The following is a 288358-nucleotide window of genomic DNA, read 5'->3' on the forward strand; positions in this document are numbered from 1 at the left end:
TCTAACCCAGATCCCAACGGCACCATATACTCAGTATCTAACGATGGCTACAACTCTTCATATCATTCGTTCTGTCATCAAATGCATAGACATTCCTTTCCCACATATATCCAATAAGGAATACATAAGGAAGTGTTTTTTCAGGCGATCATAAAAACATCTTACGATATCACGCATGTTTTGCCTGTTTGGGACGAATTACCTTCTAGAATCCCCTACAAGGTTATGGGATGTCTTTTACCCATCCTGAGTAAATGAAAGAGTAGAGGTAGAGACCATTAATCTGTTGCGACCCGCTAGGGCCTAAAGGTGCTACCTCTACAGCTTCAAACAAAATGTGACGATTGATAAGCCTAGATATGGAGAATCTTTACGATGGCAATACATTTGTTATTACACAGGTAAAATTGCAACATATGTTTGGATATTCATATGTTAAACATATGTTTAACATCATATGGCGAACATATGTTTTGAACATATGTTTAACTTATGTTTGAAACATATGTTGAACATACTGCAAGCTTCAAACACATGATTAACACAAGATGAAAAATTAATATGGTTAACATATGGTAAACATATGAAATATTGAACATATGATTAACGTATGATCAAAAAGGAGTTGGGGTATATGTTTTATACAGATTTTTGTTTGTTGGAATACCCCCCCCCCCCCCCCGGTTCAAAATCGCTGCATTGGGCCTAGACCCTGTTTTACAAAAGAACTTACAATTAAAACTAAAATGTTACAGAACGGAGTTTAAAAATCTCGCCACATTTATAAATAAATCACAAGGTTTTTACCCAATCTGAGCAAACCGGTTTTATGCATGTAGTATGGAGACTCTGGAATTTATAGTCGTGGGTTCTTTTGTATGATGTGGCCCTAATTTGTAACACATATACCAAATATGACGTAAAATTATTTTGAATTACGTTTCTCGCTCGCGGAGACAATCTTGTAAAACAGCTTTGTCATTATATCCGTCGACGTAATTTACACGCTTGACACTCGCTGTTCATAAAATCCGTGCAATTAAAGCATCGATGTAACTAAGAAGATTCAGAGCACGTTCACGTATTGGCAAACAATCGATAATGTCAGGGAGAGCAGAGAAAGATTTTCCAATAGTAAATAGAAAAAATCAATTAATGCCAAATATAGGCTTACATTCAAAAGTATGCTTATATCAGAACTAAACAAGGAGAGAAGAGTAACCACAAACGACGATGTAATTTTTGTAAACGTTTTGTTAATATCAGGAAAGTTTCTATATTCAGCCCAAACATTTGCATATTGGGCATAGCTGATTTAGTATTTACAAGTATATTCTTTATATTAATATTAGAGCAATCAATAATCACAACAACTAACGGGAAAGCTGCTCGTGGCCGTGAAGATAGTTAGATACAGCTGTTTACCCGAAACATCACTAGAACCTCAGGACAGAGTCGTGGAAGATTCTCAACAATGTGTAAGTTCAGCTTATATAAAATTCTCATTTATTGTTGAAAAAAGTCCACAGGAACAATTACTAGATCAATATATTAGGCATATTTTAGACCCACCCCCCTCCCCGAACAACACACTGGTTTAAATTTACGTTTACTACCTTAGATAAACAATGTTAGGTATGTCAATGAATTGGATTTGAATGAATTGATCTTACATGTATTTGTAAATTGTCTGGTATTTTGTGCAGGCATACACGGACGAATGTATTCATCTGATATTTTTGCATGCTTAATATTAATATAATATTATTACAAATAAATGTACTGCTGTTTGTGTTTAAATTAAGTATTGATTGTTCCTCCTTTCATTTCAGGTGCAGTGCAAACCGAATAATAACTATGTACTCAGAGACATAAATAAATGCTGATTCCTTCTTAAATGAATTGTTTCCTTTTTTCTGGAGAGGTACTTCGAAATTGCATGTATGACCAAAATATGGTAAACGTTGATGGCAAGTATATCAACATCAGGGAAATTATGTAAACAAAATACATATTTATTTATCACGGAGTAATACTAACATTTATCTACTGTGGCTGCAATTTCAGATACTCCATAGAATACTCCCTACTAACAAATATTTATTCCAATTGAAAATTAAAGACTCTCCAATGTGCAGCTTTTGTGGTGTTCATATCGAAACATTAGAACATCTTTTTTTGATTGCATACAAATAAAGGAGCTATGGTGTGATGTTGAACAATGGATTTTAGAACAGTTTCATATCCCTGTAAATTTTGACAAGCTCACTGTACTATTTGGTAAATACTGTAATAGACATATGTATAAAGTTCAAAACTTGATTTTGCTTATAGTAAAACAATATATTTTTTCTTGTAAATATCAAAAGAGTCCGCAAGTACATATATCTGCGACTAGAAAAATAGTTACGGACAGAATTGTGGTTGAGAAGTACTTGCTGCTACGAAACTGTAAATATGATGAATATGAAACTCACTGGCAGAGAATATGTGAAAATCTATGTTAGTAATTAGGTCTATTTGTACTTTTTCATCAAATAGGTTTGTGCTTCTTTTTTGTGTTTGATCAATAGATATATTATATCTAGATCTATTATACTTATCAAAATTTGTTACCAAGAAAATAGTACCTTATGTATCTCTCTCTCTCTCTCTCTCTCTCTCTCTCTCTCTCTCTCTCTCTCCTGAAAAAGATTTTTACATCATGCATATACTTACGTAAAAGAATAAGGTAAATATGAAATGTAGACAGTATTAGAGTTAATATTATTGAGTTGGTATTTTAAAATGAATTTAATATGTTGTGAAAATATCTATGTAACCTATCTCCCACATGTATGCAACAGTGTATGTATGAAGTGAAAATTTTGTAAATAAAAAAATTAAAAAAAAAAACAAAAAACAAAAAAACAAAAAAACCCATTTATCTACTGTATATTATCAACAAATATGCTAAACAAATGTTCGAAAACATATATGCTGTGTGTCCCTTCAAGATTATCGTGTTTCAAAACATGTTGAATATATGTTTAACATATCCTAAATATATGTTTCATGCATGTTAAATATATGTTTAATACATGTTAATCATATGTTTGATAGATGTTAAACATATGTTTGATATATATTAAACGTATGTTTGATATATCTTAAACATATGTTTAATATAAACATGATGTTACAATTTTGCATGTAGATCATAAGAAAAACATGTGAATATCATATGAACAAATTATGTTTATCATAAGATTATACAAACATATGTTATTCATATTTTAAACATATGTTAATCATGTTTTAAAACATACGTTGACCGTTAAGTGCTCCTTTTATATGATTAACATATGTTTCAAAACATATGTTAATCATATGTTAAACATATGTTGCAATTTTACCAGTGTAGCTCTTGTGAAAGTTGTACTAGTTTTATGAGATACGAAAAAATGTCAAACATCAGGCGAGATATACAATACTTGCGGGTATCACATAATTCTTGTCTGCATGGCATCGTGTACTAATTATAATTCCCAAATCCAACCAATAGATGCTTTGTATCTTCCTCCTTTCACGGGATAGAAATAGGGACTTCAAATATGTCCCGACTCGCAGGAGCCACCTGGTGGTACCACTGCAGCCCTAAACTGAAAGTGACAAATAATAGCCCTAGGGATCCTCTGCTTTGCCCTGGCGTTCTGTTGACCTTGTTGTCAAAGATTACAGTTAGAGAGACAGTAATTACCTGCGAGATACAGAAAATGTTAAAGTTTAACATTACTGTTCTGAAAACAGTCATGAGACCCCTTTATTTTCTATGAGAAACAAAAAATATCAAAGTTCAGGCGAGCTATACAACACGTTCGGGTATAACAGACCCGCATGGCATGGATTACACTTTAAGATCCCCCACTCTAGCCAGCCTTTAAGAATTTGATACAATATTTAACATGTTCAAACTCTAGATACTAAGTCAAATATCATTTACTGTTCATCCTACATTAAGTTATGATGACTCAAGTGTCCATTACTAAGTAAGTATCCATTATCAGTAGATGTCAACCATATATATTACATATTTATGTACATTACATATGTTACCTGATGGTTGAAAGCGTTTCGAAAGAAATCAATGTGAAAAAAATAAACTTACTTTGTATTAATCAAATTTTAAATGATCTTTGACAATTGATGAATTATTATCAATCAAAAAGCTATCTTAAAAGGTTAATGCAAGTACAGCTGTGTAAGCATAATTTTAAATCACAAATGAATGTATCTAAAAACTGAAAATATTTTAATTTCCTTTCAGATGAGTGATGGTTTTGTATAGTTCACCCATTCATCTGGAGAGGGGGGTGTACAAAAGGTGTTCTCGAAACACGAGACTTGAAGAAACATAAAATTTGACAATCCCTCTGTACACGATTCACCATAGGTACTATCTATTTGTCATGTTTAGAAGAAACCAATAAAACAGATAGAGTTTTTTACGATATGCGAACCACCTGGATAAACGATTTCAAAGTGATCACAGCAAAGGTAAAACAATTGTTACAGTGCATCATTATGGTCTCCAGAAAACGTTTCTAGAAATGTGCACCATTTCTAAAGTCAGCGCAATGTATATTCAAAATCACAATTTCAGGGACAGCAAAGTTGTTTTTGTACTTCTGACCTATTTAAAAGTACGTGGAATTAGTCAAAAACGGAATATGATATCCCAAAACATTTTGTTTCAACGAACCGATATTTATTTTCAATGTAATGATGGGTTCTCAATCCTATTAGTTTTAAAAGTTGCTCCACATCCTACCCTGCTGAAATCGGAAATGAAATCTATTTCAAAGTGTCTTTTTAAACAAATTCCCATATTATTTGTCTTCTTTATGACATAAAAAATGGCGTGTGTCTGCTACAGTAACTTGAGAGGCTTATATTTCCTGTCTACTATGACACATGCATGCAAAAATCAGGATTAACCTAACATACTACATTGAATAAGGATTAATACAACTTTTCACCATGTACAAAATCTAAATACATTATTTTATTTCAGGTTAATGATGAAAGTTGTTTTTCAAATTAATAAAATTAGGAACATATCTAATTTGCAGTGTGAATCATTAAAAACTTCATTTGTAATAAAACAGTCTTTTAACGTCCACTTCAAAATATTGAATCAAATGCCTACCTTTTAATATGGTACTGGTCTGACTCCAGATTTGATGAGCCAATTGTATACTTCATCTATTGAAGATTTTGCGTCAGTTGACATATTTCCTAGAAAAGTTAAATGTAAACACAGGACACAAGGTACAAGTATATACCACAAGTGTACAGAAATTAAGTACTGCAGTACGTTTGTGTGAATATATAACGAATTAATCAAGGTAGCTGTATGTAATCTACCTCCTGATTATCATCTAAACGATGACACTTTTGTATTTATACATTGTACCATATCAACTGTAAGATCTTATAATAAATGAAAATAATATCATATATCATTAGGATATAACCTAGTACATGTATATCATATCGGGAAATCTTACCAAGTTCTTCCAACATGGCTGGTTACTCTATCACTGACCAATTTCTTTGTTCTCGGGAAGTGGCGACAATTGCATGGTGTTTTTACACCCTTAACATGTTATACTAGGAAGTGCTCTTATCATGGTATCTTTATCACTGCTCTATCTGAACATGGTTAGGAGTAACATTTAGATGCGTTTTGTACCCTTGGTGTTACGCATGTGTACGTTATATTGAACGTGTTAAATGTAAACATGTACAAAATGTGTTCTAAATATACAAATCGTTTTTACTGTGTAACCTCTCATGTGTAATAACTTGCTCATGAGTGTTGCAATTGACATATATTAATTCAAAACATGAATTTATTTAGAATTTTCTTTTTAAAAAACTAAATATATGAATACGTTCAGTTCTTTAATGATTTCACGCAAGTTCCTGTTCTTTGTCCATCCCTTGTTTTCTAGTATGTTTTCAAATAAAAACATGAAACTTCAGGGATTATAGTCTATAAAAAGACTCTATGAATTAAGGGGTAACTGGAGTGATTAAAAATTGGTAAATTGTCTATCTTTTTCATTTTTCGTAGTCTTGAAATAATGCATCGAAAATTCATTGCCCTGGCATATGTACAAAAATTCACTTCCTGTCTGCAGGTCCGAATAACTTTCTGATTTTCTTTATCCACCGCTTTTTGTTAAGAATGTTTTCATATGGAGATTTCAAGCTTTCAAGAATTATAATCATTAAGGAATCGCCCTGAATTAGGGGGAAAACATTTTGAAGTTACTTCTGTGAAATTTTCTCATTTTTTATTAGGAGTTTGTAGGATATACTTCATGTAGTGTAAAAATTGCCTTTCGTATGTTTGTATGCGCGCGCATACGTCGAATTAATTGTTCAGACAATGAGTCTTTTCACAATACGTGTAAATCTCGCACATGCGAATAAACGCTTCCAGTCGGCAACCTCCGCATTGTTTTCTTTGAATTCACGTCCACCTATGCTGCATTTAGTGCCTCCACCTAATAAGTTAGTCAAGGAACACAAGGTATAACATGCATAGCCACAGTGAGGACAAATATTATCTCTATGACATTTCGTATCTGCTGTATGCTGATTGAGGTAATACCATGGGAAATGCTTTTGGGCACTAATCTCCTTCAAATGATTGGTTATTATTGTGGCATTCTAAATGACGTGTTTAAACCATTTCGAGCAATTTTGACATTCAAGAATTTCTTCCTCCCTGTTAACTTCCTTTTTATAGTTAACCTCTACATTCACCTATAAATCAACAGCGGATACTAAAGTAACATATTACATATTATATTAACAGCATTCAGTACATAACAATATACATATCTAGCTAGATATACTATGCGCAAATGGATTGTATATGTAACGTAAATCTTGTCTTCAAAATTTCATTCAAAAACCATTTTACATTCTTATCAAACAACAAACAGAAGTACCACTACAATCAGTATAGTTAGATATTGAATGACATTCCACATTTATGTGTAAAAGAAATCTGATATCATGCACCCGTGCAGAATATGTAACACATGCCCCGTGTACAATATTCATTTCTCGTCAATATCTGAGTACGATTGGTTTTAGTTACTGACAGTATATGCATAAATTTATATAGATAACACGTATTTATTGGTCTTATAAAAGTAACCATAAAACAAAACGTTGTCCTGATATTTGTTCATAAATATCGGTACGTGGTAGTGTCAAACTTTCCCAGATCGTCGGAATTGTGTTGAGATGTTTGTTAAAACTAATACCGTATCCTTTCCTGCAAAATATATCCATCAATTGAGATATGTGCAAAACTCGCACAACCACCATCTTCTATTGACGGTTGGGTATCCTATATTCCGGTCACAACTTACCCTGCAGGTTGAGGTGTACTCGGTGTGCAGTACAAATAAGAACTTTCAGATGAACTCAATTGCCCTCATCGAACATTACCTTTGATTGATAGGTCGACAGGGAATGCTTTCTCCCCCTATGCCCCTGATCTTACAGCTGGTATATCCGGGGTCCGCGTTTGTCCAACTCTCTATTTTGTATTGCTTATAGGCGTTATGAGCTTGAGCACTGTTCGCTTCCTTCACCTTTCATCCAATAGTTATACATATCTCAAAAGTAACCGAACCATACGGATGCCACAGGTAGTAAATGTACCCCTACAACCCCAAACTGATGGCGGAAATGATAGCCCTAGAGGTCCCTTACCTTGCGTCTGTGCTCCTTTCTTGGATTGAGTTTTTATTTACCTTCAATATGCTCCTATTTGATGTAAACATTTGAAATTATCATGTGAGCTCATTTGCCCCTAATAGTCATTGTGACCCCTCTTTAGGGTTCTATATGTTCTAATTTTTTCTCTTTCTCATCGAATCCCGTGGGGATCCGGGTTAGAATAGATCCTCAGTACCCCTTGATTGTCATAAGAGTCGACTAAATGGGTCGGTTCTTCGGATGAGACCGCAAAAACCGAGGTCCTGTGTCGCAGCAGGTGTGGCACGATAAAGATTTCTCCCTGCTCAATGGCCATAAGCGCCGATTATGGGCCTAAATTTTGGAGCCCTTCACCGGCAGTGGTGACGTCTCCATATGAGTGAAATATTCTTGAGAGGGACGTAAAACAAGATTCAATCAATAAATCTTTTTATCGGTTTTGTTTCATTCGATCACTCCATATTTAATCATTAGTATGAACAGTGATTCTACCCTCGTGCGATCCAAGGTGGTGCCCCTACAACCCTAAACTCTGGAGAAGAAATGATTGTCCAAAGGTTCTCCTTACATCCATATTCCTTGCGTGGACTCTTCGAAGATTAAGTTGTTATTAACTTTGAGTATGACTCTATCTGATGTAAACTTAGGAATTTTCAGGTGAACTCAATTGTCTTTAAGTATCAAACTTGATAATGAATGGTTTGTTGATTGATTGTTTGAAAATTTCTCAATTTTGATAGATTCGTTTCGTATTCCGTCTAAATACCCTCAGTACTTAGATATATTTCGTTATTGGGTGGTAACTTCTCCGGGATTATTGACTGCTGGTTTGTGGCTGTTAGCTTCAACATAAGGGGCTCTACGTACGGTAATATCATTTACTGGGAACCACATCTTGCCAGACATGAAAAGTAGATATATCGGCAATTCTACTCCAATTTGTTTTGTCCATCGCACCATGATAAACCTTCGATATTTGTTTTTCCATTTGAAATCTAACACTCATTTGAACATAACTCTTTCAGAATCGTTCAAAACGTTGATACTTTTGTCGTTTTACATAATTTATGTCAAACTGACTACTGAAATATCTACAAAAAATTCGTGTGTCTATATTCAAAGAGTAGAAACCGTCATTTATTGATTTAACAGACAGTATACCTAAGTTTGGAACTGTCATTTACGTATTGATTATCACCTGGGCGTTGATTTTGACAATTGCAACAAGTTAAATCTCTTAAAAATTAGCCAATAGAAAACACACTATTGGTGTGGGAGGAGACTACACATTGACATCCTTGTGAGTATTCATTTAAAACTCTACCAGTATATAGAATACATTCATACGGATATTTTCACTCTTGGAAAAGACGAGACATGTCGACATCCGATGCCAACAAACAACTTCATGCAATACGTAATCAACTGAGGCAAATGGAACACCAGTACGGAGATGGAACCAAACCAGACAACACTTTCAAGAGTATTCATTCAAAAGAAGTGGGAGAAATAGATGAGGTAAGTTTTCAGAACATATTTTTCCCTTAAGAAAAACTGTTGTAATTATATGCAGCATTTATGTAAATTTTTACGTTTGATATATAAGAAAACTTTAGTGGAGACAAGCAAACGCATTAAACATACCCCGAGAGAAAAATTGGAAAATAGTAAATATACTGCAATCGAGACTCAATAGAAGAGGTGGTCTCACAAACAAACACACCGACAAAAAATGTTCTAATGAACGTTTAGTTTAACGCCTTTAATTACTATACTTTTCAGTTCAATACAGTTTATTTCACTCAATCATGGAATGGTACATGAGGTATATGAAAAGTACTTACATATGTGTCAAACAGAGAGAAAATCAAAAGAGACTGTAATTATGATTTTTTAATGAAAATATAACATTCTTAGATATACAGAATCTCTTTAATGAAAAGTAAAGATAACGAACAGTGATCAATCACATAAATCCCATTGGCAATACAAAATAGACAGTTGAGCAAACACGGACCCCTGGACACACCAGAGGTGGGATCAGGTGCCTAGAATGCATCATTTTTAAATGTTTTGGCAGAAAAGTATTCTATCTTTTAAAAATCTCTGCATAACTTCCATTCTAGAATATAATGACATTCATCTCCAATCTGGTCACAACTGTACCTTTATCGAATTACTTTAACTGACAATCAAACAGTAAATCAATTAATCATATTTTGTATAAAACGCCACAACTGCCTACTTTAACATTACATGTTGATACTTTAACATTACATGTTGATAATTTAACATTACACGATGATACTTTAACATTACATGTTGATAATTTAACATTATATGATGATATTTTAACATTACATGATGATACTTTAACATTACACGATGATACTTTAATATTACACGATGATACTTTAACATAACATGATGATACTTTAATATTCCGTGATGATTCTTTAACATTACTTGATGATATTTTAACATTACACGATGATAATATGCTGATACTTTCAACATAACATGCTAATACTTCAAAATTACATGCAGATACTTGACCATTACATACAGATACTTTAACATTACATGATGATATATGCAACATTGCATGCTGATACTTTAACTTTACATGATGATACTTTAACATTACATTCTGGTACTTTAACATTACATACAGATACTTTAACATTACATGCTGATATATTCAACATTACATGCTAATACCTTTCCATTACATGCTGATACTTTAACATTATATGATGATACTTTAACATTATATGGTGGTAGTTTAACATTACATGTTCAGTCGTGTATTCCAACTTATTTCAAGTTCAGGCCTACACCCAGTCTTCCTACAAGTATACTACTTCTACTATTGCATCCAAACTCTTTAATCACAAACAATCTTTGCAGTGCATATATATAAACCAATCTTATACTTAATCCACCAACGTGTTCTTCTTCATCATCTTTTTTCAACTATAGTCCAGCTTAACATGTCATTACGGTCAATGTTGATATACATGTAGTTGAAAATGAGGACCTCAAATCGCTTATTCTAAAAGGTCCTAAATACAGAGAACCTAGGTCCTTCAATTGGTGACAGAACTTTATTTCTATTATGAATTATGTCGAGGATTATGCTAGGTGATGGGCTAAATATGAAAGCGATGAAGTTGATATATTGTTAGAATGTAAAACTTATACGGTACCAATTTTGATGCACCAGATGCGCATTTCGACAAGTAATGTCTCTTCAGTGATGCTCAACCGAAATGTTTGAAATCCGAAATAACAATGAAGTTTTAGAGCTATTATAGCCAAAAACAGTTAAACGTATAAGAGGAATGTTAAAATCCCGCATTAGACATAATAAATCAAAAGTACGTACCATGAAAGGTGAAAATAACGAACAGTGTTCAATCTCATAACTCCTATAAGCAATACAAAATAGATAGCTGGGCAAATATGGACCCCTGGGCACACCAGAGGTGGGATCAGGTACCTAGGAGGAGTAAGAATCCCCTGTCGACCAGTTACACCCGCCGTGAGCCCTATAACCTGATCAGATAAACGAAGTTATCCGTAGTCAAAATCAGTGTGCCAAGAACGGTCTAACAATCGGTATGAAACACGCTAGACAGCATTTGACCCAATGATAGATTGTATTGACGAACTAGATCGTTATAACGACCATCTATCCTTCTGTGTCTAGTAAACCAGAAGTGATAAAAGAATTAGATAGGTTACATGAGAAATAAGTTTTGTTCCAGCTGACAAAGCTAGTAACAACATTGTCTTTGTTTGTAATGCTCATTATTACAACTGTAATTCAGACGAACTTATTAATTCCACTTTTGGTGATCATACTTATACTCCAACTGCCCTTTCAGAAGATGAAGGTCTTCAAAACCATGCTTTAATTTTAAGCATATTTGGTATCTCAGTCGGTGGGTCAAAGAAATATGACATTAACGTACCTATACTGGATTCCTAAACTACATAAAAAACCTTACAAACAAAAATACATCGCTGGATCCAGTAAGTGCTCTAACAAGCCTCTATATTTCCCCCTCACGACAATATTAACAACTGTAAAGGAGAAACTTTAAACTTACTGTGCGACTACATATGCCAGCAGTGGTGTAAATTAAATGTGGATTCTAAAACAATTCTAAAGAACTTTTATTAAACTTGAAATCGCAAAGGTTTTCTCAGATCACCAACATTAAAACGTATGACTTTTCAACACTATAACACACCACCCCACCCCCGAAGTTTCAACTGACCTGACCATTAACATTGCCATAGCATTTATGCACAAAAATAATTGTTACAATACATAAGATTTAAGGAGATTTCTGCTTGAAATAGACAGAAACAAATATGTCTTAAAGTTTTGATACATTTTCAATATATAGTCATATAGGTCCCGCCCTCTAATTCCCTGACCCGGTCTTGGGTATTGTATTTCAAAATGTACGTACATGATGATTAATTTTTCATGGACAACATAACCATGCATTCACTCTATCTTCCACAAAGAACTGGTGTATCTAGGGGTCCGCGTTTGTCCAACTCTCTGTTATGTATTGCTTATGGGAGTTATGAGATTGATCACTGTTCGTTATTTTCACCTTTCTAAGACCCAAGATTGTCTACAGTCTGTCCCCAAGGATACTTGTCGCTCGATATATGTTCTTTCATGAATATACACAAGAACGATACAATACTGGCTGACATGTCGCCCAGTACAAAAAGGAGTTATGAGATTGATAACTGTTCGTTATCTTCGCCGTTCATTTAACTTATTTTAACTGTATGTAGCCATATCGACCCCACGCTTGGGCCTAAATCTTTAACTCAATGTATCATGATGTTTACCATTTAGGTAGAGGGCTCCATCGGCATCATAGCTACACATTTAGTTTTTCTCATACATATCTAGGAGGAGAGAATATTTTTTAAGATTTAGATCGTCTCATTATATGGTCTTATTGGCTCCACCCGAGGCGTGAATCTCTGACCCAGAGGTAATGAATTTCACAATTTAGACAGAGAGTTTCATGGACATCCTAACCATGTAATTCATTTTTTCTCACATATGTCTAAAAGTAGAGAAGATTTGATACTTCTTTTCTATATGGCCATATGTCCCACCATTCAGACTGAACCTCTGACCAAGGGGCCGTGGATTCCACAATTTTGATGAAGGGCTTCATGGACATCATAACCATGTGTTTTGTTTTCCTCCCACGTTTTTGGGAGCAGAGAAGATTTTTGAAAATCTATAACATTTACTTGCAGTTTTGTCCACACCATGATACCCTGGGGGAGCTATAATAATCATAAATTCCACGATTTACATTTCTCTTATCCTTAAGAAGTTTCACATCCAAAATGGTCTTGTAGTTTTCAAGGAATAGTTAAAAATGTGAAATTGTTAACCGACGACGGACAAAGACCAACGACAACAGTTCACCTGAGTTGACTCGTTTTTACACTTTAGTAAGTCGTATAACGATTTCAAAAATCGTTTTTACGATTTAGTAAAGCGTATATAAACGATTTTAACAAAAGGCCCACAGGCCTTATCGGTAACCTGAGTATTAGTCAAAAGTATCACTATGGAATCTATATTTCCTGTTTTTATACACCCGTCATTAGACGCCCCCCGTCTTGTTATGGCGCTGGCTGGCTGGCTGACTTACTGACTGGCCGTCCATCGGAGGTCGTGTTTTCCAGACTTTTTTCCGTAACAGATGCATGTACTACTTTGAAATTTGGTCACAAATTCTCCTTCAAAAAGTGTAAGAGCGAATTTGCATTTCAGATTGCTCGGTCCTCACTTGACTTACTTTAGGGCTATAAGTAGGTCAAACAGTTTTCCAGACTTTTTTGTTACAGATACAGATATTGCCCTGAAATTTGAAATTTTCACTTAAACTTCCTCTCAGAGAAATACAAGCTCAGTTTGTATTTCAGCTGGATTGGCTCGTCCGTCCGTGACCCACATTAGGACTTAAAGTAGGCCAAACAGTTTTATGGACCTTTTTTAATTATTGGTACAGATATTGCCCTGAAATTTAGTCACATACTTTCTCTTAAAGGAATACAAGTTCAGGTTGCATTTCAGCTGAATTAGCCCATACTTGATCTACTTTGGGGCTTTTTCATTACGAATACAGATATTACCCAGATATTTAGTCAAAGGCTTCGACGCAGAGGAATACAAGTGCAGTTAGTATTTCAGATGGATTGGTGCACTATAACTTACTTTAGGAGTAGAAGTAGGTCAAACAGTTTTCCAGTTTGTTTTGGTATGGTCAGAGGTATTGCTTTGAAATTTTGGCACAACCTCTCTCTCAGAGAAAAACATGATCAGTTCACATTTCAAACATTTCAACTTAATTGTTGCACCATAACCTACTTTAGAGCTAAAAGTAGATCAAATGGTTTCCTGGACTTTTTATCATCATAGATATTGCACAAACATTTTGTCACAGCCTTCCTCTCAGAGAAATACATAATAAGTCCACATGCCACATTAAGGCTTTTCTATTCAGAATGTGTTTTGTATCAATTCAGAGTGCATGCTATGCTTCCAGGTTGAATTTCACTGTCAGACGGACGTATATTGTACCGTTTGCGGTACTCATCTTGCATATTCATGTATAAGCTAAATTGTGGTATTCAGCAGCAGTATAAAACAAGAAATGTTCTTAAAACATAAATGCGCCTGAACGCGTCCAATTTGATGAAAGATTTTACATAATATATGTTATATGAAAATAATATGACAATTTTAGACGTGTCCTGGAGTCAGAATCCTGGGTTTGCGAAGTTCGCATTTCTGGTGCATTTCTTTCTGCTTTTCCAAAACATTAATTTACTTTTTTATGTACAGTATCAGCAAAATTAAAGAAATGTTTCAAATGATAAAAACATATATAGTCACTATGATAATTTTGACCATTTCATAGCAGTCTGTTGTTTTAATGACTCGAGAAAATAAATCTCATGAAGTAAGTATCCACATATGTATATATGTGCATACGGTAGAGGAAATAAACTTTTTACTTTCATCTCCGCTACTAAACATCAAAAATTCAATACAATAACATGTTTTTGGTACTACATTCACTTACAACATTGTGAAAAATAACCTTCAAACCAGGCAGATAATTTTGTATCTGGAATGAGTCGTCTTTCGCAATCACTAATTTGTATGCAAGAGTTACCCAAGAGACGCATGCTTTTCCTATCTTCTCCTTCTGAAGAGTTCCAACATTTTCTACTTCCAATGTCAAACTAGATTGTTATAAGAAACTAACCCAATATCTTATCCCTCAAGGTATAACAGATCTGGTAATGAGGAATGTTTTTCAAAAGTAAATCAACAAGGTCAAAGTCAGAAATAAAGCTCTTTTCATTAGTAATCTATATGGGAAATATCAAAGCCCTATCCGAAGTGTTAGATAAGCCATATGAGTCATTATCAAAATCCGTCAAAATTTATGTCCCTAGCTAGCTGCCAAAGAAATCAATCTTGAAAAGCAGAATTTCATAAACTTTCGCATGAAATTAGTAATGTACCATGCGTTTTAAGTCTGTAAGTAAAACAATATATCCAAGACAACAACATAGGTTAACAACCGTCAAATGAAAGGCGAAGATAACCGGTCAACAGGGGATGCTTACTTCTCCTAGGCACCTGATTCCACCTCTGGTGTGTCCAGGGGCCCGTTTTTGCCCAACTATCTATTGTGCATTACTTATAGGAATTATGAGTATGATTACTGTCCGTTATATTCACCTTTCATGACTTATAAGATTAATCACTGTTCGTTATCTTCACTTTAAATTTTTTTCAAATCAATGACCTGTGGATAGCTTTGGGCCAAATTACTGATTCAAACTTATTTATGGGAAAGTATGAGGAAACTTTTGAAAATTATTATGTTGTGTGGATATAAGTTGGAATAAGTTGTGACACCTGTCTGGCTGAAGTGGAGTCATTATATGGTAGGGCTGTGCGGTGCACCGAAACCGCGATTCATACCATTCGATTCGATGCACCGATTACAAATTCCGGATTTCAGTTCGGTTTAAATTTTACATACACCAAAACAACAAATATGGCGTCCAAGTGATGTGCAGAACATGTGGTTTTTATGCAACAGAGATTTAAATCATCACTGTGTTGAAAATTAGCATTTTCACCACTCAGGTACCAACAGAATATGGTCCGTAAGATCATCGCAGTTTATCTTTACGTGTCATTTGGCATTTCTGTCAGTGGTGGAGTGAAATCAACACCGTAGGTAATGACACAGATTTGACAGTTAATATGAGAGAAGTAAATCAATAAAGGCAAGATTTTAAAAGACTCTCAATTGATAGAATTGGTTAATTTTTACATATCAATGAAAACAATATTATATACATTTTAGATTCACTATAGATTTGTTTAATAATCCAAAACTTATGCAGCACAATAATGTAACAAATTTTAATAGACTGTTAATGTTTACTTTTTTCTATCAAAGTTATAAAATGTCATTATTAATAGATATATATGATGTTTATAAATCACGACATAAAGTTATATAACTTGAATAAAATAAAATCAAATATGCTACTCATTAAAATTGTTAATTTTTGTGCTGTCAGTAGATAAATTAGACCTTAAAAATCCAAAAAAAAAAACAAAAACAAAAAAAAAAAACTTTTAGTAAACTTGAAATCACAGAATTTTTCCCAAATCAACACCATCAAAACCTATGACTTTTCAACACTATACACGACCATTCATCACAATAAATTAAAGACTAGACTTTTTCACATCATAGACAGTTGCTTCTTCAACAAAAATGGAAAACGGAAATATTCATATCTAGTGATCAGTCATTCAAAAACTTACTGTGTTAAAAACCACTCTGATTCCACGCACAAATACTATGAAGTTGAAATAAAAAATATTCTAGAGTCCTCATTGACAATATCTTCGTGGTCTTTGGTGATCAGGTCTTCCAACAGTCTGTTGGAATTCCCATGGGCACCAATTGTGTTCCTTTGTTAGCTGACCTGTTTTTATATTCATATGAAGCAGAATCTATTCAAAAACTTCTATGTGAGAAGAATAAATCTTTCGCTGTGGCTTTCAATTCGACTTTTAAATATATCGATGACGTTTTGTCTATTAACAATGATAGCTTTCATTCATATATCGATTTAATATATCCCTGTGAGCTCGAAATAAAGGACACCACAGAGTCGTCCACTTCTGCTTCATACTTAGAGATATTTTATTGAAAATAGACATTAACGGCAAACTGACAACTCAACTTTATGACAAACGGGATGATTTCAGCTTCTCCATCGTCAACTTTCCATATTTGTGTAGCAATATTCCATTATCACCTGCATATGGTGTTTATATATCTCAACTGATTCGATATGAAAGAGCTTGTTCTGCGTATAGTAAGTTTTTAAATTGAGGTAAGCCACTGACAAACAAGTTGATGGTAATGGGATTTCAACAGCCAAATTCTATGGTCGTTATAACGATCTAGTTCGTCAATGAAACCTCGCATTGGGTCAAATGCTGTTTGACGTGTTTCATACCGATTGTTAAGCCGTTCTTGGCACACTGATTTTGACTGCGGATAACTCCGTTTACCTGATCAGGATATAGGGCTCACGGCGGGTGTGACTGGTCAACAGGGGATGCTTACTCCTGCTAGTCACCTGATCCCACCTCTGGTGTGTTCAGGGGTCCGTGTTTGTCCGACTTTCTGTGTTGTATTGGTTATAGGAGTTATGAGATTGATCACTGTTCGTTATCTTCACCTAACATGAACCGAATCGAAAATAACCGAACCGTGCTGTTCTGAATCGAAACCGAACCGAATCGAACTAACCCTGAATCGTCCTAGCCCTATAATATGGATTAAATTGTTTGAAGTGGGACTAAGTGAATTAATTTTTTTTCCAAAAAGCAATGTCGTGTTTACTTAGATAAGCTATGTGGCCCATGAACCTGATATTAGTTGTTTAGAGTTTCATTATATTCGCCTAATTGACACATGGAATCGTCCGCCTTCTTTTAAATTACTATTTCGTTATTGTCGGGTTTTTTATTTCATGTAATGCATTTGATCAACATGTTTGTCAGCGAAATTGTAAGAACTATCACGTATTTTCTTCACTAATTTCAATCAAGATTAATTCGGATCTGATGAATATGACTTTTTTTATGATTTATATATTTCATCGACATGTAGCTACACTATTTCTACGACTGTTGTGTTACAATTAAAGAGGTATCTCATAACATGTGTTTATTTTTACAAGGCAAGGATGTTTGAAGATCAGGAAAACATTATTACCTTTGATCACAACTCACATAACACAGGAGGCATTCAGGCATTAATCAAGGAATCAAAAAATACTTTTTCAAATGAATTTGAACGAAAAGAACCCGGATTCACAACACTGACAGAATTCGAAAACCCCGAACAAGAATCGCATGACCCACCCTTATCTGGAGAATGTCATCATGCTATCATAAACATGGAGGACCTCAATGATGTAAGAAGATAAGAAGAAATACTTAAATTTCTGATCATAATTTGTTATCTTTCCCTTCATATAGGTACAATGAAAAGGTTTTTACGGTATTGAAATGTTTTGATTGAATATTTCTATAATTCAGAATGATTGTTATTATTTAGGTAGATATCTTATTAAAAGACGTCATCAGTTCTGTACAAATAGATTCAATGAGTGATGAAGATCTTCATATTCTCGAGCAGTTTGTTTCCTGCCCAATGGTAAACTCCATGTTGTTACTGAATTTGGCATCAATTGTCTGTATTGGAATAAGACGATTCGTTTTTATCACAAGGATAAGTGTTGTTATCATGTTTGTTCCAGAGTGAAGAATCTGAGCAAGACAATTTGTATCAATCTTCGGGAAAGACCTCATCTGCTTCGAAAGCATTAGAGTCTGAAGATGAGATGGATCTAAGATGCAAAGATAGAATAAGAAAAGACAATCATAATATCAGTAAGAAAATAATGCTGTATTACTTAAAACATTTCTGATTGCTCCCTACCAGTATATCCAAGGTAAATTTGCCTGAATGTTCATATACATTTTAATTTTCAACTAAACATAGTGCAATATGCTTCACTTTCATGTAATTATTGGAACAAGTATGGAATTTATATAGTACAAATCGCGTTTGTGTGTTTGAAATAGGAGTTCATATTCGAAAAAGACCTCGGTTACTAATCCTTTGATGCACATATCTTGAAGCGAATAAACAGAAAATCTTGTTGAACAAATATACAAGAAGGCATGTGATGATTGATCTAATAAATTTTAAAGTCATTAAGCGTATATTTGTTTAACATATTTTTTTACAGTTGAACGACGACGGAGATACAACATCAATGACAGGATAAAAGAAATATCTTCTCTACTACCACCATCCACTCATCCGTAAATATATATTTTCTCATCAAGAACAAATTTTAACACTAATGGCAAACTGACAACTGTATTACAAACGGGATGATTTCAGCTTCTCCATCGTCAACTTCCCATATTTATGTAGCAATATCCCATTATCACCTGCATATTGTGTTTATATCTCTCAACTGATTCGATACGCAAGAGCTCGTTCTGCATATGGATAGTTTTTAAATCGAGGCAAGCTACTGCCAAACGAATTGATAGTATAGGGCTTTCAACAGTCTCGATTGAAGTCAGCATTTTTGCAAAATATATGGTCGTTATAACGATCTACTTCGTCAATACAACCTATCATTGGGTTAAATGCTGTCTGACATGTTTCATACCGATTGTTAGACCGTTCTTGGCACACTGATTTTGACTACGGATAACTCCGTTTACCTTATCCGGATATAGGGCTCACGGCGGGTGTGACCGGTCGAAAGGGGATGCTAACTCATCCTAGGCACCTGATCCCACTTCTGCTGTGTCTAGGGGTCCGTTTCTGCCTAACTATATATTTTGTATTGCTTATAGGAGTTAAGAGATTGATCACTGTTCGTTATTTTCACCTTTAATGTACATGTATATTTGTATTACCTTAAACACGAGTAGATATGAGAAAAATATGAAGTCTCTACGATTAGTGTTTTGAAAACCTATTAATAAATCAATTTGGTTCCGTGATTTTAGACTTAGGCTTAACTATTCATGATTGCATTTTGCCAATTTCAACGTCTAGTAATATATTGTTTTATTTTTCAGGTCAATGAAACTCAGCAAAGGTTCCATCTTAAAAGCAGCAGTACAATGTTTTAAGGACTTGAAAAGGGATCAGGAAAACTTGAAAACACTTGAAGCTAAACAGAAAGCAATGAACTCCAAATACCAAAAAATGCAGCTTAGAACGTTTGTAAGATTTTTTTTATTTACAATGTTACATTATGAAAATATAAATCACATGTAGGGTGATATGACTGTGTGGGGGTGACTTGAACCTAATTAAAGTAAGCAAAATATATTAAAGATATGAGTTTTAGATTGGGCTGGAAAAAAAACGTTTGAATGTATTTCCTGTAGCAAGGTGAAGATAACGAACAGTGATCAATCTCATAACTCCTACAAGCAATACAAAATAGATAGTTGGGCAAACACGGACCCCTGGACACACCAGAGGTGGGATCAGGTGCCTAGGAGGAGTAAGCATCCCCTGTTGACCGGTCACACCCGCCGTGAACCCTATATCCTGATCAGGTAAACGGAGTTATCCGCAGTCAAAATCAGTGTGCCAAGAACGGCTTAACAATCGGTATGAAACACGCCAGACAGCATTTGACTCAATGTGTAGCAAGTGTAGTGAGACAATATGTTTGGTATTTTTAAATCGAAATTTTGAGGCACCGAGGCAAAAATAAAGCGATATAAAACGTCAACTGTGTGCTGAAAAAAATACGCTGTAAGATAGCTACGGATGCGAATGAAAGGGGAGATGACCCTACATTTGAACCATGACTGGCGACGATGCCACTGGGTACGCAGACAGAATTACGAACATTAGCAAACAATCATTCAAAATTAGTGATTTTGAAAACATTACTAATTGTATAAAAAAAACTTACTGAACAATTTAGCTTGCCTTGAGAGTTCAACTGGAACACCATAACCATGCATCTTAAATCGTAATCATACAGGTTGATAACTTCTTGACCTTTGCAGAGTCCACAAAACGAGTATAGAAGCAAGGCGGGGACGCCTTAGACTATCAAGTCCCTGAGAGGTCACTTTTCAGATCCCTATAATTATTAAATATGAAGTGATCAAATGAATGTAAAACCATCAAAATATAAATAGCATTGTAGACGAACCCATAAAACGGAGGTTAATATATCCATAACGTTTGAAGAGTTAACAAAAGGAGTATAGAGGCAAGATGTGGGACACCTGGGATTATCATTTCATGCCTTTAGTTTAGGGCTGTATGGGTACCACCTAGGGTTCTTACGTGTGTGCTAACTTTTCAGATTATTATCTATCTCTTGATTAGTTTAATTTTGTTCCTTCACATTATAATTACCTTTCAGAGAAAATAAGCTCACATGAAAGTTCCTAATTATATTTCTCAAATAGTTTTGAATGTCAATAGCAACTTGAACTTTAGAGAGTCCACAATGTAGTACCGAGACAAGGTAGAAACTCTGTGGACAATTATTTCCCGCCCTCAATTTGGGCTGTAGGAGTACCACTTGGGGCCACCATATGGATATGAAGTGACTGAATGAAACTAAACTGTTCAAAAGTTAGAAAACGATATAGATAAACATGTAGCACCCTATAAAGTGGTCACATCAACCTTCTAGGGCAATTAAGCTCACCTAAAAGATTCATCACATAGGATCAGAATGAAAATTTATAACAGCTTAATCTTTCCAAAATCCACGAAAGGAGTATGAAGGCAAGGAGAACACCTCTAGGACTATCATTTCCCGTTTGGGTTTGCAGAGGTACTACCAATGGTATCTCGAGAATGAAGTAGCATTTGAGATATAACAGAGCGACATATTGGAAGTTAAAATCTCCTTAATCTTTAAAAGAGCCCACGAAACGAGTATGGGGTAAGGTAGGGACCCCTTTCACTATCATATACTTTTCACAGTTTGGGATTGTAGGGCCACCTGGGGATGTGATCACTTTCCAGATGTCTACAATTGACATATATTGGGTGATGGAATGAAACAAAACTGATAAAAAGACAGAAAACAATACAATATTTAAAACCCTTTATAGGGGTCAGGGAATCTATGGAGCAATTCAGCTCTCCAAAAATTCCTAATTTTACATTTATTAGTGTCAAATCGAAGGTTAATATCGCTTTGATCTTTGAAGAGTCTACAAACACAAGTAATAAGGCAAGGTAGAGGATATATTGTACTATAATTTCCGCCCTCAGTTGGGATTGTAAGGTAAGGGGTATCACCTAAGTGTGCCCAAGGGGTGTTACCTTCAGACCTCTATCATTGTTGAATATTCAGTGATCGAATGAAAAAAAGTTTATCAAGAGGTAGATCAAAATGTAACCAATCCCAGAGAATTTTAAAAGGGGTCACATTGGCCCCTACAGATAGAAAAATTGATAACTATCATGTAGGACCCCCAGGATAGTAAGGGAGCATATAGGACAATTAGTCTCACCTAAAAGCTCTTACCTACCTACGAATTAGTGATTCTTGATTTAAAAAGTATTTTTGAAACGTCAAAATGAATCTGATTTTCAAAGACGTATTGAAAACGTCATCTAATATGTTTCACGGTACATCACAGTGGAAGATTTCAAAGAAAAATGGCCAGCTCAAGCGTTATGCGTCCGTCATCGTGCGTCTTCCTACATGTAGCATTCACTGTCCGACGTGAATTGTACGTTTAAACTTCTTAATAAATAAGCTTCCAATTGTTTTCAAATTGGTATGAAGCAACATTAAGACAAGTAGGACATGGATAATGATTTTCAGGTATTCTGCACCTTTGGTGCCTTAGAGGACACAAAAGTGACCATTTCCAAAATACTTCTCTACAGTTGCATAGGTGTAAGAAAACTCAATGCATATTCATTTAGAGAATGTAGGTTTCTACCAAAATGGTAAATTTCATGATCCCTGTGGTAGATATTCTGACTCCATTGACAAATTTGGCATATGTATCTACATGTATGTTTAAAACATTTAAATAACAATGCTTTAATGATATTGATATTAAGTTGAAACTAGATAAGTATTTAGAATAAGCTGGTAGACCTTTACCAAAATCGTTATTTCATGATCCCAGGAATTCGGGTACAAGGGTGGGGCAAAAATGGTCATAGTGAATAAATGTCTTTATCATTTGAAATATTCTTTTTATTTTGCTGAAAATATGTTTAAAAAATTAAAACTAAAAAAGGGAAATTCATATTAAAGAAAGACAGAAAAGAATGTACCAAAGCTGTGAAAATCGTAAAGTTTCCGACTCTGGGGCGGGAATTAAATAGTCATACAGTGTTAGTATAAGATATGCTACACTATGTAAAGTCTTTCATCACTGGAGACATTTGTAATTTAAGAATCTCATTTTCATACTGAATATATTTTAATCTAGCTTAGAACAGTCAAATTATTATGAAGTTCATAGTCGTTGGGCTAGAGATACTTTTAAGTCATATTCAGGTAACAGATGAGCCTGTGAGCTTTTTGTTTCTTAGCATTTTAGATTTACAAAGGGTATGTATTTCTAAGTTAGGTACATAGAAAATCATGGTAGGTTGTCCCCTATACATATTTGTCTGATAGTGTACAAGTGATGTCACGAAGTACCAGTTTTCTTTTTCTACTTAGAAATTCCATACTCCCTCTTCAAACCTGGGCCCAGTTGCAAGACAATAAGTTACGTTTAACTGACAGTTAATGTCTAGTTAACGCCATATGTAAAGGTGAATGGGAAGTTAACTGTTAATTTAAATTAACCGTCGTGCAACTGGGTCCTGGTTGTTCAATACAGGTAAACTCCCTTTGGGAGTACTAATTATCAAACTCAGCCTGTCCAAAATTGCACCAATCAAGATTAAATGTGAAGACAACGAACAGTAATCAATCCAATAACTCATAGAAGCAATGCAAAATAGAGCGTTGGGCAAACACGGACCACTGGGCACACCAGAGGTGGGATCGGGTGCCATAGAGAAGTAAGCATCCCTTGTCGACAGGTCACACCCGCCGTGAGCCCTATATCTTGATCAGGTAAATAGAGTTATCTGTAGTCAAAATCAGTCTGCTAGGAACGACCTTACAATCGGTATGAAACACGCCAGATAGCATTTGACCCAATGATAAATCGTATTGGCAAGCTAGATCGTTGTAACAACCATGGAAGGTAAAGATAACGATCAATAATCAATCTCAAGAATTTGTGAAATGCTTACTTTAAACGAGACTGTTGAAACGCCTCCATCATCAACTTGTTTGTCAGTAGCCTGTCTCGAATACGCGGAACAAGCACTTGTGTATCGAATCAGTTTAGAGATATATGAACACCATATGCAGGTGATAATGGAGTATTGCTACATAAATATGGAAAGATGACGATGGAGAAGCTGAAATCATACCGTTTATCATAAAGTTGTTAGTTTCCCATTAATATGTTCTTCAATAAAATATCTACGTATGAAGCAAAAGTGGACGACTCCGTGGTGTCTTAGATTTCGAGTTCACAGGGATATATCGAATCGACATGTAAAACTTATACGATACCAATTTTGATGCACCAGATCCGCATTTCGTCAAATAATGTCTCTTCAGTGATGCTCGACCGAAATGTTTGAAATTCGAAATAACTATGAAGTTTTAGAGCTAAATATAGCCAAAAACAGCGTGTCAAAAACAGTGGAGCCAAATTCGTCCAAGGATAAGAGCTGTGCATGAGGGAGATAATCCTTAATTTTGAAATGAATTTCTAAATTTTATAACAGCAATTAAATATACATCCGTATTTTCAAGCTAGTAACGAAGTACTTAGCTACTGGGCTGTAGAGACCACATATGATTTAGCATTATTGTTGTTAATAGATAAAACATCGTCGATATATTTATATATCGTATTGAATTCCACATCAAGAATTTTTTCTTCTCATGTAGAAGTTTTTGAATACATTCTGCTTCATCAGAATATAAAAACAGGTCAGCTAAGAAAGGATCACAATTTGTGTCTATGGTTCAATACACTGTTGGAAGACCTGATCATCAAAGACAACAAAGATATTGTCAATGAGGAACTCTAGCATATCTTTAATTTCAATTTCAGAGTACTTGTGCTTGGAATAAGAGTGATGTTTAACAAAGTTATGTTTTGGATGACTGATCACTGGATATGAATGTTTCCGTTCTCCATGATGTTTTTTGAAGAAGCAACTGTCTATGATGTCAAACAGTTTAGTCTTTAATTTATCTTGAGGAATGATTGTGTAAAGTGTTGAAAAGTCATATGTGTTGATGTTGAGAAAAGTTTTCCGAATTCAAATTTACTAAACGATCTATAGAGGTTTTTTTTTAGAATCTACATAGATAAGATAAATCCTGATGATCATGATTAAGATAAATCCTGATGATCATGATTAAAAGATAAAAAGAATTTATGGATTATGGTGCATTTTTAAAACAAACTACAAAGAGTTGAATTAATCATGTAAAACATGTACTAAGTGAAAGATGATATAGTCAGTTTTTAAATCGAGGTAAGCTACTGAAAAACAAGTTGATGGTACAGGGGTTTCAACAGTCTCGATTGAAGTCAGCATTTCGAAAGTTCTATGGTCGTTATAACGATCTAGTTCGTCAGTACAACCTCGCATTGGGTCAAATGCTGTCTGACGTGTTTCATACTGATTGTTAAGCCGTTCTTGGCACACTGATTTTGACTGTGGATAACTCCGTTTACCTGATCAGGATATAGGGCTCACGGCGGGTGTGACCGGTCAACAGGGGATGATTACTCCTCCTAGGCACCTGATCCCACCTCTGGTGTGTCCAGGGGTCCGTGTTTGCCCAACTATCTATTTTGTATTGCTTATAGGAGTTATGAGATTGATCACTGTTCGTTATCTTCACCTTGCATGAAGATAACGAATAGTGATCAATCTCAAAACTCCCATAAGCAATACAAAATAGACAGTTGGCCAAACACCGACCCCTGGACATACCAGAGGTGGGATCAAGTAGTTAGGAAAAGTGAAATAGTATTAACTTGTTCTCAGAACGTTCGGTATGGATCCTATTATTTTTATGAAAAGTTCGGTAATTGTCCAGGTATTGCACGCTACAATTCTCTAGAATTTCTGTAATATCAGTTTGATGATAAAGTCCGTTTTGCATTGATATTGGATTTTTAAATGAATGTTATAATTTCTTTTTAGCGACTTGAATTGACGGTAAAATTGTATGAACTGTCGGAGGAATTGGATTTCATTTATGTGAAGAACAAAACAAACCCGAGGATGAGACATTGCGAAATCAATGACCTTGTGGATGAACTGATGAAGCTCCGTACACCCTTTAAGTTAAAAACGGATAAATGTTCTACAGATTCACCTTTTAATGAAGATGCAATTCATCACGTATCCTGCACAGAAAAAACCACAAAGCTTCAAGCAACAAAATCAATTTTAAGGGATCTTATAATGAAAATACTCTCAAAGAAAAAACAGTCAAGTTTTATGAAAAAACAAGAGAAAGCTGGTCAACGAAAGAAAATTTGCCGTCTTAAGGTTCCGTCTAGGAAGCATGAGAATGAGGCAGCTCCTCAGACCCGCCTCCAACAACATTGTATGTCAGAGACCATTTCAAATGAATTACTTACAACAGATACCTTTCTTCTCCATTCGCCCTCTACTAATATAAACTACGGGGAGTGCGATATTCTTTTGGATTTGTTCGGAAGTCAATCACCACACGAGACAGCTGCACAAATGGAAACTGACCCTGCACTGCCTTCCCATTCGTCTAAACAATTCTTCAGTACAATCACATCTCCACTGCCGACAACTAATATGCTTGAGGTCTTATTAAAAAGATCTGACAAAACACCTTTACAAGTTAATTCTACGGAAAGCTCTCTGGACAGTACTTTATAGAAATATAAAGTAATTGTAGTATAACAATAATAATAACACGGATTCTCAAAAGCCTTAGTTTTTGTAACTTACTTGGTAGTAGTTGGTTGTTTGTTGTTTTGTTTTTATTTATTTTCCCGCATTTTATATACTGACACAACCTGTCGGTCCATTCACTCAGCTGACGTGTTAATTCAAATATCTCTGCTAAATCCGTGCAGTCAGAGTGAGTGAACACATTAGGTCGATATTCCCAAGGTTGAACACTTTGAATTCTCCCCAATTTCAAGATACCAAGGGGGAGGAAACGTCATTTCATACATGTTCTACTGTGTGTCAAGTTTGTAAAGTCAACACGGTGTTGTGTTTGTCGTGTCACTGTGTTGTTCCATATCGTCTTAAGTTCATATCAGCAGGATCCAGCACAGAAATCGCAGAGATCTTAACACTTTGTATTGGCAAATTGAGTTATTGTCTTTAAAAGAATTTCTGTGTGAGGAAATCTTAAGATTTCTGCCAGGACTTTGAAAATCGGCCGATATTCAGGGAGAACCAGTTTTCTCAGGGGCCGGTTTGGAGACCTTTCACTGTATACTGAATATATCCGTTAACATTTATTCCAAACTTATTCTGAATTTTGAACTTATTAAAAAGATTTAAACATATTTTATTGAGAAACTCAATAGAATCGGGCAACAGGCATAGCCTATGTAGGCCCTCTCCCTAAAACATTCGAAATCTAGAAAGTATTAGCGCAAATTGTTCATATATATTCTCAAAAGATTGCTATAATTTCGAGTTGACTTTGTCATTTTCCATCAGTATTTCATTTTTCCCTTTATTTCTGTTGTCAATATCTTTCCTGTAATTAAATGTTTTGTTTATTGAAACTAAATAATGTTATGTTCCTTTATGAGATATGTTTGATAATTCCTTTTCAGATTCCATGTGCTCAATCTCAAAATCTTCTGCAAAAAATTGCAAAATTTGTGATATACTGATCACTAGAAATTAATTTAGCACTAATCTCATTGGACTTAGTTTCCGTACCAAAACTTTTGATAATTTGACTTCTTACGTTGTCTCCGTCATTGAGTGTAACCTGTGTGGCTCAATTTATGTGGGAGAAACCAAGGGTTCACTTAATAAAAGAATATCGGGGCACAAATTTCAAATAAATAATGGTGTTAATGCATCAGACCACTCCTTCATGTCAATAAGGATAAGGAATTTGGGGGGGAAAATTACCATCACACAAACAATCCAACATTAAGCACCCCTTTTCGTAGACAACGAGAAGATCTCTGGATCAGGATTCTAGACGTTGAATTTCCATATGAATGCAATGATAATGTATATGATGTGGGAAATTTGACTAGTCCACAAGGAAATAACGTGATTGTGGTGGGACTCTTTCCCAATACGCAAAGACGGAAACGCAGTCATGGACATCGTTCATATAAAATACCAAGTATAAATGATGTCACCTTTGATTCACTTTTGCCTTACGTCAACAGACAATTAGGTCCACATCATATTCGTACAAAACTTTACTCTGTTCCATTGAGAGTTTTATATACGTTATTTGAATAAGCTACAGATAGCCTATACATGGATTTTTCAACTCCTGCATATAGACTGAACTCTATGATTATGGATGTTGCCTATCACAGGCTCTTTAATCCAGCACGGGTCATGGATGATATTCCTTCCAAATCATGCCGCCAGTTTCTTAAACCCAAATTTACAAACAAAGGAATAGATGCCATAAACATAAGCAACATTCTTTGTCATAAAATGTTTCAGTCGTGTATTCCAACTTATTTTAAGTTCAAGTCTACACATCTATACTTCTACTATTGCATCCTAACTTTTTGATTATAAGCACACTTTTCAGTGCCTAGATATAGACCATCTTATACATAATCCACCAACGTGTTCTTGTTCTTCGTCTTTTTTCAACTATAGTCCAGCTTGACATTTCATTACCAGTGATATTGATATAGTTGAAAATGAGGACCCCAAACCACTTATTCTAAAAGGTCCTAAATACAGAGAACCTCGGTCTTTTAATTGGCGACAAAACTTCATCTTTATTATGATTTCTGTCGAAGATTATGCCAGACGATGGGCCAAATATGAAAAAGAAGAACTTAATACATACTCAGAATGGGTTAAAAGCATAAGCTGAAGATTAAAATCCAGCATTAGACATGTTAAAACAAAGGTACGTACCATCTATCCTTCTGTGTTTAGTAAACCGGACATGATAAAAAAAATTAGATAGGTTACATGAGGAATATGTTTTGGTTTCAGCTGACAAAGCTAGTAACAACATTGTCTTTGTTTGTAAGGCACATTATTACAACTGTATTTCAAATTAACTTGGCATTAACTCCACTTTTGGTAATCGTACTTATACTACAACTGCCCTTTAAAAAATGAAATTCTTCAAACCATGCTTCCGTTTTAGGCACATTTAGTATCCTATTCAATGAGTCGAAAGAATGTGAGTTAGCGTACCTATACTGGGTTTCTAGACTACATGAAAAGTGAAGATAACGAACAGTGATCAATCTCATAAATCCTATAAACAATACAATGTAGTTAGTAGGGCAAACACGGACCCTGGACACACCAGAGGTAGGATCAGGTGCCTAGGAGGAGTAAGCATCCCCTGTCGACAGGACACACCCGCTGTGAGCCCTATATCTTGATCAGGTAAACGGAGTTATCGATAGTCAAAATCAGTGTGCCAAGAACGGCCTAAAAATCGGTATGAAACATGTCAGACAGCATTTGACCCTATGATAGCTTGTATTGACGAACTAGATCGTTATAACGACCATAGAATTTGTGAAATGCTGGCTTCAGTCGATATTGTTGAAACTCCTGTACCATCAACTAGTTTATCAGTAGCCTCGATATAAAAACTGACTATACGCAGAACAAGCTCTTGCGTATCGAATTAGTTGAGAGATATAAACACCATATGCAGGTGATAACAACCTTTCCAAAGATCCATTGCTGGATCCAGTAAGTGCCCTACCAAGCCACTATCTTTGCTCTTCATGAAAATATCAACAGCTGTGAAGGAGAAACTTCAAACGTACTGTGCGACTACGTTTGCCAGAACTGGTGTTAATCAAATGTGGATTGTAAAAAACATTCTAAAGAACTTTTAGTAAACTTGAAATCGCAAAACTGTTCCCAAATCAATAAAACCTACGACTTTTCAACACTGATGAGTAAACGGCAGGTGAAATGCAGCATTCGAAGCATGCATCTGACAAAGCATTCTTAGATGCTCTATACATATAATTTGGTTTCAATACTTATTGATATATGTAAAGAACTGACCTAAATGCTGTCCTTAACCAGAGTCACTGCCGTGTAATATGTAGGAAAGATGCAGCAATCAATGTATGCATTGGTCAAGGCATATATTACTGAACTATGATTTATGGAAGATTGATTTTGATTTGGATACTGGTTGTGAAAAGCTTGGATTAGACCTAAACACTGTCCTTAACCAGACGTTAATTCCAGTATGCTTGTGTGTGGGGGTATAGTAGATACAATAATATGTAACATACATGTATCAAATAAACAGCAGTTGCATAGTGGGTAGGAACCCACAAACCACATCAAGTCGATATATACATGTTATCATTTTTTTTCCTGAAAATTTTCTTCAAAGTAACCATCAGTACATGTAAATTGACCAATCAAGCTACATGGAACAGTAGAATATTAACTAAAGTAGTCAAACAAATTAATTGAACTTTATGATTTTTTTCCTTTCAAATAAAAAAAAATCTTTAAAAAAAATTATAGAGTTCAGAATATTATGGTAAACAAGAAAACTCAATTTTAAAAATGTGATAACCATGATACAATCAATACAATTCCCCAAACTGACATTCTGCATGACCAATTGACACGTGTCAGGTGCAGGACAAACCCTCAAATCATGAGCAACTACAGTGTCAATAGCATTCTTAAATTTCTGTTACACAGTCTTAAATTTCTGTTACACAGCAATGGTCCAGACACAGTTTCTCACATCCCCACCGACCTTCATTAAATGAAATGATCTAAGTAATGACATAGCATTAGGTTTTAAGTAACCTCTGTGTCTAGTTATATAGATTCTTTCCTCTGATACAGCTATGACCCAGACCAAAATTTCATGCATTTTTTTCCTTGTGACCTTGTCTAAATAACATCTGATAAAGGTCACAACACAAAATATTATTTCCTGGTGACACCAGGTCAAGGTGATGACAAACACATGGTCATATCCATCTCTGTGTCAAATATAAATGGCCAATGTCTTTTTTCCCCAAAGTTATGGCCATGGCATGGCAATCCCTCCTCAACACTTGTCACCTAGACAGGCAGATAAACAGACAGACAAGGCAAATTCTATATACCAGACTAACTTTATTTGCAGGGGTAAAATATCACTAATAAGATAACACTTTTATTAGTTAAAGATTATATTTTATTTCAAAAAGTTAATGGGGAAAATTTTTATGCATTATTTCATATACAATAGATGTGAACATTCTTGATATCGATAAAACACTTTATCTTAGGTATTAATTTTTTTTAATAATGAAAGATCACATAAGAATAGATAGCTGAAAATAAATGTCATCAAAAAAAAAACAACAACAACAAAAAACAAAAAAACAACTTAGGAATTAGATTTGCATTCTTTCTTCCTCATTTAATTATATTGTTTAATTTGATTCACTGTATATAAATAACCAAGTCTCTGATAAGACTGTAGCTCTATTGGTTTGGATTTGAAATATTTAATTTGATCAGGTCAAAACTGTAGAAAGAGTAGCATTTTGAAAGAATTTTACAAATTATTCTACTTCTAGTAACCATGGCAACACCATTTATTGAAATCAAATACTGATAAATAGAATTATGAATTTTGGTGTAATCTACTTGTGTACAAAATTTTATTCAATCAGACCAAAACTGTAGGAGGAGAAGTATTTGGAAAGAATTTCACAGATTATTCTAATGTTTGTAACCATGGCAACATCATTCATCGAAATCAAGAACCGATAAAGAAAATTGTGTGTCTTGATATTGTCTACCTATGTAATGAGTTTTATTGAAATCAGACAAAAGCTGTAGGGGTAGTTACAGACCCTGAAACGTGCTACTACACCAGTTGCACGGTACGGTTCGGTACGCTTTATGAACGGTACGGTTCGTTTTCTGAACGGTACGGTTCGTTTCTTGAACGGTACGGTTCGTTTCTTGCACGGTACGGTACCTTCTTGAACGGTACGGTTCGCTTCTTGCACGGTACGGTTTGCTAAAAATAGCTGCACGCTTTGTGAACGGTTTGCACGTTTTATTAATGAGGTGGGCGTGGCCTGAACGCTTTGACTTCGTATAAATTGTACGTTTCGATAGTTTGTTTTCACTCGATCGGTCTTATTCGGCTCTTTGATTATCGGCTGCAGGATTTGTGGTTGTGTTAGAATGTGCACATGGGGAAATGAGACGTTATTTTTTATTGCTTCGATGGAATAATTCCATATTGATAACGTACATAAAAGTTATGAATAAAAGTTTTTAGAATTTGCTTAAGTCTAAGTCTTAATGGTTGTTATTACGTTTCAATTTGTTTTTCATTTCTCATCAGACATTTATTAATTTACGATTTTATAAAAAGTTGTTACATGAACTGCTCCCCGACATGGGCGTGCGTAAGTGTAAAAACAAAGCGTATTAAGTTTCCGGATATAAATTACAGTGCCTAAATTGGAAAAGTTTTTAAGAAGAAGTGAATTTTGTTTTGAATACACTAAAGTCGCAAATGACACAATGATTATTTTCTGCACTTCACATTTATTGTGATTTATCATCAGCATTATGAAAGATCCAGGAGCACGTGAAGTTTGTACGTCCTTTTTTGTCAGCATTCAGTCATTCATAATTAATAATGTTAGATATCTGTTGCATTTGTCTTTGAATCAAATAAAATGATGATAATACATATATTCGTGATGTTTGAGGATAATGCTTCGAATAGCCAGCGATAGTCTACGACCTCCTTTCCCATCGGGCGCCATTGTGAAAATAATATACTGTGGCTGAAAAAGTGGGTCACGTGACATAAATTGCACGCTTTCTGCACGGTACGGTACGCTTTCGGGCTTTTGGGGGCGGGGTTTGCATAACATTATCCTGCAAGCTTTCTGCACGGTACGGTACGCTTTTTGAACGATACGGTTCGTTTCTTGAACGGGACGGTACGTTTCTTGAACGGTACGGTTCGGTTTTTTTGCACGGTACGGTACGTTTCTTGAACGGTACGGTTCGTTTCTTGCACGGAACGGTTCGGTTCGTTTTTAAGGTGTAGTAGCACGTTTCAGGGTCTGTAACAGACAGAGAGACAGACAAAAAGAGACGAACAGACAGACGGACAAAGGACACTTTACCATCGCATAAATTCTTCTGGTCTATGACCAGTAGATCTAAAAACCAGAGGTGCCACAGTCACCTTGTGGTTGCCTGCAACAAGTGTTGGATTGAAACCCCCGAGGGTTGGATATAATAACGTTTTTCATAACCTACCCATTAGATACAATATAACAATTATATACAATATGTAACATGACTGTCTTTTTAAACTATAAGTATTTCTAAAATGCATTTGTATTATACTTTTAAAATATATGAAGTATGTGCCATACTCATAACAGTGATTTTTTAAAACAACTTCACATCTTTACACTAATGCATTCCAAACCATACGCCAGGGACAAATGATGCAGATAGTTATAGCGAGTATACTCACATAATATTTCGATCATGTTCACTTAACCTTAAAACTTTAAAATGACTAAAAACTTCAACCATGAGGTCACACCCCGGAACAAATGATGCAGACAGGAAGACGAGATTATATACAGGTATAATATATAAACATTCAATCTTCAATCTAAAACATTTAGCATTCAGTAGGACCCTTGTTTACCTACCTCCAAGTTAATTCAGACGATCAAAAAATAAGTCTGGGGTATTTTTTCAGGAGTTACTGTTCCAGTTTAAAGTTTCACAGAATCATGATTGACTGCATGACAAAAGTCCTAACTCTGTTAACTCATTTACGTCTCAGCATATGTTTCACTTTACTCTTTATCTAATGAATATTTTTATCAGCAAGAAATTTGTATTTGTTTTGTTTTTGTTTTTTTACTTTCAGTGCTTCAGCATTTCTTGGATGTTTTTATCTTTAAAGTTCTTATTAAATTCAAATCTCAGGACATTCTCCTCATCCACTGTCCATCTTTTTCTCTTTGATGGAAATGTGGTGCTTGATGGTTCTTCCGACAACTCCTCATCAATTGGGACATAATCCTCGTCTTCTTCATAAGAATCTGTGAATCAAATATAACCAGAGCTCAGTGAATAAAATTCTACATTTGTAAGTTAAAACAGGGTTTTACTACAGGTTCAAAAATATGTGCACAAGCACTATGTGGTGTGTGAGGAGAATTGTTTATATCCTCTTAGAACAGTTTTCTTTAAAAGCATGTGAAATGGAATAAATTGAAAGTATACTAATTGCTTTGAAACTTCCCTCACATAAAATTTATCCCCTTGGATAATTTTTTTTCTCCATTTAATCAGAAACACCTTCATTCATACCTTGATCTATTTCTGCATTGAAAATAACTTTTGTTTCCTGTTTACATGTTGGTTTCTTAAAAAAAAAAGGAAAAATTTTTAAAGAAGATATTCCTTTCATATACATATTTGCACTATACAAACCTTTTTTCACTGATGAGGATTTCAATATTGATATATCAATTAACAAAAAGTATCGCTTTTTCAATATATTGAAAATCTTGGAGCACATGTGCTCATTTAATTCAAAGAAAATATAATTAAAGAGACCTTCTTTGAGAAAATCTAGTATTTTATGCGAATTTCTTCAAAAAGAAAAAATTAATAGTCTTTTTTTTTTTTATAAATAATGCGCAACCCTGTTGTAGAAATTACATCAATACAGAATTTGTTGTGAAAAGCATATGGTAGCCTTAACAGACTTACATTTACATTTAACAATGCGATCCAGGATAGTGCAACTGTGATAGTAACTTAATACTGCTGAAAATGTGGCCATATTTTTTTAACCTGATGCTGATTTTACACAGTCTTAGTTAAATTATATAATATATATGTAATGTATTGATACTCAGAAAATATATCGATATTGTAGCAAAACATTTTAAATCGATGATACATCAATATCTAATACATCAATGATAACTCTACTCATGCTACTGAAAGGCAATTGACAAAAGGTTACTGTTCACTAATATGAGGGGTGTCCCAATAAATCATGTACTTTTGAGATCTTTTTCTGATGTTACACTGAAATATTTTTAGATAAATATGTATATCTCAATTTTACACTACATCAGAACATCAAATTTTAAGTTGCCCTTAAAGGATCATTTCAGTATAAATATATCGTTTTACCTATAGGCATGATAGGGCCGGTATTGGTTTCAGCCTTTACAAAAAGCTTATCGATTTCCGTTCCAGTCGATGACTTTAGGCCTCATGCAAAAAGTTATTTGTTTCTCATGCATTGCTTAAGTTCAATATACATAATGTGTAGAGGGAGGAGAAACCTTTCACAGACGTTTTCTGTGCAGCATTAATTGTGGACTCAATTTAAGTTTGTTGTCTTGAAATTTCATATGGTATTTTTCTTAGTTTAGTTTCATCAATGCCACCGGTTGTGGAAGCCAAGGGATAGGGCACTCTTTTCATGATCGGGAGGTACCAGGTTCGATTCTTATTCCTGGCTCCACCTAAGATGTAAACTTAGAAAGTGTCTGTTCCTTCGCCAAGAGCCCGGTACTAGAACTGAAAGTCAAAGGTCTTTCAGACATAAACCTTAACTGACCCCATCCAGTTCTTATCTGCAAATCTTCCTCCAACATTTTTTGGCAAAGAATATCACCGATGCACACATTTTTCCCAAGGAATGAACGGCATCCACTCTGTAGTTTTTCTTCCACAAGAATACTATTTTCCAGAGAGTTTCTTCAAAAGCATATACAATAATTTTTGCTCGGTATGATTTTTTTTTCATGGCACCTGTATTGAGTAACACAGAGTGAACTATTCTTGTCCTTGAACAATGTGTGCTTACAGTGAGGTATAGTTCCGGTTGATTGCTTTTTATTTACAGAGAATTTATGATCTACATTCTCACAAATGTCTTTTTTATCAAGGACAAACATGCATTAAAGAAAGATAATTGAAGGAAAACACACAATCCTGTTTAAAAAATAAAATTAGGCGAAGAAAAAATAATAAAGGTGTGTGAACAGTGGATTCGAACCAAGATCCTCAGAATATATGTTTCTTTTCAGTACCAGGCCACTATTAAAAAATTGTTGGTTGGGCGTTAAGGTTCCGTCTAGGAAGCATGAGAATGAGGCAGCTCCTCAGACCAGCCTAAAGCAACCTAGTATGCCAGATTCCATTTCAGATGAATTGCTTTTAACAGATGACTCTCATCTCCACTCTCCCTCCACTGATATAAACGTGGAGGAATGTGATATTCTTTTGGATTTGTTCAAAAGTCAGTCACCACACATGACAGTTGGACAAATGGAAACTGATCCTGCACTGCCTTCCCATTCGTCTAAACAATTGCTCAGTACAGTCACATCTCCACCGCCGACAACTAATATGCTTGAGGTCTTATTGAAAAGATCTGACAAAACACCTTTACAAGCTAATTTCACAGAAAGCTTTCTGGACAGTACTTTATAGAAATACAAAGTAATTGTAGTATAACAATAATAATAACATGGATTATCAAAAGCCTAAGTTTTTGTAACGTACTTGGTAGAAGTTGGTTGTTTTGGGGTTTTTTAAAAATTATTTTCCCGCATTTTATATACTGACACATCCTGTCTGTCCACTCACTCAGCTGACGTGTCCATGTCTTAATTCAAATATCTCTGCTAAATCCGTGCAGTCAGAGTGAGTGAACACATTAGGTCGATATTCCCAAGGTTGAACACTTTGAATTCTCCCCAATTTCAAGGTACCAAGGAGGAGGAAACGTCATTTCATACATGTTCTACTGTGTATCATGTTTGTAAAGTCAACACGGTGTAGTGTTTGTCGTGTCGCTGTGTTGTTCCATATCGTCTTAAGTTCATATCAGCAGGATCCAGCACAGAAATCGCAGAGATCTTAACACTTTGTATTGGTAAATTGAGTTATTGTCTTTAAAATAATTTCTGTGTGAGGAAATCTTAAGATTTCTGCCAGGACTTTGAAAATCGGCCGATATTCAGGGAGAACCGGTTTTCTAAGGGGTCGGTTTGGAGAAGTTTCACTGTATACTGAATATATCTGTTAACATTTATTCCAAACTTATTCTGAATTTTGAACTTATTAAAAAAACATTCAAACATATTTTATTGAGAAACTCAATAGGATCGGGCAACAGGCATAGCCTATGTAGGCCCTCTCCAAAACAAATCGAAATTTAGAAAGTATTAGCGTAAATCTTTAATATATTCTCAAAAGATTGCAATAATTTCGAGTTGACTTTGTTATTTTCCATCAGTATTTCATTTTTCCCTTTATTTCTGTTGTTAATATCTTTCCTGTAATTAAATGTTTTTGTTTATTGAAACTAAAGAATGTTATGTTCCTTTAAGAGATATGTTTGGTAATTCCTTTTCAGATTCAATGTGCTCAATCTCAAAATGTTCTGCAAAAAATTGCAAAACTTGTGATATACTGATCACTAGAAATTCATTTAGTAGTAATCTTACTGTACGTAGTTTCCGTACCAAAATTTTGATAATTTGACTTCTTACGTTGTCTCCGTCATTGAGTATAACCTGTGTGGCTCAGTTTATGTCGGAGAAACCAAGAGTTCACTTAATAAAAGAATATCGGGGCACAAACAAATAAATAAAGGTGGTAATGCACCAGACCACTCCTTCATGTCACTGAGGGTAAGGATGTTTGGGAAAAAATTACCATCACACAAACAATCCAACATTAAGCACACCTTTTCGTAGACAACGAGAAGATCTCTGGATCAGAATTCTAGGCACTGTATTTCCATATGGATGCAATGATAATGTATATTATGTGGGAAATTTGACTAGTCCACAAGGAAATAACGTGATTGTGATGGGACCCTTTCCCAATACTCAAAGACGGAAACGCAGACATGGACATCGTTCATATAAAATACCAAGTATAAATGACGTCACGTTTGATTCACTTTTGCCTTACGTCAACAGACAATTAGGTCCACATCATATTCGTAAAAAACTTTATTCTGTTCCATCGAGAGTTTTACATACGTTATTTGAAGAAGCGGTAGCTAGTCTATACTTGGATTTTTCAACTCCTGAATATAGACTGAACTCTATGATTATGGATGTTGCTTATCACAGGCTCTTTAAACCAGTACGGGTCATAGATGATATTCCTTCCAAATCATGCCGCCAATTTCTTAAACCCAAATTTACAAACAAAGGAATAGATGCCGTAAACATAAGCAACATTCTTTGTAATAAAAGGGTTCAGTCGTGTATTCCAACTTATGTCAAGTTCAAGTCTACACCCTGCAGTTCCCACAGCTTTACTTCTACTATTGCATCCTAACTTTTTGATTATAAGCAAACTTTGCAGTGCCTAGATATAGACCATCTTATACGTAATCCACCAACGTATTCTTGTTCTTCATCTTCTTTCAACTATAGTCCAGCTGGACATGTCATTACCAGTGATGTTGATATAATTGAGAATGAGGATCTCAAATCACTTATTCTAAAAGGTCCTAAATACAGAAAACCTCGGTCTTTTAATTGGCGACAGAACTTCATCTCTATTATGATTTCTGTCGAAGATTATGCCAGACGATGGGCTAAATATGAAAAAGAAGAACTTGATACATTGTCAGAATGGGTTAAAAGCATAAGAGGAATACCCACATTAGACATATTAAAACAAAAGTACATAACATCTTCTGTGTTTAGTAAATCGGACGTGATAAAAAGAATTTGATAGGTTACATGAAGAATATGTTTTGGTTTCAGCTGACAAAGCTAGTAACAACATTGTCTTTGTTTGTAAGGCTCATTATTACAACTGTATTTCAAACGAACTTGGCATTAATTCCACCTTTGGTAAACGTACTTATACTCCAACTGCCCTTTCAACAGATGAAAGTCTTCAAAACCATGCTTCCATTTTAGACACATTTAATATCCCATTCAATGGGTCGAATGAATATGAGTTACCGTACCTATACTGGATTCCTAAACGACATGAAAAGTGAAGACAACAAACAGTGATCAATTTCATAACTCCTATAAGCAATACAATGTAGATAGTTGGGCAAACACGGAACCCTGGACACACCAGAAGTGGAATCAGGTGCAAATGAGGAGTAAGTATCCCCTGTCGACCGGTCACACCCGCCGTGAGCCCTATATCCTGATCAGGTAAACGGAGTTATCTGTAGTCAAAATCAGTGTGCCAAGAACGACCTAACAATCGGTATGAAACATGTCAGACAGCATTTGACCCAATGATAGGTTGTATTGACGAACTAGATCGTTATAACAACCATAGAATTTGCGAAATGCTTACTTCAGTCGAGACTGTTGAAACTCCTGTACCATCAACTTGTTTATCAGTAGCTTGCCTCGATTTAAAAACTGACAATACGCAGAACAAACTCTTGCGTATCGAATCAGTTGAGAGATATAAACACCATGTGCAGGTAATAAAAACCTTTCCAAAGATACATTCCTGGATTCAGTAAGTGCCCTACCAAGCCCCTATCTTTGCTCCTCAGGAAAATATCAACAGCTGTGAAGGAGAAACTTCAAACTTACTATGCGACTACATATGCCAGAACGGGTGTTAATCAAATGTGAAATCTAAAAAATTCTAAAGAACTTTTAGTAAACTTGAAATCGCAAAACTTTTGCCAAATCAATAACATTAAACCCTACGACTTTTCAACACTATACACAACCATTCCTCATGATAGATTAAAGACTAGACTTTTTGACTTCATAGACAGTTGCTTCTTCAACAAAAACGGAAAACGGAAATATTTATATCTAGTGATTAGTCATACAAAAACGTACTTTGTTAAATACCACTCTGATTCCACGCACAAGTACTCTGAAGTTGAAATAAAAAATATGCTATAGTTCCTCATTGACAATATCTTCGTGATCTTTGGTGATCAGGTCTTCCAACAGTCTGTTGGAATTGCCATGAGCACCAATTGTGCTCCTTTGTTAGCTGACCTGTTTCTATATTCATATGAAGCAGAGTTTATTCAACAACTTCTGCGTGCGAAGAAATAATATCTTGCTATGGCCTTCAATACGACATTTAGATATATCGACGACGGTTTTGTCGATTAACAATGATAACTTTCATTGATATGTCGATTCGATGTATCCCTGTGATCTCGAAATAAAACACACCACAGAGCCGTCCATTTCTGCTTCATACTTAGATATTTTATTGAAAGTAGACATTAACGGCAAACTGACAACTCAACTGTCTGACAAACGGGATGATTTCATCTTCTTCATTGTCAACTTCCCATATCTATGTAGCAATATTCCATTATCACCTTCATATGGTGTTTATATTTCTCAGCTGATTCGATACGCAAGAGCTTGTTCTGCGTATAGTCAGTTTTTAAATCGAGCAAGCTACTGACAAACAAGTTGATGATACAGGGGTTTCAACAGTCTCGATTGAAGGCAGCATTTTGCAAATTCTATGGTTGTTATAACGATCTACTTAGTCAATACAACCTATCATTAGGTCAAATGCTGTCTGACGTGTTTCATACCGATTGTTAGGCCGTTCTTGGCACACTGATTTTGACTACGGAGAACTCCGTTTACCTGATCAGGATATAGGGCTCACGGCGGGTGTGACCGGTCGACAAGGGATTTTTACTCCTCCTAGGCACCAGATCCCACCTCTGGTGTGTCCAGGGGTCCGTATTTGCCCAACTATCTATTTTGCATTGCTTATAGGAGTTATGAGATTGATCAATGTTCGTTATCTTCACTTTGCACTTGGTTGTGTTTATTCGAGTAATCCTAGCAATTCAGAATTCTTAATGCAGATTGGTATTTCATTATCATACTTCATAACTGTTTTTAAAAATCGGAGAAAAAAATAAATTAGGCTTGCACAGTAAAATGTCGTAACTCCTACCAATGACCGTACGGTGTGCATTTCAACTCTAAATCCATGTTGTTGTTTAGTGAAACATTCTGAAAGTAAAAATAATTTAGACGAGAATGCGAAAAACAACTTTTTTTGTAGAGATGCATGTATTTGTCGTTATCAAGTCTGTAACATGTTAAAAACCGCTGAGAAATCATTTACCTATTACATACTCACGCATAGCTCTTATCCTTAGACGAATTTGACTCCACCTTTTTGGCACACTGTTTTTCCCTATAATTGCTCTAAAACTTCTTCTTTTTTTCGGATTTCAAACATTTCGGTTGAGCATCACTGAAGAGACATTATTTGTCGAATTGCGCATCTGGTGCATCAAAATTGGTACCGTATAAGTTTTACATTATGACCCCTGGGTCGAGGCTTCTGCTGGTGGACTGTTAGTCCACGAGGGTATCTACAGCCCAGTAGCTAAGTACTTCATTACTAGCTTGAAAATACGGATGTATATTTAATTGCTGTTATAAAATTTAGAAATTCATTTCAAAATTAAGGATTATCTCCCTCACGCATAGCTCTTATCCTTAGACGTATTTGACTCCACCATTTTGGCACACTGTTTTTCCCTATAATTGCTCTAAAACTTAAAAGTTTTTTTCGGATTTCAAACATTTCGGTTGAGCATCACTGAAGAGACATTATTTGTCGAAATGCGCATCTGGTGCATCAAAATTGGTACCGTATAAGTTTTACATACTAATAGAATGGAATAAGCAAAGAGCATAAAATATATATTATTCCCTTTAAATTTTGATCGATGATGGATAATTATATGTGTCAGTTACTTTTTACACTACTTTAACTATTGTAGTCAGCACTGGCTACCTAGTGCCATAGGTAAATTCTTATCGATGATGGATAATTAGATGTGTCAGTTACTTTTTACACTACTTTAATTACTGTAGTCAGCACTGGCTACCTAGTGCCATAGGTAAATTCTTCCAGATAACATTAAAAGCCTTTGTTATGGAAACATCAGAGAAAATGTACTTAAAACGATTAATATGACGGCAAAACATCGTACTGAATAGATATGTAAGGCGGTCACTTATCTCTCCCATGCAAACAACCTCTAACGACCGAACAATGATCATCGGCCATTGTCTTAAGACAGGGTTACAGTTTCAGACTCACGAAATACGAAACTGAAAAATCCAGTTAAAGGCTGCAAGCGCATCTAACCATTCCCAGTTTATTTTCGTCCATATTTCTGGGCCGATATGGCGGAAACCAAACGATTTGGAACTGTAGACTATGTAATTTTCATTTTGACTCTAGTGGTATCGGCAGCCATTGGAATATTTTATGCTTGGCGAGACAAAAAACGACAGAGCACTGACAATTTTCTACTGGGAGGCAGAAAAATGTCTATCGTCCCCGTGACGCTGTCTCTAATGGCCAGTTTTCTGTCCGCCGTGTTGGTGCTGGGAGTACCAACAGAAATATATTACCATGGAACCATGTATTGGCTGATATCGTTCTCAAACATCGTTACATTTCCGGTGGCTGTCCACGCGTTTTTACCAGTTTTTCATAGGCTGGAAATCACAAGTGCTTATGAGGTAAGATACCAAATACTGAAACAAAAAGAACCCATACAATGCATTTCATGTTCATATTTACTTCAGAAAAAAAGTATTTTATGCGCATTACATGCACTTCAATACATGCTTACCACTGTTTGGTATAACTAATGTACCCAATTTACAGTCCTTTATTCCTTAAAAATAAGATGTAAATATTTACTCTTATTATAATCAAATGTTACAGGCAAGGGTCACAAAATAGACAACTATGTTTTGATATAGTTAGGTGCAAGTACATTAGTTCTAGAAGAGCAGACAGCACTAAAAAATTTCATAACAAGTTTTTGCCAATGATTTTAAAACTACCATGTTGTTTATATTCATTAGCTCATTAACCTTAATAATGCTGGAGGTTATAAAAAAAATTGTTAGGAAACGTTTTTCTGTCGTTTAAAAATACATATATTTACACTCATCGACATAATGAAATTCATCACCAATACTATTACAATCACACATTGTACACGTCCTTAAACTTTTTTCAATAGTTTCCACGGAAAGACGGCGACTACAAAGTTCGCAATTTAGTAAACGTGATCCTTACGTGGACACGATTTGAACTGAAAATGTTGAAATTTCATTTTTCCACTTTGATGTTTAAAATGCTTAACTAAGGTATTTCTAATGGTCAGTAAAATTTGAATGTCAGTTGTTAAGTTACAAGAGAGATACAACGCTCATAAATATAGTATTTAGCAGACTGGGGATCGGTCATTTCTTTACATGATTATGTATCAATTGAATTTGATGGTTATGTGATTCTATTTCAGTATCTAGAACTAAGATTCAGCAAAACTATACGGACAATGGGATGCATCGTCTTTCAATTACAAATGGTGAGTCAATGATTAAACACTATCTATTCTTAAAATTCAAGAATGAAATAGATAGGGATTCGAGGGCTGTCCAAGCTAAGCGAGGGGTGAGGCTTCCTGCCAGAAGATTTTTTAAAATAAAGTTTGGTTATTTTGATATTACTTCCTCAATAGTCAATGGTGCTATATTTTCTTTTCAATGTAGCTCAAGCGCATCACTTGTGTTCTCCTTCCCAGTAACAGGAGTACCATTGGTGTACTATAGTGTTATAGGGCAGAGTAAACCCACAACCAGCAACATTCAATCACGCGACTCAAGGATTTAAAAAATTCTACGTAACTACGGTAATCAATGTTCAGAAAACAGTGCCCTGGGGGGGGGGGGTTTCACTGCTGAGCTGAATTCACACACGAGAATAAGGCTGTTTATAGCGCTGTCGAAATCTACTATGAAGCCCAGTCGTCATTAATGTAATATTTAATACCACAAACGTTTTTTGAGTTAGACATAAGAATTAGTGAAAATTTTGTGACATCTTTTCAAATCTTCTAGAATCACCAATATCAATCAAACTTGACACAAAGCATTCTCGGGTGAAGGGGTTATGCTATCTTCAATGGGGACATAATGGAATTAAAAGGCAAAAATACGGTGAGGTAATTCTAAAATCGTCGCAAGAACCACATGGCCAGAAAAGTTGAAATTTACAAAAAAAGCTTTCTAGCTTAAAATAGATTCACGTTTATTCAAATAATTGCTCCATGCGTTAGAGCAGGGGCATAATAAAGAATCAAAATTTTACATTGGGAAGCATAGGAATTTTTTTCAAGTCTTGTTTTCAAGAACACCAGGGCCATGATTACTGTAGATTCTTTATTTTACGCGAGTACTTAATATGGCAAAATGACTCGTATACTTTCAATCACGTGAACATGAATTCGCGTGTCGTCTGTTAATCAAGAGTTCTTGCATGTATTTTAAAAACATAAAAATAAAAACAAATGCTTTTCTTTTGCGAGATACGTTTCTCGCGAAATTACGCAATAATAAATTCCTCGCGTATATTTAGGAATCTACAGTATTCATATTGATAGGCAAGCATTCCCAGATAGTGCAGATTTTAGTTATATTGATGTGCAAGCATCCCCAGATAGTGCAGATTTTAGTTATATTGATTTGCAAGCATCTCCAGATAGTGCAGATTTGAGTTCCTTTAAATTGTAGACCCCGAAAGTAGTGTGGGACCATAATATAGAATTGATGTTTTACTTATAGGGAAACAGTTTCAACAGTCTCTAATTTAAAGTCAGCGTTTCACAACATTTACGGTCGTTATGACGATCTAATTTGCCGATACACCTTGGGTAAAATGTTGTCTGACATGTTTCATACCAAATGAAACCTTTCTTTACACACTTATTTTGACTGCGGAATAACTCCGTTTAACTGATCGAGATATGGTGTGACCGAATGGTTACTCCTAGACACCTGATCCCACCTCTGATGTGTCCACGAATCCGTGTTTGTCCTACTCTTAATTTTGTGTTCTTTATATGAGTTAAGAGATTAAATACTGTTCGTTATCTTTAACTTTCGATAAGCGCTCAGAAGATTTATGTCAATTACAATTTAAGTAAATGTGTTCAGTCTAATTACAAAGCGAAAGGGTACCAAAAACTACGGACCGGTGTCATTATTATCCTATTGGTTAAAACTATTAGAAAAAATACTACATGATAGAATAACAGATATTATAACTAGTAAAATAGCATTTCCTAATCACCAACTGCAAGGTTTTCAGAAGGATCTGCGTTGTATTGCTGCAACAACAATCAATTTCAATTCCTTGTATCACGACAGCCCTGTTTATGTAGCATTTGTAGATTGTAAAAACAAAACATACGATACAGTTTGAAGAAATATTTCATAAATAAGGACTAAGGAAGAAATTTGGAAATTATTGACGACTGTCATATTGATAATGAAAGTACCGTATTTGTAAATGCCATGTGTCTGCATGGTTGGAATTCTAAGGGGTATTTTTTTTGTAGGGGTGGGGGTCCATTTCTATGTCACATGTATTCATTGTAAGTCAGTTGTTCTGCTCTTTGTCAGTTACATGCAGAGGAAGCATATCTACATAGAGAACAATTTCCTTTGTTTGGAGGTTTATCAATTCCCGTTTTCTTTAGGTTTGTCTGATTTTGTTATTCAACTGCAAAATGACAAAAGAAAACAATGCAAAATTATAACCATCTGTACTTAATTTTGGATCAATTTACGACATATTTCAAATAAGGAAAACTATTGAAATAGGTGTCATTTGGATATTTTCGTGTATTAACTCCATATTTGTGAAAAGTTGATTCAGAAAATAAGGATTAAGATGATAAAGAGGGACATACCAAAAGTCAGTAGCTACGTACTAGAATTCTATCTAGGTACAGGTCTTGCCTACCTCTAACACCATACTGAAGGTCACGGGAAATGATTCCATTCCATGGTTGTAATTGTTTGAAAAAGTAGAAGTACAATTAATCCTTTATGTAAACGATTACCTCAAAACATTACTCGGTCGCTTGTAAAAGCTCAATCTTCATGTGTTCTGACCTTGAGTTTCATACAGATAAAAATGGTGAATCCTTTTACCCCAAAATACCCTCTGGAATTAGGAATGGCAAGATGCAAGATAACAAAATGATGAAGACAATTTACATGTGTAGCTATGTGTTACTTCTCACACGACCATAACTTCTTTATACTTCAGATCTCGGGGACTTCCGTGGCCGAGTGGTTAGAGCATCGCGCTCAAAATCACATGGCCTCTCACCTCTATCGGCGCGGGTTCGAATCCCGCTCGCGCCGGTAAGTGAGAAAGTTTCCCAGTTTACTTTCGGAAGGTCGGGGGTTCTTTCTTCCACCAATAAACTTCCACCAATAAACCAATAAGTGGGCGCCACCATATAACTGAAAAATTGTTGAGTGTGGCGGAAAACATCAATCAATACTTCAGACATCGATCACGTGTCGTCCTTTGTGCTTGTTATTTCGTTCATTGTTAGAAATATAACTGCCTGAATTGTCGTATTTGGTTTATTGTCAGGTGTTAGTATTTGTGGTTGCTCTGTGCTCTATTAGTTTTAAGAATTAAGTTGTCTTCATGTACGTGTGTTTGTTTTACGTCCCTTCGAGAACTTTGCAATCAATTTGCGACGTCACCACTGTCTGATTCGATTCGATATTATATTGTATAAATATACAAAGAGATAAGTTACGAGTTCTAGCAACCTCTCCCACTGTCGGTGTAGTATTTACAAACTTACACCAATGCATGGCGCTCAGGGCCGGATAAGTGAGGGTTATTGATCGTGTCATTCCTCCGAAACTTTAAGGTCTTATCCGAAATACGAGCGTTGGCGAAGGAGCAATCACTACCTATCTTTACGTTTTAGGTTTGACACAGCCAAGACACATGCTGGACTCGAATCCACTGGTCACAAAGCAGGTGTTCGATAACCACTGAGCTACTGCGATTGGTATTCAAGTACGTACTGTACCTGTACAGTGTAAATGCTCAAGATTGTAAGACAACCGTTTGGAATTTTAATATTCTTCCAAAAACTGTTATTTTCTACCTCCTAGGCACCTGGTCCCATCTCTGGTATGTCCAGGGGTCCGTGTTTCCCTTCTACGAATTTTGTATTATTTATAGAATTTATCAGATTGATCACTGATCGTTATCTTCACTTGTTCATTACGCGCATGAATGCTCTGTTCTATGAATAAGTACATTGTGTATATAGTGTGTACGTGTTCGTGTGTTGCTGCACATTGTGTGTATAGTGTGTATGTGTTCATGTGTTGCTGTACATTGTGTATATAGGGTGTACGTGTTCGTGTGCTGCTGTACATTGTGTGTATAGTGTGTATGTGTTCATGTGTTGCTGTACATTGTGTATATAGAGTGTACGTGTTCGTGTGTTGCTGTACATTGTGTGTATAGGGTGTACGTGTTCGTGTGTTGCTGTACATTGTGTATATAGTGTGTATGTGTTCATGTGTTGCTGTACATTGTGTATATAGGGTGTACGTGTTCGTGTGTTGTTGTACATTGTGTGTATAGTGTGTACGTGTTTGTGTGTTGCTGTATATTGTGTGTATAGTGTGTATGTGTTCATGTGTTGCTGTACATTGTGTATATAGTGTGTACGTGTTCGTGTGCTGCTGACATCCCGTCTTACCCCTGATGTTTCGGCTTTGTAGTGAATGTTCACAGAGTAAGCAGGCCTCATGGTGTAAGGAAAACAACCCAGGGTAAATCCCTGTACACCTTTAAGTATACCTGTGTAACTAATGATATCCTTAGCATTTCTCATGTTTAGAGTTACCTGTGTAACTAATGATATCCTTAGCATTTCTCATGTTTAGAGTTACCTATGCTACAAGAATTCAAAGCCAATAACAAATGTGTTAATATACATTGGTGTTCCTCTAAAGTGTTTTAAGCTATTGGTATTTGAAAATGCAGTTAACTCCTTCGGTAATTTTTATTTTTTATTTTTATTATTTATTAATAAAAGGAGCAGATAAATCTACGTTTATTCAGACGTACAAGGTACACTTATCCAGCTTCCGCTTCTGTTATTCAATTTCCATATGTTTGTTTGTGAAAAATACATACATGTATTCCACTTGCATCAATGTATTTATTTGTCGTAAAAGTGTTGGTCAGATGTCTTTTTTTATTTTTACTGCTGCTTTCGAAATATATAATCAACTTTAGCAACACAGCTGTATAAGATCTATAGGATGTATATTTTTTTTTCAATTCTTCTGCAGTTGCTTTACATGGCTGTGGTACTGTATGCTCCAGCTCTTGCACTCAATCAAGGTAATGTAAGATTTTTTTTCTAAACTCACTTCACCATAAAGTTTTGAAGAATATGAATACTCACCAGTGTGTTTTCGTGTACATACTAGAAAGTGACTGAAATAGAAAGTTAACTTCAAACAAGGATATCAGTAATTGATTTTGTGATCAAAAGATGAATGTCATAAATATCAATTAAATGATTCATAATGTTGTATCACCATGAAAGGAGAATTATTTGACTGTATAATCATCCAGTATTTGAGGCACACGGCAAATTCGAACGAAGAGGTCAGCTGATTTTTAGGGTCAAAGATCAGAAGGTCAGGGTAATTATTTAGATAACATGATTAATATTTTCTTTTTGCACATGACAACATGCACTAAGCACCAGATTTTTGTTTGTCGTTTTTTCCATCCCATTTGCCCGTCAAGATGAAAAAGAAAACTACGAAATCTCTTGCTGTGGCCTTCAACTCGACATTTAGATATATCTCACCTCTGGTATATTCAGGGGTCCGTTTTTGTCCAGCTCTCAATTTTGTATTGCTTATAGGAGTTATGAGATTGGTGTCTGTTCGTTATTTCCGCCTTTCATTTATATGTATGAGTACGTTCTGAAAAATACAACGTTTGAGAAAAAATTAAGATAACGAACAGTGATCAATCTCATAACTACTATAAGGAATACAAAATTAAGAGTTGGGCAGACACGGACCCTTGGCTATACTAGATGTAGGACTGTCTGCCTAGGTGATGTTGTGACTGCGGGTCATTAAAAGTCTCACTTTTTCACTATGTATGTGGGGTTGGTTTTTTTTATATAAAAGTGAGAATTTGATCAATAGTGAATTCGTTGAAGTGTTGTGCCCCCAGGGCTAGCTCTCTGTGATGTTCTTGTTTTAATATTATTGCGTTCAAAAGATGTTACAAACTTAAATAGAATCCCAAAGAGAAAATTCAAATCTTCACCTTTCTTTTTCATAGAATAATTTCTGTATTTCCCCTCTTTTCAGTTATGGGATTCAGTATGCTGGTTTCAATTTTAATTATTGGACTGGTGTGCACATTTTACACAGCTATTGTAAGTACGAAATACTTATCTAATCGATGGTGTACACACAAATATTCTGTAGCCAGTGCAATCGGTAACATGTTAACTGACTACAGGGAGGATTAAAGGCCGTGATGTGGACAGACGTCTTCCAGATGACCATTGTATTTATCGGACTTTTGGCATTAGTAATAAAAGTTACCATAGAGGTTGGGGGATTTGACTATGTGTGGGAGACAGCCAAACGGGCGGGGAAACTCCAAGCAGATAAGTAAGGAATCCTTATGGCGTTCTTATCGTCTCAAGCGTTTAGAAATACTCATTTTTGTGGCTACCATCTGTAAATCAATACCAAGTGATGACTTATTTTCAAAGCTCAATGGAGAAAATGTATAAATCTGCCTTTAGGTCTATATATTTCATGTATTCTCTTAGTTTCAACACCAGTCCCTTTGAGCGGCACACTTTCTGGACATTGGTCATCGGTGGTTTTGTGACGTCAATGACAATCTACGGTAGTAACCAAGCCATGATTCAACGATACCTTAGTATGGAAAGTTGCAGAAGCGCACAAGTGTAAGCTAGTAGTATTTCTAAGGTCAATAAATCTGCTGACTATCATCATCTAGTTTACTGATAATGCATTTCGTACCTTTTCTGGACCATAATCAGTATTTACCTTCTAGAAAAGAAATAAAGTCAACGAAGTTAATAGATTGTGAATTATTGTTCAGGGCGCTTTACTGGAACCTCCCAGCCAGTTTGATCTTCACCACTTTGTTGGTATACGTCGGTCTGATCTTATTTGCCCGATATGGAGACAATGACCCAGTGGGGTGTGTCATAGAAAGAAGGGATCAGGTATGGAACTTCTCTTGAGATTTCAACATTACAAATTGCTTTCTCCAAACGAAATCAGTCCACTAGTTTAGGTAGTATGGATGGTACTGTTATATGTGGAGGAAAACGTAGTGGAGGAAAACGTACATCTAATGTACAGTATTCCTCACTTCCGCCGAGTTGCATTTTTATCCATCCATCTGCCTAACAACACTGGATATACGTCTAACCACCTGACCTCCACGTGTTTTTGTCACCATGGTTATGCTGTGCTATTATTTTTAAGCTAAAGCGAATATATTACAGATGATACCATGGCTTGTAATGGATGTCCTGGGTGACTATGCTGGATTTCCTGGACTAATGGTGGCCTGTATATTCAGTGCATCTTTAAGGCAAGTGCAGCTGTAATTTACATTAAAATCTCTTCAGAATATATCCAAAATACGACTAGACTTGAACCAATCAAATCTTTGGAAACTTTTGATTCCATGCCACATGCTTTAAGACTTAGGTGCAAAAAATGTTTACGTCATTTCTAATCCAATTTAACTCCTTATAATTAACAGTACTGTGTCGTCTGGAGTGAATGCCCTTGCCTTAACTTTTATGACTGATGTTCTCCGTCCGCTGTACAAATTTTTCACTAAGACCGATATCAACGAAAAGCGGGCAACACTTTACTCTAAAATAATCGCTCTAATATACGGGTTCCTAACGATCGGATTGGCCTTTCTGTCAGAAAAGATGGGACCTCTGATCCTGCAAATCGCCCTCAGTATATTTGGAATGGTTGGAGGACCACTTCTGAGTGTTTTCGTAATGGCGATGTTTATTCCTTGTATCAATTCATGGGTAGGTATGATGATGGATTGATTAATCAGATATTCAGTTCATAGTTGATGATTTATAACATTTTAAAAGATGCATTTTGTATAAAAGATTATCCAACATACGCTTTGCAAACTGTTGAAATTGATCTATATTAGTCGCTTTTATAACTTTGGGATATAATGCAAAGAGATATTTTTTTTATTATAAACTTCAATGTTTTAGGGCGCTGGTAGTGGTCTCCTGTGTAGCCTCGTCTTCACTTTCTGGCTCGCCATTAGTGCAATAGTTAATAGACCTGCTGCACCGCCTCTCACGTGCCATAACAAAAACGTCACTTCCTTTCTTAATTCATCGACTACTGCCATCATCAGCAGCTCAACAACTTCATTTTTACAGACAGGAACCTCAACAACTTCACAACTGTCCGAGGTCTCCGGGTAACAAAAAATTCACTTAATGTCGTCCTACGAATGAATTGACTAGTATTACATGAATTAGTAGTAATTACATTAGTAACTGAACAGTAATTCGTTACTGCTACCAATTCTATACCAATTTCCCGATTTATATAATATCCTGTTGTTAATGCTTTCCCATTACTCTTTCAAATGCAGGGATTCGCATAATGAGTTGTACAACATATCCTACTTGTGGTACAGTTCATTGGCTGTGATCGTGGGTGTGACAGTGGCAATTATCGTTAGTTTAATAACAGGTAAATCGAGTTTCCTTTCTCAACGTTATCTCAGCCCCGAGAGCGAGGTGAATATTGTACCTCGAGAGTAGCTAAATCATCGTATTGACGGAACAAATATCAACAATTGCCTTATTATTATATTATTGAATAATCTGCATCATTGAAACTTGCTACTAGAGCTTACGAAACGACAGTAGGCGACCATCTTTGTTTTCAGCTAGAGTTCAAGACCTAGTAGAAAATTATTAGAGACGAGTTTCCATTGGACGACTAAAGAATAACCAAACATATCAATCTGGGAATTCCCAATTCATTTTAGTCCGTTGTTGGATAATGTTATATTCACCTCGAAGGCATGTGGCTCTACTTTTTTCTATTTATGGGATCTCAGCCAATCAGATACCCTCGAATGATTCAATAATATAATAAACAGTATTGTTGTGTTTATTTGTCACTCCTGTTACCCTAATTAATGTTTTCGAGAAATACAATATATATAAGTTAAATGTTACAACATATTTTCAGGTGGAACAAGACGGAATCCTGTTGACAAAAGATTGTTGTCACCGCTTTATCTCTATTTATCGTCATTTGCAATATTAAAAGATACCGAAAAGGTTTGAATATACATGTATATTAACATCATTATTAATGGTATATAATAATGATACACGAATCTACTTAGAATTTTATGGATCTCTTTTAATTTTAGGAAGAAGAAAAAATTGAGAAGAAGTCAGATATTGTCAGGAATGGTGTTCATTCGTTGAATCAAACTATTGAAGTGAACATAAAGGAGGATTCTTTATAAGAAGTCCAGTGTTCATTTGTCTGTTATATTAAAGCTTTACTTATGTACTAAGATCGAATAATTGTGAGATGTAATGTTTCATATGGCAAATAATGAATAATACATGTACAATGTACTTGTATGTATCCTTATTTATGTGGCACAACACTTATTACAAAGACGAAATTCCCATTATAGATTCTACAAAATAATATGTTTCAACACTCGTCGTCTGGGTTTGTGGATGAGACAAACCAATTTCTCCCGTGTTCTAAACCTTTCTTGAAATATAGCAGAGTCGCTGAGAAATACAAGCATATGTTGCTGAAAATCATCAATTTACTCATCTGAATTTCATCCTCTAATACCCACACTGATTGTTTGCCCTTGACTCTGATCACTGTCGCTAGGATCGATGGAGCATATCGCTCAAGGCTGCATTCCAAACAATCTAAAAATTTCTCTAAGTAGTTTAATGACATGCAGTTTACATGGGTCTTAGTCTGAGATTTTCTATTCTACAGTCAATGACAAGACATTTAGCAGCTCGTTATTGCTTTAATATTGTACTTCTTCATTAACAGGAAAGGGGACAATTTTACTTTGAAAACAAGTCATGATTACAAAGGATTATGAGTTTCCAATAGACAAAGTGTTGTCGACAAGTGAGAAATTTAAATGGACAAAGAAATAAAAAGTTTTTATCATTTTAGTTCAGCTTCCAACCCGCAAATGAAGATCTGCTATATTGATCGCTACGGATATTTCCCGCGTTATAGGCGTAGGAAACGTGTGTTCTGAGGAATACGTCGTCATTTTGGTTAACATGAACGACAACCGTTCCGCTTACATTTTGGTCTTCCGGTGTGTGCGTGCGCATGAATGTTGCTCCATACGCTACATTGTTGACAACGAGTTCAAATGAGTGTTGCGAATCAAATGTCATTCGAATGGTCCAGGTAAACACATATACCCCACTTTCTGGAGCAACGAATATCCCTGTATTGTAGTGATATCCATTGCCATCGTTCGTCTTCACCACATCAAAAGGAATGGTATGGTGAATTCCGGATTGAAGGTCAGAGGACATGTAAGCATAAAAAGCCACAATTTCCTCGAGCTGTCTTGTCTTGGGAGCTGAAATCATAGAGTTAATGACAATATGGATATAGATTCCTTATCAGTGAAAACTAATCAATATTTTTTTGTAATTTATATTAAGCACATATACCTTACAAAAGAAATTCCCGGCATTAGACTACAGAGAGAGAGAGAGAGAGGAGATCAAATTTGAGAAAGCGCGAGAATTTTTCCCTCATGCAGAGACATCGCTAACTTTAGGAGAAGTTCTATAGGAGCAATCACACCTTACCGGATAGCAAAAAACAGACGTCGCACGGATACAAAGAATTGTGACATAATGCTATTCGTTGATGAAAGTCGTTCCCGCCGCTGCTCGGGGTTCCTGCGATCGGTGTATGAAGCGTACACAATGCATAATAACCACACGACTACTGGACACGTACCGGGCAATTAAAGGTCGATTAATGGACATAACCGTCTGAGTGGCTGACAAGTACCGGTTAAACGAACGTGGGACGCATGAGAAACTGGTATAACTTTCTTTCAACGTTAGACAAACGGACTTGTAACGGTCAAGTGAATAACAAAACGAGTATAATCGAAAGTGGATATATCTTTTCCAGACTTATCACCCTCGCTGATATATTTCCATGATGCCTCCAAAAAGAAAGTTTACAAATGTTGGGAAAGGGTAAACGCAGGGCATGGGAAAGGTACAAGATCCCCATCTCGCCTCTTTGACAATGCTGGGGAAGCGCAACCCGCCCAAGATCAAAGATAGAAATCCTGTCTGAATCTGGAGAGATTCCTGAAGACATTACAATTACTTGGTTAAACGAGCGAGGGACGCATGGGAAACTGATATAAAGTTCTTTCAACGTTAGACGAACGGACTTGTACCGGTCTCGTGGACCTCCGTCTGACAACAAGTAATCACCAGTTTCATGCGTTTCTTGTTTCTTGTCCGTAAAATGCGGTTGGTGTCAATTACATCTTTGGTTGACCCGCTACATGTCCGGTTATAGTCCGGTCGTGACTCATGTCCACCGGACATTAACGGATGTGAACTGGACAACTACAGGAAAAGAAACGCATGAGTTCCGATTAAAACGCATAGGCAAAGGAACGGAGACGAACGGATGGACAATTTTGTTATCCGTTGGACGTCTGCTAGCGTTATCTGGTGAGGTGTGACTTCTGCTCATGCATGACACTCAGGGCGGTAGCAGTGAGGGTTGTTTATCCTGTCAACACCTATCGTAACACGGAACCTCCAGTTTTGAAGTGATATCTGAAAGTCTCGTGACTCTCACTTCTTATGTCGGTGCAGCAGGGAAAACTGGGTTATACTGGATGCTTAGCGAAGGAACTGTCACTGCATATGGTAAACGTCTTAATCTTAGGTTTAACGCGGCGGTGGGATCGAGACTGCGGCTGGGAGAGAGAGAGAGAGAGAGTAAAAAAAGAGAGAAAGTGAGAGAGAGAGAGAGAGAGTAAAGGGAGAGAGAAAGTGAGAGAGTAAAGAGAGAAAGTGAGAGAGAGTAAAGAGAGAAAGAAAGTGAAAGGGAGAGATTTACATGTTGATAATTCATCATTGTTTCCATTCTTTGAAGTTTCACTGACAGTCGATACCATGGGCGGTATATGTTTAGACAAATTGGCAAGCTTCATTTCATTGGTCTGGGGTTCATCAACAGATTGCATCGACTGCTTGTCACAGGAAATGGAATTCATTCGTAAAGTTCTATAGTCACGTTCAAGTCTCCTTATTTTATCATGGTCTTGAATTTGTGACGTCATGAGACCAGTAATGCGTTTATCCTGTTGGATAACTACGTTCCTAAGGTCCATCACAACCAATCGCAATACGTCAACTTCTTTCAAAGCTATTCGCAATATCTCCTCTGTGGACTTCCCTGTAGTCTCCATGAAAAGTAAACACCAAATTGTCAGAGCGATGTAACTCGTGCATTTCATGATTTGTCAATGTGTCCTATTGATCTTATCAGTAGTACGTGTTGGGTCGCAACGGTAAAATCAAAATTTAGATGTGATATAGTACGTATACTCCGTAATCTACAATGTTTTGACTACTTACAAAGAGTATACCTATACTAAAGGAAGCAAAGACCTTCTACAGATACATGTATTGCAATGCTTAAGGTGGCTCACTACATACGAAAATCGCGATTTTTTCATTTAGCAATAAATCGCGGTCGGTTTAATTCGCGGAAAAACAAATCTTAATATCCTGAACCCGATTTCGTATCAACATGAAAGATTAATTCACTGAATGTTAATCTTTCATATTGATGCGAAATCGGGTTCAGGATATTAAGATTTGTTTTTCCGCGAATTAAACCGACCACGATTTATTGCTAAATGAAAAAATCGGGATTTTTTCCGACCGCGATATTAACCTACTATACAGTAGGGCTTTCGACGGGTATGACCAGTCGACAGGGGATGCTTACTTCACCTAGGCACCTGATCCCACCTCTGGTGTATCCAGGGGTCCGTGTTTGCCCAACTCTCTGTTCTGTATTGCTTATAGGAGTTATGAGATTGATCACTGTTCGTTATATTCACCTTTCATAGGCATATCAAAACAAAAGTGTGTACTATCTATCCATCTATATTTAGTAAACCAGAAGTGATAGAAGAATTAGATAGGTTACATAAGGAATATGTTTTGGTTCCTCTTGACATTTAGTTTCTAACAACATTAAAGATATCCAATTCATCAAAATCATGCTTCAGTTTTAAACACATTTAATATTCCAGTCAATTGGACAGATCCATTTAAGTTACCGTACCTATACTGGATTCTTAAACTTTCACTAAAACCCTTACAAACATAAATACATTGCTGGACCCAGCAAATGTTCTACCAAGCCTTTATTTTTGCTCCTTAGGAAAATATTGTTGTGAAGGAGAACCTTCCAGCATATTGTGCCACAACATATGCCAGAAATGGTGTAAAACAAATGTGGGTTCTAAAAATATCGAAAGAAATTTTGTAGATTTGAAATCGGAAAACTTTTCTCAAATCAACAACATCAAAACCTTTCAACACTTTGCACGACCATTCCTCGTGATAGATTAAAGACTAAACTTCTTGACATCATGGACAGTTGCTTCTTCAATATGAATGGAAAAGGGAAATATTTATATCAAGTGGTTAGTCATTCAAAAAATTACTTTCTTAAACACCATTCTGATTCTACACAGAAATACTCTAAATATGCTGGAGTTCTTCACTGACAATATCTTCGAAGTCTTTGGTGATCAGGTCTTCCAACAGTCTGTTGGGAATCTCATGGGCACGAATTGTGCTCCTTTATTAGCTGACCAGATTTTATATTCTTAAGAGGCAATTTATTCAAAAACTTCTACATGAGAAAAAAAAATATCTTACTATCGTCTTCAACTCGACATTTACATACATCGACCATCTTTTTTCTATTAACTACATCTATGATCATTTTCATTCATATGTCGATTCGATATACCTCTGTGAACTCGAAATAAAAGACACCACAGAGTATTCCACATCTGCTTTATACTTAGATATTTTATTGAACATATGTGTTAACAGCAAACTAACAACTCAATTTTATGACGAACGGGATACAATCGTCAACTTCCCAAATCTATGTAACAATATTCCATTCTCACCTGCATATAGTCTCACTATGAGGGGAAGTATAGCTCTATAATACCGGCACCTATACAGCTCATTGCTGGTGCCATCAGGGCCGACATTAACAAACTGGATGTACGGTTAACAAAACGATGTTAGGACGAGAAATTTTGAAACCCGTTGATGCTATGATGGGTGTAGGTGATAATTAGGAGACCAAATTCCCGGCTGACTATAAAGAGAAATGAGAAGTTTTCTCGCAAGTTCACCCTATTGCGAGGGGGAAATCTACATAGTGCGCATATACGACAAAAACGGACGTACGACATTCGTCTTCTTAACATTACATACGATGTTGGTGATCTTGTCTACATGATAGACGTCCACTTGGATTGGCCAGTCAAAGAAACTGCGGAAGTCCTGGATTGAGCCGTACGTTGTGGAGGACAGATTTTTTGTTTTTTTATCGGATTAGAGATCGCAAGAAAAACAAAGTGGTACGCAATGAGTGATTGTAACTATGTTCTGACAGAAAAATCCCTCTGTGTTTAAGTCGATTGAGACACACTATCTTACCATAATTTTCTCCACCAGAGACGCCGTCAGACCCTTGTCGGAAAGAATACCAGAACTGAGGAGGATTTCATAGAGCCGCTGGCTGACATACGAAAGATGGAAGCGCCAGATGATGAAACATCTTCTTGCCAAGAGCTTGCAAAGGAAACTACTAAAAGACAGCGGAATTTTAAGTTTCCTAATTCACTTTTGATTTTGACCCCATTTGTTAAAATCACCATGCAGTCCCTGTTGTATATATTTGTATGTAAGCTTATTTTTGTTTCTTTTTTGTTTTTCTTTCGAAAGGTTTGTAGTGTCAAATGTTAACCGTAGAAAATAGGGTTTTTAAATGTGGCTTGTTTTTGTTGGCTCATTTATCGTTATCCTTTCATCGCTGGGGCATTATCCGAAAATATCAGTGGGGAGTGTGGTGGTGTAGTGCAACCGAATACATAGGGGCACGAATTAACAAGATGCATGTCTAGTGTTGACCCCACCTCGCTTCATAGACCAACATGTCCTGGACCTTAGACCGAATTTCTGCAGTCTGAGGTATTTGATCAGCACAACAGTTTACTCATCAGCCAATCATATTCGGTCATTCTAATTGAAGGTACACATGTATAATATTTTTTATTAAAGGATCAGGAATTTTGATGTTCTCTAATTGGTCCAGTTCATATCAAGGGTTAGGAACAAACCATTATAATATTATGTCACATGCGTCAAACTGATGCGCGTATAATTTGTCGCAGAACGTAGAATTTTGAAAATTATTAAATTATCAGGACTTTTAATGCTCTCTGATTGGTCCAGTCTTTTCTGGTGTGTACCTCAGTGTTAACTTCGTGAATTTTATCTGGAGTTTCCCTCTTTTGAACAACCATAGATTTGTTGACATTTTTCTTGTCCAATAAAAGCACAGTTTTGAATTTCAAAATCACTAATAGTCAGCAACAGACACGGAAACAGATCAGCCCGTTATGTCAGCAACAGATCAATCCGTTATGTCAGCAACAGACGGGAACAGATCAGCCCGTTATGTCAGCAACAGAGGAACAGATCAGTCCGTTATGTCAGCAACAGATCAGCCCGTTATGTCAGCAACAGACGGGAACAGATCAGCCCGTTATGTCAGCAACAGACAGAGGAACAGATCAGCCCGTTATGTCAGCAACAGACACGGGAACAGATCAATCCGTTATGTCAGCAACAGACACGGGAACAGATCTAGTATGGTAGAACATCTCAACTGGACACTATTACTGCATCAGAACATCATTGTAGAGATGCCAGACTTACCACGCTATATAAAATCGTACACAACGAAGTGACCGTTGACAAGAGCGATGGACTTATACCATCTCAGCGAAAGACCAGGCATTGTCGTTACCATTTTGCTCTCCGGCTACCTTCGTGCAATACATAAGCTTCCTATCGCAATTTTTCATTCGTCCCGCGTACTATCAGGTGATGGAATGCGTTACCACTAGGAATTGTCACTCAAAACACCTTAAGCCTACAGAAAGCAGATGACAAATGGGGGGGGGGGGGGGGGTCTTATAGATTTTAAGCTTTTATTCTCAACTTTTTACATGCGTTTCTATGGCAGAATAATTAACCAGTTAATAACCAAACTTTTGACAAGGTGTGAGGTGTAATCGTGACTATACGGACCATGTCAGATGTTAATATACTTCGGGCCTACAGCTTCCGTCAATGAATACCGCACCTGGTCCATATACATTTAGTTAGGAGTAGACCTCACTTTCGAAATTTTTGGTATATTGTTGTTATCCTGGTCTGTCCGTCCGTTGTCACATAATTTAAGTTCCGACTATTTCTCGTTCCGGCCGGAACCTTAAAATCATAATTTGGGTTCCTATGTAATTTTCGTTCCGGTCAAGGTCTAAATCTGTGAACCGTTAACTTGTATTTTTTCATTCAACCTCGAACGATAGGTGTTACCACCTATCTGACGTCGGTGTAATATCCAAAAAATTAATCAGAAAATGAAAAGAACAGAATAAGGAAACAGTCTAAATCACTAGAGAATAGGCTGTGCTATCACTAGGCAATAGGTTTCTATCATTAGAGAATAGGCTGTGCTATCACTAGAGAATAGACTCTGCTATCACCAGAGAATAGACTCTGCTATCACTAGAGAATAGACTCTGCTATCACCAGGCAACAGGTTTCTATCATTAGAGAATACTATCACTAGAGAATAGGCTGTGCTATCACTAGAAATTAGGCTGTGCTATCACTAGAGAATAAGCTGTGCTATCACTAGAAAATAGACTCTGTTATCACTAGAGAATAGGCTGTGCTATCACTAGAGAATAGACTGTGCTATCACTAGACATTAGGCTGTGCTATCACTAGAGAATTGGCTGTGCTATCACTGGAGATTAGGCTGTGCTGTCGCTAAAGAATAGGCTGTGCTGTCACTAGGCAATAGGCTGTGCTATCACCAGGGGTAGGTAGAGTAAAAGAATTCAAAATTCACAAACGCATTTGCTATTTCAAACTGGTACTCTACCCAGCCCCCTTCCCGTCTTTATTTTTCTAAACCATCCATCAACCAGGGTCCTGGAGTTCTCACTCATTAAAAATAAAAATAAATTCCTTTGTAAGTTTTACATGTTTCTATTTCCACATCTCACAAATTCAACAAAGCACTTTTTCAACACTCAAGAGCGCTTTCACACATTTAACAGCTGCAATAAATAACAAACAAATTAACTATGTTGACAATGATATACAGTAAACTATCTATTATTCACAACAAGGCCGATACAAATTTTGCAAATATTGATATGAGAAATATTTCTAAATCTTTAGGTATAAACAAGCAATACTAAACCATTTAGATTTCTGTATTCCATCTTAGTGAAATGACTCAAATCATTTTACAATTACATAGGATTTCAGGAATTTTGACAACAATTCCACCAAACAGCTTTTTAAGTATGATACTGTATCAATGATGACATTTTTATCTGTTTTCCTAACAAAAGTGTTATAATAAGAATAAAAACATAAAGAGAACAAATTAAAACAAAAAATAAGCAAAAGACAATAAAGCCGTATGATTGTTCTATGTGCTTTATCTGTTTATGCTTGCATCTTAACACAACCCTTCTCATAGTGAAGTTCTGATTCATTTAACCATTTTGCATTTCAGTTAAAATATGTTTATTGTCATTACATATTTGTTCCAATGTACCTAAAATGAGATATGGACAACTGAATGTATATCACATGGGTGTATATTTACAATGATTGTCACTATAAATAACCCAACCCCCTCAAATAAAGTCGGTCTATCTGTGAAAAGAAAGATAACTCTACTCTCATAAAAAAAATTACCAATCACTGGACATCACAGAAATTGGTAAATGAGCTGGGAAGTTGATCAATAGTCATGGAAGCTAAAAGAAGGGAAAAAAACTTCACAGCTTTTAAAAATTTAAAGCATATATTTCAAATCAAAATATATTTATATAAAGGAAAGAAAAGAAAAAGGAATGAATATTTCTGCACACATCTCTCCACAACAGTCGGACAGGGACAGGTAAAACTTGCATTAAAATTCAATGAACGAATTATCTGTTTGTGTATATGACTACTTTCCTACATGTCTCTACTCAAGATAAACTTGTCCTATTGTACATCAAGAAGACCAGCTCCTTGATAACACTCATACCTCTCTGAAACAGCTATATTTTCTACAATATATACAGTAAATTAACAATCAACATTATTATCTTGTAAAGCAATAAGTTCACTTCACCTACACATGGAAAACAATTTCTACCTTAATATACAATGAGTATCTTTTCTGTTTTTCAAGCTTTGAATGACTTTTGAATTTCCTTCTTCTGATAAATGTTTTCATACTTCCTCATTGATTTAACTTTTAAAAAACTAAAGTTAAATACACGCTATATGACTCTACACATAAACACCAAACATGCATGTAGATATTTTTTTTTTTATCCTTTGTCATTGAAAATGTGCACAATGATAGCATCTAAGATCATTCCCTTTAAACAACCATTGACATGTATTGCCATTTGAATGATACAAAGATATAATCCACAAAACAAACCAACACAAGATATATAGGCCAATTGAAAAAAAAAAGGTAAACTTCATAAAATCTGTCAAACAACAAAAATCTTTGTTGAAGAGTAAGATACAACTTCTCAAAACTACACAAGTGAATTGGACATCAGAATTATCACTAAGTTGTTTTTTTCTTCCTCTCTCATGATTAAGGTAACATTCCAGGATCTATAGAATTTGGAAAGATTAATATGAAAGAAAACTGGAGAAAATACAACATTTTAATACACGTATACTGCTTTAAAAGGCATAATGTTATATGTGTTTTCAGAACTAGGGGAGTTAGACTTGCATTTGCAAATCCATACTTCAAAAACCCTTGTTTGGGAAATATTTTTTCTTTTTAATTCAATGTGCATGTCTGCATGGGATCGTGTCCCCTACATTACAATTATGTTAGGTTTAGAAATAAAAATAATGAAAATAATGGGCAGATAATAATGATAAAAAAATTTAAAAAGATACCCGCATCTCACATACATCAGATATTTTAATCATAGTTTTTACAAATGAGATGGTTAAATCTTCAGAATACAATCAGATTTAGTCATATCAACTTGTACATATACGAGACTTAGAAAGTTTTGACACATTTTTGTGCCAAATAAAATGTATAAAAAAAAAAAAAAAAAAAAAAAAAGATATCAATAGACTAAACCAATTCCTCATCATACAAGAGAGCAACATTTGGTCTGTATTTTGATTGGATGAAGATTTGAGTCTTGAACTTTACAGAAGCTGTTCCTGTTAATGTCCACCTTTATTTTTAGTCTATTTCCATAGACTTTCCTTTCATGATTTCCACCATAATCCGAAGAGCATAGCGAGATAACCTCTTCATAGATCTTGTTTTCTTTGTCACACACCTTATCACTGTAACCTCTATCTCTCACTTCTTCCTTATCATCAGTCTTCATGTCATTGTCTTCAACATCACTGTCATTACTCTCATCACCTTCTACAATATACTTGAGACTATTTTTACTGTTAATGCTCGACATGCTTAGATTAGATATGGCAGAAGATATGCTAGCTTCACCACTTCTTGACCTACATGAATGAGTATGTTGTTTTCCACCCCCACCCCCTGACTTTCCCTCCTTGTGACCCTTACTGCCCCCACCACCACCACCCTTTCTATCCTTATTTCCCCTCTCTTTGCCCCCTCCCCCTGCATTTGCCCTGCCCCCACCCAAGCCCCCTGTGGGAGGCCCCGATGGACCCCCATCTGTATCGCTAGAATGATCACTACTGTCTCTCCTGTGCATGAATTTTGGCTTCAGTTTGTCCTTCCGTGAGCGTTTCTCTGTGTCATCGGTATCACTCGCATCGGAGCTACTACAGCTTGTGACCTTTGATCCTGATCTCTTTTTTCTTTGTTCATACTTTCTCAATACTTCTGGAGAAGCACAGCTTGCTCTACTGAGTCTCAACTTTGGAGAGTGCAATTTATTTGGCACAAAATCATCCTCCTCTTCCACATCTGTTTCATTTTCCTCACAAATCTGATTCAGTAGTTGCGGCGAACTTGCCACAGACATCAAAGGCCTCTTCATATGCAGTGGATCAAACGATGGCAGGCTTTGCCCCGAGCCTTTCCACGTCATTCCATCGTCCAAACTCTCTACAGACTTTGCTGGTCTTAGCTCACCATGGTCCACATCCATGAACTCCTCCTCATCGTCATCATCAAACGACTCCTCCTGGATAAGACTGCACTTCCGCATACCTCTGGAGTGAGAGTCGGGGGTCGTGGAGGGTGTAGGATGTGTCCCTGGTGGGGAGACCAGAGACTGGACAATGCTTGTTTTTGGACGGCGAAGCTGCTCCTCCTTTGTATCTTTAGACTGAACACTGAAAAATACAACAAATACAGAAAATAAATGACCAGTAAGGCTTTAATATTGTGCTTGAAAAGAAAAGATGCTAATGAGTAACAACAGCAAATTATCAATTATATGCAAATAAATGTCTCTGACATATACATGTAGCTTTAACAAAGTAAATTTTATTAATTTCAACTATTGTCGTTTTTCATTAAATTTATCTATTACCTGATCAATTAATGTATACAGAAAGTGTTTTTTAAACAACTGATGCAAAACATTAATTTCCTGAAGCATGCAATTCCCCCCCAAAAATATTCATTAACTGTTTTAGTTATAATTCAAGCATTCTGTTAGTACATTGTACTTTACATTTTGAGCCAAGTAGAATCAAAGAACAAGTAAATGCAAGTACTGCAAAACAACTTTCAATCCTATCAACAGCTGGTGTGAAGCCCAATTGCAACAATTTTGTAAACAATCCACCATTTTTTTTTTTTTGTAGTAATTGACTGGTTTATGAGGACAGGAGTTTGGAAGGTAAATGATGGCTGCAGACATATCTACTGAATTTGTTGGACATGAATAAAAGTTGTTTTACAATGTTGCATCTGCTGTGATTGCAATGCAATAGCTTTCAAAGGAAAATTTGAACTGAAAAAAACATGGTTTAACATCAACATACTGAGTTTTATTGGACATAAATAATCTTCTATATCTGCAAAAGGTAATGTAGAAAAGAATCATATTTTTGTTGGAAACAAAAGGGGGAGGATAATAACCACATCATAGTGTAAAAGTTCCCGAACAAGGCCTCACTCACTCAAAACTTAGAGAGATATGGATGTACACGTATTAATATTGAACATCTGATACACACAGATCATACTCTTTCAGTAAAGTCAGTATTATTACATACTATATTAAAAGTTACATGTATATATGTTCTACAAATTAATCTCTACATCAAAAGTACATAAATACACTGGATTAAACAGACATATTTTTTGTTTTAAATGATGCTGGTTACTCAGTACGGCAAGACATGATACAGGGTAATGGTCTTCAAATCTAGAGACGAAACATCACAGACTGAATATAGGTAAATGCTTCGTCAACATGCGACAAAAGATTGCGTTTACCAATCAGCTTTCGTCTTAGAATTTTTTGTCTTTCTTTGCTTTGTTTTGCCTTGTCTGACATTTGGGTCGGGTGCGTCAGTATCGAAGATATTTATGGTTGGTACCACTCTTGGTTTGGCACTTGAGGAAAAAAAATCAATGTAGAAATGAAACTCATCATCAGTTCCAAACTTTTCCATTCAACATGCCTGACACAAGATGACAATTTGTCAAAACACAAACAGCATCCCAGACATTCATTAACTGAGCATTCAACAATTTCCAAAAACCTCTTTAAACCATTGCTTTTAAATGTGTTTTTACAGATGCAATATTGTAATTGTTTATTGCGGTAACAAATCTTCAGAATGTATTTTCATGTCTAGTCCATGCCAATTTCAAGTAATGCAATGACACGGTAACATTGTTATTCCTTTAAAATCAACATTCCATGGTACCACACAAGCATTTTCTGTTACGGCAAATCACCTTCATATATCATGCTTAAGTTTCATAAAGCAGGCATTTCTTGCTAAAATTTCATTGATAAGGATTTTACATGCAATACGCCAGTTTCGAGATACGAACTCTTCTGTGTAGGAGGTGCATTTAGTGGAACTTTGAATGACTAAGTGGGACAGAGTGGACCTACAGTCAGCGAGGAAGATGATGAAATGTATTAAAAGCGGCTTCTCTTTTAATATGTAAATGTGGGAAATACAAAATACTATCGAAAGAAATGTTTTACTAACGTGGAAACATAAAAACAATGTCATATTTGCAAGTAATGTCTTAGATATGGTACTTATGACCAACGAAATAACGTGATATGATAAGAATTCTATGTATTTAATTACTCCCGAAATACTTATAACTTACTTAGTTTGTGTATCAGTCAAATTCGGGTAATCTAACAGTGCATGAGAAACTTACTGTGTACATTCACTTACGCAGTGATGAATATTAGTCCCACTCCCACGTGTAAACAAATTGTTTCGCGCCTCACTATATACGAGAGTTCTCCAAAGGAAAATAACTCGGGTGTATCTCGAAACCGGCGTATTCAATACAGCTTTTCCCCTTTAAAATGATGCATATGCCCAATTGTCTATGGATAATCATTCAATATTTATCAGTAAAGCCTCCTTACCAGGCACTACTCAGTAAAACTGGAAACTTTAAAAGACTGCATGCATGTTATATAATACATTATAATATTGCCATTTTGTTAAAAATATATGTGATCTTTAATATGATTTCAAGAGAAAAACTTACAAAATATTAGATGATAGAAGATGAATTCTATTAATTTGCATGTTTAAATTAATGCAGATTTTCAATAATTTGAAGTATTAATCAACTTCCCATCATGCTGCAGTCCTATTTAGTTAATAAAGCTATTCATCACATGCCATGTGTGAAAAGTCCATTGAAAGGAGTGACTAATAAAATAAGAGAACTCAGTTGAAGTATGAAAAAGGGAACATTCTAGATGATGAAACTAAGCAAACAGCAGGCAAAGAATGGTAATAAAAGATAATTACAGTTTCTCCTTGGAAGATTTGAGGGGTCTGAATAATCCTGTAAACCTATCTGGAGTGGTTGGTTTGCCAGACAGTTGAGCAACCTTTCTCTCAAAGAAGGACTTGAGGACTTGAATTTTTGAAATGGGGGCAAATCCCTTTTTCTTGCCATTACTCTGGCTAATTTTATCTAGGTCAGTTGAACTCCGAGAACCTGTCAGTACTGTGTCTGGGATAGTTCCTAAGGATGGCAAGAACCGGCGAATTCCAGTTTGTGGACTCATACTACCGGATCTCTGGGCATCAAGCTGGAGACCTGCATTTGATTCTGTGCCAGTTAGACTTCCAGATCTGTCTGTCTTAATATTTGATCTCAAGGCCCTACGATCTAGAGTCATACTGGTGGTCAAACTTTTCATAAAGTCATGCCTGGATTCAATTGGAGGAGGGCTAACCGGAATATCAAGTGCAGTTTGATTAAACAAGGGGGCGGTTCTGGTCTTCTTCACCTCAGTATTGCTTGAAAAGAAACAAACTTAAAATTCAAAACAAACAAAATAGTGAAGTACAAACCCATGAAAACTGATATATCATTGATCCTCTTGAAATATCATTCTACATGTAATACTTAAAATGTAGTGAAACACAAGGATCTATGTTTACTGAATAAACTCAAATTGTTTCATTAACAAAATCAAAATACAGAGAAATTAACTCAAAAAATATAAACCAAAGGTTAATGACAAAGTACAGTTTATCAAGCGACAAGCCTCCAAAGAATTGATTATCAATACAGAACTGCAGGGAGGCTCTTTTCTGTACAAAATTCAAATCTGAGAGTCAACCAAGCCAAAAGCCACAGTAACTGTGATTCAAATGTCAATTGAAAATGTTGGTGATGGCACTAGCAATCTGTGCGCTGAAGCCTTGTTTGTGTGATTATAAGGAGAATAAATATCACCTGTACCACTGAATTTCTACTTGAAGAGGCCATTTACAGTAAAAACCCTTAGAACTTGGAAAAGTAGATCACCCATCTGCTTCATTTGAAATGGAACTGATAATTCTGCTAATAAATCAATGTGCAGTCCTTTTTAGTAAGAAAGTCTTTTAACAGTTTTAAGTGAGTGAGTTGTATTAGCCATATTGTTACCACTATTTAGAGTGGACCATGCTCTTTGCCAAGACATGATGATGGTATGTTACTGAATGATGCACTGAAAAAAAGAGACATTACATCTATATACTTTCAATTCTTATCTCACTCATCTCAAAAGAATATCTAAAATCAGCTTCTTTTAAAATTTTACTATCACTGCTTTGAAACCACACACAAGTATTTCATGCTAAATAAGACAACAGATTAAAACAGACCTATCTCTCTCTCTCTCTCTCTCTCTCTCTCTATAAGACAACAGATTAAAACAGACCTCTCTTTCTCTCTCTCTCCTCTCTCTCTCATTCTGAATTTAAGTGTCCCAAAGTATAATAAACAAATTAGCACATCTTCAGATTTCTACTAGTTTTCATTAGCACTAAAATGCTGATCTGATCCGCATCGGAAGATGTGCTCTTAAATACATATATGTAGTGTGATAAATCTTTCAACATGTTCAATACATAAAGTCTCGACTACTTCAACCAATCTCAGGGACATGCAGTTTACATCATATTTTTCATGCACAAAATGATACATTGTACTTCTTTGAATGCCATACAATTCATTCAATTGACAGTCTCTGCTGACAATGCTCTGATGAAATTTAACAACAATTGTGGGACTTGGGAAACAGATGTTTGTGCTTAGAAATTCTCTGAGCAACACATTTTTACTGAGTGTTCCCGAGAACCAGTTTCCATACATTTAGAGTTGTTAACAAACACAATAATTTACACGTCCAAGAGGAAGTATCCCTCAGCATGTTATTATATTAATGTACATGTATTTTTTCCAAAAATCTGAGTAAGCCTCCTCCAACAAAATTTATTTAACTTTTCCTCATCTTTCAAGGATACCAACATATTAAAACACAATTCTAGTTTTCAATCCCACAAGCTTTTTCAGAAAACTAATTATCTAAAAGTCAATACACATTTTCTCCACTTGAAATGCTCAAGTTAAATCTACTATCAGTCTATTAAAAGGTTTGTAAATTAATAATTGACAAAACTAAAAGCATCAACAAACTGTATACATATATATAGCATACTATTATTTTCATTATCCAATTTTGTTCCACTATAGTGATCACAAAAGATCCAATCAATCTACCCAAAGAGCTTGACTGTGATACAACTAGAAAATTTCCATAGAAATTGGCCAACTCCAATCAATAGCTTTAGGTATGGGCAGGAAATGAAGAAAACCCTTGGTAAATACAACTGAACTCCACCAGTCAGACAATTCATGCCATCTATTATTATTACACTGAGTCAGCATCTTTGAAAATCAATTTCTTTGAAAAGGAGTCGCCAAATGAAAGAGATAAAAATCATTATGGATATTTAGAGAATTGTAAAACTAGGATTTTAAAGGAACGGGCAGCTTACTCCTGAACTCTTAATTAATTCAGTAAGACAATGAGTGTGACATTTTTGCATAAAAAAAAGAAAAGAAAACAAGAACAAAATTTGGCTGTCCAATATATTAAGGAATGCAGTAGTAATTCAAGAAAGGACAATCATTCAAATAAACCAGTCTTGGTTTAAAAAAAGAGTGTGTGTGTGTGTGTGTGTGTGTGGGGGGGGGGGGGGGGGGTGGGGGTGGGGGTGGGGGGGGGGGGCTCTGACATTCTTCTTTCACCATTTTTTCATTTATGAAAGAGCATTGATAAAATTATTACTTTTCAAAATACACTTGGCCTGATCACAATGGGGAATATGTTCAACAAGTTTGACTATCTTTGCCTTTTTAGTACTGTTTTTTCTTCATGATTAGCAAAGAGAGTATGACCTTGACCTTTGACCTTGAAAAATTACAAGCATCTTCCTCTCACCATGGGGAACAATGTATACATTGTTATCTAGCCTTATTTGTACTCTTTTTGTCTTTCCCACAAGGGCTGATAGATGAACAGGCAGACATACAGAAACACTGTACCATACCATAATATGTGCATCAAGTTTAAGTTTCCTTGACTCATTACAACTATTTCTATCTTGTTTTGAGCCTACAAATTTACCTATGCGAATTCGACCTTCACCTTGAAAAACAATAGGCTTCTTTTTCTAATCATTGGGAACATGTGTATCAAAGTGAAGATTCTAGCTTTATAAGGTAGTTTTTTATCTGACCCACAAGATGCTGACAAACAGACAGATGCACTGTGCAATACTATAATACAACCTGTCAATGACAAGGATATAAAAAGAAAAAAAATGCAGCCTTTATTATTATGAAATGATTTAACACGGATAAATGTGAGTATAATATGCAGGAAATTGCAGCATGTTCAAATGAATACATTCAAACACACCATTCCATACATACGAGGGGTGGGGGAGAATTTTCTCAAAATTAGACATCATGAACCCCCATCTCGTCTTTCATTTCAAAAATGGTATTGAAGCTTCTTCTATGTACATGAACTTTCTCCTCCTCGACCGTAAGTAAAGTGTTGGCTTTCTTGTGTTTTCTGTAAGTAATTCTGCATTCTTATTTCAACTTTCAATACTTCATATCTGCAGGTAAGATAACCATGGACCACATCAATAACAAGAATTTGCATTTCACTTATGTAAAACTTCAAAGTAAGCCCATTAAGCCCCTGCTCCCTGGTATCATGGTCTTAACTGTACTATCACCTTGTACCTTTAAGATTTTAGAGAACAAATTTGTAAATTCCTTGGTCAAAACTTAAAAATTGTATTGTAGCCCCACCCTGGCCATAAGAATCATGGTATTTACAAACCTGAATCTAAACTAAGTGAGAGTGCATGCAGATTAATATGATAAATCATATCCTTGTAATTCTGGAGAAGATTTTCAAAAAATTTCCAAGAGATTTCATTTTGGTGTAAATTTTCAACCCCCAGTTATATTCCTGCTTTGGTCCTAGGCGTCATGTTGTGAACAATTTGAATCTACACCTCATGAGGATACATCATACATGTATAGCCATTTGACAGTTTACTTTTGTGGTAACTTCAAAAGAAATCAGACACATTTTAATTTTCATTGAGGTTCCCTGCCTATTATTCCCTCTATTCCAATGCTGACCTTCGAATTTCTATAGTTTCCTTACTGATCCGGCCCTAGGGACCATGGTTTATAAAACTTGAATATTCATTATAGATGGAAGTACTCTTCTCAATATTGTTACTCTGGTTCAGCGATTCTTCAGACAGAACACATCACCCTATTTTCACATTTTTCTGGGATACTTTGTGACAAGTTTGGTTGAAATAGCCCCTACAGTTCATGAGAAGAAGTAGAAATTTTACAATAATGATGACAATTTTTATCCAAAAAGCTAACACAAGTTAAAGAAGCCAAAGACATGTTTGTGAAACACTATACCCCTTCACCATGACATAGTCCTATGGTGGCAAATCTGACCCTTGACCCTGACACATTATTTTCAAATTAACCTGGAATAACATTACGACCTTGAAAGTTCTATTCATCAAATAAAGTTGTTAACTTATATAGTTCAAAAGTTATGGTCATCATTAAACTTGTTTTAAAATAGACAAACCAAAAGCAACCCAATAACCCTCTCCTATAATCTTGGTGTCATAAAAATTCAATGAAATTTTTTTTACAGCAGAGACGGCATTTATAAAAAGCATGGTCCGTAGCCCAGGCCAACTGTTCTAAATAAAAAGTAGCTGAAAACAAAATTCTTAGTTAAATAGCATCGGCAAGCCAATCCACAGATTACAAGTATATATGCTGGAGTACAGAGTGTATATACACAGAATTGAAATAGAAAGCACTGAATAGAAATAGCAAGAAGAATTTTTTTTATCTTTGATAGCATGGCATTAGTCGAAATATTAATTCACGGAATTGTATACTTCCTTACCTAAATGGGGCTGTGACACTGATAAAACAAGGAAATACTTAAAATTCAGTTATTCTAAAAATCATACTGGAATTGTACAAAATGTTTTCATGAACTTTATAGTGTAAATATGACTTTTCAATCAGATCACTGAACTGTTTTATAACCTATAAATACAGATTGGAAGATTTCCATATGCAATTACGATATTAATGCAATGAGCTTCGCTAATGTGGTTCTTCCATTGAAGCTTAAATCATGACTCCATTCTTATGCTAAATACATGTAGATCTCGTCTTTTAGTCTTAATTCCAAACTAGTTTTATATGACTATGACAGACAGTTGTAGGATTCTGAATCTGACGAGCAGAATTATTAATGTTATAAATAGATTAAATCTGAACACTGATTCCTAGTTGTAGGATCCCGAATCTGCAGAATTATTAATGTTGTAAAATCTGAACACTGATTCCTGGAGAATTAGGCTATCTGTAACCATTTGCATTTAAATGCAAAACAGAATTTTTTCCCTCTCATTTTTTGAATGTACAGCTTTAAAAATAATTCTCCTGAAGAACACATTCAGTGACCTCCAGTCACTATAAATCAATTATTGTGAAAGGAAACACTCATTCAAGCTTTGCTTCTTTTTTTAAATTCTTTTTTCTTTTTTTTTAATCGCACAAATTTTTCTCATCATCATGAATTGTGAAGTGTTTAAAATTGTTGGTACTTGTATCTACATTTAGCAATAATTTTTTCCTAGTTTGGATAGTACAAAATCCAAATATCATAGATAGTACAAAATCCAAATATCATACCGAGGAGAAAGGGAAAGCTCCAGGGTGGGCTTCATGCTATGTGCGGGACTGTGGTCAGGTGGCGCTGAATGCTTGCGGATCTGAGCCAGGGCCATCTCCTGGTGGTACCGCTTTAGTTTACGCTCAGCCAACAGGTAGTAGGTGGCTGTGATGTGATCATATAAGTCTTTGTCCAAAGATCTACAATATTAAGCATTTCAGCATGTATTTGTTTTAGCTTTCTTTAAATAATGCCTTTACACACCTAATTTTTTTTTATCATGCTGTGTATTTGTGTATAAGATGCCGTCAAACTACCTCAGCTTCACAAGTTTATGGCGAGTCCAGTTTATTTCTATTCACAGATAATCACGACTAGACATGTGTCTATATCTTTTCACACTCCTACATGATGTGAAATTGACACTCTGCGTCAATATCACATATAAATTTACATTCAGAGTGTAATCTGCTCAAATTCTAATGAAATCCATTGCTTGTCATTTGCAACAATGAAGTGTGTCTTCAATCTATTTATATCTAGTTTTTAATCTGGTCTGTCTTCACGTAAATATACATATTCCAGAAACACCGCGACCTATTTCGCAGCATTGTTGAAATAGTTGATAAATATGCTTTCTAATTTATTTTTCACATTTTATTTGAATATAGAAAAATAAATAAAGCTTACCTATATCATATAATGATTTATTTTATGAATTTAGAGTTTGTATATCTTGGACTACATGTATTTCCCTTTACCATTGTTCAAATATGGAAATCATTACCAAATATGGAGACACGTCAAGGTCAGGTGATTTCAGCTGTTACATTAAATCAACTTACAGGTCAATAATATCTGTAGTTTACGTACTCGAAAATATTTATATATATAAAAAACAAACAAAAAAACAACACATACACACACACAGAAAAATATTAACTTTCTTTGGTTTGTTAAATAGGAAAGAAGGTCACAAACATTGCAAAAAATAATTTGCATAAGACACTAACGCTGATTATGCATTTTTTTCTATGTTTGCAAGCTTTATATCTTGTTTAACAAATCAAAGAAAGCATTTTATTATTCAAGTAGCTGATGTATCATGGTGGTCATTTGTAGACATTTTTCTTGATTGATTGATTGTATATTGTTTAACGTCCCGGTCGAGAATATTTCATCCTTATGGAGACGTCACCATTGCCGGTGAAGGGCTGCAAAATTTAGGCCTATGCTCGGCGCTTACGGGCTTTGAACAGGGAGGGATCTTTATCGTGCCACACCTGCTGTGACAAGGGTCTCAGTTTTTGCGGTCTCATCCGAAGGACCGCCCCATTTAGTCACCTCTTACGACAAGCAAGGGGTACTGAGGACCTATTCTAACCCGGATCCCCACAGGAGACATTTTTCTTGAAGAAATTTCACAGTGTTTCCCTTGCGCTACGTACCGTAATCAATTTAAGATTTTTTAAACACATCACATTCACAGCTATCATTCTTTCAAACTTCTGTCTTCAATTAAAACATACAACTTGATTATCTCCTCTTACATCAGAATTTCATCCTTGGTGGCTATGTTGCCTTCCACCATTTTTTCTATGAGGTAATTGTGGTCCTCCTCTGACAGATGCTCCCTTGAGATAAGGGGGACTGTGGGGGCCATGTAATCCCCAGTACACAACCACTGATGCCTAAGAATGTCCTCCAGTTTGGCACGATGGACAGGCTCTCTCTGTAGCATATTGGTAATCAGACTGCAAAACATAATGGATCTAAAACTTTTAACATTTGCCACCTAACTGAAAATTGTGTCACATACAATGTCTGAAGCCAAACACAAGTATGCATAAGTACATCACTGCAAAGTCACACAAATGACATTTATAGTTACTTGGGGATGGACCTGTTCCAAAAGATTAACTTGGAAGCAATACCAGGGGCATAGTTTAGTTTTCCCTGACCTTGTGAGCTAAAATCTTTCTTTAAATAAGTTTTTAATCTCCTGTATTGGGAATTAATTTCATAGGTTGTGATTTTTATGTTTATTCTCTCTTCTGACAAAATCGCGGTTTGATGAATTCACAGAATTTGTGTAAAATAAAAGTTACCTCCCTTTACCTGTATTATTGCATCATAAAGAACAACAACTTGGTGTTAAAGTAGTCCATCGCACAATTGTTTTCCAGAATCGGTATATTACATGCATAGCTTTGACTTTCAAAGCTGAGAATTTTATTCCAGATGAAACCCAAGTAAGTGACGGGGCTTATTTTTAGAGGTATGGTGCCCTGCGGCATGCAAAGGCAGCAGTGCAACCCGCTCATTCCCATACACAACACACTATACATAGAAAGTACTGGTTGCAGCAAAAACAACAGAATAATAAACCAAGCCTAATTTGTAATTGAATCAGTTTTGCAGATTCCATATGGAGTGAGAGATTTAATGAAATAAAATTCAGAAATTTATATTATCCATTGATTACTGATCATTTTGAATGTATTGATATAATTTTATAGAACTGCTAATTCCTCTTGTCACACACAGGGTACTTGAGCAATCTCCACACTGGGTATCTCTCTGGTGGATTAATGAGAGGGATTTCCGATATCGAGACAGATGGCTGATGATCAATGACATTTTCTCTTTCCTCCGAATCCCAGTTATCAATGATGAACACAAAAGTGCCTTCCTCATCGCTAATCTCTCCTTCTCACGTAACTCTAATGCTACTCTGTTTGTCATTATTGAGTGGTTATACATGTATATACTTTTCCCATTATTTTCACACGTAAAATTCATTTATTTTACATGCAAAGTTAGATTCACCAGTAGGTTGCCCCCCCCTACCCCCCCCCCCCCCACCCCCCTCTTTATGGCAGTAGTAAAAGGTGCACATGTTAGTGAAAATGTAATGTTGAACCAATGAAATGAATACATGTACTTTTGCAAGTCTTTCATCATCTGTTAATTTGATTAGCTGACCAATTTTCCAAATCAGCACATACAGAAAATGCATTGTTAATTATCGTAAAAACACACAACCACTTCACAGTCGTGCTTGGGTGGCAATGTCAATCAACACTGTCCTTAATGTTTTTCACCATGACTGACAAGCAGCAAATCTTTCAATTTCAATCAGGTGTAAATTTTAGGGCGGGACTTAAAATCTCGGCCTTTAAGATCTGATATCAAGTCCTTTCTGGTTGCTCTTATCAGCTATGGCTAAATTTAAGGGGAGATTTGGTAAAGAGGGTACGATAAAGACAGTTCAGGCTTTAGAAAAGGGCAGGGGTAATCAAAGGGAAAACAAAGAATTACCAATATATTATAAATAACATTTCAGTGGAGTTTACAAGTTCAATTTTAAGATCAAGGCATTCGATATATTCATTTCTCACATTATCACCAGTGTGAGATCAACTTTACCCATGTGAGACAGCCATGCGAGATTTTTCTTTAATACATATCCATCAATGTTTTGTTTTTTGATACTGTTGATTTCACAGAGTGTGATCCGATTTTCCGGATCACCACACTGTGGTTTTCTGAATCCATATCAGTATCCTCTGAAACTGATGACGTCACAATGCATCCATTAAGGCAACGTTTTTGGTGGAAAATATCAATCGTGTCACAAACTAAACTGCATGTACACAAAATACAATTTCACTGCATTTTTGGTAATTTGGATTACATTTATTATCTTATAAATGTGGATTTAAAAATACATAAGAGGGTATATAACAAATTTATCATTACTAAAGTAACTTGATCCGATGAGTTGGATCACGTGATTTCGTTGACAGGCGCAGATCATCAGATCGTCATGGATCGGGGATAGAAAAACCACACATCTCGTTGGATAATAATCATATCCAACCTCAAACTTACATGTAGGAGATTCTATATTTATGTCGTGAGTTATTTTCCCCTCACAGTATATTATTTGCAATTTTCAAAACTTACAGGTTCTAAACATCTTCCCTTCTTTATGAAAAATATTGAATACATGTAGAAATGCATTATCACAATAAATATGCACAAAGAAACTATCTTGAGAAATCTACTGGCTCACCCCCATATAGTATTCAAATTCACATGCAACAGATCAATTATCACATTACAACTGCTTGAAAAATTTATACAGTGTATCAGCAGTGTCCCAAAATTAGTAGTTGTAATGCTTTTCTGCAACCTACAACCCCTCTGAGAGTATTTCCCTAGTCAGGATTAATTGAATCTCATGTAATTTCCTAAACCCCTAACACAGTTTTGATGTACACCTATGTATGGCAGTACTGAGAAACTTTTCCTGTTATTGATTTCCAAGATTATGGCGATAATTTTGATGGCCTAACATGAGAAGACATTAACAGCAATGGCAATATTGATCTGAACATAATCTTAGAATTAAAACTGTCAGCTACCATTTATTGCAATTCATTCCGCAAGGCAACCCTGTGTTACCAAGCTTAATAAATATGATTAATGCTTTTCAACATATGGAAGAAACTAATATGTAGATCGGTGCACTGATAAAATTAGTAATCAGAATTTAAAAAGTAAAATTTCCAAGTAACCTGAAAAATCTGTCATTTCTATTCGTGTCTGAACCCGACTACGACTTTAACTGTCTGATTAAAAATTGCTTACATCAGCATATATGAAAATCAGCATACAAAAAAATTAATTATGATAAAAAACAAACAAAAAATAGATAGTATCGGCATGACACGAATGCTCCCACCTTCAGTAAAGTCAAATGTAGGAAATCCATCGAAGTACAGCATTGAATGTGGCATTGAGATTTCATGTTACGCGCGTTTAGTACAATGAAGAACTCAACAACAATCCTTTATTTGTTTCAACAGCAATAAAATGAATCTGGTCATAACACTAATTTTTCTACATTAAAGGGGCACAACTCCATCAAAAATCAAACTCCATCTGAAACTTATCAATATACATCTGAATACAAAATATCAGTTCAATATTTCAAGGCGTTTAAAAAAAAAAGTCCGGAAAACTGGTCGTAACAGTAATTTTTCTACGTTAAAGAGGCATAACTCCATAAAAAATCAACGACCCAGAACAAAACTCAAACTCGATCTGTACTCATCAATATATCTCTACCTAGAAAAAATCTATTCACCATCTCAAGGAAAACTGGGTGTCGCAGATGGATGGACAAGGGTAAAATCGTGGTGGGGCATTAAAAAACCCTGAAAAATTCCACATCCATCAAATGGATTGTTCAATAGATTATAAAAACATCTACATTCGAAGTTGTGTACTTAAAATGCAGTATAATTTTTTGTGTGAACTAATAATGCCACTAATCTGTATGTTGATTCAAGATGATCATTGATTCAAGGTGATCTACTTCAGAGTTCACCTGAGTACAAGTTCACCAGTCACTCATTTTAATCTGCTCCTTTTGACAGTTCTAATTTTGACTTCTCTTAAATCTTATTCAATAGGCAGGATTATTAATTTTAGGCGAGTTAAAGCAGCACATCTTCATTCAACTTTCCCAGTATTCTACAAAAATGCCAAATCTGGACAAACAGTAGCTGAAAGGACTAAAAATCAACTATTAGAAACATTCTGACACGGAAATACGCACAAATACACACACACATGCACGCAGCGTCACATACGACCTCCTCATGAATTTACATGTAAATCAAACTCTTGCAAATAAAGATGCTTTATAGAATGTTTGAATGTCAACAGAAAATTCAGATATATTGCAAAACAAATGATGGACAGGTATTAGAAAACAAGATTATCATAATATTCATGTGATAAAATATTGTCAAGTTCAGATTAAAAATGAAAGGTACTGAAGTCTGACTATGTCTATATGGTGAATGACCTACACTTTAAAAAGGGACAGTTCTATTTTCATATGAGGAATTTTATTCATGGCCTAAAGATAGGCTGTGTTCTACTCTGTAGTAACACACACACAAATTAGGATTTTGCAAAGGAGTGCAGAGTGGATAACACAATAAATGATACCATGGTGAGAAGAATGCTATTGAATTACATATTCACCCCTCACAGTGTAATATTCAGACATTACATTCTACCTACACTGGCACAGCAATATTCTCTCTTGTTAAATAACCAGAGTAAATTAAACTTTGACCATTGCCCTTTTTGGAAGAGTGATTGTCCCCTTGGACAAAATGAATGAGAGGTCTATGCACTTCAAGGCTAATGCAACCACAGCAAGTCATAAACAGGTATAAATAATGCAACACAATTTAAAATATTCTACTTTTCTTGGCTTTTCAACAGCCAGAGAGTCACGTGAAGGATCTGACAATCTTAAAATAGATGTGCAAATGACAAAAATAATTCTGTTACAGAATACATGACATTGGATGTATTTGAAAATAAATTATCTTCACTTGTAACTATCATTCAATTGGCTGAACACATGGAAAAAGAATTAGTTTATATTTTATAAATAAACTGGGAACACACCCCTTCAGGTCTTTTTCTCTGTGTCAAACAAACAAGTGGTCCATGGGCCACATTACTCACCTGAGTCACCTTGACCATGCTGTTAAAAATCTTTACTCCTGGACATCAAGCAGTCAAACTGTTTGCATGATTATAATTATCATAATAAGCAATGAGCCCCCTACAAAAATTGTGAAATTCGTGAACCTTGGGTTTAGGCCTCAAGGTGGGACCAGGTTGGGTCATATAATATGTGTACGGTGTGACCTTGAGATGAGTGAAGACCCATAACATCTTACAACACGACTTGATGCAATTCATTTAACGCGGGAAATATAATGCGGTTGACGTAAACAGTGCATTGTGATGTCATCATTAGCTGCGATTGGGTTTTTTTTCAAATCAAGCAATTATCCACAACAAAATGTACGAAGGTATGGGAAAGCTTGTCTGGGATTCAAAACCATTTTGTGGTACTTTCTAAACTATTTATTGGTTTTATCTACAGAGTTGTCAATGAAGTATTCCGCAGTGACGGCGACATTTTTCAGGAAGCATTATGGGTGGTCCCCATCATTTTTCAGCTGATGAAGAGCAAATCACGTGACTCAATATTGCGTAATCATCGCTTCGCGACGCGAGCTTTGCTCGCTATTAAAACATATTCTATTTTAGAAAAACTTTTTTACTTCTAGACATCAAGGAAGCAAAATATATGCACGATCTGATCGTAATGATACATTATATTCAAGCCACTACTGAAACTGAAATTCATGACCACTGGGTTTAGACCCCGGGGTGGAACTAACTTGATCATATATAATATGTATACGGTGTGACCGTTGGACCGAGCGAAGCATGTAATGGTCATTGGAGTGTCCCAAGTGGTAATCATAATTCCGTTAAGTATGGCAGGTTATGATTCATTTAAAAATATATATTTTTAATGAAATTTTCCTTGCGCTAAAAACCCAGTAACATCTCAATATTAAAGGGGTTTATCTGGGGACAACAGCTTTACAAGATCCGCCTATTCATTGAACGCGGGAAATAAAACACAGGGCGACGTAAACTGTGTATTGTGACGTAATATTTAGCCTCAACCTTTTACAAAGCAAACAATTATAAACAACAATAATACATTCCGTATGCAATGAAAAAGGCCGTTATAAAACTAAACAAAATTAACCAATAAATTCAAAATGGTAAAAATGTAACCGTAATGTTATCGTTTATTATTATTTTAAGAAACTCATGAACTCGTTCATCTATTTAGTCGTATTACGGTTTTATATGTAATTATTTGCTAAAACCTGTTACAATGAAAATTATACTATTCACCTTGAACAAACAGAGTGTTTAAATTACGAATTGCACGTCAGAGTCGTCTATTATTTGCATTCATAATAAAACACGAATAACTGTTGAAGCAGGTGATGAAAAAATAAATGGCGGCGCCCATATGGATCACGAAAAATTCAGTGAACGTATATAGAGATTGCCTCTTTTTCTTTTGCTGATTTTGACTTTTTTCTTTTACATACGTGTTACCTTTAGAGCCTTGCTTCGCGGACGGGCCTTCGGCCCGTCCGAGCTTCGCTTGTTATTATAAATGCATTCAATATCTTTAAGAAACTTCTTTACTTCTGGACATCAATGAAGCAAATTGTTTGCATGGTTATAATGGACGAGTCTGTATAAAAATTGTAATATAAATTTATGGCTCAAGATATAGATTCTATTATTATTACATGAGCAAGCAAGCATGGGGTTTTCAACTGAACATTCCTGATGATTTCTACAATTTTATGCACATGACTCATGAGCTTTGGAAAATGTGATGCATGGTATCCAGGTGACTGTTAAGGCCACTGGGCCTCTTGTTTATAAACAGCCACAAACATGGCAACTGAATTTGTAAATGTCTTTGACAGCAGTGAACCTGTTCAGGTACCAGTATATATATTTTCTAATGTGTGCTTATTTCTGAAATAGATGAATTCCTGTCCAAGCTCCCTCTTAGACGATATGAGAAAAAACTAAAACATAATGACTGAACCATTCCGCCCACTTCTTAGTATGTATGCAGCAATCTTTGAGCAAATTTATGGAAAACAAAGGAGTGTCAATGCCTCTAGACTTCAATATCAATTAACAACTTCATACTCACTCTTTGCATACACTGGATATGTGCTCAGGAACCAAGTATTTACAGTCCATGATCATCGTCAATGTCTCGCTGTCATTTGCCTCCTGAAATGGGGGTTCCCCGCAGACTAACATGAAGAGGATTACTCCCAAACTCCACACATCTGAAATAAGACACAAATATCAAATGTATGGAAAGCTCAGCATATTTGTGACTTGGGAGTAAAAAACTCAATTTTAATACATACAATGAAACTAAACTCAAAATCATTCATTTCATTCATGAAAGACAAGTCTGACCTAATCGACTAGCAAAACTATGGATATATATGTATTCAAAGTTTCTGCAACTGAATTATGGAAGACAGCTTAATTTACTATAGATGTGCATGTTACATCACATGCTCATTATATTGTAATGAATGTAGTACACAGCAGCACTGACAAAAATTAAAGTTCATTGATTTAATTTCTTCAAACATTCAAATGTACAAGGTAACAAATTCATTTACAAAAGCACATCATACTCTCAACACATTAAAATAAATATGATATTATTTACACATGCCTATGAATGCCACATTCCAATTTATTTTGTCAATTTTCCTAAACAAGAAAAGCAGTGCAAGCTAAGTCGGTCTTCCAAACCGATCCCACCCCCCCCCCCTTCCCCTCCCCCACCAAAGAGTACCATTGAAACAAACTGGTGTGCATATATAATCTGTTGTCAGTGGTGATCATAATGGCCTTCTGCAAAAAAATCAATTCTGTGCCTCTTGACAAATTTCATTCTAGTTAGATATCAAAAGCATTTATAAAGTATATTAATGAGGCTCAAACTTGATGGGAACCCCCCCCCCCCCCCCCTTCCTCTGGTACATTGCTTTGACCTTCTTTCTGACAATCAAAGAAAGAGAGGGAGCCTGTGTGATGCCTGGTTATTAAAGGCTGACTCTGCAGAAACATCCAAAGATCTCCGATAGGATTACAAAAGGGGAATTGTATAATAATGGGAATGGACATATCAGTACATCACAAGCACCAAGGACAGAGTTTGTCAGCCTAGGATTTTCTGGGGATCCCTAGTCCTCCTGAGGGTATTAAAAGGAAAGTGAGAAGGAGATACAAGAACATGAAGTTCAGCTCATCAGATATGTCTAAAAAGGAGAGATATAGTTAGGGAAAGAAGATAATAGTGGGTCTGCCCCCACTCCTTTACAAGTGTCGTGACATCCATTCGCATAATTGTACTGCACATAATGTGTAAATATAGGCTTCCCTTCAATTGGATACATTTTCCATAATACAGCACAAGTTATTTTCTCAAATACAAGGGACACACAGCACGTTACAAATCTCAATTCAATCAACAGTTGGAAACCTATCACCAATGTTCCGTTCTTTACCATAGATCAAATGACATGTATCCACATGTCATTTGGGTTATATCTTTGAATGGGTATTATGATAATTTAAAAACATATTTACTATTTCTTATCATATTTATTGATTTAGGGATATATATAAATCATGATGCAGTAGTAAAGTAAATACATGTATCAGTAATAAGTATGGTTTTTGGTTTATAATGCATTAATAAGTCAATTTCAACACAAGATAATCTAATTTTATGCATAATTAGTACACCAAAGACAAACCACCACATGATCAAATCAAATTACTAACATCATAAACCAAAAAAACTAGACAGTTACTCCTTATTTACATTTTAGTACACACACTTATCTTACAAGTTATATTTTCCTTTGATAACGTAGTTCTTATTTATCTAGATACAATTATGCTAACAATAACCCCAGATACAAATAAAATGTGTTTACACTAGCTAGTGCGTAAATGGTAACAGTTGTAAAAATTGCACACCAGATTGTGTTTACAAATCACATCCCACGATCCAATTTTATCAGGCAAACAGGGCTAAATGTAGACTTCAGTGATTGTTCCGAGTGTTTACATATATATCATCAAATCTATGTCAAACATTAATAGTTTCCCTATCGTCATTATACACCTTTCACCTTCCTTGTTCCTCTGCATGCACTAGTGCAGCACCTAATTCAGTAAGCAACCAATCTAACTATACCCGGAAAGACTCACTATTGACTGCAGCTTTATATAGCAAGTACCTCATAATTCATAGGAAACTAATTTTGTGATCTAATCAGCTGAATAGTGACATTTGTACAAAGCCAATCAAAACAGCTGTTTCAACAAATCAATACAAAATAATCCTTACTTTTCAACTGTCCCTAGCGGTTTATGATATATGATCGATATTAAATAATACTGTATATATAATAAGAAGTGAGTATAGTTAGAGTGAAAGAATATCAGGTTAAGCTTAAGGAAGTAAATCTTTATCATTAAATTTTGTCTTCATCCTAAACGGAGATAAAGATCGATATTCAGGGATTTTATAGCTTTTAATTTCAAGGGACTGGGCCATTCACCTTGAGGAAACAGCAATGTATATGTTTAAAATTAGGAAAACAATTACATTCATAAAACAAGATGTGTTTGTGAAACACAAATGCCCCCAATAATGGTCAAATCCAAAGATGGCCAAGGTCACAAGGACAAATATCTTACTACCAGTGGAAAGATCTTGTCATAAGAAAAGCTCATGTGCAATATGAAAGCTCTAATATTTACCATTTAGAAGTTATGACCAATGTCCAATTTTTTAAAAGTAGGTCAAATGTCAAGGTCAAAAGGTTTAGTACCTATGGAAAGGTCTTGTCACAAGGAATACTCATGTGAAATATCAAAACTCTATCACTTACTGTTCAAAGGTTATTAGCAAGGTTGAAATTTTCAAAATGTAGGCCAAACTCCAAGGTCAAGGGTCAAAAATGTTGGTACCCACGAAAAAGTCTTGTCACAAGGAATATTCATGTGAAATATCAAAACTCTATCACTTACTGTTCAAAAGTTATTAGCAAGGTTAAAATTTTCAAACTTTGTAGATGTTAAAAGTAAAGAGGAAGTTCCTAAATAGATACCATTTTTTTCAAATCAAGGTTATTTGGCCAAGGTCAAGAAATATTTAAAATTCTACTTCAGGCCAACCTTTTGATATATGTCATCATTTGAAGATATACTATTTACCATCGTGATCTTCATATGACCTTGCATAGAGATCTCAAGGTTAAACAACCAAGACAAATATTTCTGGGAAATAGCTGTCACAGAGAAATATAATAGAAGCAGATTTTTGACATGGAAAGTCAGGCAACTTGTTATGCCCATTATTCAATGCCAATTGGCCAAAGTCAAAATAGAAAACAAATAAAATCTGTTCACACCAACCTAGCTGGCACAGATGTTGCTAAGTGGTCCAATGAAATGCCATGACTCTAAATCTAGGTCATTTGAGCAAGGTCACGGTTAAACAGAGAATTGAAAATTCTTGTACAGGCCATCCTTAAGACTTTAGACCTATACCTGGCACTTAGAACGATGGTCCCATATGTTGCAAGTTAAAGAATTCTCACTGCTAAAAGGTCATAAATGCAGAGCCTAGTCCAAACTTAACCTTCATGACAAAGATGGTGTCTCCTTATGAGTGATATATTATCACCAGCTGATCAGCCACATAGACACATCCTCTGGATTTCAAACAAAATACTACATTTCAAATAAAATATACAGTGAAACTTCTCTAATTACTGCCTGGCTGTCGGACTGATTGAAACTGCCAGATTAGAGAGGTGGTCTGCTTAACAAAATCTTTAAAAATTATCATTAGATATTTACATGTAAAATAAGATGAATTGGCTGACACCCCCCTTCCCAGTTTCTTTTAATATAGTAGAATTGAATGATAAGTATGCAAGCTTGAAAACTGCTTAATTGGCATGAACCCCCATCACATCTTTTAAGTGTGTGTATGTTTTTATTTGCTTGTCAATAATTTTAGACAAGCAGGTCAAGTCCCAGTCTGGTGTTTGATATTTTGTTGAAGACTAAGCCCCTTTAAGTGGCCATTTTTTAGAGCATGTCTCAATTTCTGAATTATGCAGCAGACTTTAATGGATATTTGGATCGATCTGTATCCATTCAGGGCAGTTATTATATTAACTCAAATCCAATTTGCAATGTACATGACAAAAACTGACTTTAATAACAGACTCTCAAAGTCTCAAGCAAAACAAGATCATTCAACTGTCTATTCCAACATGACAAGATTGTGTACACTCTGAGAACACGATAACAAGGTTAACTTGATAGTGCCCTACTTTGAATTCAATACCTTATAATCAAACCACAAATTTGCTATTCATGAACATGAAAACACCAAGTAACCTCTAGTATGCAGGAAGTGAAAAACATCATGTGTTTCTGACATGTGCAATGTAAACAAGTGTTCTGTAAGTTAATGCCATATAGCTAATCATGTTCCCTATTGACCCCAATTAAGCCCATGACACGTCAAAAATGATCAACAATAAAAAGGCTAAGAAACTGACAGAAAAGAAAGGCCCTGTCAAGAACTGGAGATATATATATATATATATATATGAATATATGTATATATATATAAAACAAAGAAGAATTAATGTTTGCATCAATAGTATTAAAAAAGATGCTATTGAAATGTTTTACACATAAACACTATAAATGCAAAGTTTGACCCTGGTCTGGTCTCAGAACCTCTATTGGGGGATCATGAAATTTACAATTTTGGTAGAGGTATTCCTGCTCTATGCATCTAGTTTTTCTTATAGATGTGCAATCGCACAGAACTGGTCTATTTTTGACAATTTTTACCCTGCACATGTCCTTAAAGCCCAATTTATGTCCCCTTTGTCTCAAAGATGCTTCATACCAAATTTGAAAAGAATTAGATAGGTAGTTTTCAAAAAGAAGTTAATAAAAAATGTTAAATTGACAACAGACCATGAACGCGGGCTATTGCACTGTCATACTGTAGCAATATATAGGTCACCTGAATGACTCAACTAAAAATCTACAGGTCTCTGCCTTTAACATTATCTACTATAGATTCCTAAATATATGCAAAGAATTTATTATTGCATAATATAGAGAGAAGCACCACTCTTGAAGTTCTTATCTTTAAATTGCTGAAACACAGGTAAAAACTCTTGATCAACATTCCACTAACAAAACTTCATGTTTACTATGAAGTCATTTGACAATATTCGGTATTCTCGTAAAATAAGGAATCTACTGCACCATTGTGTAAAATTAATATGAAAGTTTTTGTCAAACACTGTTCAAGATATCGAGTCACAACAGAAAGTGATGATGGACAAACAGACGGACACCCATAATATATAGGTGGTTTTCTTTGATAAAAAAAAAATGACTAGTCTGTTAAATATATACACAAAGAACATGGTGGGAAAAAGTCCAGAAAGACTGTAAAGCAACTAGAGGTGGACTACTTTGTGGTGCTTGCTTTGCAGCATCTGGGAGGCCTTTGAAGTTTGTTGATTCAATCCTGAGTGCTATGTTAAACCTTAACCTACAGTGAACTTGACAAGATATCAGAAACTATACCTAGAGGCATCAAGCCCCCCCCCCCCCCCCCCCCCCCCCCCAACACACACACGTTAAGTTTATTTTTAATAGTCTAGATGTCAAATTCACTAAAGTAACTAGCAATTATATTAATATATAGAGAGGTATTTAGCATTTCTTGATGTACTATATTTCAGTCTTGTACTAACAAAAAAATATTTGTATTATTCTATTGCTTATGTTCTTAATGCCTATACAGACAAAATAACCTGATAACATTAAGTAAATCAAAATACACAAGGCTGATCTCTTATTTAGACAAGAGCAGAAAACTAGATGAGCCTGGTAAACAGATGTTCTGGTCAGTTTGTGGTCCAACTGTTCTTTAAAGCTCCTAAAAGCTAGAGGCAAAAGCCATTCATTCATAAACTGCTTAGTTCATTCACTATCTCAATTACATATCTTGTCCCCCTGCCAAACTACATAGATTCTGGGTTAAAATAGCAAAAGGTGAACAAAATAGTGACACACACACATATATATACAATAGGCACTGTAATAATTGGTTATAATGTGAAGCAATGTAACTTTGAACATGTTTACTACACTGTTCGAAGCTCTCGGTAACAGCCTCGTCTGAAAATAAAACACTGCCAACTCTGATAACATAGAGTTTCCTGTGTGATTAAACTTTGATGTACAGATGAGATTTCCTAGCAATCTATTTTATTTGGCATATTTTATCTGCAGCTAAAAATACTGTTCCACTTCATGTTTACGTTTAAGTACTTAGCAGACATGTATATCAGTCAAAGAGAATCCCAACCAAATGATCAACATTTTCTTGCACTGTGTAAAGTGGTGTGTAACTCTTTGTGTGATGTTTCATTTTGACATTTATGCTGCATCTGTTTCAACCACTCCTGCACAAACACCTTATTGCACCCCAGCATACAGCAAACAACTCTGCACATCCATTGTATATGCATAGTTCACAAACTTGTGTAAATTCATAGACACATACATGCAGTATCTTTAGCTCCACACATGTTTAGTTCTTTAATTTTGATAAACTTTCAGTTACTTTAAAATCATTACGTCCACATATTAAACGGTGTAGACACCTAATATCAAAACAATTGAGTTATCAGCACTCTTAGATTTATAAAGGTATTCATTAATCATTATCTTACTCATCATATTCCCTGCAAACAACCACTGATGATTATATCATATTATTTTTAAATTTGCTGAAATTCTTAGAGGCCAAGAACCCCCCCCCAATTTTAGATGAAAATGCATGATGCAGCTTGGAAACAATTAGCTTACATCCAAAATTACATTTTTACCATACAATACATGTTCTCTATTTCATGCAACTGGTGAACTGAAACACCTTTAAAATTTTTTTTTACTTCAAATGTGTATTTGTTCCAATTGTATTTCATACTGAACTCTTTTCATGAAAATATATTATTTTCTTTAGTCTAAATGCTACATTGTACCATCTTAACTAGGTTGTTGCAATGTAATGTTTGTATTTTTGTATAAAATTTGTACACCTCTAACCAATTAACTAACAAAGACACACAATACTGTATTTCTCTGGTCCAATACCTTCCTCATTTTTAGTATGTCCTTTCAAAATTTAATCAGGATTGGAAGACAAAATGAACAACAATGCACATCATTAGAAGGAAGATTGTTTATATTTGACATTGACAACGTGGTCAATAGAGTGCCCTTTCCACAACTGTAAAATACAGCAGCCTCAGTCTGATTGACTTCAACCAAATAAAATGGGAAAAATTAGTCAGAAATTTACAGTCAGTAGGTGGGCAGTCAGAATTCATATTTTAGGAGCCCAGAGATTTTTTTAGCTGCTGCATTGATGAGTGGATGAACGTTTTGTTTCACTGCATGTGTCAACAATTTTGTATTCTGTGATTTAGAACCTTCCTTTCAAATATCACTTTAGCACTACTAGTAACAGTTCTTTTTGTGTGGCATCCATTACACATCAATGAAGGTTTTTCTTCCAATTCCACAACAATAAGACCTATTTTGTTAATCAACAAAATGAACAAACCTGCAAGGCAATGCAAGCATAAACTTATCATTCATATTTAACGTTTATAGTTAACTGACTGTTAAATACATACTAAGTTCTACAAAATTAAATCTACAAATAATTTAATCCAATTGAAGGACATAAATCTGAAAGACTGTAACATTTCTAAAATGGGTTAATACAAGTATGTACTAAAATTAACTTTAAGCCTTATTTTAGATCCAGATAGAAACACATACACACACATGTGCAAACATGTGTACAATATGACACAACAAAATAGCATCACAGTTTGATAAGGCTCTCTTGCATGCTTTGGTAAGCAAAGTTTTTGTGTGTGAAACCCTGCCAATATCCAATTTCAATCTCTGACCAATTACACATGTGACAAATTAAAAATTCTGTGTATGTAAGAGTAGTTTTAAATTATTAATCATAATGTTCAAGAACTACAACCAGGGATAGACATTCACTTTTTATGGGCAAGTACTGTAGACTTAAACTTTCACTTGTTTGAATGAAAAACTTTGTTGTCCAAAATTTTTTGAATCTAGTACACCTGTAAACCAGCAATTTTAATTATCCCCCTCTGTGGGGCCAGCCAAAGGTCAATCATAAATAGCCAAGTTTTCCTTCTTTACCCTACCAAACTTGAGAGGTTCCAACTGCTAATTATTGATTAGGATTTCATACAAGGGTTGCCTAACCTAAGGCATTATCATGATTATAATAGTATGTAGTATCTACTGCAACTGCAGTGTTCGAAATTGGTTTAAAACTTGGTATAGACCATGAGTCTATGCCGAAACAAGATGACATAGACCTCATCGAATTGACATAAACCGCAACATTGAAAAAAATATCACAAAAAATTGGCATTTACTTCTAATGTACTTAGAAAGCATATTTTCTTTCCATTTCCATAACAATGTCCTCCTTTCCTCATAACATTCATCAGACATTGATTGACCATGTAGGGTCCTTTGGAATAATAACTTTATTGCTTTAAATCTAGAAAATCGGCATAGACAATTTGGTCTATCTCAATTACAATTGTCATCTGTAGACCAGTGTCATTTGACATAGACTCGGTCTATCGGTCTATGGTTAATTTCGAACACTGCAACTGATGAAAAAATAACAATTGTAAATCTTTAAAGTTATAGATAAGAAATTTATAAAGGCCAATAAAGGCAAACAGATCTTGCAGACAAGGGACCTAACTTGCAGAGAAGTCTTGATATGTGCATTTGATTCAAATGCTGACAATGTTGTTCAATTAACATGATTAAAAAATATATCGTTTCAAAGGTGTAACAAATTAGTTTTTCTTCCATAACTCAATTAAAATGTGAATGGATTCATGATGTCTTTTTAAATGAGATTTCTTTTTATTTTCAAAGTTGCCTTTTCTTTTATCACCTTCTTTCTACGCATTTTCCTCATTAAAATACTTCTTACGACGGTTGCGAAGCTGCCAATTTTTTCTCCCAGACACTGGCCATTTTGTGATGAAGGACCGATTGAAAACATATACCAATCAGTCCTATTGTTTGAATAGGTTTTTGTCCATTCGCATCATATTTTTGTAGATGTTTTTTTTAATAAATCAGGATCGTGATCTGGATTAGAAATGTGATTATTTGAATTATTTCTAATGAAAATCTTCATGACTGACAGAAAATGATCAAATGGTATTTAGAACTTTCTGATGTCTGAAAGACTACTTCTCACTTTTGACATGTCTATGACTAAGATTGATTGATTGATTGAATATTGTTTAATGTCCCTCTCAATAAAATTTCACTCATATGGACATGGTCACCACTGCCAATGAAGGGCCTGGGCTGCAAAATTTTAGTCCTATGCTCGGCACTTATGGCCAGTGAGCAGGGAGGGATCTTTATCATACCATGCCTGCTGTGACACGGGACCTCGGTTTTTGCAGTCTCACCCGAAGGACCACCCCATTTAGTCGCCTCTTATGACAAACAAGGGGGTACTGAGGACCTATTCTAACTCGGCTCCCCACAAGATAGGTCGTACATAAGATAGTTTATATTATTCACAACGATTTACTGATAGGATAAGATATCGAATGAACTACTAGATGGACCTTTCCTAGTAAAAAAGAAAATGAGTTTCACTTGCTCCGGGCAATCAGACAACTGTTAATGTCAATCCCTCAGTACACTTAATTGGTTAGGCCTTAAAACATCATTGTTTAAAGTCTAGAGTAGACTACACAATATTGTGCCTATTCAAGCAAAAGATTATCTCAAAACTTTGCATTTCTCTTTCCAAGTGTTGGTTTCACTTACCTACAGCAGGTGCATCGTAAGAGTCACCAAGAAGAATCTCAGGCGCAGAATAAGCTAGTGAACCACAAGATGTCTCTAATTTTTTTCCTGGATTAAACATGTTGCTAAAACCAAAGTCAGTTAATTTCACAATCCCTAGTTTTTCAAAGAACACTACATTTTCAGGTTTCAAATCTCGATGAACCACATGAAGTTTATGACAATATGAAATTGCTTCTACAATTTGTCTAAAATATCGTCTAGCCACGTCTTCAGGTAAACCTTTGTCATGCTTCATAATGTAATCATACATATCACCCCCATCTCCTAACTCAAGAATGAGATACAGCTTTGTTTGGGTGTCTATCACCTCATATAATCTCACAACATTTGGATGTTGGACTAGTTTCATACATCGCACTTCCTGAAATAAATGTGATTTTGAAATATCATCTAGCTTCGTTTTGTCTATAACTTTTACAGCAACCTTCTCGTTTGTAAACACATGCCGGGCTAACTTCACAACTGCAAAGTGTCCCTTGCCAATCGTCTCTTCGAGGTCGTATAAACCTGCAATTTCAAAATCCCCACGCGATCTCCTTGGGAACCTATTTAAATTGGACATCTTGATACTCATTTGCGATACATCAAACAGATTTCCTCGATCTTCATTGTAAATTCTCCAAAGCACTAATTGTTATGTTACCAACATCGTTCATGTCAATACATACTCCATTTTCGGTAGCTTCAAACGCGCATATGTTCCTGCGCAATACGTCATTTGAGTAATGCGGAAATAATATAAAACCACGAATGACAGCGAACAAAGAAATCCCGGGAAATTTGAGAAGAGTGCCTAGACCTCAATATGTAAACTTTGTCCCTCTCACTAATTCACTACATTGATTTTAGACAAATGTCCACTTAACATTTGAAAGTTCATTCCAAGCACTGACAACAATAAATAAACAACAATTAACGATGACGACGACAAAGTTCTACACTATGATCAATAGGTCATAATAATTATTGTACTTCTTTTCAAACGATCAGTAAGTACTCTTCATTTCAAATATATTAATCAATCACGTAAAAGGCCTACCAATCGAAACTTGGTTCTTTCCAGAAAGCTCGAGGAAAAGCCCCAACGTTCACCTGCAATCATCATTCAGCCAACCTCGGCTGATTCCGGAACCGTTAGTATGCGGTACGAATATTCCGAGGTTGGTCGAGTGCAGCACTCGACCAACCTCGGAATATCCGTACCGCATACTAACGGTTCCGTCCCACTCGGTTAATTTCGTAACAGTAAAAATATGGTTACGGAAAAAGACGAACGACATTCGATTGGGTAGTATACACGACGGTCTGGATAATGGAGACATTGGATAATACGAAATTTGTACAAAATGGGATCAGGTGACCACGAGGAGTAAGCATCCCCTGTTGATCGGTCATGCCTACCGTTATTCTCTTTAGAAAAGTAGATATACAGGCATGCCTGTCCACTTAATCCGCCGTGAGCCCTATATCTTGATCAGATAAATGAAGTAATCCGTAGTTAAAATCAACATGTAAAGAACGGTCTAACAATTCATATGAAACATTCGACTCAAAGACAGCTTGTAGTTGTATTTGCAAATAAGGTCAATAAACCAAAATAGAATTTGCGAGATGCTGACTTCGAACAAGCCTGGCTGTTGAAACCCCTGTAACATCAACTTATTTGTCAGTAGCTTGTCTCATTTTAGAAATTGATCATATGCAGAACGTGTTCTTGTGTACTGAATCAGTTGAAAGACCTAATCACCATATGTATAATGGAGCACAATTCATGCCTATGGTAATTCCAACAAACTGTTGGAATACTTGATCACCAAAAAGCAGCTGTCTATGATGTCAAAACGTCAGTCTTTGATTTACCACGAGGAATGGCCGTATAAAGTGTTGAAAGGGCACATGTTTTGATGCTGTTAATTTGGGAAAAGTTTTGTGATTTCAAATTTACTCAAAGTTCTTTGGGTTGTTTTTTTTAGAATCCAAATTTGTTTTACATACGTTGTGGGACGATACGTGTTTACCCTTCAGATCAGTTAATATTTCGGCGAGGAGCAAAGACAGTGCTTATATAGTAAAACATTTACTGGATCTATCAATGTAATTATATGTTTGTAGGGGTTTTTGTGAAGTTTTGGAATTCAGTATATGTATGGTAACTCCTATTTATTAGTCCCAATGATTGGGGGTATTAAATGTGTTTAAAACTGAAGCGTGATTTTGAAGAATTTCGTCTTTTGAAAGGGAACTTGAAGTATTAGTTGGATTTCCAAATGTGGAATTTTATTAATGCCAAGTTCGTTTAAAATACGATCGTAATAATGAGCCTTACAAACAAAGACCATGTTGTTACGAGCTTTGTCAGCTGGAACCAATACATTTTCCTCGTGTAACCTATCTAATTCGTTCATCACTTCTGGCTTACTAAATAAAGAAGGGTAGATGGTACGTTTGTTTTAAAACATCTAATACGATATTTCAATATTCCTCTTATAATTTTATCAATTATGACACAGTATCAAGTTCTTCCTTTTCATATTTTAGCATATCGTCTTTTATAAACTTCAACAGAATTCATTATAGAGATGAAGTTCTGTCACCATTTGAAACATCGGGACTCTGAATTTCGGACCCTTTGAAATGACCTCAGGTCACTATTTTCAACGATAATACTATCAACTTCACCAGGCATCACTTGTCCAGCTGGAATATAGTTGAATTTTGAAAAACAAGAAAACGGAGGAGGAATTTCTATACCCCCCCCCCCAAAAAAAAAGGGGGGGGGGATAGTCTATAATATATAGGCACTGTAAAGTTTGTTTGTAATTAAACAGTTTGGATGCAATAGCAGAAGTACCGGTATATTTTTAGGAAATACTAAGGCTTAGGAAAAGAGTAGGGCAAACACAGACCCCTGAATACACATGTACTAGAGGTGAGATCAGGTGCCTAGGAGGAGTAAGCATCCCATGTCGACTGGTCACAACCGCCGTGAGCCCTATACCTTGATTAGGTGAACGAAGTAATTCGTGTGTAAAGAACGGCCCAACAATTGGTGTGAAACATGTCAGAAAGAAATTGACCCAAATGATAGGTTATATTGGCAAATCAGATCGCTATAACGACCATAGAATTTGCGAAATGCTGACTAAACTATACCCTAACATCAACGTATTTGTCAGAAGCCTGAGTAAATAATTAATTCTCAGTCGACGGGACGCAAAACAAACAAACCAACCACGTAGACTAGTCCGATTTCCCACTTTATCTGTACTCCCACTGTGCCTATATGGAAACGCAGTGCCTAGTGTCTTGGTCCAGTAATCTCGTTGTCTACAAAAAAAATAAATAAACCGTATGGTTTCTTCACGAATCGTTGGATGTGGGCGGAGCTCATCTATGGTCATTGTTATTTTCCTGGCCATGTTTATGCTTTTCATATGTAGACAGGACGCGTCTCGGGGCCGGCTGCAGAGTTTCTTTGTATAATGGTTGTGTTCCTAGTGGTAACTGACACACAGTCTACACACACACCCTCTTTCTCTCTCTTTTACTCTCAGTCATTGGCTCAATGAATAATTTCTTTCATAAATATAGAACTATCAGAAATTAATAATATAAATCATTTCAATTCTAGAAATCAATGTGCAAATTATTGTTTGATTTCTGATTGTATTTAGAGGGGGGGGGGGGGATACAATTATATTAAAATTGCATTGTTCAGGTATGGTGGCATATTTCTGTCCCCTGAATGCAAGGGTTTTTTTTCTATAATGTGTATCTACATGCAAAATAAATATGTCGATATGCAGGATAAGTATGTCAAAATGCAACATACTATGTTGGCAAGAAAAATGTAAAAATAATAATACCATATTTATATATCACCCTTTTCATACACTATGTACGCTCAAAGGTGCTTTACAATGCATATATACCTTACTAAAGAATGTTATACATAGAAATTAAATAAAACATTAAAATGTAAACAGATCAGAATTTGTAAAATATTCCACAATTATCAAATGTCGCCCACATGTGACTTCCAACATGCTAGATTGAATATTTTTTTATGTTGACATGCAACTTATTTTTGTTGACATGCAACTTATTTATGTCAGCATGCAACTCATTTATGTTAACACGCAACTAATTTATGTTGACATGCAAATCGTTTATGTTGACATGTGAGATAGATATGTATGTTGACATATTTATCTCGCATGTTGACATAAATAAGTTGCATGTTCACATATTTATCTCGCATGTCAACGTAAACAAGTTGTGCACATGTCGACATAAATAAGTTGCATATTTATATTTCTTTTGATTTATTTATTTTTATTTAAACGATATTTTATTATGTATAATACATACAAGGATTGGACAACAGGCGTTGCCTATATAAGCAATACATGGTCAAGGTCATACAGATATAGTTATCATATAATGATAATGAAGCAAGATGATATTAAATACATTGATATGTTTAACAGTTTCCATTTCTATGATAAATTACAGCTTGATGTATGACTGACAAATCTATATAGAAAGAAGTAGGGACAGTTTCTACAGTCATCTGGCCCAGAAAATAGATGATTTCAGTAAGAGTCCCAAAATCTGGCATTCAAATAAGGAATATATAAGCAAATCCAAACTATGTTTAATTTGATCCAAATTTCCTTTGTGTTGTATGACAGGATCGTGAAGTTGGCATAAAATTGCCAAAAATGAAAAAAAAAATCAATGAAAATTTGCATAAATTCATGGTGTTTTCCTTTCAGAAAACATACAGCCCATGCGTCGAGCAAATTTATATTCAAACACATTTTTTATCTTGTCTTAAGGTAATTCCATACTTGCAGTTTTATCTGATACAAGTTTAAAATGTGTATTTATTTCCATTCATTAAAGTTAAAACTAACAAATTATCAAATAAAATACATAGGTCATCACACTTTTTAAGATGCGAGACGTACATAAACAGAATCCTATATCACCGTCAGAAAATTGCAATTTTCCTGAAACAGTGTTATCAAAATTCCATACAAACTGGTTATGACGATATAATAGCATTCATAACAATTTCATGAAACTGTATCTTCACAAAAATATACAAAATGTCTGTAAAAAATACAGAAAATCATCGCATAATAGACTTGATAAAGAAATCAATAGAAACTGAGTTATTGCCCTTGGATTCAATATTTTGAAACGTATCATTGATTATTCATCTATAACTTAGACTTTTGAAATATTTTATTTTTAACAAGATTTTTTACAATAACTATAGGAAAAGACTCCAACAAAATTTATGTTCATATCATACATAAATCTAAATAAATCATTGATTTTGCAAAATCTGATGACATCACAGGAGGGTGGAGTTACTTTAATACACAATATAAATTAATTTCATTTTGCTCGACGGATGGGCACACCTTTTCCTAAGCAATAATCTGGATAAAATTTAACAGTTATTATGCTCTTTTTGAAAAAAGGCGGGGAAAACTCTTATTCGTGACGTAATAATGCTATAAAATAAGAAATGAGATAGTATACTTGGTATGTATTTAACTTATTCAAAACACAGATCAAGCTTGATTCAAGACACATTTAAATCAGAGAATTTTTGGGGCCTTTTTATGTACACAATCGTACCTTGTTCTTTACTACACCGGAAAAAGATATAAACAAGTTGGTTCTGTGGTTTGAAAATGAAAGATTTTTAAGAAATTAAACAAATCCATTCGTAGACAAATTAAATTCATGTACAATTCTGAAAATTGCAACCTTTTGGTTATAACTGAGATTATTGTCACCATAAAAAATAAGTTCTAAAGATAAAGGTAATGTGCAATTGTAGATCATTAAAACTTTGCATCAGTATTTGTCATTGTGTACAATATTTTGGACACTTCAGAAAAAAGTAAAGTGTGGTTTCAGGACTATTTTGACACAAGTCGCAATTAGGATTTTCCCGAAGAAAGTGCTTAAATAAATCAGCATTAAGATTACTAGCTTTATTTCGCAATTGACAATGCAGTATATTTGCTTTTCGATTGCCATAGTTAAAATATTTTTTAGGTTTGATGCAATATATACAATTTTGATGACACGCTTGAAATATATTAGTGTTGGAAGACTTCGAATACTCAGGGGTAGGTCATTCCACAATTTTATAGTACAAGGGATAAAGCTATTCATATACGAAGTTGTTTTCGCTATTGGAATGTTAAATTTTAGAGTATCCTGGTTTCTTAATGAATAAGAGTTAGGAGGTAAAATACATGGCCAAAGTAAGTCCTGCAAATATTGGGGGCGGGGGGGGGGGGGGGTCAATCCATGAACCTCTTGTAGAATAGCACAAGTTTATGTATTTTCCTTCTTATTGCCAAGATATCCCATCCAAGTTCATTATAAAGTATCGATCTTGATGAATTTACCCTTAAACCTGTAATTATTCGTGCTGTTGCAACTTGAACATCTTCAAGTAAATTAGCACCTCTCTCTGTACAATTATCTTAAACAATATTTGAGTATTCAAAGATGGGCCGAACATAATAAAAATAAATTTTTATCAATGAATCCCTTTTAAGTTGATACTTTAACATTCTTAAGACATTTAATCGTTGACATGCTTTGGCATGGATATGAAGTATATAATATATTATGCTTTTTCCAACTTCCATCTTTCTGGAATATTATTCCCAAGTGAGTATGAGTTTCAACATTTTGAATAAATGGCCCATGCTGACCAAATTTTATCAGAAATATTCTTCCAACCAAAATCCATATTGACTGTTTTGATTGGGTTAAATTCAACTGCCCATTTACTAGACCACTGATGAATTTTTTCAAGATCAATAGTCAATGAATTTGCAGAACTGACAATGTCATCATTGACTATTCTATAAAGAGACATATTTATATCGCATGTCGACATAAATAAGTTGCATGTCGACATAAATAAGTTGCATGTCGTCATAAATAAGTTGCATCAAGCAAGTTGAAAGTCACAATGTGGGCGATATGTGAAAATTTTTGAAAAAATTCGGAATTCTTATCTGATCATATTTTTCTTGCATGTTGACATATTTATGTTGCACGTTGACATAATTATCTTGCATGTCGACAAAATCTATAGAAAAATAACTTGCAAATAGGAGGCAGAAATATGCCACCATATTAAAGCGATTTTTAAAAAAAATTGAATTACGAGAAAATGGCAATTGTGGATAGGTCAATGCTATCAGAACTCAAGTATACTGGTCTGCCGGTAAGTATTGACTGTTATTGTTATCAAAACACCTCTCTGGGGTAGCTCCAGGCCACAGTCTCTGCAGATATCACTCCCCCTGAGATCTATTGTTTTAAGTTTGATTGACAGTCGGCCTACCATTGATCACGATACAGGTAAAATGTAGGGGTTTTAACTTAGAATTGGGTCTTTAAATTTGATCTGTTGGTATATCAATCTCTTTCCAGAATTCCGACCCTCATGGACAATACGGAATCATCTGGGGAATTGAAATGTTTATAGAGAAGTTGATGACCTCCATTTTTGAGATATAAAAACAAGAAAGGCGAAGATAACCAGTGGCGGATTTGAGGGGGAAGGGCGCATCCGCCACCAGCACCCCTCTCCCCCTAAATTTTCGGTAAAATGTGGACTCTTGTTTAGAAAAATGTAAACGATAAAAGAAGCAATAATTTCTTCCACTCTCGGAGAAACAAATTACAAAATCTTTTGATTCAGTGAATTACTTTTATTGGGAGAACTCACATTTTCCCCCTTAAAACCCCTGGAAACTTGCGTCATTTCATTAATTCAACCTTATCAAAAATGATAGAAAATAGTAAAAATGACATATTTCAAGTCCTATACAATCTGTAAAATCCAGCCCCTGAACCCCATCTGGGTTTCGCCCTGGACCCGCTAGGGGCCTCTAGGCGGCCCCCAGAGCCTCTGCCTCATAACATTGCCCCCACCCCCCAACCACAATTCCTGGATCTGCCCCTGATAACGAACAGTGATAAATCTCATAACTCCTACAAGCAATGCAAAATAGAGAGTTGGGCGAACACGGACCCCTGGACACACCGGAGGTGGGATCAGCTGCCTAGGAGGAGTAAGCATCCCCTGTTGGTCACACCCGCCGTGAGCTCTATATCTTGATCAGGTAAACGGAGTTATTCGTAGTCAAAATCAGTGTGCCATGAACGACCTGACAATCCGTATGGGACATTTGACCCAATTATAGGTTGTATTGGCAAACTAAATCGTTATAACGACCATCGAATTTGCAAATTGCTGATTTAAACGAAACTGTTGAAATCCCTGTACCGTTAACTTGTTTGCCACTAGCTTGTCTCGATTTAAAAAATGATAATACGCAGAACAGACTCTTGCGTGTCGAATCAGTTGAGAGATATAAACACAATGTGCCCCAGTATTCTTTTATTTATTGACTCTTTAGTTTCCCTGCTACAACGTTAGAATTTTTACAAGGTGAATTTTCCTAAACCTTAGTATTGAAACTAGTCCATCGAGGTTACTAACACGGGTACCTGTAAAGTGCGAAACGAAACGAAATCAACCGAAACGAAACGAAATCTACCTAAACGAAACGAAATCTAGCGAAACGAAACGAAACCCACCGAAACGAAACCTACCGAAACGAAACGAAACAGATTGTATAACCGAACTCTTTTAATTATAATAATTAAAAATGGTATCTTAGGCCCCTGTGAAAGTTACCACATATAAATGAAATTCGTCTTCCCTTTGATGTAGACTTTCGGCTTGACTGATACAAAGTTTTAAAAGTTGGAAAGGGGGTGGGGGGTGAGTAAGCACAAAGTACATATCCGAAGTTGATTAAATACCATGTGCAATTATAGTTTCGGATCCATAAATTTCAGAACGGAGGGTCTGGGGAAACACACTAAACGAGAGATGGAGTCGCCGGCTTTAATATAATTAAAAGAGTTTGGTTATACAATTCGTTTCGTTTCGGTAGGTTTCGTTTCGGTGGGTTTCGTTTCTTTTCGGTAGATTTCATTTCGTTTCGGTAGATTTCGTTTCGTTTCGCACTTTACAGGTACCCTTACTAATACACGTATATGCCTAGTAATTGATTTATCACAGATTTTACAGAATTTTTTGAGATGGAGCACATGTATTCCGTAAAAGAATCATCAAAGATATTTCGCAATGAAATATGGCAATATAACTTTTGATTTATGTACCAAAATTGGTTATTTGACAACTATATATATGACAAATATTTAATATCTCGAAGGGTAATCCGGTGGGCACCAATCGCTTTGTTGGAGCGAGACCTTTATATACTAGGCGACCTATCAGCCAGTATTGAATGACTTTAATGTTTATATTCGATGAAGAAAATACATCAAACGACAAGTATCCTTGACGACAGAGTATCCACTAGCAGAAATACGTGCACGATTGTTGAAAGAACAAGTTATCAATCTCAAAACCCCCATAAATAATATAAAATTAAGAGTTGGGCAAAGACGGACACCTGGACACACCAGAGGTGGAATTAGGTGTCTAGGAGTAAACATTCCCTGTTGACCGGTGACACTCAATCTAATTAAAATCAGACCTTCTCTAACCGTTCCAGTGTAACGGTTAGAGAAAATACTATTTCAATTAGATTGGGTGACACCCATCGTGATCCCTTTATTTCGATTAGCCAGTCAGAGTAATCCTTTGCAAAATCAGTATAAATATATATATGTACGGAACGACCTAACTTATAGTATGATACACGTCAGAAAACATTCGACCAAACGACACGTTGTATTTGCACATAAGATTATTATAGCGAACATAGAATTTGCGAAATGCTGACTTCAAATGACTGTTGAAACCCCCTGTGACGTCAATTATTTGTCAGTCGCTTGCCTCGATTTATAAATTGATCACATGCAGAACATGATTTCGCGTAACGAAATAGACGAGAGATATATACACTATATACAGTGAAATAGATGAGAGATATATATACTATATACAGTGAAATAGATGAGAGATATAAACACTATATACAGTGAAATAGATGAGAGAGAGATATACACTATATACAGTGAAATAGATGAGAGAGATATACACTATATACAGTGAAATAGATGAGAGATATACACTATATACAGTGAAATAGATGAGAGATATATACACTATATACAGTGAAATAGATGAGAGATATATATACACTATATACAGTGAAATAGATGAGAGATATATACACTATATACAGTGAAATAGATGAGAGATATATACACTATATACAGTGAAATAGATGAGAGAGAGATATACACTATATACAGTGAAATAGATGAGAGATATATACACTATATACAGTGAAATAGATGAGATATATATATACACTATATACAGTGAAATAGATGAGAGATGTATACACTATATACAGTGACATAGATGAGAGAGAGATATACACTATATACAGTGAAATAGATGAGAGAGAGATATACACTATATACAGTGAAATAGATGAGATATATATATACACTATATACAGTGAAATAGATGAGAGATGTATACACTATATACAGTGACATAGATGAGAGAGAGATATACACTATATACAGTGACATAGATGAGAGAGATATATACACTATATACAGTGAAATAGATGAGAGATATATACACTATATACAGTGAAATAGAAGAGATATATATATACACTATATACAGTGAAATAGATGAGAGATATATACACTATATACAGTGAAATAGATGAGAGATATATACACTATATACAGTGAAATAGATGAGAGATATATACACTATATACAGTGAAATAGATGAGATATATATACACTATATACAGTGAAATAGATGAGAGATATACACTATATACAGTGAAATAGATGAGAGAGATATACACTATATACAGTGAAATAGATGAGAGATATATACACTATATACAGTGAAATAGATGAGAGATATATACACTATATACAGTGAAATAGATGAGATATATACACTATATACAGTGAAATAGATGAGAGATATATACACTATATACAGTGAAATAGATGAGAGATATATATACACTATATACAGTGAAATAGATGAGAGATATATACACTATATACAGTGAAATAGATGAGAGATATATACACTATATACAGTGAAATAGATGAGAGATATATACACTATATACAGTGAAATAGATGAGATATAAACACTATATACAGTGAAATAGATGAGAGATATATACACTATATACAGTGAAATAGATGAGATATATATATACACTATATACAGTGAAATAGATGAGAGATATATACACTATATACAGTGAAATAGATGAGATATAAACACTATATACAGTGAAATAGATGAGAGATATATACACTATATACAGTGAAATAGATGAGATATATATATACACTATATACAGTGAAATAGATGAGAGATATATACACTATATACAGTGAAATAGATGAGAGATATATATACACTATATACAGTGAAGTAGATGAGAGATATATACACTATATACAGTGAAATAGATAAGAGATATATATACACTATATACAGTGAAATAGATGAGAGATATAAACACTATATACAGTGAAATAGATGAGAGATATATACACTATATACAGTGAAATAGATGAGAGATATATACACTATATACAGTGAAATAGATGAGATATATATATACACTATATACAGTGAAATAGATGAGATATATACACTATATACAGTGAAATAGATGAGAGATATAAACACTATATACAGTGAAATAGATGAGAGATATATATACACTATATACAGTGAAATAGATGAGAGATATATATACACTATATACAGTGAAATAGATGAGAGATATATACACTATATACAGTGAAATAGATGAGAGATGTATACACTATATACAGTGAAATAGATGAGAGATATATACACTATATACAGTGAAATAGATGAGAGATGTATACACTATATACAGTGAAATAGATGAGAGAGATATACACTATATACAGTGAAATAGATGAGAGATATATAAACTATATACAGTGAAATAGATGAGAGATATATACACTATATACAGTGAAATAGATGAGAGAGATATAAACACTATATACAGTGAAATAGATGAGAGATATATACACTATATACAGTGAAATAGATGAGAGATATATACACTATATACAGTGAAATAGATGAGAGATATATACACTATATACAGTGAAATAGATGAGATATATATATACTATATACAGTGAAATAGATGAGAGATATATACACTATATACAGTGAAATAGATGAGAGATATATACACTATATACAGTGAAATAGATGAGAGATATATACACTATATACAGTGAAATAGATGAGAGATATATATACACTATATACAGTGAAATATATGAGAGATATAAACACTATATACAGTGAAATAGATGAGATATATATACACTATATACAGTGAAATAGTTGAGATATAAACACTATATACAATGAAATAGATGAGAGATATAAACACTATATACAGTGAAATAGATGAGATATATATATATACACTGTATACAGTGAAATAGATGAGAGATATATAAACACTATATACAGTGAAATAGATGAGAGATATATACACTATATACAGTGAAATAGATGAGAGATATATACACTATATACAGTGAAATAGATGAGAGATATATACACTATATACAGTGAAATAGATGAGAGATATAAACACTATATACAGTGAAATAGATGAGAGATATATATACACTATATACAGTGAAATAGATGAGATATATATATACACTATATACAGTGAAATAGATGAGAGATATATACACTATATACAGTGAAATAGATGAGAGATATATACACTATATACAGTGAAATAGATGAGAGATATATACACTATATACAGTGAAATAGATGAAAGATATATACACTATATACAGTGAAATAGATGAGAGATATATACACTATATACAGTGAAATAGATGAGAGATATATACACTATATACAGTGAAATAGATGAGAGATATATACACTATATACAGTGAAATAGATGAGAGATATATACACTATATACAGTGAAATAGATGAGAGAGATATAAACACTATATACAGTGAAATAGATGAGAGATATATACACTATATACAGTGAAATAGATGAGAGATATATACACTATATACAGTGAAATAGATGAGAGATATATACACTATATACAGTGAAATAGATGAGAGATATATATACTATATACAGTGAAATAGATGAGAGATATATACACTATATACAGTGAAATAGATGAGAGATATAAACACTATATACAGTGAAATAGATGAGAGATATATACACTATATACAGTGAAATAGATGAGAGATATATATACACTATATACAGTGAAATAGATGAGAGATATAAACACTATATACAGTGAAATAGATGAGATATATATACACTATATACAGTGAAATAGTTGAGATATAAACACTATATACAATGAAATAGATGAGAGATATAAACACTATATACAGTGAAATAGATGAGATATATATATATACACTGTATACAGTGAAATAGATGAGAGATATATAAACACTATATACAGTGAAATAGATGAGAGATATATACACTATATACAGTGAAATAGATGAGAGATATATACACTATATACAGTGAAATAGATGAGAGATATATACACTATATACAGTGAAATAGATGAGAGATATAAACACTATATACAGTGAAATAGATGAGAGATATATACACTATATACAGTGAAATAGATGAAAGATATATACACTATATACAGTGAAATAGATGAGAGATATATACACTATATACAGTGAAATAGATGAGAGATATATACACTATATACAGTGAAATAGATGAGAGATATATACACTATATACAGTGAAATAGATGAGAGATATAAACACTATATACAGTGAAATAGATGAGAGAGAGATATACACTATATACAGTGAAATAGATGAGAAATATATACACTATATACAGTTGATAAGGCAACTGTATTACGATAATCCCCCTATGGATGGTTTTGAAAAATTAGCTTTCTAAATAATAGTTGAAACTGAAAACTCTGAAGAAGCAAGACAGACCCACCCACCCCCCGTCCAATAAAGCGGCGGTCCAGACATTTTTGAACGGGGAGCAGTGAAAGACAGTGAGTCTATAGCTGTCTTCAAGCTCATTGGGGGTTGTTGTGGTGGCACATGCTCCCCCCCTCCCCCCACTCGAGTTCTGATGTGTTTTATACCAATTGTCCTATCATATATATTTTAATAAAATGCAAGTGTGTGTCCGGCGCTGTAGAGAAACTGGTTCTCATCGGTCGAATAGTATCATTTGATAGGCCAAAGATTGTCCAAGATAAGGCCCATATTCCAAAAATGTTGGTATACACAGCACTGCAGTACCACTAATGATAAATGTTGCATTACTGATGCATTTGTTTTCGTTGATGAAAAATGTATATTAATAATGATGCACCATCATAACTATTGATGATTGATTGAGGTTTAACGCCGATTTGGCAATAATTCAGCCATTTGACGACGGGAAATATTCATGAAAATTCGTTCGCTGATGATAAACTATCGCCATATGGGGGGGGGGGGGGGGGGGGGTGTCGAATGGTTCATTATGATAATGAAAGTAGTGAAACGTGGTAACAAAAAATAATCCCACAAAATGTCACAAAGACTATATGATTATATATACTGTACATCTACTAGTTTTCTGTTAAGTCCTTGGCTGCGAGTGCGAGGAAACAATGGGTCCTTGAAGGTGAAAAAAAAAACTAATATCAAAATCAAAGGTTTAAAATCCACAAACTGTAAAATAGCATTACAGTCTGGATCAGCATTTAGCTTCAGTGTCATGTGAATAAATGAAGATAACGAACCGCGATCCATCGCAGAAATCCTATAAAGATTGATTGATTGTTTAGCTGTTTTCCGCCACACTCAACAATTTTTCAGTTATCTGGTGGCGCCCAGTTTGTTTTATTGGTGGAAGAGAGAACCCAAATACAATGTACTTGGGAAGAGACCACCGACCTTCCGAAAGTAAACTGGGAAACGTTCTCATTTACCGGTGCGAGCGGGATTCGATCTCGCGCCGACCAGAGGTGAGAGGGCGTGTGATTTTGAGCGCAATGCTCTAACCATTCGACCACGGAGGTCCCTTAAATCCCATAAAGAATGAAAAAGTAAGAGAAGGGCAAATACGGACCCTTGGAGACACCAGAAGTGGGATCAGACGTCTAGGAAGATAAGCACCCCCTATTGACTGGTCACACCAGCAGTGAGCCCTTTATCTTCATCAGATAAATGGAGTAATCCGTAGTTAAAAACAGTATGTATCAATCGACCTAACGACGGTTGTATTTGCAAATAATATCATTAAAACCAAAATAGAGTTTGCGAGATGCTGACTTCTAACAAGACTGTTGAAACCCCTATGACATCAACGTATTTGTTAGTAGCTTGTCTCCATTTAACAATTGATCATATGCAAAACATGTTCTTGTGCATTGAATCAGATGACATGAACACCATACGCAGGCAACATTTAAATATTGCTACATCAATAATGTAGTAAACGGATTAATCCGTATTCAAAATTAGTACATAAAGAATGGCCCAACAATTGGTATGAAACATCAGACAGCATTCGATGCAGTGATAGCTTATATTTGCAGATTGAATCATTACATTTATAACGACCATAGAATTTGTGAAATGTTTACTTCAAACGAGACTGTTATATCCCCTGCAGTATCAATTCATTCGTCAGCAGATTGCTTCAATTAAATTGATCATTCGCAGAACATGCTCTTGCATATCAAATCAACACAATATACAGATAATGAAATAATCACAAGAATATGGAAAATTGACTTTGGAGAATCTGAAGTAATCACATTTGTCATAGTTGTGGTGTTGGTTAGCCATTGACATGTATGATCAGTAAAATATACAAATGTGAAGCAAACATGGAAAACTATGTGGTCTTTTAGTTTGAGTTCACAGTGATAGATCAAATCAACATATGAATGAAAATAAGTCTTGATAATAGATAAAATGCTGATACATGTACATCTAAATATTGAACAGAAGGCTATGGCAAGACATTTTGTCTTCTCATGTAGAAGCTTTAGAATAAATTCTGCCTCAAAAAAAAAAAAAAAAAAAAAAAAAAAAAAAGGTCAGCTAATAATGGAACAGAATTTGTGCTCATGGGAACTCCAACAGACTGTTAGAAGATATGATTACCAAAGACTATGTAAATTACTAAATACATGTTTTGTCAATAAGGATTTTCACAGAAACAGCATTTTAGAACATCAATTTCAGAGTGCTTGTCTAGAATCAGAGTGATGTTCAACAAAGTATTTCTTCAGTTCCATAACAGTAAATTAACACGGCTTTCATAAGCATTGTTTGTATGCCACTTCATTGCTTTTCTTCACAATAAAACTACTTTTGTTCAGATATAATAATTTTTTTAGGAGTACAGTATTTTCCATGTAGTGTACCTAATCTACTAATCAGTTAAGAAGTTTCAATTACACCCGTTCTTCACTCCACAGACAAGAAACACAAGTCATTTCTGCAAACAAAATTCAGTCTTTAAGGAGGTATGCTACACTAGAGAAATTTGACGTAGATGAAAAGTGGAAGATATGTACAACAATATTTTGAAGTTGAAAATTTTCAAATTTACTTAATTTGTCAAAAAATACAGTTTTAGTAGAAGGTATTCTGAAAAAAATTTAAAACCCCTGCTGGACTCGAACCTGCAACCTACATGTCAGCAGTCGGTATTCTAACCTACTCGGTTAGGTATTTAAATGGAAAAGGAAAAGTCAAATATTGCTGATATCGATTTTTTCATCCATGTTTTTAAAGGAAGTCAGCCATTATGACGATGTAGAGTACTACCTTAAGTCGGAAATTCTAAGGTTAGCTTGGGTTCATGAAAGCTATATATATTAATTGAATATTACCATAAGTGCATCATTGATTGTATCTCATGTTCGATGATTTTTCACTCACATGGCTGGTTAAAGACCCAAATAAAATATAGTACGGTTTCTTCAAGGATCACTGAATGTGGGCGGAGCTCATTGTCATTTACCTGGCCAAGAGATCAGGGTGTTGTGTATACTTTTGATGTACACAGGAAGGGTCTCAGGGCCGTCTGCAGTGTTTCTGTGGTCATAGTGTTTGTATAATGGTTGTATTCCTATGGCTAGATGACACACAGTCTACACCACCCCCTCTTTCTCTCTTTTACTCTCAGTCATTGGCTCAATGAATAATTTCTTTTATAAATATAGAACTGTCATAAATTGATAATATAAATTATTTCAATAAGTTACAAGTTTTAGAAATTAATGGGCAAATTATTGTTTGATTTCTGATTGTGTAATTTATAATACATGTATATAGAAGGGGGAAATTACAATTATATTAAAATTGCGTTGTTCAGGGGTCTTTTTAAAAACATTTGAATTACGAGAAAACAGCAGTTGTGGACAAGTCAATGCTATCAAAACTCTAGAATACAGGGCTTCCTCAAGATCTAAAGAATGCCAGGAGGTACTGGTCATTATTGTTATCAAAACACCTCTCTGGGGTCCTCCAGCTGAGATCTATTGTTAAATGTTTGATTGACAGACGGATAACAATTTGGGGTGTTAACTTAAAGTTGGGTCTGTAAGTGCTGCAAAATTTAAGCCTATGCTTGGTGCTTTGAGCAGGGAGGGGTCTTTATGCCACACCTGCTGCGACATGGGACTAAAAAAGCATGCACTTTTATAAAACTATACAAGTTAATCACTTAAAGACCAAAAAATAATACCCTATGGTTTCTTCACGGATCACTGAATGTGGGCGGAGCTCATCTATAGTCATTGTTATTTACCTGGCCAAAAGATCAGGGTGTTATGTATAATTTTGATCTACACAGGACATGTCTCAGGGGCGTCTGTAGAGTTGTTGTGGTGATACGTGTTTGTACAATGGTAGTATCTCTAGATAATGGGAGCTGACACAGTCTACACCCATCACCCCCTTTCTCTCTCTCTCTCTTATTCATTGGCTGAATTAATAATTTCTTTTATAAATCATACAATGTAGCTCGATAGGATTAAAATGTATTAACTAATTTTAAACTGACTTTAATTCCCAGAGTCAGACAATGAACGCCCCATTTTGAAATATTTTCACATGAAATGAACGCCCCATTTTGAAATATTTTCACATGATGTCACAAGCTTAATTTCGACAGTAAACAATTACATGTTGATGTGAAAGCATGAATAGCCTATAGGCTGGACATGTTCAGCGAAAAAAGACCATCAGATGGAAAACAGGGAACAGTGGCAGGGGAGTTAAATTTCAAGATCACCATTCAGTACATCATTTAAATGAAATCCTCATCTCTTATGTGTCAATATATTTCTTGCACACATCCACCTTGAAAGGCTACAAATATCAAGACATTGTTTTAAAACCTTTAATAACATTTATTATCAGTTTCAAAACTGTATGGCATATCATACATAAATAAGACATTATAAAAAAAATTCCACATGTATACATGCAATGCTCTGAAGATGGATGATACATGTACATATCAGAACAACAAGTGGCCCATTGCCCACAACGCTTACCTGAGTCACCCTCAATCTGCTTCCCTTCATCAGATTTTTTCAAGGACCCCCCCCCCCCCCTCCCTTCATATAATAAGTAAAATTTGACCCCTGATTGAAGTCCCTTGTTAGATGCACAATTTTCAAGCTCCACTCATTAACAAAGCTTTTACAGAAGTTTTGTCTTTCCTGGTCCAGTGGTTCTTGAGAAAAAGATTTTCAAAAGATGCCACCATATTTCCACCCTTTCTTTGAAAAGGTTGCTATTCATTTGAACAATCTTGAATCCCCTTTAACTAATGATACTTTATGGCAAGTTTGGTTGTAGTTGGCTTTGAGGTTATGGAGAAAGTCAAGACAGATGATAGGCAACAGGTGATCAGAAAAGCTAACTTGAGCTATAGCTCAGGTGAGCTAAAATGAAATGACGGAAACATGATAAAATGAGTTTCTTCAAATTCATAATTAAAACTGGTCAACCTACGCAAGACGTATAAATCTAACACTCTGTGAAAACTGTTTCCTTTGATATACAATGAGTAATACAATTCTATTAATGAAAACAAACATCTAGAAGAAATGTACCTCTAAATCAATACATCAGCTCAACACATAGCAAAGACTGCATTTACATAGTGGTCACAGTTGGTCTAAAATTCTAAAATGACGGGGTTTACTCTGGAAATAACACTGCAGGAGAAGCACTCCATCATATCAGAATGCCAGTGCAGGTGTGAAAAAATGTTTGACCCATTAATACTTCCAGACACAACACTATAGCTAATCGTGTTGTAGCCTTGACATGGTTAAAACAATACAGCTTTCCTTCAGTCTAAAAGCAAAGAGATCCATAGACATTTGCATTGAACAATGGAGACAATAACTTCTTGCTGTTATTTTCTGGACATTGTGTCTATTGACTGTTCACATATCTGACAGTTTTCCATCTAATGCCTGGTATGTCCGTTTAGAAGCCCATTTATGCTTTCAGTAGTAATTGTAGTTTCCATAACTCATAAACACATCCAATTCAAAATGCGTATCTTGTTCGGATGTCCTCAAGCTTTTTGGAAACCTGTAAACATAGTTATACATGCTTTAAATGTATCTGACAGTCTCATTTGATACTTATCAATACATTGAGGACAATTCATAAATAACATGACCTTGGAAATACATTAAAAGATTATCAGAACACAAAATTTTCACAATTTTCAACATTGTAAATTTCAAAAGCCTTCAATTCATGTTGGTGCTATTCAATTAAGATGTGTTTGTGAAACACTTCTGCCCTATGGCCAAATTCCATGGTCATGGGGTCAAACATTTTGGTACAAGGTCTCGTCACAAGGAATACACACGTGAAATATAATAGCTCTAGCACCAACCATTCAAAAGTGAAAGCAAAGAATAACAAGAAATGTTTGTAAAACATGTATGCCCCCCATGGTCCAAAATTGAAAAGAGTTACACATGCATCATTTAATTGATAGTAGTGCCTATCCAAATCAAAATATTGAGCAGACAATATCTTTCTATGTTCAGAGTGGATTGACCAAGTGACCTAAAAATCAATAGGGGTCATCTACTCCTTATGCTGTATCAGTGTACCAAGTTTGGTGCCAATCAAGCAAATGATTCTTAAAATATAGGAGACAATATATTACTATGTCCAGTTTAACCCTTAACAATGTGACCTCAAAATCAATAGGGGTCATCTAATCCTGAAGATGTACCAGTGTACGAAGTTTGATGTCTGTCAATCAAAGGGTTCTCAAGACAGTGAGCGGACAGTATATGCTTATGTCCAGTTTGACCCTTGATTATGTGACCTCAAAATCAATAGGGGTAATTTTCTCCTGAAGATGTACCAGAGTACCAAGTTTGATGTCTGTCAAGCAAAGGATTTTCAAGGTATTGAGCAGAAAGTACATTGTCATATCCAGTTTGATCCTTGACAATGTGACCTCAAAATCAATAGGGGTCATCTACTTACTCTTCACAATGTATCAGTGTACTAAGTTTAATGTTTGTCAAGGAAAGGTTTCTCAATATACTGAATGGACAGTATTTTCCTATGTCCAAAGTGGATTGACCCTTGACATTTGGACCTGAAAATCAATAGCGGCCCTCTTCTACTCATAACAAACCCACATATGAAATATCATTACGATCAAGTGAATGGTTCTCAAGATCTTGAGCGGACAACATGTGGTCTACCAACCGCCATAATGACCGATGCAAAGCAATGTCCCTCTTCAAAATGGCACAAAATGTTTCAAAAGTAGATCAAACTCAACGGTCAAGGCCATGAAGTTAAAAATGTTGCTACCAAAAAGAATGGTCTTGTCACAAGGAAAACACACGTGAAATATAAAGGCCCTATCACAAACCATTCACAAGGAATGGTCAAGGTTTAGGACCCTCTACACGCATTATAGACAAATGTTTTTCGGACATTGTAAAAATTATATGCATAAAGGTTTACATATTGAGTTTATCTTGGCATTTTCAACATGGGGTATGTGTCAATTTGCCCTAGGAAAAATCATCAAAGACTATGAAGAACTGATAAACAGAAGTCAATATCATTGATTTCAGTAGTTCTATATTTTGGTGTAATAATGGTTAAATCACTTTAAATGATTATAAAATGTGTATAACACATTAAAATTCAGTTTAATGTATAATTTTGTTTTACTCTAATTGGTAGATAACTCTAATTACAGAAATGTAGCATGAAATTTAAACACTCCATTGTGCAGTCTATAGATGACCCTTAAAGTTTTTCAAAAGGTCAAACTCCAAGATAAAGGTCATCAGGTAAGAAATTTGAGTACGAGTACCAAAAGAAGTCTTGTCACAAGGAATACACACGAGTTTGGCTGCAACGGGTACCCGAAATAACCAAAAACTGCGGGTTGTATTGTTCGGGTCGGGTTTGGTTCCATTTTTCCGTATTTCGGTTTAGGTCCGGTTTTTTAAAATAGATTCATAATTAGAAATCCATTTAAACAAAATGCTGTTAAAATCTTCAAAGGTGGCTGTATTTTGATCAATTGTTAAACGATGGCATTGTGGGCAAAACTGTAAACAATGACAGTATGTAAGATATGTTAGACACATTTAAAATATGCCACAGGATCAACATCGTCAATTACAAAACATTGAATGGAAACAAATAGAAGTGACAATGCTGTTTCTAGTACCATGGATGTAGAGTCTAAACTTCAATCCATGTCCCAATTGATATTTAGTAATTATTGTAACAAAATACAATAAAGGTTTTTGATCTTAATTGTATATTTGATTTTATAAATAGTTATATAGACCCAAACCGAAATACCTGAACCCGAAGTAAATTTTTTAGAACCGATCCGACAATTTTAGGCCCTATGCATGAGGAATTTGAAAGCTGTATCACCACCCATTCAGAAGTTATGGTTTTTTCAGACAAACAGACCAAAAACTATATGCCCCTGAATCTCCTATTAGATGGGCATAATTAAAATTATTCTGAAAACTGCTGATCTGTTCTTACTGACCTCACTGGGAGTTCTGTCCAGTTCCTCAGACACACTCTTCTGTTTAGCAGGATCCATGGAGTTGAACATTTCACACAGGTCTCCATCAATCACACTCTGTAATGTTCACAGGAAAGTTAAAAACCATCTCGGACAATCTCTGTCTATCTCCTCTATATTCTCCAGAGAAGTTACAATTGCTGTTACAAAGGCATACAGATTTGCAGCTGCAAAGTATGACTAATAAAAAGAATCTTGCCTTGACTGGGAAGTAGTACGATCTGAATGACAGGTGATCTCTGCCACACAGAGGGGGGTGTTCAGTTCTCATGTACATTTCCAAATGTTGGAAGAAGTCATGATCCTACAATATCACACAATACTTTTCACATTTACGTATCAAAATCCAACACTAGTATCAAAGAAGTACATTAACCACAAAATGAAGTTCAATTACAATTTGAAAAAAGACATTCTCTCTCTTATTGTATAATTGAAACAGCTGTTTTCCACATTCACTATGAAATGTACGTTACCTCGTGTGACGTGAAAGCAACTAGCATTCCTATTCCTCCGGACAGTGTTGTGTACACTAATGATTCAGACCCTCCAGGGATCAAGGTCGCCTTCTGTAGGGAGGTCACTATCTCACCCAGGTGGAAATTCATTACTATGTCTGCCTGTATCAGGAAAAAACCAAAGGGTTATAAAAGTGATATTGCATACTGAAGCATTGAATGTTTTAATTTCACAAATATACATATAAAATTGCCAGCAATAGATCATGAAAGGACAACCTTCTGTGATGCTCCGTTCAGCAGTCCTCTATCCCACAATGCCTTGTTTCCTGTTGGATCTTCATCTACATCATCACTAACATCGCCTGGAAGTCTAATCTATCATAATAAACAAATTTCTTTTGTCATACAATGGTGCCAGCAAAATTATAGTCTTCCAAATCCAAATCATTTTTGAGTCTGGATAGACATAAAACTTGTCTAAACCAGACAGGTAAAAACTCTTTGGATAAGGCCAATTCAACTTAATTAGTAGATTATCATCCAGGGTCACCAAAAAGTATGGGGCGGGTGGGAGGATTTAATTTTAATTTTTATTTCCTGAGAAAAATAATAATGACAAACGAGTTTTCGTCAACAGAAGTGCATCATTTAATGCCAGACGGATGGATATCAATCTATGCTTATTTCACAGACGAATTCCAGGTTAAGCTTTAATTTCAAACACAGAAAGATACCAAACTTCTTCAAGATATGAAGAACATTAATCCTTTCCTTTAATTTACACCAGTAAGAAATTAAGAAAACCATATGATCTATTTTCTACAGTGGCTTTTCACGTTGCTATACCGGAAATGTAAACAAGACGTGTAAATACCGGAGTCGGACATGGAAATTTTTCCGGAAATCACAAGTTCAGCAAAATAAAAACATTACGGGTGGGCTGATATTTGAGGAGGGGAGAGAGATGATGATAATCTATTAAATAAGTTGAATTGGTCTAATACAACATCTGAAATACTGATATTTTTTGTTATTAATGAAATTCAATTTGAAAGTTTGGTACCGAGGCCACAATTAAATAATAGGTTTGGCATGGCTTATCCACACCTGTAACTGCTGGGTAGGTAGGTAGAAAAATTAAAACAACATGGGGATACCTCAGTACCAATATGATTAACATGACCTTGCCGTTCTGGAGAAGAAAACTTTGTAATTTTTATTTTTGGCCTGAATTATAAGTGCATGGTTTATGCAACATTTTCAACTGCAGAACATCCACATTAGACAAGCTTTACTATAATTCTGAGGTACTGTACAAACTTACGATAGAAATATTGCCAAACTTGTCTGCCCCTGCCACAGTGTTGTAATCCAGTAAACAGGAGGCTGTGATCCACCTGGGATTGGTGTCGTCTGCAAACGCAATTAGCTGGTTCTCCTGTCTCTTGTACCGCACAAAATGAAAACTGTCTTGAATGTCAGATGCCACAATACGATTTCCAATGGTGTGAATTCCAGTAACAAAGTTAGGTATGCTCTGTACAAAACAAAATCTTTTAACATTACATGGAAAAACTGGCATTATTTGAACTTGAAACCAACATCAACATACTTAATTCACTGTATTTTACCTTGTTCTCGCACTTTCTCAGCATCTTCTTCTTTCCTATGTCGTAAATTCTAAGGTGTCTTCCCACACCAATAAGAACCCGCCCCTGAAATGAAGCAATTGCCCCTGGGACGTCCTCCACTGGAGTTTTGTGTAACAAATTCAGGGTCTCTCCGCCGTCCTCCAGCTGGTAAAGGTAGATAAACCCTCCCGTCAGAGACCGAGGATTTAACACCAGGTCCCTGGCCACACCAACTAATACAAACTGGTCGTCACCGCGACTGACAAACTTCACCAGAGCAATACTGAAATGAAATGAGGAATCTGCACTACATTGAATGGCTACTAGTTTCAAGAAGAATTTTTAGGAAACATTTCCTCATATATTGCCATGTAAAAATTGTGGCCCAATCCTAACATAATGCTTGAAATTTTTTATGCACCATGGCATGTGCATCATACTAAAATCAACATCACACAAAAGTTCTTAATATGCTTGTTTAAATGAGGAAATATCCTCTTACTGTTCAATACTTTCCTTATCAGATTCTATTTTCATATAGTTGAAATAAAACTTTTAATCATTTAACCTCCTTCAGTAATTTTGGCATCACCTTGGGAATTTTTGTGAAGGGAAACTGACTGAATAAGGTAGCAATTCTTATACATGTATGAAAAACACTGGTAGCACTGTAAAAACATTACAGGTAAATGACAAACATCGATCAGAAAAGGTGCCCAATTTTTCCAAACTTTTAAATACATGCTGAACCCTTTACAACTATGTGTATGTCAACAAGTACATGATTTTTTTGCTTGTCTCCTGTATTCTTAAGTAGTATGATATGAATATGATGTCGAGAATCTATATACGTAAAATTTACATAGACGCTCTAAAAATATAATTGAATTTGCTTAACAGCCAGAATTGCATCATGAATCAGAAGATACAAAATTGAAATCACCAATCAGTTGAAACACGGTAAAAACATCATCTTCACGACAATCTGGCTGTACAAGAATATTAGCAACACTGTACTTTTTATCGTCACAAACTTTCCACATTTGTGGAATGGCATCAGTAACTGATAGTTTGTGATGCTGTACTTATCCAGAAAATTCCTACCTGTGCACAGATTCATTCTGTTCCAGCTGGATTTTCTCCAGTGTGTTCCCAGAGATCGGATTAATGATCCGAATAATAGACGCCCACATTCCAGGACCAGCCTTGGGAGCTCCAAATGTACTCTCAGACTGCTCCTCATTTAGAAAATTAGCCGCCATTTCTGCTGCCATTTCTCTTTCCTCTGCACTCACCATTTCTACCATTTCCTGAAATTACAATTGATAGAATATAATACAGGTAACTTTTCTACATCAGTAATCAGGATGTATCAAATACCCGCGATACAATGAAGTGAGCTGCTGGTCCGAGAAGTCTTTATCATACAGATGACTTGAAACATTTTGGATATCTCGAACATGATACTCTGATTATCTCAAAGCATATTTCCGAGTGCAATATTCACCTGGTTTATTTCAAAGTCCCGGTAACTTTTCAATGTTAAACATAATGGTAAACCAGGTGTTAGATTTTCACATTGGACTTGTATTCATCCAGAACAATCCCCATTTACTTCAATAACTCAGACATTTAACATGTTAAAATGACTGATAACAACATCCGATAGGTTATATGACAATAACAAAAGCCTTCTTTTATTATATCAAATGAGAAAAATAAAGATAATTGCAGTATTATACTGATTATAATTGATTATAAAATCTCAAATTGACCTTTTCAACTGATGAATGACAACATTCTTATTCCTCTATAAACTTTTAGACTTGTGATGAATCTTCCATTTTTTCGTCGGAGGGGGAATCTCTGCCATTATTGTTTTTAAACGCAGTGATTCCCCCTAACTAAAGCTTAGAAATGGTACATTTACAGATTAGAGCTTTCTAAATATAATCTGAAGTTTTTTTTCAAAAATGGTAAAAAATTGGATAATGGTTTAATCGAAGAGTGGATCTTTATTGTAAAGTCAGAGAAACTCCAATCGGAGGAATTGTCATCTCTGTAAAACATTGGGGAATGGAATGTAAACATTCAATACTGTCACCCAGTTTCTGATATTTATGAATGATATAGATTCATGTGGACAAGCAATTAAACACAATAAGAATATCAAACATTCTGCAGCCATTACTATCTCAGAACCTACCTCTGCCATTTGCTGTTTCCTCTCCATCTTTGTGGCCTCTGTATAAGCATTGTATTCAGTCTCTATCACTATCAGGTTGTTAGTTTCGGGGTGGATCACAAATTTCCTTGGGGTGTGCTGAACAGGGTGAGACACCTGATTGAACACGGCTCCAAGCTTCTCTAGAGCCAAAATTCTACAAGGATAAGGTTTGAACTAATCAATATTGTCCACAAATCTCTCCTATCGCTAACATTGAAGCAGAAGTCTTTACTCAGGAAAATTCTATTCAGAATGCATATATACATGTAACTACTATCTGTTTTAACTTTAACAGCAAACTACTACTAAAGAGAGCATTGAGATGGCTTTGTGAGTGGATTATAAATCCTTACCTCAGTGTATTTGTGGAGATAGCTATGCGAGTGGATTATAAATCTTTATCTCAGTGTATTTGTGGAGATGGCTATGTGAGTGGATTATAAATCTTTATCTCAGTGTATTTGTGGAGATGGCTTTGTGAGTGGATTATAAATCCTTACCTCAGTGTATTTGTGGAGATGGCTATGTGAGTGGATTATAAATCCTTACCTCAGTGTATTTGTGGAGATGGCTATGTGAGTGGATTATAAATCCTTACCTCAGTGTATTTGTGGAGATGGCTATGTGAGTGGATTATAAATCCTTACCTCAGTGTATTTGTGGAGATGGCTACAATGCCTTCTGGACACTGTTCTGACGCAAAACCAGATGCATACTCCAATGTTTCATAAGACAGCGGTGTCAGATGGAATCTGTTCTGATATGTGTAACTCAGCCATGATCTGCTCGACATGGCTAAAACCTGTAATAAAATCCTAAACTTAGAAAATGAGCATAATCCTTTAATTTCCCCCAAAAAAATTCTGGTAAAATTACACATCTCTGTGTATTAGCACAAACATTATTGTACATGTACATGTATATAATGTCAGACAATGACCAAACCCGACACCTCTTGATCATTATAAAATGTATGGCATACATTTTACATGTATTTACCATAAAACATCAAATTCACACAAAAACAAGATGTGTTTGTGAAACACAAATGCCCCCGATAATGGCCAATTCCGAAGATGGCCAAGGTCACAAGGGAAAATATCTTGGTACCAGTAGAAAGATCTTGTCAAAAGAATGCTCATGTACAATATTAGAGCTCTAATATTTACCATTTAGAAGTTATGACCATTGTAAAAAATTTTTTTTAAAGTAGGTCAAATGTCAAGGTCAAAAGGTTCAATACCAACGGAAAGGTCTTGTCACAAGGAATACTCATGTGAAATATCAAAGCTCTATCACTTATTGTTCAAAAGTTATTAGCAAGGTTAAAGTTTTCAAAAAGTAGGTCAAACTCCAAGGTCAAGGTCACGGGGTCAAAAAATGTTGGTACCCACGGAAAGGTCTGGTCACAAGGAATACTCATGTAAAATATAAAAGCTCTATCACCTACTGTTCAAAAGTTATTAGCAAAGTTAAAGTTTCAGACAGAATTACAGAATGACAGACAGGACAAAAACAATATGCCCCCCGATCTTAGGGGCATAAAAATTGGATTTATATTTGATTAATTCCACTTACAGCTTCAGATCCTTGCATGGAGATTCTGAACAATTTGACAGGCCTCAGTCCTAGGTATCTTGTCCTGGTATCTGAGAGATCCCCGGTCACGGTGTCTAACACCGTTCTCAGCAATACACCATTCTGTAACACACAACATTCTGTATCACACAAGACACCATTTGTTTAGTTAAGTACATGAAAACATTTGATCTGCCAGTAATCAGAACACAAAGTGTAATCAAGATTCTTCAGTTGAAACACGGATAATTAACATCACATTACTGGCTCTCTTTAATACTGCAATGTCATCATTTTATATAGCTGTGCAGTACTGAGCATAATGAACTTTGAACTCTCCATCGATTTACCTGCAGTCCAATGTTAAGGAACAAGCCTCCCACAGTCCCAGTCTCGCCGGTCTCCTCTTTAGCCTCTGTACCCCCCATCTCTACTATACACAGTGACTCCGGGGGCTCCGGTAATGCCTGCATACTTAATGGGGACAAGCAATCCTGTAAACAAATATAAAGATACTCCCTTCACTAAAAGTCAGCATATCTTCATCATAACTGTGCAGTTATAGATGCAAGCGTACTAATAATTAACTTTTAATGTTAGCATATCTTCATCATATTATGTTTAGTGTTTCCAAGCTAACCTGGTTAAATGGGTAATGTATTCGTAATAAATATTTAAGAACTTGTTCAATGTAAACTACATATGTAATTGAATTTATCCCAGATGAAAGGAACAGATTGAGAGTTTCATCTGGTCAGTATTCGGTTCGTTTCAGATGGAAGGTGTGTAAAAAGACAGGCTGTCTTCTGAAACTGTTTTCATTTATATCTCTACAACCATAGATTTTTGTTTCACTTAATTCAAAGAGTATTGCAGTATTGATATCTTTCTCAAAATCTAATTTGAAAATTGGAACATACATGGATGTACCTTAAAAAGCATGTCTCACAGGACTGTGTATTAACAATATTCAGGAAAATTTTGCTGGTGTGAAGCATTGCAGTTCATATCCTTATGTATTTTCAAAATTGAAGTTCATTTCTCAAGTTTGCATTCTACTTCTCTTCTGTCGGAATTCCCAGCCATTAAAATAGACGTAATATATTTATCAAAATTCATATGTGCATCGTTTTCCACTGCACCACATTCATGAGGAAAAGGCTATCATTACAATTTGTAAAAATATCAATGGCAAAAACTTTATAAATGTAAATATATATACAGTGAAACCTGTCTGATTCCAACATGCACTGGGAAACAAACATTTTGTCGGAATACACAGTGTGTTGGAATAAACAGTGCAAAGAACAATTGAGAATGAAATAAGGGTCATAATGCCGAGTGAAACGGATTCCACAGGTTAGGCAGTTTTCACTGTATATACATGTATACCCACACAGCAAAATTCTGTAACAATAACCAAATAGCAAGAAAATACTGAAACATACTGATTATAGAAATATTGATCTAGTCTTAATATAGCTTTTTCAAGGCATTACCACCAGACATCTTTCTTTCACGTATTTTAGTCAATCAAGACAGATCAAAGTTGAAAAGTCTCGACTTACTGATGGGTCCAGAGAGACAATCCTAACTGTGTTATCAGACAGACCCACGGCTAGAAAGCGACATCTCTGCTCTCCCACAGGGACTCTTCCGAGGGCCATGCACACCACTTCAGACGACATCTCCTTTCTCTCCGTGTACTCATTCAGCTGCCCTGTCTACAAAATACAGAAAATCTTGTATCCAAACATTAACTAATGTATAATTTACTAAAGACTGGTTTAACTCAGACAAGCTTTGATAATCATGCACTTCTCATTTGGAGAAGGGTTAAGCATATCATCACTATACTGTAACAGAAAACTCTCAAATCATCACTATACTATAACAGAAAACTCTCATATCATCACTATATTGTAACAGAAAACTCTTATATCAGGAATTATCTTATCCTTACTGGATCCATTTCGAAGTAGACCAGTTCCCCCCCAGTGAGCGCGATGACCACTTGTCTTTGGTTGACTGCACACTTTACGATGCTCTTCTTACCAGGCGTCTTCCATTCGTTGACTCTTTTGTCTGATCGGATGTGACGGATTCCGTCCGGATAAATCTGACAAAGAAAAATTCTGATGAGGTTCCATCCAATATAGAGGCTGATCAAATGTGGTTGATAAAGGCAATGTATGCTTCTCAGATTCAAAAAAATAATCATTAACTTCTCATATGAAGTGGAGAAAATATTATCATCACAGACATACATCATAATGTATAATTCTTGGTTTTACAATAAAAAATCTTGTGGTTTGAATTATGTACCTGAACCAGTGCATCATCTCCTAGCTGTGAACAAGACAGAGTGGGTGTGGTTCCTAAGAACCCAGAGTCTGTCACTTCTTCTACAGTCTCTCCAATGGACAATACCAGGGTAGCGTTGACGAAGGACACAATAATATAGGCATCAAATTCATCTGCAAGTAAACAGCACTAGGAAAGGTAACACAGTGTCAAAACAAGCATCTATCATAGCAAGGGGCATACAGCAGACAAAAATCAGGGTGTTCCAAGGAACGTGTTCAACAGATAAACTACGACATACGATTATAACAGTACATTTATCAACTGATTCTTTCACAAGGAGTCTCTGGGAATTTCCACAGCAATTTAGGAATATGTTCCAGGCCCTCTGAACTGGGAATTTACAATGTTTGACCAAAATTTGGAATTTTTTATAAATATACATTCAAGGACAATTAAATGCTAAGAATAATTGCATGACACCTTTTATTTTATTGCTTTCAAAATTTACCATTCTGTACTTTTGAACTATGAAATTGTATCTGCCATCGTCAGATTTGTAAATACACTGAATAAATGAATAACCCACTCTATCTTTAACTATGAGGTGCCACTTCCTGTCCAAACCACCAATCTGGTCGACATGGAAAATCAATTCATTACCACAGTATCAATGTCCCAGTGTGTACCCCTTTAGTTATTTGATAATGACTATACTAAGATCTGTCTTGTTTAATGACACATGCTCCATTATTACCGGTATTACAGGTAAACTTAATCAAACATAGCACTGCAATTTTTCATCTGTTTTATTAATATGTTTCCATTAATGCAGCTGCCGTACACTAAATTAGAAAGTACAGAATACCAATGTTTATTGGGAGGGAGGGATAATAATCCCTACAGAAAACTATGCTTTACAGGAGACAATAGAGTACCAGAGAACCATTCTTCACTGGTTTCCTTGAGAAAATAGCTAAGGGTAAAATAGCTAGTTAAAAAACAGTCACTTAAAATATAGAATGAGTGTTTGGACAATTTCTATTTCTTATATTGCTTCACATTCTTCCTTCTGCAGACCCTATCTCTCAATGAATACCCACCTGACACAGGTAGCAGCCTTAATCCAGGACAGCATCTGAAATGAGAAAGTAGGCGTGGTGAAGGAGTTTCCAATCACCAGCCTTTATTAGAATTGTTCAAATTCGTGGGTCCCTGCCATCTTAAACTGTAGTCAAGATATACAATCTTTTCTTGTTAAAGTTTCCCATATCATACTAATAAGTAGTGTCAAGTTTGGAATTAACACTTCAAATCCAGTGTACCTACAAACAAGAAGCATCTGTTCTCAGCTTTTCAACTGGAAATGAGGACAAATATTTGATTCTCTAGCAGTAGAACTTTGGAAACAAAATTCTCCTTTATTCAAATATTTGTCACGTATCATGTTTTTTTGTGCTCCCACATTGGCACCACCTTGTTTTGTGCAAGGACCCACATTTGTCTCTGTGAATGAAGTAAACATTACCATCAATGTTCTTTTTCACTGTCCAGACAGCATTGGGGTTACCGGGCAGTTCTGATACAGCCATTTCAGACACCTATAAATTATACAGCACAGAGAAGACACATTAACATTCAAACTAGAATTTCCTTCATTCTTTTGGGTCCACTTCAAAAATTTTAAACTCACTTTCATTCTAAATGTCTATATATATATTTTTATATTTTAATTTTTCGTTACAGATGTATTTTACTAAATTTTAGCACTGTGTAATCTTATCTTGATTCTGAGTCAAGTTTTACCATATTGATGCTTTCCTTACCTCAAGACCATGCCGAAGAACCCTCAGTGTGGACCTGGGGCCTCTCCCACAGAGGGTGTACAGTTGTGGTGTGTCCTCATTTGCAAGATCAGCAATCTAAAACACAACACATTCATCACCATATGTAATTTCACAAAATGTGCAAGAAGAAATGACTGTTTTTAAAAAGCCAACATGGTACGAACTTTTCGTGCTTTACTTACTTGACAATGGGTGATGGGTGACAAACTGTCCATTTCATCGACTTGTACAAGGTTTTTCAGAGGTCTTGGTGAGAAGAAGTGAGGCTCACCTTCCTCCAGTTGTGATGCACTGCTGAATCTGGGCTCATCATCATCATCTCCCAACTGGGCAATTTGGTACAAGTAGCTGAAGTAAAACAAAAATTCATTGATAAGTAGACTGGGAAATTTTCCTCTCAATAATATCTCACCCCCATGCACTGAAAACACAAGAGGCAATTAATTACTGTTGTTGTTTAATAATTAGGCCAAATCAAAATTTTCACATAAAGGATGAGGACTTAATGAAACTTGGACACCCCCCCCCCCCCCTCCAATATACAACAAGTACAAAGTGTATCTTCTGCTTAATACAAATACTTGGTTGCCATAGTTGTAAGTCAGCATAGCAAGTGTTTTGAGCATAAAAGATGTATAATGGTACAAGAAAGAACCTGTACTGCCATGACACAAGACCACAACATGGAGGTGAAATTTGGCACAGTACTGATAGTTGTCGACATCTTGATACCCGCGAAACATCAAAATTACATAGTAATTCACCGACTGGTGCAACATACAAGATTCCCAAATTATTGTGAATGATATCATTTGGCCACCATAATCCTGAATATCATTCAAGCACCGTCACTTACTGATTTCCAAACTCTGATGCAATGAAAAGAAATCCGGATTTCAGGACACACATACTGCATGCAACAGGGACTGTGTCAAAATACTTCAATACAATCTCCGTCACCTAAAATTAAACAAGATCACTTTATTTCAAATACATAAAATATTTCCACCAACAACCGTGATATTAATGTCCCTATTATAACAACTAACCCCTTTGGGTTTTCTTCTTTTTCACTTTTATAACTTTATTTCAGTCCTCAAATTCAAATTTTTTGCACTGTATATGTATCAATCAACATACCATATCCTCTTCTATCTCTAATGTGATTTTGAAAATGTCTCCTTGTTCCGTTTGTGCCAAAAAGAAGAACATGCTCTGAAAATGAATAAATAATTATTCAAAAGGTGAACCATCTACACAAAGCTCAACAGTAAGGAACATTTTCATCTGTCCATTAGACAAGTTCTTACCAGAAATCAATTGTCTGAATAAACTCTGAGCTGCTCCAAGAACCCCCCCCCCCCCCCCCCCCCCCCCCAACAACAAGAGGCCCCAGGCCTTATCAGTTCCCCATACATATATGAATTTATCATAATTGCAATCAATTATTCTTTACACAATTTACAAAAACAGGGTGAAAATGGTATTAACTTAATTTATGCTAGAATTTCCACTTGCCCAAACAGAAATATGCTGAGACAGACAATCAGACAACATAATGTAAAGCACTCTTAATGTTCAGATATTCACCAACTTACTTTAGTTTTGTGTGTAGCACTGCAGACAAATATCATACCCCTCTCTGGGTCATCAAGATCATTCTGAAATTTCAAGAGTAATTATGAATTCACGTAAACCCAGCATTTCCACTGAGAAAAAGAGGCAAACGGGCCACAACACTAACCCGAGTTATCTCCGCCCTGCTGTTCTTCAGAAGATTAATAAAAAAACTCTACATTCTTTAATCTTATAACAAATGGAGTTGGCCACCAACACCACACAAAATTATATTTTTGGACTGATAGGAACAAAATGAAGGGAACTACATTAAGGGTGCAACAATTAACCGTAAGACGGTATATCATGGTAATATTATGCTAAGATTAGATGCATGATATTTTCCACTATACCACAGCTCGGTATTCTCGGTCTGGATTAATTTGAACCGTCCAATTTGGCTTTAAAATTATGTTGCATAAATGGTTTCCGATAATGGAAAATGTGATGCTGACAAATTATTTCCCCCCACTGCGACCCATAAATCTCCAATATGGGAGCATTTTGGATTCCATGCAACGGAAGAAAACAATAGATCATGTTGATGTTTAGATCTTTGTGAAGAAAAGCATGCAGTTGTAATAGTAATGTGCATTTAAATGATACCAACAGCAGTGTATATCATATCGTGAGGTCTGTATCATGATACATATCGTATTGAGGCAAGCTTATCGTTGCAACCCTAAACTACATATAGCATAATATGGTCACTGCCTCTTTCCATGCATTACATGTACTTCATCTAACGCCATGCCCAGTTTCATGTGAGAAATGAAATGCCCCTTCATAGAATCGCAGTATAGAAAATGTTCCCTGTGAATATCATCAGACAACTCACCCTTCTTCTGGGAATAAGGCACCTGATATCATGCTGATCACCCAGATTCTTATAAGTGATGTAATTCTCAGAACAAATCAGAACGCCGCTTGGACCATCACTGCCTCCAGGTACTGCAAAACATACATGTAGAATACCCATCAACCAAAATGTTCATTTTAGTCACATTGGCCCTGCAGCTCTTCGTGAGAAGATTTTCAAAATGCATCAAATGGGAGTTTTTAGGTGTCATTTTAGGAAAAAACAACAGCTTTTCAGCATTGGGACCTTAAAAAAAAAATCCTCGATGGTTCAAACAAACTTAATCCTGCACTACCTGAGGATGATTGGATCTTACTGACCGTGTTTTTTTTTAAAAACATATTTTCTAATCCCCCCACCCCCATAAAACTTTGAGTATGAATAGTGGTCCATACCTACCTCTGGGGTAATGATTTGATCTAATTTAAACTCTGTACTTCCTAAAGATGCTTCCTGGTCCAGTTTTTCTTGAGCATTAGATTTTTAAATACTTTTTCCTATATATCATCATGTAAAACTTTGAACCCCTCCCTAACGAGGCCCCATTCCACAACCTTCCTCCCCACCCCGATAGGAATCTGCAGTAACTGAGAATGCTTGCATATTAATACGACTAATCATAGCCTAGCAATTCATGAGAATAATTTTAAGACTTTTTACCACACATTCTCATGTAAAACTCTATCCCCTATTGTGACCCTACCTTGGGGCAATAAATTAAACAAATTTGAATCTGCACTTCCTGACAATGCTTGCAAATCAAAATGACTAATCATGGCCCTGTTGCTCTTGAGAAAAGATTTTTAAAAGTTAATCACCAATGAATTCTTATGTAAAATTTTGATACCCTATTGTGGGCCACACCCTACCCCTGGTGGCCATTATTTAAACAAACTTTATCCACTTCACCCAAGGATACTCTGTGCCAAGTTTTGTTGAAATTGGCCCAAAGGTTCTGGAGAAGAGGATAAAATTCTGAAATGTTTAAAACGTGAATGACGCCAACAAGATAATGGACAAATCTTTATCAGAAAAGCCCACTCGAGCCATTCAAGTGAGTAAAATGATGGAAACATCTCTGTTTTAAGATATCTAAAACCTGTAGTACCCCAATGTTGACTCGGAGATAACATTCACTTTAAACGTAGTTCCAAACACAACCATAACTTTTAAAACTTCAATTTTTACAAGTTAAAAACTTACCAGAAATGAGGAAGTTTGCATGCTCCTCCAGAGATTCTGAGTATTTCCTCACTACATGGTTTAGCCCCAAATCTAACTCATAGTAGGTCAACAACTGCTGTGTATTTTTGGCACCCTCTCCAGTATGATCCATGTCTGCTTCCTGTTGAAGTTAGAGAAATTAATCTTCAATGAAGCAAAATTTTCTAACTTCCAAAACTAATGTTTATATAACAGGCAGTGCTCCGAGGTATGACTAAACAAGTTGCATTTGTGACCAGAAAATTAAATTTTGCAACTAAAAATTTAATGGAAATTGAATTTTTGCAACGGACTAAATTTACATTGGCGAATGCCTTTTATGATCAGGATCAAGGTTTCTTAATGAGGAGTCTTAGTCTAAATAATGTTGTAATATATAGTTTCCAACTAAGAAGATAAAGCATCGCAGGGATCAATATCTAGCGGCAGCTGAAAAACGAATGTCAGATGGACATTTGCAGTTTGGGTTTACAAAATGAAATACACATGCAGCACAACAATGGTGACTCAAGCTTTCCAAGATTAATCAAGACTTCTAATGGTTAGGGGTCAAAATTAACTTTTTCTACCACAGGCTAATTTTAGCCTGTGGATAAAATATCCACAAGCTAAAAATGAAAACCTACAAGCTAAAATAAAAATAATGAAGCAGTGCTCTTTTTTCATGTCTTTTTTAAATCAACGATTTTCCCCATCATTACTGAGCCTAGTGAGTCAACAGGCATCGTTTGGACAGGACAGTAAGTTACACAAGTCATATGGTGCAATGTTTAGGTCTCTTGATTATCGCACCTCTAATCCACAACCTGTTTACTGCAGGTCTAGATCCAGTCTTTCAATTTCATGGCACATAAGGGTTTTCTCTAATGATTTTTCAAAGCGAATCCCGTACTCATGGTTTTATAAGCAGCACTATAACGAACCCCAAGAACTTTTTTGCTAATCGTCTACGCCATGAGCAGTGCACTCGTGGCAACCCGACCTCAATATGACAATAAATTCATTTAGATAGGACATTCTAATGATTCTGATAAAAATTACTACCGGAAGACTAGGTAAAACATACTCCGATTTTTTTTAAATAGATAAATGAATAAAAACTTCATACTTGGAATTCAATTTAATCACTCCTATAGGTGAACAGGTCTATATTTTCATCATAATGCGATGTCCGACCTCTAAAGCATTTGTTTGACTCCTAGTTTCTTTAAAAAATCATAAAAGACAAATCCGGATAGAAACGGTTGTTGAAATCGGTCATTGTATGATTCAGAGTGCAAGTTTAAGAAAAGTGAATAGCGCATCACTGTATAAAACGGATACGATCATAGTTTGTAAATCACCACTCGCTAAGATTTTCGAGTGTCCACTATTTTTACTCGCTATTTTTCAAATGTACTAGCATTTTGCGAGTATTGCTCGCTAATTTCGAGCCCTGAATGGTGTCCAAAATATCGAAGAAATTTCTGCCCTGAAAAAAAATATACCCGACAGTATCTCATCTAGAAGTCGGACCCCCAACTTTTACTTGATGTTCCACTCCCAAAAATCATGCATAGATATGCGAGCATAACGGTAACAATGTTGGCACTAGAGGGTCAATATGTGGGGAAAAACCATAGTACTTCGAGAAAACCCACGTGTCCGAGTGGGCAACCACCATACCCTCTCACATACAACCACTGCCAATTACGGGTATCAAACTTGGGTCGCTGTGGCGAGAAGCAAAAGCACTATCCAGACACATTGTACAAACAATGTGTTTTAAAACTGGAGAGTAAAATATTTGTTGATGGCAACCAGAAAGTTTGAAATGGCAACCAAAATAAAATCAAAGGCCTGAAGGGCCACAATGGCGTCGTGCTAAAAAAGAAAAGATTATAATGAAACTATGTACTGTCCAGTTTATCAATGCTTCATCCCTTATTGTATGTACACAGAGTAGATATAGCTTTATATAAATCTCAATGGAGAGTCTTCTACCTGTGAATATTTTGATGCCATTGACTACAGTCACACCTTGTTATTGCAAATTCAACAGGACTGAAATTAAATTTGAGATATCCAAGGATTTGCGATAACAAGGATAACACACACACAAGAAAGAAGTGGTTTGGACTGGCAACTCTATTTACATATTCCCGATAACGAAGATTAGCTGTACATGTATTAAAAACACACATACAGCTTTGAATTCAAGCAATACCAAGAATATTTATCCTTCATACAGGAATAATGCTTCTAATACATCTGTACAGTAGCTCTTTTCACAAAAAATTTCAATTACAGATATATTTTTTTTACAATTCCATTCATTTCTTCAGAATATTTTTCAAAGGATTATTTACAATATCTAATGTTATTAAATAATGAAGATTTTTGTGATGAACTGAAAATTTGTGCATTAAGATATTTAGTGAAAAAGTCAACTGTTGTGAGAACTCTCCTTTTAATAGTTGTAAAGGGCAGCATTGCATGTACTTGTTGATAACATAATAAAAACAAGAAATAAGTTTTAAACCAAAATTTTAATAAGAAATATGTGCAACAATGTAAACAACTATGGACCATTTGTAGTATATATCACTGCTAGCATCTCAAGAGATGAAAATCTAGTCAGATTAAAAAAAAAATTTGTTAATTCAGTAACTTTTACCTCCACAAAAACTTTTACTTGAAAGCCTTATAATAATGAATGCTTCCGTGCTTGGTTTGTTTACAATAACATTAACACGTGCCAGTGTTTATATACCGAGTTGACCAATGATTTGCAAACCTACAGATGCGTTAATACCCTACTGAGAATGCTATGCAGTCAAATAAACATTACCTACCCTAAAATATAATGACCATAAATAATCCGCGATACACTATTTCTCAGTTTAAATTTCGCCAACAGCACGCAATGTTTACAAACAAAACCCACGCTATCTTTCGTCTAGACACGCTATCGTTTCAGACATCACGTGACTTTGCAAATGTAGTTCGCATTGAAATTGGAATTTTTATTTGATTTGTTTTTATTTTTTGTGAAAGTTTTTATATGTTAAAGTAAATCAATGTGATAATTTTCATTTGTTTCTCATTAACAACTTTAAAATGTCGTAAATCATTAAACAGTACAGATATTCATACGCCATTACAAAAAGCGCGGGATTTTTCCGCGGAAGCATCGATAGTCTGACACCTTCGGTCGCGTAAACTTTTCAGCTGATTCAGTCGTACACGCTGACTAGATGCCGTTCGAGCAAAGCTCGACACCATAAAAAGACCACATAATTTTATGTCACCATTTAGCGACCTGATATTGAGTGTGACTTGAAGCACTGACAAGCCCATATCTTCTATAGTTTATAGCATATTTTGCCCTGATGATATAGATGGTGGTTTCTATAGATCTAAATCTCCTTTAAATGAGGATTTAAAACACAAAAAACCACAACATCAGTCCAAATTTTAGGGTCTAACTTTTATATGTTTAGGAATTACATACCTCATAATCGATTTCCAGACAAGCAAAAGTGGGATTTTCAAAGCCAACGTCCACCCCTACCATATGGTAGACAAGGGTGTTAGCTTTGTGTGCCTCCAGTGGAGAGGAGATGGTCAGCCTAGCTGAAGCATCTCTGTTCAAAATGTACACCAATTTCTGTTTTTCTACAGCACCTGCAACACAGAAAAGGAACATATTCTGGAATTCTTTTCCAAGTGGTCATCTTGTGTATTAAAAAAAAGAAAAGATATTACATATACTTTAAATGTAGATTGTCATGTAAATCTGATGTGAACACATTTATCTGAACTATACCTATCATGACAGCTCTGCCCTTTGGATCAACTGCCAAGTACTGTCCTGGGACGATTCTCCTGCAGCCGCTTTTTCCAAATGTTTCTTGGTGCACCTGAATAAAGCACCATATAAGCTGTGAATTGCAGTTTTCCGTTTGACACAGACATACAATTAACAGTAGAAACATGATCTATTTTTCTAATGTAACAGTACAATGTACATCATTAAACACATATACATGTACTGTGAACATCTAGTGATGGGGAATCAGTCTAAAAAGCATAATCAACTATAATGAGAATGTTGATTATTTTCTTGAAATAAAAATAGTAAAATGAAACAGAAAACATTTATATTATTTTGTCTTTCAGTTGTGCATCGGAACATTGATCCAAATTTATCATATTTCAAGTGTACTTTCAGTAAAATGTGTCTTTTAAAAGCTAAAATTTCTAACTGAACAAAATTAAGATGCTTTAAATTACAAAATCAACATTTCACTGGTTTGTTTGTAAACATAAAAAGAATCGAGTCTTTGTTTACATAACACAGAATTAAGGACAAAATATATAGCTTTTTATCATTGCATTTAGAAGGTCCAAATTTTGGTTGTCAACATTTAAAGTTATATTTTCATTCACACACACACACACATATATATATATATAAAACATACAGTACCTTTTCAAATGTATTCTTCTGAGGGATGTACTCTAATATTACAATCCTACCAGAATCAGATCCCACAACAACATAATCTGCAAAAACAATGTAACAGCTCATGATTCAATACGAAATCATGCTTACTTGTTATATTGATCAAACTGAACTAGTACATGTTCTAGCAACATTCTGGGTCTCCCAAGTTATCTGTACCTTTGGATCCACCAGTCAATCGGAATGGCATCAGAGAGCGGATCATTCCAAAAACCTCCACTGATAAGACAGGATAGATTTTGCCCGTGTTGGGGTCATGTCTAAGAAGCTCCAAAATTTTGCCTCTGGATACTATAATTTCCTGAAGCTTGGACCCAGAGAAGTTGCCATGGACAGCACAGGTTATCCCTGTGGCCCTCTGTAATGTTAGGTTGTATAGAAACATGGTAGATTTCCTTCCTGCAAATAGACAACACTATTTTAATAACATTAGAGATGACCACTGTACTGGTGACTCAATAATTTAACTCTGATCCCTTGAAGTGAAACCATGGTCCAAATTTCTTTTTCTCAATCATTAACTAAACAAATTTATTAGATTGGTCTTAACACTCAAAAACTTCCAATCTCCAAATTTGGTTCCCAGAAAACACTACATAGCATTTTTTTTCCCACCTTATATACATTTTCAATGCCAAATACGATAAATTTTTCCCAATTACGAGACTAAAAAATGCTCAGTAACAAACATTTACATTGTCATAAATGGAGACTTGTAAATTGCTTTGTTTGAAAAGTACAAGATAACTAATTTCTACACTTCCTCTTAAATAAAAAAAAAAAAAAAGGCATTTACTTGTACAATTGTAAACAATGAATAAGTGTTTATTTTTAATAATGTAGTTTACTCAGTGCTCATTTTAAAACAAATGACAAGAAAGAAAATTCACAATTTGTTTTATCAGACATCCTTTTCTCCCCCAATACCATTTCCATATGGTAGGGGAAAAAAAAGCTGTACATTTTTTCACTCTTAATATCTCACAGGGGTGGTAGCATGTACTCGACAAAAATCAAGCATACAATTATTTCCAATTGGACAACAGTGAATGAAAGCTGCCAAAGTCACTAATGGGTGTTTACACGGGAGACAACATTTGTGCTTCTTTTTGGGATAGCTAATTCTTCAAATGGTCAGTTTTATCCCCACGATTGAAGAATTATCTACCCCAAATTATGTGCTAAGTTTCAGGGGTTAATAATTAATGGTAATTGTTTAATTGTACTACTTTACAGACGACAAGATAGCTTTATCACAAGGTGTAGTTTATTTGCATTTAATAGTGAGAGAATAACTTTTAGGAAATAATTCAGACATGCCAATGAATAAAAAATACGAAGGAAAATGTGTCAAAACATTGAATCCCAGGATCGTCATGAAGATACACACTTCAGACCTGGATTTCTCAACAACAAAATATCTCAAGTCCAAACTCAGAATTTCTTTGTTGGCGAATTTTAACAAGTAGGACTGGAACAATTCACCAAAATATTGATAATGTTCAATATAAACGCTCAATTCAATGTTTGATTCATTGCCTTGATTTTTTATTCGATATGTTTATTACAAATAGGTTCAGTAAAACGCATCAGGTTGGACCTGTACTTTAATATTATCCAACATACCTGCACAAGGGACAAAATAGAGTCCAATAACGTTCAGATCGTCGTTTGCCTCGAGTCTGATGAAAATGATAATGAACTTTAACGGTTTAAACTACAGAGTACAGAGCCAACAGGCATCTTACTGTTTGGCAGTTTGGAAACATTTTGCTTTTAAAATTATGATCGTGAATGTTGGTAATAATTTTTTCTTCAATGTTATAATTGGTTTCTTCTGTACAATATATCGTATTGATTGATTGATTGAATTTTGTTTAACGTCCCTCTTGAGAATATTTCATATGGAGACGTCACCACTGTGTTGAATGGCTGCATAAGCATTGCAATATGTATCACATCATGAAGGGGGCGCATCATTTCAGCCCTAGTAATGAGTCAGTGCTACGTTACACATGTGAAATTGAAAATGGCAACATGCAATAAACAGGTTGGGAACACTTCCCCTATAGCGAGATATTCTCGCTAAAACGCGATTATCCCTCTCTAGCGAGAATAAATATATCGCGTACAACAGAGAAAAACACCTGCGGAGTACATCTTATCGTGATTCACGTGAAAAGAAGAAAAAGTGCTAAAATGTTTGATACCTCTGCAAATATATGAATCAAAACAAAAACACTCATGATGTGTATTGGATTTCAGACTGCTTCCCTCTTACGTAGAAACTTTGATATGCAATTTCATTACTATGTTGTCAATTTCATAGAAACAATTCGCATCATGTTGAGTGCGTGTCGCACTTATTCAGCGTTGCACGGGATTTGCCATTATTTTCAATAAAGACGCCAAAACTCCTGTTTATGGTAATGTTTATTTCTCGCTAAAGAGGGATAATCGCGTTTTAGCGAGAATATCTCGCTATAGGGGAAGTGTTCCAACCTGATAAATCACAATCTAGTGAAATTGAAACAGGTTGCATTTCAAGGATTTATATTAGATGCTAATTTATATGGAAGAGTTCCTAAATAATCTAGAGATTAGATTATGCGAGAATTTCTCGACGTCAGAAGGCGATTTTGGACTCTTCCCTTCTTGCACAGGAGTGAAAGCATGATAAAAGTACACAGAATAAGCGTTGCATAGAGAAACGTTTGTGCTACGAGTCTTCATTGCAAAAGAGAAAATAGGGTCATCTTATAGCATGGCGTCCCTTCATCCGCAGAGAGGAATGTACGCATAATACAAAAACTTAAAAAGATTCTCATTTCTACTCCCTGTATAAATCAGTTTGAATTGCTAAGTATGCCTTACGACACCATTGTTTACAGGCCTAATATATATTTTAAAAATGCTAAAAACATTCTCTTTCAGAAGTTGCATGTATAATTAAAAGACAAACCAAAAAGAATGGAACATACGGTTTTCAATATGATACGCAGTGATTGTAGTCGAACTTTCAATTCAAGGATGAGAGTTGATTTTAAAACACATTTTAAGCCGGCCCTCAGCTCTCCACCATTAAAACCGGAAGTATGCTAGTCCATCATGCATTAGAATTGCAAAGATGGCGGCGTCCAGGAGTGATGCCACGTCCCTCTCAACCTTCGATGGGGTCGAAAACCTTGTAAACATGACCGATATTCAGAAGGCTTACGATGAATTAAGTAGAGAAGAGGTATTTTACTGGAGAACACTTTATTTTTAAGCCTGTCATATCACGTCATTTAACCTGATTTATTTAACTCCAGAATCAAATGACATTTCCCATACTAGACCGGTGTAGGTCTAGTCAAATTGTAGTTAAAATATTTAATATATGTCGTGTCTTCAATCAAAAGCTTATGATTAAGAATATCTTAAGCCTTCTGAAAAAGCAGAAAATGGATTGGTGTTCTATTATAACGTTACATCACAGATAACACCAATTTCTTCATAGCTTTTATATTTTATTACCAATATCCATCAGAATAGCACAGTTATATTTGGATAGAGGATTCTCATGATCTGATACTGGTATCAATGAAACTAATGATTCAAAGATGCTATTGATTTGAACCCATGACACCTTAGTATATAAACATTTTTAAGGGACATGGATACAATTTTTGATCAACTGTAATTGACAATTATTTTGTTGTAGAAATAAAGATCATTTAATATGAATAAGTGGATTAAAAATATTCATGCAGGATATACTTTGCATTTACATGAAATCTGGCTCCCCAAATCGTGTTTATCAACACACTTCTTATAACCAGGGAACCATGTACGGAATTAAGAACACTTAAGATTTCTAAAAAGTATGTCACAGGCATTCAACATATGATAATAATAACAGTTTAGAGAGCAAGCGCAAAGAAGACAGAACAATTTGGTAAGATTATGCACACCGCACTTAGTTTCTGATGTTTTTTAGGCATTTGAAGCGAGTGGGTATATTTTTTTTATCTGGTCAGAGTTGGACCCCTTTCTATATTTATGGTATCACAGAGTTTGGGTCCAAACAGGCCTAGCCCCTGTGGTATTTCACAAACACATTATTCTCAATATTTCTTTTAGCTGATGTGGTTTTACTTCGTTGTCAGAGGTTACTTCAATTATTGTCTTGATGCTAAACATACAATGTACAATATATATGTTATTCCATAGGAGGATATGAACACAGAGCTAGACAGTCTCTTAGAACATCAGTCATCACTGGAGAAGAAGATGAGTGGTCTTCATAAGATCCTGTAAGTAGTCAGCTACTGAGTGACATTACAAGTATCTATAATGAAGCCATTATATATGACACATGTACTTATAAATCTTTACACCAGTAATTATTCAGAATTTAAGATTTGGAATTATATATATATTAAAATGAAATTGAATGCAAACAGAAATTTTGAATTTATTTTCAGACCTAATCTGCAGATTCTTGAAACAGATTCTAAACAGCTTTCCAGTATGGTTTCCTTTACATCCACCCTTGCTGAAAATGTCAGCAGCAAGGTCCGGCAGCTAGATGTGGCTAAAGTAAGCATTGATGTCTGTCATGTTCTGTACAATTATGTAAACTGTAAATCACATAATTCAGTAGAACTTCATTTTCAGATAAATTTTTGATGCTACTTGGATGTTAGAGTGTGAATAGTTTTGTGTATATTTGTGAGTGTGTGTATGTGTGCGTGCATGTGTGACAAATTGATGATATGAACAAAAGTCATGTCTGCCTGATAAATCTGACACGGGCAATATCACAGAGATAAAATCTCACAACATATAAGTGATTCACAGTAAAATAACGAACTTTCTTGGAGTTTCAATTTTCATGTACAGTGATCCCCCACTATATTGTCCCCCATTATAATGCCACCCCCGCATATCGCCAAAAAAGTTCAAAGTCCCGTTTTCCTCGCTATGTAAAACCCCGTTATATTGCCATCCCCCGCATACCACCATCCGCCAACCTATTTACAGGTACAATTTGGTCAATTACCATTATAATCACCCCCGCTAATTATCACCAATCAACGGCAGGGCAATTTCAGTGAGCAGGCTTAGGCAATTATCAGCTATTAGTCCTCAAGGTATCAAAGTTTGGAGCAGATAATAAGTTATGTAAATTATAATCAACTGAGTTCAAATAATTGTTTTTGAAATCTGAGTATGGCGGATACACCGAAATCTAAGCGTGTTGGACAAAACAAAAACTGGAATCATTAAATACCCCTACCATAACGAGTCATTTACGACCACTGGACGCCAGGATTATCCAGGCATTCAAAGCACGATGTAGTAGATAAAATTTGTTTGATTTCTTATGACAGCTAATAATAAGTTATGTATATTATAATCAACTGAGTTCAAATATGCAGTATTGTTTTTGAAATCTGAGTATGGCGGATACACCGAAATCTAAGTGTGTTGGACAAAACAAAAACTGGAATCATTAAATACCCCTACCATAACGAGTCATTTACGACCACTGGACGCCAGGATTATCCAGGCATTCAAAGCACGATGTAGTAGATAAAATTTGTTTGATTTCTTATGACAGCTGTACACATACCCCCTCCTCCGATATAATGCCACCCCCGTTATAATGCCAAAATTGCCGAGGTACAAATGTTGGCGTTATAACGGGGGATCACTGTAGTATGAACATACCAAAGTATTCAAATCCCCCATGACAGGAGAATGTTTTGTTTTCCCTTTATGGAGGAATGTATATTTTTCTGGAGAAATAAGTACATGAACTGACTGACCATGGTGTTCTTTTTGACCTGTAGAGCCAAGTCACAGCTTGCATAACTCGAGTAGAAGACATCTTGGATCTGAAGTTTTGTACTGATGGAGTGCAGACGGCTCTTCAGAATGAGGACTATGAAAAGGTAAGTGTCAACAAGTGGAGGCTTGCTTTGTATTACTGTCGACATGCCTGCTTTAAGGTGGCTCAACACACCCAATATAATTCTCTTGATTTAGAGGCAAATGTTATTAACAAAAATGTATTCAATGGTAAAAATAAAAGAAAATGTGTGCTCAGGAGGTATACTACATTGTCATAATGGCTGACTTCCTTTTTAAACATGAATGGAAATATATAAATATCAGCAATATTTGCCTATTTCATTTAGATTTAATTGCTTAGCTTAGTAGGTTAGCATTTCAATTGCTTAACTGAATATTATGGGTTCGAATCCAGCAGGGTTTTTTAAAAAAAATTTCATATTACTTTCTACTAAAACTGCATTTTCTGACTAAATAAAGTACATGTAAATTTGAAGGTTTTCAATTTCAAAATATTGTTGTAGATAACCTCCACTTTTCATCCATATCAAATTTCTCTGGCGTAGTATTCCTCCTTAAACTTTAAAGCAAGCAAAAGTGTGTCCTGTAGTTGAACTAGCTCCTGAGATGTAAGGATCTGTAGTCCAGCAGAGCTCAAAGTAATGGATGGCCCTGCAAAATATGGACTTGAGCTAGCACTTTCTAAAGAGCATGTGCCTTTGGGAAGAGTTAATTAGAATGCTTATCAAAATTCCTCCACAACTGACCCTTTTGACCTACTTTTCATAAACTTTAATCTTGGGTATATCTTTTGAACCAAAGGAGATAGGGTTTAGAAATGAAGTGATGATATCGATAAAATGCAATTGTATATCTATTATTGTGAATGAAAAAGAAGATGCTTATACATGTAATGCATTTCAATTCTGCATAGATGATGGCAACTCTTCAATGAAAGAAATTATACTGGCTCTGAAATGTGTCTTTGTGCTGTGAATGTAAATTATAGAAAATGTGACTTTCTTTGTTTTCTTGTTTATACCAGGCTGCGGGTCATGTTCACAGGTTCAGGAGTTTGGATGAGAACATTTTAAGAATGTCAGAAGAATCGGATGAAGGTGAGGTTTTACATTCTGAGTAGGGGTGCAACGATACACTTGCCTCACGATACGATACATATCATGATACAGACTTGACGATATGATATGTATCACAATGCTTTTAAGATGCTATGAATAATAACAAATGAACAATTACATTGCTTTTTGTATCATTTAATTACACTTTACTGTTACAACTGCATGCTTTTCTTTAAGAAGATCAAAACATCTACATGATCTACGTTTATTTTATCTGTCGCACGGAATCCAAAATGCTCCCATATTGGATATTAATGGGTTGTAGGGGGAGAAATGGTTCAGCGGCACCGCATTTTCCATTACCGGAAGTCATTTTTACATCATAATTTTAAAGCCAAATCGAATGGTTCAAATTAATCCAGACTAAGAATACATGAACACTGTATGGTGTAAAGTATCATGAATCAAACTGTAGCACAATATTACCGTAATATACCATCTCAGTGATCTCACAGTTAATCGTTGCACCCTTAATTTTGAGGAGACTGTTGTTTGTAATGTAGTGATGTCTGGTTGTACAGTATGTCTCATATTAGTGCAGCATATTCATGTAGTAAAAACCTGTTAAAGAGAGTTAGAGCTTCTCTGGCATTTCTACCAATAAATTTTGGTGATAATTTTAAAAATACACTGGAATAATGGTTTTCGTGGTACAGGGGGCACACTGGACATGTCCTTTGGACTTCTACAAGAAGCAGAGGAAAAGCTCAAGTCTATTGTTAACACCAAGTTTGATGCTGCAGTCCATTCCGGAGATTTTGCATCCATAGAAAGATTCTTCAAGATCTTTCCACTGATTGGTCTACACGAGGAAGGGCTGGCTAAATTTGGAAAATTTTTGTCTTCACAGGTAAAATTGTATATTCTGTGCTTGACAGCTTATTGTCTTAGCATGTAGACACGGCACATCATCAGACTTTCTTTCTATGACACTGAGTCTTTTTTTGATACAGTGAGTAATTTATGAAGGGCAATATGATCTGTCCTACAGATCAGAGAATGGCAGAGTTAATTACCATTGTTAAGGTGGCTGCAACACACTTGCAATGCATCAGAATCCTGGTTGAGGTATGAATATAAAGAATGATTTTGTGTATTTCACAGATATCAGAAAAAGGTCGTGGTAATTTGAAGATAGCTGAGTCTATGGGCAGCCGTGACAAGAATGCCAATGTGATCTATGCAGAAACAGCCACCAAGTTGTTTGAAGGCATAGCCAATGTGGTGGAAGTTAGGCAGCCATTAGTGGAAACGTACTTTGGTATGAGTATATGTCATTTACATGTAGACTCAAAAAGGGGAGGGGAACCAGTTGTGAGGATATCACCTTAGACCCTTTAGATAGGGCAGACCTTCTTTGTAATAAATAGTCAGAGTTGGACTACCTATCAGAAAATTTTCTGGATCTGCATCTGTCTAGTCTTATACATGATTCGATAAGTTCTTGGGGTCTGAGGCTTGAAATTTTAACACTTTTGGTTTTGACATTTTGTTTGATGTAAATGTATACATGCAGAGGATAGGAATGTCTGTATGACTAAACAGTCAGCCAGGAACTTTGTTTTCAATTCATATTATTGAACAAATTAAAATTTTGTACAGGTTCAGGTAGACTTTTTTACCTCATGAAAATCCTTCAAAAGGAGTGTGATAGACAGGCCAGACAGATACTAGAAAAGTTCAAACTGAAGCGAGACTTTGACTCTATGGTAAGAGCAGAAATCAATCTCTTTTATCAGAGTGTTTAAACAAGTTATGCTCAGTTTTCATACTCAATGTGTGAAGAATAACACTGAAAAAAGACGTGCACTTTTGTAGGTTCAGCAGGTCCAGCAGAATGCCGTCTTCCATCGTCCTAATGCAACCGAAAAGTACGTCATTTTCTACAGTTTACTGTACACGTATACAGCTGACTTAATTTAATGATTTTTAATATATCTGTTCATAAACACATTCATATGATGTTATGACTAGGTTATAATCACCTCAATGTTGATGTCACAATCTTAGTCTACAGTGAATACAGCAAAAATCAAACTGCACTGAAAATATGATTATACTCAGTGTTACTTACAATGTAAATCTTCATTCGTATTTTGGTGGATAGAGTACTTAGACAATGGAATCTTTTAAAATATGGTCTTATTATCCTCTTGTTACAAAGTTACAGTATAGGAAATTGACTGGGTGTGTCTGGACATTGTTTTGGACACTATATAAAGATCCCAGATTTCAAACTTCTTATGTTATGACAGGTAAGGAGAAGACCATGCCTACTGATTTCTTAGTCAAAAGTCACAGGTCTATATTAAAGCCAGTAATTTTATGTTCATTACAAGGGGGGTGTTCCGCTGGGTAATTTTGGTTATTCCAATTTTGACAAAATAAAAATAATTAGGCAGTTTCAAGGCAGTAAATGTTAGGGACTGGCAAACATATCTTCCATTTGCAAATGTCTCAAGAAATTGCCATTAATATTTCTCACAGTTTATCTGTAGTTTTAATCATATGGACATCTGAATAATACCATAATGACTTTTCATTTTCAGATTTGATCCTAAAGTTTTAGATGTATTATTATCTGAAGTGGTGCTACTAAATACCAGAACAGAGCTCTACCTGCGATTTTTCAGAAGGAGGGCTGTGGTACGTATTTTATGGTATAAATGTACTGATATTACTATCTCACTGATGGGGATGTAGGTCAGTGCCCTTAATGAAGAGGTACATGTGGACTTGCAGCTTCTTTTCTATGTAGTGTAAAACTTTTCTAATGCAGACATTGTGCGGTCCAGCTTAAAACCTTGATTTCTATTGTCACTGATACTCTGTATTCCAAGTGTTGATCTTTTTTAGATTATAAGAATGTCCAGATTATAGAGGTTTCACTGTACTTGTAGTATCAGTGTGTACGATTACGATATTTGTTAACAGATTATAGAGGTTTCACTGTACTTGTAGTATCAGTGTGTATGATTACGATATTTGTTAACAGATTATAGAGGTTTCACTGTACTTGTAGTATCAGTGTGTATGATTACGATATTTGTTAACAGATTATAGAGGTTTCACTGTACTTGTAGTATCAGTGTGTGCGATTACGATATTTGTTAACAGATTATAAAGGTTTCACTGTACTTGTAGTATCAGTGTGTATGATTACGATATTTGTTAACAGATTATAAAGGTTTCACTGTACTTGTAGTATCAGTGTGTGCGATTACGATATTTGTTAACAGATTATGAAGGTTTCACTGTACTTGTAGTATCAGTGTGTACGATTACGATATTTGTTAACAGATTATAAAGGTTTCACTGTACTTGTAGTATCAGTGTGTACGATTACGATATTTGTTAACAGATAATAGAGGTTTCACTGTACTTGTAGTATCAGTGTGTATGATTACGATATTTGTTAACAGATTATAAAGGTTTCACTGTACTTGTATTTTAGGGTGTACGATTACAATATTAGTTAACAGGTTATGAATTCCACAATTCCCTACAAGCTAGTGACACGATACAATACTGTACATTTAATATACATTTATTGCATGATAGTGGGGGAGATATGAAGATCTATTTGCCCAAGAGAAATCATATTTCCAGAGGGCAACTAGATAATATTATTTCTTTTGTCATTATCCTGACAATATAATATTTATATGAAATAAAACAAGTTTAAAGCTACAGTACATGTACATGTGTTTTAATTTACATGTAATACAATTGTAGTTATAGCAAAACAGCACAGATCACATTGATCTGATCACAAGTTTCGTAAATTTATCACCCCCTTCTCTCTCTATTGGCAGAAGTTTTGGGGCAGTGGTCGTTGCTTCTGGTCCAACACACACCCCACCCACCCCCCTTATTTCTTGTATCGGCATGATGGCCCTCAACAGCACATTATATCGCGTTTGAGAATTCATATGACCTAATCTAATATATTATAAATTTATATTACATATATTTTTTCTGTTTTCTAACCTTAATCAGCAGAGAAAGGTACACAAAATGAGCAGGGGTGAAACAGTTCATCACATGACCTAATTTTGCCCAATCACGTGACAAACTGTTTCCCGTTCACGTGAGAAACTATTGCCCAATTAGCAGATTAGGTGATAAAACAATTATTTTCATGCCTACTCAGGAAATACTCAAAAGTATTGCCCCTTGGTAGTGAAGAAGACCAGGGAAACTCTTGTCCTCTGCCTACAGCCTCTGACGACAGTTTTCCAGGTCTTCACCACTTCCTTGGGGCAATAGTCTTGACTGTTTCCCGAGTAGGCATGAAATAATTGTATACCTGTAATAAACTTTGAAATCGTGTGTAAATTCAGAATGTGTAAATTCAGAATAGATTGGTGCTCCAGCAGTGACTATAAATTCACCTACAGTGTATTCCATGCATCATAACATGGGTATTCAGTTATAACCGTTTCATTGAAATTATTTTTTTTTCCAGGGTGATATGGAATTGGCATATAGTAATGAAACTCTTAAGGGTAAGATCAACATGTTATCCATTATCTTTAAGAGGATTCTATACAAAGAATGATTGATGTTTGTAATATAAGACAAAATGTTTTATTTTTAGAGAATTTGATAAAGCTACATGCATATATTTGTTTGTTGATGGAAAAAAAATTCTTATTTATTTTTTGTTTGTGTCATTTCAGAAAAAGTTATGGAAATAGACAGTTTTATATCTAACTGTGATTTAAACCGTCTAATGCAAGACTTAATAGGAAATTACATCATGATGGAAGAATATTTTATGAGAGAAATGGTCTTAAAGGTACAGGATATAAGATTTAATCACAAGAATTTTAATATATTCAAAAAACTATTTACTGCATCTTGAACTTTTTTTTTAAAGTATCCATTGTTTTATACATATGCTCATACAAACATACATGTACAGTATATATTACTTTTAAAAGTATATATAATATAATGAATTTGATAGTATATATAATATAATGAATTTGATAGTATATATAATATAATGAATTTGATAGGAATAATATATTTTGTATATTAAAGTCTCTTGGTCATACATGTCCTGTATATTTGTTTTAGGCTGTTTCCATGGATACAGTAGACATGACTTCACATACATCCAGTATGGTGGATGACTCATTTTATATAGTTAAGAAGTGTGTCAGGTATGAAAATATCTTCCTTTAAGGATACCACAACACATTTCAATGTATTTCAATTAATTATCATTAAATTTTGACTATATGATCGCTTTTTCTGACATTCCACAATTGCCAGGGATCTAGGTAAAGATATTTACTGAAAACAATGTATTTCAGTTGCTTGAACAAATTAAAAAATAAGTCATCAAGCACTGACAAGCAGTGATGGATTTATGGTACTACAGAATTTTTGAAGTTGTTGTTATAATGATCTTAAGTTTACACAATTGCTACTATCAATCAAATCTTTTTATAGAAACATTTACCAGTTTCACAGAGACTAAGAGTGATTAACCAAAACAATTTCTTAAGAATTGGTGGTCCCTCACTTTACTTTGTGTGTTTTACAAATTAATTTTGGGTTGTATTAGTCAAGAAATGAAATGTACCTGTCTAACTTGTATTATCTTATTTCCAATACACCAACAGACTTCATTGGGGCATATCTGTTGATGAGAATACAAGATTTATGTACAGACTTATGGCCTGTGTATACAGAAAAACACAATATGTTTGTGTTGATAGATTTTGAGATGCAGGTCTTCAACCTAACTTTTTATGTCACCAGTCCAGCTGGTCTGATGGGGTATAATTTCAACCAGTCCGCAGAAAAAATTACCAGTCTTAGAGAGTTTTCCAGAAATAATTAAACATATTTCGTTAATGTTATTGAAATGAAATTTAACTCAATATGCCTCAGACAATATCGAACACTTATGTAGGATTTATATTTACGAATCAGATTCGTCTAATATCTACAGAGCATGCCAAATGTGTTTATAAGATTTCATAAGTATATTTTCCAAAATGATGCTTTAGAAAATTAACAAGTCCCATCGGACTGACTAAAACAAATGTCAGTCAGTCCGCCAGACTTATAACCAGTCACGGACTGATGGGAATATGTTAATTTCGAGCCCTGAGATGCTTTTGACTTAATACCATGGTCATTTATGTACAAGGTTTTTAAAATTTATGTAAGAAATTAATTTCCTGTGCTTCATTGAAAGTATCCCGGTGTGAAGTGTTACAGTTCATACCCTCATTTATTGTCAAAAATGAAATTTATTTTCTATATTTACAGTACATGCACTTGTTTCTGTAAATAAGTTATGACATCTGTATACTCATAAAAACAAATGTTATTACTAGTATACTGATGTCATAACTTATTTACAGAAACAAGTGCCTGTGATTTACAGTCTAATCTCATTTCTGTCGGAATTCCCAGCTGTTAGAATAGACGTACTATATTTATCCAGATTCGTGTTTGCATTGTTCACAACTGTAACACATTATTGAGGAAATGGCTATCATTACAATTTGTAGAGATATCAAAGGCATAATGTTGGAAATGTAAATATTTGGTTTGGGTAACAATATGATTTACTTGGTTTACGATTTTAAATACAATATCGAAGGGTCTGCTCTTCAGCATGGCAACCTGTCTGAACAATTCAATATTCAGAGAAGTGACCCTCTGGCCCCACCCTTATTTATCTCTAGTGCAGAAATACTCACCATTTTGGGGTTGGTTCTGCAAACTTTATTCTATTATGAATACATTTTTCAGATGATCTACAAATGAATAATAGTTCTCAAATTCCCACCATTGATATAATGGTTAAGCAGTTTTCAAATTCCCACCATTCATACAATGGTTAAGCAGTTCTCAAATTCCCACCATTCATACAATGGTTAAGCAGTTCTCAAATTCCCACCATTCATACAATGGTTAAGCAGTTCTCAAATTCCCACCATTCATACAATGGTTAAGCAGTAGAGTAGAAGGATTTTAACACTATAAGAAGACTCACTGTCATAAAAACACTTCTACTTCCAAATTATACCTTATATTTTCTTCAATGCCAAATCCTAATCAAGAAAAATTGAATTCACTAATACAAGATCTCTTTCAATTCGTAAGGAAAGCTAAATGTGATAAAGTTAAAAGGAATATGTACATGTTAGAAGGGCTGAATATAACTGACATAGAAAATTTCTTACTACCTCATGATATCAGTATGGTCTAAAATAATCACTGAAATTCCACGGAGTTCATTGAATGTATAATAATGATAATGAAATATAAGTAACATTTCTTACCTTGTTTGAAGTGGAATGGATAATTACCTCAACAGGTATAAATCATATGTAAATGAAAAGTGAAGATAACGAACATTGATCAATCTCATACATGTAACTCCTATAAGCATTACAAAATAGAGAGTTGGGAAAACACAAACCCCTGGACACACCAGAGGTGGGATCAGGTGCCTAGGAGGAGTAAGCATCCCCTGTCGACTGGTCGCACCCGCCGTGAGCCTTACATCCTGATCAGGTAAACGGAGTTATCCGTAGTCAAAATCAGTGTGCCAAGAACGGCCTAACAATCAGCCTGAAACATGTCAGACAGCGTTTGACCCAATGATAGGTTGTATTGGCAAACTAGATCGTGCTAACAACCATGGAATTTGTTAAATGCTGATTTTAAACGAGACTTTTGGAACCCCTGCACCATCAACTTGTTTGTCAGTAGCCTGCTTTGATTTAAAAACTGACCATATGCAAAACAAGCTCTTGAGTATCAAAATAGTTGAGAGATGTAAACACCATATGCAGGTGATAATGGAATATTGCTACATAAATATGGGAACTTGACGATGGAGAAGCGGAATTCATCCTGTTTGTCATAAAGTTGAGTTGTTAGTTTGCCATTAATATCTATTTTCTATAAAATATCTAAATATGAAGTATAAATAAGACACATTAAGATTTCTTGTCGAGGATCCACTGTCAGATGTTGAAATTTGGTGTGTGTGTTCTGAGTATTGCAGTCATTTAATTGTATTCAGGTATTTAGTTCGGGAATTTTGAAAATGAAATTGTTGTTAGAATAAGAAAGCTGTATGTAAGTGATGTTGTATTTAATTAAAATCTGGAAATAACCTGATAAATTTTAGGAACCAATTAGCGTTTAAAACCAATATGTTGAAATCAGGTAACTTTTAACACTATTTAAATTTGGAAGTACAAGACCTAAATAAAATATTAAAGTTATCGACCCCACTTTAGACGTCCAACCATCTGAAATGCCTTGGTTTGTGGATGATATTTTAAACTCAGTAAAGAGACTTTACATAAAGAGACTCCATTACTGAAAAATGACACTATTTTTGAGGTCAAAATGTTAATGATCAAGATCACTCTCAGCGGAGGACAGAAATAAATTGGTTTGTTGGTTTGATATAATGAAGAGTTCCACTACTCTATATTTCTGTAAAAGTTGTTTTATGTTTTTATTTTCCTGTCTTACAGTCAGTTTTCTCCTTTACAGGAGAGCCATTTCAAGTTCCAGTGTGGACGGGCTTTGTGCAATGTTGAACCACGCCAGTACTGTGTTAGAACAGGACTTCAGGGAGGTGTTGTTCTCACGAGTGAGGGCCGGTTTTCCTTCAGGCTTCGATCTCTCTCAGGCCTATAATATGGTGCAGTCCAGCATACAGCAAGGAAAATTACAGAGTGCTGACCAGGAGAAGGCCAAGACAACCTTCCTGGTAAAAGCCATCAATTTTATTATTGTTCAAATACTGTATTGTTGGAAATTTTGGTTCAGTGATAATTTTGTTTGAATGCCTTGTGAAGAGATTTTGCCCCATTTTAAATTTACCTGTAGAGGTTTCTTGTAATTCGGAGTTATACAGATTTTGTTCTGTCAGCAGTTTTAGACATGTCTACAAATAGCTGCAATAATGTAGCCCTCTCTGATTTTTTTTTTTTTTTTTTTTTTTTTTTTTTATAGAGATCCCGAAAACATCAGAATTAAAAAAAAAATTGGATAGGGCTACATTATTGCAGCTAGTCTACAGATGATCCAGATAAAGTTTTTCCATTATACAATTATTGTCCTGCATAACAATATGTAAGTCATATTTACATAATGTCAAATTGAATGATTTTCTACTGTAGGCAGCCATGAATAATGCAGAAGTCAGTTGTGAATATTGCAAATCCTTGAAATCCAATATAGAGGTGAGAGTATATATATACATATAAGTTGTTTAGAATATATTGCAAAGATCATTTGAAATAATCTATAAAATGTTAAACCTGATTAAGGTTAGTCAAGACAGAGTTTTAATGGAATTTAACAACACCTATTTTAGACAGAGTTTTACTGGAATTTAACAACACCTATTTTAGACAGAGTTTTACTGGAATTTAACAACACCTATTTAAAAAAAAAGAAAAAAAAGAAATAAAATAAAGATAAGTAAGCTATGAGACACCAAGTGAACTTCTCTTGAATGAAAACTGTAGGATATGTGCAATGAAGTGGTGTTACAAATCAAAAAAATGTCTAATGTACATGTGGCAATGAATTGCTATTGTACATGTGGCAATGAATTGCTATTTTGATGTTAAATCACCAAGAAAAAACTGAAAACTCTTGTGGGACTTCACTTAGTGATCTACAAATCACCAGCCTAATGCTTTCTTCCACTGAACTAGTGAGATAAATGATGAAATTTAAAAGGACAAAGAACGTGTTTCTGATATTACTTATACCACAATGACATACTTTTGGTTGAAAAATTATGATATGTTATCCTCCTTATTCCTTAATGTTGTGTGCTATACGATTACAGGAAGAAGTACAGAGGTTATTTGGTAAAAGTTCTGAGCAGAGTAAAGCAAAACTACAGGTAAATATTTCTGAAGAACAATCAGTTCTATTTAGGTTGTTTGCTTTTTTGCATTTCAAGAAGTGGTGTATGTTTTGGTTAAGTGAGAAAGCATGGAAAGGAGTTCTTGTTAATCAATTTTCGGAAATAAAAGCTTCTTTAATGTAGATGTAATTGTGAGGCAGAGTAGTTGAGCGTCTGTAAGTTTAACCAACAATTTGATAATGTTTATTACAAACACTGTTACAGTGAATTTACAGATAGAACAAAGTTTTTCTGAATCCTTTAGCAACATTCTCCTTATTTCTTTATCTAATGGTACCTTCACACTCACGGATTTTTCTTACGGATCCTTACGTATTCCACAAATCCGTTAAAGTACACGGATTGTTACGATTTAGACACTTTAAAGACCTATTTAAGAACATTTTAAGAGCGTTTCCGAGTATTTACGGGCCATTTATGGTTTATTACGAGTTCTTGCGATGCATTTACGGCACACATTTACGATTTGTTCCGAGTGAACACGGATAAATACGAGCAATTTACGACATTTTACGAGTTTTTTTGGGGATTGTTACAAGTATGTTATGGAAATTTACGATTTAGCTTAGCATTTACGTGTAAATCATGACCTGTTAACATGTTGATAACGTGCTGTTACGAATAGGTAAGAGTTAGTTACGATTGTTTACGTTTTTGACTCAAAAGTGTTTGCAATTGGCTTTGTATCATCATTCGACAACTGACATTACATGTAACAGCATGTATGTATATTGTATGCCTGATGTGTAACTTCTTTGATGTCTTGATAACAACTGAAAGAAACTGTCAGATTTTGCGTCTTTTATACCTTTCCTTAATCGTAAAGTCTAAGTATGTACATGTACTAGTAAAGTAATCATGTTTACACGTAAAGTGCTTGTAATGACTCTGAACAATCCGTAAAGCGATTGTAACCTGACATGAATGAAATCGTAAATATCACTTAGGCATTTGTAATAATCCGTAAACAACTCGTAAAACTATCTGTAACATATCGTAAACTAACCACAAAGATTCGTAAAAAAAAACAAACAACTTTTTACCAGTGTTTTACGGATTCTTACGAGCAGTTTACGTGTTCTTGCGACCAGTTTGCGATACTTACGGATTGTTACAAGTTATTTACGGAAAATGAAATCTGTGGACAGTTGTGAACATTTTTATGACATGTCAAAAAATTTGCCCCTACTTTCACGGATCCTTGAGAGTTGTGACGAGTTATTAACGGATACCGACAAGTGATTTACAAATGCTTGCGATTGACTACGAGTCGGAGATCCGTAAGGACTTGTAAGAAAAATCCGTGAGTGTGAAGGTAGTATTAAAGAAATGGTTTCAATGAATTCAGTTGTTACTTGACAGAAATTATTTTTATTGACAAGTTTGATTTGATTCAGATCTGGATGAGTTAGGTGATTTCAAAACATGAACATTAATACGAAGCTGAAAAGGTTACTTTCATATGTTTTTATTTTGAGTAGGGTTTTTTATGTAATAATTAATCATAAACAAAGAGGAATATGTTGAAGGGTATACTAAGCTTTGTAAACTGCTTATCTCATTCAATATTTAGTTGCGAATTGTAGAAAGAAAATCATAATATGGATATGCATACTGTAGCGAATTACAGATATCTCATACTAAATCCATGGGTCCCTAGAAATTCACTGTAACAGAGTTTTATTGTAGTTAACCAGGGAATACTTGCTTTTGCAAATTTTTAATCAGAATAGATATTAATGCTGTGCTTTGGGTTCCTGGTATTGACAACCAAAGCACATGGAAAAAAATCTTTAGATTAATTTGATTACAACTGTTTCTATTTATTACAGAGTTGTGTGACAGACTTGGGTAATGTGGCAGTGCGATTAAAAGATGTGGTAAACTTTGGGTTTTCCCAGCTTAACAGTAGTGCCATTAAGCCGCGGTTAAAACCTTTAACAGATGCCTTCCTGTCCACTAGTCACAACGTGTCTGAGGTATGGTCATCAACATGAAGATTTTTACACTCTCTTCAGTTTACAATGAATTTGTTTTTGCTAATAAATGTACTGAGTTGGAGTTAGCTAATGCAGTCACAAATTTCTTACGATACATGTCATGATGGTATCATTCGACTCATTATGACTTGAAACAGGTATTGTATTTTTGTATTGGAAATAGTTCTTGTTTAGAGATGGTATTGAGTATTAAAATCACAGGTAGGGTTTCACCTGTAAAGCTTTGACAGTAAAATTATACAGTTTCTTTACAATATGAAAATGGTTTTTACGAAATAAAAATTAATCGAACTTTGTACTATTTTTCTCAATTGTAGGATGATTTCTCCAATTATGAAGCCAATGATCCATGGGTCCAGTCCTACATTTTGCAAGTAGATGGCATGTTAGCCACATTCAAAGTGGGTGCTTGTTCTATTTCCATAGCATACATATAGTTAACATTAAATATATGATTAATTATGTCGCCTGAATAGCATGATGTTGCCAGCGTCTGTATGTATGTCAAGGTGGCATTACACTTTCACAATAGAGCACTGCAATTGCTAGCAACTAATGTGTTCTTTGGAACATTTGTTTATGATGTACTGAAGGATTTTTTTTTCTGACAGAGTGCTCTTTCACCGGGAAACTATGACACATTTGTTGGTCATGTGACTACAGAGGTGACATCACAGTTAGAAAAGGCAGTTCTCAAAACAAGTTTTAACAGAGTGAGTTCATACCACCCAAGATATCAACCACTCTGTTGACTTAGGTAGTCAATGCAATCAATGATAATAATGTGCTACAAGCATTAATGAATTTAATGGTGAGACTATGGTCTTAAAATGTCCTCAAAACAGAAAAAATTAGGTACTAAGTGCCATGAGCACTTGGATCGCCTCGGTCGATTCCATCTAACCTCGGATGTATGATGTTTTCCACCATAGTACGTATACAGTGACATATAACAGCATGTTTAACGTCACTGATCAACTGGAACTACAGACAGCCCCTGCGAAATACAGTCCATTTTAACATATCTTTTTTATAACACTCGCAATGTTTGTAATATATGTTGGATTTTTTTCTTGAAATAGAGGGAAGTTTTTTAAGGAAAACTCGATAAATTCATTTTAAAAAAACATATTTTGATCACTACTTTCAAAAAGTGGAAGTTTTTCCGGGAGAGTAAATAGACGACTGCATCGCAAATGTTAGGCGTAGCTACATATCAATTCATGTCAAACATCCAAGGCTAGATATAGGGTACCGAAATCTGCCGAAGTTTGCTGAATGTTCCATGAGCTAACCTAGAGAGCATTCAATCTTCAATAGGATTTAGAATAAAATAAATCAGTAGCTATCTTCACACAGAGAAACATGCATGTAATAAAAGTATTGAAAGATTTTGAATAAAATGTTCGGCAAACCATAAAGATGTAAATGAAAAATTCTGTTTTTCAGCTGGGTGGTTTACAGTTTGACAAAGAGTTACGTGCCCTTGTTGGGTATTTATCCTCTGTTACCACATGGACAATCAGAGATAAATTTGCACGATTAACACAAATGGCAACCATTCTCAACCTGGAGAGAGTAAGTTATTTCAAACATGATATTGTTCCTTGTTAAAGTGATACCCATTAGTTTTAGTAATGCAGGCAACTCGAGATAGCTCGAACTTCAAACTATCAAAGTTCTTGATCTTGAGAAGTGAAATCATGGTCTCAGTTTTTTTTCTCTCTATATAATTAAGCAAATTTACTGTTGATCTCAAGAACTCACGATTTCTCAAAGTTCTTGATCTCTCAAAGTGAAAAACAAATTTCATTATTTTTCACTTCAAGGGGTGGTAGTTTGTACACACCATCAATCAAGCATATAATTATTTCAACTTGGACTCTGCCTGGGTCATGGTGAATGCCTGGGGATAGTGTTTACATACTTGTAGGTAACACAACACCTATGCTTTATTTCGGGGTAGATAATCAGGTGTTTAAATGGTCAGTTTTATCCCCACACTTGTGCTTTGTTTTTATACCCCCCGCAACAAGTTGTGGGGGGGTATACTGGAATCAGGTTGTCCGTCTGTCTGTCCGTCCGTCCGTCCGTCCGTCTGTAGACGCAATGGTTTCCGGACTCTAAAGCATTATCCTTTCCACCTACCATCACCATATCATATATGTGGACTACCCATGAGATGAAGATGTTCCCTATCGATTTTGGGGTCAAAAGGTCAAAGGTCAAGCGCACTGGACATTGAAGTAGGAATATGGTTTCCGGGCTCTAAAGTGTTATCCTTTCCACCTACAGTCACCATATCATACATATGGACTACCCATGGGATGAAGATGTTCCCTATCGATTTTGGGGTCAAACGGTCAAAGGTCACGCACACTGGATATCGAAGTAGCAATATGGTTCGGTTTCTCATGCCATTTCTTTCTTGCACTCAGAAAAGAGGTAGTTTATACCTATTACCAACACCCTTTGGGAGATTGGGGTAAGCGGGGGGTATTCTTAGTGAGCATTGCTCACAGTACCTCTTGTTTAGGTATATGTTGAATTGCACAATTTTAAAGTATTCCACCCTCCTGTGACGTTACAAGATTTTACAAAATCAATGATTTATTTAGTACCATCAATTTTGTTGGAGTCTTTTTCAATAGTTATTGTTAAAAAATCTTGTTGAGCATGAAATATTTCAAAAGTCTAAGTTATTCATGAATAATCAATAATATGTTTCAAAATATTGATTCCAAGGGCAATAACTCTATTTCTATTACATCCTTTATCAAGTTCATTTTGTAGTAAATTTTCCTTACTTGTATTTTGTACACAATTTTTTTTCATAAATTATTATGAATATCAGAATATCGTTTTAACCAGTTTTTGTGAAATTTATAAAAATTCTGTTGAAGGAAAATTGCAATTTTCTGACGTTGATATGTACATGATTTTGTATTACATGTAGTATGTCTCGCATCTTTAAAAGTGTGATGATGTAAACATTTTATTTTATAATTTATTAGTTTGAATTCTAATGAATTGAAATAAATACCCATTTTAAACTTTTTATCAGAGATAATGCCAGTATGGAGTTACATTAACTATGACTGGATAGTTACACAATGCTGTGTGATTTTGAGTTACCTTAACTATGACTGGATAGTTACACAATGCTGTGTGATTTTGAGTTACCTTAACTATGACTGGATAGTTACACAATGCTGTGTGATTTTGAGTTACCTTAACTATGACTGGATAGATACACAATGCTGTGTGATTTTGAGTTACCTTAACTATGACTGGATAGTTACACAATGCTGTGTGATTTTGAGTTACCTTAACTATGACTGGATAGATACACAGTGCTGTGTGATTTTGAGTTACCTTAACTATGACTGGATAGTTACACAATGCTGTGTGATTTTGAGTTACCTTAACTATGACTGGATAGATACACAATGCTGTGTGATTTTGAGTTACCTTAACTATGACTGGATAGATACACAATGCTGTGTGATTTTGAGTTACCTTAACTATGACTGGATAGATACACAATGCTGTGTGATTTTGAGTTACCTTAACTATGACTGGATAGATACACAATGCTGTGTGATTTTGAGTTACCTTAACTATGACTGGATAGATACACAATGCTGTGTGATTTTGAGTTACCTTAACTATGACTGGATAGATACACAATGCTGTGTGATTTTGAGTTACCTTAACTATGACTGGATAGATACACAATGCTGTGTGATTTTGAAAAGTTTTTGACTTAAAGGGACTGGTTCACGATTTTTTAACAAAATATTTTTCATTTTTTATGTAAACATTAAAAATATAGCTGATTTTGTTGACAGCCAAAATTTTTACCTTCTGAACGCAAGAATTAAACCAATAATTTAGCCTTCCTTAAATCTGTGTTATGTAAACAAAGACTCGAGTATTTTCATGTATACAAACAAACCAGTGAAAATGTTATTTTTTTTATATAAAGCATTTTGATTTTGCATAGTCAAAAATATTAACTTTTAGATGACACAGTTTACCCAAAGAATGCTTGAAATGTGAAAGATATAATAAACTTATATTGATATCCATTTCTTTTGAAAGTTTCGTAAACAATAACCTACCACAATCTTTGTTTACAACACAAATAATAAATTCTCTAAAATGAGCTTCTGTGATTATGTATAACCTTAATTTTTATGTGAAATCTTTTAAACACATTAGACAATAGATTTTGATCATTAAAAGTGAAAAACAAAATTTTGGAGAAAATCATGAATCAGTCCCTTTAATTATGAGACATTAATTTAAATTTTTTTTAGAGAAATACAAAGGAAAATGTTGAAAACAATCCCTGGACATTGTAATATACACTGCCAGTTACTTTAAAATTTGAACCATATTAAATTGTCAGACCTATAATTTCCAGATTTAATTCAACTCTCTCTCAAGCACATGATCTTAAGAAGTTTTATTAAGGTCCATTGAACTTCGAGTTATTGAGAGTCACCTATAGATATAAGGGGTTCGTTAAAAAAATTGTATTTCTGATGAAAAAAATGACAGAAGGTTTAATCATTTACATTTTGTTTTTTAAAGGTGAATGAGATTTTAGATTACTGGGGGCCAAATTCTGGACCATTGACATGGAGGTTGACCCCTACAGAGGTCAGAAATATTCTCTCATTGAGGTAAGATTTTATTCTTCTCTTTTCTTTAGATTTAGCAATATATGAATACTGTAGTAACCATTGAACCTTATAATGCATTGTCACCTTAGTGCCTGTTCTGCAGTGACACTACATTAAAATTATTTGCTGTGAAATGTCATTATTTCCTCTATCTTGCGATGTCCGATTTATCAGCCAAATATAAATTTCATAAACATTTAGTTCTGATTATTACTATGTCTAAATGCAAAATTATTCACAAGATCCTTTTTTTTTGCATCATGACAACCTCACAGATTTATGCAAAAAATGAAAATCTGATGAATGTAAAGTGTATTGCAGTATTTCAGTCTTCTCACAGTTTACTACTGACTGCAGTCATGAAAGTCAAATTGGTCCAAATCTCAAATACTGTAGGAATATACGATGAAAATGTTATACAATTATTCAAATTTATTTTCTCAGGGTGGACTTCAGATCTGAAGAAATCAAGAAACTCAAATTATAAACCTTGGCAGCTGTGATACAAACTCTGTGTTCATCTCCTGATTTTTGTGTGATGTTTCTCATCTGAAATGTGATGAATTTTATGTGTATGTAGTATTCAGAGAAAGTAGTGCAAATGTTTTGTTTACCTTTAATGTGTAAATGGAGTGGGTTTGATGAAAAGGGGTCTATAAGTTTCTACTGTATTTTGTATTGGACCAAAAATGATAAAGTTGAGGATAGAGTGTCAAAGTTTTTTTACTAGTTGAAGATACAAAGAATTGAAATCCGTATATTTTCCAGGAAGATATTTACCGTTTAATTATGATGTCAAGAATACATCAATCGCATTGTAATTTGATAAAAAAGGACAGGAAATGGGTCTTACTTTGTAACTTTTTCTTAGAAAATATAGAGCAGAGATGTAGAGCAAAAAGATATGCATACATGTACATGTGGTTGAATGTGTTGGTACATCTGTAGCATGTGTTGATACATCTGTAGCAGGTGTTGATACATCTGTAGCATGTGTTGGTACATCTGTAGCATGTGTTGATACATCTGTAGCATGTGTTGATACATCTGTAGCAGGTGTTGGTACATCTGTAGCAGATGTTGGTACATCTGTAGCGTGTGTTGATACATCTGTAGCAGGTGTTGGTACATCTGTAGCGGGTGTTGATACATCTGTAGCGGGTGTTGGTACATCTGTAGCAGGTGTTGGTACATCTGTAGCAGGTGTTGATACATCTGTAGCAGGTGTTGATACATCTGTAGCATGTGTTAGTTTTTTTTATGTTGCTCTATAGTTGTGCCCATCATTTTGTAAAGAAAAGCATGCAATGAAATTGCTTATTTTCATGTAATTTTTTTTTAAGTTAAGGAAGTTTGTTGGAATTATGACATCATTCACAGAAACTGCAAACAGTATACAATAAAGCTGCATGTTATTGCAGAAGTATTTAGGACCAGATATGGGCACAATCATACCTTGTTCTTTGTGTGAATGCAAGATATGTTTAGTAATTTATGTGTTTTCTAGAGTAAGTTGTGTTTAATAATTTATGTATTTTCTAGTGCAAGTCATGTTTATTAATTTATGTATTTTCTTGTGCAAGTTATGTTTATTAATATATGTATTTTTATTGACTTGATTTGTTCATGTGCTTTGTAAAAGGTGAACATCAAATCAATTTCATACAGAATTTTCTGGACAGGCCTTGGAAGTGTGAATAGTTAAAATGATAACTTGGGATGGATGCATTTAAGAATAAGAAACATAATACAAATACTTCACATTGGGCTTTTTTCCCCACATTCATCCCATGAATAATCTACATATCAGCATGTATCAAATGTACTGATCTGTACTGTGTAACAGTGTTTACGACACATACGAGGTAGTCATTTAATCTACAATAAACGTTCTTCCCAGACAACAAATCATTGTGAATTCATTACAGAAACCAGGTTCATGAACCTCAACTTTTACATTGTTACATTCTGTAATATCTAAACATAATATTACAAAGTAGAATATTTACAGTTCCAATATTTTTGCCATTAATATCTTTGCAAATTGTAAAGATAGCCTTTTTTCATGAATGTGTTGCAGTTGTAAGCAATGTGCCTGTGACTCTTGATAAGTATTGTACGTTTTTTTTAATGGTTGGGATTCCGACAGAAATAGAATGTAAATATTTCATTTTTGAAAATACATGAGGGTATGAACTGCAACACTTCTTGCCAGCATACTTTTCATGAAGTGCTAACATGCCGCATGAAGTGCTAACGTGCCTCATGAAGTATGCCAGCTGCTGGCAGCATGATGCCTCACAGTTTATATCTTCATGTATCTTCAAAAATGAAATTTATTTCTGAAATCTTTCCTTGGTTTAAGCATTTCAAGAGACAGGTGACTGGTGTGTTGGAGTTCATTAAGTTAATACTATTGTAAATACTACATGTGTTTCTTGTTACTGAAGAAGATTTTTGAATTCTTTTGTCACAAAAATACTGTTTCTTGTTTTCGGTTTATTTTTTCTTCTTCTAAATTTTATGGATTTCTGGTGTGAAGAGAGTACACTGCAACATTGTCCAATTATTGAAAAAATGACAGCAAATGGATTGGCCCTCATAGTAGCTTGTAGTTGTTTTAAGTGCTATTTAATGTATTTATCATAAATCCTTTTACTGTGATATGAAGTGGGTACCATGCCTCTTTCAGATTGACAATCTGATATTTTCTGTTTTGAAATGTTTAGAAATCATCTCTGCATATTTGTAACATCCTAATTTTTTAAGAAATTGGAAATAAGTTGCATGTACATTAATCTTGCCAAGTAAAAAACATTCAGCAATTATATTATTTTAGCAAATGTTACGATTAAGACTTGAATGAGATTTTTTGTAAAATGCATACTGTTCTGTTTCTGTGGGATTACGTTGAGCAAAAAGCATCTGGGTATATTCATGTAACATGTTTGTTATTTTTCAGTTTTACTGAATACAATTACATAAATCTGAAAAATAAATGGTTTGTATTAAAAGGATTGTGTCATCAGCTAAAGCAATTATAAATGAGAGTTTTGAAAGAATCGAGAAAATAATTGCACACATGGATTAGATTGAACTAAAATGACGAAACTGAGCGTGGGTTAGTATCACCTTTGTTGTGACCTGGATAAAATGGGGAGTGCCGGGGTCTACAGTTCTGCCTCTAAGACAGATACATATTTACTTGGATTGGAAATGTTTTGCGATGTGAACCATCAGTTTTGTTCTGGATTCTACGTTTGAGATGTATATCCCAGATGAGTAACGAAGTCATTTCCAAATATATACATTTCCAGTGTTTAGTCTTCGATATCTTTACCATTTGAAATGATGGCCATTTTCTCATGCATGTGAACGATGTGCGTATGAATCTTAATAAATATAGTACGACTATGTTAACGGCTGGGAATATTCTGACGAAAATGAAAGTAAAATAATGTTAACATACAAAATAAACATTTTTGAAAATCCATATGGATATAAACAGCAACGCTTCATGCCGGCATACTAAGGTTCCGCATGAAGTAAACCGGCATAATAACGTTCCGCATGAAGTATTCCGGCATAATAACGCTCTGCATGAAGTATGCCGGCTAGAGTGTCAGTTCATGCCCTCATGTATTTTCAAAACTGAAATTATTTCTAACGTAATTTAGATTCCATGACCAGTCTCGCAAGGATGTTGAATTAGGGGTACGTACCATCAGTCACACTCAAGATGTTGCATGCAATCTGCATATTCCAAGTTGACTTTGCAGTTTAGGTCGGTCCTCCAAAGAACTCTAGAAATTTTTAATTATTTATACAAGTGTGTACAGTTTGACTACATTAATTATTGACGATAGAGCACATACTATTTGAATTAACAAAGTCTCATCCATCTACAACCCGTTTTATTTAATTAATTAAAGATATACACTCTCCCTCTGCCGCGCTATTGTGATGTCAAACATTGCAATTTGCCAAAAGCTAAAATTTCATCATATGCCCAAAATAATTCAGGTAAATATGAATTATTTTGGAACTAAGAATTCGTTATATTAATTAGATAGGGATCGAGGCAACAAAAATTGACAAGCGGCGAAGGAGAGCATTTCTCTCGAATGAAATGAATGGAACGGGTTGATGGGTGGAGATTTCTTAGTTTGATTTATATTTGCAATATCAGCAATAATCCACGAAGTCAGTTTACATATTTATAATAATTTAAATTAAAAAAACCAAAACACAACAACAGCAGGGTTCCTGAGTTCTCTGGGTTTCTCTGTTTAGTAGGACCCCAATTTAGGTCCTTTTTAAACCAAATTTCCATTTTAATGCGTAAAGGGTATCGGCGATACATACTCTTAGATGAGCTATATTTATATACAAGGTTAGTGAACAAGATTACTCCCGCCTTTTCTTTAATCTGACACGTGGTTTTTGTCTTTCTGGATCCTCCTTTGACACAAAGAATGAAATAATACAAAACACCAACACATTAGGAAGAATCCGCTGATGCGGAGGTAAAGCTGAGACAGGCTGGTAAGACGGGTTGTTTTATAGATTGTCATTTACAATATGGAGGAAATCAGGAGGAAAATTAAATGCTGTTCTAGACTATGCTGGTCCCCAATTGCGTTTCATGGTGAAAGATTATTGACAAATGGCAGGATTTATTTCAAAATGCACAAAAGCGGAAGTTATAATGACAGCATCTGAAGTGGTTTAGGTCGCGTTAACCACATACATTCTCTCTCTCTCTCTCTCTCTCTCTCTCTCTCTCTCTCTCTCTGAGCAAACTGTATTATATACACGATAAACAAATATTAAAATCTGAAGGGATATGAAAGGATTGCTCTCTATGGGAAAAACATATGAGACAAAGTCAGGAAAATCTATATACTAGTATTCATACAAATGTTTGAACCCGTTTTATTTAAAAATACCTTTAAAATAGGTATGAAATGTATCCACTGTTACAAACAGAATGCATGTTCATTCCTTAGCAATAGAGAATACTATATATTTGAAATCGGCCATACTTATGCTCAAGATCGTTAATAAAATGAAATAATTGAAAGTCCTTGCGTTAAATGAATGCGCTTGCGTATATATATATATATATATATATATATATATATATATATATTAAACACGACTGAAGAATACCGGTAACACGGTCAAAATATCTCTATAAAGTGTTTAGAGTTTGTTTTTTTTTTATATTTTACTTCGAAAAAAGACTTTATATATATATATATATATATATATATATATATTATATATATATATATATATATATATATATATATATATATATAAATATGAAAAGAAAACACAGAAATCCTCCGTAAAGCTTTAGCGCTTTCATTACATCTTCAGAAGCTTTACAAAAATGTATACATACGTTTGTAGATTAGATGAGTGTAGTTGTAGTGCTAGATGTATTTATATGTAGTTTTTGTTATTATGCTCTGTTGATATTGGCCACATTATGTAATTATTTCGTTTGTCCTGAAGAAGGGACGGGTCGTCCCGAAATTTTGACAATCTGGTTGTTCGTGTCGTAGGTCATTTTAGTGCTTTGTATAATTTTTTTGCATTTGACCTTGTATCCATGTTGTGGATCCGACACTTTGAGGTATCGGGTGTTCTTGGAACTTTAGTGTTTATATATATATATATATATATATATATATATATATATCATATATTGCAATGTCTTTTGTCAATTTGATGTATGTCATTTATGTGGTAAAACAAACAGCGAAATGACGTGAATAAAGAGATAATACTTTAACAAGTTTTACACTCAGAATGACGTACACTCATTACGAACAAACGAATATCAAGCAAGTTTAATATTCACCCTAAATGTTTTAAACATCACGCGTTTTACCCAAGTGTAAGACCAGTTCTGGTAATTCTGACAATTTAATTATCACTTTTAATTTTGCTACACACTTTTTGACAAGCGTAATTAATACAAAGTGAAGGATTAAAACAGCAAATAGAATGTGAACAAGAGCAGGAAGACTAGGGTCGAAAAGCCATATGCTGCGTAAGACTTTTTCGGATCTTAAAATCATTTTAAAAGGCTGTCAAATAATCAATTGTTTTTTTGTAAAATAAATCTACCAATGAACGCACCCAAACCGCAATTAATACAAAGGAGTGAAAATAAAATAATTATTTAAAGATAAATCACCGCATCCCCTATTGACAATAAAAAGTTAATCCCCCGCCATTTATTTCCTCCGCTCGACAGCATTCAATTTCTTGACCGAGTCTCTGGTGCGCTCACGAGCATCCTTTGAAGAAAAGAGGACCGTACCTATGAAGTGAATAGATGACATTTTTTCCTGTTTCGACACCTGCACAAATTCAATTAAATTTGAAGAATTAATTTACAAAAAGGCCCACTGTGCGCGGACATGGATCAATTTGGTGAGATGAGCACCTCCGTTGCTGGTAAGTGTGGCATCAATTTCATTTTGGACAAATCAATTTCATGTGTTAATTTCGCATTTTCTCCGTTACCTAGGAGTACAGGCTGCATACCTCTGGATGCGTTTTGCTATGCACCATTGTAAATCGTTTCCTAGAGACAGATCTTTAGATATTTTTCGTCGTATTTAAGTTCAGACAGTCCATTTGATAATTTGGAATGTTATCTTTCAATTTTTGGACTTTTGAAATTCGCATTTTTTGGACTTTAAAATTTGGGATTTGAGGGTACTGTATATCTGGGGACGTTAGAGTTTTTTGTATGTTGTTGGACTTTTATTATTTGCGGATACAAGTAAAATTTTCATCTCAGGTAATTATTTATAAATAATCATAATTTGATTAACATTGACAGTTGTACTGTCATTTGAACATTTTCAGATTTTTTCTGCATGTTATCTCGCGTACGATTGATAATGTATTCAAGAAAAAATGAGAAAAAAGGGTGATGATTTTTTTCTCTCTATTGAGTAAAAAAGTGACTCATATCCATCCTCACAAAAATAGGAAACCGTTGGTTCTAGAAAGCTATATTGTCACATTGCTAAATGCTTAAAATGATAGTAAAATGAAAAGTGAAAAAAAGCATTAAAATATACATTTTACCTTTAAAAATTTAGTTTTAGCCAGATGATCGTTATTTCTTGAATTAGTATTGACGTGGCCTGGTGAAAGAAAACTAGAGCCCTTTATGTACGTGTGGATTAGTGGAGGATGACTATCAATATTTATTTTCTTGTAGTAGGTACAGAAATGTTAGACATGAATTATTTGACAAGAAATTCAGTATTGACAAGCTTCAATAGTGAACACACATGTTCTACTGTGGGGTGACACTTCTCTAGGCAATAAGGAAAATGAATATCTTTTCTCTCTTATTCATACATTTATTAAACAGCGTAATCGATTTAATCAATAATCTAGTAATGTATATCAATCTATCATATATATTTAGAATGCTGTTAGATGACAGGTCTACTACTGATTATCTCCTAGTATACTCAAATTCTTAATGTTAATAAATAATCATGCATATTATGAGAGACTTTGTATTCATGTTAATACAGTGTATATAGGGAGAGCGGTCTAAGTTTTTATAACTTTTGCTCGATCCCTTTGTAATTATATTACAATGAAATACGTTCAAACCAAACCAAAAAAAGAAAAAAAAATTATTTTTTTTAAAAACTTGAACAAAAATATACGTGAAACCCGTTTGTCTACTCGAAAACTAACGAGCTAATAAAATCTTTCTAACGGCTTTTCCTCCACTTAAGGCATGAAACACTGTGCAGACTGGTCCATGTAACGTGGTTTGTCACCAAGTTACCAAAAAGGGGCCGCAAAGAATGTCGCGTGAACAATACCCCAAAACTCAAATAAGATTTAATACCCTGGGTTTGGTGAATTTTTATGTTACCTTATGAATAAATGAAGAAGGGTTACTTTAAATTTATTCCGTGTATTTTATTTGCAAGTTATAATCAAGCATGTAATTAGATTTCAATAATGCAGAGAGCGTTAATCGAATTTCTTCCTTGATTTATCCGATATATAGTACTCTTAACTGAGCATATAGTTACGTCATGGCATGCATGTGCTACCTACATACTACGTACTACGTATATTTACCACTTCAATTCTTCATCATAATTTTGTCAAACAAATACCACTAAACCGTTTTCGTAATTCCGATTTGTTTGGGAGAATGTGAAAATTCTCTCAAGATATTACAGAATAGAGAACACAATACTATTCTATAAAACATTGTTCCTTTTCACACCCAGGCACCAATATTTCGTCATTTCCTGGAACATTTCCCAGTGAGTTTCTGGAAAGTGAAAGACCATCTCTAAAAGAATCCAGCACTGGGGAATTCAACGGTGCACTGTCTCTGAAACGTGGTGGCGACGAAGAAACAAACTTAGGTTTACATACTATTACGAAAACAATAGATGTTTATATTAATTGTGTATTTCACATGCAGATTTTGACCACTCTTTCCTTTACAGGAAACTTCCATCGGCTTCGCAACTGCTCCAAATCCCATTCAACACCCGCGACTCTGAAATGGTATGCAACATGTATATGAATGGATATATAAGATATGAATTTCATTTTTGAAAATACATGAGAGTATGAACTGCGATGTTCTACGCTGGCATACATCATGAAAAGCGTTGCTGTTTATTCCCTCATGTACTTCAAAGATAAAATTAATTTCTTATATATTCACATTCTTCTTTCATCTCTGTCGGATTCCCAGCCGTTAGAATAAAAGTATTATATTTATCAAGATTCATAAGCTGCAACGCATTCATGAGAAAATGGCTATTTTTACAATCTGTAAAGATGTCAAATGCAAAATCATTGGAAATGTATTTATAAAGCCATCAAAGACATATTTATTTTGGCATGGCTAGAATTTAGCGTAAAGTTCCATAAATTAGCGGCTATCAGAATCTTAAACTGCATTACAAGTGCATACAAAGTCACACCAGTTTCTACGAATGGACAGGGAAAGGCTGAACACTGAAATAAAATGACCGATATGATACACGTGTTTGCAGCAGGGACTATTTCTTTTCTGTAAGAGTTGGATACATCTCTGGTTGTGATACAGGTTGGAAGACAATTACGAGATAGCAGAATCTGTGTGTATCCCCAGGAGTACTTTATACTCTCACTATCTGGACTACTGCGAAACCAACGACACACAACCCGTCAACGCAGCCAGCTTCGGAAAGGTTCGTTACACTCACACATTAACCAAGGCTTGTTTTGTCGATTTTCAATCAATTTTCATATCCCTACCTTTTCTTTCAGATAATTCGGCAACAGTTTCCTCAAATCACTACGCGGCGACTTGGCACCAGAGGGCAATCAAAGCAAGTACATGTAGTAGTAAATTGTTTTATCTGCAAAAACACAGCTCCACAGTTTAGTCGTGGTTGATCAATAACCAATCGTTTTATTAACAGATATCATTACTACGGCATCGGGGTACGAGAAGCGTCAAAGTATTTTGAAGTTGTATATTCTTCAAAAGGAGCGCAGAGGTAAAGCAGGACTATGCGTATTTCTTAAAATTCCATACACTGGTCCATTGAATGTGATTAAAAAGTGCAAATTAGTAAAAAAAGAATCGTAATATTTCAATAATTTTTACAGTTCAAATGAAGGGAAGAAAGAAAACTCTAAACAGGTAGGTTATTCAGTATATTTGTTCCTTTCGGAATGGCAAAAAATTGCTACTTTCTTAATGTGGGATATGGTTAGGGATTTTTCTCAATTTGATAGGAAAATATAATGTTCTTATCATGCCACTCGATCTTTTGTTTCTTCGAGCTTAGGGAGCGAATGCGACGAAGCGAAAGTGGGAAGTTGCAAAACAATTTCTACCAAGAAATATCGTAACGGTTCACTCACATGTATGTCTGTCGACGTCTCAATTGTAGAAGTGTTACTCCACGTGTAAATCCACTTTTGCAAGGTTAATAAAAAACAACGAAGTAGTTCATGAAATATCAGGAAAATGTAGGACAAGCAACTTATTGTAATTTTTATTTCCCATTGCAATGCATGTTTATTTGTCAGTACTGTTTAGTGCTTCTTGTGTTACAAAAAGACTTGTCATCTGCTTGATAATGATTCAAATACGTATAGTTTTGCAAATGAAGTCGACACCAACTTACTTGAGTATTTCTACCGTTTTTCAAGAACCTTGAGAAACCTTCAAGACGTTGACAGAGGTACTGAGTATATGCGAGAGTGAAGAACGATAACTCTGGGTAGAGATTTGCGATGGTGAAGGGGCAAAAAAAAAAGCACCTTTCGCAACACCACACCCTCCACCCTCTCACTTTCGCAACACCAACCCCTTCGCCCTCTCACTTTCGCTCTTCGCCTTCATCATGATATGAAAGAAAGCCTGCATCCACTTATACATTTCAGATCGTTGCTTACTCGCCACGCTCCAAGCTCGGTACACTGCTTCCAGATTTTCCTGACATCAAAGAAATCAAACTTCCAGACACTGTAGACGAAGACAAGGTACGTTCCACAAGGACCAAGCACTGTTTTGTTGTGTTTGATATTTGTCTTCCGACAAATCTGTCGAAAACTTGTACTACTCATGAAATGCAACTTTTTGTTTTTGATAACATATCGATATATTTTACATTTTAGGTGCTCACCTTCATGATGATGTATAGAACACATTGTCAGAGAATACTGGACACTGTTATCAGAGCTAACTTTGATGAGGTAAATTTTGCCTGCTTAAGTACATGCATCTATGATAGTTTCTAAACAACAGTTTTCCGCCGACCTTTCAGCGAAAAATACAAATACCCTACACAATCCCATAATCAACAATCCAGCGATTTAGCGGAAAATGGCTGGTGGGGTTCATATTCAATGTTTTATTACAGGTTCAGAACTTCCTGCTTCACTTCTGGCAGGGCATGCCGGGACACATGATGGAAATCCTAGATACACAGACGATAGTTTTACTTGTTGGCGTCTGTGACACCATGCTATACAAAGCCATCGCCAATGTCCTCATGCCAACCGTCCTACAAGCTCTACCAGAAAGGTGAGTATACAGACTCAACACTACGTTCTGTTTACTGGAATTAAATCTGTATCCTATGAGATAAACTGCATCATATCAATGCTATAAAATATCATTAAGCAATTTGTAAATAACAAGATTTGATTTTATGGTAAACAGTTTATAACTATTCGCAAATTAGCACTTCTCAAACTTTCAATTTGCAAATTATGCTAGCAGTTTGATTCTTTTATAGTAAACAATCACAAGATTGTGCTAAAACAAAACTTTGCATTAAATGAGCTACTGTATGTTATATTTTATCACAAATGTGTTGTCAAGGCCTCTAATGAGCCATAGTCTATGTTAAATTTACCAGCTTTATATCTTTTTTTCCGATTTCACTAAAAGCCATACTTGAGATGTCTCCTCCCATCTGTTTTGTCTTTGTACGTATGATGGTAGGATTTAGAGGTGTCGTGACGTTCCTCTATGATATGTATTTATATAGATCGGTATCACTTTTTATTTCAGTCTGATACAAGTTATCAAGAAATTTTCAAAGCAACTCGACGAATGGTTAAAAATTGCTTTAGATTCCTTACCAAGTGGAATTAGGAAAATGAAATTTGATCGTGAGTAATCCACGATATTCTACAAGAGTTATCTTTCCTAGAGAAACGAAATTGCATATTTTTAAATTAAACAATTACGAACTGTTGCATGTAATCAATAGAGGTTAACTTAATTATACATTACGAACTGTTAATTCTTTTTTTATTCATATCAGTAGAGGCTAACTTCCGGTACAATTCTTGAAATGAGGATGAAAGTTATAATAAAACTGCATGATGGTAATCTTCGAGAAAATCCTTTGGGCAAACAATTTCAAAATTAAAAGAAGAAAAAAAAAATGTATTAAAACTTAAATCAAGATAAATTATTCACACATTTCTTTATCACAGTTGCCCGTCGGTTTGCCCAGCTTCTTCGTCGTCAGACGTCGTTGAATCATCTCTGTCAGGCAGCTCGGTCCGTGGTCCACAACCCTGATGTTTCCGCCCAAATGTTGGAGGATTGGATCAGCGTGGACCTCAATAGTATCATTAAACAGACCATGTACACCATGGAGGGCTACAACGAGAGAGTCACGGACATTATCGTCAGTCGTAAGAATGCTGTCTTAAAGATATTGAGTAAAGAAGTTCCCAATGTAGTTGGTTTCCTTGTCCACTTACATTCCATTTGCTATTCTTTGTATTACCTACATTTGATATCATCATAATCTTACCACTGTTTACCCCACTACTGTCTCATCTTTATCTTACCATTACCCGCTGTTATCTTTATCTTACCATTACTCTGCTGTTATCTTTATCTTACCATTACCCCGCTGTTATCTTTATCTTACCATTACCCCACTGTTATCTTTATCTTACCATTACCCCGCTGTTATCTTTATCTTACCATTACTCTGCTGTTATCTTTATCTTACCATTACCCGCTGTTATTTTTATCTTACCATTACTCTGCTGTTATCTTTATCTTACCATTACTCTGCTGTTATCTTTATCTTACCATTACCCCGCTGTTATCTTTATCTTACCATTACCCGCTGTTATTTTTATCTTACCATTACCCTCTGTTATCTTTATCTTATCATTACCCCGCTGTTATCTTTATCTTACCATTACCCCACTGTTATCTTTATCTTACCATTACCCGCTGTTATCTTTATATTACCATTACCCTGCTGTTATCTTTATCTTATCATTACTCCGCTGTTATCTTTATCTTACCATTACCCCGCTGTTATCTTTATCTTACCATTACTCTGCTGTTATCTTTATCTTACCATTACCCCGCTGTTATCTTTATCTTACCATTACCCGCTGTTATTTTTATCTTACCATTACCCGCTGTTATCTTTATCTTATCATTACCCCGCTGTTATCTTTATCTTACCATTACCCCACTGTTATCTTTATCTTACCATTACTCCACTTTATCTTTATCTTACCATTACCCTGCTGTTATCTTTATCTTATCATTACTCCGCTGTTATCTTTATCTTACCATTACCCCGCTGTTATCTTTATCTTACCATTACTCCACTGTTATCTTTATCTTACCATTACCCCGCTGTTATCTTTATCTTACCATTACTCCACTGTTATCTTTATCTTACCATTACTCCACTGTTATCTTTATCTTACCATTACTCCACTGTTATCTTTATCTTACCATTATTTTACCACTACCCCACTAGTGTCTTATACACCCCATCTAAAGTGTTTCATTAATCAAATGTTACTTGATTTCAAGTTTGCAGTGAATTTGAACAACTGCTAGAAGACCAGGCGCCTTTACAATCCTACATAGAGTGGCTGGACAACATGGTGGTTAGATGTGTAGTGCGGGTCAGTGTTGTCAATGAACGTATACCAGCATATGAAATTCAATGTATTAGTATAAGTCATAAAAATTTGATACTGGTCTTGTGTATCAATTCAGTATGCTAAGAATCGACCTGGTTCTTTGCGGAGAACGGCTCGTCAATTCCTGCTGATGTGGTCCTGTTTTGGAACCAGGGTTATTCGAGACATGACGCTTCACAGTGCTCCCAGTTTCGGTTGGTATTTTCAGGAATTAATGTTGAACCAAATAACAAAACAACCCATACTTACTTGTTTTGTTATTTCATTTGAATATTGGTCAGTGGCGGATCTAGAGGGGATAAGGGGAAGGGGGTTGCAACCCCATTGATTGAATTTTATTCAAAAGCCACTTGGGTGTCTTCAACTCCTCCCTTCCGAAAAGGGTCACAACTTCCCATTGAACATTTTCTGAATCTGCCACTGATGGTAACTTAATTTTATTTTATGCATACTTGTAAGTACAACTCTGATGATTCATTTTATGATTAGGTTCGTTTCACTTGCTGCACCTGATGTTTGATGATTACGTGCTATATCTGGTGGAGAATCTGTACAGTCAGGAGAGGTCCAAAGACTTCCTCAGGCACATCAAGGGAGAAATCACAGGTGCACTTCAAACAGACCGATTGATTTCCCCGACAAAGACAGCTTTAGAGGACCGTGAATTTATTTCAAAAATTTCGCTTTAGGGTTCAATGTCCTTAATCAAAACTTTTGAGAAGTTTGATGGAGAAAAGAAAAACAAAAATCAACAATTCCGTTCCGAATTGCATGAGAACGTTTGGTAAATTTGAAATCACATAACTTTTCTCAAGTTAACAACAAAATGTATGGTTTTCAACACTTTACTCGGCCACTCGCGATAGATTAAAGACTAAACTTTTTGACATCATAGACAGTTGTTTCTTGAATGAAAATAGGAAATATTCTAATATACATAGTGATCACTCATTCAAATCATCACTTTGTTAAACAGCACTCTGATTGTACGCACAAGTACTCTGAAGTTGATATTAAGAAGATGCTGGAGTTCCTTTTTGACAATATCTTCGTAGTCCTTGGTGATCAGGTCTTCCAACAGTCTTATGGAATTCCCATGGACATAAATTGTGCTCCTTTTATTAGCTGACCTATTTTTATACTCTTACGAGGAAGAATTTATTAAAAAAACTTCTACATGAGAAGAAAAAATCCTTTGCTATGGCCTTCAACCCGACATTTAGATATATCGACTTTTATCTATTAAGTATTAAGAATTATCATTTTTCATTCATATGTCAATTTGATATATCCCAGTGAAATCGAAATAAAAGACACCACAAAGTCTTTTACATCTGTTTCATACATAGATATTCTATTGAACATAGGTATTAACGGCAAACTAACAAGTAGACTTTATGACAAACAGGACGAATTCAGCTTCCCCATCCACAAATTCTCATATATATGTAGAATCATTCCATTATCACCTGCATATGATGTTTATGACGCCCAACTAATTCGATAGGCAAAAGCTTGTTCTGCGTATGATCAGTTTTTATATCGAGGCACAGGGGTTTCAACAGTCTCGTTTAAAGTCAGCATTTCACAAATCCCTTGTTCATTATAACGATCTAATTTACCACTACAGCCTGTCGTTGGGTCAAATGCTGTCTGACATGTTTCATACCATACTGTTCTTTACACACTGATTTTGACTACGGATTACTCTGTTTACCTGCTCAAGATATATGGCTCACGGCGGCGGGTGTGATAGGTCGACAGGGGATGCTTACTCTCCCTTGGTACCTGATCGTCCAGGGGCCCTACTTTTAAATTTGTATTTTTGATAGGATTTATGAGATTGGACACTGTTCGTTATCTTCCCCTCCTTTTATTGTGAATTTAAAGTTAAGTATCGCTAAATGTAGTGTGGTTTCTTTTACTACAGCCTGTTTAGTATATCATATTGAATTAGCCAACACTTTTCCAATGTTGGGTTCACACAATCATTCTTGTGTATTGAAAAACAGACAAAAAACAACAATTAAATACTTCAGTAAAAGGTGAAGATAACGAACAGCGACAAATCCCATAACTCCTAAAAGCAATACAAAATAGAGAGTTGGGCAAACACGGACCCCTGGATATACCAGAGGTGGGATCAGATGCCTAGGAGGAGTAAGCATCCCCTGTCGACCGGTCACACCCGCCGTGAGCCCTATATCTTGATCAGGTAAATGGAGTTATCCGTCGTCAAAGTCAGTGTGCCAAGATCGGCCTAACGATCGGTATGAAACACGTCAGACAGCATTTTACCCAACGATAGGTTGTATTGGCAAACTAGATCGTTATAACGACCATAGAATTTGCTAAATGCTGACTTTAAACGAGACTGATGGAACCCCTGCACCATCAACTTGTTTGTCAGTAGCCTGCTTCGATTTAAAAACTGACCATACGCAAAACAAGCTCTTGCGTATCGAATCAGTTGAGAGATATAAACGCCATATGCAGGTGATGGAGAAGCTGAAATCATCCTGTTTGTCATAAAGTTGAGTTGTTAATTTGCCTTTAATATCTACTTTCAATAAAATATATAAGTATGAAGCATAACCAATACATATGATTATGGTTACTGATGGTTTCTTGTTGCAGATCTTACAGATGATGACCCATTGCCAGATTACAGCATTATTAAAGAAGCATTCTTGTCTCCTGAGTCGACAAAATCTTCATTAGAAACAGACATGGAAGCACAGATAACGAAGGTCTCCGTCTTCAAGGAAAACATAGGTCAGTAGACGCAACATGTATTATAAAACAATTCAGTATACATAGGTACATCCATGTAACAAACTTGTCTTACTTTAGGTATAAATATTTTAGCATGATCGTATGTTATCGCTAGAAATGTTCGCACAAGTAATGAACAAGTACACCGATCATGAATTGTTCTACATTGCGGATTCAAATTTTGAGTTTGTTAATCTTAATCGTACTATCTTATCTTTATGTTGGAAAATATTCAACCGCATTTTAATTGCAACACGTGCGTTTAGAGCATCAACTATTTTAACAAGAAGTGCATGGGAATTTCTATCTGTGTGATATATTTTTGGCGTTTACAAACAAAATAATTCGAAATCAATTACTTGTAGTAATCAATTAACAATGTTCTTGACAGGAAATGATCGTTCACTGATCTCTCCAAGGACTCTGTTCGATAGTTCCACGCCAGATTATGAGTGCGGACAGTCTACCGCTCATAACCATAGAACACAATTAATGTGAGTTTTTAACTTTTTGATAATTGGAGAATTATTGCATTTGTAGTTGTGAAATATGGTAAATTATCGTTGGAATAATTTATACTAAATGTGGTATTCTCACATTATAACAACTTACACTGGGGCTACGTTTTGTATTTTCTCGATAGTGAGTTATTTCAAAGAGACAATTTATTGATAAGGGACCATGTAATAAACAGGAATCTCTACATTCTGTAGTTGGATATGGAATTTATTTCGTGAAGTAGAGTTCATATCCAACTAGAGAGAGTTAATAATATAGATTTATATCGAGTTTCGCGTATTGGAAATGTTGGTATTTTAACAGATGACAAAACTTCGCCAAAAATAAAAGCATTAAAGTACCCATTCATATAAAAACACATGAATTTATAACTGCAATTCCACCAAAAGTAAAGCGCGCAGATTTTCAACTACTTTTGAAATAAAAATCCGCCAGAATTACCTAATATCCGCTAACCTTCCACCAACAATTTATCTTAAAAATAGTAGTTTTAAATTCCAATTAATCTGTTTTTAAGACCATGTCTGAAATGTATCAAAAGCAAAAGAAATGATCTTCCTTAAAAACAATAATGAAGTTCAGTTTTCAAAAAAATAGTTTAATCTAAAATTCGAATTACAGAAAAGAGGTTCGCCATTCGTACAACTTAATGGAGTCTGTCATACCCTTCGGAACAAATTGTAACAGAACACATGATCAACAGGTAACTATAGTAATTTTCTGCAAATACTTATTGTTTACTGATTCTAATGAACTTTCTTTTGATGTTCAGTGTCTTAATTGTCATATTCATTAATTTGGGGGGGGGGGGGTGTACATTACTCGATGTATAGAAAATAGTGTCTACTTCTTCGTCACACTGATTCCACGTACAAGTACTCTGAAGTTGAAATAAAAAATATGCTGGAGTTCCTCATTGACAACACCTTCGTAGTCTATGGTGATCAGGTCTTCCAGCAGTTTGTTGGAATTTCCATGGGCACGAATTGTGCTCCTTTGTTAGCTGACCTGTTTTTGAATTCCTATGAAGCAAAATTTATTCAAACACTTCTACGTGAGATGAAAAAATCTCTTTCTGTGGCATTCAATTCGACATTTAGATATATCGACGACGTATTATCTATTAACAATAATAATTTTCATTCATATGTCGATTAGATATATCCCAGTGAACTCGAAATAAAAAAGACAACAGAGTCTTCCACTTCTGCTTCATACTTAGATGCATGTATTTTATTGTAAGTAGATATTAACGGCAAACTAACTAATCAACTCTATGACAAATGGGATGATTTCAGCTTCTTCATCGTCAACTTCCCGTATTTATGTAGCTATATTCCATTATCACCTGCGCATGGTGTTTATATCTCTCAATTGATTCGATACGCAAGAGCTCGTTCTGCGTATTGTCAGTTTTTAGCATTTCGCAAATTCTATGGTCGTTATAATGATCTAGGTTGCCAATACACTATCATTGGGTCAAAGGCTGTCTTAAGTGTTTCATACCGATTGTTAGGCCGTTCTTGTACACTAATTTTGACTACGGATCAATCTGTTTACCTGATCAAGATATAGGGCTCACGGCAGATGTGACAGGTCGACAGGGGATGCTTACTCCTCCTAGGCACCTGATCCCATGAGATTGATCACTGTTCGTTATCTTCACCTTTCATGCAATGTTTGTTACAGTGTTTTGTTGTTTTCACAAGGAGGAAAGACATATGAATACTTCAACTGTATCTTTATTCAATAGATATTAGGAATACATTCCAACAATAATGCCACGTCTAACATCAGTTGCTTAAATGAAGGCCCAAGTAATGAGATGAACAGACACAATGCTTTTTTCATGGAATTTCAAAGCAGCACAATTCCGGACAACAGAATTCCGGACAACAGCAGATATACAATACAGTACGTGTCCTCATATATTTTGCGAAAAAGCCAGTAAATGGTAAAATACAATGAGGGTGAAGAAAACGAAGATCATAAATCTTAATATTTGTATTTCATCTAACATTTCTAAGCTTTCCATGACATGCTTATATTCATTAGATACAGTAATAATACGATTGTACATGTAATCAGTTTGAATTTATAACTAGCTTCATATATTACTGACTGTGGGTAGAAATATGACTGAGTACATGCATTTTTCATATCCTCTACTTTCGTATTTCGTTTCAAATTTCAGAGATAACGAGTTTTCATTCCAACATGACTTTAAAAATGAACAAAACGCCCGCGGAATCTTTAATCAGCCAATGGAAAGAGTTCATATTCCAACGGATGTTATGTGTAACTATGGTTACACAAATGGACCCAATTATGGTTATCATCAATCTTATACAAACAGAAGATATAGGACGGTTGATTCATCACAGTAATTCCAACACAAATAGAAGACAGTCGACGCGTCACAGTAATCCCAACAGAAATATAAGACTGTCGATGCGTCACAGTAATCCCAACAGAAATATAAGACTGTCGATGCGTCACAGTAATCCCAACAAGAGTATAGGACGGTCGATGCGTCACAGTAATCCTAACAGGAGTATAGGACGGTCGAAACGTCATAGTAATATAGGGCGATCGGTGCGTCACAGTATTCCCAATAGGAGTATAGGGTGGTTGATGTGTCGCAGATGATGATTTAGCAGATACTAGGTTGGGCGTGGAGGTTGATATGTTAAAATATAAAATACCTTTGATTCCTACTTTGCAGAGAATACTAACAATTATCTATTTATTGATTGCTGCTTATGTTGATTATATACTTTAAATCAATAAACAGCTGACAGTATCTCATTAACTACTTAACTATCCAGTAATGTATTACAAAGTTTACTTCTTCAACAAATCCAGTTCACACCCATCAGACATGATATATGCTCAATTCATCTAGAACAAAGATGTCTTCAGACAATGTTGGAAAATGACTAGCGGATGACGTCAGAGATGGCATGGGGTGAATATGAAATAAGTAAATGCTTGTTATTGCCTTTATGCAAAACAATATCAATCATAAAATATGATCAGAGAACGATTGACGTAAAAATAAAACCCCATTAACAGGGAGTTTGGCATAAGTTAAACGACAAACAAATCAATAAGAAAAAGTTATGTACACACGCACACACAAAACTGCAAAAATATAAATTACAAATGCTCAAAGTTATAACAATTAACATATGCATGCATAAATTACATACACAATCAAAATGTCATTCTTGCTGAATCTACGCAATATGCAAAAAACCATTCATAGGGATGTTGGTCGAGGTTAAACAACAAGCAAATCCCCGGATATAAAAGTAAGAACAAGTAATTAACACACGCACACACAAAATTGCAAAAATATAAATTACAGTTATAATGTCAAACATATATGCATGCATAAATTACACACAAAATAAAAATGTCCATTCTTGCTTAATCTGCCCGGTCCTTATGCATTCCAACAATACAAATAATACTGATACTGTCTGTAAGTATTAAACTAGTTCCCCGCAGCACATTTTATAACATTACCGACAAGAAAACACGTGCTATCAAAAGTTTGAAAAAGAAAAACACAGAGAGGGGGAGAGATAGAGGGCATCCCCACAACATCAAAGTAGAGCATCCTCCTGTCCGAAGCGTTCATTGGTTGCCTTTGGGTGGTTAGTTCTGGGAACTTGAAACTGCTGTCAGTGTCGGGTTTTCAGGAACGTTTGTATAACCTCTATGCAGATAATCCACTGAATAAAATGAAAGTGTTGGTTACATAATGTAAATGAAAACAATGGTATCATTCCACTCAATTGCATTAGTGTACGAGGTTATAAGTTTGTATTCATTTACAGGTGTCATCTTTTAAATCACGTTTTCTTTGAGAGAGAAAAAATGAAGAAAAATTCAGTTTTAAACGAGTATAACAAAAATTGTAATGTCACTGTGGCAGGATCAAGCTTCATATTGATGTTAGTAATTTCAAAGTCTGTCGAGTTATTTTTTATAGAGAGTGGGAAGACTACAAAGGACTTATATATAGAATGTTAATAATAAGAACGTTTTCTCGACGGCAAACCCCATAATGACAATGACAGAAAAAGAAGACAAATATTTTTCTTTTGTAGATAAAGAACATATTATGACGAGGGTCTGATATGCATGGATCTTTAAATCTCATAATGATTAAGTAAACATTAAACATATTGATTAAAGATTATCAAACATTTCAATTCGTCTGAACGCACATATTTACTCGGATATATATCAGGTGATTTTATCATAGCTGTGTAAAGCTGCAAAAAGAAACAATGAAATGTAGATTCTAGTTCAATTGTTATGATAAAGAATATCAAATCTACAGTTTTCACAGAAGCCTCTAAACATTTATATGAAAGTATGAATATTAAGCATTTCTTGAATACTATATAATAGATGGAAGGTAAATCTGTATACAACAAAAGGTGGTGACAGAATTTAAAAGCTCACACAGCATGCATGGGCATTTATGAACTCTTGCTTTTAGAGTGTAGATGTGTATCGTAGGGCAACAATACACAGTTTCTACACTTATACAATACAACATTTTACAAGTGCATTCTAAAGGAAGAGATCAAAATATCAAGAGATGGGGTTGTTGAACGCATTAATGCTTCTACATTTGGAATGGTTTCGCTCGACTTTAATTCCCCCATATGTCCTTGATCAGAATACAACTGGAGGTCATACGTAACGTTTCATACCATCTTTTCATCTCCTCGATATGAAGGGTTTTTGGATGATTTCCTATATACGTTTAAATCTTGTATTGTAGTAATATCATTATACTTCTTATCATGCTTTTATCTTAGTAATTAATGTCTAGATATACAAACTTCTGTAATACATAAGAATTTTACATTTGTAATAGTTGCAATAAGGAACTATCAAACTATGCTAACTCTAGACTAAAAAGGATCTGGTAATATACCCCTCCTCTTTTTTTTAATAAGATAGGATGCAAGAGAATTGTACCTGAAATGTATCATTAATTTATGAATCGTCATGTATGACATTAATTCTTCTCCAGTGCTCAATGCCAAACACCTGTATCTCTGTAATATTTTACGACAACCGCAGAACAACGGTATCTAACATCTTGTCTTGATTCTCAACGAAAATTTACCTCCACTGATACTTCTATTCAATTTCTAATGACAGTATTCATTGTAATAAATTGAACATTGATATTTTTTATTGATTTAATCAGTTGTTTACTTGTAATAATTTATCAACATTTTTGTTAATGCACATGGTTTTTGTTTGTTTGTAATGAATGTTACCTGAATACAATGAGGAATTAATATACCTTTTAACAAGCAACAAAATGTATTGCAAGAAAGTAATCTAGCTAATTTGTAACCTTGTGAAATTAAACGTTCTTCGCCTCTATCCCGGATTTTACGAAGTCTTGGAGTGCTAAATCGTTAGAACTAGCAATTTAAAGTAGTGTATGGGTTATATAGTTGACTAGGTAAACCTGGTGGAAGAGATGTTCATTGGAATCTTGTGGGTTTGTCAAGATCATTACTATATTTACAGATTATCAATATTACTTTTCTAGTACATTTTTAAAGGAAGAGGCAGAGATAAATGTACAATATCTTTTATACACTAAATGAATGATATTTTAATTTAGAATTAAGGTCATTTTTACATAAAAAATGAAAATTACGAACAGTGATCAATCTAAAAAATCATATACATTTGTAATAAATACAAAATTGAGAGAAAGGAAAACACGGACTCTTGGAAACACCAGAGTTGGGATTAGGTGCCTAGGATAGGTAAGCACCTCCTTTTGACCGGTCACGTCCACTATGAACCCATATCTAAACAGGTAAACGGAGTAAATCCGTAGTCAAAAAGTATGTAAAGAACGGCCTAATAGTTTTAACGTCAGACAGCATTTGGCTAAATGACAGGTTGTATTTACAAATCAGATAATGATAAGACCATAGAATTTGCGAACTGCCGACTTTAAACCAGATTGTTGGCACCAACTTGTTTTGTGAGTAGCCTACCTCGGTTTAAAATATGATCTTACACAGAACATTCTCTCGCGTATCAAATCAGTTGAGAGATATAAACATCTTATGCAGAATATTGCTACATAATGGGAAGTTGATGATGGATAAGCTGAAGTCATTCCGTTTGTTATAAAGTTGAGTTGTTAGTTGCTGTTAATGTCAATATTCGATAAAATATCTAAATGTGAAGCGGATATGGAAGACTATGTGGTGTCTTTTATTTTGAGTTCATTATGAAAGTTCATTTCATTAAGATTTATATCAATCCCCTGTATCTATATTATAACTATCATATTCAAATGCTACAAGCAGCTGTTGGGATACATCTTACCTACATTTTGAACTAGAGATTGTCAGACCAAGGCCTTCTAATCCCTTGTGTATAGTTTATATAATCTATGGATACTTTATCTCAGTTTTTATTGACGTGATTGCTTTGTAGTGATTATTATCATTCAAAGTTCTTCAAACTGCTAATTTACACTTAATTTGTACTTTAACATTCTTTGCAAATTGAAAAAAAAAATTGCTATTTCTAACGTAATTCAAGTTTTGTCGGGTTTTCATTAACAAAGCAGATATTTTGATCTCTCTCCATAAAGCAGGACAGTTATGAATTCGAAACAAACGTGTGACTACATGTGTTGTGTGATCCAAACCTATACAGGGGTGGGCGGGACACTGGAACTGTAATAACGGCAGTGAGACATTATGAACATGAACAGGCATGTGCCTTACAAACCTCCGTATTTGGCTACGTTATGGACTAGTATTGTGGAATGACACTGCACTAATAAACATGTACAACAGACATCATCATGAAAACGTGTGAATTGCATGAAAATAAATGCTTCACGAATTGAAAACTGTCTACAGCACTGCATCGTCGCACACCACGGTTTTGAGTCCACACACGCTCCCGTGATGATGGAGAGAATCGATTAGAAGCATCCATGGGTAACCGACGATGACAATACTGTGAAATCCTTTTTTTTTTTAAAGTTTAAGGGACGGAATCCGTAGACTGCTAACTTTCACAATTCAAGAAGGCAAGTAGTACTATATCGATAATCTTTATATGTACGAGTTTTGATATATCAACGTGAGTTAATCGTGTGAATTGGTCTAAAAGTGAATGCGAAAACCTGAGTTGTAAAATGATACCATGCATAGGAACATCGATTTAAAATGTTCAGCTAGCAAAAAAACCTATGCTAATTCATTTCTCGATATAAACACCAACATCCACAAGACCTTTTAGCTTGACATGAAAAGCTAAATTCATTTAAACGATTAATTTAATGTGTATCATGGGAAATATAGAAAATGTGGAAAGCACAAGATAATTTTGAGTTCGTTTACTATATGCAATTTACTCCAAACTGCAATCGTTAAGATACCCCCATAATACAAGGAAACTTATGTTTATCATATAGACTATACATGAATGCATACGTGAAATAAAATTGCAATTGATGTTAATTATAACAAAGAGTAACAATAATCATGTAATTAAAATAATTCTAAATAACCGATGGTTTAAATAGTGATCACCAACAATCGATCTTTGCAGCGTCGATACAATACTAAATTATTACAACCAATAGTGTAAACTTAGAAAAGTTCCACATCTTTATGATATATAGAAATAAGAACAAATCAGGTTACATATTATTCTTTCATCTAGTCATGTTAGAAAGCAATCACCATGCTATTTAAAACGAACCTGTCTCAACCACTGGCTTTCACTGTGAAAGGTATATGATTATTTTCATTTAGACAACAAAAAGAATAGTCAAAGTGCCACACCTTTTTCTTTCAAGTAAATCTTACAATTAAAACGATATTGTGAATCATTAAACTTTGGAATAACTCGTGTAAATTTGTTTTGTCAAATGTTTGAAATGATACGAAAAATGTTTGATGTGATGCTAAGTTTGTGCATTAAAAATAAATACTAGTACACATTCAGCATAAAATTGAAAATCCGAACAAACTCGAACTTCGTACCGTTTCTTTCACTAATGCATTCTACTTGTGGTGTATTTTGCAATATTGCGGATATACACAGTGTAATCAGTATAATTAGATCTAATTCTAACAATTAGTGTAAGTGAGGCTTGTGACCTACATAGAATGTGCAAGCCTTTGTACAACCATATCAGTGATATTGCGTGACACATTTATTGACAAAACGCTACAGAATAAAAATTGGGGAGGGGGAAATAAATAAACAAATTAATTTATTAATCAATTCACATTTAACACCTGTGACATTGATAGCTTTTAAGATAAGTTCTACATTGCATTGCCCTTTGATCATTTTAACAACTTACGTTCGTTGCCGTTTGTCTCCTTCTCTTTGTCATACGTATGAATTTGTTTCTGTTTTTTCTTAAATATAATGAATCCCACTACCACAGCGATAATAATTAACAGCAACACGGCTACCACGACCCCCGCGATGAGTGCGGTGTTGCTGGACTCTGCTGCGGTGGAACTATCGCTGTCTGTAGTGAAGGCTGCAAAACGATTCAATATACAGATATTCCTGACAAAATGATTCAATAAACAGATATTCCTGACAAAACGATTCAATATACAGATATTTCTGACAAAACGATTCAATAAACAGATATTCCAGACAAAACGATTCAATAAACAGATATTCTGTATGAGAAGACAGGAAAAGGTCAACTTTCTTAACTAAAAATCTTGTAAGTTTTGATCAGACATTCAAAATATTTACCTGTTTCCTCGAAAATTAAGCCATCACAGAATATTATTGACAAAGGATATTCCACAAAATTGAAAAATAAAGGAATTAACTTTCTAATGTATTGATAATCATGTCTATGTCATATCTGTGGCAGAGTTCTCTTTGGTATATTGGAACAATGAGTATATCAGTGTGATATGGGATTGCATGGTATACATATACATCAAATTTTCCTTCCGAACAGTTTACATAATATAGTGATATTTCGAATTTTGAAATCTTAAATCGGTTACACAATCGTCTGACAATTTAGCAAAACCTTTAAAAAGTTGGATTAACAAAAGAAATTATGTACTTCAACTTGCAATTTCTTTTCCAAAATCAGAAAGATTAATAATGTTAGAACAAGATTACCGCTAACGGTACATAATACGCCCGTGAAAATCTAATATAGGGTGTTTTTCTTACACCATGATTTATAGAACTTGGTTTCAGGTAGTATCAGCAATCATCAGGGTGTGACATACTTTCTTTGCATCGTAAAAACAAGACAAATCATGTACTCTCTATGTAATATTTTCACTTAGCATCAGATGTATGTGTACCAAGTGTGATGGTCCTTGCCCCAACGAATCGGTCTGTATCCTGCTACTACGACCTTGACCTTAAGAAACAATATGCATCCTCCACTTGGCATAAAGTGTATGTGTACAAAGTTTGACGGTCCTATACCCAACAGTTCGGTCTGTACATTGCCTACAAGGTTTTCCTTCTAAGCGATACTGTGACCTTGACCTTTGACCTTGAAAAATAATAGGCATATTCCTTTCATTATGGCAATCAACTTGCAATATCTTGAAGCTTACGGTTCGGTTTGTATCCTGCCTACAAGGTTTTCCTACTAGTAATACTACGACGTTGGACTTTGTCTTCTGACCTTGAAAAACGATAGACATCTTTCTCTCATCATGGTGATCAAATATACTAAGTTATAATATCCTGAAGCTTACAGTTCGGTTTGTATCCTGCCCACAAGGGTTTCCTACTAGGTTTTCCTACTAAGTGATACTACAACCTTGACTTTTGATCTTTAAAAACAATAGGGATCTTTCTCTCATTATGGTGATCAAAGGTACCAATTCGTAAAATCATGGAGCTTACGGTTTGGTCTATATCCTGCTCACAAGGTCCTGGTAGACAGACGGACGACGCCATATCATGATACGCCCGTCTTTGACGGGTGTATAAAAATGGATATTGAAAAATGTGCTACGGAATATATTGACTTGCAAGAGTATTAAATTACGTGCAAGGGTAGTAAATGTGCATGGGTAAAATTTTGAACAATGTATGGCCAAGAAAGAGTTTATTAGGAATGCATTCTTTAGATATAAAGCAGAGAACAATATGTATATACTGTGTGACCGTAAGACCAAGTGAAGCATGAAATGGTCATTGGTGTGTCCCGAGTGATGATAAAAATATAGATTATGAAATTCCCCTCGCGCTTAACACCCAAATATTAAAGAGGAGATGTATGAGGATAACTACAGGATCCACCTATTCATTTAACGCGGGGAATATAGCGCTAGCCGACGTAAACCGTGCATTGTGACGTCACATTTAGCCTCGACCTTTTTTTTCTTTCAAATCAAACAATTATAAACAACATTACATCCCGTTTGCAATTTAAAAAAACAGTTAAATCTAAACAAAATTAACCAACACATTCAAAGTGGGAAAAAAGTAAGAGTAAATATATCGCAAATCTTTATTTAAAGAAATTCATGAACTCGTTCGTTTATTTGGTCGTATTACTGTTCCCTATTTGATGATTGGCTAAAAACTGTAACAATAATAATTATACCATTCATTTTTAACAAACTGAGTGTTTGAATTACAAATTGCACGTCAGTCTTGTAGTTTTGGCAATCAAAATTAAAACACGAATAACTGTAGAAGCAACTAATGAAGAAAACAAAATGGCGGCGTCCATATGGATTACAAAATTTTCAGAGAACGTATGTAGAAATTATCTCTATTCATTTGCTGATGTTCTCATTTTATTTCTTTTACGTACGTGTTACCTTTAGAGTCTTGCTTCGCTCGGTATGAATGTGAGATTGTGCAGTGATTTTGCATGTGTTCACGCAGATAATAAGCTGTGCTAATTTGCATGATTGTCATACTTACGACAGGTTACTACAACAAAACTAGAAGTACTGAGAAACAACGAAGACAAATAGTGTTATATTTGAAAAAAAACAACCTTTTATTTCACGTTTATGGTAGATATATATTATAAAAAACTTGTTACCATATGGGTTCATTGTGTATTTCGATCCACCAGTTCCAGCCAATGTCGTGTTCTGCCCCACACCGCAACTTCCGCTTTTTTCTACCACCGTTACAGTGCTTCCCGACTGAGTCACAGCCTAAGATAAATTGACAAATTAATTGATAGAATTCCACTTCTAATAAGTTCTTTAAAAAAGGATTCAAATGACAATTTTTAAATTGCATATTTTTATATGGAAAATACATGTAAAATCTGTTAAAAAGACAACACTGTAATTCTCCCAACGATGTGTGTAACTCCTTCCCCATTGTAGTCTACATAAACTCTATATCCTTACCTCTGTGATAAGAATAGTAACACAATTTGACGTATCCTACCCCTTTAGAACCCATGCAGTAAGGCAATCGGATCACACGCTCGTCCTTTTCCGTAACCGGTTACGGAAATAGCCGAGTAGTTACGATTGACAGTAAGGGTCAAAAGCTTTTAATGTTAACTCGTGATAGCGCATCGTTAACGCTATGTGACGTTCCTTCAGCAAGCAACCCCAAATATCGCTAAAATTGATCTACTTTAAGTATAACAAGTTGACAATACTTCCTTACCATACAAGTAAAGCGGTAATATGTCGAGTCATCAACAGTGTCCGGATTCACAACAACAACGTAGTATGTGGAATCTTTTGTGACAGAAGTGACGCCATAAACCTCTCCCTCTAAAAATATAAAATAATGTCCAGGAATCAAGACTTCTGCCAACCGGTAAGTTAGCTTTACGTTACACAGATTGTATTTAAATATATTCTAATGAGTAAGCTCAAGTAGGTTGAGCAACAGGCACTGTCCATGTATCTAACTTCTAAATAACATTACTTAGATTGTGAGGGTAAATTGTCTGATGCTAGATTAAATTACCCAACCATGACAGTTTCGATCACTATGTTCAGTCTCTGGTTCTTCATTGCTAGCTTACCTGAGCTACACACCGCACCTACATCGTCTACACATTTATCAGTGTATCAGATCCTTGGTAAGCTTTTGATCCTTGCTCCATAAAGCTGAGATAAGCTCAAACATCATATCACTCTTGACTTTTGTAGATTTCTCATAAGGAGAAATTCGAGACAAACCTGGAGCATATTTCCGTTTTGCAGCTCCGGGACCTTGTGTTAAGTTTAACATTTGATTTCCAATGTCAAATTTACACAAATATTTCAAAGGTGGTCCTAAACAACGAATTTTTTTTCGAACTGATCGGAAGTCCATGTTGGTAACACCATGGTCTCTGATTGGCTGAGACTAAACCTATTTGGTCTTCAGAACAATAGCATGTATTTACAGTCATCAATTAGACAAGATTAACAACATTACCGTTTTTCTTAGCGAAACACTTATTGTTGTCGATGACGTCATGGTGATTCTTAACGAACATAAATGAAAGGTGAAGATAACGAACAGTGATCAATCTCATAACTCCTACAAGCAATACAAAATAGATATTTGGGCAAACACGGACCCCTGGACACACCAGAGGTGGGATCAGGTGCCTAGGAGGAATAAACATCCCCTGTCGATGTGTTAATTCTGATTCTAGTAATGATTGTGGTTATAGAGAGTTTTACAGTCCCGATATATTCAAAGGAAATCTTTAATGCATTTCAACTGATTTGTTGGATGAAGTAAGATTCGACATTTTCTTAAAACAGACTTTCAAATACTTACGAGAGAAAGCAACCACTGAATTGCACTGCGTCATGTTGAAGGTCATGGTCGTTCTGTTAGCGCAGACGTCCCATACTGATCCAGTGCCACAGGAAGAGACCCCAGCAGCTGTCACCTTTGTGTACTCAAATGTCCCAAGTAAAGGTGTCGGGAAGTACTGCTTGACGTCTGCCATATTTGCTTTTAAAAATACCCAATGCTTATGTGAGGTCAACATTCAAGGTCGTCAATGGAGGAAGCATATGTAAAAGAGTTGATGTATGTTTTCCTATTTTCAAGAGGTTCAACAATATCGAAAGAGAATTTGGCTAAAGAATAAGTAGATAATTGGCTACAGAATTAATCTCGCCTCTGAGGGATGTTGACATGATATTTAACCATACTTAAACCTATAGCTACGTGTCTGTGAGCAGAGTATTGTATGCCTGCAAAACAAAGCGACATTTGGGAATTATTTTGTCCTTAGTCTGTTTGTCAAAAAAGATACGACATCGATGAAAGGTGAAGACAACGAACAGTGATCAATCTCATAACTCTTTTAAGGAATACGAGATAAAGAGTTGGGCAAACACGGACCCCTGGATATACTAGCGGTGGGATCAGGTGCCTAGGAGGAGTACACATCCCCTCTCGACCAGTAACACCCGCCGTGAGCTCTATGTCTTCCAGGTAAACGGAGTAAACCGTAGTCAAAATCATTGTGCCAGTGTTACAATATTGTAACATATGAGACCTCATGTGCTAATTTTCATGTTAAAGTACGTTCATTCTGGATAAAATTCATTATAATTATTGTACTTGATTCTAAATTATTTTATCAAGCTTAATCAGCATATATTATGTCTAAGTGTTTTAACTCAGATTTTGTTCACATAACTTATAGTCATACCGTTCGTGTTTTGACAATATCCCCCATTTTGGATCATTTATGTCCAAATTTTGTTCTCTAAATTCCTTCGTAAATACGGCAAAATAATGCTTTACCTTAAATTACAATTGTTGATAATTACCAGATATTCTACTGTGTGCAGTCTTCAGTTGTGTCATTACTTATTTCTAAGTAAAATTGTCATTTTACCGCTCGCGAACTTCTTGGATGTTAAACCATGCGTCCTCTCGTCTGAGTGATCGCTTCACTACTCATCATGTCATCTTGTGATTCTGTCGCCTGATTTTTCATTAATTGATTATGTAGTATATTAATTTTACCATGAATTATTGTAAAATGATGCTGACGACTATTTTTACCTTATGGTGGTGAGCTATTATCTTATGTGGTGAGCGGTATCTTATTTTATCGATCTCATGAACGCACTAAGTTGTGAAGTTACACTTCCGTATTTACATATATCCTTGCGCGCACTGCTTTAGAAGGCGCCCAGATTCAAATCTTGATTTTCATAACAAAACAACGTAATCTTAGATATTTTTATTCATTAAACTAATTATATAATTTAATGTCAATACTATATAGGCAATCCGAACAAGGCCTTGCAATGTTTCTTAAATGTTTATAGAGGGTTTTATTTCAGCTTGTCCGGAAATCGGGAACTGTTCGGAATTTCCATAGTTCCGTACAGCGTTTGGATTGGGTATAAATTATCCGGACAAAAAGGACAAACGCTGATTGTCGTAGAAGGTTATATTAGGAACCCAGCTTCAGCATCTCGTCACTCTTGAATCTTCATCACTAGGGTTGACACGTTCAGAACCAAACCTTCAGAGAAAGTCTAAGGTATTCAAGATGATAAATCTTGTAGTGGATGATGCTAATTTTTATAAGAACTTTGCGCGTCCTGACAGGACAGTTTTTGAGTACAGATGTTATTCCAGTCATGTAGTCTAGTGGTTTGTTTATTCATAGTTCGAGTTATTAATTAGGGCTAATGACCGGAACATTTCTAGGAGTTAATCGTTTCCAAGTTTCCGAGTCCAGAGGTTTATTTGTTAATTTAAGTAAAGTTTATGTCTTAATAGTTGTCCGGATAGTTTGTTCGGATTCCAGAGTAGTTTACAAAGTTAAGTTCACATAGGTTATTCTTGTCCAGAATGGGTTGTCCGGATTTTCGGCATTATTTGTTCGGATAAGCTTAAGCTAAAATAAAGTTATTTTAGGAATATACCTGTTAGGAATAATCGTATTTGAATATTAAGGATATCTAAGAAGTTTAGTATCAAATATACTTTATTTACAAGATTTAGATTTCCTTATAGTTAGGACTGGCCGGATTGACGCATGTTAAATTATTTTCGGCAAAACCTGAGTAATAGTTCAAGTAGCAATAATTTATGATCTTATATACGTAAAGTTGTTTTACTTTGAGTTCGAGAACGATGGTCGCTTGCAGATACTTGTTAAATGTATTAACTGTAGAATGAAATCCAAGTCCCCCCTTTTTTTAACTGTCTGAATGGTCAGTATCTCATTCGTTGTTATTTTTCTTGATTGTTGCCATCCTCAATAAAAACTTGCCATGCCTGATAAAGGAGCTTTTATTTTGTGACAAGGGTCCGCTCGACTTGTTACAATATGAAGACCACTTGTCGTACGTATACGTTTCCACAAAATAAAGTCAACAAAATTAATTCAAGAGTATACCAAAACTATACAAAAACAAAATATAAAAAAAGATAAACTTTTAATACTTTTTAGACCGGGTTACTATACAAAAACAAAATATAAAAAAAGATAAACTTTTAATACTTTTTAGATCACCAAAGAAAAACGAGTTCGGAATAACACAAAATTGTTAGATACATGTAGCTGCGTCTCCGTGTGGACGGAATACTTACTTGACTTTACGAGAACATGGAATTCCTCCGTTGGTATTGCACTTGTCTTAGTACAAGCTTCACTTAGTATGACGCTTGTTCCGGTGATAAAAATGTTCATCCTTTCGTTATTTGCATTCGCTTGATAATCTGGAAATAAGCTCAGGCAATAATGATAATAATTACACACATAAATATATATATTGATTGATTTTATATTGTTTAACGTCCCTCTCGAGAATCTTTCACTCATATGGAGACGTCACTATTGCCGGCGAAGGGCTGCAAAATAGGGAGGGGTCTTTATCGTGCAACACCTGCTGTGATTTTTAACGGTCTCATCCGTAGGACGGCCCCATTTAGTCGCCTCTTACGACAAGCAAAGGGTACTGAGGACCTATTCTAACCCGGATCCACATTAATTTTCTTACTGATGATGATAAGTAGGGTCGGTAATGAAATAAGGAATGTGATTACCTCCTTCAATATAATAGGAGTATGAATTGGTTGTGATTTGGGTCATCAGCTGACAAAGGTAAGCATCGAAGTTGCTGCCAAATACATCTATAGGAGTGTTGGCCCTGAAATCAGATTCATTAAAAAACTGATTATCAAAAAGGAAGTATTGCAGTGTATGTATGGTCAGTATTGCTTTGCTTTACCACACTACAGTTAGAACTGGTTGAACAGAAATTCTGAGTGAGCCAAACTATGTAACATTGAATTAGATACATGTATTACGTCATCGGTAGCGTTTGCAAAAGATCAGAAAATGGACTTTAGTAGTGCGAAGGAATCTTCACTTAAAAACTGAGAAGGGGTCAACTGAACTGTGTAAAGCATATTAGAATTCATTTAACAAATATCTTCACACTTTGACACAATGTAGTTGCCGTCTATCAGGAAACAAGTCCATATTGAGCTTCCGGAGTTGTAGGACGAGTAGGTGTACCCCGTCATCGTGTTGGTGGAGTACGTCAGCTGACCTTTATTACTGTCATACCATGTTGAGCTCTGAAGGTCAGACGGGTAGGTACAAGAGCCGTCTGAAATAGCAAGGAACCAGATCAGTTTTCAAGGCAAATATGTATGGATAAATCGCAATTCCAGCCCTGGGAACTGGGTTTCTCGCCTACCCAGTGGACACTGTGGCCAGTATCATGTTTGACTCTATACATAAATGTGCACACCAATCTCTAAAAGAGGTGAACTATTGTTGGACAGTAACGTAGATGATAAGACAACAGAACAAAATACACCTGTCACCAACCTTTTGCTAACGGTAATTTTTTTTCACACACAAATAAAAATTATCTAGCTATTGTTTTCATTCACGGTGGAATAAATTGGGGATGGGGGTGTCTCAGTGGTCTCTGTGGAGTGTTCCATTCTCACTGAGGAGAATAATATGATAGCACACGGCCGTTTGTAAAGAATATATATAGTGCATAAAGAGTATATGAGTATATTTCGCAATAGTGTGATTTCCTCAACAATGTTGCATATCAGAGATAGTTACCAAGGTTACACAGGTCGTTGGTGTTACTTGAATGAAATACTCAAATAGTGAACAAGTTTAACACAGATGGTTTTCTTACATTGCAATTCTCGGTAAACAATGTATTATGATGTATAGATTAATTTTAGACTGGACATTTCAAGTTTTCAACAAGTTTGAAAAGCACCTTCAACATCGTTGAGATTAAATATGGTACATCCTCTTTCATTTCTTGCAATATATCTTTATCTTCCAGATTTAACTGCCTATCAATATGCCTCTAATCTATCTTTTGAAATATATTTTCTGTATTTTAGATTTATAAATTTCATTAAATTAGGTACGTGCAGAATTTTTGAATCAATGTTAAATACGTAACATTTTCGAGCCTTGTAGACAATAGCAACATGACACCGAGCTGTGAAGACGAGTTTGGTCTTGTTTTAGGGTTTTTTGGCTTTTGAAGGTTTAAAAGCTTTTTTCGTTCCTTCTTTCATATAATTTTATACATGTAATACATATATGTGGGCATACATATTTTTGGGCTTTTTTTTTAAATTTTGGAATTTTTCATGAAACATTTTGGATCATTTATTCTATATAATATTTAAAACTTACACCCATTAGCGAGTAGTGTTCAGTGCTCAACGAAAGTTATTCCGGCTAGCTTGGCATGGAAGAGAACTGTTTCACGTTGCGTGTTTAATGGTCCGCCTTTTTAACGGTCCAATCACTACTTGGATGAAAGGTATAGTGATCAATCTTATAACTGCAATACAAAATAGAGAGTTGGCCAAATACGGACCCCTGGACACACCAGAGGTGGGATCAGGTGCCTAGGAGGAGTAAGCATCCCCTCTCGACCGTTTATCGTTAACATCTATGTTCATTAAAATATAAACTTTTATGATCCTTAGCTCAAAAGCACTAGCCAAGTGGAATGCACTCGTTTTTTGCTCAAAGCAGGCAAATCAGAATAAGTTTGAGAATAGAAAATGTCATTTATATAGTAAATGACGAAAAGTATGTACAGTACAGGGGGTCTTTAAAACCAAATAAAAATTAAAATCATATGCTGCAAATGATCCAATAAACACATTATGTTGAAAAAAAGTTGTTGTTTTTCAATACGACTGTGCTTGGAGTGGATAATATATGCATTGCTTCTCTGGCTCTAAATTTAGCAGGGAGTGTCCATTATATTCAGAAAGGAACTGCACATAGATGTAATTAATATATATATATAACAAAACAATTAGTCATTTCTAATATTTGTGATATTCTTTGTAGATAACTAATTATTAATCGCCTAACAAAGAACGTTCAAGGATAATTTTTATAGGTATTTATTATGAATAACTCAGTTAATACAGGTACTATCATATCAGGCGGAGACTTCAACTGCCATATGGAAGGAGTCGACGTATTTGATAAAAGATTGAATCTTCTAAATGAAATTCTTACACAAATGAAATTGACAGCGTTATGGAGAAAGAAATATAGTAATATCAATAGATAAAATATATGGTGTGACGTAAACAATGTCCTTAAGCGTCGCATATACCAATTGTTTTATTTGTTAGCACATCGATTAAACTATTTAGCCTACGTCGAATCCCTGGTACCTACACTTAATAATGGGACCAGAATGTCGGACCATTGAGTACTAAAATTTGATTTCTTTACTCGTTATAATGGGCGCGGGAATGGATATTGGAAACTCAATACCTCTCTTTTAGAATACAACGACAAATTAACATATTAATCAAAGGTATAGCTATAGAAAAGATTGATTAAGGATTTTTCGATGGTCTTTTCTATTAAACGGCTAAAAACTTATTAGCAATTGATATATCAAACTGAAAAAGAAATAACCGAAATTGAATGTTTACCCGTATTTTAATAGATATGGATAAAAAATTCAGTTAACCAATTTATGATACGATGGAAAGGCTTGAGGGGAACAAATTCGTTCATATGAAAATTTGGTAAGTGGTGGTGAAAAAAGCACTAAATATTTTCTCAGATTAGAAAAGGAACAACAAACACAAGATGTTATCTTTGATGCAATGAACTTACTGAGGATGACCAATTAATCATAGCTCTTTAGAGTTACAGTCTACAGTGAGACTTATCTGACAAACTTTTGAAATACAGTTCGTAGTTTAAAGTTATTTAAACCAGTACTGGTCTTAGAGATTTTAAGCGGAGGCAACCTTGTTTTTGTCAATCATAGCAACAGTCGCTTACAGAATTTCATGAGGATTTTGTTAATATTCGTAACATTGTGTGAACCCCACAATTCACAACCAAAATATAGGACATACTTTGAGTTGTATTCTAGGCATTCAATGCAAGAAACACAGCCCTGGAGACAAAACCATGATCTAGTCAAGTACAAAACAAAAGATTAGCCACTTAAGAATCTGTATGAAATCGACAGACCAAAAAATTTATATCTGTCAGAAAAATTACCCTAGATGTTTTTCGTCATTAACATTGAAATACTGTACATATTTCAAAATCGTTTTACAAATAGCATGCTGTTTGTGATTTTGCAATGCACCTTAGCTATTTAAAAACTGCATTACTTGCAGAACTGTAGACAAAATGTAAACCCTACACACAAAACCTTGATAGGCAGCAGCTCAAAAATTGCGACATGATATTTTGTCTCAAAAATCGGATCGACGACGGGTTCGTTTTGAGTTTTATGAACAGATACCTACAGTTCTGCAGCAACACAGGCATGCATAGAGTTTCTTTACTAATATTATTGTTCTAGCTTAGAATATTGTAGCTATCGTGAACACATTTTCAATGTATTTCAAAGACAGGTTCAAGCAATCAATACGATTCATAGGGATAATGGTATAATCCGACTTACAAACACCATTCATTAAAAAACAAAACAAATATCTCGACAGAAATGAAAGTGTAATGTAATCGTAAGAGATGATCTAACTTCGTTTTTCTATTTTCCTTATCAAAATTATGAATTTCATACACGTTATTCACTTTTCGCGCAAAATAAAGTAAAGGGAAATCAAGATGATAAAAGATTCTGATTTATTTGGTTGAATTCTGATGCAATATTTGTCGAAATACAATAGTCTGAGTTTTACAATCCTACGTGAAAAGTTTCCGTAAAAGTTACGCAATGTCATGTCAAATGCGATTGACTAAAATATAAGTATGTATACATGATAATTAAACTATGAGTAATGATAATTAATGAACAGCAAATGTTTGAGGATATTTGAAAAGATCATCCTGTACTCATTTCTATCAATTTGAATGTGGCTATTTGGTTATTATATTGCAATATCCCATTTCCCATAACTCTGCTGTCCAACAATTGGACCCATAGATGCTTTTATCAACGTAACTGGTCGGATTTGTTATTGCGACGTCAACTCTACTGTTATAGTGTAGCATTGTGACGTCATTGCGGTTTAAAACTACAAAGTATCCTATGAAAAGATGAAGATAACGAACAGTGATCAATCTCATAAGTCCTGAAACGAGTACAAAATTAAGAATAGAGAAAACACGGACCCCTGGCCACGCCAGGGGGGGGGGGAGCAAGTGCTGAGGATGAAGAAGTACCCCCTGTCGACCTGTCACATCCACCATGAGCCCAATATCTTGATCGGGTAAAGGGGGTAATCCGTAGTCCAACTCAGTGTGCAAAGAACATGCACAATTGGTATGAAACATGTCGGACAGCATTTTACCGAATGACATGTTGTATTTGTAAATGAGATCGTTATAGCGACTATAAAATGAGCGAAATGTTGACTTAAAAAAAGACTGCTGAAATCCATATCTGCAGAAAATGCTCTCGCGTTTCAAATCAGACATAAACACCATACGTAGTTGACAATGGAGAAACTGATATCATCCCGTTTTCATAGAGTTTGCCGTTAATATCCATGTTCAATAAATATCTAAGAATGAAGCAGATATGGGAGACTCTGTGATGTCTTTTATTTCGATTTCACTGGGATATATCGAGTCGACATATGAATGAATAACAGAGAAAACGTTGTCGATATATCTAAATGTCGAGTTGTTGGCCAAGGGATTTTTTTTTCTTGTGAAGAAGGATTTGTGGAAGCTTTCGAATAAATTCTTATGTTATGCCAAAGCAACATTATATTGGAATGTAACTAACTGTAAAATTGTATCCATGCTATATTTTGCTAATATGTTCTAATTAACCCATTATGTTTGCACTAAGCAATCAAGGTCCAAGCCCCGGCATCATGAAACAACTTTTCTATATTTAGACTTATAAGTAAAACAATGCAATCATGCATTTCTAATGATAAGCTGAAAGTCAAAATTTGAAAACTAACAGCAAGTTGCTGATATATTTTCGTAAACAATATGATAACTAGATAATCCTAGTACAGTACACATCTTCTGATTTCATGATCCTGGGGCCACGACAACACCAGCAACTTTAAAATAGATATCAATTATTCCTTCGCTAAGTATTTAAAAGGACACATGATAAGGGAAAAATGGATGCATGACAATTGCTGCTGTAAAGCAGCGACATTCAGATATGGTCGTCTAATGTAAATGACTCTTCGAATAGTCAACTTTACAACAACAACAAAATTAAACACAGTTTCGGATTACAAAAACACTCATAATAACAAATAATATTATTAAAACATGTGGTATCCGGAGCGTCATGAAATGATTTCAAAGGCACAAATTAAAGATTTTGAAATATCACCTGGAATTGAAGTCCTTGGGGAGGAAAAATACCAAATATGCAGCTCATTAAATCAGACACGGGTTAATTATATCATTATCATCTAAACTTTATCTAAAAAATAATTGTAGTCCAAAGACAGTAATTATAATTATTAACTTCACACGGCAGAAAAAAGGAGGAATTCGAAATTGACCACATGTCTTTAGTGGTATATAGGATCTGGAACTTTGGCTTATGTAATCCGCGTGTGAAAATTAAGATAAGAATACTAATCATATGCAGGGGAATAGGTACCGTAGTTCAAGGTGCTTGTGTGAAACACAAGACAGAATACCCGCACGCAAATGTTTACCCCCGTTATTGTACATTTTACCTGTTAATTATCCTTTTGCACGACATATTGCAATATTTTAGGAGAGGGACTTATAAGTTGATAGAAGCTGTTCCCAATCCTTTTGATTTGATCAATAAAATATGTTCGAAACAATACTCTCTGTCGTACTTGTGTAACTAGCAAAGAAGCCACAATAGTTACCATAGTTACCACATAACTTACCCTATAGCATACCCTATAACAAATGACGGTAAAAAAAAAAAAAAAAACACGGCATTTTTTCCCGACAAAAAAAAACCAACACTTTATTCCGACAAAAATCCACTGGTTCTCAGAACTCCTCTTACATTTTATGCAGTAGCCAAATCATCTTTTGGAAGGTAATTGGTGGTATCCTATAAATGTGAGGTGTGGTATTGGGATTTTCATTTTTACTCTGGGGGCCTGAAAAACATTTTTTCTATAGAAAAACAGGTTCCCAAAAACACTTTTTACATTTTATACTGTCGCCAAATCATCGATTGGTGGTGTCCTTTAGATGTGCAATAAGTTAACGATTTTTTTTTTTTCACCTTGAGGGCCAAATAGGGTGGACAACGACGAACAAAAACCTGGTGCTTGGTGCATCTTGTCATGTGTAACAAGAATATGTTTGCTTTAAGGCGTGGAATCTGAACCATTTTAAAGATATTGGAACAATTAAAAAATAATGGGGGTTGGGATGACCCGGGACGCTTGCCTATCAGTATACATTTTGATATGTGCACCAGGAATATATATGGCTTAGAGGTCAAGACCTTAGTAGTTTTATGAACCCGTGTATGCACGAATGGGTATAAGATAATCATTTGGAAGTAACTAATCGGACATTGTGGTTTTGAAGCCTAAATTGAATAAAAGTAGAAAGTACATGCATTATTATTAATTTCATGGGGGGTTGTTGTGATTGTTTTTTGTTTGAGAGTGGAAGTTGCATAAATGTCATGTCTTCATCATACATGTAAGTGAAACAGTTTTGAAATTTTATCAAGCTATCCTTTCAAATCAAGACCTCTCTTCAAATTATTGAACATATCCCTAAACGAATCAAAGATAGGTTAAATTCAATAGATGAATATAAGTTAATTCAATTTCATTAGAAATATGTCAATTTGTTCTTATTTTGCGCATATATAAATCTTATGTCCCTCCCCCATGTGAATTAAAATTAGACCTACCCCCGCCCATGTGAAATCGCCATGATAATTAAGAATAGACCTACCCACCCATGCGAAATGAAAATAGCCCTGATAATTACTCCAAATACCATCATTACTTATAAATGTGCACGTCACAGGCGATTGTTACGTAGACTCCGTAACCTTGATATTTGATAGTAATAAATGTGTAGCATAGGAAATATCGTGTAATTTTATCTTCAGAAGTGTCTGACATTAAAAATACACCACTCGACGGTCAGTTTGCAAGATGTCTCAAATTTTATTTCTTACTCTGAACACATCATAATGTGAACATACTTCCGTTCGAGATCCGCTCCTCTCTCTCTCTCTCGTTCGCTCTCTCTCTCTCTCTCTCTCTCTCTCTCTCTCTCTCTCTCTCTCTCTCTCTAAAATACGCATCGCGCTGATAATAAAATTCAAGTTATCTCGGTTTAAAACTGAATTGTTTTGTCATTTTCGCTGATATATTGATTAATTATCCTTACTAGATAATAAATAGGTTCAAACTTGAGAAGTACAATAAGATACAATATTTATTATATCAAACGCAAATGACAGTTCTCTCCCGATTAGCCGGCATTGAAGATTTAAAAAAAATTGAGCCCATCATTATTACATGCACATGGTAGTATAGATGAAATAGGGTTTGGGATGACCCCATCAGAGCACTTGCCCAACAGAATACGCAATGCAATTGACATATGCAGCAAGAACATACATGTAATTTTAAAAGTTACGCGTTAATTCGCGAAAGTTACGCGTTAATTCATAACGCGAAAAAAAATTCAGCTACGAAATTGAGCTCAATGGGCTTTCGTACAATTGAATGTTCCAGTCTCGTTTAATTTACTTTTATATGGCACCATTTCAAAAAAACGTTATACGTGATACGTTTTGATTACGTGCATACTTACAAAAAAGATCAAAAGGAGTTAATTGTACAGTATATATGAAGCGTCTGCTAACTAGTACCACCTTTTTTTCTTTTTATCTATTTTTCATTATGTTTTTTTCGTTTTGCATAGATGCCCGTTTGGTTGCATGGCTAACTGTTTGTTTTGAATTGGTGACTGTGAGTCTGTTGTTTTTAATAACCTGTATATTTTGTTATTTTATTTAATGTTCATTTAGCATGGACGTATTTATTTTTCACCCTTCTCGTCGCCCATTGACCTCAGCAAGAGAAAAAAATCTGCACTTATCTGACCTTTTACCGCAAATTCCTGACTACGGTTATGGTAAATAATGATGTAATCTTCAGAAAACTGGATCTCGCACGACTCAAAATGGTGTGCCCACTATTGATTCTTAATCAAAGTATATTTACTTGAAATCCCTGCAAAAAAATGTCAAGTCTTGCAAAAGTTTTGAATAGTGTCGGTAGAGAAAGATTTAACGTATCAAATTAAAGGAACCATTCATATAGAAAATACGTTACATAACATTATCCAAGGGCATATCACTCAAAGCACAAAAAAGGTACATGAATCATGCAACATCTGCCCCCCCCCCCCCTTCCCCCCGTTTTTATTTATTTGTGCTATTACATCACGTCAAGGTATCCCAAGTACCTTTAAATTCTATAAGAATAAACATTCAACTTTTAATATCTTAACAGATCATTCCGTGAAGCAAAAGTACACGTATTATTCGATTGGATTATCAAAAAGAACAACAATATACTTATTGGTATTGTACAAAATTCTTTAAGATACACAATGTTGACACAAGCTTTCAGTTGAATAATTGCTTCCACAGGAAACAGACGCTGATATAACGCTGAATGGAAATTGTAAACAATGCATTACCGAATTATTCCACAGGTGCTTGTGTTCAGGACCCTCCCTCCCCCTCTATGGCACGCCAAATTCCCTCCGAATATAAGCTACATGAGTTGGTTTAATTATTTGTTTGTTGAAAATATTTCTAATACCTGTCAACAACGTCTTGCATACACTTAAAGTCCAAAATAATTCAAAATATAATAACCAGTGAGGGTATTTTTTTTTTTTTAAAAAGGGCTTATTTTGAATGTATGTTGCTTATTCGGAGGGGGGGGGGGGGGTCCTGAACCCAAGCACCTGTGAATTATTCAATATCAAAGCAACTAGTTTCAATTTCAAATGAAGTTTATGAGGGGTTAAAGGTCAAAGATACTGGTTTCAAGCAAGCACATCGATCATGCTAAACATATGGAAAGGCAATCGTAATTCCTCGGTTCTTTCCGATAAGCTCGGGAAAAACGCCTCTAGACAATGTATTACGTTCACCGAAAGTACAAAATTTGTACAGAATCGATGCTTCCAAGCGCTGTGTAAGTCTTTAATTAGTAATTAATTAACATGGTTTAAAAACTTACTAAGGGGAGGTCTCATCGTTTCTAGCAAATATTTAAAAAATATCCTATTTTATAGTCGTATTTTGATAAATAATATAAAAATGGAGGCTACCGTAATTATTTTAAAAATAACCATTTCAAAAACTTCACCTGGGCTATAAAGTGGGGCAGTATGGTGATCAAATCTTTTGAGTCCAAGTGACAGCCCCACTCGATATCCGATAATGGTGATAGGCATCGGCAGAGGAATCGATGATCAACAAGACAATAGCTGTATATGAAGAAACAAATCTGGGTTGTTTTTTTTTACTTATCTAGTGAAAGTTGTTCGCGTTTTGAGGGACCGTCACCATAGGCGGATCCAGGAATTAGTGAAAGGGGGGGGGGTCTAGTAATTGACCTTTTATGTGCTTTTCACAATACCCACCCCCACCCCATTCACACCTTTTTGTTTGTGTACATAACATTTTAAGAGACAGTTTATGCATGAAAATACTTGCGTTATTTACTACTTGTTTCCCAAGTTCCAGTCATTGTTATCGCCATACTTAAATCTGATTTTAAATAATAATAGAGAAAACTGATTTCAAGGTTACTTCAATAGGCTGGGGGTCTAGGCGGTCCCCAAAAACTCTGCGGTAAATGGCGCGAAATCCTGCATTTTAAGCATTCCCTGGCACCTCCTTTTCACTTTTAAATTGTTTGCTTCTTAAACAAAATTTTTATGTTACATATACTTTTTAAGAATTCTTAAGTGATTCTTGTATCTAACGAAAATATCGTAAATATATATCAGTGTTTCGTCTTTTTCATCCTAGAATCAAATTATATCCTGGTGTTGATAATTCACCTTTCATATCTTTTTGATTCAAAGTCTCGTTAAAACTGGATAACTTAAATTTTTTGGTCCGCAAAAAAAAGGGGGGTGGGGGTCCGGACAGACCCCCCCCCCCCCCCCCCCCCCCCATACTCTGGATCCTTGCATCACGCTCGGGAGACACATTTACGGAGGAGATCCTTTGTCTTCACGTCGGTTAATATATTGAATTGTGTCTGTCTCAGAAATCTAGAATGCTATTGATTTTCAAGGTTATATCGAAGAGTAAAAGTGAAGGTCACTGGAATATAAATGTCAGTACAAGACATCGAAATTCAAAGTATCTTTATCAAACTATCATAGTCAAGCTTAAATATTTGGTCAAGGACATTGAAGTGAACCATTCCATGACCTTCGCTTTGATGGGATGGATGCCTCGCTTTGCGGAGACCTTCACTTAATTTGATTATAAATTCTCGAAAGAGAACATTCACTGTATGACTTGTCTACATTTTGCGGCTGTAATGTTGAAGTTATTTTCTTGGCGTTGGTACCTATATCTTAATTGATTTCTTTTCCGTCTGCTTCTTTACAGATTGCATCATTCCGAGAGGAGACCTCCGAACGCTATTCCCCCTTTCAAAAACAAGTTAAAATAGAAACAATCGCGATATTGTGCAATTTAAAAGGTCGATGTTTTACATAACGCACGTTTTGGAGTCATTATCGACTCTTGAGACATTTTTTTTAAAAAATAATTTGTGAAGCATATCCAATTCCATTTAAAACACTATAGACATTATCACGTACTCGCTTACACTTTTGTGTATAGTAAAAAAAAAATTTCATTATTTTAAACAAATCAAAATGAGGTGTTGTCCATATGATCAATCAATTAAAAGACAAAGTTCGTTTTATTGATATAGTCTGTACAGGAAAATTTGATACAAGAATGAACACTTTCTGTTTCCCTGTCTGTCAATCAATCGTTGAAATGATTAATCATTGATATCATATTACACTGATAGTGTGCTTGGAATCATATTACTAGTAGCAAATATTCATTATCATTACACTTACGTAGAGCAATTGCTTTATTCATTAATGATCTCATTAATCATCCAAATTTTTCCACTGTCTCCCAAGATTTCACAATATGGAACGCACGTGCAATCTAGATCGGCACGTCTTATCACGCTTAATATTTCCTACTTTTTATATCAACAATTTCCTTTACAAAGCTTCTATTTCTACGTGGTTTGACTAGATGTTTTTGTTTCTTTAGCAACAAAATGTTTTAGCCTTCAACATCTTATCTTTAAAAATACACACTTATAGCTAAAAAATATGATTGGAATGTTTTATATACCGTAACACTATTTTTTAAATTATTATATTAATATGAATATAATTTCACTCACCTGACAGCAAAATGAAATTTCCGAGATATATGAAACATAATTCCCAGTTAAAGAGTCTCAGATTCATTCTCATCAACGTTTTCCAGATTGATTAAATCGATGTTTCATCTGATACAAACTGAGTGAAAGGTGATTACATAGACCTTTTTTCTCTTTCTATTTTTTCTATTTAACTAAAGAAAACGTGACAGAGCACGGCGGTAAAAAAAAAGTGTAAATCTCTTAGCAGCGTATAGCAAACTGAATGACGGAACACCAACCGGCATTGTCACATTCTCATTAATAGAATTTCAATAGAGTCCATGATCCATGTTTTTATACCGTCCACTTGCACATTGGTCTATAGAAAGAAATTTAACTATATATGCGACTGGTTTTTAAACATGAGTTTTATATAATGCATGGTCAATCATAGACCTGTATCGTTCCTGATTTCAATTTCTTTCACAGATATTGAAACATGCTTTAAAGAACTATTTACTCTATTGATATAGAATTTTTATGATAATAAGATGGCATTCAATAGATTTATTCTCATGTGTATTGGAGTCAGTTCAATTGATTGTATATAAGTGTATATACACCGTCCGAATACCAATCCACGATTCCAATAGGAAAATCGGGTGCGATTTGCCTTCGATTTGCCATCCTTGTGAAAACTTAATTGAAATCTTTTGAATTTCCTTTTAGCATGAATAGTCACTAACACGTTTGAACATTGAATGAAATGCTTTAGTGGTTTAAAATCAATACACGTTCATTAACGCATTTTAACAGAGAGAAAAGAGCCATCAGAGGAAATGCTTATGAAAATAGCCCCACAAAAAACTTGATGTGCTTTGTTTATTACACATCATTGTATGTGACGTAGAGAACAGTTGTAATAACTATACTAGTTAAACACGATAGAAACTTTGTCAATGGAACACAATGAATATAACGATCACAAAATAATCTCTCCTTCTTTTTGGACGTCACCTCACAAAACAATCTAATTAAAATCAGATCCTAGGATACGCTCACAACCGCTTCCTAAGCAAAGTATACGGCGCGGATCTAAGAAGTCTGATTTTAATTAGATTGCTCAGAAAAGAATTTTCTTTCGCTGGGGCTCATTTACGTGATATTGGAACGAATATATGCATGAATACAAATGATAAGATATCGAATTATGCTAATATAGAAGATGAAAAATAATCACGACAATTAAAAGCTACGATCTGAAAGCTAGATGATTTATTTTTGTGACCCCCACCCCGAAACCAATCGTGATAATAGCTATCGTATCGAAAGATGTGATCACGTTTTTCCCGAGAACTGAAATGAAACATTCTTGTAATATCACGAAGTGTTTGGAATTGCAATCTGTCTTGACGCGAGATCTGTGGCCGTGGAATGTGGTCCGCTTCATCAGTTGTCACCGATATGTCAGCAGCGGAAACCGATGACAATGAGCTACAATTTCGTTCAAAGATTCGCTATATGTATATCCAGTGCGTGATGCTCGAATAGTTGCACATCCATTGCAAAAACTTGGCATATCTTTCCTCAGAATTGTGGGGGGAAACCTTCGCCCGTGTTGTCCTCAACAGGCTGTAGATGATCGCAGAATACAAGTGTCTCATCAATTGATATGGTGTTTTCCAATAGGCAACTACAAGAGAACGTGAGTAAAGACGCCCTTATCTTCTTCATCAACTTGACCATGACGTTTGACTCTTCACTCTTTTGCACAGGACTAGATATATCCCCATGCTCCTCTATGACAATATGAAGGGTACCGACTTGTATGACGGATCATCTTCAGACTAGTTCCCAAGAGTGGCTTCCTGTCATCAACAGAATCTAGAACAACACCATATTGACGATCAACACTAAGATGAAGATACTCTCCTCTATAGAAATGTGGGCATCGTACTCTTGCCAAAAAAACCGCAGATTGAAATTCTTCCCCTGCGCTGCCTCAAGGTAGCCCCATGTTAGACATACTAAAACAGAAGTGTAGGTCAACATAAGAAAATCACAAATTTTCCTAAATCAGAATCATAAAAATAGATAAAAACTTGTTCAAATGACAAATTTTTATTGTCAACAGTGTAGAAAAGCTGCTAATTTATAAATATATATAGATTTATTGTGGATATTGGGGAAATCATTGTATAATAGACATGCAGTACTTAGAGGGAATACCAGCATAGAAGATATTGCCCTTGACAACATTTATTTCATTAGAAATAATTGATTATCTATGAAAAATATAAACTTTTTCACTTTCAATAGTTTACCAAATGTTTTGTTTTATCCCGTGAATAAAATTCATCAAAAAAGATATCTTTCTATCATGCACAAATTTTATTTAATAAAGATTTTTGCACAAGCCTATGACATCACATGAGGATTGATCTACCTTAAAATACTTCAGAGCATCACCTGGCAGAACAGCATCGCTAACAAGGATGTCTTAAACCAGACAGGTTTGTTTAGTATATTTACTATGCTCCGCCAGAGACGCCTACACTGGCTCAGACATGTGTGTCACATGGATAACGTCAACCTGTTGTACTACAAACTGACTGTGTGATCCACAAATACTGGACGCTGTACGTTGTGCTGTTTATGTCTCTCAGCTGGTTCGATACGCGAGAGCATGCTCTGCGTATGATTATTTCTGGATCGGGGCAAGATACTAACAAATAAGCTGATGTTCCAGGGGTTTCAATAGTCTCGTTTACAATCAGCATTTCGCAAATCGTTATAATTATCTTATTCGTAATACAACCTGTCCTTAATATGGATGTTGTCTGACATTTTTCATGTCAATTGTTAGGCCGTTCTCCTGGGCGTCTGATCCCACCTCTAGTGTGTCCAAGTGCCTATTTTTGCCCTACTCTTAATTTTGTATTCTGCGTGGGATTTATGAGACTGATCCCTGTTTGTTATCTTCACTTTTTTAAAATACAAGCGTGAACTGATGGCAGGTACATCGGTCCAGCAAACCTGGAAGCGACTGTTTCTGACCGTAACAGCTGGCGACAAACGGTGAAGATCTTCATAAATGAAGAGAGATGAAGAGAAACACGGGATAGGAAGAACAACGGCTGATGAAACAGCAAAGTATATGACAAGGAAGAATTATTTTATCACACTAAAACGGATTCCTCCCCTTCCATTTTCCATAGTTTTTAAAATCATTTTAGGGATCATCAAAATTGGCACGCGATACGCTGTCTTATCATGGTATACCCACACACCAAACACCAAAGGCCTATATCAAAAGACAAAAACGTTATGGTTCGGACAAAAATAATGTCCAAAAAATTCTACCATCTGACCTTTACATAAAAGAACAAGGTCAAAGGTCATTGAAATTGGCACGCGACACACTGTCTTATAATGGTATACAGTGAAACTTCTCCAAACCGGCCCCTCAGAATGTACTCACACACCAAATACCAAAGGCCTATATAAAAAGACAAAAAAGTTAGCATCTGGACAAAAACTTCCCCCCAAAATTTATCCTTTGACCTTTACATAAAAGGTCAAGGGTCAACAAAAACGGTACGCGATACACTATCATGGTATACCCACATACCAAATATCAAAAGCCTATAACCAAAAAGAATGCAAGATCGATTTGAACTTTACATAAAAGGTCAAGGTCAAAAGTCATCAAAAATGGCACATTACACTGTCTTATCATGGTGTACCCCATCGTCTCGAGTTATGGTCCGGAGTCCGCATATAGCTCTCTCCTAGTTCATCAAAGGTCAATATCCGACTATGTTTTACTTGCATTGGTCAATACTCTAATGAGCTACGAGAAATTACCACTAAAACAGTATGTCCCCCATCTGGGAACGGGAGACATAATCATGTTTTCATCAGTGAATAAACAAATGAAATATTTAAAATAAATATTAAATATTTAATTCACCTCTATTCTTCTCTGCAATTTTATGTGGCTTTTGGGCAAAGGGAAATTACTGCAAGTATGTAAATTCAAAATCGACTCAAAATGCTGTTAACAGTAACCTGTAAACTATGGATCCTAATTCTTCCTTGATCAGTGTTGAGAAATCGTTGACAAAAATATTCCTCACACTTTAATGTTTTCCTTTTCATTACATCGAATGACCAAATGATGTGCGGATCGTGGTAGCTTAGTATACACATGCATATATGACGTTCGATTTGCAACAGGGATACCCAGGGTTCGATTTTGCATCTCGGCGCCAAGTCAAATTTAAAACGTTTACCATAGGTTAGAAGTGAAATACACTGGTTATTAGGATATTATCTTCAAAACAGAGGTCTGGTGCCGCGATGGGCGTTGGTACAATGAAGAACCCTTACTGCTACGTTTTGAGCGCCACGCATCTATAGGTCTAAATTTGTGGTGCTTCACCTAAACTGGTCATGTCTTATATGAGTGAAAAATTCTCCAAAGGTAAATCAACAAACAATAAAGACCAAATGATGTTCAAACCATAAGTATTATTCTTAAAAGTCAATCTTCGAAAGTAATTGCTCCGGGCATTATCATTTTCTAAAAGATTATTTATCTTGTTAAATCGTTTATATTGATGAATATTTTACCCTTTTATCCTAATTTGAGAAATATTTACTTTTAACAATGTTTAGATTGATAAACGTATGCTATTTCATTGCATTTTATTTTTCGATATTTCTAAATATTGTTAAATATTGCAAACATATATTGATCACAAATATCCTAGTAATTTATTTCGTAAGTATATTTTAAGCTTAGTTTATATAATGTTTTAAATACATATGGATATATTTATTGAGGAAGAAAGCGTGACAGAGTGAAGGACCATGGTAACAACAATATACTCGAACTTTCTTTAGAAAGTGCGGGTATGAATTCAAATCATGACTGGATAGGTATACCCCAAAAAAATAATTTTAAGTGTTTCTCCTTTATATTCCCATATAAAAATTTGTTCCACTATTGCAGCCCAACCATACACTCGACGACCATGATTTGAACAAGCGTAGATCTACACTACTTGATTGATTGATTATTTGCTGTTTTCCGCCACACTCAACAATTTTTCAGTTATCTGGTGGCGCCCAGTTTTTATTGGTGGAGTAGAGAACCCAGATACATTGTACCTGGAAAGAGACCATCGACCTTCCGAAAGTAAACTAGAAAAGTTTCGCACTTACTGGCGCGAGCGGGATTCGAACCCGTGCCGACCAGAAGTGAGAGGCCATGTGACACTATTTGATGATGCTTGTACACTAATATGATTTATCAGCGCACTGTTATTGAAAAGATTTTTTAAATTCCCCTATATACCCCCTATAAAACTGCGACCATCTATTGTGGCCCCTCCCTACTCCTGATGGGAGTCCTGGTAGTGGTTGGGGGTTGGGGGTGGCTGTTGTTAAACGATTTGAACAGTTTTAAATCTATACTTAATAAGGTAGCTTTCGCACAAGTTTTGTCTTTTCTGGTCCAGTGGTTCTTGAGTTGATTTTTCTAAGATGCCACTACATTTAGTATTTCTTAATTATCTCCCTTTTGATGATGGGATGACCCTTCATTATTTTGAACCCTCTTTACTTGGCAATGATGTTTTATGACAGATTTAGCTGAAATTGTCCCATTGGCTCTGGATAAGAAGCAAATATGTGTAAAGTTTACAGATGGACAGACGAACTACGAACAACAGGTGATCAGAAGAGATCCCTTGAACCTACGTAACACCCTCTCTCTCTATTTACAACCACAGACACTAGACCGTTTTTCCTTTTAATTTTACAAAGATATTTATTTCCTCCTTTTATATTCTATATTCAATAAAATGCGTGTTTGACCCTCGGTGTATAAATGATATACAACCAGACGGATTATTTTGCATCAATTTACATTTTATGGGTATAAAAGGGGGTCCAGTGGTCGAATGCCTACGTTTACAACCTGTTCCGCTTTTAGACTGCTCAATAACAATACCGCGAAACCGGAAGTAAACAATGTCTTTGTTATGTCGTGCGATTAATCATTAAGAATGAGTAACCCATGCTGATGTAAACAATAACAGAAAGAAAGAAACTTTGCCATATGACATATATGACAATCTGCTACAAGGTAAGGGAATTCAAATGCTCTGATTAGAATCTTCCATTTGTTTTATAGGCCTATTGATTATCTAAGCTCTCTGATCTAAATGAAGCTAAGTCAATATGTTGATTGTAGATAGTCTAGCTAATATACACTTTTGCCGTGAATGACGCACACTTTCTATCAGTTTTACCTTTTCTATAATGAAATGGAGAATATTTTAGATCTATAAGGGCCTCCATTTTTGGGAAGTCGAGGGCAAAATTTAGATCATTTAATTATTTAGTAACCTACTAGTACTACCTAGATTGTGTATATCTGTATATTATGTCTATCTCAAAGTTTGTGCGGTAATGTCGGATTTCTGGTAGAACAGATAATTCTCAAATTTTAATCCTCAAAGAACACAATCAATTTGATTTCATAATATGTTACAGCAATATATATTATAGATTTCTCAGTCTCCTGTGAGAAAACTTGAAACATGTCTGAGAGCGTTTTACAATTTTGTTTACGAGTTTTCTCACGCTGTTGCTGATACTGGAAAAAGGGTAATGATAATATGTTTGAATGCTTGAGAAAAATACGCAGGCTTTAAACTCACAACAAGTTTTGATAATATAGTAGACTACGGCAGATAACTCCATCAGTTCATAGAGTACTGAATCTATAAATAGACATCACGTCATCGTACTAAGTAACTTTATAAGATTGGGAAGAAACTTCACCATCTAACCATTTTGTTAAATTTACAATGGTCATATGATAGATCTTTACATCCAACATGAGAGTAAATGAAAATGCTATTGATACGTTCATTATAGATATTAGTCGCTAAAAAAACACCTTACCTTTAGATGTACATGTATTTGACGATTTGTACCAATATCCTAATTTGGTATAAGCGTTTTTTAAAATTATCTATCATATAAACATGAAATGTAAATGAATAAGAGTTTCAATATTAGCATATAATTATCATACACCATTTATCAAAGATTATACATTGTACACGTTTTTATAAATTTAGTATTTTACGATAGAAAAATATAAATTTTGCATTATTTTTATTTTCTTTAACTTCTGGTACATTTATACTTATAATTGCCTTTCAGTTATACATTTATAAATACAAGTAGGTCACCTTGCCAAGTATTCTAACCCTCTTTTTAATTTTTGTGGCGGATGGTAAATTCAGTATATCCATTATTTTCTTGTTGCCTTTGGAAATTCATTTGTCCGATAAACAAACTCCATATAGATCCTGAATATTTCAAGAAGCCGGTGTTATAGAGCCAGACTTCCCCGGCTCTTATTGTCGTAACAGTTTCCATGAGGTTTATTTTCCTTTTTCTAGTGAACACATGAGACTAAATCGTCCAGTTACATTTTTTGTCCAACAGATGGCGCTATCCGTTCGCTACTAGAGCTTCGCTATTGGTATCACACCGGTAATTGTCCAATCAATTGTAGTTCCATATATTTAAAGAAATATTTTTTTCCTTGCGCGATTTTTCTCATTTCCTCTTCTTCTTTTCTCTTAATTTTTGCACCCCTGATTAGGAAATTTTGTGTAATTTGTAGAACCAAGTGTATACAAAGGAACTATTTACTGTTGGTAGCTGAGGCTACTTCCTGAAGTGTACTCCGGCTGTTTACACACATGTGAAAAACACGTGGATCTGAGGGTAGTCTTGTTTGTGGGTAATTTATTTTCGAAAATGCCGCGTCGGGTGGTGTTTTTCTGGTGTCCGCAGACGAGATAGGTAACATAGAACGTTTCTGACTCCGTTATTCGGCATCAATTCTGTAAACTGATTTTTAATGAATTTTTTTCCTCTATAGTAATATATAGTGAAAATAATTACCGGTGTGATACCTTGAATACCAGATATACCTTCAACGGGAATAACATAGTTATGCTCCTTGAAATTGAATATTATTTATTAATATTTCACTTGAATGATAAAAAAAACCCAGATATTAATAGTCTTACACCGTTTCAAAACGACGCTACTCAATACTACATGTACTAAAAGGGTAAATGTATAAATCTAGGGACACAATTTGGTACTCAACATTTTTTTTTCTTCTAGATATTTGATAAATACTACGGTAAGTATCTGATTAGCGTAAAACATAGCAAAAAACCTAAATTTCGAAAACTGGTGAAAAGATGTATTTCAGACATCGAAATTTTTCATTTTAGGAGCCAGGTGATAAATCTTAAGGAAGAAGCACAAATAAGAGAGAACAGAATTTTTTCGTATAAAAGCCCGTCAACTGATAGTTGAGCCACGTGATATGTAAATAAACAGGGCTCACGGATTTTATACTGAGGCATCATATTGTAAGAAGCTTTTATTTAAAGGTTTCGTGGTTTTAAGTCTATTTTGAAGGGGGGGGGGGAAACCAAGGGACGTTATTGGCTATTTACCGCCGATATTTTTTTCTTCATTTTTCAACTTTCATATTTCAATAGTCTTTGGGGGGAAAATATTATCTCTGAAAATTGTATACGCATGCGTTTCATCGGCTCAAAGATCCAATGCCAGATACTACATCGATCTTTCCCAAAGCTTCTCAAACCGAACTAGACAAAACGTTTTGAATTAATCTCGTGATTAGTATATTTTTGTATAAATTCAAATTGTAACTTTTAGAAAAATATTTTAGATGAATCAGGGGACTGTAAATTCTATAACCTTTGATGACGTCGTTCTGAAAAAGCGACCGTAAGAAGACAGTATCAGAGTTAATGCAATATTGTAACGTTATTTTCTCAAATTCAGCAACAAGTAAATGCTATTTACTATACATGACTGAAACGAGACAATTGTCACCTTTCTAACCTGCAAAATATGGTCTATATTTGAAACGCGACCGGTTTTCGCCAATAACGTTCCTTGTTCTTTTTTAAAAAGTAAAAATGGGGGTTATCCCATCCTCCAATTACATGACTTTCTTTATAATCAATAAACTCTCTCTCTCTCTCTCTCTCTCTCTCTCTCTCTCTCTCTCTCTCTCTCTCTCTCTGCCTGTGGGTTTTCTAAAATGTCCATGCTTTAATTAAATTGATTTTTTGTCCTTTTATCATCGTTTTTGCAAGCATCTATATATTGTAATAAGACATATTTAGTTTATTTATTTAGGAATATGCACAGATACAATATAAATACAAGACATTATCACAGAGGAACACATAGTTAAAACGAAAGTTGTTGTTTTAAAAATACATAAGATAAAAAGGTAAATTTTAACAGCTACAATGTATTTGACTTTAAGAGCACAGTGAGTAAATTAATGTACATGCATGTATATGCTTATGCCAAGGATAACCCATGAAAGCCATATGGCTTATTTCCAATGGGGTCCTATATATATAGATACATATAGACAAGTGCACTGAACAGCTAGTAGATTGTTGGGTTAGCGGAGAACTGCAAGTCTCGGGGGGGGGGGGGGGGGGGAAACTGGTCTCTCCCATTTTTTCTAAAATAGCTACGATTGTGCTCGAGCACGAGGTAAGATAGGCTTGATGATGAATATTCAGATCTGTTTTTGTTATCTAATCATAAATCCTTGCATTAATGATTCCAAATACAACACATGTCAATAACATCACCTGTGTATACAACACATGTTGTCACAACATATACTTAACATAGATAAAGAGCATATCACCAAGTAAAATAAAAGTCTCCATTGTCTGATGAAACCTAAAAAGCACGGAAGTGTGAAAACTCGGGCTGTACAAATGTACCTGTTTAACTGGAGGCCTTTAATCAGTGATGGGATGAAATATCGTCTGTCCATCTTACCAAGCATGTCACATGTATAGATATAATCAGGTCCTCCAGAATAATCTGTGACCTTTTACGATGTTTTATAGAGTTCAATGTCCAGAGGTAATAAAAATTATATTAGTGTATCCTTTGGTATTGGGACTGTGTAGTGCTGACATGTTTTATTGTTAGAGCCGTTCTCCTGTCTACATGTACATTTCTCTTTGTCTGATACCGTACGTTTCCTTCAGGATTATGTTGTGTTTGTAGAGGAATAGTTTATGCATTCTGATGAAATGTATGTATAGGTTTTAATAATGTGTAATTTCCTCAATTATTTTTGAAAATTTAATTCCATCAGAATCGAAAAAAAAAAATTCCACAGTTTTGTTCAATTTGTATTTAATCATATGTATAACTATAACTACTTTTTAAACAAAGTAAATGGTGTGGGAATTGACTTCTTGTAGATTTTTAAGAGTCTGTAGTGCATGACACTAGTTTCAAAGAATAAATAAATCTATTTTTTTTTTAAATGAAAATATTAATTTCTCAGTGTTAATCTAAATTCAAAAGAAAAGAAAGAATTGTTGAATAGAACAGGAGTTATTATTGTTTTATGGTATGTTGCAGTGTTAATGTGTTGGAAATTTTCTTACCATTGATTGGCTCTGACATTTTCAGGACTGAGGTTTTCTATGCTAAGATAATGGGGAGAGTGAAGCAATCCAAGTCCTCTCCTAATGACCAGCAGGTCAGTTTCCGGGCCACTGACCATGGGGACAGTGTCCTGGCAGGACTGAAGTACCTGAGAGAGAAACAAAAGCTGTTTGATGTCACCTTCCTTGTAGAGGGACAGAAATTTCAGGCACACAGAGTGGTCTTGGCATCCTGCAGTGACTACTTCAGGTAATATTGGGCAGGTAGACCTGTAAACATGTATAAGAAGACATAAGGGCCTGTCATTTGTATGAGTACATATATATGTAATGTTTGGATAAGATAAGGTAATTTTTTGTCAATCAAGGGCTTACAGGTGGCGCTCACAGGGTAGCATTATACATGCAGACTAATAGATGCACACCCTACAAATGGCATACTAAAGCATATGCAAATTGACCATTTACAAAAAATACAGAGAGATATCTTATAATGATTTATTACTATATATGTAGTTATATATCTAATATAGGTTATTATATAAGAATATCCAAGTTCACGAAAAATTTCAGTATTGTGACCCCGGATGCTAGCTCTTTCCTTGTTATGTCTTTACAAGAGTTACTTACCTTTCATTGATTTAAATTTTATTGAATAGGGCAATGTTCACAGATGGATTGATTGAATGTCAGAGGGATATTATTCCATTAAATGGAGTCACAGCGAAAGGAATGAAAAATCTAATTGATTTTGCATATTCATCCAAACTACTTTTGGACTTTGGTAAGTACAAAATATCACATCAGTATGAGAGTATTGTTTTTCTAGAGATCAGTATGGCATGTGTATGTATTCATATTCCTGCTCAGTGTATGAAATATTTCAAATTGATATAATCTTACATATTTCAGAAAAATAAGAGATTTAATTGCAACTCTAAAACAAGAGCATATGATAAGAATTTTGTTGAGCATGAATTTTATCTGTTTTGTAGATAATGTGGAGGACATTCTATTATCAGCCAATCATGTGCAAATGCTGCCAGTACTGCGAGCCTGCTCTGACTTCCTCAAACAACATATGGCTATTGAAAACTGCATTGATATGCTCAGATTGACAGATTTGTTGTGTATCAGAAAACTGAAGTGTGATTTACTCAAGTTTATGTGTTCCAACTGGACCAAAGTGTCAGTTACTCAAGACTTTTGCACAAAACTGACTGCAAATCAGTTTATAAGTATTTTGGATAGTAATATGCCCATGAACTGTTCAGAGACGGAGATCTTGTCTACTGTGGTCAGTTGGACCATGTATGACCTTCCCTCAAGACAACAACACTTTTTGCCTCTATTGAAGCACATACAGATACAAAACATTTCGGGCTCAACTTTACATGCAATGACCAACAAAGCAGAATTCGAGAGGCTTCTCACTCCACATCCAAACTTCAAGAATTATTTTTACATGTCTTGCCTTGAACTCAGTCCATGTTTATTGGAGTCGGGCCTGGTCAATAATAGAGGGTTTACCAAGGCATTGGTTTGTGTGGGCGGATTCAGTCCAAACGGTGGGATGACCAATGACCTTCGATTCTACAGTCACGTTACCACCTCTTGGAAAACCTTCACAACCATTCCACATATCAAACAGTGCAATTTTGGTTTATCAGTATTAAATAACGAAATGTTCGTTGTTGGGGGGTGCTTTAATGATCAAATTCAAGAGGTTGTTCATCAGTATGGTTTCAGGTATAATCCTGAAAAGGACACGTGGAAAAGTATAGCGCCCATGAATCATGAGAGATGTCGGTTTTATCTCGGTGCACTTGGAGGGAAATTATACGCCATTGGGGGAGATCCATCAGCAAGCAATGACGTTTCTTTGGACTCGGCCCCATGTGAGTGTTTTCTCCCAGAGGAAAACAAGTGGACCGCCATTTCTCCACTGCCAGGAAATCGCTCCCAACATGCAGGTGTCGTGTTTCAGAACGCATTGTACATTTCTGGTGGTCTTCAGGATGCAGATGAAGACTTCTATACAAGCTTCTTCCGATATGACCCAGTATCAGATAGTTGGACTGAATTATCTCCCATGCTTTCTCCGAGAGCGGACCACGCCATGTTTATTTATGAAGGACACATTTACGTCGCTGGAGGATGGCACGAAAACCCTAACCAGCAGCGGATAATGGTCGCCGATCTGGATCGCTATGACCACTTGGCGGACAGATGGGATACCGTGACAACTGTCCCAGATCCTCGTTTATATGCAACATATACCGTAATGGACGGCAAGCTCCACATTGTAGGAGGGTGGATCAACGGAAACTACCAACGCAAAGCGCAATGGATTCAAACAGTAGAGATGGACACGTTTTCCATAGCCACGAAAATGATGGGGCAGATGGAAGTTTGGGAACATAGTTCTTGTTCATTGTATATACCAAGTTGCAGACAAACTGATAATTGATATGCTCTGTTTTCTTGCCATTTTAAGAATCTCGTATTTGAAATGAAATCCGACTTCACCATGTGTTCTGTTATGTATTTACGTTATTCCGAGACACATCATTGAACATGATCGAGATTGGAATGTAACGCTAATCGTATGGCATATAATGATTGAATTTTAACATTCGTAATTTCCTTTTTTACTGATAATAATTACTTCTGAAAATGCACTAGGATCGTAGCTCGAAATAGGCTCGTATGCCAAGACGCAGCATCTATTGACGAAAATAATTGTATTGCAGAGAGCAATAATTCAATTATTGCGCGTATTAATTGAATTGATACGCTCAATGATTCATTGGAAGAGAGCAATAATACAATTAAAGAGACCAAATATTGCGTGCAGTTGTTGCGTTATTGCTCTCTTCAAATGAATGGTTACCGATCGTGGTAGCTCAGTGGTAGAGCGTTCGTTTCATAACCGGGAGGTCGTGAATTCGAGCCCTGCTCGTGCCATGGATTATACCTGAAAGCATGGCTGGTCAAACCTAGGACGTTAAAACACAGGTAGTGATTGCTCCTTCCCCAAACGCTCGGCATTTAGAAGTGAGAATCACGGGTCTTTCGGATATAACCTTAAAAACGGAGGTCCCGTGTCACAGCAGGCGTTGGCACGATAAAGAACCCTCACTGCTAGGGCCCTCGGTGCTAAGCATAGGAACTCGCCTACTGCTGGTGACGTCTCAATATGAGTGAAAAATTCTCTACGGGACATAAAACAAACAATTAATCAATCATTTGAATTATTGCGCGTGTCAATTCAATTAATGCGCGCAATGTTTGAATTATTGCTCTCTTCAATTGAATTACTAAGCGCATGAATTCAATTGTTCAAATCAATAAGAGAGCAGTAATTCAATAATTGCGGGCATCAATTCAGCAGTATACATGTACTTATTATAATGCTATCAACAATTCAATTAATGCGCGCAATAACTCAGAATTAAAGATAAAATTAATCATTTGAAGAGATCTTCAATTAATTGAATTGTTGCGCACATCGAATGAATTGGTGATATCTTTAAATAATTGATGATAATAATTATTTGTATATATATCAATTTGACGCTTCATATTAAGAACTTCTCTTATGTGTTTCCGTTACGAAGTTGCGTCCATTTACAACTTTTTAAAAAATTTCAGTTACTTAATATCTAAATGACCATGGTTCGGGTCGCTACATATCATCTGGTCATTAGCAACATTTGTGAGAAGTATAATATGCTACTTATTAATGACCAGACCTCAAAACCATAAACTGAGAATATTCTAAGTCTAAATTTCAAATCCAGCTAGCTTTTGAAATAATTTTCTTAAACAAATAAGATTTTCAGTATATGTTTGCATTTGATTTTCTTTTTGATAAACCTTCAGCTTATAAACATATGTGCTAGATGAATCTTAAGATATTAACTTATAAAAAATTTAACTTAAAAGGGCATGGACACGATTTGAGCTGAAAATTTTCAAATTTTATTTTTCCATTTTTACTGTTTACAATGCTTAACTAAAGTATTTCTAATGGTCAACCAAAATTTGAATGGCAGTTATTCAGTTACAAGTGAGATACAGCACTCAAAATTCTTTGTAATGTAAACAAGGCTCCTGCCATGTTTTTGTTTTTCAGCTCAAATCGTGTCCATGTCCCTTTTAAAAGTCTATTATCACTTTATGGACTTGAGGTCAGGACAGATATTTCTAAGTATTATTTACTGGGGCACTATGGTGTCCTAGATCTTGGCTAAATTACTTGAGTTCAAGGTAATGACTGGTCATAGGCAACATTTGAGCCAAATATGAACTAATACTTCTCCGTCATCCCTGACACAAATTCAGGTCGAAGGACATGCACCACTTTTTTTTCAAGGAGTATATATATACATCCGCTAGATGTCCAGGAGTGAACAAGACAAGAGTCCAGTGGAGCCATATAGCTCCACCCTGAGGCGTGGCCCCATTACTGAGGGGGGAACAAAGAGGGTGTTGCATGGGGGAGTAATTTTCCTTGTACTTGACTCATTGACCAAGATTTCACTACTTTGGTAGTCGAAATCACCCTAACGACTCAGTTGGTTTGGTTGACAGATGCTCAGATACAGAGTAAGAGTTTTTGAAATCGCAATATTTTTGGAGGTTTTGATCCGCCCCTAAGGACGCAAAAGGATTGGGACCATACAATTCACTTTTTTAAAAATCATCTTTACCTTAGGATACTGAAATTGGTGAAAATTGGTTCTTCAGTTCAAAAAGATGCAAGTTAAAATATTATATATACGATTACGTACGACGGACGTGAACGCATCGCAGTGGGCTCTGGTAAACTGAAATGAAAGTGGAAAGGCAAAAAGTATTTCTTTTTAATTGCACTTAATACTTTTCTGAAGATTTGTTAAAATGATATTTTGACGGAGTTTCTTTGTTCGCTCTATACATGTAGAACATGATTTTAAATTCCCCAATTAACATAAATTCACAAACTTTTATTATTGGTCTAATGAACGCTTTATTCCATACTTGTAATCGAAGGAGATTAAATGAGTGTCGAATTCATTATGTACAGGGTGTAATTTTGAAAATCTCTGGTATTTGAAGTGTATGATTTCAAAATTTATTCATATATCACATTAATCTAGAGTTGCTAGCTACGTACACAATGAAAAATTCAAAACATGACACTTTTACGGACTACGTTCCAGAAAATTGTGTACTTCTTTGTAAGACATTGCTAGTGAGAAGTCAAATCAGGATAAAAGTTCATAGCTTGAACACAAATGTCTTGAAAAATGTGTATAATATCGAATGACGAGCATACTCAACAAATATAATGGGGGATGGGGGAATGGCCTAATCGAGTTCTAATGATGTCTTAAATATCTCATGATAACCTTTATTCGAACAAATGTGCCATTGAGTTTGACAAATATAGTAAAGGTTAGACTGTCGTTTGCTACACTGAGTACTCATAAGAATATTCTGTTCATAGTTTACATAAACCGGTGGTTGATAATTTGTCTGTCGTCGTCGTTGTAAACTTTTAACAATTCTTACTTCTTCTCTAGCACATGCACCACAAGGCCAATTTTAACCAAACTTGGCACAAGGCAACCGTGAGTGAATGGGATTCAGAAACTTTACATCTCTGTTTAAAAGGTGGGTTGTTATTGAAAAAATAGAGTGGGGATGTTTGAGGACCTGAACCAAGAACAGTTGAATGAAAGCTTCCTTATACATGTACATGCAGTAAAATTAAAGATGATGAACGTCAATGTTAGGGTAGGTTCACGATAGAGATTCAAAGTTTTAAATAGGAATATATTGGGAAATTCTTCTCCCTAAGACCAACAATGATACAAAATGTCAAGATGATACGCAAGCATCCTAGATTCAAGTTTGTTCACACAATTACCACCGGATGAGCCGAAGTTGAGGTTCGAAATTTTGCATGAAATATGAAAGAATATTCTTTGGAATCTTCTTCATTTTAAACAAAAGAGTACAATCTGGTAAATTAATATTTACACATCAAGGCCACAATAAAGGTTCATAATTTTATACAGGATCATGAACATGCACTATATTGGGAATTCTTGAATATCTTTTTTCTAAAGAACAACAAAGACACAATTTCTCAAAATAAAATATGTAAACATCCCCCTTCCGCATAGATTCAAGTGATTCATGCCATGACCCCAGGGATAAGGCGAGGCCGCAACAGAAGTTCAAAGTGTAGGTAGGAGCATATCAGGAAATTACGTAAAAGGTTTCTTATGAACCAAAAAGGGTATACTCTTTTCGGTCGAGTTAATCAGTGGGCAATCATCCCCTATGATGTGGATTCAAATCGTTCTACATGATCCCTAGGACAAGGGTGTGGGATCAAAGTTAACAATGAATAAAAAAATAATTTTAAAAAATAGAAAAAGATAAAACTTATATAATTAATAAGCAGCATCTTTATGTACTGCAAATTGTGTACCGGTAGATTCAAATTCTTTCAAGTCATGCCCATGGGACCTGGGTTGGGCCACTATATAAGGTATTTGAAGTTTCACGAAGTAATGTACGTTTTGTGCATCTACGAGGGCTGTTCGATATGTAATGTGTATTGTACGATATCTCAAAAGCATTTGACTCAAATAGTGAAATGAACATTACATCCCTTCAAAGTATTCTCCGCGGTTTGAAATACATAATTTCAATCTCTGAATCCATTTCTGAAATTCGTCACGGTACGCTGATTTAGGTAGACCTCTGAGACGCTGACTGATGGCTGAGCCAAGGGCTTGTCGGGACTTGTAACGACGACCAGATAAGAATTTTTTAAGTTTTGAAAAAGAAAAAAAAACGTCGCATGGGGCTAGATCTGGAGAGTATGGTGGGTGTGGCAAGACGGTAACTTTCTACGACTTCAAAAATTGCTTCACAAACTCAGATGTATGTGATGGAGCATTATCATGAAGTAGACAAACATGCCTAAAACCGTTTAAGTGATATTTTTTGAGCTTGTTTAGTATAACATTTCGGTAATACCGACCTGTAAGACTTTTGCCCTTCGGCACCGGAATTAGTACGGCTATACTATCACATGAGAAGAATATGCAATAAAGAACCTTCTTTGTGTTTATGATTCTTTTGGCTAACCGTGTTTAGTTAGCCATGTTTTGTTTCCAATGTTTTTACTGGTTTGAAATTTTGAACCCATGTTTCGTCACCAGTAACAATGATTGCAAATTGTCCTTGATTGAATTTGGGAAACATTTTGAGCAATATGCTTAGCGGTTTGTACTCGTACCCGTTTTTGATCATTTTTCAATATATGCGATATCCATCTGGCAGAAATCTTTCGTACTTTCGAAATACGCTTCAAAAGCTTCAAAAAGAAATTCATACGTGGAAGCGATATGCCAACAGCTTTGACAATATCACGAATCGTGAATCTGCCATCACTTTCAATTATTTCCCTGACTTTTGAGACATTTGCCTTGCCTGTTACAGTCACAGGTCGCCCAGATTTTGCTGCATCATTGACGGACTCTGTGCCAGTCAGAAATGTATTAATTTCTCCACCTACGAACTGTCTCATAAGATACCTTTACCGAATGACCGAGTGTTGTGCGAACTTTTATACAAGCTCCAATTTCTTCAATATTCTCAACCCGTTTCCCAACCATTTTACAACAGTGGTCAACGACTAGCTCTATTGAAATGACTATAAGTTTAAAACTATGTGGAGCTGAAGGCTCGTGTTTATACCGTTGGAAAGGTATTGGATAGAACTATCCACGAAATCGTGCAAAGCGTTATCGCGCTGTGGTACAATACACATTATATATATCGAACAGTCCTCGTACGTTGAAAAGGTGAAGATAATGAACAGTGATTAATCTCACAACTCCTATAAGGAATACATAATTAAAAGTTGGGCAAACATGGACGCCTGGATATACCAGAGGTGGGATCAGGCGCCTAGGAGGAGTACGCATCTCCTGTCGACACGTCACACCCGCCTTGAGCCCTTCATCTTGATCAAGTAAACGGAGTAATCCGTAGTCAAAATCAGTGTGCCAGGTATGAATTTTGTTCTTTAAATTCTCTTCTCAAGAACAAGGGTAGTACAAATTACTAATTCAATATTCATTCTTTTTTCAGAACCTTGCCCCTGGATCATGGATAAGGCTTTGAAATAGTTTCCAAGAATCATAAAATTACAGTTGGTCTTAGTAATATTTATGAGTCTTCATGTGGTGTCGATTCGACTTTCTTCAATTCATGGCCCTGGAGCCAGAGTAAGTACACCATTGGAATTTTAAATATCATTTTATACAGATGTATACGCTTAACAAATAATACTTATACTCGGTGCTGAGTTATGATGTCTTGGACCAAAGTTGACGAACAGTGCAGCAGGTCTAAAGATTTGTGAAAATAACATGCAAGGACCTTGAGTGTATATGGTGATTCAATAACGGGACAGAGCTTATTGTTGGGTCACTAATAGTGTTGCAATCAGATTTATGGACAAGGTGACTCGGGTGAGCGTTGTGATCCATGGGCCTCCCCTCTTTGTTATAAATAACTTGAAATACCTATGTATAGTAAAAATAGTTTCTTTATTATAGTATTGACTGCCCGCAATCACAGATGACTAATGATAGGAAAAAGGGAAAATCTTCGGAGGATAATCGTAGGGAAGGTCCATGTCGTCTCTTCGAGATTTAATTCACTTGTGTAGATCGGTCTGAAATAGATAAAGGGAAAATTAAGTTCAAAATGTGTATCTGTAAAGTTGTTTTGAGATACACGTATACAATTGACTCTTAATCTTGTTCGAAAATAATTGAGAATATTTGTTCTAAATTACCTTTTTTTATTTTCCTAACGTATTAAGTCCTTGCTGAACTCCTGCCGCCAAACCTCCTGCTAAGCCAGCAGTGGTATCGATCGCTGCTCCTGCTAAACCACCGGCGAGGTTAACGGCTCCTGTTGCAACATTTCCTACTGTGTTAATAGCACCACCGACAGCGTTACCCATGGCACCGGCGACACCGCCTGGGTAAACCGCACCGGCAACCATGGGGCCCCCAACTCCTAATCCACCGGCACCCCCAATCATGGGGCCTCCAACTGCCAATCTGCCTGCACCCCCAACCATTGGGTATGTACCCCCTACTAAGTAACCGCCTCCACCGACCACCTGTCCACCTAAACCTCCTTGGTATCCGTCATCGGAAAAATATCCATCACCGCTAACGAATTGGGGTCCATAAACTTCACCACCTACATATGCTGGTTCATATAAACCGCCACCGACGTTGCCTGGAAAGAAAATCTAATTTTTGCATTTATGTACATGTACTAGAACTGCTAACGGACAACGTGTGTGGAGTTTTATAAGTAGATTATTATATAGATAGATATTCCACACCAAAAATATAAACGGTGAAAAGTATAACCACAAATGCCTTATAAGTAATGAATATCAATACGAATTCTGGAATTTGTTATTTAAAATCTAAAAACATTTTGATAGGTCCCAAATGGGCTTCCGTAAACACATGTATATGTTTAACATTTTGCTATTAAGAGGACCTTGTTTAAGTGTAATAGTTACATGATGACACGAGATGATGTATACAAAATATCGTTGAGTTATTACGAGGAAGCGGAGCCTCCCGAGTCTGCAATGACGAAACGATATTTTGTTTACATCATCGAAATGTCAATCATGTAACTAATTTATCCCATGACCTTGTCACTGACCCTGTCTCATATTTGGTGTTCTTTGAATCCACTGATAAAAAGATTCAATTTGCGACACAAGATTTACTCAACGCTAAGAAAATTGTGACTTTTTTATTTATTCATTTATTTATTCATTGTCTTGTGAAAGGAATCTGCAATTTAAATTTTATCTTGATTATATGTTGAATATTGTTTATGTCTCATTTGCATGGCTCCTCCTACCTCCTATGTGAAACGGTGGGATATTAGTTGTTGGATATCGTATATGTTATATTATGAATATCTCCACACATTTGATAATTTGTAATATACACCTTCCTAAAGATAAAAAAAAAAAAAAAAAAAAAAAGTTGGTCGCGGGTTTAAAATTGTGGCGTTTGATTTTCTAAAGTTGTACTTGACTCACCCTGTTGAAGAACAACTCCTTGCTCAAGTTGAAATCTGGGTCCTGTAACTCTGTCCAAGATGGGTCCAAGAAGACCACGGTTTGCTACCAGAAACAGTTAGAAATTAAACATATTTCAATGTGATCAAAACTTTCCGGTATTCAGGATTTTGTCCTATATAAATAAAAGATTTGCCAAAAATAGAAGTGCATAGTACGAGGTTCAGGTTTGAACTGTTTACAAAATCAAGAAGAATTATGAACTGTTTTTGAGTGAATTGTTTTGTTCAAAGCAGGGACAAATATAACATTTTACATAAGTCTCTGTTCAAAGTCAACCCCTAGCGATGGAGTCACATACCTCTTGTGAGAACGGTGACCCTGTTATCTTGCATAGCAGGGGCACCTACTAAATTATAATCAAGATCATATCCACCGTCGCCACCATCGTAGATGGCGCTATCATAAACTCCATCACCGCCAGTTCCGTAATACACATCGGCAGTATCGAGCAATCCCATGCTATCGCCAGCAAGTCCGGCAGTGCCAGTAAGATAGGTATCGTCCATTACACCCAAACTACCTCCTGTCATAACACCACCTCTTAATCCGGTACTCAAACCGACTCCTCCGACAGCACCGCCCAAACTACCACGACCTCCAACTACACCTACGCCTCTCATTCCCTGTACACCCATGTAACCGCCGCCTGTGACAGGAATATCAAGGGAATGTGCATTGAATGCTACTCTCGGTCCGTTTCTCCCTCCATAAGATCCGGCCCAAGTCACCGCTAGGGCCGCAGCCAATATTATAAGAAACCTCATGCTGCGTTCTGTAAGTAGAAATTTATACACTAACAACAACCAAAAAAAAAAAAAAAATGAAAAATTATACTGTATCTTAAATCAGGAGAAATCCTTAGATTTCTTAACATATTACAAGAGGAAAAATAGAAATGATTTTTGGTAGAGTTTATAAGCGTCAAAACCAGAAATCTGACAGCATTGGTGATAATTTCCGTTTTACCACATTTCAAATATATGGCATAAATCCTAAGAGAAAATTGCAAATAACGCGAGCATTTGCAATAGATGTAAGTCTTACCCCCACAGCTTGCCCTCTGAGTATTCTGAAGGTGTCCATGGCTTTATATATATTTATACCCGTCAACCGTCCAATGATGTGAATCAGCGCACCCGAATTCAGATAGGCCCGTCGTTCGTACGATCGCTAAAGGCTGTTCAGAATTCTTCTAAACACAAGTACACGTATAAACCTCACAACACAACAAAATGATTGGCAAACAAGATCTCCTATCAGACACTATTAGTGATAGTCTTTTTGCATAATTCATAAAATCACAACCCTAGGGTGACTATCAATGTTTTGTCAGCATTGATGTTATGAACGTTGAATGGATGGTTGCTACTTTCACGTTTTTGAATATTATAAATGCTTGTCTTGTTGAATGGAAAAAAATCCTTGCGTCTTTTCAAAGTTTTCATATAAAAAAAATAATTTTAAATTATTTTGCTTAATTCGTGGTGGGTTATTTTTCTTTTAATTGTTAACTTGAATACACTGTATATTTGCTTACAATTAATGACAGTCTTAAAGTTGTGGGTCAAAGAAAGTAATACAGACAACAGAACACCCTTGCTTATTCCAATGAAAACTCCAAAACAAACGAATTAACTGACAACGTTATAACTGCATGTGAAACAACGGTACCGTGAATAGATTAATGTTCACTTCATGCAATTGAAGCATGACAATTAAAGCATTTTAAAAAATAGTGATTATGTGACTTAAATTTAAGGTGCATTAGAGCGTGTGGTATTTCATTTGAACTTCGTTTCTTTGTGTTTTCGCGGTGTCTATAGTGACAGGGACTACACCACTATTATACACATATATCATTTACATCAATTGTCAGCGGGACTGGGTGTTGTATCAAGATGATAAAGAAATCAGATACTTGTATTACCCACAGTCGTACAAGTGTGCGTTATGATGTCCTATAGTACAAAATACATCGATTCCTGAATGATTACACAAGACATTAAGTCGGTCATTCGCTTAATATTTGGATACATTTCAGATATGTCTTTCAAAATATAAAGTATGGTACAATTTATATTAATAGTATAGCAACACTAGACGACTATACATCTAACTATTGATGATATCACATGTACGTTTTGTATTTACGATTTTTTGATGGGACTATATATTCATATTAGAAAGGCATCAAAATATGCCCAAACCTTAATATGAAAATTACTTTTTAGTACAGATAAGAAATTGCTTTTCAGATTGAGAACACGTGATATTAAGGAATTACTAGTATTACATATCATATGTACACTAATCAAATATTAAGAATAATCCTTATTGGGGTTTTTTAACTTGAAGTTTTAGCACAGAACTACATTTAGTTAAATCAATGGTTAATCTGTTCTGCTGCATTTACTTCGCTGGTTACGAGTGTCCCAACATTCTTAGCGGATAATTAGTACACTCCAAAATGTTATTTGATATTCAAAATATTACCCTTCAAATTAAATGAAATTAATATTTCATGTGCATAACTTTCACTGGATATGCATGTAGTTTTCATCGAGTTCGCTAATCATGCTGATTGTAACACAGTCCAATATCGAAACTTCTACAATTCAAACTTTAAGTGCAAGGAGGTTGAATATAAATATATCTAACTCAGCAGTAAGCACGCGGACTCCCAACTTCTCCTTAGCTCGCCTGAGATTGTAGTTCAAAATCCCTCTGTTTCCTGTTAACTTTTTGAATTTTTTTCCAAAATCATTCAGACAAATTCGATTAAACTCTTGTTTTAAGGGAATTACAAGTTTATTCAAATGAAGGGTCGTGTCCCTTTCAAAGATGATAAGATGCATGGAAATATAGGGTGGGTGATGAAAAGGTAAGCTTGACCAGAAAAGTCAGAGTTATTAAAGTTTTACATAAGCATATACAGGAAAAATCATTAGATATTTACTAAATTGTCTACAATTTTTCAAGTTCATATGCAAATGGCATTATAGAGTGTAGGATCAAGTATGTTCAAACCATGGACCACAGTTTTAGAGCAGGGGCACTGGGTTTAACGTTTGACTTTCGAGTACATATATAGGAAAACTCTTCTTTTTTTTAAAGTCCTCCTGCAGAGGATTTCGCGTTGATAAATAGAAAATTATAGGAAAATATTTTTTTTTAAATTTCAGTCTTCAATATACAAACATCCATATCTAGTCCATGTATTTATTCAAGTTTGTTCACGCCATGACCCCGAATGTCATGTGCAGGGTAGGGTCAAGAAAAGGGTTTAACCTTTTGCATATGAAGGCAATGGGGAAAAGGAGAATCATAATCTCTCTCTCTCTCTCTCTCTCTCTCTCTCTCTCTCTCTCTCTCTCTCTCTCTCATACAAGTTGTCAAATAGATATAAAATTATCACCTGGTAGCATATACATGTATATTCAGGTGATTTTGACGTTTTGTATATATTCAATTTGAATCCATAATAATAAACTCTTGTCCAGAGCTGGTCTATAACTGTGGATTAATCGGCTAACGTTCTTCATTATGAGCATCTCAATGTATAAGTAAGGCGCCTCAGGTTAGCGTTGGTTGTGGTCCATGGATCTTAACGGCAAGCTAACAACTCAACTTGTTGACAAATGGGATGACTTCGGCTTCTCCACCGTCAACTTTCCATATCTATGTAGCAATATTCCATTATCACCTCATATAGTGGTTATGTCTCTCAACTGATTCAATATACAAGAACTCTTCGTATGATCAGATTATTTTTAAATCGAGGCAGGCTGCTGACAAAGAAATTGATCTTACAGGGGTTTCAACAGTCTCGTTTAAAGTCAGCATTTCGCAAATTCTGTGGTCGTCATAACGATCTAGTTTGGCAATACAACTTGTCCTTGATTGATTGTACATGTATATTGTTTAACGTCCCTCTCGAGCATTTTTAACTTATATGGAGACGTCATCAATACCAGTGAAGGGCTTCAAATTTAGGTCTATGCTCGGCGCTTACGGCCATTGAGCATTGAGGGATCTTTAGCGTGCCACACCTAAATTCGGCTTGGCTGAATATTTGGACTGACGCCTTCACCGCATCTCGGAGCAGTCCTTCATAATTCATGTCTGGATATTTACTTTCAGCTTCGGCCGGTTCTAGCAATTAATGTGCACTTGGGTGACACTACTGTTCGCTTCAAATAAGTGATTTGATTATTAAACTAACTTTTTATCACTATTAACTTTGCATTGATTACCGTTTAGGTATAAAAATCCTAAAATGAAAAGAGTCACTAAATTTTCCGTTTAAATGATGACTTCCATGGCACAATATCTTATCTCCTGAAATTGAAGAGTTCCTATAGTCTGTATTATCTAGTTACTGATACAGTGTATCTCCATATACCGTCTTCTATATTGCTGATTTAAAAAACACACTATTGGAACTCTTCAGTTTCGGGAGTTAAAATATTGCACCATGAAACTCATCATTTGAACGGAAAATTTAGTAACAATATATTTTATGGAATTTACATACATAGACGGTAAGTAATGCAGCATTAATAGTGATACAGATTTGGTTTAATAGTCAAGTAACTTATTTGAAGCGAACAGCAGTGTCACCTAAGTCCACATTAATTGCTAGAACCGGCTGAAGCTGAAAGTAAATTTCCAGACATGAATTATGAAGCCATTGAAGGACTGCTCCGAGATTCGGTGAAGGCGTCAGTCTAAATATTCAGCCAAGCTGAATCTCAGCCGAGATTATGCCACACCTACTGTGACACGGGGCATCCATTTTTAAGGTCATCTCCAAGGACCCGTGACATTCACACCTGATGCCGAGCGTTTGACGATGGAACTGTCACTACCTATTTTAACGACTTAGATATGTTGTGGCCGGGATTCGAACCCCGACCTTCCGCATGCGGGGCGAACGCTCTAACTCTAAACAAGGCGGTCATCGGGTCAAATGCTGTCTGAAGTGTTTCATACCGATTGTTGGGCCGTTCCTGGTACGCTGATTCTGAATACTGATTACTCCGTTTACCTGATCAAGATATAAGGCTCACGGCGCGTGTGACAGGTCGACAGGGGATACTTACTCCTCCTAGGCACCTGATCCCATCTCTGGTATACCCAGCGGTCCGTGTTTGCTCAACTCCTAATTTTGTATTCCATATAGGATTGATCAGTTTAATTGTTATCCTCACCCTTTTTTAAATAGCAAAATCACAACTCAAAGTGACTGGTCACATATGGTAACTAAGAAATGGGCTCGGCGAGATATTTGCGACTAGCAAAATATTTAAGTGAAGAGTCCCAGTGATTTCGGGATGGTCTAATGTAGTTAGGTTGAAAGATACTGATATTATATGATAAGAAATCATTTGGTGACGATATTTCAAATTCTGTCAAAATTTAGCAATGAAATTAAACCGATGGACCTTTATCACTTTGCATAAAAGAATAAGGTAACAAATTGTGTTCTGATTTCGCTAATATTGAGAATTAGCATCGAAAGTTTGGAAGAGGAGTCGCCTTGTGTTTCCCTATTCTACAAGCACAAAACAAATACCATCAAATATGGTCTAGTCACATTAACAATGCAACCATTTGGCGACTAATTTCATTTAAACTGGGACCGTCCACATTTAGAGTAAGGGTTTTTATAATCGCAGATCGATCGGCAGCAGGTTTCGCAATTTGTCGAAAATACATCGGCAAATGTTCGGCGAAGACTCTGTGATAACTTTGAAATTATTGAGTGAATCTTTGCCTACTGGTTCCAACTGAACAGCGATTGGTCGGTGACTAGCTGTCGCCGAACATGACCATCTCGTCGCGGTAGCTCAGTGGTAGAGCGTTCGTTTCGGAATCGGGAAGTCATAAGTTCGAGTCCCGCACATGCCATGACCGCGTCAAACCTAAGATGATTGTTCCTTTGCCAAACGCTCGGCATTTAGAAGTGATAATCACGGGTCTTTCGGATATGATCTTTAAAAATGATGTTACGTGCTGCAGCAGGCGTTGGCACGTTTAAGAACCCTCACTGCTACGGCCGTAAGCACTAAGCATATGTCTAAATTTGTGGTACTTCATGTCTCAATATGAGTGAAAAATACTAGAAGAACCAACCAACCGAACATGACCAAATTCATGGTAAAAAAAATCCTTTTCAGAGAATGGTCTTGTGACAGACGACGACAAGATGCAACTCAAGGGCGAACGATCGACGTAAGTTGCGAAATCATTTCGCATTTGCTCGATAATCAATCGCCGATGATGTGCTGATCGATCGAAGGCAATCAATCACAGATTTTAAAAAAACAGCCCAAAAGCAGTGGCGGATTTAAGGGGGGCGCCGGGCTGCGCCCCCCCCCCCCCTAAAATTTTCAAATTTAAGGTAAATCGTGGTATCTTGTTTAGAAAAATGTACTAAATGATAAAAGAAGCAATAATTTCTTCCACTCCCAGAGAAATAAATAACAAAATCTTTTTATTTCTTGAAATACTTTATTGTGAGAACTTAATTTTTTCCAAAACCCTTAAAATTTGCGTTATTTTTATTAATTTCACCTTATAAAAAATGATAGAAAATAGTACAAATGACTAAATAGGAGACATATTTCAAGCTCTATAAAACCTATAAAATCCAGGAGCTTCCGGGGGCTTCACCCTCTGGGCCCCCCACCAGGGTTTCGCCCTGGACCCACTGGGGGTCTCTAGGCTGCCCCCAGACCCCCTGTCTCATAAAGTAGCGCCCCCCGTAACCACAATTCCTGGATCCGCCTCAGAGAAAGGGTGTTACTTAGAACGAAACATCTACCAAAGTTGTGCAATTCAGGGGATCTGGTGCTAGGACGGGGGTTAAAGCCTTTTTAAAAGTGATGCAATCTTTAAAAATCTTTTTAACTCATGGACATCTAGCAAACAAACTATGTGTATAGTCATTATGAGCAGGCGTTTATTTACCACAATTTTGAGGGTCTCTTGTACTTTCAGTTCACATAGTGAATTTGTGTTGTTTCTTTAAAGATATTCTAGCTAGAAGAAAAAGTATGCATGGAGCTCTCTCTACCAAATGCGTATATAGTGTCAATACATTTGACATTTCTGTACATTAATACTGTATGCATAATCATACAAAACATGCTGCTGTTTACCGATATTGTGAAATCCCCTACTCGTTCAGGCTTTAGGACGGGACCAAAATGAATATATGATGAAAATACACGTTCATGCGTTGAAGCGGATCTCATTAGAAAAAAGATTTTCTCCTGTAGACGAAATCGATATGATAAACAGGTGTTGCTGTTTTTCCGCGTTTTTATACGTCCGTCGTTAGACGGGACATATTACTCAGTATGTTATGGCGATCTCTGTGCGTCTGTCTGGCTGGCTGGCCCTCCGTCCGACCGATATCATGTTTTCCGGACTTTTTTCCGTAACAGATGCATGTACGACTTCGAAATTTGGTCACAATTTGTCCCTCAAGAAGTATAAGAGTGAGTTTGCATTTCAGCTGGATTGGTCTGTCCTTGACCTACTTTATGCTTTTTTCATTACGAATACAGAAATTACGCTGAAATTTAGTCACAGACTTCCATTTGGAGGACCACACGTTCAGTTTACATTTCTGCTGGATTGGTCCATCCTTGACCTATTTTGGGCTAAAAATAGGTCAAACAGTTTTCCGGGCTTTTTTTTTAAATTACAGATACAGATATTGCCATGATATTTAGTCAAAGGCTTCCTCTTGTAAGAATACAAGTTCAGATAGCATTTCAGCTGGATTGGTCCATCCTTGACATACTTTCGGTCTAAAAATAGGTCAAACAGTTTTCCGGGCTATTTTCATTACGGATACAGATATTGCCCTGATATTTAGTCAAAGGCTTTCTCTCGGAGGAATACAAGTGCAGTTAGTATTTCAGCTGGATTGGTGCACTATGACCTACTTCAGGGGTAGAGGTAGGTCAAACAGTGTTCCAAAAAAAATTTCGGTATGGTCACAGGTATTGCACCTACGTTTTGTCACAACCTCCCTCTCAGAGAAATACATAATCAGTTCACATATCAGATGGGTTGGTGCACCATTACCAACTTTAGCTTTTCTATTCAGAGTGTGTTGTATAAATTCAGAGTGCATAATATGCTTCCAGTTGAATTCCACTGTCCGACGGGCGTATATTGTACCGTATGCGGTACTCTTGTTGTAATAGAGTGAGGACTTACTATAGGAACTTTGTCATGCTGAGGTACATTCTGTGAACTGGAAGGATGGACTGTCGGTCCTGCCGTGACATCTCATCAGTTACCGACTGTACCTTACAAGCATCATGTTCTCTGTTTGTCCAGAGTTTTGAGGATTTGTCCTTGCTCTTGAAAAGTAGTAGGAGTAGAGCAGATATGACGAATTCCGGTAGTTAAACCCTTAGACACACCTTTGAAAGCATGGAGTGGATGGCAGCTGGATGACATATAAAATACAGATGAGGATCGGTGGGCTTAGTGTGGAGATTGAACTTAATTTCCCCGTTTTTAAGTGTCGATATTGTATCCAAGAAAGTATTCTTGGAGGTGGGACTTTCCACAATGTACATGATGGAATAGTAGAACTTCATCTCAATGTCATCAAAGAAACGTAGCCAGCTAAGAGGTTTAACTGGTAAATAATTAGGAGGCTACGTTCCAGTCTCCCCATGAAGATGTTGGCGTAAGATGGTGCCATTCTAGTACCCATTGCCATGCCGCTGATTTGCAGGTAGTGTTCACTGTTAAACATGGAGTTAATAAACTTGCGGGCATGTTCAAGAATTGAAGGACATTGAATGACCATATAATTTCAAACCACTCTACAAGCCACCATGTGGAATTTTCGGTCAACACAGGTCAGAGGTGTATACTAGTAATTTGATTAGTTCTCATTTATGAATATATGGGCGTTTTTATTGCATCAGTTTAGGTTTCAACTCGGTTTTCAAAACTTGCCATTTATTTTCAAAACCGGTTTTGAACCAGCATCAAACTAAAACCAGTTTGTTTTTTTTTCATTTATCGATCTTAAACTGAAACTAATTTCTGGAAAACTTGAAACAGCCTCTGGGTGTGTTTCGGCGGTTATGGCGACTGCAGAAGTTTTGATACTGGAGTGCTGTACGTGTCTCCGACAGTTTGATCATATTAATTAATTAAGCAATTTACTGATCATCCTTGCTGTGGAAAATCTATCAAAATTAATTCAGAACATATAACAGACAAAATGCGTTTCATAAGATTGAAAATTGTCTCCTCACACTCCAAATATCCTTGTAAATATGTCTGTAGCATTAGCTGTGTAGAAACATATTTGACATAAATCAACTATTGTTTTTCAACTGTGGTTTTCATACAACCATCTTGATCACTCATATTTAAATGTTAATATCAAACATGGAGCTAACTAAGTAAAGTTCTAGGGACTCAACGGTGTCTGTTCATTCTAAATCTTTTACAGAAATTTCCATTTTATACGAGGGTAGTAATGCCTCAACATTTGTGACACCAGTCGGATCACGCGCTCGTCCTTTTCCGTAACCGGTTCATTTGCGGTTACGGAAATAGTTGAGTAGTTACGATGGTTGTAACACAAGCCTTCTTCCTTTGTCGCCTTTCTAATGAGTATTGATAGAACTGAGCATGGGCGTATATAGCTCTCATGCAAATGAAGATAAGTTGAAGAAATATCTTCTTCTGGTTGTAAGAATAAATCATATGGGTACGTAAGTGCTAAGTTTGCTATTTTTGATGTGTTTTTCAAAACTGAAACTTTCCATTTAGTACCAAACTATCAAACCGGTTTGGAACTCAATGAAAACTATTTTTAAACCATGAACCTAAAATCAAACTAGTTTGTGATCAACAAATTCGCCGTATGGGACTTGACAAACCATCACAATCTTTCATTTTATCCACACAAACACGGTGCTTTCTTTTCTACTTGCAAGCAAACTATGGCATTATGTTGTCCAGTGTCATAGGTCAAACCCGCCATCAAGTAGTGTCGGGAATATTCAAATGTATTAAAGAAAAACACCAGAAATGTGTATTTTAAATGCATAGTATCATTAAAACGACATGTTAAATACCACCTATTTTTGCTGAGATGTTCATAAAAATCTTATTAAAATACATTGAAGTGTGATTTTCTTAATTGCAACGCATAGTTTAAATGTTTACGCATTTTTATGAATTATTCATTATTGACTATAAATGTCCAGTAGAAGAAACAGTTGTTCTAGTTGTTTGAAAATGAGAAATGATTTATCAAACTCAAATTCATATTTTCTGAACAACTTCCATGCATATCCTCGGTCCCAAAAGCACCAATACTCTGTCAACTCAGCCAACATGCTAATGCTCTCGATATTTGTCCTTTTTTAAGCAAGACCTAATCTAATGCTTGTGGATTACAACGTGATTTATCAAAGGAAAACGAGACAGGACGGAATGTGAAACGATTCAGTTAATCTTAAGGTCAAAACTGTACAAGTCGTCATGGATACTGATAAATACACATGCAAATGACGACATTTTATCATTAGCTTAAGCACATACTTGCAGAAAATTTTGAGAAAATGTTCATGCAAATAATATCATAGGGAATTGTACAAATTTCGAATGCATCGCCAGCCAAATAGGTAAGAAATGGAATATGTTTAATTCTTTTCAGAAGACATAAATGTAAAATAATGGACGAGAGAACGTCCTTTACAGTGTGTAGGATTTCGTACAGAATTGCCCGTACCTCCAATATTTATCATGAATGCAGAAATATCAATGTCGATAGAAAATAATTTAATGTAATAGAAATTTTAATTGTTTCTAAAGAGATTTTTAAAATACATGCTATAACTTTGCCATAATATTTTTGGCACTATGTTTTCTCATAGAATGCTTCGTAAGACCAATATACACAACTTGTATTATTTTTCGTAGTGTTATTCGAAACTCTGCCATCTTTTTAAAACTAAATTACCCGAATTAGCTGTACATGTTGAAAACTACAACAACAAAAATACTCTCAATGCCGGACAAGAATACACTATATTTAACTATAATTTTACTGTAGATCCGGTTTTATTCCTAAAGCTTTTATTTTCGAGAGATTACGACTTTCGAAAATTTAGTTCTCCTGATAACTGCTATTCCTTATGTTTATTTCTTAGGATATACAGTAGTCATGCATGCAATTGATAATTTCTTGCGCATTTTCAACAAGCGTTATACGAGCTTGCCGGAAAGGCCCGAAAAGTTGCGATTTATATGAATTGAAGCTGATGTTAGAATTTGCTGTTTGATAATGTCCTGGGAGCTGCTTGTTTTAAGCAACAGGATTTGCTTCTTCGGAAATCGTCAAGTTCTTTGATGCGGATTGAAGAAATCGTAATAATTCCCGACTGATATCTTGTAGGGGTATTGTGAAAACCTCTTGATGTCATTGATGGAATGAATTAGTAGAAATTTTGAAATTCATTTTTTTTCCTCTACTGTTTTTACGGTTTCATCATCATCGCTCACATGCTGACACAATTGTTATCCGAGCTAGGTTGTTTATTTTCAAAGTTGGGTACATGGCTGAAAACACTTACATTGTCGAAAACGATGTTTTGAAGCGATTTTTAATTTGATTTTAAGATTACAGTTAGATACAATTATTTGACGTTTTTGGACAAGACTATACTTATTCATTCTAACAAGTTTGTTTAATCATTTGCATTGAACTTAAACAGGAAATGAAATTGGACCATATAAAGGCGGCATAGAAATAAACTTATTACGAGTCATAAAGTTTTACTGCGTCCTAGTAATTTCAGCCTGAAATACACACTTATGCACTCTCATTTATATCTTGTTCATTTTCCTGTAATAAAAATAAAAATGAATGTTCCTTTGAAAACATTTTATGCCTCGATTATTCAATTTTCCTCCTCAGTAATTTATTACTATAATATACATACATTAATAAATAGGCACAAACTGCTTCTTACAAAGAATTTCTTGATAGTAATGTGAGATGGGGCGGGTTTTAGTTCCTAACACTGAGCGATAACCTTGTTATTTCAAGAGGCACTGTGCGAAATGGTTTAAGGGCATTTTATCGCTTATGATAACAGTTTTAAAAGTTAAAAGGCCATACAAGGAATAGACGCGAGAGAAAGTTGTAAAAGATCCGTGAAAGAAACCTGGATAAAATTCATTTCTGCAGCCTTAAGAAGTATTATCACAGAACCGAATATGAAACCGACTCGCGTGTAATGAATTGTCCAGAATCTGAAACGTATATGACTTGACGAAGCAGACAATATGATATTGACAACTTGTGTGCGATTGCAGTCTAACCTTACCTGGTAGTATTAATAAGCTATGGAATCATAAACAATGTGACAGTTGACAATGGCCTTAGCGTTTAAACCTTTTGTCAATACGTCTCCAATCTCTTTGGATTTCTTATAAATCCCATTTTGACTGATAAAACATGAAAAAATAGCTAAGAGACGCTTTCAGTTTTTATCGAAAAAGTACAGTTGAAAGTGCGGAATTTACATTTGATAACACTGATTCGGTATCAAGGAGATGTTTTGATGTGAACTTTGTAAACTGTATTCAAAATGAGTGAGAAAATTCCCGAATTTGAAGTGATAACGGAAGATTCTGTTGAAACTACACAAAAAGAGGAGAAATGTGTCGACTCGGTAACCAACGACAACGGTGTTGATGTGGAAAATGCCATGGAGAGCCAGTAAGTATCTAAAGAGCGAACCAAAATCCCGAAAATAATGATTTTTTTAAAAAATCTTCAGCACTTTTGATAAAATAAAAATTGAATGCATATTTTTTCCTTTATTGAAGGTATTAAAATGCGTATTGTAATACATCTAAATAAAAAAGAATAATTGTATGCACATGACTTATTTTCCCAGGTTTATCATGAAATAAAATAAATGAATTTCTTACTCTATCAAAAAATTCATGTTAAAGTATTGCAAAAACTAAAAGCACACTTGTCCGAATATATGGGAAATTCAAAGGTAGTCATGAAAAAATGCTAATGTTGGACACATCGATGGAGAGGGAGGGGGGGGGGGGGCAAAATTTGTTTCCCAGTGACCGCAGAGCTAGATTATCTAATTCAAAGTAGCTGTTTTAAACATGCAAGTATTATCGTTTTGCTATATCACTGTGACATTCGCTTAAGATGAACCCAATTCCTTATTATCCATCTTCATTCTACTCAGTCGAGTTGAAATACCCAAAGCAAATATGTATTTACTTTAACAGTGGGGAGATGATTGGATTCCCAGTAAGGGTATATTTCTTTAATGGAAGTCCATTAAAGTTCCTGAAGTAAAGAAAACGATGTTTGCTAGTAACAAAAGGACTAATAAATACCTGACGAGATTTGCAATATCCATTATTCCTAGCGACTTTTAATCTCTATGTATGTTTTCTGATATATGAAAATATTAACATTATATTCTTTGTTGCTGGAATGAATTGGGTGTATATTTGTCGATTGACATAGGGTACATGTATTGAACAATTAGCACCCAAAATTAGCAGGCCGATAGCTGAAATTCATTCTATGTTCCAGACCAAATATGTTCAAATACAGTACTAGTATTTACAGCAAAAAGAAAGGAAGGCCTCATTACTGAAGACTGAACAATGAAATAAAAGTGAGTTGTATCAACGAGGTCTAAATTAGATAAGCTATGTCGGCAAAAAGTAGGATTTGGGGTATTAAAAGCAGCGAAATATTATGTCCTTTGAATAATCATTGTTGTCGGAGAAGATTGTCAGATAGGATAATGGTTTGTCCTGGATGAAAGAAAACAAGGCACAATTTAAACAGGTGATAAGGAATAAGCGAAAATAATTAACAAATTTTAAACAAACAACGGGATTCTCAACGTTGCTGGGAATTTTCTATAGTGATTGATACTGTCATTTATATAAAATCGCTCGGACTACAAATTATCACTTACTACCCTGGTTTAATGAAAGCGTAAAAGTCGTTTTTTCCCACTTTCTAGCACGCAATTTCCTCATAAAAGCAATAATTGATCAGCTGTTTACACCATCAGAATAGGTAGTGTTCATGCTGGTAAAGGTTTTGACGTTCTCCTATAATGTTCGCAAAGATACAATCTCCCCGTCGAGGTTGTCCTGCACAAGTCTCTTATTGCAGGTATCTAGAGGTGATGCCATAGCAACGCACGGTAAATGGACTAAAATTCTTGAAGAGGTTATATTCAAATACAAATTAATGTTTGTACGGCCATTGCACATCATCCTCAATTTCTCCTACCGACAAGCATCAATTCAATCAGAAATAAGCTTTATTACGATAGTACGACAAATTTCATTGTGAGAAAAATTCTGAATTTTGACCCCTAAGGTCCTTATTCGATAATTGAAAAAATGAAAGTGATAAATCCGTTGCACGCATATTTTGTTGAATTATTTTTGATCTATGTTTATCACAAGTTGACAACACCCGGTCTCCATGTTTAGACTACTACTGGTTGTCAAGGACGGGGTTTGGTTTTATGATCTGTACGTAATAGAGGGTGAAATGTATAACATGGTTTCTCTGAGTTTTACTATCGATCATGTCAGCTAATCTTCGTGCATACTTCACACGGATTAGCGGGAGAACGGACAGGGTACACGATCCTGGGGCTGTTTACCCTCGTTAAGACCAACTTGCGAAAACTTGGCGTATTGTTTTTGCTGCGGTCTTTTGAGGGTGTAGTGGTTGTCAACCAATGGTGATGCAAAGAATGCGTTATGGGACTTTCTGTCTTTTACCTTGACCAAACATGTAGTCTAAGTGATGTAAAATTATGAGTTGGTTGATTTGATAGATGGTATTGATAAACCATTTTGAGTTTGATATATCAACAAACAGTGTTGACAATATTGTTACCAAGAATATAGTGTGTTTTCAAACTTTGAAGTTGCTTGGACACGATATTGCCTTTTGAATATTTCATGTTGACTTTTAAAGTTCCCTCTTGTTTATGATACCCATATTTAGCAGATTGTGAAGACTTCCGTGTTTTTACTATACACAGATAAGAAAGCAGTGAAGGTTAGAAGTGAATTATGTTAAAGTGGATATGGTCTTGAGTACACTGAAATTCTTTAATAACGTTCAAGTTAGAGGTTAGCTAAACAAACTTTGAAGATATTATTCGTGTTACTTCATGAAGTGACTTGGGGGGGGGGGGGGTACCATGGGAGAAACTGCGGCGAAGACTGCACTTTTATTTGCTAAAAAGGGACTAACACTGACAAAAGTGAACCAGGACTGTAGTACATCCACTGTTAAGGAACCCGAGTACATATGTACCTCTCTCTCCATATATAAAAACACTATCTGATTCCGAGAATCAAACATAAATTTTTAGTTTCGAGTATTATTTATATAGATGTATGTTTATTGAAAGGTAAATGAATTCAATATTTAGTAGAGATGTATTCAGTATGTACTGGTATTCACGCGTGACGGTGAATGACGTCAATTTTGATTCCCTTTAAAAAGATTGAGTTTTGTTGGTACACGAATGATGAAAACTGAGAGACCCTACACTTCCATGAATTTTAATTGAAATTTGATTGACATTTACGACTTAATGAGAAAATTTATACAATGATCATTGACTGTATTCTTACTTAAAGGGAGGAATGTGAATATTTCGTAGAGTGTTATTCAAAAGCAGCTTTTTTAAAAATCAGGATTACAACAGAATTTGAAAGCATTTGATAGATCTCGAATTCAAACATTTTCCAAAAAGTCATGAGTAGTCCATGGCCTCCATTCATAACCGGCAGTGCTTTACGATTTCGCACCTGTCGAGTGTTTTTCAGTGTCGGCCCACTTCTTTATTTACTAGGTAAATATTTTTTCTGATATTCCATTGAGTCGAAATCTTTTAGATGTCAGTTCTTTGATTACAAAACAAATCCATCGTAGTGACGGTCGCTCCCGATACAATTGTGAATTTGAATCAAGAGTTAACTCCCTTTTCCTAATCTTTCTCTGATTGATAGTTACCAGTACACATGTGATTTTTGACTTATTCCTCGAAATGAGGGAAAGTGGAATAACCGTGTAAATTCTATTGATAATATTGAACACGAAAGACGCACAGGGACTAAGCCCGTGTTGGACCCGAACTCTGTGATACCATAAATATATTTATGGCATCACAGAGTTCGAGCCCAAAACGGGCTTAGCCCCTGTGGAAAGTCGCATAATTTCCATCTACTGTTTGTTAGTTTTCTACGTCTCGTCGAAAATACTTCACTGATATTGAGACACCAGCTGTAGGAGAATTACCACCAAATTTAGACCATACTTAGGCGCTTACGACTGTAGCTGTCGCGATACGGGACTTCCGTATTTATGAATGACCCGTGATGCTCGCTTCTAATTGCCTAGCGTTCGGCGAAGGAGCAATCAAATCCTACATTTACGTCTTAAGTTTGATGCGGCCATGACAAGAGTGGGGCTCGAACACACGACCTCCCAGTTACGAAACTCTATCTACTGTTATCGAAAAACCATCGATTTTTTACCCAGAAGGTTATTAATACTATTTTACCTTATGGGCATTTTTGTCATCCTGTCTGATAATACAAGAATTTGATCAGGCCACTCGTTCTTTCGCCTCTTCGTGTTTAAGGTAAAATAGCAAAACTGCGAGGGAAAAGGCGCAATAGTGCGAGACTAGCGAAGCGAAAGCGCAAAGTTGCGGAAGAGCATAACCCAAAGCAATGGAGTGAATTCGCGCCTTCGCACTACCGTTCCATCGCCTCGCGTCTTTTCGATACGCATGCATGAAACCAGAATAAACGCGTCTCATGGTGCCGTTGGGGAAGTTTTCGAATTTTTACTATAACTGTTCACATTTGGAAGTGCAATGACCTATTATTTTTCCTCCAAAGCATAAGAAATAATGTACATGAATTAGTTTAAAAAGTTATAAAATTCCCTAAATCATATACCTGAAAACAGGTATTTAAGATAAACCGTTTTATACAATATTGTGCAGTCTGTAGCACATCGTCTGGAATCACCACGTGACAGATAAATACATGTACATACATGCGACAAGATAACGATGTTTGTATCACGTAGACAAAAGTTTCGAATCTATGGTCATTATAAGGATCTACTTTGTAAATATAATCTATCACTGGGTCGAATGCTGTTGTACGTATTTCATAGGCCGTTCTTTACATACTAATTTTGACTACGGATGACTCCGTTTACCTGATCAAGATATAAGGCTCAAAGCGGGTGTGACCGGTTAACAGGGGATGCTTACTCCTCTTATACACCTGATCCCACCTCTGGTATGCCCAGGGGTCCGTATTTGCCCTCCTATTAATTTTGTATTCTTTATAGGAGTTATGAGATTGATCACTATTCCATATCTTTACTTTTTCATCATACAGCTATCCATAATTATACGGATTTTCAAATTCACGTGTTTTTACATAATCATTCTGGCACAACATTTACATAATAATCTTAGTTCAGCATTTGAAGGAACTTGATAATCTAGTCATACATTGTACATCTTCGACATGTATATTTAAAAAACTTCCTCACACGAAGGGATGACAATGCGAGGACGAAGGAGCGATAGTGTGAAGGTGATAGTGCAAAGTTGCGAAGGTGATAGTGCGGAAGTGCGAAGGCGATAGTGTGAAGTGGCGAAAGTGAGAAGGAGAAAGGGTAAAATGTAATGGCGAAGAAGTGATATTTGTCTCGTTCTACCGCCTTCACGTATTTGCCCTCCCAACTTTGCACTTTCGCTTCGTCATCCTCGCACTTTTGCCCCATAAGAGCGAGTAGCCAAATCAGAAAACCATACTTTCTAATTTAGCTCTGTTTTTACCGTAAAGTACAATGATGTCCGTGGCAATCCGAAGAACTCTCACGAAAGTTTAAAGAAGTCAAGTTTTAATAGAACTGTGTTTGGTGAGTTGTTACTGCTTGTCCGGACTTGTGTCACTGTTGCTTGTTTCGTGAGCTGTTTATTGCCTATCCGGACTTGTGTCACTGTTGCTTGTTTCGTGAGCTGTTTATTGCCTATCCGGACTTGTGTCACTGTTGCTTGTTTCGTGAGCTGTTTATTGCCTATCCGGATTTAGTGTCACTGTTGCTTGTTTCGTGAGCTGTTTATTGCCTATCCGGATTTAGTGTCACGTTTGCTAGTTTCGTGAGCTGTTTATTGCCTATCCGGATTTAGTGTCACGTTTGCTAGTTTCGTGAGCTGTTACTGACTGTCCGGATTTAGTGTCACTACTGCTAGATTCGTTCTCAGTGGTTTAAATTTCAAATCACTTGCGAGCGAGAAATGATTGTAATTCACATCTGCAGAGACTGTCGTTGGCGTTGATTCGGGGTAAAAGAACCAATTCACGATGCAGAAATGATCAATTAATAAGAATGGACATTAGTATATCACAATATGGCTTTTCAATATCGGTATATTGGCTTTCAAACATATTTCTTTTTTCAGACAAAAAACAGTCACTCTTTAAAGGTTAAAACATGAGACAGAAAACTAGAATATGTTTCGTGTTCTGTTACTTGACAAATGTTTTTTTTTTTAAATGCCATTTTAGTTGGAAGTTTCATCTTTGTTCTTCATATTATTATTTTTTCATCTCAGTTGAAAATGAAAAGTTATATATTTTAAAAAATGTAGCCTTCCTTAGCTTTAAACTGTTTTTATTGTAATTACACTGTATTACAATATTATATTGCAGTATACAGTTGTCCCCAATTTTCTCAGCAGCGTGTCAGCAGGTTTTTTTTTTCAGTCATGACAACGGGAAAAGTCCATAAAATTTCTCATTTAATGTATCCATGTTTCACGACTTTATGTTGAAGTATTTAGTGATTAAAGTCTTTAGATATATCGACCATCTGTCTCGTGGTAGAAATATATGAACGTTTCCCAGTACAGGGGATCAAGGTATATGATGAAGCACACAGACGAATGGGGTCGTCGGGGATGTCTTCTTACATTTAACTCTCTATTAGTAGTTAGATGTGTACGCAAATAAGTATTTCATCGAACCATTACAGACAATCGCTAAGATGCATTTTTAAAAGTGTACCGAATGGTCAATAACTTATACAACTGTTGATAAATAATTCCGAAAGAATTTTACGGATATTTTCTAGACAGTTAAAATGTCTTCATTGGAAAAGTGAGATAAAGAATTTTGGTTTGAGTATTCCAGTGCTAAATAGGATTTTTATTTGCACAACACAAATTGGTGTGGTTTAATTACTTCTTATGTAACGGGTTGGAGTGATAAAGCATGGTAGATTCTCGATCTTAGATTATCGATTAATGACTTTGCACATTGTGAATCGGCAGTAGTTATTGTCATTGCAGTTTTGCTATTCTTGCATTGAGCCAAGTGCTGACAGATCTAAGACACCCATAGTCTGTGTAAAATTCCTATCGTCATATATTTTTTGAAAGGCTTTAGAATGACAATGAGTAAAGAACCCGTGTACAGACTTGTCATTCATTCATTCTTTATTTCCTCCATGTGGAGATATTGCAATATAAGTTATAATACAATTAAATATACATTAGTATTACATTTTGAACAGACATATATATATATATATATATATATATATATATATATATATATATAGACAAAAAGAATATAGAAGAATAAACATATATACACTACCCTTAAAGTATGTGATGGATAGGGGGCAGATAACGGCATGGTGTCTGACAGCTAGGGAGGCGATACCTGTAACTGAGCCAGAGCTCTCTGGTAATGCGCAGCTGCGCTTCGAACAAGAATGAAGTTCAGTAAGCGGAAGGTTTGGTTATTTGTTTCGTGTATTGTATACCGCCCCAGAAGAACAAGAAACATTTCATTTTCTGTCATACACACTGCTTGAAGGAGGAAGCATGTGTTTGTCGATACGCACTGCTTGAAGGAGTGAGCATGTGTTTGTCGATACGCACTGCTTGAAGGAGGAAGCATGTGTTTGTCGATACGCACTGCTTGAAGGAATGAGCATGTGTTTGTCGATACGCACTGCTTGAAGGAGTGAACATGTGTTTGTCGATACATATAATGCTTGAAGGAGGAAACATGTGTTTGAATCAACGGTCGGTGAAACATTTGTATGATTTTTGAAATGTAGTTTTCAATAGACTTTGTGACAAAATGAGTTCGAGGAGTGAATACAACTTTTTTACATTCAATAACATACATATATTAATAAACTTCAATATACTACTGAGTGAGAAAATGTATATATAAACATAGAGTATCATTTCCCCATAGTCGATTAATTCGAACAGCTTTCATAGCTTTGATATTTGAACTTGCATTGTTTCAGTTTGTTTTGAAAATTTTACTCCAGATTTTAGAGTAAATGATTATAAGACATCTTTTACTATACTTTACTATACAATAGACGCAAATAACTGAATATACATGTACGTCATTTCAGAGCTAACTAATGCGAATTAAATGTTTGTTTATTTGGATCCTTAATATGGTTAAGAGACCAAATCAACGTTACACTGTATGTTGAGTGTGAAATCTAATTTTAATTGTTGTTTGAGTGTATTTACATGTCGACATAATATTCCTATGGAAAACTTCAAAATAAGATAACAAAGCTACACTAAACAATGAAAATAATGTTGACATCCCCTATACGACCGTTACTGAAAGAAAGGAGCTTTTTTTAAACTTTAAAAAATATATATACAAACCACTAAAATGACCAACGACACGAACAACCAGATTGTCAAATTTTCGGGACGACCTGTCCCTTCTTCAGGACAAACGAAAAGAATTACATAATGTGACCAATATTAACAGAAAATGATAACAAAACAACAAAATATATAAAGTAAAAATTTTAAAAAAAACCCGACTCTAAACACTTTCTAAAAATATTTCGACCGTGTTACCGTCTTCTTCAGATCTTCAGTCAAACACGACTGACGAAGACCGGTAACACGGTCAAAATATTTCTAGAACGTGTTGATATACATTAAGTGAGGTGTTTATTAGTGATTTTGAATTTCATAAAGTGGTTCGCTTCATCAAAAGACGTACACGTCATCGTGTTATTTGTTTATTGTATTTACTTATTTATTCTCGGTATAATAGAAATGGTGATCTTATTACAAATTATTCTTTTTTATATTTCGATATATCACACAAGGCATGATATCATGTGATCTAAATTCCTTTCATTAATAATCTCGTGATAAAATCTTGTTTTGGCGTTTGTCATGCAAAAAAAAAAAAAAAAAAAAAAAAAAAAAAAACTAACAAAAAACAAAAACTTGAACTTCAAAAGCACTTGTATGCAAGTTCTACTTAATGTTGATAATCAAAAAGCAATACTGTTTGAATATTAAGATTTATTTCAACCTATTGACGAATTTCCTTTTGATGAATTTGAGTATCAGATATGTGTCAAATAATGACAGGTTAGAAAATACGAGTTGACACACCCCTTTGCAAACTATTGCAACACTTTTTGAGAGTCGGTGACTCGGACAATCACAACAGTAATACGAACCAGAAATTTAATCAGTGCGTAATTCATTTGCATAATTAAACCGAGTCAATTGCCTTGGGTTTGACGTGCATGTAAAACTGTTGAACAGAAAAACATTTAACCATGACCAGCATCATTAAATGTGTTTACCAAATCTATTAGATTTTTTTATCACACGATAAATTGGAAAATAAATATCTAATTTTGGATAGTTTTTTTTATGTATTTGATTATCAAAAGTTGTTCTACTATATTTAAATATCCTTCGAACAACCCCACGGGTGATTTTATTACCGAACACACGGCTGCATTACCATAAAAGAGAATGCAGCGCATAATGTTGCTAACCTAAATGTATAAAATGCTGGTACAATCTAAGTTTATACCTATCTCTTTAAATTATCAAACAATCGGCAGGAGTTCAGTGTGGTTGATTGGTTATGAAAAGATCGAAATCGCTTGACCTTGGCCTTTCTTGCAATTTTGATCGTCTACCCCTTTTGTGCTGTAATCCGTGGTGGGTATAATGATACTATGCTTTGGATGACATTACATATGAACCTTTTGTTACTTTATCTTCCCTCTATTGAACAAAACCGAGTAGAAATTCCAACAAAAATATTTATTTGAAGCTTATATTAAAAACTTTAACGAACTCCTGCTGTCTTAGCGATGACGAACAATTAACTAAAAACTGAAACCGACCAGGAGGTCGCCGTAAGAAGTGAAGGAAGGGGAAGGCTGTCTTAGGGCAAAGCTTTTTATCTAGTATTAAGACTGCTGGTGTCCAAGGATTAAAACTTTACCTATCAATTGTAACCAGACTTAAATACCAAAGTATGCTACCCCACACGGATTGAAGGGAAAAACGGTCGGGGCCCCTTAGCAGTACATTATGTTGAAATTTTTATTTGTGGACTAGCATACCCAGGAAGCGGAGTTCGATTAATTCTAGACCCCCGACAATACCCAAATCAAATGTGCAAACCCAAAGCAAACAGTCTGATGTGGTTTTAATTGATCTTTTGGGGAACTTTTTATATATGCACAAGATGCCACCCGCAAAGATGGGAATCATAGTGGCACAGAATGGTCTTGGAATCGTTGGGACTTATTTTCAGTGAAAATGAGGGAATCTCACAGGCGGAAGCCCAGCCTCCCGGCTCTTGCTCCCAGCATACCGCCTGTTTTTGTAAATGGACCGGCTGTGCTTAAATCTGCTTCCTCTCCCAATCAGGAGAGTACGACGAAATTTCAAGGACATTATGAAACAGAATTTATCATGTAAGTATACATTGCTATCTGTGGTTCTAGCAACGACATTCGTAGACGGGATAGTACATTTTATTTTTGCTATGATGGAATGACAAGTGTAAACCATTCCTGGATTGTGTAAACTTGTTTTGTGCTGTATCTTGATATTAACATCGACACATTGAGGTGGGAAATGTCTTTCATTGGAATATTAGCTACAGGTAAATATTCTATGACTTTCTCGTGGTATTTTTTGTGATGGATTATCAACATCCATATTAGAAATAACTGATAACTTTCAATTTCGGTCAATGTTTCCATGATACATAATAAGGTAAATCCCTAACTACTGCACCAAAATCACAAATCAAAGACGCGTAAAACGCATTTAATTATTTTTCGACTTGTCCTCATTCTATTCCAATGAAATTTGATATACTGACAAAAGTTCTTATTTGTGATATTCCCATATCTACAACATAATATTGGAAGTTTCAAAATATGTTAAAAATTTTGTGCTGTATTATCGCTTTCTTTCTAAAGTGACACACGGTTAGGAAGTTTAGTTGATACATGTTTATGCTCATCAGCATCGGCTGCCTGTAGTTGCATTTTTTTTTTGTATCTTTTTTTATATCCACCTTCACATTTTAAATTCAAAACGTTCAATGTGAGCTGAAGGGAGAAATTCTCGAATTATTCTAATTCCCAGAATTAATCGGTTATATCCCAGATTTCTATATACAAGTGTCTTGATCAAGTATTTTTTTAGATGTTTTTTTTTTTTTTATTAATGATACCATTTTGACATTCCGGTTGACAAGATCTAGAACTTTAAAACAGTCCGCCTACACAAAAAGGCAAACATTAAACAGATATATGTAATTGCCAGCGGTGAGAATAGGGATCAATTACTGTGGTTATTCAATGGATAAATCTCCAAGGAAATAGTGCTTGTTTATCTCATTCATGACTTCGTTAAATGAATGTGTTAGATTCATTGATAGGAAAGTTCACGTTACATATAGTACCTGTATTTTTCCGAAGAATCCTCCAACAGCGTGGAGTGATTTATCGTCAGTCGTAGTTGTTCATACTTTTCTTTGATTGTAGTTGTTCTTGTTGTCTCACTGTTCTTTGTTTGTAATTGTTCTTGTTGTCTCACTGTTCTTTGTAATTGCTCTTGTTGTCTCACTGTTCTTTGTTTGTAGTTGTTCTTGTTGTCTCACTGTTCTTTGTTTGTAGTTGTTCTTGTTGTCTCACTGTTCTTTGTTTGTAGTTGTTCTTGTTGTCTCACTGTTCTTTGTTTGTAATTGTTCTTGTTGTCTCACTGTTCTTTGATTGTAATTGTTCTTGTTGTCTCACTGTTCTTTGATTGTAATTGTTCTTGTTGTCTCACTGTTCTTTGATTGTAGTTGTTCTTGTTGTCTCACTGTTCTTTGTAATTGTTCTTGTTGTCTCACTGTTCTTTGTTTGTAATTGTTCTTGTTGTCTCACTGTTCTTTGATTGTAATTGTTCTTGTTGTCTCACTGTTCTTTGATTGTAATTGTTCTTGTTGTCTCACTGTTCTTTGATTGTAATTGTTCTTGTTGTCTCACTGTTCTTTGATTGTAGTTGTTCTTGTTGTCTCACTGTTCTTTGATTGTAATTGTTCTTGTTGTCTCACTGTTCTTTGTAATTGTTCTTGTTGTCTCACTGTTGTCTCACTGTTCTTTGATTGTAATTGTTCTTGTTGTCTCACTGTTCTTTGTTTGTAGTTGTTCTTGTTGTCTCACTGTTCTTTGATTGTAATTGTTCTTGTTGTCTCACTGTTCTTTGTTTGTAGTTGTTCTTGTTGTCTCACTGTTCTTTGTTTGTAATTGTTCTTGTTGTCTCACTGTTCTTTGTTTGTAGTTGTTCTTGTTGTCTCACTGTTCTTTGATTGTAATTGTTCTTGTTGTCTCACTGTTCTTTGATTGTAATTGTTCTTGTTGTCTCACTGTTCTTTGTTTGTAGTTGTTCTTGTTGTCTCACTGTTCTTTGTAATTGTTCTTGTTGTCTCACTGTTCTTTGTAATTGTTCTTGTTGTCTCACTGTTCTTTGATTGTAATTGTTCTTGTTGTCTCACTGTTCTTTGATTGTAATTGTTCTTGTTGTCTCACTGTTCTTTGTAATTGTTCTTGTTGTCTCACTGTTCTTTGTTTGTAGTTGTTCTTGTTGTCTCACTGTTCTTTGTTTGTAATTGTTCTTGTTGTCTCACTGTTCTTTGTAATTGTTCTTGTTGTCTCACTGTTCTTTGATTGTAATTGTTCTTGTTGTCTCACTGTTCTTTGTTTGTAGTTGTTCTTGTTGTCTCACTGTTCTTTGTTTGTAGTTGTTCTTGTTGTCTCACTGTTCTTTGATTGTAATTGTTCTTGTTGTCTCACTGTTCTTTGTAATTGTTCTTGTTGTCTCACTGTTCTTTGTTTGTAGTTGTTCTTGTTGTCTCACTATTCTTTGATTGTAGTTGTTCTTGTTGTCTCACTGTTCTTTGTAATTGTTCTTGTTGTCTCACTGTTCTTTGTTTGTAGTTGTTCTTGTTGTCTCACTGTTCTTTGATTGTAATTGTTCTTGTTGTCTCACTGTTCTTTGTAATTGTTCTTGTTGTCTCACTGTTCTTTGTAATTGTTCTTGTTGTCTCACTGTTCTTTGATTGTAATTGTTCTTGTTGTCTCACTGTTCTTTGTTTGTAGTTGTTCTTGTTGTCTCACTGTTCTTTGTTTGTAGTTGTTCTTGTTGTCTCACTGTTCTTTGTTTGTAGTTGTTCTTGTTGTCTCACTGTTCTTTGATTGTAATTGTTCTTGTTGTCTCACTGTTCTTTGTTTGTAGTTGTTCTTGTTGTCTCACTGTTCTTTGTTTGTAATTGTTCTTGTTGTCTCACTGTTCTTTGTAATTGTTCTTGTTGTCTCACTGTTCTTTGATTGTAATTGTTCTTGTTGTCTCACTGTTCTTTGTTTGTAGTTGTTCTTGTTGTCTCACTATTCTTTGATTGTAGTTGTTCTTGTTGTCTCACTGTTCTTTGTAATTGTTCTTGTTGTCTCACTGTTCTTTGTTTGTAGTTGTTCTTGTTGTCTCACTGTTCTTTGATTGTAATTGTTCTTGTTGTCTCACTGTTCTTTGTAATTGTTCTTGTTGTCTCACTGTTCTTTGTAATTGTTCTTGTTGTCTCACTGTTCTTTGATTGTAGTTGTTCTTGTTGTCTCACTGTTCTTTGTTTGTAGTTGTTCTTGTTGTCTCACTGTTCTTTGTTTGTAATTGTTCTTGTTGTCTCACTGTTCTTTGATTGTAATTGTTCTTGTTGTCTCACTGTTCTTTGTTTGTAGTTGTTCTTGTTGTCTCACTGTTCTTTGTTTGTAATTGTTCTTGTTGTCTCACTGTTCTTTGTAGTTGTTCTTGTTGTCTCACTGTTCTTTGTTTGTAATTGTTCTTGTTGTCTCACTGTTCTTTGATTGTAATTGTTCTTGTTGTCTCACTGTTCTTTGATTGTAATTGTTCTTGTTGTCTCACTGTTCTTTGATTGTAATTGTTCTTGTTGTCTCACTGTTCTTTGTAATTGTTCTTGTTGTCTCACTGTTGTCTCACTGTTCTTTGATTGTAATTGTTCTTGTTGTCTCACTGTTCTTTGTTTGTAGTTGTTCTTGTTGTCTCACTGTTCTTTGATTGTAATTGTTCTTGTTGTCTCACTGTTCTTTGATTGTAATTGTTCTTGTTGTCTCACTGTTCTTTGTAATTGTTCTTGTTGTCTCACTGTTCTTTGATTGTAATTGTTCTTGTTGTCTCACTGTTCTTTGATTGTAATTGTTCTTGTTGTCTCACTGTTCTTTGATTGTAATTGTTCTTGTTGTCTCACTGTTCTTTGTTTGTAGTTGTTCTTGTTGTCTCACTGTTCTTTGTTTGTAATTGTTCTTGTTGTCTCACTGTTCTTTGTAATTGTTCTTGTTGTCTCACTGTTCTTTGATTGTAATTGTTCTTGTTGTCTCACTGTTCTTTGTTTGTAGTTGTTCTTGTTGTCTCACTATTCTTTGATTGTAGTTGTTCTTGTTGTCTCACTGTTCTTTGTAATTGTTCTTGTTGTCTCACTGTTCTTTGTTTGTAGTTGTTCTTGTTGTCTCACTGTTCTTTGATTGTAATTGTTCTTGTTGTCTCACTGTTCTTTGTAATTGTTCTTGTTGTCTCACTGTTCTTTGTAATTGTTCTTGTTGTCTCACTGTTCTTTGTAATTGTTCTTGTTGTCTCACTGTTCTTTGATTGTAATTGTTCTTGTTGTCTCACTGTTCTTTGTAATTGCTCTTGTTGTCTCACTGTTCTTTGTTTGTAGTTGTTCTTGTTGTCTCACTGTTCTTTGTTTGTAATTGTTCTTGTTGTCTCACTGTTCTTTGATTGTAATTGTTCTTGTTGTCTCACTGTTCTTTGTTTGTAGTTGTTCTTGTTGTCTCACTGTTCTTTGTTTGTAATTGTTCTTGTTGTCTCACTGTTCTTTGTAGTTGTTCTTGTTGTCTCACTGTTCTTTGTTTGTAATTGTTCTTGTTGTCTCACTGTTCTTTGATTGTAATTTTTCTTGTTGTCTCACTGTTCTTTGATTGTAATTGTTCTTGTTGTCTCACTGTTCTTTGATTGTAATTGTTCTTGTTGTCTCACTGTTCTTTGTAATTGTTCTTGTTGTCTCACTGTTGTCTCACTGTTCTTTGATTGTAATTGTTCTTGTTGTCTCACTGTTCTTTGTTTGTAGTTGTTCTTGTTGTCTCACTGTTCTTTGTAATTGTTCTTGTTGTCTCACTGTTCTTTGTTTGTAATTGTTCTTGTTGTCTCACTGTTCTTTGATTGTAATTGTTCTTGTTGTCTCACTGTTCTTTGATTGTAATTGTTCTTGTTGTCTCACTGTTCTTTGTAATTGTTCTTGTTGTCTCACTGTTCTTTGTTTGTAGTTGTTCTTGTTGTCTCACTGTTCTTTGTTTGTAGTTGTTCTTGTTGTCTCACTGTTCTTTGATTGTAATTGTTCTTGTTGTCTCACTATTCTTTGTTTGTAGTTGTTCTTGTTGTCTCACTGTTCTTTGATTGTAATTGTTCTTGTTGTCTCACTGTTCTTTGTTTGTAGTTGTTCTTGTTGTCTCACTGTTCTTTGTTTGTAATTGTTCTTGTTGTCTCACTGTTCTTTGATTGTAATTGTTCTTGTTGTCTCACTGTTCTTTGTAATTGTTCTTGTTGTCTCACTGTTCTTTGTTTGTAGTTGTTCTTGTTGTCTCACTGTTCTTTGATTGTAATTGTTCTTGTTGTCTCACTGTTCTTTGTAATTGTTCTTGTTGTCTCACTGTTCTTTGTTTGTAGTTGTTCTTGTTGTCTCACTGTTCTTTGTTTGTAGTTGTTCTTGTTGTCTCACTGTTCTTTGATTGTAATTGTTCTTGTTGTCTCACTATTCTTTGTTTGTAGTTGTTCTTGTTGTCTCACTGTTCTTTGATTGTAATTGTTCTTGTTGTCTCACTGTTCTTTGTTTGTAGTTGTTCTTGTTGTCTCACTGTTCTTTGTTTGTAATTGTTCTTGTTGTCTCACTGTTCTTTGATTGTAATTGTTCTTGTTGTCTCACTGTTCTTTGTAATTGTTCTTGTTGTCTCACTGTTCTTTGTTTGTAGTTGTTCTTGTTGTCTCACTGTTCTTTGATTGTAATTGTTCTTGTTGTCTCACTGTTCTTTGTTTGTAGTTGTTCTTGTTGTCTCACTGTTCTTTGATTGTAATTGTTCTTGTTGTCTCACTGTTCTTTGATTGTAATTGTTCTTGTTGTCTCACTGTTCTTTGTAATTGTTCTTGTTGTCTCACTGTTCTTTGTTTGTAGTTGTTCTTGTTGTCTCACTGTTCTTTGTTTGTAATTGTTCTTGTTGTCTCACTGTTCTTTGATTGTAATTGTTCTTGTTGTCTCACTGTTCTTTGTTTGTAGTTGTTCTTGTTGTCTCACTGTTCTTTGTTTGTAGTTGTTCTTGTTGTCTCACTGTTCTTTGATTGTAATTGTTCTTGTTGTCTCACTGTTCTTTGTTTGTAGTTGTTCTTGTTGTCTCACTGTTCTTTGATTGTAATTGTCCTTGTTGTCTCACTGTTCTTTGTAGTTGTTCTTGTTGTCTCACTGTTCTTTGATTGTCGTGACTGTTGTTCTTGTTTGTTTCTATGATCTTCGGCATCTTTAACAAGACTGTTTCTATGATTTTTAATTGTCGTTACTGTTCACGATGTTACAATATTATTTAATTGTCGTTAGTGTTCACGATGACAGTATTATTTGATTGTACTGTTCACGATGTTACAATATTATTTAATTGTCGTTAGTGTTCACGATGACAGTATTATTTGATTGTACTGTTCACGATGTTACAATATTATTTAATTGCCGTTAGTGTTCACGATGACAGTATTATTTAATTGTCGTTACTCTGTTCACGATGTTTCAGTACTATTTGATTGTCGTTACTGTTCACGATGTTTCAATATTATTTAATTGTCGTTACTGTTCATGGTTTTTTTTAATTTCTTTTGCTAATGTTTTTGTTGTTTTACTGTTGGTTGTTTATTGTTGCTGTTGTGATTATTGTATTTATTGTACTTTAATTTCTGTCGCTTTACTAGTTGTTCTTGTTGTTTCACTATTCCTCGTTTGTTGTTGTTCATGCTGATATACTGTTCTTTGACTTCAGTCTCTGATTTTCAGCCTTGTTGTTTTACTATTTGTTCTAGTTTAAATTGTATTTATCTGGATAAAAAAAAAACAAGAACATGATTAAATAGAGTACAAATCATTTGAATTATTGAGACTGGTTTTGTTGTTTCGCTGTACTTTGTGTATTGTTGCTGTTCTTGATTCATGTTGCTGGGTTTTTGTTTTTTGTTGTTGTTTTTTTTGTTTTTTGTTTTTTTGCGTACTTACTTCTTATGCCTGCTACCGCTCCTGACATCCTTAAGAGATCTCCAGGCGTCTCTATCTAGCTGGGCCTTCTGTATAATCTGTCTCCAGGTGTATTCCATTTTCTTGGTGTCGGCATCGAGGTCTTGGCGCCACGTGTTTCTCGGCTGGCATCTGTTTCTCTTTCCTCGGAGATTCCAGGTCAGCGCTTGTCTTGTGATATTTGACGCTGGAAGATGAAGATAACGAAGAGTAATCAATCTCATAACTCCTATAAGCAATTTGAAATAGAGAGTTAGTCAAACACGGATCCCTGGATATACCAGAGGTGGGATCAGGTGCCTAGAAGGAGTAATCATCCCCTGTCGACCTGTCACACCCGCCGTGAACCCTATATTTTGATCAGGTTAACGGCAGGGCCGTAAATTACATGGAGGCGGAGGAGGCAGCTGCCTCCTCCAACTTTTGAGCCAAAAAAAATTAAAATTTAAAGTTCATTAGAATTTATGTTGTTTCCAATAACTAAGAACATGATACCTCCCTTAAAAAGCATTCCAAATCTTTCTTTTAGAATGAGTTAGTCAAGTAACATCTTAGAAGGCCCTAGAATCAAGGATTTTGCACGAAACGTGTTCAGTGTGCACAAAATGTGCTCAGCGTCTGGGGGCCTGGGGGGCCCCCAGACCCCCGCCTAATTTCCTGCCTCCTCCAAATTGAAGGTTAATTTACGGCCCTGTAACGGAGCTATTTATAGTCAAAATCAGTGTGCCAAGAACGGCCTAACAATCGGTATGAAACACGTCAGACAGCATTTGACCCAATGATAGGTTGTATTGATAAATAAGATCGTTATAACGACCATAGAATTTGCGAAATGCTGACTTCAGTCGAGACTGTTGAAACCCCTGCGCTACCAACTTGTTTGTCAGTAGCTTGCCTCGATTTGAAACCTGACCATACGCAGAACAAGCTCTTGCGTATCGAATCACCATATATAAATGTCGACAGGGGATGCTTACTCCTCCTAGGCACCTGATCCTATCTCTGGTGTGTTCAGGGGTTCGTGTTTGCCCAATTACCTATTTTGTATTGCTTATAGGAGTTATGAGATTGATTACTGTTCGTTATCTTCACCTTTCATCCATACCATAGGTAGTGGTTGCTTCTTTGCCAAACACTCGGCATTTGGAAGTGAGAATCACGGGTCTTTCGGATATGACCTTAAATGCAGATATCCTGTGTTGCGACAGGTGTTGACCCCCACTGTTACGGCCCTGTGCGCTAATCATAAGTCTAAATCCGTGGTACTTCACCTACAGCTGGCGAAGTCTCAATATGAGTGAAAAATTCTTGAAGGGATGTTGACTAATGAAATCCTTCGTAACAAAAATAAACAATCCTCAGATATAATACAAATGTAAAATTTTACATTTGCAAATAAAAAATTATAAAATGCAAATGAAATACTAGTATCATATAATACTTTTGGAAAATGTAGAATACAAATGAAAAAATACATGATACAATGTCAAATGAAAAATTATATAATACAAATGGAAAATATGCATTGCAAATGGAAAATTATGCAATATGGATAGACACACAAATGAAAAATTATACAATACAAATGAAAAATATAGAATACAAATGGAAAATATACAATAAAAATGGAAAATTTTATAATACAAATGAAAATTTTAACAATATGAATGAAAAAAATATACAATGCAAATGAAAATTTTAGAATACAAATGAAAAAATATACAATACAAAAGGGATACATGTATATAGATTAAAAATTGAAAATTACACAATACAAATTGAAAAGATCAAATACTGCAACGTTTGACATGCCATACATTTTAGAGTGTAATTTTCCCCACAAACAGCTTTGTCACATCATTTACTAATGTATGTATCTACTACAGATCAGGCACGTGTGTGATGCCTTCTCACAGGTTGATCACTAACAGTCACTTAACTAACAGACACAGGGAATTCCCTGTCTGTTCACTAACAGTCACTTAACTAACAGGCACAGGGAATTCCCTGTCTGATCACTAACAGTCACTTAACTAACAGGCACAGGGAATTTCCTGTCTGTTCACTAACAGTCACTTAACTAACAGGCACAGGGAATTCCCTGTCTGTTCACTAACAGTCACTTAACTAACAGGCACAGGGAATTTCCTGTCTGTTCACTAACAGTCACTTAACTAACAGGCACAGGGAATTCCCTGTCTGTTCACTAACAGTCACTTAACTAAAAGACACATGAAATCTATAGTCTGTCCCAGTAATGGCATTGAAACTTGTAGTATATGACCGATTTTAATGTTGAAAGATAATGTAGTGTTTTCATAGAGTACACATAAAATGACACTGGTTTTCACTTCACCATTAAGTACCCTCATTTTATAGGCGTGTTGAGAATGTAAGAGATTGACAAACAGTTGTTTGAGGCGTGTAGAATGTCGGAGAAAAATAACCAGGGGGTCGAAGCGTGCTGATAATGTCAGAGGTTTGTTAAGGATGTCAGAGAATGTTGTCTGGTGTAAAAGCTTGTTAAGAATTTCAGAGAATGTTTTAGGTGTAAAAGCTTGTTAAGGATGTCAAAGAATGTTGTTAGGTGTAAAGGCTTGTTAAGGATTTCAGAAAATGTTGTCTGGTGTAAAAGCTTGTTAAGGATTCCAGAGAATGTTTTCAGATGTAAATGGATTATTAAGGATGTCAGAGAATGTTGTCAGGTATGGTTTGTTAAAGATGTCGGAGAATGTTGTCAGGTGTAAATGGTTTGTTAAGGATGTTGGAGAATGTTGTAAGGTGTAAATGATTTGTAATGATGTCAGAGAATATTGTCAGGTGTAAAGGGGTTGTCAAGGATGTCGGAGAATGTTGTCAGGTGTAAATGTCAGAGAATGTTGTTAAGTGTACGATGAACGATGAACGTTTTGCTGATTTTAATAATCAGATCATGGACGTATAGACGAAATAAAGCACGAGTAATTTCTGCATATTCAGTAAGGTGAACCTCAGTAACTGAATCTAGTTCTTTACCTGTAAGTTATGAATGAAGTGTTGTTTATCTGATTTTTTTTTCTGTCTCGTGTAATTAATTAGATTATTTTTGTAAATATATTTAGATACGTCATACGTTCAAACTTATATCTACCTGCCCTGTGTTTATATGATTAAAGAATAAATAGTTAAATGTCAGAATCATTTGTTGTGACTGAAAAGCTGACGTCTCACCGTCCTGGTTAGTCGCCTACTCTGACGTATTGAAGGCGATAATCCAATAATCTTTGCATGCCGCTGACTAAATCTCAGATAATTCTATCCTAATAATTATGTGCAAAACGTTATTAAATGTTCGTAACCGAGATTCCTCTTCAGGCTAGCAGCATTCAATATCATTGTACTGATATAAAATGGTGTCTTATTTATAATGGTAGACATGCGCAATGGCTGATGATGCAACTTTGGTAACTAAGGGAAATAAGATGAAACTGTGAACTCCACACCAGTTTTAAGTGGGATAGGACCTCGCTTTTGGAAATACTTTCTGCGAAGTCAGTGTAGAGTTGAATTTGACATATAAAAACGGGGATGAGATAAATTTCTAAATGCGTAATACGGTTTGTGTCGTGAAGCATGATTTGCGGAAGAGAAAGAAGGCTTTTGTACGACAGTAGTCCATCGCGTTTGATAACGGTTCGAGGTGGGAACGACTGAGCAACAGCCTCAAGGGCATCCTCCCGAAACTTAGCTTCCGCCAGACTCAACAGACTCTGGGAAAAATCCTGGAACCTTCCACTTGGAGGTCGCACCGGTCTCAACTCGTCTTCCGAGATGCTTGAATCCTCAGTCTCAACTCTTGTGTTGCGGATGTTCTGGATCGCCATTTCTGAGAAAAGCTGACGGATGACCAAAGTGTCGTGGTCGTTTCTGTACAAGCCGCATGTAAACATCACTAACTGGTTGTTCCGTGACTGTTTCATCAGGCGATGATCCTTGATGATACTTATCATCTCCTCTAGAACATAATCAGACAAATGTCTTGCTGCCAGAAAATCGTGCATTAGGCTACAAGTAAATACCCATTTGGACACCGGTGTGAGTTTAAAAAACGCACCCAATTTGAAGACAATCGCATTTTGAGTGTCGTTAAGTATACCCTCCTCTGTAAACACATATTCCTCGTCATTCAATGTTCTGAATGCAAATGTACTCAGTTGATCAATTGCCTTCACCACCTCCTCTGGGAATTCCAAACCAATTATGTCAAGTTTTTGTCTTTTGCAGAACTGCGTGGCCATCGCAAAACCGTATGCTTCCATAAGGGAAGTTAATCCTGAAATGTCGGCGATTTTGGCGTTTTTCGAGGACTGGTATATAGCGAAGATCAGTAAACAGCAAATTGGTTTGGTGATATATGGTCTGAATTGCCAATTTTCATCCGTTACGGTATCAAACAGTCTCTGATGATTCTCTGGATTGAATTTGTAGTGATACAGATATGTTTTCATGCATCTGCTAACACTGTTTAAACTATATCCTAACGAAAACAGTCGAGAATCTGGAACGAATCCTGGTGATGAAACGATCTCAGGATTCATCATGACAATGATACTAGCTTGACGTAGACGAGTACCTGTAAGTATTTCTTCTAAATCTCTCTGGTTCATTTTACCATCGTAACCATCCAAAATCATTAGTACTTCGCCTGAGTTTGCCTCTAGCATGGAAAAAAACTCCGATGAATTCAGTTTGAAATCACCAGGCAAGAGATTTCGATGTACCTCCTCCTGAAAATCCCCGTTTACCTTCTTCAGATCGACATGGAGAAGAACTGCGTATTTGTTTTTAAAGTAGCTTCTCTGTGTTGCCCACATATATGACACCATATGACTAAGAATGGTTTTACCACTTCCACTTGGTCCCTCAAGAAGAATTCGTTTACCTTTACCCATCGAAGTCACAGGTGGAAGAAAGTCACTCAAGTGCAGTCGTTTTCTGCAAAAGTCAATTTGTGAACATTTTCATTTCTTGTTTACATTTCTTATTTCATTAAACCTTTATATAACTGATATGTGGACTGTCATTCTATACCTACCCATCTGAATCCATGATGTCAAGAGGTGTGTACATATCGCGAATGTTGCATGTAACACCATCGTTCCATGGGAATGGCGAACACTTGCTGTAGTTGTTCTTGTAGAAGTTGGTCAGCGCAGTTGTTGCAACACCCACTACGTCTAAAAAGGGGAATAATTTGAACAACCATTAAAGCATAATACAATGACCAGTCTATGGTAACACAGTTATGAAAAATAGAGAAAAATGATGATGATGATGATGATGACGATGATGATGATGATGATAGCACGCATGTTTTGTTATTACAATTAAAGCTCTTACCAACTGTCTCACGAATCCCGTGTTTGTACGTTTCTTTGCGTATCTGCACCACAGTTTCGTGAATTTTCTTGTACTTAAATTTGATGGAATCAGTCAAAGCCTTGAATGCGTAGGAGAGTTTCGAATGCAATATCTTGTCAAGGAGGAGCTGCATCCTTTCGTATCTTTTGTTGAGGGCAAATATTTCCTGTCTATCGCTAAATTTAATGACTTGATTTTGTTGCAGACGATCGATGATGTCTTCTGCTTGGATGTTGTCCACAAAGAGTTTGTATGTCTTCATTAGGACTGCCTTGTCCTCCGGGGGAATACCTATATTTGTACATGAAACGAATCGAAAACTACAGAAATGAAAATAACGTTTGTTTTACCAGAAATATGTATGACCATTTGCATTAAAAATTTGATGTCTTGTTCTTAGAAATCATACCTTCATGTTCTGTGTTATTCTTGCGTTTTGTCTTCCCTTTCGAGTTTCTTGAGCCGGAGGATTTGGGGGTAAAGACCAAGCGTTTGTGATTGGAGCTCCAGTTTTCCTGCACTTTGTTAATATAGTGAGTCTGCATTTCGGCATCAAGAACCTCGTTTTCGATGCGATGTAGTCTCACTCTGATAGGAGGCCCGCCAAGTCGGAGTAATACCTCCCTGATCTGTTTCCAGATTGAAGTATATTCCTCAATAGAAATGGTTTCTGAAAAGACATTATATACAGATCTATATAGATCTATTAAGGACAAAATACAATGGAATTCTAAATATTATTATAATTCTATTGTAAATGTTCTTTTGAATATTGATTTATAATTGCTCACTCATTTCAGCAACATGCTGGAACATAAGTTGCAATCGCACAATATCAGCACTAAGGCTGCTATCTGCAGAGAGTGGAGCAGCTGACCATCCGTTCGGGTATGGAGGGCAAAGGTGACAGATAGTCTGCAGCAGAGTCACGAGTGTTCGACTGTCATACTGCTGCGAGGTCGTGTGTTTCTTCTTGGTCGGATAAAGAAGTTTCCATTGTTTATCGTCCAGGACGCCTTGCTCGTGAAGCCGTTGGAGAACAGTGCGAATGTGAGGCTGAGATAGGTGATCCTTTAAGTTCAGAGGTGGGTGAATACTGTCGAAGACCGATCGTAGGGAATGAGTGCCAACGTCATTCAACATCCAGCAGACGCGAGACAGATTTTCCTTGTCTTTGTCTGGGTTAAGCAATTTGGCTGCCCAACCCTGATCCATGTTTGCCCTGCAAAGACACAATAGATAAAGCTTTTTTAACGCGTTCGATCTCCAACAGACAGTACCGTCTGCGAATATTGCCCCGTATAATCAGACATGCATAGATGTACAGAGTTTTATACCACAATAGGCCAATGCTATGTCTGTTCCTTCTACGCGACTTGTCTAATAAGTCTATTGATTTAAAGTGTGACATATCAGATCAAAAGCGATATAAGTATGTTTTCTACATATTTACTTCAACATTATCTTCTAGCAGGAGTTAAATATCTGATAATGATCAACACTACGTCAACACTACTCAAAACAAGCTACAAATTTGTTACTATGCTTTGAAACAGAGAGAGAGAGAGAGAGAGAGAGAGAGAGAGAGAGAGAGAGAGAGAGAGAGAGAGGTTTGAGCTATTTCAAATTTGATAAAATCAAGCATAATTTTTCATTTTGATACACACTACAAATAGCCTCTTTGAATTTTGAAACACAATGTACTTACAGTTTTACATGAACGTTATAAAACCCGAATCATTTCATGAGAAAGAAAATGATAAAACACTTTGAGTTCTTCTTCCAATGTAAATCTCTAAATGTTATGCATTATTCAAAATGAGAGAAGACGGGTCCGTTCTGATTTTACCCCGTGAATCGATCACAGCCAAATCAAATATACGACAGCAAGCGTGTATATAGTTACCAACGCTCTATTTAAACAGTTCTTTAAACCCCCAATACGCTGTATACATTCGTTCTGTAGAATCTATCTCACAAACGTCCCAGCGACATTCAATAAAGCGCGGAAGGCATAATTACAAACGAAAATATTTTATTACCTTTAAATATTGTACCTTGGCGTTGTATGTAGGTGTAAAGGTTTTGATATGAGTATGGCAAATAAAAAAAAGTTTTCCAATTGTAGTTTTAATCAATCACACCTGCTTCGCAGCAATGCAACAAACTCTCGTTGATTACAAAATTAATTTCGCAAAGCAGTCCCATTGTTGATATGGCAAGTTGGAGAATATTTCTAGGGTACAAATATCGATCGAATTTGTAATTGCATCTTAATCAATAAACAAGTGACCCAGAATGGAATTTATGGATGTTTGTGAAGCGATCTGACACAGCATTCTATAATTTCCATTCAAATGAAACTTGCCCGACAACACAATGCTGAACACACGGTTTACATTTTAATAATTAAAACCAACTTAGAAATTACACCCTTCGTTAGATCCCCTCTTCATCACTAACATTTACACCCCATTACGCATTATATGCTTGTATTCGGTATCGAAGCAGTTTCAAAAATAACAACTTCAGAGCCCGTCCTTAGGATTTCTATGGCAGATTCTGCCATATTTTTATGGCAGAATCCGCCATGGGCCCCCTGGAGGCCTTCAGGTATGGGGTATGGTATTAGTATGGGTATATATCATTAGGGGACCTTCGTCCGACCTCGGAGGGGGGGTTTCGATTTTCTCCCCCCACCCCCACCCCGGGGGTAGGGCTTTTTAGTTAAAATATAGCCATTTTCAGCCCCCTGAAAAAGATACTAGTTATTATCATTTTTCAACCCAATTTGGTATATGGGGTGACTTGGAGGTAGGCTACCGGACCATGGTCTTGGTTTTTGGAAATTTCCTTACCCGGAGCGGAAATGATCCGGACAAAATCGGAAAAAACTCATGGCGGATTCTGCCATAGGCCCCGTGGAGGCCTTTAACGAGGGTAGTAGGTATTATTATGGGTGTATATCATAAGGGCATCTTAGTCCCACCTCGGAGAGGGGGTTTCCAATTATATGCCCCCACCCCTATCCGGAGGAGAGTCCGGGAAATCCGGAAACCGAGGAAAATATCACTTATTCATTCAGAAAAAGCTTCATAATTATCCGATCAGAAATAGGATTAGATATTCGTGTTTGTCTCGTTAAGACGAAGAAAATGATATAAAGAACTTTGAGATAGGACGATAAATAAAAAAAATATATGCGATGACATATATTTGGCCACGCCCACGGAAAAACTTAAAAATGCACAGTTTTTCGGATGTGAAATCTTTATTTATTACTCGATCTTAAAGTATCTTATACCATCTTATTCGTCTCAATGAGACGAAGAGAATGATATCAACTTCATTTGGCTAGGTCTATGTATAAGAAAACCACAGCCCCAAAACTTGTATTTTTCACGCGTCGAAAAAACTCTAAGTCCAAAATCACAAGTTTTTGGGAGGTAAAATCTTTATTTATCACCCTAACAATTATTGGATTACATATTCTTTCTCGTCTCGTTAAGACGAAGAAAATGACATAAGATATCATGGGATAGGACCATTAATATAGATTTTGTCCCCGAAAAACCATGTATTTCCTATATAATTCATTGCATATGGTAAAATCTGCCATGAAAATTTTTTTTCTTTATTTATTGGAGTACATCAAAGTTCTTTATATCAATTTGTTCGTCTCAAAAAAGGCCCAAATAACATGCAATCAGTTTTGGGGTATCTTGAAAAATATTAATTTTAGGTGGCCATAATTGATTTTGGACTCTAGCGTCCGAAAATCACAAGTTTTTGGGAGGTAAAATCTTTATTTATTACTCGATCATAAAGTATCTTATACCATCTTATTCGTCTCAATGAGACGAAGAGAATGATGTCAACTTCATTTGGCTAGGTCTATGTATAAGAAAACCACAGCCCCAAAACTTGTATTTTTCACGCGTCGAAAAAACTCTAAGTCCAAAATCACAAGTTTTTGGGAGGTAAAATCTTTATTTATTACTCGATCATAAAGTATCTTATACCATCTTATTCGTCTCAATGAGACGAAGAGAATGATGTCAACTTCATTTGGCTAGGTCTATGTATAAGAAAACCACAGCCCCAAAACTTGTATTTTTCACGCGTCGAAAATACTCTAAGTCCAAAATCACAAGTTTTTGGGAGGTAAAATCTTTATTTATCACCCTAACAATTATTGGATTACATATTCTTTCTCGTCTCGTTAAGACGAAGAAAATGACATAAGATATCATGGGATAGGACCATTAATATAGATTTTGTCCCCGAAAAACCATGTATTTCCTATATAATTCATTGCATATGGTAAAATCTGCCATGAAAATTTTTTTTCTTTATTTATTGGAGTACATCAAAGTTCTTTATATCAATTTGTTCGTCTCAAAAAAGGCCCAAATAATATGCAATCAGTTTTGGGGTATCTTGAAAAATATTAATTTTAGGTGGCCATAATTGATTTTGGACTCTAGCGTCCGAAAATCACAAGTTTTTGGGAGGTAAAATCTTTATTTATTACTCGATCATAAAGTATCTTATACCATCTTATTCGTCTCAATGAGACGAAGAGAATGATGTCAACTTCATTTGGCTAGGTCTATGTATAAGAAAACCACAGCCCCAAAACTTGTATTTTTCACGCGTCGAAAATACTCTAAGTCCAAAATCACAAGTTTTTGGGAGGTAAAATCTTTATTTATCACCCTAACAATTATTGGATTACATATTCTTTCTCGTCTCGTTAAGACGAAGAAAATGACATAAGATATCATGGGATAGGACCATTAATATAGATTTTGTCCCCGAAAAACCATGTATTTCCTATATAATTCATTGCATATGGTAAAATCTGCCATGAAATTTTTTTTTCTTTATTTATAGGAGTACATCAAAGTTTTTTATATCAATTTGTTCGTCTCACAAAAGGCCCAAATAATATGCAATCAGTTTTGGGTTATCTTGAAAAATATTAATTTTAGGTGGCCATAATTGATTTTGGACTTTAGCCTCCGGAATGCACATATAGCTCAAATAGGAACTTCTTTATATCACTAAGTCTCCTGATAAAGATAGTTTTTCTCCCAATAACTTGTCCTCTGCACCAGTACGCTGGTGTGGGGGACTTTTTTTTTCTCCCAAAAACTTGTCCTCTGCACCAGTACGCTGGTGTGGGGGACTTTTTTTTATCACTCGCTGAAAAATGACTAAGTCCAAATTGTAAAAGGTTTAGGGCATAACATTTTCATTATCCACCCTACATTTATTTTAATTACATATTCTTTCTCGTCTTTTTAAGACGAAAAAAATGATATAAAGCACAATGTCATAGCTCAAGTAATAAAAATTTTGCCACCTGAAATACTTGACATTCCTGTTGTGATTATGTCCCTTTTAGGAGGGTAAATAAGAAAGACCTATTCATGTCCTAAAACTTTATTATTCAGGATATTTAAAAGATCTTTACATCATTTTTTTCGTCTTGGGGAGACGAGAAGGAATATATAATCATATTTTATGTAACATGAATAATAAAAATTTTGACCCCAAATAACCTGATTTGGGACTTAGACTTTTTCCGACGAATGACTGAAAATGCTTTTGGGGGCTCATAATTTTATTTATCAAGCTAGAAATAAGAGCTTGGTATCACCTGGTTCGCCTCATTGAGACGAAGAAAATGATATAAGAAACATTAAGGTGTGATAATAAATAAGGAAATGAGCCCCAAAAAGCATTTTTTATCACTCGCTGTAAAATGACTAAGTCCAAATTGTAAAAGGTTTAGGGCATAAAATTTTCATTTTTCATCCTACATTTATTTTAATTACATATTCTTTCTCGTCTTTTTAAGACGAAAACGATGATATAAAGCACACTCATATAACTTAAGAAATGAAAAGTTGACCCCCAAATATCTATGCATATACTTTGACATTAACAGGTGAAATAAGAAATATCCTATTAAAGTAAAAAAACCTCTATTTTTCAAGTAATGTAATAGATCTTTATACTATCTTTTTCGGCTTGAAAAGACGAGAATGAACATGTAATCAGATCTGCTGTAGCTTGAATATTGAAAATTCTACTCTTGAAAACTTGATTTTGGACTTAGACTTTTTTCGGCAATTAACTTAAAATGCTTTTTGGGACTCATCATCTTATTGATCAAGCTAGAAATATGAACTTGATATAACCTGTTTCGCCTCATTGAGAGGGAAAAAATGATCTAAGAAACATTAAGATGGGATAATAAATAAGGAAATGAGCCCCCAAAAGCATTTTTTATCACTCGCTGTAAAATGACTAAGTCCAAATTGAAAAAGGTTTAGGGCATAAAATTTTCATTATCCACCCTACATTTATTTTAATTACATATTCTTTCTCGTCTTTTCGAGACGAAGAGAATGATATCAAACTCAATATCATAGCTCAATAAATGAAAATATGACTTCCAATAATCTATTAATTTCCTTATAAGAGTATTAGGCTTATGCCTCATAAGGAAATTAGTAGATTTTTGAAAGCCAAATTTTCATTGATTGAGCTATGACATTGAGCTTTATACCATTTTCTTCGTCTCAATGAGGCGAAAAAGAATATGCCATCAAATATTTTTTCCGACCAAAGGGTACCCCCAAACCTAGGCACGGGCCATAACCCTAGCTCTGCGAGATTTAAAATTAGGGTTAGCCCTCAGTCCTGTATTTGTCATCCAAAAAATATTTTGTTACCATAGTCTTTCTCGGCTTTTTGAGACGAAAAGAAATATATAATCATATTTTATGTAACATGAATAATAAAGATTTTGACCCCAGATAACCTGATTTGGGACTTAGACTTTTTCAGACAAATGACTGAAAATGCTTTTGGGGGCTCATCATTATATTTATCAAGCTAGAAATATGAACTTGATATAACCTGATTCGCCTCATTGAGACGAAAAAAATGAGATAAGAAACATTAAGGTGTGATAATAAATAAGGAAATGAGCCCCCAAAAGCATTTTTTATCACTCGCTGTAAAATGACTAAGTCCAAATTGTAAAAGGTTTAGGGCATAAAATTTTCATTTTTCATCCTACATTTATTTTAATTACATGTTCTTTCTCGTCTTTTTGAGACGAAGAAAATGATATAAAGCACAATGTCATAGCTCAAGTAATAAGATTTTTACTCCCTGAAATGCTTGACATTCCTATTGAGATCATGTCCCTTTTAGGAGGGTAAATAACAAAGACATATTCATGTCCTAAAACTTTATTATTCAGGATATTTAAAAGATCTTTACATCATTGTTTTCGTCTTGAGGAGACGAGAAGGAATATATAATCATATTTTATGTAACATGAATAATAAATATTTTGACCCCAGATAACCTGATTTGGGACTTAGACTTTTTCCGACGAATGACTGAAAATGCTTTTGGGGGCTCATAATTTTATTTATCAAGCTAGAAATAAGAACTTGGTATCACCTGGTTCGCCTCATTGAGACGAAAAAAATGAGATAAGAAACATTAAGGTGTGATAATAAATAAGGAAATGAGCCCCCAAAAGCATTTTTTATCACTCGCTGTAAAATGACTAAGTCCAAATTGTAAAAGGTTTAGGGCATAAAATTTTCATTTTTCATCCTACATTCATTTTAATTACATGTTCTTTCTCGTCTTTTTGAGACGAAGAAAATGATATAAAGCACAATGTCATAGCTCAAGTAATAAGATTTTTACTCCCTGAAATGCTTGACATTCCTATTGAGATCATGTCCCTTTTAGGAGGGTAAATAACAAAGACATATTCATGTCCTAAAACTTTATTATTCAGGATATTTAAAAGATCTTTACATCATTGTTTTCGTCTTGAGGAGACGAGAAGGAATATATAATCATATTTTATGTAACATGAATAATAAAAATTTTGACCCCAGATAACCTGATTTGGGACTTAGACTTTTTCCGACGAATGACTGAAAATGCTTTTGGGGGCTCATAATTTTATTTATCAAGCTAGAAATAAGAACTTGGTATCACCTGGTTCGCCTCATTGAGACGAAAAAAATGAGATAAGAAACATTAAGGTGTGATAATAAATAAGGAAATGAGCCCCCAAAAGCATTTTTTATCACTCGCTGTAAAATGACTAAGTCCAAATTGTAAAAGGTTTAGGGCATAAAATTTTCATTTTTCATCCTACATTCATTTTAATTACATGTTCTTTCTCGTCTTTTTGAGACGAAGAAAATGATATAAAGCACAATGTCATAGCTCAAGTAATAAGATTTTTACTCCCTGAAATGCTTGACATTCCTATTGAGATCATGTCCCTTTTAGGAGGGTAAATAACAAAGACATATTCATGTCCTAAAACTTTATTATTCAGGATATTTAAAAGATCTTTACATCATTGTTTTCGTCTTGAGGAGACGAGAAGGAATATATAATCATATTTTATGTAACATGAATAATAAAAATTTTGACCCCAGATAACCTGATTTGGGACTTAGACTTTTTCCGACGAATGACTGAAAATGCTTTTGGGGGCTCATAATTTTATTTATCAAGCTAGAAATAAGAACTTGGTATCACCTGGTTCGCCTCATTGAGACGAAAAAAATGAGATAAGAAACATTAAGGTGTGATAATAAATAAGGAAATGAGCCCCCAAAAGCATTTTTTATCACTCGCTGTAAAATGACTAAGTCCAAATTGTAAAAGGTTTAGGGCATAAAATTTTCATTTTTCATCCTACATTTATTTTAATTACATGTTCTTTCTCGTCTTTTTGAGACGAAGAAAATGATATAAAGCACAATGTCATAGCTCAAGTAATAAGATTTTTACTCCCTGAAATGCTTGACATTCCTATTGAGATCATGTCCCTTTTAGGAGGGTAAATAACAAAGACATATTCATGTCCTAAAACTTTATTATTCAGGATATTTAAAAGATCTTTACATCATTGTTTTCGTCTTGAGGAGACGAGAAGGAATATATAATCATATTTTATGTAACATGAATAATAAAAATTTTGACCCCAGATAACCTGATTTGGGACTTAGACTTTTTCCGACGAATGACTGAAAATGCTTTTGGGGGCTCATAATTTTATTTATCAAGCTAGAAATAAGAACTTGGTATCACCTGGTTCGCCTCATTGAGACGAAAAAAATGAGATAAGAAACATTAAGGTGTGATAATAAATAAGGAAATGAGCCCCCAAAAGCATTTTTTATCACTCGCTGTAAAATGACTAAGTCCAAATTGTAAAAGGTTTAGGGCATAAAATTTTCATTTTTCATCCTACATTCATTTTAATTACATGTTCTTTCTCGTCTTTTTGAGACGAAGAAAATGATATAAAGCACAATGTCATAGCTCAAGTAATAAGATTTTTACTCCCTGAAATGCTTGACATTCCTATTGAGATCATGTCCCTTTTAGGAGGGTAAATAACAAAGACATATTCATGTCCTAAAACTTTATTATTCAGGATATTTAAAAGATCTTTACATCATTGTTTTCGTCTTGAGGAGACGAGAAGGAATATATAATCATATTTTATGTAACATGAATAATAAAAATTTTGACCCCAGATAACCTGATTTGGGACTTAGACTTTTTCCGACGAATGACTGAAAATGCTTTTGGGGGCTCATAATTTTATTTATCAAGCTAGAAATAAGAACTTGGTATCACCTGGTTCGCCTCATTGAGACGAAAAAAATGAGATAAGAAACATTAAGGTGTGATAATAAATAAGGAAATGAGCCCCCAAAAGCATTTTTTATCACTCGCTGTAAAATGACTAAGTCCAAATTGTAAAAGGTTTAGGGCATAAAATTTTCATTTTTCATCCTACATTTATTTTAATTACATGTTCTTTCTCGTCTTTTTGAGACGAAGAAAATGATATAAAGCACAATGTCATAGCTCAAGTAATAAGATTTTTACTCCCTGAAATGCTTGACATTCCTATTGAGATCATGTCCCTTTTAGGAGGGTAAATAACAAAGACATATTCATGTCCTAAAACTTTATTATTCAGGATATTTAAAAGATCTTTACATCATTGTTTTCGTCTTGAGGAGACGAGAAGGAATATATAATCATATTTTATGTAACATGAATAATAAAAATTTTGACCCCAGATAACCTGATTTGGGACTTAGACTTTTTCAGACAAATGACTGAAAATGCTTTTGGGGGCTCATAATTTTATTTATCAAGCTAGAAATAAGAACTTGGTATCACCTGGTTCGCCTCATTGAGACGAAAAAAATGAGATAAGAAACATTAAGGTGTGATAATAAATAAGGAAATGAGCCCCCAAAAGCATTTTTTATCACTCGCTGTAAAATGACTAAGTCCAAATTGTAAAAGGTTTAGGGCATAAAATTTTCATTTTTCATCCTACATTCATTTTAATTACATGTTCTTTCTCGTCTTTTTGAGACGAAGAAAATGATATAAAGCACAATGTCATAGCTCAAGTAATAAGATTTTTACTCCCTGAAATGCTTGACATTCCTATTGAGATCATGTCCCTTTTAGGAGGGTAAATAACAAAGACATATTCATGTCCTAAAACTTTATTATTCAGGATATTTAAAAGATCTTTACATCATTGTTTTCGTCTTGAGGAGACGAGAAGGAATATATAATCATATTTTATGTAACATGAATAATAAAAATTTTGACCCCAGATAACCTGATTTGGGACTTAGACTTTTTCCGACGAATGACTGAAAATGCTTTTGGGGGCTCATAATTTTATTTATCAAGCTAGAAATAAGAACTTGGTATCACCTGGTTCGCCTCATTGAGACGAAAAAAATGAGATAAGAAACATTAAGGTGTGATAATAAATAAGGAAATGAGCCCCCAAAAGCATTTTTTATCACTCGCTGTAAAATGACTAAGTCCAAATTGTAAAAGGTTTAGGGCATAAAATTTTCATTTTTCATCCTACATTTATTTTAATTACATGTTCTTTCTCGTCTTTTTGAGACGAAGAAAATGATATAAAGCACAATGTCATAGCTCAAGTAATAAAAATTTTGCCACCTGAAATACTTGACATTCCTATTGAGATTATGTCCCTTTTAGGAGGGTAAATAAGAAAAACATATTCATGTCCTAAAACTTTATTATTCAGGATATTTAAAAGATCTTTACATCATTTTTTTCGTCTTGAAGAGACGAGAAAGAATATATAATCATATTTTATGTAACATGAATAATAGAAATGTTGACCCCATATAACCTGATTTGGGACTTAGACTTTTTCCGACGAATGACTGAAAATGCTTTTGGGGGCTCATCATTATATTTATCAAGCTAGAAATAAGACCCTGATATCACCTGATTCGCCTCATTGAGACGAAAACAATGATATAAGAAACATTAAGGTGTGACAATAAATAAGGAAATCAGCCCCAAAAAGCATTTTTTATCACTCGCTGTAAAATGACTAAGTCCAAATTGTAAAAGGTTTGAGGCATAAAATTTTCATTATCCACCCTACATATTTTTTAATTACATATTCTTTCTCGTCTCAATGAGACAAAGAAAATGATGTAAAGCACACTGTTGTAGGTCGAGTATAAATGACATGAAGCCCCTGAAGGGACTAATTTCTACTTGACAAAAAGTCTAAGTCCAATTCCTAAAGTTTTCAGTCAATAACTTTTTTATTTTTGGAGCCACTAAAATTCTAATTACATATTCTTTCTCGTCTCGTCGAGACGAACAATTTAATGTATAGATATCTGGGTTTTGGATTGGGAAACCTGGAGTCGGCCTCAACTATGGCAGAATCTGCCATGAAAAAAAAACCGACTCCAGGTTTCCGACACATGTTGAGAGCTGGAACTTTTATTTATAAAGCTATGAATTTGATATTGATATCATTTTTCTCGTCTTCTCACGTGTAATAAAATGATATAAAGAACTTTAACATACCTTAATAAATAAAAAATTCGATTTTTGACAGGAGGATATTCTGCTAGGAACGATAAAAATGACTACTTATTTGCCTGTGAAATTCTTATTTATTGTTCAATTTCCTTGTGTTTGATATCATTGTCTTCGTCTCGTTGAGACGAGAAAAATGGTGTAAGAAACAATGCTGTAGTGTGTATAATAAGACAATCACCCCCTATAAGGATTGCATTTTACTCGTCGACAAAAAGTCTAAGTCCAATTCCTAAAGTTTTCAGTCAATAACTTTTTTATTTTTTGAGCCACCAAAATTCTGATTACATATTCTTTCTCGTCTCGTCGAGACAAACAATTTAATGTATAGATATCTGGGTTTTGGATTGGGAAACCTGGAGTCGGCCTCAACTATGGCAGAATCTGCCATGGAAAAAAAACCGACTCCAGGTTTCCGACACATGTTGAGAGCTGGAACTTTTATTTATAAAGCTATGAATTTGATATTGATATCATTTTTCTCGTCTTCTCACGTGTAATAAAATGATATAAAGAACTTTAACATACTTTAATAAATAAAAAATTCGATTTTTGACAGGAGGATATTCTGCTAGGAACGATAAAAATGACTACCTATTTGCCTGTGAAATTCTTATTTATTGTTCAATTTCCTTGTGTTTGATACCATTGTCTTCGTCTCTTTCAGACGAGAAAAATGGTGTAAGAAACAATGCTGTAGTGTGTATAATAAGACAATCACCCCCTATAAGGATTGCATTTTACTCGTCGACAAAAAGTCTAAGTCCAATTCCTAAAGTTTTCAGTCAATAACTTTTTTATTTTTTGAGCCACCAAAATTCTGATTACATATTCTTTCTCGTCTCGTCGAGACAAACAATTTAATGTATAGATATCTGGGTTTTGGATTGGGAAACCTGGAGTCGGCCTCAACTATGGCAGAATCTGCCATGAAAAAAAAACCGACTCCAGGTTTCCGACACATGTTGAGAGCTGGAACTTTTATTTATAAAGCTATGAATTTGATATTGATATCATTTTTCTCGTCTTCTCACGTGTAATAAAATGATATAAAGAACTTTAACATACTTTAATAAATAAAAAATTCGATTTTTGACAGGAGGATATTCTGCTAGGAACGATAAAAATGACTACCTATTTGCCTGTGAAATTCTTATTTATTGTTCAATTTCCTTGTGTTTGATACCATTGTCTTCGTCTCTTTCAGACGAGAAAAATGGTGTAAGAAACAATGCTGTAGTGTGTATAATAAGACAATCACCCCCTATAAGGATTGCATTTTACTCGTCGACAAAAAGTCTAAGTCCAATTCCTAAAGTTTTCAGTCAATAACTTTTTTATTTTTTGAGCCACCAAAATTCTGATTACATATTCTTTCTCGTCTCGTCGAGACAAACAATTTAATGTATAGATATCTGGGTTTTGGATTGGGAAACCTGGAGTCGGCCTCAACTATGGCAGAATCTACCATGAAAAAAAAAACCGACTCCAGGTTTCCGACACATGTTGAGAGCTGGAACTTTTATTTTTAAAGCTATAATTATGATATTGATATCATTTTTCTCGTCTTCTCACGTGGAATAAAATGATATAAAGAACTTAAACATACCTTGATAAATAAAAAATTCGATTTTTCAGTGGGGATAGTCTACCCCTCTCAATAAAAAGATGAATAGAAATATGTGAAGCTATATATTATTCTAGCTATTTAATCTAAAAAGTATTTCGTACTGTTTTCCATGATATAAAAGAGGACATGTGCTTTAGAATAAAAGTTTACCACTGGATTACCTGGCACGTGCCTGCATGAGGTGGATTTACCTGGAATACACAAGGGCGCGTGCCTCAGAATAAACAACGCTACCTGTAAATTACCTGGCACGTGCCAAGATCGTCCCGCTCGTGCCTAGATGAGGAAACACTTTTTACAGTATCATTAATATACCAATTCAATCGAATATAGAATTAAATTTTTGTTAATAATACAAATACACCTACAATACGAAAAACGCAGTAGACCACTGAGAGATCAGCGCTCCCCTCGACGGCCGCCCTGCTCCTCGGCAGATGATGTCTGATTTTGCTGCTGCCGAGAAAGCGAGCTGTCCTCCACGGTCGCCCCCCTCCTCGCCTCGGCAGATGATGTTTCTCTGATTTTGCTGCTGCCGAGAAAGCGAACTGTCCTCAACGGTCGCTCCCCTCCTCGCCTCGGCAAATGATGTCTCTGATTTTGCTGCTGCCGAGAAAACGAGCTGTCCTCGATGGCCGCTCCGCTCCTCCCTATGACCCTAAAGAGGCAGCCAAAAAACCAACCAAATATGCTACCCTGCTTAGAATTTAATGCTCTTTACAACCAAAATATCAGCATTGCTCTATCTAGATCCGTATAGGCACCCCGACGCGAATGCGCCCCACCCCCCGCAGCCCAGGAAGCGAATTTCGGTATTTTCGGTAGATATGGCAAATTGGACGGTCATTTCTTCCTCGGAGAGTTAGATCATCGAATTTAATTTATTTTTCCCACATAGATACATTCTTTATGAATCTTTTGGTGCATAGAACATGTCTTTAACTACCGCGGTAGTCCCCGTAGAGCTAAAATATGGAGGGCTACCCCTTCTGCTCTGTTTAGAGTCTCTATAGAGACGCACTCTCTCTGGCCCCGTAAGGGCTGTAAAAAACAACCCAATATGCTACCCTGCTTAGAATTTAATGCTCTTTCTAATAAAAATATCAGCAGTGCTTTATCTAGCTCCGTATAGGCACCCCGGAGCGAATGCGGGACCCCCGCGGACCTGGAAAGCATTTTCCGTATTTTCGGTAGATGCGGCAAATTGGACGGTGATTTCTTCCTCGTAGAGTTAATTAATCGACTTAAATTTATTTTTCCCAAATAGATACATTCTTAATAATTCTTTTGGTGGGTAGAACATGTCTATACCTACCTATGTAGTCCCCGTAGAGCTAAAATACAGAGGCCTACCCCTTTTATATGGAAATCCGCCTTGGAGTCTTCATAGAGTCGCCCTTTCTATGGCCCTAAAGGGGCTTCAAAAAAACAATCGAACATGGTACCCTGCTTAGAATTTAATGCCCTTTCTAACAAAAATATCAGCAGTGCTCTATCTAGCTCCGTATAGGCACCCCGGAGCGAATGCGGGACCCCCGCGGACCTGGAAAGCATTTTCCGTATTTTCAGTAGATGCGGCAAATTGGACGGCCATTTCTTCGTCGGAGGGTTATTTGATCGACTTTAATTTATTTTTCCCAAATAGATACAATCTTTAGAAATCTTTTGGTAGGTAGAACATGTCCCTATCTACCCGAGTAGTCCGCGTAGAGCTAAAATACAGAGGCCTACCCCTTTCATATGGAAATCCCCTTTGGAGTCTTTATAGAGCCGTCCTCTCTGTGGCCCTAAAGGGGCTGAAAAAGACAATCAAACATAGTACCCTGCTTAGAATTTAATGCTCTTTCTAACAAAAATATCGGCGTGGCTCTATCTAGCTCCGTATAGGCACCTCGAGGCGAATGCAGGACCCCTGCGGCCCACAACGCGAATTTCGCTATTTTCAGCAAATGCGGCAAATTGGACGGCTTTTTCTTCCTCGTAGAGTTAATTAATCGACTTCAATTTTTTTTTCCCAAATAGATATATTCTTTATGATTCTTTTGGTGGGTATAACATGACCGTACCTACCTATGTAGTCCCCGTAGAGCTAAAATACCGAGGGCTACCCCATTCATACGGAAATCCGCTTTAGAGTCTTTATAGAGCCGCTCTCTCTGTGGCCCTGAAGGGGCTGAAAAACACAATCGAACATGGTACCCAGCTTAGAATTTAATGTTCTTTCTAACAAAAATATCGGCATGGCTCTATCTAGCTCCGTATAGGCACCTCGAGGCGAATGCGGGACCCCCTGCGGCCCAGAACGCAAATTTCGTTATTTTCAGTGAATGCGGCAAATTGGACGGCTTTTTCTTCCTCGTAGAGTTAATTAATCGACTTTAATTTTTTTTCCCCAAATAGATACATTCTTTATAATTCTTTTGGTGGGTAGAACATGTCTATACATACCTATGTAGTCACCGTAGAGCTAAAATACCGAGGGCTACCCCTTTCATATAGAAATCCGCTTTAGAGTCTTCATAGAGCCGCCCTTTCTATGGCCCTAAAGGGGCTTCAAAAAAGCAATCGAACATGGTACCCAGCTTAGAATTTAATGCCCTTTCTAACAAAAATATCAGCAGTGCTCTATCTAGCTCCGTATAGGCACCCCGACGCGAATGCGGGACCCCCGCGGACCTGGAAAGTATTTTCCGTATTTTCGGTAGATGCGGCAAATTGGACGGCCATTTCTTCGTCGGAGGGTTATTTGATCGACTTTAATTTATTTTTCCCAAAGAGATACAATCTTTAGAAATCTTTTGGTAGGTAGAACATGTCCCTACCTACCTGAGTAGTCCCCGTAGAGCTAAAATACAGAGGCCTACTCCTTTCATATGGAAATCTGCCTTGGAGTCTTTATAGAGCCGTCCTCTCTGTGGCCCTGAAGGGGCTAAAAAAGACAATCGAACATGGTACCCTGCTTAGAATTTCATGCTCTTTCTAACAAAAATATCAGCAGTGCTCTATCTAGCTCCGTATAGGCACCCCGGCGCGAATGCATAAAATATGATTATATATTTCTTTTCGTCTCAAAAAGCCGAGAAAGACTATGGTAACAAAATATTTTTTGGATGACAAATACAGGACTGAGGGCTAACCCTAATTTTAAATCTCGCAGAGCTAGGGTTATGGCCCGTGCCTAGGTTTGGGGGTACCCTTTGGTCGGAAAAAATATTTGATGGCATATTCTTTTTCGCCTCATTGAGACGAAGAAAATGGTATAAAGCTCAATGTCATAGCTCAATCAATGAAAATTTGGCTTTCAAAAATCTACTAATTTCCTTATGAGGCATAAGCCTAATACTCTTATAAGGAAATTAATAGATTATTGGAAGTCATATTTTCATTTATTGAGCTATGATATTGAGTTTGATATCATTCTCTTCGTCTCGAAAAGACGAGAAAGAATATGTAATTAAAATAAATGTAGGGTGGATAATGAAAATTTTATGCCCTAAACCTTTTTCAATTTGGACTTAGTCATTTTACAGCGAGTGATAAAAAATGCTTTTGGGGGCTCATTTCCTTATTTATTATCCCATCTTAATGTTTCTTAGATCATTTTTTCCCTCTCAATGAGGCGAAACAGGTTATATCAAGTTCATATTTCTAGCTTGATCAATAAGATGATGAGTCCCAAAAAGCATTTTAAGTTAATTGCCGAAAAAAGTCTAAGTCCAAAATCAAGTTTTCAAGAGTAGAATTTTCAATATTCAAGCTACAGCAGATCTGATTACATGTTCATTCTCGTCTTTTCAAGCCGAAAAAGATAGTATAAAGATCTATTACATTACTTGAAAAATAGAGGTTTTTTTACTTTAATAGGATATTTCTTATTTCACCTGTTAATGTCAAAGTATATGCATAGATATTTGGGGGTCAACTTTTCATTTCTTAAGTTATATGAGTGTGCTTTATATCATCGTTTTCGTCTTAAAAAGACGAGAAAGAATATGTAATTAAAATAAATGTAGGATGAAAAATGAAAATTTTATGCCCTAAACCTTTTACAATTTGGACTTAGTCATTTTACAGCGAGTGATAAAAAATGCTTTTTGGGGCTCATTTCCTTATTTATTATCACACCTTAATGTTTCTTATATCATTTTCTTCGTCTCAATGAGGCGAACCAGGTGATACCAAGCTCTTATTTCTAGCTTGATAAATAAAATTATGAGCCCCCAAAAGCATTTTCAGTCATTCGTCGGAAAAAGTCTAAGTCCCAAATCAGGTTATTTGGGGTCAAAATTTTTATTATTCATGTTACATAAAATATGATTATATATTCCTTCTCGTCTCCCCAAGACGAAAAAAATGATGTAAAGATCTTTTAAATATCCTGAATAATAAAGTTTTAGGACATGAATAGGTCTTTCTTATTTACCCTCCTAAAAGGGACATAATCACAACAGGAATGTCAAGTATTTCAGGTGGCAAAATTTTTATTACTTGAGCTATGACATTGTGCTTTATATCATTTTTTTCGTCTTAAAAAGACGAGAAAGAATATGTAATTAAAATAAATGTAGGGTGGATAATGAAAATGTTATGCCCTAAACCTTTTACAATTTGGACTTAGTCATTTTTCAGCGAGTGATAAAAAAAAGTCCCCCACACCAGCGTACTGGTGCAGAGGACAAGTTTTTGGGAGAAAAAAAAAGTCCCCCACACCAGCGTACTGGTGCAGAGGACAAGTTATTGGGAGAAAAACTATCTTTATCAGGAGACTTAGTGATATAAAGAAGTTCCTATTTGAGCTATATGTGCATTCCGGAGGCTAAAGTCCAAAATCAATTATGGCCACCTAAAATTAATATTTTTCAAGATAACCCAAAACTGATTGCATATTATTTGGGCCTTTTGTGAGACGAACAAATTGATATAAAAAACTTTGATGTACTCCTATAAATAAAGAAAAAAAAATTTCATGGCAGATTTTACCATATGCAATGAATTATATAGGAAATACATGGTTTTTCGGGGACAAAATCTATATTAATGGTCCTATCCCATGATATCTTATGTCATTTTCTTCGTCTTAACGAGACGAGAAAGAATATGTAATCCAATAATTGTTAGGGTGATAAATAAAGATTTTACCTCCCAAAAACTTGTGATTTTGGACTTAGAGTATTTTCGACGCGTGAAAAATACAAGTTTTGGGGCTGTGGTTTTCTTATACATAGACCTAGCCAAATGAAGTTGACATCATTCTCTTCGTCTCATTGAGACGAATAAGATGGTATAAGATACTTTATGATCGAGTAATAAATAAAGATTTTACCTCCCAAAAACTTGTGATTTTCGGACGCTAGAGTCCAAAATCAATTATGGCCACCTAAAATTAATATTTTTCAAGATACCCCAAAACTGATTGCATATTATTTGGGCCTTTTTTGAGACGAACAAATTGATATAAAGAACTTTGATGTACTCCAATAAATAAAGAAAAAAAATTTTCATGGCAGATTTTACCATATGCAATGAATTATATAGGAAATACATGGTTTTTCGGGGACAAAATCTATATTAATGGTCCTATCCCATGATATCTTATGTCATTTTCTTCGTCTTAACGAGACGAGAAAGAATATGTAATCCAATAATTGTTAGGGTGATAAATAAAGATTTTACCTCCCAAAAACTTGTGATTTTGGACTTAGAGTTTTTTCGACGCGTGAAAAATACAAGTTTTGGGGCTGTGGTTTTCTTATACATAGACCTAGCCAAATGAAGTTGACATCATTCTCTTCGTCTCATTGAGACGAATAAGATGGTATAAGATACTTTATGATCGAGTAATAAATAAAGATTTTACCTCCCAAAAACTTGTGATTTTCGGACGCTAGAGTCCAAAATCAATTATGGCCACCTAAAATTAATATTTTTCAAGATACCCCAAAACTGATTGCATGTTATTTGGGCCTTTTTTGAGACGAACAAATTGATATAAAGAACTTTGATGTACTCCAATAAATAAAGAAAAAAAATTTTCATGGCAGATTTTACCATATGCAATGAATTATATAGGAAATACATGGTTTTTCGGGGACAAAATCTATATTAATGGTCCTATCCCATGATATCTTATGTCATTTTCTTCGTCTTAACGAGACGAGAAAGAATATGTAATCCAATAATTGTTAGGGTGATAAATAAAGATTTTACCTCCCAAAAACTTGTGATTTTGGACTTAGAGTTTTTTCGACGCGTGAAAAATACAAGTTTTGGGGCTGTGGTTTTCTTATACATAGACCTAGCCAAATGAAGTTGATATCATTCTCTTCGTCTCATTGAGACGAATAAGATGGTATAAGATACTTTAAGATCGAGTAATAAATAAAGATTTCACATCCGAAAAACTGTGCATTTTTAAGTTTTTCCGTGGGCGTGGCCAAATATATGTCATCGCATATATTTTTTTTATTTATCGTCCTATCTCAAAGTTCTTTATATCATTTTCTTCGTCTTAACGAGACAAACACGAATATCTAATCCTATTTCTGATCGGATAATTATGAAGCTTTTTCTGAATGAATAAGTGATATTTTCCTCGGTTTCCGGATTTCCCGGACTCTCCTCCGGATAGGGGTGGGGGCATATAATTGGAAACCCCCTCTCCGAGGTGGGACTAAGATGCCCTTATGATATACACCCATAATAATACCTACTACCCTCGTTAAAGGCCTCCACGGGGCCTATGGCAGAATCCGCCATGAGTTTTTTCCGATTTTGTCCGGATCATTTCCGCTCCGGGTAAGGAAATTTCCAAAAACCAAGACCATGGTCCGGTAGCCTACCTCCAAGTCACCCCATATACCAAATTGGGTTGAAAAATGATAATAACTAGTATCTTTTTCAGGGGGCTGAAAATGGCTATATTTTAACTAAAAAGCCCTACCCCCGGGGTGGGGGTGGGGGGAGAAAATCGAAACCCCCCCTCCGAGGTCGGACGAAGGTCCCCTAATGATATATACCCATACTAATACCATACCCCATACCTGAAGGCCTCCAGGGGGCCCATGGCGGATTCTGCCATAAAAATATGGCAGAATCTGCCATAGAAATCCTAAGGACGGGCTCTGAAGTTGTTATTTTTGAAACTGCTTCGATACCGAATACAAGCATATAATGCGTAATGGGGTGTAAATGTTAGTGATGAAGAGGGGATCTAACGAAGGGTGTAATTTCTAAGTTGGTTTTAATTATTAAAATGTAAACCGTGTGTTCAGCATTGTGTTGTCGGGCAAGTTTCATTTGAATGGAAATTATAGAATGCTGTGTCAGATCGCTTCACAAACATCCATAAATTCCATTCTGGGTCACTTGTTTATTGATTAAGATGCAATTACAAATTCGATCGATATTTGTACCCTAGAAATATTCTCCAACTTGCCATATCAACAATGGGACTGCTTTGCGAAATTAATTTTGTAATCAACGAGAGTTTGTTGCATTGCTGCGAAGCAGGTGTGATTGATTAAAACTACAATTGGAAAACTTTTTTTTATTTGCCATACTCATATCAAAACCTTTACACCTACATACAACGCCAAGGTACAATATTTAAAGGTAATAAAATATTTTCGTTTGTAATTATGCCTTCCGCGCTTTATTGAATGTCGCTGGGACGTTTGTGAGATAGATTCTACAGAACGAATGTATACAGCGTATTGGGGGTTTAAAGAACTGTTTAAATAGAGCGTTGGTAACTATATACACGCTTGCTGTCGTATATTTGATTTGGCTGTGATCGATTCACGGGGTAAAATCAGAACGGACCCGTCTTCTCTCATTTTGAATAATGCATAACATTTAGAGATTTACATTGGAAGAAGAACTCAAAGTGTTTTATCATTTTCTTTCTCATGAAATGATTCGGGTTTTATAACGTTCATGTAAAACTGTAAGTACATTGTGTTTCAAAATTCAAAGAGGCTATTTGTAGTGTGTATCAAAATGAAAAATTATGCTTGATTTTATCAAATTTGAAATAGCTCAAACCTCTCTCTCTCTCTCTCTCTCTCTCTCTCTCTCTCTCTCTCTCTCTCTCTCTGTTTCAAAGCATAGTAACAAATTTGTAGCTTGTTTTGAGTAGTGTTGACGTAGTGTTGATCATTATCAGATATTTAACTCCTGCTAGAAGATAATGTTGAAGTAAATATGTAGAAAACATACTTATATCGCTTTTGATCTGATATGTCACACTTTAAATCAATAGACTTATTAGACAAGTCGCGTAGAAGGAACAGACATAGCATTGGCCTATTGTGGTATAAAACTCTGTACATCTATGCATGTCTGATTATACGGGGCAATATTCGCAGACGGTACTGTCTGTTGGAGATCGAACGCGTTAAAAAAGCTTTATCTATTGTGTCTTTGCAGGGCAAACATGGATCAGGGTTGGGCAGCCAAATTGCTTAACCCAGACAAAGACAAGGAAAATCTGTCTCGCGTCTGCTGGATGTTGAATGACGTTGGCACTCATTCCCTACGATCGGTCTTCGACAGTATTCACCCACCTCTGAACTTAAAGGATCACCTATCTCAGCCTCACATTCGCACTGTTCTCCAACGGCTTCACGAGCAAGGCGTCCTGGACGATAAACAATGGAAACTTCTTTATCCGACCAAGAAGAAACACACGACCTCGCAGCAGTATGACAGTCGAACACTCGTGACTCTGCTGCAGACTATCTGTCACCTTTGCCCTCCATACCCGAACGGATGGTCAGCTGCTCCACTCTCTGCAGATAGCAGCCTTAGTGCTGATATTGTGCGATTGCAACTTATGTTCCAGCATGTTGCTGAAATGAGTGAGCAATTATAAATCAATATTCAAAAGAACATTTACAATAGAATTATAATAATATTTAGAATTCCATTGTATTTTGTCCTTAATAGATCTATATAGATCTGTATATAATGTCTTTTCAGAAACCATTTCTATTGAGGAATATACTTCAATCTGGAAACAGATCAGGGAGGTATTACTCCGACTTGGCGGGCCTCCTATCAGAGTGAGACTACATCGCATCGAAAACGAGGTTCTTGATGCCGAAATGCAGACTCACTATATTAACAAAGTGCAGGAAAACTGGAGCTCCAATCACAAACGCTTGGTCTTTACCCCCAAATCCTCCGGCTCAAGAAACTCGAAAGGGAAGACAAAACGCAAGAATAACACAGAACATGAAGGTATGATTTCTAAGAACAAGACATCAAATTTTTAATGCAAATGGTCATACATATTTCTGGTAAAACAAACGTTATTTTCATTTCTGTAGTTTTCGATTCGTTTCATGTACAAATATAGGTATTCCCCCGGAGGACAAGGCAGTCCTAATGAAGACATACAAACTCTTTGTGGACAACATCCAAGCAGAAGACATCATCGATCGTCTGCAACAAAATCAAGTCATTAAATTTAGCGATAGACAGGAAATATTTGCCCTCAACAAAAGATACGAAAGGATGCAGCTCCTCCTTGACAAGATATTGCATTCGAAACTCTCCTACGCATTCAAGGCTTTGACTGATTCCATCAAATTTAAGTACAAGAAAATTCACGAAACTGTGGTGCAGATACGCAAAGAAACGTACAAACACGGGATTCGTGAGACAGTTGGTAAGAGCTTTAATTGTAATAACAAAACATGCGTGCTATCATCATCATCATCATCGTCATCATCATCATCATCATCATTTTTCTCTATTTTTCATAACTGTGTTACCATAGACTGGTCATTGTATTATGCTTTAATGGTTGTTCAAATTATTCCCCTTTTTAGACGTAGTGGGTGTTGCAACAACTGCGCTGACCAACTTCTACAAGAACAACTACAGCAAGTGTTCGCCATTCCCATGGAACGATGGTGTTACATGCAACATTCGCGATATGTACACACCTCTTGACATCATGGATTCAGATGGGTAGGTATAGAATGACAGTCCACATATCAGTTATATAAAGGTTTAATGAAATAAGAAATGTAAACAAGAAATGAAAATGTTCACAAATTGACTTTTGCAGAAAACGACTGCACTTGAGTGACTTTCTTCCACCTGTGACTTCGATGGGTAAAGGTAAACGAATTCTTCTTGAGGGACCAAGTGGAAGTGGTAAAACCATTCTTAGTCATATGGTGTCATATATGTGGGCAACACAGAGAAGCTACTTTAAAAACAAATACGCAGTTCTTCTCCATGTCGATCTGAAGAAGGTAAACGGGGATTTTCAGGAGGAGGTACATCGAAATCTCTTGCCTGGTGATTTCAAACTGAATTCATCGGAGTTTTTTTCCATGCTAGAGGCAAACTCAGGCGAAGTACTAATGATTTTGGATGGTTACGATGGTAAAATGAACCAGAGAGATTTAGAAGAAATACTTACAGGTACTCGTCTACGTCAAGCTAGTATCATTGTCATGATGAATCCTGAGATCGTTTCATCACCAGGATTCGTTCCAGATTCTCGACTGTTTTCGTTAGGATATAGTTTAAACAGTGTTAGCAGATGCATGAAAACATATCTGTATCACTACAAATTCAATCCAGAGAATCATCAGAGACTGTTTGATACCGTAACGGATGAAAATTGGCAATTCAGACCATATATCACCAAACCAATTTGCTGTTTACTGATCTTCGCTATATACCAGTCCTCGAAAAACGCCAAAATCGCCGACATTTCAGGATTAACTTCCCTTATGGAAGCATACGGTTTTGCGATGGCCACGCAGTTCTGCAAAAGACAAAAACTTGACATAATTGGTTTGGAATTCCCAGAGGAGGTGGTGAAGGCAATTGATCAACTGAGTACATTTGCATTCAGAACATTGAATGACGAGGAATATGTGTTTACAGAGGAGGGTATACTTAACGACACTCAAAATGCGATTGTCTTCAAATTGGGTGCGTTTTTTAAACTCACACCGGTGTCCAAATGGGTATTTACTTGTAGCCTAATGCACGATTTTCTGGCAGCAAGACATTTGTCTGATTATGTTCTAGAGGAGATGATAAGTATCATCAAGGATCATCGCCTGATGAAACAGTCACGGAACAACCAGTTAGTGATGTTTACATGCGGCTTGTACAGAAACGACCACGACACTTTGGTCATCCGTCAGCTTTTCTCAGAAATGGCGATCCAGAACATCCGCAACACAAGAGTTGAGACTGAGGATTCAAGCATCTCGGAAGACGAGTTGAGACCGGTGCGACCTCCAAGTGGAAGGTTCCAGGATTTTTCCCAGAGTCTGTTGAGTCTGGCGGAAGCTAAGTTTCGGGAGGATGCCCTTGAGGCTGTTGCTCAGTCGTTCCCACCTCGAACCGTTATCAAACGCGATGGACTACTGTCGTACAAAAGCCTTCTTTCTCTTCCGCAAATCATGCTTCACGACACAAACCGTATTACGCATTTAGAAATTTATCTCATCCCCGTTTTTATATGTCAAATTCAACTCTACACTGACTTCGCAGAAAGTATTTCCAAAAGCGAGGTCCTATCCCACTTAAAACTGGTGTGGAGTTCAATGGATGTGTTAGCTAGATTTCTAGATGCATTTATGAAAACGACGAAATCTATAGAATCGGTTACACTACAAGATGCGTGCAAAAAACCAATAAAACAAGTGTCTGCTGCAACATGGGCAACACTGCAGAATGCTTGTCAAAATATGATAAAATGCCAGAAATTTGCATTCCTACACGGCAAAGTGGCAGCTATTTCTTATTTTGTTTTGCAACATCTTCCAGACACCATCCAGGAATTGGATATCTCGGGTTGTGTGCTAAATATGATGTGCGCCTCCGAAGTAAGTGCGAAAGTCGAACACGCTGCCTCACTGGAGGTTTTAGACATTAGCCAGACAAGTTTATTTGGATCGGAATTTGTAGCTGTGCTGCAAGGACTGAAACTTAGCAACACGATGAAAATTCTGAAACTCAAAGGTGCAAAGCTAGACCGCGTTGGTGTCATCACTTTAGCAGAGTGTCTGAAATTAACACGAACTCTTCAGGTTTTAGATCTCAGTTACTGTGAACTCAACACTGACATGTGCAAAACGCTTACGGACGCAATCGCAGAAAATCGCAGTCTTCGAAAACTGGTGCTCAAAAACACGAAAGTGACAATAGAAGGGAGACAAGCAATAATTGATCCAAGGCTGGACCAACTAGTAGTTGTCGGACTTGATGATGTGGTCTACGGACTGCATACCATGAATGTCGCATAGAATGATATCTAATATAGAAAATGGGTGATATATCAATTCCATTTGAGGAACTAAAACAGTTTTTTTTTCCAGATAATATGTAGTTTATGAAAAACTTATATGTAATGAAGGTATAGGAGATAGTCATAAAATTATACTCAAGATATAAACGAGAGAAAATATTGTGATGTACGTGTCCGCATTTACACACACTGCATTTCGTTTTCAGTGATCTAGTTCCTAAGAATTCTACATGATAAAGTGTAGAAAGAGCAGCCTGTGATACTAAGTAGTTTATTTTATTTAATAGCAAAGTATATGTATACGTGTATATGATTTTATAAATTATGAAGTATATGAATTTATAAAATATGAAAAATACCACAAATATTTGTTATTGGTGCTACCAACAACTTCTTGAATATCATTATCGGACATATGGTTAAAAAAGTAAAAGAGAATAATGAAAACGAAGTAAAGTTTAAATCAGGTTACAAGGGGAGTCATCTGCATTAGAATTTGTGCATATTTAACTGAATAGGAAGTGAAGAATGATTATATTGCTCTGGCTAGAGACCCCCATTTCATTTTGATACTCAATATTTACTGGTATAAGATATACATTTTAGATGGACAGAATTTGGAAAATGTATCTTGGGCCAAACTAGGGAGAATTCTGTTTGTATTACTTTTTTAATCTTATTTCACTTAAGAGTCACTCGTTTAGCTGAGTAACACACATTCTATAGTTCATCTGTTATCACATCTTCGCTAGCCAAGGGATTTTGGTCCACTTCCCTCCCCATGGATCGGAGAGGACCGAAAACCCTTGGCTAGCGAAGATGTTGTTATCAACATGCTGGAATTTATTTTTAACTTGGCTGCAGCATTAAGCACCGCCCAACACCAAATCTGCTTAATTGCTTTACCACCGGATTTTCAAATAGGTCACGCTCGGTCTTTAATAGTTTTAAACATATGATACCGCCTGAGACGTCTAACAACCTACTCCATCAGAAACCAGTCAATAATGGTTTCGCGACGTCCCTTCGCAACATCGCATATTATAAGAATTAAAGCATTCCTGTCGGTGATATTGACCCCAGAGTCCTTGACCTTCAATATTTAACCATGAAAACCTGTAGGAACAAAGGTCTTGCTGCAGGACAACATTGTTGCCAATGGTTGCACATGTGAAATCAAATAAAAAGTAATAAGTAATTTACAGGAATGACATTACTCGGGATATGTCCGGGAGCGAGATTGAATCGGACTGATTAAGACTTTCCCTTTCAGTGACCTTGAAAACCAGTAGGGATCCAAATCTTTATGCAAAATTTCATTCAACGTATCATTCCTGAAATTTTGATAACAATGTGGCTTTAATCTTGTGTACAAAAATGACCAGAATTTGCTTCCTGTGGCTTTGACCTCTGAAAAAAGACATCAGCAGCAAGTTTGGTCAATAGAGGTTCCGTAAATCTTGGTACTCAACAAAGCCTGTATTTTACAGAGGAATGCGAATACCTGGGATTCCCAAGAGAAGTGCGAACCTCAGGCTCCGGGGTCATAAAACTTGTACGAGTCCAATTTTGATCCAAGTGTCACTTTTATAGAAAGAACAAATAATGAAAAAGATAGTAAGCTCGTCCAACTATTATGGCGAGGGGCCACGACTGTCAAGTGTTTTGACTTAGCGATATAATCATTTGTACAAATTTACTATGGCCCCGAGATCAAAGATAGGGTTGAATTAATTTATACTAGTCTAATCAGAGTTGTATTAAGATTTTGAGATTTACTACCGCCCTTAATTATCCAAATACACCCTAAAGCGAATTTCATGATTCCAACTGAATAAGGGAAATAAATCAAGGGTAAAATAATGTGCCCAATTGACATATCTGTGAAACTAAATTAAGAGGCGGTTTTTTTAGGGGGGGGGGGGGCAATCTCCTGAAACTACAGAGTATAAAAAGCATTCCCTTGGTATTATTCCTTAGACTGTCTTATTAAAATTGTTCTGTTTTCCTAGAGGAAAAGTCACACATGGCGGCCTTTATCTTCATGTCTGTATCTTTTAAAGAAAATATACATGGATACATTTACAATGTCAGTGAAACTTTCAATAAATGAATGCGTCTCCCAATATTGAATTAAGAAATTGACCTATTAAACGTTTTGTGCATTTATTTGAGCAATAAACTAATTTCTCGAATTCTGCTTCTGAGGAAGGTCCTCACTGAGCAACATGATATCATACACTTTATAAAAACTCAACACCTTCACTAGTCAAAGGTTATTCCCCGATCTAATTACGCAGAGTATCCGGCGCGGATCTAAGAAGTCTGGTTTTAATTGGATTGCGTTATTCCCTTAATCAAATTGACGGAACAAGGTTTTAGCATATCAGAGCAAAGACAGAGACCCCCTTACAAAATATGCTCACCTGGTTAAAAAAAATGCTATCACTGAAAGTTTTAACCGATCATCTCATTTTGTTCCCAAGCACTTAACGTTCCACAAACATGAATCCATGTGACGGTTACCTGGATTGGTGTGGCTTTCATTAATCTAGTAAGGATTAATGAAAAGATATCATGACATAGCCACCTTCATGAAATGATATATTCTATAGCAAGCTAGTGTAAGTTGATGATATGTTTTCGGGGTATTATATAGTGTTAAATCTGCTTAACTTCAAGTATGAGCATGATGTGAAATTGGATCCGTTAAATGGACATTCTAGTAGATAAGGGAAATTAAAGGGTTTAATCTTTAAACTTAAAATTCATCTGTGATAGTGATAGTGATTTACTCTTTTTAAGAGGTAGGGTTGCGAACAAACCTCTAGCTAGAAGTAATGTCAAGGAATAGTAAATCGTATGTTTATATATCTTTCTTGATATTGCCATGCAAAATATTTAGACATTATCAAATTAACCAGTTTGGTAGACTATTATATAAATAAGGAACTTCCATAAAAGGCACGCCCTCTGTCTGTCATGACGTCATAATTACAACAATAGCAAAACGTCATAGGTGGAAACCGCAACTTAGTGTTTGTTTTCCAGGTTTGCGTATGAAAGAATATTTCATCAGAAAGATGGACAACAATTATTCAAACGGAAAACGACAGAAGGCGAAGGTATTTGAGATTTTTACATCCTTTTTGTGTTTAGTATCTCAGTACCAGCAATTTAAGCTCCAAGTACTCATGGAGTCTAGAGGCCGGTATTAAGCCCACGGTAGTTCCAGATGGGAGAGCCCTGCATGATGGGAGCCCAGATGTTATATGAAGCTCATGAAAGATCCTTGTTTTTCTCAGCCAGCAAAATCGAGCCATTAAGTACATGCTCAATCAAAATTGTAAAATAACTCGATTCCAAAAATGTTTATCAGAAAATAAATGCCATATTGTATTAGCTATGGAATTGAAACATGTACCTTAGTAGAGCTGATCATTAGGTAATCATGGTGCTATGACCTACATGTAATTTCCGTACTCAAAATCATTGTGCATTTTAAAAAGATTATAGAATTAAGTTTTTTTCTTCTTTTTTGGAAAAAATGTATTGATATGTAAACTCTAGACATTTGACTCACAAAGGAATAAAGCACTTTTTAGTTAGGAGTTTACACATTGGGAATTTATTTTCATTGGGGCTTCTTTACTTTTAATCTTCAAACATTAGAACAAAAGTGTAGGGATATATGCCCAATATTGTAATATAAATGTACATATGGTTTGATTTTTTTTTTATGGAAGTGTAAACTTTTGAGCTGCTAGCTTAAAACCCAGTCAGAAGGCTTGGTCATTCAATATGCTAATTGATATCTGTAATATCATCATGTCATTCTCAATGTTTAGAAACAATTACATTATTTCACAAGGGTATGAAATGCAAATACATGTACTAGTGTATTTCATGGATTTTTTTTTTTTTTTTTACATTTAGCTATATTTTGTACTTTACTTCTAGAGCGTATGTCAATATTCACATAGTTTCTTGGTATGAACAACATTTGTAGAGTTACAACTCTTTACAATGAAAGGTGAAGATAACGAACAGTGCATGATCAATTTCATTACTCCTATAAGCAATACAAAATAGATAGTTGGGCAAACACGGACCCCTGGACACATCAGAGATGGGATCAGGTGCCTAGGAGTAGTAAGCATCCCCTGTCGACCGGCTACACCCGCCGTGAGTCCTATATCCGGATCAGGTAAACGGAGTTATCCGTAGTCAAAATCAGAATGCCAAGAACGGTCTAACAATCGGTATGAAACACGTCAGACAGCATTTGTCCCAATGATAGGTTGTATTGACGAACTAGGTCGTTATAACGACCATAGAATTTGCTAAATGCTGACTTTAATCGAGGCTGTTGAAACCCTGTACCATCAACTTGTTTGTCAGTAGCTTGCCTCGATTTAAATACTGACCATACGCAGAATAAACTCTTGCGTATCGAATCAGTTGAGAGATATAAACATCATGTATGCAGGTGATAATGGAACATTGCTACATAAATATGGGAAGTTGACGATGGAGAAGCTGAAATCATCCCATTTGTCATACGGTTGAGTTGTCAGTTTGCCGTTAATGTCTACTTTCAATAAAATATCTAAGTATGAAGCAGAAGTGGATGACTCTGTGGTGTCGTTTATTTCGACCTCACTATGGAGCGCCAAATTAACATAAACTCAAATAATTGAAGATATCTTCAATTATTTGAAGATATCATCAATTCAATTATTGCTGTCTTTAATTGAATTAATGCGCGCATTAAATCAATTATTGCTCTCATCAAATGAATTAATGCGCGCATTAAATCAATTGATGAGAGCAATAATTGAATTGATGCGCGCATTAATTCATTTGATGAGAGCAATAATTGAATTAATGCGCGCATTAATTCAATTATTGCTCTCTTCAATTCAATTGATGAGAGCATCAATTGAATTAATGAGAGCAATAATAGATTTGATGCGCGCATTAATTCAATTATTGCTCTCTTCAATTCAATTGATGAAATCATCAATTTCGTAGAAATACTGCTCGCAATAATTAATTTAGAGCTCGGTATAAATAATTTGATGATCTCTTTAATTCAATTGAAGATATATTTAATTATTTACAATGCTTTTGTATAAGGAATTAATGCGCGCATCAATTCTTTTAAAGAGGGCAACAATTCAATTAAAGAGATCATTAATTCAATTGTGGATATATTGAATTGAAGATATCTTTAATTATATAGTTGCTCTCTCTAAAAGAATTATTGCTCTCTTCAAATGAATTAAAGATATCATTAATTCAATTGAAGAGAGCAATAATTGAATTAATGCGCGCATTAAATCAATTATTGCTCTCATCAAATGAATTAATGCGTGCATCAATTCAATTATTGCTCTCATCAATTGATTTAATGCACGCATTATATCAATTATTGCTCTCTTCAATTGAATTGTAGCGCGCATCAATTCAATTGTTGATATCATTAATTCATTTGAAGAGATCATTAATTCAATGAAAGCGCGCATCAATTCAGCTGAAGAATTAATGATATCATCAATTCAATTAATGCGCGCAATAATTCAGAATTGAAGATATCATTAATTATTTGAAGAGATCTTTAATTAATTTGTTGCGCGCATCAAATGAATTAATGATATCTTCAAATAATTGAAGATATCTTCAATTATTTGAGTTTATGTTAATTTGGCGCTCCATACCTCACAGGGATATATCGAATCGACATATGAATGAAAGTTTGATTTTCTTTTGTAAATCTAAAATTGGTACAAATCTTTAGAATTGTCACAGATAAATGTAACCTCTTCTACTACAGATTTGCAGAATTGACAATATCAAGACTCTTTCAGCATAGGTTTTGAATACCAGTATCAGTTATAACCCGCCATACTATCTTTGGCATCATGATGTCATAATTAACCTATGACATCATGACGTCATAATTGCAACAATAGTAAAACGTCATTGTTGGAAACAAACACAGATTGTGGTTTTCAGTTTTGCTTCAAAGAATACTTTACTATTAACGATTACAAAATGGTAGAGATGAGCAACAGTTGTTCTTATGGAAAAGGGCAGAAAGGAAAGGTGCTTGAAGCCATTTCATTTTCTTTTCCGCGCTGAATATGTGTAATTTTCTAACTTCACAGGGTTCATAAGTTGTAATATGCTCAAGTAAATAATGTCAAATTTTATGAAGATAGCACATAATACATCTTATTTTTAATTATCTTTTTTCTGTTTAAGGACGAAAAGTATGCTAAACATAAGGATTATGGAGAAGTCAGGCCACAGACAGGAAAGTGGTCCCCCCATCCAAGTGGCACAAAGGTGAGGATGTAAAATTTTGGATAGAATAAGTGAAAAATTGTATTCCTTCAAGTAATCTCCAAGCAGTCTTTGACTTTCTACTACCCATTACCCCATCATTTCCTCCACTGTTGACCCCCTCTCTAATTTAATCCCAATGCACTAGATATTGCACAGAATTAAGAGGAATGTGCCATTTGAATTAGTTGCATTTAGGTTTTATAAAATGCAAGGAATAAGTTATGCAATTCACGCTTCCACTGTCGTCAGGGGAGGTGTGGTTACAATATCCGCACAGCG

At 35.3% G+C, this 288358-nt stretch overlaps 11 protein-coding genes across 29 annotated transcripts; 6 read left to right on the forward strand and 5 right to left on the reverse strand.

The window, feature by feature from the left end:
• Positions 1–9162: 9162 nt before the first annotated feature.
• Positions 9163–36770, forward strand: LOC125661451 (transcription factor EC-like). Its single transcript, XM_048893476.2, has 7 exons — positions 9163–9303; positions 18139–18375; positions 18519–18617; positions 18721–18853; positions 19216–19291; positions 20069–20212; positions 36365–36770. The coding sequence occupies exons 1-7, from the start codon at positions 9163–9165 to the stop codon at positions 36768–36770; spliced, it is 1236 nt and encodes a 411-aa protein (XP_048749433.2).
• A 5711-nt stretch (positions 36771–42481) lies between these two features.
• LOC125676938 (sodium-dependent multivitamin transporter-like) lies at positions 42482–52856 on the forward strand. The gene is made up of 13 exons (XM_048915176.2): positions 42482–42823; positions 43618–43683; positions 48503–48554; positions 49550–49617; positions 49704–49858; positions 50023–50163; positions 50322–50448; positions 50734–50822; positions 50997–51282; positions 51484–51698; positions 51876–51976; positions 52484–52575; positions 52671–52856. Exons 1-13 carry the CDS (start codon positions 42482–42484, stop codon positions 52767–52769), a joined length of 1833 nt encoding a protein of 610 aa, XP_048771133.1. The 3' UTR covers positions 52770–52856.
• Positions 52857–53286: 430 nt separating this feature from the next.
• LOC125660245 (uncharacterized) lies at positions 53287–55861 on the reverse strand. Its single transcript, XM_048892082.2, has 2 exons — positions 55409–55861; positions 53287–53885 (listed from the first exon to the last, which is right to left on the reverse strand). The coding sequence occupies exons 1-2, from the start codon at positions 55806–55808 to the stop codon at positions 53458–53460; spliced, it is 828 nt and encodes a 275-aa protein (XP_048748039.1). The 5' UTR covers positions 55809–55861; the 3' UTR covers positions 53287–53457.
• Positions 55862–60661: 4800 nt separating this feature from the next.
• LOC125660214 (SNF-related serine/threonine-protein kinase-like) lies at positions 60662–91717 on the reverse strand. Of its 5 annotated transcripts, none has more exons than XM_048892050.2 (8): positions 90963–91717; positions 81088–81229; positions 73991–74194; positions 72461–72640; positions 71661–71678; positions 66655–67152; positions 65132–65251; positions 60662–64017 (listed from the first exon to the last, which is right to left on the reverse strand). In XM_048892050.2, exons 1-8 carry the CDS (start codon positions 91576–91578, stop codon positions 62832–62834), a joined length of 2964 nt encoding a protein of 987 aa, XP_048748007.1. In that variant the 5' UTR covers positions 91579–91717; the 3' UTR covers positions 60662–62831. The 5 variants fall into 5 exon arrangements, with proteins under 5 accessions (XP_048748007.1, XP_048748021.1, XP_048748015.1 ...); XM_048892064.2 differs by lacking the exon at positions 65132–65251 and adding an exon at positions 64675–64707 and having other exon boundaries at positions 90963–91710; XM_048892058.2 differs by lacking the exon at positions 71661–71678.
• Positions 91718–109548: 17831 nt separating this feature from the next.
• LOC125660158 (splicing factor 3B subunit 3-like) lies at positions 109549–134644 on the reverse strand. 3 transcript variants are annotated; one of them, XM_056139620.1, is made up of 29 exons: positions 134521–134630; positions 133166–133221; positions 131699–131938; positions 131504–131580; positions 130841–130934; positions 130526–130698; positions 127012–127153; positions 125788–125900; positions 124931–124993; positions 124473–124547; positions 124189–124292; positions 123515–123680; positions 123312–123407; positions 123014–123086; positions 121507–121658; positions 121145–121300; positions 120750–120905; positions 119532–119675; positions 119182–119304; positions 118251–118405; positions 117583–117757; positions 116481–116686; positions 115377–115659; positions 115070–115282; positions 114022–114120; positions 113761–113904; positions 113484–113588; positions 113246–113341; positions 109549–110775 (listed from the first exon to the last, which is right to left on the reverse strand). In XM_056139620.1, exons 3-29 carry the CDS (start codon positions 131922–131924, stop codon positions 110731–110733), a joined length of 3654 nt encoding a protein of 1217 aa, XP_055995595.1. In that variant the 5' UTR covers positions 131925–131938; positions 133166–133221; positions 134521–134630; the 3' UTR covers positions 109549–110730. The 3 variants fall into 3 exon arrangements, with proteins under 3 accessions (XP_055995595.1, XP_048747957.1, XP_048747964.1); XM_048892000.2 differs by lacking the exon at positions 133166–133221 and having other exon boundaries at positions 134521–134644; XM_048892007.2 differs by lacking the exon at positions 133166–133221 and having other exon boundaries at positions 134502–134634.
• LOC125660174 (conserved oligomeric Golgi complex subunit 4-like) lies at positions 134373–158158 on the forward strand. 2 transcript variants are annotated; one of them, XM_048892016.2, is made up of 22 exons: positions 134373–134777; positions 135752–135834; positions 136006–136120; positions 137377–137478; positions 138423–138495; positions 139173–139366; positions 139621–139777; positions 140119–140225; positions 140335–140387; positions 141066–141162; positions 142985–143024; positions 143199–143317; positions 143602–143687; positions 147061–147280; positions 147693–147755; positions 148373–148429; positions 150286–150432; positions 150771–150854; positions 151065–151166; positions 151903–152031; positions 155053–155144; positions 155589–158158. In XM_048892016.2, the coding sequence occupies exons 1-22, from the start codon at positions 134667–134669 to the stop codon at positions 155629–155631; spliced, it is 2274 nt and encodes a 757-aa protein (XP_048747973.1). In that variant the 5' UTR covers positions 134373–134666; the 3' UTR covers positions 155632–158158. The 2 variants fall into 2 exon arrangements, with proteins under 2 accessions (XP_048747973.1, XP_048748000.1); XM_048892043.2 differs by lacking the exon at positions 151065–151166.
• Positions 158159–161581: 3423 nt separating this feature from the next.
• Positions 161582–173892, forward strand: LOC125661363 (transcription factor RFX4-like). Its single transcript, XM_056142883.1, has 19 exons — positions 161582–161618; positions 163442–163582; positions 163667–163727; positions 164278–164401; positions 164481–164542; positions 164636–164713; positions 164826–164859; positions 165609–165707; positions 165843–165920; positions 166088–166251; positions 166744–166844; positions 167175–167378; positions 168535–168629; positions 168724–168841; positions 169137–169253; positions 171285–171422; positions 171814–171916; positions 172563–172644; positions 173695–173892. The coding sequence occupies exons 1-19, from the start codon at positions 161582–161584 to the stop codon at positions 173890–173892; spliced, it is 2034 nt and encodes a 677-aa protein (XP_055998858.1).
• Positions 173666–200172, reverse strand: LOC125660149 (uncharacterized). The gene is made up of 10 exons (XM_048891990.2): positions 199872–200172; positions 188386–188557; positions 187989–188092; positions 187533–187661; positions 184740–184919; positions 183624–183733; positions 183037–183154; positions 182913–182921; positions 180337–180522; positions 173666–175681 (listed from the first exon to the last, which is right to left on the reverse strand). The coding sequence occupies exons 1-10, from the start codon at positions 199942–199944 to the stop codon at positions 175605–175607; spliced, it is 1158 nt and encodes a 385-aa protein (XP_048747947.2). The 5' UTR covers positions 199945–200172; the 3' UTR covers positions 173666–175604.
• Positions 200173–205862: 5690 nt separating this feature from the next.
• LOC125660093 (kelch-like protein 26) lies at positions 205863–212936 on the forward strand. Of its 9 annotated transcripts, none has more exons than XM_056141856.1 (6): positions 205863–205986; positions 207317–207410; positions 207544–208309; positions 210429–210653; positions 211063–211187; positions 211399–212936. In XM_056141856.1, exons 4-6 carry the CDS (start codon positions 210454–210456, stop codon positions 212871–212873), a joined length of 1800 nt encoding a protein of 599 aa, XP_055997831.1. In that variant the 5' UTR covers positions 205863–205986; positions 207317–207410; positions 207544–208309; positions 210429–210453; the 3' UTR covers positions 212874–212936. The 9 variants fall into 9 exon arrangements, with proteins under 9 accessions (XP_055997831.1, XP_055997906.1, XP_048747905.1 ...); XM_056141931.1 differs by having other exon boundaries at positions 207544–207663; XM_048891948.2 differs by having other exon boundaries at positions 207544–207647.
• Positions 212937–219005: 6069 nt separating this feature from the next.
• Positions 219006–221762, reverse strand: LOC125660083 (uncharacterized PE-PGRS family protein PE_PGRS46-like). Of its 2 annotated transcripts, XM_048891927.2 has the most exons (5): positions 221649–221759; positions 220903–221376; positions 220563–220646; positions 219276–219730; positions 219006–219152 (listed from the first exon to the last, which is right to left on the reverse strand). In XM_048891927.2, exons 2-4 carry the CDS (start codon positions 221366–221368, stop codon positions 219282–219284), a joined length of 999 nt encoding a protein of 332 aa, XP_048747884.2. In that variant the 5' UTR covers positions 221369–221376; positions 221649–221759; the 3' UTR covers positions 219006–219152; positions 219276–219281. The 2 variants fall into 2 exon arrangements, with proteins under 2 accessions (XP_048747884.2, XP_055998849.1); XM_056142874.1 differs by having other exon boundaries at positions 219006–219730; positions 221649–221762.
• Positions 221763–232751: 10989 nt separating this feature from the next.
• Positions 232752–282093, forward strand: LOC125660056 (uncharacterized). Of its 3 annotated transcripts, none has more exons than XM_048891909.2 (6): positions 232752–233385; positions 277873–278303; positions 278425–278685; positions 278804–279115; positions 279279–279420; positions 279521–282093. In XM_048891909.2, the coding sequence occupies exons 1-6, from the start codon at positions 233255–233257 to the stop codon at positions 281724–281726; spliced, it is 3483 nt and encodes a 1160-aa protein (XP_048747866.2). In that variant the 5' UTR covers positions 232752–233254; the 3' UTR covers positions 281727–282093. The 3 variants fall into 3 exon arrangements, with proteins under 3 accessions (XP_048747866.2, XP_048747860.2, XP_048747878.2); XM_048891903.2 differs by lacking the exon at positions 232752–233385 and adding an exon at positions 240365–243516; XM_048891921.2 differs by lacking the exon at positions 232752–233385 and adding an exon at positions 277230–277390.
• Positions 282094–288358: the final 6265 nt, after the last annotated feature.

The sequence above is a fragment of the Ostrea edulis genome, chromosome 1, assembly GCF_947568905.1.
Source record: "Ostrea edulis chromosome 1, xbOstEdul1.1, whole genome shotgun sequence".
In the NCBI taxonomy this organism is placed as follows: domain Eukaryota; kingdom Metazoa; phylum Mollusca; class Bivalvia; order Ostreida; family Ostreidae; genus Ostrea; species Ostrea edulis.

Coding starts and splice junctions, on each gene's coding strand:
- LOC125661451 (XM_048893476.2), top strand. CDS start 9,163: ATGTCGACATCCGATGCCAACAAACAACTTCATGCAATACGTAATCAA. Junction 18,854..19,215: donor AAAAGACAATCATAATATCA/GTAAGAAAATAA, acceptor ATTTTTTTACAG/TTGAACGACGACGGAGATAC. Junction 20,213..36,364: donor CAAAAAATGCAGCTTAGAAC/GTTTGTAAGATT, acceptor GTTTCTTTTCAG/TACCAGGCCACTATTAAAAA.
- LOC125676938 (XM_048915176.2), top strand. CDS start 42,482: ATGGCGGAAACCAAACGATTTGGAACTGTAGACTATGTAATTTTCATT. Junction 50,823..50,996: donor ATATTCAGTGCATCTTTAAG/GCAAGTGCAGCT, acceptor TATAATTAACAG/TACTGTGTCGTCTGGAGTGA. Junction 51,699..51,875: donor CAACTGTCCGAGGTCTCCGG/GTAACAAAAAAT, acceptor TTTCAAATGCAG/GGATTCGCATAATGAGTTGT.
- LOC125660245 (XM_048892082.2), bottom strand. CDS start 55,808: ATGAAATGCACGAGTTACATCGCTCTGACAATTTGGTGTTTACTTTTC. Junction 53,886..55,408: donor CAATGATGAATTATCAACAT/GTAAATCTCTCC, acceptor CTATGATTTCAG/CTCCCAAGACAAGACAGCTC.
- LOC125660214 (XM_048892050.2), bottom strand. CDS start 91,578: ATGAGTATCAAGATGTCCAATTTAAATAGGTTCCCAAGGAGATCGCGT. Junction 81,230..90,962: donor TTACGATGCACCTGCTGTAG/GTAAGTGAAACC, acceptor GTCTTATTTCAG/ATGTGTGGAGTTTGGGAGTA. Junction 74,195..81,087: donor ATATCCAGTGTATGCAAAGA/GTGAGTATGAAG, acceptor TATGTTTTGCAG/TCTGATTACCAATATGCTAC.
- LOC125660158 (XM_048892000.2), bottom strand. CDS start 131,924: ATGTTTCTATACAACCTAACATTACAGAGGGCCACAGGGATAACCTGT. Junction 124,293..124,472: donor TAGAGATAGAAGAGGATATG/GTATGTTGATTG, acceptor GTTTAATTTTAG/GTGACGGAGATTGTATTGAA. Junction 115,660..116,480: donor CAGAATGAATCTGTGCACAG/GTAGGAATTTTC, acceptor ATTTCATTTCAG/TATTGCTCTGGTGAAGTTTG.
- LOC125660174 (XM_048892016.2), top strand. CDS start 134,667: ATGGCGGCGTCCAGGAGTGATGCCACGTCCCTCTCAACCTTCGATGGG. Junction 136,121..137,376: donor GGCAGCTAGATGTGGCTAAA/GTAAGCATTGAT, acceptor TTTGACCTGTAG/AGCCAAGTCACAGCTTGCAT. Junction 141,163..142,984: donor TTTTCAGAAGGAGGGCTGTG/GTACGTATTTTA, acceptor TTTTTTTTCCAG/GGTGATATGGAATTGGCATA.
- LOC125661363 (XM_056142883.1), top strand. CDS start 161,582: ATGGATCAATTTGGTGAGATGAGCACCTCCGTTGCTG. Junction 164,714..164,825: donor TCTTCAAAAGGAGCGCAGAG/GTAAAGCAGGAC, acceptor TAATTTTTACAG/TTCAAATGAAGGGAAGAAAG. Junction 171,917..172,562: donor AACCATAGAACACAATTAAT/GTGAGTTTTTAA, acceptor TTCGAATTACAG/AAAAGAGGTTCGCCATTCGT.
- LOC125660149 (XM_048891990.2), bottom strand. CDS start 199,944: ATGAGAATGAATCTGAGACTCTTTAACTGGGAATTATGTTTCATATAT. Junction 188,093..188,385: donor GGCAACTACATTGTGTCAAA/GTGTGAAGATAT, acceptor ATCTGATTTCAG/GGCCAACACTCCTATAGATG. Junction 183,155..183,623: donor ATTACCGCTTTACTTGTATG/GTAAGGAAGTAT, acceptor AATTTATCTTAG/GCTGTGACTCAGTCGGGAAG.
- LOC125660093 (XM_048891935.2), top strand. CDS start 209,955: ATGTACATTTCTCTTTGTCTGATACC. Junction 209,981..210,428: donor ATTTCTCTTTGTCTGATACC/GTACGTTTCCTT, acceptor TGACATTTTCAG/GACTGAGGTTTTCTATGCTA. Junction 210,654..211,062: donor TCCTGCAGTGACTACTTCAG/GTAATATTGGGC, acceptor TTTATTGAATAG/GGCAATGTTCACAGATGGAT.
- LOC125660083 (XM_056142874.1), bottom strand. CDS start 221,368: ATGAGGTTTCTTATAATATTGGCTGCGGCCCTAGCGGTGACTTGGGCC. Junction 220,647..220,902: donor GGTCACCGTTCTCACAAGAG/GTATGTGACTCC, acceptor TGTTTCTGGTAG/CAAACCGTGGTCTTCTTGGA. Junction 219,731..220,562: donor AGGAGTTGTTCTTCAACAGG/GTGAGTCAAGTA, acceptor TTTTCTTTCCAG/GCAACGTCGGTGGCGGTTTA.
- LOC125660056 (XM_048891903.2), top strand. CDS start 243,359: ATGAGGGAATCTCACAGGCGGAAGCCCAGCCTCCCGGCTCTTGCTCCC. Junction 278,304..278,424: donor CCAGCATGTTGCTGAAATGA/GTGAGCAATTAT, acceptor ATGTCTTTTCAG/AAACCATTTCTATTGAGGAA. Junction 279,421..279,520: donor GACATCATGGATTCAGATGG/GTAGGTATAGAA, acceptor TGACTTTTGCAG/AAAACGACTGCACTTGAGTG.